Below are 249483 nucleotides of genomic sequence, written 5' to 3' on the forward strand. Positions count from 1 at the left end.
CTATGGTTTCCTTTCTGAGTTGATCAACAGAAGTTTAACTACAAATGTAATTGCAAGGGTTCTTTAAAAGAGTCATACGTGTGTGTGTGTATATGAAAATCTCTCTCTGAATAAAACTAAAGTGGCAGTTTTTGCTGCTCTCTTTTAAAGCTTACGATTAATTGGCATAAATTCCCTTCACACCATGGGACAGCCTCAGGTAGCAACAAAGCAGTGCTTTAAAAAAGGAAGCTGCATTTAACAGGCTAATTGGCCCATAATTATTGCTCGGTAGGGGAAAGAATATGGAAAGATGGGACGAGATTTGGCAGGAGGAGAAACAAAGCAGGTTCATTTAGAGAAGATGTCGTGTCTTTTATTAATGTTGCCACACCGCGCACACACCATCACCCTTGTGACAGTGAAACTGAGAGAACAGAAGCTGCATGTGGAAGGTGTGCTGTCTGTGATAGATCTATGATGCATGAAAACATTCAGTGCTGTGCTACTGTTCAGTACTGCATAGATCCCCATAATATGACGGAGGGCAATTCACTATGCAAAGTTACACCATTACACCCAACACAGGCCAGTACTGTGTTAGGGTCATCCACATACAGAAGTTTCCCTTATGCATAGGGATCATTTTTGGTAGCTGTGAGATTTGTATTTCTCCCTCTGGAGCACCCAAAGCTACCTGACTTACTGTGGCAAGCGGGCAGGATAGGAGGAGCATCTGGACACATCTCTATAGCCAGACATATTCAGCACTGAGATCCTCCAAGAGCCTCAGTACTGCCATAATTATTTTGCATCTGGCTACAGGGACATAGTCAGACACTTCTCCAAGGCTGTTTACTCTAAAGCTTAGATTCACCATGCAGAGTGATTCTGGAACCTACCAGTTAGAGTGAGGATACATGGCTCAAATGTAGTGTAAGATCTGCATGTGGACATTTACACTCCACTAAGGAAATGCCCCAGTGGCAAAATGTGTTAAAACACTGACCTGCAGACTGAAAGGTCCCAGGTTCAAGCCCCAGGAGCAGCAGGAGCGGCTACTGTTAGCTCCAGCTCCTGCCAACCTAGCAGTTCGAAAACATGCCAATGTGAGTAGATCAATAGGTACTGCTCCGGCGGGAAGGTGACGGCGCTCCATGCAGTCATGCTGGCCACATGACCTTGGAGGTGTCTACAGACAACGCCAGCTCTTCGGCTTAGAAATGGAAATGAGCACCACACCCCAGAGTCAGACATGACTGGAAACGTCAGGGTAAACCTTTACCCTTACCTTAAGGAAATGTAAGATTGAGGCCAACATGCAACTGATGGTAATGGACCTGATGATGATGATGATGATGATGATGATGATGATGATGATGATGATGACAACGACAACCACCACCAAAACAAGGTCACTACTACCTCCACCAACTCCTTGGGTCCTAGATTCTTGGATAAATTTAAATCACTGTTGGCTCAAAGCTTCCAGTCAGAAATATTTGGTGGGCTGTAAAACCAATTAAGGACAACTACAGTAAAAATTGCCCTTATTTTTGTTGTTTGCTTGCTCCAACGAACTCAAAACAAGAGATGAACATGTGTAGAGTCAATATCTATAAACATTCACCACACATACACACACCACATCTGATCAACAGCTCATTCTGCTGTTTGTTTCATGAGAGGCAATCCCTTACACTCTTTATTTTTGCAGATATTATTTTTTCAAATGGGGGCCATATTGGTGTGGTTGAACACATCCCCCATTGATTAAAATGTATTTTTAGTGCACTTCATGCATTTCAAATGCTCACACTGCCATGCATACTTTCTCAAAGTGCAATTATTTCTCCTGATATGCCCGCAGCTACCCATCAATATAAGAATCTCAACCAAATAAAAGTGATCTGCTCTATAGACAATCTGGGCCATATAGACTAAGACCATCCCAAGCTTGCCATACCTGGGACAGCCCTTGTATATTCTGATCACACCCATTGTACTACGGCAACTGGTTTTGCTGAGTATTGTTACACAGTGTCCTTATTCCTTATGGCCTTATTAGTCCTTATTCTTTTGGAATAGTATGACATCCTGAAATGTTGAAATGGGGAGGGGGAAAATAAATATATTAATAAGTTAACTGAATGAGTATCCCAAGTATGGCACAGCGGGTTAAACCACTGAGCTGCTGAACTTGCTGACTGAAAGGTTGGCAGTTCGACTCCAGGGAGCAGGGTGGGCTCCTGCTGTTAGCCACAGCTTCTGCCAACCTAGCAGTTCGAAAACATGCAAATGTGAGTAGATCAATAGGTACCACTCTGGCAGGAAGGTAATTGCGCTCCATGCAGTCATACCAGCCACATGACCTTGAAGGCATCTACAGACAATGCTGGCTCTTCAACTTAGAAATGGAGATGAGCACCAACCCCAGGGGAAAACCTCTACCTTTACCTATCCCGAGTGTGATTATTTGATCCCTCTCGTTTGGCTTGCCAGAAACTTGAGTAAGGCTTTATTTATCTTGGCCCTATTTTTCTGCATTATCCTTGATCAGTTAGTTTGCTGGCTGTAGATGGTTTGACTGGCACTCGATTGCTAGATTCTGCTATGGTGACTTTCCTTGGGAAAAAGACACACTCTTTTTCTTTTCTTTTTCTTCCTTCTTTCTTCTGTCTGATTTGCAGTGCCTCCGGAACCCTTCGATTGGGATGCTGCCTGGCTTAAGAGTTTTGAAGGATTGGCAGGGTCTGTTGTCATAGCTACATCTGATGATATAGGACCTCAGCCACTGATGCTTCATGTCACAATATCTGTTGTAGCTACACCTATAGAAGCCTGCAGTTTGTAGTCTGTAATCTGTAATCTGACTCAGAATTCTAGTTGTTCATTCTTAAATCATAGATTTAAGTCCATAGGAGCCACAGTAATGCCCTAATTGTGTAGGTTGAAAAGTCCCTCAGTTTAATTATATATACCTAAGGGGGATTACAAAACAAACTGCTGGTGGCAGTGTGTGTCCTTTTGTTCAAAATGGTGTGATAAAGATTGTTATAACCCAAGCACTACTAATAATGACAAACCAGCCCTACAGTGCTCTGACCTTTTTGTTATTATATCTATATCCATTTTTTCTGCAAGGAAACTCAAGGCAGCTTACATGACCTTTCTCCACCTTCTCTGCATTTCATCTTTACAGCCATCCTGTGAGGCTTTTATGCAATATGGTTCCCAATTATTGACTTTTTAAATAATAAACCGAGGTAGTTAGAAATGCATAATCCAGAATTACACATTGCTACCTGGCTTGTATTCACAATCTCTTACATATTCACTAGTTTTGGGAATATATTCAGGACCACACATTTATTTATTTATTTATTTACAATATTTATTTTCCACCCTTCTCACCCTGAAGGGGACTCAGAGCAGATCACAGAACACATATACGGCAAACATTCAATACCAATTATAACAATGACAACAATGACAAGACAGACAACAGATAGAAGTATATATAGGCTTTCCCATCTTTCGGCATTTTTGGAAGCTGTGCTTGATTCCGACCACCAGGGGGTGCTGTTGCTCCATTTCTCTGTCGAAAAGCTTTCTTTGTTTGTAAACTTCCTCCTTTTTTTCTAATCAACCTAAATGTCCCCAAGGTCTCATTTAGCAGGCAGTAGCTGCTGTAAGCAACAGGGTTCTCTTCGACTGTCATTAAGGATGCAGCTGGCTGGTGTTTCCTCCACCGCTCCTTGCATGATCTCTCATGCGAGGGAATTGCAGTAGGGAATCTGAGACTCATGGGAGAGGCAGAGGAAACCTCCATCAGCTGCTTCCTGGTTGTCAGAGGAACAGATCCTGATCACTTGCATAGGTTACTGCCTGGTAAGTGGGAATGGTATGAGGGTCGGTATAGGGAACACTATGTAGCTATATAACCAAAATGGTTATGTAACAAAATAGATGATACAGAATTATGACCCTTGAGTTTCCTCCCTTGTCACAAATGGACGTGTAAAATATTTCTCTTAACAGACAGAAGAAGGCCTCAATGTTTGTGACACAGTTTTTCTTCTAGCACCACAAGCAAAAATAAGACAAGAGACCTTTTATATCCTCCAACTGGTGACCTATTATACATTGGATTATATTTATATGATGGCTTCCATTGTTATACAAACAAGATTGAATTAAGAGTCTTTCTTAAAAGTTGGTGAGGAAAGTTAGGTTTAGAGCAGGTATGGGCAAACTTTGTCCCTCCAGGTGTTTTGGATTTCAACTCCCACAATTCCTAACAGACAGTTAACTGTGTTGTCAAAGACGTGGCTGGAATCACTAGGTTGCGGTGAGTTTTCCAGGCTGTATGGCCATGTTCCAGAAGCATTCTCTCCTGACCTTTCACCCACATCTATGGCAGCATCCTCAGTGGTTGTGAGATCTGTTGGAAGCTAAGCAAGTGCGGTTTATATATCTGTGGAAAGTCCAGGTTGGGAGAAAGAACTCTTGTCTGTTTAAGGGAAGTGTGAATGTTGTAAATGGCCATCTTAATTAGCATTTAATGGTCTTGCAGATTCACAGCCTGGCTGCTTCTTGCCTGAGGGAATCCTTTGTTGGGAGGTGTTAGCTGACCCTGATTGTTTCATGTCTGGAATTCCCCTGTTTTCTGAATGTTGTTCTTTATTTACTGATTTTAGAGTTTTTTAATATTGGTAGCCAGATTTTGTTTATTCTCATGATTTCCTCCTTTCTGTTGACATTGTCCACATGCTTGTTGATTTCAATGGCTTCTCTGTGTAGTCTGGCATGGAGTCGTCACGAGAGAATGCTTGTGGAACATGGCCATACAGTCTGGAAAATTCACAGCAATCCAGACAGTTAACTGGCTGGGATTTCTGGGAGTTGAAGTCCAAAACACCTGGAGAGGCAAAGTTTGCACATGCCTGGTTTAGAGTCAGTTAGTGGCATACAGTTCCTAAGTGAGCTTCACAACTGAGCAGAACAAGGCCATCCTGCATCATAGGCCGGATCTATATTACCATATAATCCAATTTCAGAATGCAGATTAACTGCATTGAACAGGATTACATGTCAGTGTAGACTCCAGTTCAATGCAATTAATCTGCATTCTGAAACCGGCAGTGTAGATCCAGCCTCAGTGTAACATTCTGACCATACCATTCCCAGGGAAGGGGCCCCAAATGAGCATTCTGCCTAGGCCCACTCAGTTTTGAAAAGGCCCAGAATAGAAAAGAAAGCTTCATGGGAAACCACCAGAGATAAAGTCTGTAGCTGCAGTAAACATAATGAGTAGATGGACCTAACATTCACTTCTCTCACCACATCTTATCAATGGCTCATTCTGCTGTTTGTTTCATGAGAGGTGATATATTGCATTCTTCATTTTAGCAAATATGTAGTGTTAAGATCCTACACAACGTACTAAGTCCCCTGGCCCACCCCCATCCCATCCCCAATCTACTTTAACAGCCAGCAGCAATGACGAATGGAAGTCTGTTCTGCCACTGACTGGAGCATAGCAAGATAATGTGACTGTTGGATGTTAAAACACAAGGGGATATATTTACGATAGTGGCAATAGCACTATTATCATAAATATGTAGTAATGGTGAATAGCAATGCATCCATAATTCTAGGTTTCAAATTGTTAACTTGCAAAAAAAAAGTATGCCAGTCATAATTCCTTTATACCAATGCATTTGAAAATGAACAGTGCCCACTTCTGATTAGAACAGATGGCAAGCAATGGGCAGATCTTTCTAAGCAAACTTTGCATACCAGTTGAACTGAAATAGTTACATTTGGAAGCAGGTATTTGGAAAACGCCAAGGCTTACAAACACTGCAGCTGGGCAATATAGAATTAGGCATAAACTACAACAAATTAAAAGTCACTTAAAAGCAAGTATGCAATACAAATAAACCACAGTTCAGAATCAAGTGTGCAAATTAAAAAGCGTATTTTTATAGTGAACTAAATGGAATGAAGAGGAGAAAGAAACTTTTTTTTGGCAGGAAACCAGGTAAAATAAATTTTACCCCAGGAATGAAGAAACTCTCATGCAATTAGTACCCACATAACTATATAAAGTTAAGAGGGTGGAAGAAGCATTGAAAGAAAGTAGACAGAAACTTTTACACATACACCTGGCTTCCATTTTAAACATCAATTTCAACAATGGAAGCCTCACATAGCTGGATCTAAGAGGCATCAGCAATGGCATACCATTCAACTGTTCCAATTTGACAGGGGCAGTCCTGATGAATCCTCTGTCATTCTTTTAAAATGTTCCATATTCTGTCTCCCTTCATCCTCAGCTAACTTTAATTGATGCATTTGCTGAATTTACAGTAGTTTGCACTCAATTTACTCAACAAGGGAGAGGAGGGACATGGAGTCTTGCCTTTCCCAGGGCCCTTCCACACAGTCATATAACCCAGAATATCAAGGCAGATAATCTACAATATCTGCTTTGAACTGGATTATCTGAATCATATAATCCAGTTCAATGTATACACCTGTGTGGAAGGGCCCCCAGTCTGCTCAGGCAAAAGCAAACTGCTGCATCATTGCCTAGCTTATGTGTACTTCCTCATTACTAACTGTTGCCATCTTGACCACACTGACATCTCAGTATGTCTTGACTTGCATCCATGAAATGTTAGAGGCTACACAATTATTCATCCAGCTCACTAATCTTTGATTACTCAATGCTCTCTCCCACTTTGCTGCATGAAGCACAACCTCTCAATTTTCGAGTAATTTCAGCTACCACAGGACCCGAGGGTTCAAAGCCCAGCTTGCCAAGCTCCAAAGATCGAAAGAGACACAGACGGATTGACGGCAAAGGAAAAGAGGCTTTTATTCAGCTTGGTCAAAGTGAATGCCAGCAGAGTGCGCTCTAAAAACCGTCACATTGTATTGAATACATACAGAAGAATTTTATAGGAGTTTGACAGCAGTTCAAAACAAAGGACTTTTGCCACCTGAGTGCTGATTGAATCAGTTAGGATCTGTGTGCTGGTTGACTCAGATGCTCTGTCTCGAGCTGCCAATGATTTGCTTTTTGGTCTGGTAGGCATTTTAATAAATGCCATTGCTCAATTTACAGTCTTTTGGCTATTTTTAATCCACCTCTCATGGGTGCACAAAGGAAAGAATGTGAGTAGGGTTTGAGGTAATGGGTGCTAATGATGATGGGAGCTTAACAATGAGTGGCAGGGTGTTGGCATGGTATTAATGGCTTCTGATGAAGTGGACTTGGCTGGGTTTGGGATAGACCCTTTCGGTCTGATCTATTGTTAATTTCACAGAGTCAGTTTGAAGGAATTCTGTTTCCTGCCTAAGGGAGATGATGAGATTCACCACAGTGTGTGTGTATGTGTGCTTTATACAACTTGGCAAGTTAATGCTGGGAGTCACCTGAAACTGTGTTCCTGGGGGAAAGGTCACTTGCAGGCTCCATGCCTGGGCACCATGGCTTTTATGGTCCATTTCCGTGTTCCAGAGTTTTGATAATAAGATGAAACCTTCAAAGCCCACTCAGCTAAATGGATTTGAGCTGGGCTATTCCCTAAACCAGCTTAGCTAAATCACTGAAAGTGCATTTAAGACTTTCTCATGCTGTTCTGTAACACATATTCTCATTGGAATCATATCAGCACACTGAGATTTTGACTCAGGCAAAGACATCACAGTGTGCAAGGTTATGTGAAAGGGCAGGTAACTTCAGTGAGCTTCTGCTATGTAAATCTAAGTTTAGGTTCCACCTCAGCTTCAGGAAAATAAACTACAAGCGACCTCATCGCATGGCTTAAAAAAAGTGTCCTAGGATGCTTAAAGCTAGCTTTGCGGATAGAGCCCCACGGTGGCCATCAGAAGACGTCGTCTGCTCTCCGTCCCCATCCAGAATAAAAATGTTGCAAGACACTTTTCCCAAGCAACACAGGAAAGTTCCCGTGTTGTGCTGTCTCCAATGGAGTCAACACTGGGCCTAACCGAGAGGGTGACACTTTCCCCATGTGATGGGAAAAGTGTTATGAGAGGGGGCTGTGCCAAGGGTGACAGATCCACCCTGCTACTCCCTCTTTCCTCCCTGGAAGCCAGATGAAGTGAGTCGCTTTACCTGGCCTTTATGATAAGGTGGAAGGACTCTAGTGGTCTCCTGGTTATACGCATCTTGCCCAGAAAAGAAGAACTAATTAAATCATTGTGGAAATTGGGGTAGACAAAACTCCCCAGTTGTTGTTAGATATCCTCCCAGTATCCATCATTGACTATGGATCTCATCATATGTGTCACCAGAATCACCACAGATTGAGGTGAATCCGGGGGTGCCCCGTCAGCTGGTGTAGAGAATCCATTGCCCCACACTTTGCATCGCCCAACTTACCCCAGGGCCCATCCCATGGGGGGAAGCATCCACTATCCACCTCTCCCTCCTTCCCCAGTTGATCCCAATGCAGCACTGGAAGCCTCCCATGTTAGCATTGCAGTGGCATACGCTGTTTCCTCTGGAGTTTTGCGACTGAGCCCTGGAAGTAGCCATGGTGCCCAGACATGGAGCCTGCAAGTGTTGTGAGGTTTGAGCCAGCAGGCTCCATCGCAATACTGGAGAGGAAGCGGCATATTCCGATGATTTTACTCCAGCTGATGAGGTTGTATGGCAGCTATGGTCAAGGAAAGTTGTAGTCCAAGCACATTTAGAGGACCATACTGGCTCCATTCCTATAATAAAAGAATCAATGGGTTCTCTGGTCCTGAAATACAGAATCACACACACACACAAAACACTGCAAATTTGGTTCAGAGGCATTTTTCTAACAATTGCGCCATGTTGATTCCTCTCTGTCTTTCTTATTCTCCCAATGTGTTATTTCAATGAGAATTAAGGTTGGCTCCTTCACTAGAACAAGCCATTGATTTCTATTTAGAGAGAAAGAAGCTGCTTATTAGGTGATGCTCTGATTCTCCAGATTAAAAAAATGGGCTAAAAGTTTTATTTTTATGGGTGTGCTTTATTTGTACATTCATGTCCATTTTCAATTTCTTTTGAAAAATGTGGGGTCATTACTCATAGTGTTTCAACTAAGGTTGCCAACTTTCCGGGGGAAGGGTAAAGATAGCTATTTAGTCAGTAGACATTAATAAATGTCCTTTTGAAGTTGAGTGTCTTGCATGGAAAGGAGTACAGGTTCAATCCTTGCCATCATTTGATAGGGAAAGACTCCTCAAATTCTGTCTGGAGCCATCCAAAGCCAGTCTCTGACCATGAAGGAGGAGCTCTTCAAAAGGACCTGATTTCAACTATAAGATGAATCAAGATCCCCCGCGCCATCTCTAAGCTTTGCCTTATTTCAAGATCTTCTTTGTAGGTATGGTTCCTCACTGTAGAGATAATACAGTGGGATTCTCCATCTGATCCAATCTCCATTGGAAATGCAAATGACATTTGAGGACAGGGGTATCATTGCTCCCCCCTGCTGTTATCTCACATTTCTGGGATGTGAAAATTATCTTAGGCCTTTATATTAGCATAACCCTTACTTATGTCATTACTAAGTACTTTGGGGAAATTTGTGCAAGAAATATTTAGTCCCTATCATTGCAATGCTCTTTCCTCAAATGCATAGAGAAAGATGGATCCTGGGTGCCCCCTCATAAACAATGAGTGGTCAATCTGTTGCACAACCAGGAGGAAAAGAGAAGCCTTCATCCTCTTGAGTTTCCAGTGGCCTTGCTGGAAATACAAGAAAGCAAAGGGTTTTCCCAGTTGCACGTCAGCTGGAGGGCCAGCCCAAACATCCAGGTTTTCAATTGTTTCTTAAAGGATGGTAGGGAGGGCGCCAACCTAATCTCCCTGGGGAGGGAGTTCCAGAGCCGAGGGGCCACAGCCGAGAAGGGTCTCTCTCTCTTCCCCACCAAACGTAACTGTGAGGAAGGCGGAAACGAGAGGAGGGCCTCCCCGGAAGATCTCAGAGAGCGCGTAGGTTCATAGGGGATGACGTGGTCACGAAATGCAGGTGCTAACTCTGTCCTCATAACCCACTTTGCGAATATCTAATGCAAGGACCTAAAAATGCATATCCTCCAATATGTCATTGATGTAAACCAGCAGACATGTGGCCGAACAACAACAGGGCATGTCAAGATGATAACAATTATTTATCTATCTATCTATTTATTTATTTATTTAGTGCCAAAAGCATTGCAAACATAAACAAATTTAAAACTGATAAAATAAAGAGATCACAAGCAGCTACATAGTTTTAGATCAGAAACGGGAAACAGCGACTGCGTTGTCTGTAACTTTAAACAGTTCTTCCTCTGTGCATGAGGCAGGGCATTGTGGGCAAGCAAACAGATGCTGAGTTGTTTGTTCTGCTCCACAGTCGCCCAAGGTGGAGGATTCTTCTAGGTAGTGCCATTTTGTAATCACTACATACATCCCTTTTGCTGCTCTCCTTCAATATTTGTCCTCCAGATTGCACCGCCACTTTATGACCCTGTCCTCTGTGGTTTTTACTCCTACTTCCTTTCTCACCTCGAGTTTTAATCTAGTGTTCATGTGGCCCGCCCTTGGTTTTATTGTTCTTTTGATCTTGTTTAATGTAGTGTATATTTTTCTTTCATTGTGTTGTTTCATGTGCTATGATTTGTTGTTCTATTATATTTTGTTATATTGTATTGTTCTGGGCATGGCCCCATGTAAGCCGCCCCGAGTCCCCGTTGGGGAGATGGTGGCGGGGTATAAATAAAGTTTATTATTATTAGTATAATAATAATAATTATTATTATTATGCCAGGTTATCTTTTGATCTGCCAACTTGGCTTCTGAGTCTGTTCAGGGACTTCCAAGTTACCCATTCATGGTTTGCTCCTGGAGGAAGACCCTCATGGCATGCCATCCAGTTGGAATTGCCTGATGTTGCTTCCCACAGGAATATTCTTGCTGTTGCTGAATATCTAATAATAACAGTTATTAATGAGGAAGAACACATACACTGAGCAAGACTGCAGCAGTTTACTTTTGCCTGAGTCTCCTGGAAGCCTAAAGTCTGTCTTCTTTTCTCTTCCCTGCTGTGTTGAGTACAAACTACTTTTGTATTTTGAACTGTTTTCAGCAATTGAAATACCATATTTTGTTGCACAATAATTGCCATCACATAATAGGTGCATTTCTTTTCTGTGTCCCAGTTTTGATATTTTAGGATTCCTTGTGTAATAGTCGCACACATGATATAAATTTCTTCCTCACTGTAAACAGCTCACCTACCCATTAACCCACTGCTTCACTTGGCCACCCATCCACAGCTTGTAGCAACATCCCTGGAAGGGGCCAGGAGAGCGGATGGATGAGTATATGAGCCAGTGAGCAAGTGTGTGTGTGAATGAGTGGGTGGACGGGTGGATGAGTGTTTAAATATGCAAATTTGTTTTTCTGGGCACTCTTGTATATTTTCTCAAGTTGTTTTCAAATATGGTTTAATAAAAAGTTTCTGTTTCAGTACACAAAAAGCTTTACTCCCTTGTGTAATAACTGTGTCCCATTTTTGTAGAAAACGGGTGACTATTATGTGATGAAATATGGTAAATCAAGGATGAAGGAGAAGAAGTGGGAAGAAGACAGAGAACCTGGGTTAGTTTAAAGCAGTGGTTCTCAACCTGTGGGTCCCCAGATGCTTTTTGGTCTTCAACTCCTCGAAGTCTTAACAGCTGGTAAACTGGCTGGGAATTCTGGGAGTTGTAGGCCAAAAACATCTGGGGACCCACAGGTTGAGAACCACTGCTTTAAATACAACTGAAAAAGTGGGACAGCAGAGGATTAATCAGGATTGTTCTTGATTGTTGGAGTGTTATTCATAAAATAAACAGTTCATTCATTTACTTATTTCCTACTGTGATATGTGTCACTGTCTGCCAGCAATGCCTTGCTGCATTTTACTTATGCAGAAAACGTAATCTCAATGCAAAAGAATAAATGGACACATATAACACATCAGGAATGACATTTTTAAAAAGAAATGGGGGAGAACATGTCAACCTTCCAGGCCACTCTCTCAGTAACTTTAAAGCTGCTTCTGTGGAGCAAAGAGACTTCAAAGGGAAACAAGAGCGAGAGACTGCTGAGTTATAATTCATTAGCGAGTTCCAGTCTATCACCGGAAGCTTGAATTGGGATAACAAATTGTTGGCACACTACATGTGTTAATTGGTTTGCCTAGTGACAGGATGTTTCTGTTATCAGCAACAATTTTTTAACGAAGCGTTGGTCACTGTCAGTAGTTTATGCCTTCAGTTTCCTGATCTCACTGTCAATAATTCCATCCTCAACTTTGTGTTCTGTTTTCATACCAGAAAGGGAGACTACTTGCAGTCAGATTACTGGCCCCAGGTAATTCTGAGTAGTAGGCGAACCTAATCCTGCCCCCCCCCCCAATTTTGGCGCCTACCCACCCCCCACAAACCAGAGGCCGCAGCTATGACGGCTGCGGTGGCTGCGGTGGCAGCTGTGGAGGTGGCGGTGCACACTCTCGCGCCGCCCGGAAGGTGGGCCCAGGCCAACATGCATCAGCACGCACGCTGCCACAGCCGCGGCCTCTGGTTTGTGGGAGGTGGGTGGGCACCACCCATCCGCGCAAGCAATCGAAGCCCTGTGCATGCGTGCGCAGAGGAGTCCCATCACCCGATGGGACTCCTCTGCACAAGCACGGCAGGGCTTCAATCGCTCACGTGGACGGGTGGCTGCCGTGCCGCGTGAGCGATCGAAGCCTTACGCATGTGCACCGGAGTTCCATCGGCCATTTTGGGCGATGGGACTCCGGTGTGGATGCGCAAGGCTTCGATTGCTTGTGCGGCACGTAAGGCACAGCAGCCGCCCATCCGTGCAAGCAATCCAAGGGACTCCTCCGCGCGAGCACGCGCAGGGTTTCAATCGCTTGCACGGATGGGCAGCTGGCATGCTGCGTGAGCGATCGAAGCCTTGCGCATGCGCACCGGAGTCCCATTGGCCATTTTCGGTGATGGGACTCTGGTGTGCATGCGCAAGTCTTTGATCGCTCGCGCGGACGGGCAGCTGGCATGCCTTACGTGCCGCGCGAGTGATCGAAGCCCTCCGCATGCGCACAGGAGTCCCATCGGCCATTTTGAGCGATGGGACTCCTGTGCGCACGCGCAGGGATTCTGAAGCAGAAAAAAAGCATGGGCGATGGTGGCGGGTGACGGTGCTGCTGCAGCAGCACCATGTTTACACAGGGGCACCTCGAGTGTGCCCCCTGTTGGTGTGCACCACAGGCGACCGCTTAATTTGCCTCGCCGTTGGACCGCCTCTGCTTGCAGTTGCCATGGCAGTATGGCAATGAATCCAGGTTTTAGTTTGAACTTTATACAAGGTATCCCAGCTACTGAGCCCTACTTCATAATATGTCCAACACTTGGGATAGCTCTTTTGAAGTTCAGAATGACACTTTGAGCAGATTCACCATCCCAGTCCTGTGGCAGTTTTCAGCCACCACCACATGAACATAAAGATGAAAAAATCAAGCATTTGATAAAATGCATAGGGCTCCTGTTTTGGCAAATTGGTTTATCTGTAAGATGCAACAGAGTGGTTAAGCCATATTCAGGTGTTAGCTAACTTTCTTGTGGAGCCCCCAGTGGCACAATGAGTTAAACCCTTGTGCCAGCAGGACTGTTAACCTGAAGGTTGGGTTACTGACCTGAAGATTGTGGGTTCTAATCCAACCCAGGGAGAGCGCTGATGAGTTCCTTCTGTTAGCTCCATCTCCATGTGGGGACATGAGAGAAGCATCCCACAAGGATGGTAAACATTAAAAATATCCGGGCGTCCCCTGGGCAACGTTCTTGCAGACGGCCAATTCTCTCACACCAGAAGTGACTTGCCATTTCTCAAGATGCTTCTGAAACAGAAAAAAGGTTACTTTCTTCAACAGGAAAGCACACAACCTCACCTTCCCCTATCGCCATCATTTCCCTCATATTGAAAGGGGTATATCTGAAGGTGAGAGGTTGCACTTGTTATTGAGGCTCCCACAAATGAGCAAGACCCATGCCTTTCAAGGGTCCTACCAGAATGGTGTCCCTTATACAAAATAGCAAATCAAGGTTTACTTTTTGGAATTAGAAAATATATTTTTTCAAGTTGTGGGTGCTTGAATTAGTGGATGCAGAATTTGTGAATACAAAGGGCTGGCTGTACTCATTGTGCTTGTAAGCATATTTATATTTATGGACATTTCCATGTTAACGGATGGGAGTAGTAATTTGCTCCAACACAGACTGTGACCTGTACTTCATTCTCAATACTTTGAGCTTGGTGTGTGTGTGTGTGTGCAGAAATGGAGTGACTGTATATGTGATTCTATACATTCCAGTGTATCCCCACTACTTTTGCTGTTAAAGTATTGACATGGAAGGTGGATGTGTTAGGTGATTTTATCGGCAGCTTTGCCTTTGCTTAATTTTTCCCTTTGCTTGATATATTACTTATGGGTTATTTACTCCATTTTGTAATATCTCATTTATTATTTTGCTGTTGCTTTCATGTAAGCATCCGTATTTGCTGCTTCAATTGGCAGTTGCTCTTATTAAAAAATCTACCAGCAAGTAGACAGAATTAATAATGATCTGACTGCTGATGCTGAACCTGTCCCACACTAAAAATTGTTCCAGGGGTCCTGCCTGGATTGAATATCTCCATCCAAGTTTGGACTGGAGATCGGATTCACCACTGTATCGATATGGGTGCCACCAGCTGTCACCAATCAAACATCCTTTGGCCAAGATCAGAACTTCACCATCTCTTAAAGTCCTCTTGGACAATGTTTGAATGCCTCTCTCTTGTGGGAGAAAGGGTTTCAGAGTGAATTAGGCCTATAGACCCAAGATCCTCTGCCCTATTCTCTTCCAACACAACACAGGAGGCAGAATGTAGGACTCCTAGATGCCAGCAAGCAGCTCCTTTGTTCATTGCCCTACCGACTTGAGTTTTGTTTCTTCCTTGGAGTTGCTGCCTTATTCCGGGGGGAGGAGGGGAAAGAGAGTCAATTGTGGGGGATGATGAGCCAGTCGCACAGAGACTCCCCATTGATTTTCTATTATGAAGTTCAGTAAGAAAAATGACATTATCTCGTTACGGAACCAGAGCCCTGATTTGTCGCATTCCATTTGTGTCCTGGCTGGAATAGGAATTGATTTTGCAGACTCCAGTCCCGTATTACTCACTGGCAGGGCGAAAGGCAGCTCAGGAGGGGGGAAATGGAGAGGGTCAGTGAGGCTAACCGGCTTCGCTTCGGGATAATGGAGACCTAGAGCGACCCCCGGCAAAACGTCGACTCCATATGCTGGGAACCAGGGACCTAGGCTTAAGATCTCAGCAGGCTCTCTCCTGTAGAGGGGCCAAGAGTTTAAGTGGAGCATTAATAAACTTCAGAGAAGGTCATGTTTACAAGAACAGGTCGAGAATAATCTGGGCGGTGGGCAGGGGAGGTGATATGGGGGAGAAAGATGCCGGTTAGATGCTACACCTTCCATTTTAGCAAAGTTTTGATTTTGTTGGAAGCTGCCTACTACAGAGTCAAACCGTTGCTAAATCTAGCTCAGTACTGCCTATAACAAGAGTGGAAGACTGTCAGCCCTACTGGGTAAAATACAGCTGTGAGACCACAAGTAGCCTCCAGGCTACTTGTGCAAACCTCCAGATTCCTTGAACCATCTTCTTACTGCCTCTCTGAGACCCTTTCACACTTTCGGGTTATATTCAACTGCTGTGGAATCTTACATATAGTTTCATGAGGTGTTCATAATTCTCAGCCAGAAAGATTATCTGGTGTTTCCCTAAATTACAATTATTGTTTTTGCTACTGGATGACTTCAAGTCATTTCTGAATTATGCTGAACCTAAGTTGAATCTGTCATGTGGTTTTCTTTGGGGCTGTGGTAGCACAGAGGGTTAAACCGATAGCTACAGGAAATCTGCTGACTGGAGGGTTGGCAGTTCAAAGCCGCGAGTCAGAGTGAGCTCCCACTGTTAGCCATAGCTTCTGCCAACTAGCAGTTTGAAAGCTTGCAATGCAAGTAGATTAATAGGTACCGCCTAGGTGGAAAGATAAAAAGGCACCCTATGCAGACATGCAGACATGCAGGCAAAACACAATTGGAGATGTCTACAGACAACAGGCTCCTCTGCATGGAAAAATGGAACAAGAGCATCTCCCCATGGCATCACCTCCAGATGCCAGAGATGAAAGGGGAGGCCTTTACCTTGATCTGTGTACTGTATGTCATTGTTGTTCACTGTGAAAAATGCATTGAACGTTTGCCTTATATGTGTGTACTGTAACCTGTTCTGGACAGATAAAGCAGAATATAAATAAAGATTATTATTATTATTATTATTATTATTATTATTATTATTATTATTATTATTGAAACTGAATTGCTGAAAGTTGCCCAATGGGTCTGCATGGCTGAGTGTGGAATCAAATCCAGGTCTCCAGTCATATTTCAATCCTCAGACCACTATACCTCGCTGGCTCTCAACTGACAATAATCATTACAAATTATAAAACTCAGGATTCCATAGGATGATGCCATGGTAGTAAAAGTGGAACTAAAGAAGTATAAACCTGATATGAAAAGACTTTTGTAAACATTGCAACTGTTTCTACCATATTTGGGATGCTGAATTCAAAAAACTATAAAAAAATGTTGAACCACACACATAGTACTTTCTTAAATTTGATATTTTTTAATCAAATCTGTTGGTATTATGTCCAGACACTCATGTTTGTTTTAGTGCTTTTCAGTTGATTTTTGTGTTTCATATTAGTAAATTAAAACATTTTGAAAGTCTTTTAGAAGAACATAACACTTTTCTTACTCTTTTCAGGCTAAATCTAAAACTTTTTTTGTTCTGAGTACTCGTACTAAGTTGTGAGTCATGGTCAGCTATGGATGTGTCAATGGTCCAGAAAACTTTTGCTACTTTTGTGATCAAGAAACATCAAAGAAACATTAACACCTTCTTTTAGGAAAGCATACCATGCCAACTTTGTATAGAGGTTCTAAAGAAATGACCTAAAGGCAAAAATAAAGCATTCTGGTTTGGTTGATATACTTATATAGAGGCAAAGAAAATACAGTTATTTCCAACTTTTCATAATAGATTGATTTAGATTACTGTAGTGATATTGATGGTTTGATACAAATTTGGGATTAAGTCAAGTACAAAGCAGATGAATAGACATTTTTCATTGACTCGTCTAAAGAAAGACTAAAAGCTGTTCTTTTACACAATGAGAAAAATATGCTTCAGTAGCTGTTGGTCACTTGGTACTTTTCAAAGAAAGTTATGAGGATTTCAAATTGGTTCTCACAAAGACAAAATGTAATGAACATGACTGGATGAGTTATAGAGATCTTAAGATACTAAGCATGTTTCTAGGGCAACAGGGAGGATACACAATGAGCCAGATTTGCTGTGGTTAGGGACATAGGACTCCTGTGAAAGTGAAAAATCACAAATCAAGAAATAGCTATTTTTACCTGTGATAACTTCTTTCGAGAAATTTCTAGATCTTCCAGCACGACTCTATGGTAAACATCCACTGGAAGTTGACAATTGAGTCACACTGAAGGACCTAGAGCAGTGTTTCTCAACCTGTGGGACCCAGGTGTTTTGGCCTACAACTCCCATAAATCCCAGCCAGTTTACCAGCTGTGAGGATTTCTGGAAGTTGAAAGCCAAAACATCTGGGGACTCACAGGTTGAGAACCACTGACCTAGAGATTCCAAGGCACACCATTTTTAGTTAAAACTGTGACTAATCCAATCTGCAAAAGTAAAAACTGCAAATGTGGAGAGATTACTGTTTCCTTGGTGAATGGGAAAGCAGAACAATGAGTCAACATTGGCCAGAAAAATTATCTCTATAACCTGTATGTATGCAAAAATAATTTACACAAAAATACTCAACTCAAAGAAAATATTTCTTCCATCTCTTCATTTAAAGCTGAAACTTATGAAACAGTTTGTTAAAGCAATTTCAAAAAGAAGAGAAAACTAGGAAAACAAATCAAAAGAAATTGTTTTTGTTGGTGCAGACATTAGAACTTGAAAACTGCTGTCAGATGAAAACATTTTGTCTATAATGACTGAAGTAAATAAAGAGGCTTGGAGTTTCTTCAAAAGAGTGGAACTTAAATTCCTTAGAAATAATAAGGAACCTCACTATTAATCATTGCTGAAAACTTGTTGGAAGATGCAAAGCTTTGAGATGTTCAGAAAGTAATACAATTCATTTCTTGAATCTGAACCTGGATTTCCCCCCAGAAAACTGAAGTGCAGCAAATGAGGAACAGAGATAACATTTTCATCAAGGGTTAAGTAGATGGGAAAGAGATAGAAAGACTTGTTGACATGATGGAGGAAGGTGTTATTGCTGTGAGCCACTTTGAATCTCCTTTGTTGGGTATAAATAATAATATTATCATCATCATAGATGCTACACTATGAAAATTGAGAAAAGGGGCACAAAAGGAAAAATAATAGATGCAACTTCACTAGAAAAAGACAAAGAGACCTTCTGGATAAAGTTCAAATGTACATATCCAAGCTTCACAATTATAATCTCCAGTGGTGGAGAAATTAAGATGTTAAGAATCTTACTTTCCAATTTTTGTACGATATCCCCCTGTCAATCTGCTTCATCCTGATTGACAGGATAACAGACTCCTGTTGTTTGCAGCAGCTGCTGCAACTGAATACATCAGGATTGGGAGACGTTTATAATCCTTACTCTGCACAATAGAATAAATAGGGATTGGGATTATGAACAAATCACACATGTTTAACTCTAGGTTAACTGTGTTTGTGAATTCCTGCCCATTTTAAAACAGTTCAAACAGGACAATTTTAAATATTAAAGGCCATGCAGAACAGCCCTATTTGTCTGCTTGCCAGAAGCACAAAAGAGATGAAGGGATGGAGATTTGAAGGACAGGTTTGTGACAAAAGTAAGTGTGGTAATAATTACAGTGATTGTTGGTATGAGAAAGATGCCATGGCAATGTCCTAGCTACACTGCTTGGGAGAAGAGGGAATTCAAAAATTGTATTTCAAAGAAGTAACTTTCCCAAATTCTGGTGTCTGTGATGAAATCCAAAACTACATTAGCTAAGGAATCCGTTTCCAGACAGTGGGTTGTTGTGAGTTTTCTGGGCTGTATGGCCATGTTCTAGAAGCATTTTCTCCTGACGTTTCGCCCACATCTATGGCAGGCATCCTAAGAGGTTATGAGTTTCCAGACATTTAGAGGGTGGGCCAATAAATCAAAAGGATTAAAAAGGCAAATCACATAGACTCATAGATCCTGACCTTAACACCATTTCTTTAAGTTGGTTATTCTTATGTAGGGCTATACATTAGAACTTACAGCTACTTGCAGTATGTTCTCAAGTTGCTTCTGACACAATAAAAAAGCAGGGCTATGTGATCTATAAATCCTGTCAGACATTCAGAACATTTGGGTGACTTATGAGAGACATCTAAGATTTCTGGAAGCAACGTTTCCTTTGTCACAATGGCTTCACAACCCCTTATGATCCCATTTCCTTGTTTCCCCCCTATAGAAACTGGATATCCTCTGAAGAAGATTCAAAAAGATCTTCCCTCTACTTATTTGGGAAAAAAACTAATAGTGATTGAACCTGGGACCTTTAGAGTGCAAAAATGTGCGCACCTCTTGTGAGGGAGGGTCCCTCACCTTTTAAAGGTATCTACATTTTCCTCCCCCACCCCCATCCCGATCTCTTTTACATTATAGGAAAATGCCAAGCAAAGGGGGATGGGTATTTGAGGGACTGTCTTCACAAAAATGGAAAGTGTATCAGGAACGTTAAGAATCTGAGCAAGAAAATTCCTTGGAACACCAATGCTAAAATCACTCCTTTAGAATAAGGCACACCTGAGTCACATTGTAGTGGTCTTTAGAAAGATGTTGTGTTTTCCTTATAGGATATAAATGGTTAAGGGTAGCCAGGTATGTTTTCACAAAGCAATCGGTCTGGTTGTCAGAGAACTCACAGGTTGCTCCAAACCATCTGTGACATAAACAGAACAGGTCTGCTAGTCTTTGGATCTCCTGTCCCCTTCTTAATTCTCAAGTGGATTAACATAGTCAGAGGGAAAAGTCTATGAGGCAGAGAGCAGCCATGTGGGAATTAACCATTTTTATGCCTAATTCATTCCTTGTTAGACTGAGTGGATGAAAGTGGCAGTGTACAACATGCATTTGTCAGATGACTATTGCTGTGTGTGTGTATCAGAGGGCAGATTGGTCCTTTAAATGTAGAACTATGTATGTGTAGGCCATCTAGAAGGACAACCTCTGTTTCATGAGAGATACAACACTTACCGTGAAATGGCAAGGAATGTTTGCAGTTGTAGTACAGCAAGATCCAGGGAGCCATGACAATTCCCCAACCTCCAGCTTACAGCCAAGATATGGAACTACACTGGAAAAGCCGATCCCCTAAAGAGGAGGTTTGGATGGCCATCAGATAGGAGTGCTCTGCATGGCAGAGGGTTGCACTGGATGGCTCTTGTGGTCTATTCCATCTCTATGATTCTATGACAACTCAATACATAAAATATAGGGTACAATATCAAAACAGAAACAACTCTCCGTTTTCTTCCAGCCATTCTTACAGGAATCTGCACTGCATTAGTCAAAGAGTACATTTTTAAAGAGGACCCATGCACACATGGTGCATTGTGGAGCATGCAGAAATTTTAGCTGTCTTGTCATTGCCTTTTTCAAAGCAATTTAATGTCATTTTTGGAAACGGGGTGGTGCAGGGAATTCCCATGGCCCTCCAGACATTGTTGGACTTCATCCCCCAGCACTCTGTGCCATTAGCAATACTGCCTATGGCTGCTGGGATATCTACTCCAAGTAAATCTGTAGAGCTGTCAGATCCTGTCCTTTTCTCTATAGGTGTGTGATGCTCCATATGTAGCTAGATTGCAACCACCATCAGTATTAGCCAGTATGGACAATGAAGATCAATTAGATGTTGACAAGCTGGAATGTGTCCAGAGGAGGGCAACTAAAATGATCAAAGGTCTGGAGAACAAGCCCTATGAGGAAGGGCTTAAAGAACTGGGCATGTTTAGCCTGCAGAAGAGAAGGCTAAGAGGAGACATGATAGCCATGTACAAATATGTGAGGGGAAGTCATAGGGAGGAGGGAGCAAGCTTGTTTTCTGCTGCCCTGCAGACTAGGACGCAGAACAATGGCTTCAAACTACAGGAAAGGAGATTCCACCTGAACATCAGGAAGAACTTCCTCACAGTGAGGGCTGTTCGGCAGTGGAACTCTCTCCCCCGGACTGTGGTGGAGGCTCCTTCTTTGGAGGCGTTTAAGCAGAGGCTGGATGGCCATCTGTCGGGGGTGCTTTGAATGCGATTTCCTGTTTCTTGGCAGGGGGATGGACTGGATGGCCCATGAGGTCTCTTCCAACTCTACTATTCTACTATTCTATGATTCTATGAAGTATGGGAATATCAAACCAACAAATGTGGCATTCTCCTTACCTCTTCTAAGAGAACAAAATTATTCTGTAGATTTTTCAAAGGTTTTTTTGCTGCCATGGCTGATGAGTCTTTTCCACAGATCGGCCTCTGCAGATAAAGGAAAGGCACATATATGCAGTTTAAATGTGTCCTAAAAGAAATTAGATGACTTAGGAAACTGATAAAAATCACATTACAGAAGAAGATGAAAGCAAGCATATTTGACTCAAAGGGGTCTTTCTTTTGGTCTATCCTTGACAGTCAGTTATTGCGCTTGTCCTGTTCTGGTTTTGGTCATTTGTTGTTATGTTAACTTCAGCTTCTGTTGAGTCTATGGATAAGAAACCTCCAAGAGTCCTAATCACCCAACAAACCTGTTCAGGTCTCCCAATTCCAGGACTGTGGCTTGTTTGTTTGAACTGATGCATTGGTCATATGGTTTTCTTCTGTTCTGAATTTTGTATTTACCCAGCATTACTGTTTTTTTCCCCAGTGCCCCACGTTGTCAGTCTCATTATATGTCCAAACTATGACAGCCTCACTTTAGTCTTCTAGTGAAAGTTCAGGCATATTTAGCTTTAGGACCTATCAAACAACCAAACCTTGTTTGTACGCAAGATCCATCTTCTGTCTTCCCAGAGGAAATATTAAACAATGTTTCAGTTAGAATTTTTCAGCACCAAGGACAGCACTACAAAGTTGGCTATGTCTGCCTTTAGGACGCACCTCACATTCATCTTATCGACATTTTATATGTGACTCTAGGCTGGAAAGCACATTTTGTGGTTTTTATAAAGAGCAAAATTGAAAACTTACACCAGTTTTAAAAGTTCCTTGTTTTTCCCAGAAGCTGTTGTTTTAGGAGCAATTTTCTATGCTCAAACTAAAATGTTTCTCTTTCCACTGAACAGTTTCCCCAAAACACAAAATGTGGGCAATGCTTGGTTTAGTAGGTATTCAAGACATGAAACAATGCCGTTTGGGGCAAAAGCCAATGTATCTAGATCTTTTTCTTTTACCTTCAGAAACATTTCTGACAGTCTGCTGAGTATCCTTCCCTTCTGCTACTGTGGGTCTTTGGTTAAAGCTGAGATTCACAAATAGTCAAGGATGTTTTAAGAATCTGAAATTTAATCCAAATATGGCACTTGGCCCATATGGAAATGTCCCTCGGCGACAACCCTCATGTTTGTGGTAAAATCAAAACCAATAACTGAATGTTAAATGAACATTTATGTAAATCTCATTTATTTAATGAGTCTGCTTTCATAGAATCATAGAATCATAGAATAGTAGAGTTGGAAGAGACCTCATGGGCCATCTAGTCCAACCCCCCGCTAAGAAGCAGGAAATCGCATTCAAAGCACCCCCGACAGATGGCCATCCAGCCTCTGCTTAAAAGCTTCCAAAGAAGGAGCCTCCACCACAGTCTCCCGCAGAGTTCCACTGCCGAACAGTCTCCCCCAGAGTTCCACTGCCGAACAGCCCTCACAGTGAGGAAGTTCTTCCTGATGTTCAGGTGGAATCTCCTTTCCTGTAGTTTGAAGCCATTGTTCCGTGTCCTAGTCTGCAGGGCAGCAGAAAATAAGCTTGCTCCCTCCTCCCTATGACTTCCCCTCACGTATTTGTACATGGCTATCATGTCTCTTCTCAGCCTTCTCTTCTGCAGGCTAAACATGCCCAGCTCTTTAAGCCGCTCCTCATAGGGCTTGTTCTCCAGACCCTTAATCATTTTAGTCGCCCTCCTCTGGACGCTTTCCAGCTTGTCAACATCTCCCTTCATCTGCGGTGCCCAAAATTGGACACAGTATTCCAGGTGTGGTCTGACCAAGGCAGAATAGAGGGGGAGCATGACTTCCCTGGATCTAGATGCTATTCCCCTATTGATACAGGCCAGAATCCCATTGGCTTTTTTAGCTGCTGCATCACATTGTTGGCTCATGTTTAACTTGTTGTCCACGAGGACGCCAAGGTCTTTTTCGCACACACTGCTGTCAAGCCAGGCGTCCCCCATTCTGTATCTTTGATTTCCATTTTTTCTGCCAAAGTGAAGTATCTTGCATTTGTCCCTGTTGAACTTCATTTTGTTAGTTTCGGCCCATCTCTCTAGTCTGTTAATATCGTTTTGAATTCTGCTCCTTTCTTCTGGAGTGTTGGCTATCCCTCCCAGTTTGGTGTCGTCTGCAAACTTGATGATCGTGCCTTCTAACCCTTCGTCTAAGTCGTTAATAAAGGTGTTGAACAGAACCGGGCCCAGGACGGAGCACTCCACTTGTCACTTCTTTCCATGATGAAGACGACGCATTGGTGAGCACCCTTTGTGTTCGTTCGCTTAGCCAATTACAGATCCACCTAACCGTAGTTTTGTCTAGCCCACATTTTACTAGTTTGTTTGCCAGAAGGTCGTGGGGGACTTTGTCGAAGGCCTTACTGAAATCCAGGTACGCTACATCCACAGCATTCCCTGTATCGACCCAACTCGTAACTCTATCGAAAAAAGAGATCAGATTAGTCTGGCATGACTTGTTATTGGTAAACCCATGTTGACTATTAGCAATGACCGCATTTGTTTCTAAGTGTTTGCAGACCACTTCCTTAATGATCTTTTCCAGAATCTTGACTGGTATTGATGTGAGGCTGACCGGGCAGTAATTGTTCGGGTCGTTCTTTTTTCCCTTCTTGAAGATAGGGACCACATTCGCCCTCCTCCAATCTGCTGGGACTTCTCCTGTTCTCCAAGAACTCTCAAAGATGATTGCCAGTGGTTCTGAAATAACTTCCGCTAGTTCCTTCAATACTCTTGGATGTAGCTGATCTGGCCCTGGCGACTTGAATTCGTTTAGAGTGGCCAGGTGTTCCTGGACAACTTGTTTCCCTATTTGGGGTTGGATTTCCCCCAATCCTTCGTCCATTCCATGTTGCTGAGGTTGAAGATGGCATTCTTTTTGTGAGAAGACCGAGGCAAAGAAGGCATTAAGCAGTTCTGCCTTTTCCCTATCCCCTGTCACCATCACCCCATCTTCTCCTTGCAGTGGCCCTATCGCCTCCTTTTTCTTCCTTTTTCTACCAACGTAAGCAAAAAAACCCTTTTTGTTGTTTTTTATGTCCCTGGCAAGCCTGAGCTCATTTTGCGCTTTAGCCTTGCGAACCTTTTCCCTACAGGTGTTGGCTATACGTTTGAATTCTTCTTTGGTGATTTCTCCCCTTTTCCACTTCTTGTGCATGTCACTTTTGAGCTTTAGCTCAGTTAGAAGTTCTTTGGACATCCATTCTGGCTTCTTTGCATTTGTCTTATTTTTCTTCTTTGTTGGCACTGTTTGCATTTGCGCCTTGAGTATTTCACTTTTGAAAAACTCCCATCCATCCTTAACTCCCTTGTTTTTTAATATTGGCGTCCATGGAATGCCGCTCAGTAATTCCTTCATTTTTTGGAAGTCAGCTCTCTTAAAGTCCAGAATGCGTGTTTGACTTGTCTTAGTTTCAGCATTCCTTTGTATTGCAAACTGCAGGAGCACGTGGTCACTTGCCCCTAAGGATCCAACCACTTCAACTGTATTGATCAGGTCTTCCACATTTGTTAAGATTAGATCAAGAGTTGCTGATCCCCTTGTTGCCTCTTCTACCTTCTGGACCATAAAATTGTCTGCAAGGCAAGTAAGAAATTTGTTGGACTTTGTACTCTTGGCCGAGTTTGTTTTCCAGCAGATATCGGGATAATTGAAATCGCCTATGACTACTATATCTCTTCTTTGTGCCTGTTTGGTCAGCTGTTGACAGAAAGCTTCATCAAGTCCTTCATCCTGACTCGGAGGTCTGTAGTAGACACCCACGACAATGTCTTTTTGAGTCCCGGTTCCCTTGATTCTTATCCAGATGCTTTCAAGCTGGTTTCCCGGATTACAGTCTTGCATTTCTTCTGCAACATAACTGTTTGGAACATATAAAGCTACTCCCCCTCCTCTCCCCTTTGTTCTATTTCTGTGAAAGAGGTTATAGCCCTCAATGGTTAAATTCCAGTGATGGGAGTCATCCCACCAGGTTTCAGTGATGCCTATGACATCGTATGTGTGGTGCTGTGCTAAGAGTTGGAGTTCGTCTTGCTTATTTCCCATGCTCTGAGCATTAGTGTAAAGACATGTAAGCCCCTGTGACCTCCCCTCGAGCTGTTTATTTGGGATTATTGTGCTCTCTGTACTTGGTCCTTGCTGTGTTTGTGCAGCCCTCCATTTAGCCTTTTGGCGGTTCCCTGTAGTCGTGGGTAATATAGTGTTCGCCAGGCTGTTGTTCCCCTCCCCCAGTGGATCTAGTTTAAAGTGCGCCTGATGAGGTTTGTGAGTCTGTGTGCAAAAAGATGTTTTCCTACTTGTGTGAGATGCACCCCATCACTTGCCAGTAGTCCATCCTCTTGGAAGAGTAGACCATGGTCAAGGAAGCCAAAATGCTCCTCTTGACACCATTTTCTGAGCCAATTATTGACCTGTACTATTTTTCCGGCCCTTGTAGAGCCATGTCCTACAACGGGGAGGAGGGATGAAAAGATCACATGTACATTTTACAGTTTTAGCTTTGTTCCCAGAGCTCGAAAATCATTTGTGATCTTTTGAAAAGTATGCCTAGCGGTGTCATTGGTACCTACATGAATCAACATAAGGTGGGGAGGGTGATGGGGCTTTAGGAGCCTGCTGAGCCTCTGAGTGATATGGTGTATTTTTGCCCCCGGGAGGCAGCATGTTTCTCGAGCCATCCCATCCGGTCTGGAAATGATGGCTTCCGTTCCTCTAAGGAGGGAGTCACCTACTACCAAGACCTGTTTCCTTTGAGGATTGACAGGGTCCCTTTTGTGCAAGACAGTGTGTATGTCCCCTGAAGAGTGTTCCTGTTGAAGTGAATCATGTAGGTGTAAAGTGTTGTCCTCCTCCTCAACATCCCCAGTGCATTCATCAATGACAAACCATTGAGATACATCCGAGAGCCCATTACTCTCCCAAGGATGTTCCTGTTGCTCCTGGTCTATGATTGGGGATGGAGCATTTGCATGATTACATAAGTGTGAATGTGGTGATGCACTGTCCCCGTCAGGGCTATCCCCTGCGCATTGATCAAGGGTGGCCCACTGAGTGGTATCTAAGAAACTGTGGTCCTCCACAAGATGTGTTTCCTGATTGTATGTTAATGGTGTAAGAATATCAAATCTGTTGTGTAAATCCAGCTGAGCAGAGGAGTTCAGCGGAGGCTGCCTGGTCCTGTGTCTCCTTCTATGGGTGACCTCCTTCCAAGCCTGAGGGTTGTCTACCTTTGAGTTGATCTCCCCATAAGGTTTGTGATCATGGTCATGGTGTGATGCAGGCTGCAAATCTACAGCAGCGTGCTGTGCAGTGTCCAAGAAGAGCTCGAGTGCCTGAATGTCCTTAAGGGTCTTAATACGGTGCTCGAGCTGTTGGATCCTCTGCTCCATCAGAGTCATCTGTTTGCATTTGGAGCAGATGTAGTTGACTAGTTTTTGTGTGAAAAAGCGGAACATGCCGCAGCTGGTGCATGTGATGGGAATGTTTTGCTTTTGTTGCATCTCTTGGTGAGTGTGGTGGCCAAGTGGGATCTTTGTACAGCTAAGTAATATGCACTTTAGCTGGGACTATCAACTGGATTTAACCCAGGGATGAGAATTGTGTGAATCTGTAGGCTCCCAGAATTCCTCACCATGCTAATCATAACTTAGTAATCTCTACATAGTTTAATCCATAATTTCTGAAAAACCATATATCCTTTATGAGCCTCCCCAAGGAGGACCTCATAATACCTAGAGAGGCATTTTTTATTGACTAGCACAACTCTATGCTATGCGTCAGCCAAAAGTCAATGTTTAATAAGGTTTGCTATGGCCCATGGTTCTGTATATCTAAACAAAATCCTGGAAAATATCCCAAACTGATATAACAATCATAATCATAATATAATAGTATAAAGGTAAAGATAAAGGTTTTCTCCTGATCTTAAGTCTAGTCGTGTCCAACTCTGGGGTTTGGTGCTCCATCTCCATTTCTAAGCCAACGAGCCAGCATTGTCCATAGATACCTCCAAGGTCATGTGGCCAGCATGACTTCCCACATTTGCATGTTTTCGAACTGTTAGATTGGCAGAAGCTGGGGCTAACAGTGGGAGCTCACCCTGGTCCCTGGATTCAAACAGGCAACCTTTCGGTCAGCAAGTTCAGCAGCTCAGCAGTTTAACCAGCTGTGCCACCAGAGGCTCCATAATATAATATAAAATGGAATATAATAATATACTTCATTTATATTCTGTTCTATCTCCCTGAGAAGACTCAAGAGCAGATTACAGAATACATATATTGCAAACATTCAATGCCGTTATACAATTAACAACAAAGACAGACAGTACATAGACAGAGGCAAGGTATTTCCTCTTTATTATTTTTGGCATCTGGAGGCTGTACTCAACTTGGCCATGGTGAGGCTCTGTTGTTCCATTTTCCACACTGAGGAGCCTGTTGTTCTTGGACACCTTCCTGATCAAATTGCCAGCATGTTTTTCAAGGGCACCTTTTACCTTCCTGCCGAAGAGGTACCTATCTCTCTACTCACGTTGCTGTTTTCAAACTGCGAGGTTATCAGAAGCTAGGTTGATGATGGGAACTCACCCTGACCCACAGCTTGAACTGCCATCCTTCTGGTCAACAACATTTTCTGTAGCTGGCAGTTTAACCTGCTCTGCTAGCCACGGCCCATGCTGTGATATGGTCATACTGTACACAGTAACCTTATACACATAGCCTGAATGTAATTTGATACACAATATGTAAATGATTTTGTGCATGACACAAGCTATGTACATTGAACCATCACAAAGCAAAAGGTTCACTACTATCACAACCATCAATGTCAACTATTTCGGAATACTAGATAATGAATGGTCAATGTATATTATCATCAAAACCTTGGATTCAGATCAGTAGGAAGCTTGCAGTTTTTCATCCATTTCTATTCCAGCATGTCCCCATTTGTTGAATTTATTAGAAAAACAAAATCTGAGATACCAGGGCCTGTCGCTGCCTCTCCTTCCTCCTCCTTCAGGCTTATGCTCCTAGGTAAAAAAATATCATGCATATTTATTTATTTATTATAAATAATGAATACGCACACGTTGAATTTATTTGCATAGTGCAGAAATTGGAATTACCCTGGTGCAGAATTTGAAGTTATTTATTTTTCTGAATTCAGCCAGCTCTTATTACTAATAATTTTTTCAGCAGACATTTGTATCACTCGTCCCAGCGGACTCGGAGATGTAAGAGTGAGTAAAATGAGAATAAAAATAGGTTAAATAACACCGGAACGGAATAATGGAAACGTCTCAGATGTCTCTATGAAGCAAACTTATATTAGTCGCTTGTAAGAGCTTTCTTGACATGCTTCTAAAGTTTTGTGCTTTCTGGTTTGCTGTGTGTTTTCCAGGATGTATGGCCATATTCCAGAAGCATTCTCTCCTGATGTTTTACCCACATCTATGGCAGGCATCCTCAGAGATTGAGAGGTATATTGGAAAAAACTAAGCAAGGAAGGTTTATATATCTGTGGAATGTCCAGAGTGGGAGAAGGAACTCTTGTCTGTTGGAGGCCAGTGTGAATGTTGTAATTAATCATCTTGATTAGCATTAATGGCCTTGCCAGACTCATGTCCTGGCTTCTTCCTGCCTGGGGGAATCTTTTGTTCAGATTTTTGTGCTTTCTCTTTGCAGAAGGAGGATTCTGTGTGTGTACAGAAGTTTTTGAATGATTCCAAAGTGGAGTCTTGATTAAACAGTGCTTCACTCATCTATGGAACATATAGAAAGAGATACACATATACACTGCCCTGACTTGAGTGTCTCTATTATCAATTTCAATAGAGAAGCTCAAGTCAGAGCAAGACCTCAGCATCCCACCCTCAGTAGATGGGCAACATCACTCCATGTTCGTAATGCCCAGGCCTATCCATTAACTCCATGAGCTACCAGATGGTTTTATTTCTGCAAAACTTAAAAAACAAATTATCCCTTTAAAATTTAAATTTCAGAGGTTTGTTTTCTAGTAGCTGCTTTTTACCACCATCCTAACACCCAAAAGCTTTCATATGCCTGCACTTTATGTGTGTATGTGCATACCTTTCAGCTGCCTAATTAAATAAGAATTTCATAGGATTTGTTTAAGCAAGGACTACCTGAAAGTATTTTAGCAATTCCTTTTTCTGAAATACAGCTTGGTATTCATTGACACTTCCCTTTCCAAATATAGGCAGTCTCCACATTATGAACAAGATAGGTTCTGTAGGCTTGTTCTTAAGTTGAATTTGTATGTAAGTAAGAACAGGAACATTTTAACTGTTACTGTTAAAATATACACATATTGTATTGTCAAAGGCTCTCATGGCCAGAATCACTATGATTTTTCAGGCTATATGGCTATGTTCCAGCAGGATTCTCTCCTAACACTTTGTCTGCATCTATCACTGGCATCTTCAGAGGTTCTGTTGGCAGTAAAACAAGTGGAGTGTATATATACCTGTGGAATACCCAGGGTAAATGTTTACCCAGTTGGTAAAAGGTAAATGTTTTCCATTGACATTAAGTCTAGTCATATCCAACTCCGGGGGTTGGTCCTCACCTCCATTTCTAAGCCAAAGAGCTGGTGTTGTCCATAGACACCTCCAAGGTCTTGTGGTTGGCATGACTGCATGGAGTCCCGTTACCTTCCCACCAGAGCAGTACCTATTGATCTATTTACATTTGCATGTTTTTGAACTGCTAGGTTAGTAGAAGCTGAGGCTAACAACAGGAGCTCACCCCACTCCCCGGATTCAAACAGTAGACCTTTCAGCCAGCAAGTTCAGCAACTCTGCAGTTTAATCCACTGTACTACCAGGGGGCCTTTATGTTGCAATTAGCAAGCTTGAATTACCATTTGAGTAAAGTCAATCAGTGAAGGTATCTGCATAGAGGTAGTCTGGTCTTTGTTGCCTGGAGGCATCCTCTGATTGGGAGGTATTAATTGGCCCTTGATTGCTTGTTGTCTGGGATTCCCCTGTTTCTGAGTGGTGTTCATTATTTACTGTCTTGATTCTGGTGTTTTTTTAATACTGGTAACCAGATTTTGTTCATTTTCATGGTTTCCTCCTTTCTGTTTAAATTCTCCACATACTTGTGGATTTCAATGGATTCTCTCTGTAGCCTGACATAATGGTTGCCGGAGTGGTCCAGAATTTCTGTCATATTTTAGCTTTGGATAACATAGGGAAAGGTTAGCACTCCTGCAACTTTTTTTTTTTTTTTTTTTTTTGCTGTCTGTGCTCCTGTTCAGAACACTTCACCTCGCTTTCTGTCCCTGTGATAATTTGATTTTTAAAAACTGGTTCTTTGTAGAAACAATTATTGATGATAAAGCTTTGATGGAGACACATGTTCCCCATGATAACTTTTTCAGGAGTCGATTTCCCTTCCTAGGGGAAGATTATTTTTTTTCCACTTCCTGTTGTCTCACCCATGTAAGTCGGATGTTTGTAAGGCAGGAACTGTCTATACTATCAAGAGAAGAAAGTGCAAAAGCTGGATTGCAGTTAAACATCAAGAAAACCAAGATGATGGCAACCAGACTGATTCATAACTGGCAAATAGAGGGGAAAAGCATGGAGGTAGTGACAGACTTTGTATTTCTAGGCCCGAAGATACTGCAGATGCAGACTGCAGCCAGGAAACCAGAAGACATTTATTTCTTGGAAGGAGAGCAATGACCAATCTCAATAAAATAGTGAAGAGTAGAGACATCACTCTAGCAACAAAAGTCTGCATAGTTAGAAAAGGTAAAAGTTTCCCCTGACGTGTCCGACTCTGGGGGTTGGTGCTCATCTCCATTTCTAAGCCAAAGAGCTGGTGTTGTCATAGACACCTCCAAGGTCATGTGGCCGGCATGACTGCATGGAACGCCGTTACCTTCCCACCTATTGATCTACTCACATTTGCATGTTTTCGAACTGCTAGGTTGGCAGAAGCTGAAGCTAACAGCAGGTGCTCACTCCGCTCCCCGGGTTTGAACCTGGGACCTTTCGGTCTGCAAATTCAGCAGCTCAGCACTTTAACACACTGAGCCACCGGAGGCTCCATAGTTAAAGCAATGGTATTCCCCATAGTAACTTATGGATGAGAGAGCTGGTCCATAAGGAAGACCAAGCAAAGGAGATGGACGCTTTAGAACTGTGGTGTTGGAGTAAAATTCTGAGAGTTCCTTGGACCACAAGAAGATCCAACCAGCCCATACTCCAGGAAATAATGCCCAACTGCTCACTGGAGGGAAGGATATTAGAGGCAAAGATGAAGTACTTTGGTCACATATTGAGAAGACAGGAAGGTTTGGAGAAGAGACTGATGCTGGGGGAAATGGAAGGAAAAAGAAAGAGGGGCCGACCAAGGGCAAGATTGATGGATGGTATCCTTGAAGTGACTGACTTGACCTTGAAGGAGGTGGGAGTGGCGACAACCGACAGGGAGCTCTGGTGTGGGCTGGTACATGAGGTCACAAAGAGTCAGAAGCGACTGAACAAATAAACAACAACAAGTAAGGAGAAATGTGTGGTGCTTGTACAACTTGGGCCAAACCTCGAAGGGGAGGTCCATTTGGTTTTGGAATTTGGGAGAGAAGGCAGAAAAGGACCTCATGAGGCAATTCATCCATTCCTCACTTTTAGGGCCCCTTGTTCAATAACAACATTGCTCTTTCTTTTTGGAGGTTTCTCATTAATTTTAATTTGCCATCATGGCCAACGCAAATGCCAGTGTATGATCCTTGCATTATGAAATAGCAAAGTAGTGGAGAGGTGCGATGAGTTAATTCGAACAGTGCGGAAGTTTGGAAACAGGATCAGAAGCCCTCTGTGTGAATTTTCTCCTTCATGTGTAGACCTTAGGAAACAGTAGCAAATTATCAGAAGTAAAGAAGTAAAGAAGGAGGGAAACCTGGCAGGGAAAGGAAATAGACAAAGACAGAAAATATTTATAAACCTTTTCTCCCTCTTTTTATTTTGTGACATATAAAGACTGTCAAAATAAGTAATTAAGAGCAGAGGAAACTAGAGCTTTGTTTGCATGCCTGTAATTGTTGTGGGGAGGATAACAATGTCATCTCATTTCTGGAACCTAGGGATGGGTGATGAGTGGAGTTTATTTTTTTGCAATGAGAAACTTCAGAAAATGCCTAATTGGCAAATCAGATTAAGGTTACTTCAAGGTGAACAAGGAATGGCCACTCCCTGCGGCACATTGTCCAGAAGAAGAGTGAATCCTCACTCTTAAGGTAAAGGTAAATGTTTTCCCCTGACATTAAGTCTAGTCGTGTCTGACTCTGGGGGTTGGTGCTCATCTCCATTTCTAAGCCAAAGAGCCAGCGTTGTCCATAGATGCCTCCAAGGTCAGGTGGCCAACATAACTGCATGGAGCACTGTTACCTATTGATCTACTCACATTTGCATGTTTTCAAACTACTAGGTTGGCAGAAGCTGGGGCTAACAGTGGGAGCTCACCCCGCTCCCCAAATTCAAACTGCCAACATTTTGGTCAGCAATTTCAGCAGCTCAGCAGTTTAACCCACTGCACCATCTGATTTGTAACCCTTTTTGTACTAATGTTGGAGAGTGCTCCCTGGTCAAAGTGGTCCTTAGTCAAAGTGGTCCCTGGTCATAGTAGTCCCTGGTCATAGTAGTCCCTGGTTAATGTGGTCATTGCTAACAGTCAACACGGATTTACAAAAAACAAGTCATGCCAGACTAATCTGATCTCTTTTTTTGATAGAGTTACGAGTTGGGTCGATACAGGGAATGCTGTGGATGTAGCCTACCTGGATTTCAGTAAGGCCTTCGACAAAGTCCCCCACGACCTTCTGGCAAATAAACTAGTAAAATGTGGGCTAGACAAAACTACGGTTAGGTGGATCTGTAATTGGCTAAGCGAACGAACCCAAAGGGTGCTCACCAATGCGTCGTCTTCATCATGGAAAGAAGTGACAAGTGGAGTGCCGCAGGGCTCCGTCCTGGGCCCGGTTCTGTTCAACATCTTTATTAACGACTTAGACGAAGGGTTAGAAGGCACGATCATCAAGTTTGCAGACGACACCAAACTGGGAGGGATAGCTAACACTCCAGAAGACAGGAGCAGAATTCAAAACGATCTTGACAGACTAGAGAGATGGGCCGAAACTAACAAAATGAAGTTCAACAGGGACAAATGCAAGATACTTCATTTCGGCAGAAAAAATGGAAATCAAAGATACAGAATGGGGGACGCCTGGCTTGACAGCAGTGTGTGCGAAAAAGATCTTGGAGTCCTCGTGGACAACAAGTTAAACATGAGCCAACAATGTGATGCGGCTGCTAAAAAAGCCAATGGGATTCTGGCCTGCATCAATAGGGGAATCGTGTCTAGATCCAGGGAAGTTATGCTCCCCCTCTATTCTGCCTTGGTCAGACCACACCTGGAATACTGCGTCCAATTCTGGGCACCACAGTTGAAGGGAGATGTTGACAAGCTGGAAAGCGTCCAGAGGAGGGCGACTAAAATGATTAAGGGTCTGGAGAACAAGCCCTATGAGGAGCGGCTTAAAGAGCTGGGCATGTTTAGCCTGCAGAAGAGAAGGCTGAGAGGAGACATGATAGCCATGTACAAATACGTGAGGGGAAGTCATAGGGAGGAGGGAGCAAGCTTGTTTTCTGCTGCCCTGCAGACTAGGACACGGAACAATGGCTTCAAACTACAGGAAAGGAGATTCCACCTGAACATCAGGAAGAACTTCCTCACTGTGAGGGCTGTTCGGCAGTGGAACTCTGGGGGAGACTGTGGTGGAGGCTCCTTCCTTGGAGGCTTTTAAGCAGAGGCTGGATGGCCATCTGTCGGGGGTGCTTTGAATGCGATTTCCTGCTTCTTGGCAGGGTGTTGGACTGGATGGCCCATGAGGTCTCTTCCAACTCTACTATTCTATGATTCTAACTGGTGCCTGATTAAAAAAACAATGATTTAGAATATGAGATAAACAGCTTGTAAATCCTACAATGATCAATATCCCTGATTATTGTGATGTTTTGGTCTTTCTACTAGCTACCCTTCTCTTTTGTCTGTGCACAAAGAATTCTGGAAGTTGTAGCTCCTCATAAGCAAGGGAAACACAAACCTCTTTCACACACGATAATGACACAGCATAGACTAACACAAACCCACTCACTTTGGGTTCAAAAAGGGCCTGAGGCAGCTGCTCACTGTTCAAAATGTTGCTTATTCTGCTCAGCCACAAGTAAAGCTCCTGTTTGGCTCAAGCCAATTTTACAATACCTGGACAATAATGACAAAAATGCAGGAAAATGTATTTCCATAAATGTACTTGACATCTGTCTATAACAGAATTTTTGGCCTTCCAAATCAGTAATTTTCCATTGTTTATAGGTGCATCAACACTGTAGAATGAATACAGTTTGACATCATTTTAACTGCCATGGCACAATGCTATGGAATCATGAGAGTTGTAGTTTTACAGGGTCTTGCATCTTCTTTGCCAAAGAGTGCTGGTATTTTACCAAATTACAACCTCCAGGATTCCAGAGCATTGAGCCATAACAATTAAAGTGACGTCAAACTGCATTAGTTCCACAGTATAGGTGTATTCTCAGTTGGAACAGATAGGCTCTGCAAGACCATCTAGAGAACCTCAACCCAATCTAAAATTTATCTGTGATTCCATGCCATCTACCTACAAACATAGCCTGGGCTGAATGATCAAGGACGTTTGGCAGTCATGATGGAAATCGGATGGGTCAGGGGATAGTCAAATCTCCATCAAGTTCACTCTTGTTTCCCAAAGTTGGGATCAACCCAATTTTTGTTCATTCCTCATGAACAGACTATCAGAGCTGGGAACTGTGCTGTAAGGATATTGCAAGCAGCTCCTCCCAATAAACCAGTGACAGTCTCAGGGATGTCTGAAATGTCTCTATTAATACTGAAAGAAAGAAGTTATCTGTTTGGTGCTTCATTGGGAGAGAAAAACAACAGAAAGGAAAACACTCTTCTTTTCACCCCTTGCAAGATTTTGCACCCAAGGTGCAGAATGGGTTTGCATTTTTCCAGATCACAAAAATGAAAAGAATTCTGAGATAACTTTGTATCCTTGATGGGTAACTCGTGAGCTCCCTTCCAATTCCTTGCAGACGGATAAGGCTGTGAAAGGAAAGAATGAAGAATACCAAAGCATACACATCTTACTTCTGCAAATAAGAAGGCAACTAATACTTAGGGATAAAGAAGATTTACTGGATTATTATTTTGCTAATGAAATTTATCCCACCCAGACCTACATGGAACTATCTTATTCATGGAAGAGTCCTGGCTAGATCACACATATTAATTACCGTAGATGCCATCTCCTCTGGGATTCATCTATGAGTTCCATACAGAGAGGCTGATGCTAGTTGGGGGTGAAATGCCTGACCAAATCCTGTAAACCGAATGCTACAATTTTTTAAATATCAAACTGATTTGGATTTTTTTACATTGTAGAATGCACAGTTTCACTTAGCAGAGCCTAAGAGTAATTAATGGCAAATAATGAATTGCTTATAATTAATTCCTCATTACCATAATGCTCTGATTGTAATTTAGCAAATTGATAACATCTCTTTTTTGGTGAGGTAACACTGTAACTTTCAATTATAGTAGTTTCCTAGTTATCTGAGTATCTGTCTTCAAGTTGACGGTTGACTTATGGTGGCCCCATGAATTTCATACGGTTTTCTTGGGTGAAAATTATCCAGAGGTAATAATAACAACAATAATAACAACAACACTTTATTTATATTCCACCCTTCTCCCCGAGGGGGCTCAGAGCAGATTACAGCATATAAACAGACACAGGCAAACATCCAATGCTTTGTCACAATGAAATACAATGAGACACAAATACACAGACAAAGGCAGAGGCTTCTCCTTTCATTTCTGGCTCTGGAGATAGTACTTATCTCTAAATGGGGGAGGTGCTATTGTCCATTTCTAAGCTTAGGAGCCTGCATTGTCCATAGACACGTCTTGGTTGTGTGGCCAGCATGACTGCTTGGAGCGTCTTTTTGCTTTTTTCTATCTATCTACCCACATTTGCATGTTTTCAAACTGTCAGTTGGCAGGAGCCTGGGCTAACAGCAGGAGCTCACACCATCCTGCAGATTTGAATTGCAAATTCCTCTACCTGCAATATAATCTATAGTATCAGAGATCCGTTGGTGGTATCCCATTCAAGCACTAACCAGGACTGATCCTGCTTAATTTGCAAGATTAGACAGGATCTGGTGTCTTCAGACTCACAAAAAATGAGAAAGACTATCACTTTATTCAAGCCCAACTCATATTGTGAAATTGGTTATAGACGGAACAACAAGGCAGATTAGAATGAGTTATGTGACACCCATGACATTTGGAAACAGTGCTCTAACTCCAGGCGCACCTACACTGCCAGTTTCTGAATTCAAATTATCTGTATTGAACTGGATTATATGGCAGTGTAGATTCATATAACCCAGTTCAGAGCAGATAATCTGGATTCAGAAATGGGATTATATGGCAATATACATCCAGCCTCAGGCATCAGAAGATGTTGCTCCTTCTCCATTGTGACTTCTTCTGGTAGTGTACCCACCCACCCCCCCACCCACTCAGCGTAAAACCTACCATATCAGAACAGCTGGTTCTGATATGGTAGGAGGCTGGATGAGTAGGGCTATAATAATAATAATAATAATAATAAAACTTTATTTATACCCCGCCACCATCTCCCCAACGGGGACTCGGGGCGGTTTACATGGGGCCATGCCCAGGATAATACAATATAACCATATCATAATGCAATTAAATAATACAATACATAAAAATAAACAGTACAACATAAGATCAAAACAGCAGTATAACAAGGGCGGGCCGCATGAACACTGAATTAAAAACTAAATTAAAAACTCTGGGTGAGAAAGGGATCAGAATAAAAACCTCGAGGGACAGGGACGTCAGATAGTGAACCAGTCTAGAGGATAAATGTTGGGGGGAGTAGCAAAGAACATTTACTCTCCGAAAGCACACTGGAAGAGCCATGTTTTTAAATCTTTCCTGAAGGCTAAAAGGGTGGGGGCTTGCCTGATTTCAATGGGCAGTGAGTTCCACAAGCGGGGGGCCACAGCAGAAAAGGCCCTCTCCCTTGTTCCCACAAGGCGGGCCTGAGATATAGGTAGTGGCGACAGGAGGGCCTCCCCTGATGATCAGAGAGATCGGGCAGGTTTATGGTAGAAGATACGGTCACGAAGGTAGGCTGGTCCCAAACCGTTTAGGGCTTTATAAATGATGGTCTGCACCTTGAATTGGGACCGGAAGATGAACGGCAGCCAGTGGAGCTCCTTAAACAAGGGAGTAGATCTCTCCCTGTAACTCGCCCCCGTTATTAATCTGGCAGCCGAGCGTTGGACCAATTGTACTTCCGGGCCGTCTTCAAGGGAAGCCCCACGTAGAGCACATTACTGTAGTCCAGTCTAGAGGTAACTAAGGCATGGACCACCGTGATCAAGTCAGACTTCACGAGGTATGGTCGCAGTTGGCGCACAAGTTTGAGTTGTGCAAAGGCCCTCCCGGCCACCGCCGACACCTGCGCTTCAAGCGTCAGCGCTGAATCCAGGAGGACTCCCAAACTGCGGACCTGTGATTTCAGGGGGAGTGCAACCCCGTCCAGCACAGGTTGCCACCCAATACCCCGATCCGATGAGCGACTGACCAGGAGGGCCTCTGTCTTGTCAGGATTGATCCTCAGCTTGTTCCTCCTCATCCAGTCCGCCACAGCGGCCAGGCACTTGTTCAGCATCCGAGGGGCTTCCTTGGATTCCGATGGGAACGAGTAGTGGATTTGCGTGTCATCTGCGTAGAGATGGCAACACCCTCCAAAACTCCGGATGACCTCTCCCAGCGGTTACCAGCTCTTTTGGATGTGCTGCCATAGGCATTAATACAGGGAGATGCTTGGAAGAAATCTGTGGACTTTAATCTAAAAAAGTAACTTTTTCAGCCTCTAGTTGCAGCATGTGATAAAGAGCCATTCTCAAAACCAGCCAGACACTGTACAGATTTATTTTAGAATTGGTCCGTTAGGACAGCCGATGCAGAATGAGTAGCAAATATATCAACATTTATTAAGAAGAGAAACAGCAACATCTTTTTTTAATGAATGCTTATAGGATTGAGGAAATAAATAAAGGAAGGCTGGAAAGATTGAAGGCTGGCTTTTATGAGAAAGCAAGAAATTAATAAAATGTACACATCTGGTGTCATATTTGAGATTAGATGCAAATTCAGTAAGGACATATCACTCTACAGCATGGTGTGTTTTTCCTGCAAAAAATGCTATGTTTGAATTTTGGCATCTTCATCTCAAAGTGATCTTGGAATCTCTGTGCCTGAGATTTTGGAGAGTTGCTAACAAGATGAACAAAGCTGAGCTAGAACTGGACAAAATAACCCAACGTGTATAAAAAGCTGCTCCTCTTTATAGTTTAACTCCAGTACCCACAGAACCAGTACCCAAGGCTTCACCTATCCATGCCTGACAAAATATTGCCTCTATATGAATTTTCTAGATCTTCTAATCAATTCTATGATATGCTTTTGTCCAACATTACCATAAAGTCACTCCAGAGGACTGAGAAAACTCTTAGAGAGGATACTCCAGGAATTTTGCAGGGCAACTGTTTGGCAATGTCCAACAGAAGTCATTCATTTCAATAGAGTTCACTATTATTCACAAATCCTGTGTACATGGTGAGTTCAAGAATACCATATATACTCGAGTATAAGCCGACCCAAATATAAGCCAAGGCACTTAATTTTACCACAAAAAAAACGGGGGAAACTTATTTACTCGAGTATAAGCTGAGGGTAGAAAATGCAGCAGCTACTGGTAAATTTCAAAATAAAAATAGATACCAATAAAATTACATTAATTGAGGCATCAGCAGGTTAAATGTTTTTGAATATTTACCATATTTCAAAGAAAGACAGTAAACCAGCTCTGTAAGTGGAAAAGTAGGGTCAACAAAAACAATATGGTATCAACAATACAATACAATACAATAATAATAATAATAATAATAATAATAATAATAACAACAACAACAACAACAACAACAACAACAACACTTGGGATGTGTGATCCAATACAACACCCAGCAGAGTGTCTGCTGTGGACTCATCTTGTTGTGTCTCAAATAATAATAATAACTTCATTTGTATTCCGCCCTACCTCCCCATGGGAACTCAGGCCGGCTTCCAACATAGTAACAAGCAAACATCCAATGCCTGTATAAACAATGCAGAGCTAGATATAAATCTGTAATTATATATACTAATTTCACATATGCATTTCCCCCTGAAAAGTTTGCAAATCCTTTCTCTCTCTCTGTACATTTCCCTCCTGCAATATTTGCAAGCCCTATATATCTATGTTTATATTTATCTAGACATCTCTCTCTGTGTGTGTGCATTTCCCCTGCAATATTTGCAAGCCCTACATATCTTTATTCATATATATCTATCTAGACATCTCCTTATATATAGATAATTGCATCTATATAGGATTTTCAGAGACTTACAAACATATGAGAGGAAAATTCATATATAAAAATAATGTATACATATACTGGTACATGGGAATCTCTAGATATGTACACGTATATAGGATTTGCAAAGACCTGCAAACTAATGAGAGGAAAATTCATATATAAAAGTAATGTATGAAGATAGATAGATAGATAGATAGATAGATAGATAGATAGATAGATAGATAGAGATATATAGGTCCATATGTATTGCAAAGGCTTGCAGGGAGAAATGCCAATATATCTGTAGGAGAGATGAACAAATATTTCAGTGGAAAATTCTTTTATAAGATTAATGGATATATTTTTTCTTCTTCTTCCTGACTTGCAAGGGCTTCTCTCCCCCTCCCTTCCCTTTTCAAAACATTCCCTTGGTCAAGAGTGAGGGAGGCTTTGGAAAAGAAAACACACTGAAAAGGAAGGGTAAGAGAAGAGAGAGAAATATATTCTGCAAGCAATGGCTTCCAGGCTTGACCCCATTATAAGCAGAGGGAGGCTTTGTCAGCTCAAAATAGGGCTGAAAAACTCAATCTTCAAGTATAGACGGGTATATTCCCAGCAGATATGGGATCATACTGTATTTCATTGAAGCCCTGATAACTGCTTTTTGATAATTTGGAGACCAAGAATAGCAATGGGATAACCTTTTCTCCATTAGTTTGCCTCTTTGCAGATAATGCCACCCAGTACCTTGCTCCTCTCTCCCTCCCCTTAAAGATTCAATATATGTAATTGGGGCCAGTAAGGGCCTAGACTCCATAGAGAAAAAAAGCAGCCGGGTACAGGATGGCAGAAAGAGTTGAAGTAGCTAAACAACTGAGATGCAAAAGGGTTAAAAATCCCCCTTTCCCCTGTCACTACTCCACTGGAAGTCACTACCTCCCAAAGCTGCTTTTCAATGCACAAAGCAGGCATCAGAATTTTTTAAAACATGCATTTGTATATGTAACATCTGGTTTAGCCCTTGGAGGAAGCTGTCAAAGAAATGGTAGGTTTATATTAAACTGGGCCAATTATTGAAATAATTGTTTGGGGGGAACACGTCAGTGCATTAATCTTACTTTCCCATGCTTTGCGCTATTTTATATTGGGGATATGGTATTTAACATGGTTGTTTTATTTATATTTATGACATCAATTTTTTGAAAATTAGCATCGCAGCACTGACAAGGCATCCCTGAGCATCACCTCATCACATAAACTGATTTTCTTAATGTAACCACCAATTTCCCTCCCCACAACTGCAATTTCTGGGCTTTTTAAGGAATCTCACAATCTGTATAGCAAGATATAGCATAAAGTGGAAGAGTGGTGACCCTGAAAAAAGAGAGGAAGGTCTGTGGGTGGGAGGAAGACTTCACTTTCCTGAATTTCTCAGAGCCTCAATTTTAAAAAAACAGAACTGTTCCACTGTCTGGGCAGAGGCCACAAGAGGACGCTAGAGAGAGAAGAACAGTCCATTTTATAAGTGGGAATTGAAGGAGGAAAACAATTTCCCCCAATTTCGCTGCTTATTCCCTCTCCCCCCTTTCCATATCATAAACAAGGGTTATTTCCACAAAATAGACATAGGTGGGGAGGATAATGGGAAAACAGGGGGGAATGGTTTTACTTCTTCAGCCCACACTTTTCCCCCATAAAATGGTCTATCCTTCTCTCTCTAGCACCCCCTTGTGGCCACCGCCCAGATAATAGAACAGTACCTAAAAAACAAACGTGTATCTGCAATTCTCTTGAGGAGCTACAGGAAAGCTCAGATTAGATAAAAGGACATAACCTCCAACTGTTCCAATTGACTGGGACAGGGAGAAATCAAAGTGTGGTCAAGACGACAAAAGCTATTCAAGAGAAAGAACACACTCATGATAGGAAAACATTTTTTCCTGAGACTACATCTACACTGCTTTATATCCCAGGATCAGATCTCAGATTATTTTCTTATCCCAGATTATCTGGCAGTGTAGACTCATATAATCCAGTTCAAAGCAGATAATTTAGGATCAGATCCTGGGATACAGAAAGTATAGATCCAGCCTTTTTCTCTTTCTCCCCCTGTTCCCTGTAGAATTAAGGGAATGAAAACTATAACTGGACTTGGAACTCAAGGCCATGTCTGCACGAGCCAGATAGAAGTGAATTCACCTTGCAACCACTTTCTCAGAGTCCACACAACATATGGCCAGTTTTGCAACAGAAGCACTACTTCAAGCTGTTTGTTTATTTATTTACTTACTTACTTAATTTATATCCTGCCCTTCTCACCCTGAAGAGGACTCAGGACGGCTTACAACAAAGGCACAATTTGATGCCTTGAACACATATCAACATAAAACAACATATACCTTAAAATCACATCATTAAAGCATATCAATTAAAACAGTTACTTAATATCACACAATCCGGTACAAAGAGAACCACCAGAAAGAGTACCACACATTACTCGGGAGCTTCCAAAAAAGCTGAATCTGCGCAGATCCAGGATCATGTGTCAAAAAGATTCACAACCCTGTCACTGACCAGAAGCAGAGCCTTTCTGGCAATATCACATCTGAGGATTACACATTCAGGTGCACTATTATGACCTCAGCAGCAAGGCTCTGCTGGGGAGCTGCTTTTGGCTGGCAAAACTAGAGTTTGGCAGTGGGTTATCACTGGCCAGCAGTGACAGCCCCAGCGTGCTATTGACCCAGACAACCACCCAAACCCCAAAAGATCTTTGAAACACTCCCATGCTCTCCTGAGTAGCTCCAGAGCAGTTTACTCTGGAGTGTAGATAAAGCTTCAATTTGCACCAGTGGAAATAAGCTCACGATGAAAAGGAAATTGGAAGGAGAGAGAAATTGGAACATTTTAAAAGTAGCTGAAAAAGTGGAATGGCAGAGAGTAAATGGGGATAGTAGAAAAGTAATTGCCTATGAGGGAGATACTAAGGGCACATCCAGATAGCACTCAAATCTGTGCCAAAACGGGTTTTTTAAACCTGCTTTGGTGATGATTTGAATACAACCCCCCGCAAAAAAAAAAAGAAACTAGGCTTTTCCAGGGGGTTGTCTAGATGAAGTGAGGGGGGTGTCTAAATGGGGTTTTGCGGTGACACATTCCCATCCCCAAAAAACCCAAAACAAGGCTTAAATTAAAATAAAAATTACTGGTTACCATTAAGCTGCTCTGTGATTCCTCTGGGCACATAGAAATGAAGCTCCAGGAGAGGCGGGGCAGGGGCAATTTTGTCATTTCTACATGCCAAGAGGACTCACAGAGCAGCTTAACGGTGTCCCGGTAAGTTTTTCATTTTAAGGCTTTTTTGGGGGGCTTGAGGGGAGTGGATGGATGCCATCTGACACCTCCAGGAGCCCAAAAACTGTGATATAGCTGTGGGGGCTGACCCCCAGGTAGTCTCAGGACTACTCAGTAGTCAGTCCCCACAGACCCAATACCCCATTAGACTGGGTTTATCTGCTTTGTCCCAAATTCACTTTTACATGAGGCGTCATTTGAATGCCTCAGGTAAAAGCCCAACAGGCCCCGCATTTTTGGGTCTGTCTGGAAGAAACCTTGGTGGTTGGTTTGTTTAACTGGCTGACCCAAAGCAAAAAAAAGTTGGTGGAGCTCTTGATGTAGTTTCTTGAGCATCGACATTGCTTGGTCCCATATCTATGTATAACAGCTATATATAAAACGTGAGAAGATTGACCTTGCAAACAGCTTTGCTCAAAATGTTCTGCTGGGAAAACAGAGAGACCAAACAAGCTGTAAACATCTAGTTCATGTTTGTAGTTCTTTTCATGAAAGTACTTTGGTTTAGAACACCTGAGGAAGTAGTCTGAAATAAACTACTTTAAATATTGTTTTTTAAACAATGCTTAGAAATACTCAGTGAACATGTCAGACTTGTTGATGTTAAATCGCTGTTAGCCATTTAAAACATTTGAACCGTCTTCTTATGGAAGGCACCACCAGGGAATTTCAAGCATAGAAGTAGCTTTTTATCTCCCCACCACCATTAACACAGAGAGAGATTCTTTCTTTAAGCAGCAACCTGGAATCGTTACATCCTTGCCTGCACCACTGATTCCATGTAGCACAATCATTTCTCTTTGTGTCAAGCCAATGTATTCCTTTCTTTTTAAGTACCCTACTGCCTGCCAGCTGCCCACACAAGGGAAAACTGATCTTACTACCATCACAAACGCCTCTCTTTCTCCCACCCTCCACCCCAAATTGCCACTTGAGCAAAACTACTAATCTACGAACGTTATAAAGTAAGAAGCAAAGTAGCAAGAGGCAACTTGGATTCAGGTAAATTAGATTCAGAAGATCTGGAGCACTGGGATAAAAGTGCCTGGAAACCTACATTGCATGATATTTTACATTTACAATACCTTCCAAGATTGAAACCCAGGACATGTGGCCAAGCAACATCAAAATGCAGTCAGGGTGGTAAAATCTATTAATGAGGAAAAGCTCATAACCAAGTAGAAAAGTTTACTTTTGAGTGAGATCCCATCCACACTGCCATATAATCCAGTGTCTAAATCAGCAAGTGGCACAGGATTTTTCTGATGATGGGTCAGAGAATGAAGGGGATGATGGGTTTCAAAGTGAGTAGTCTGTGACTGGTTGGAGAGAGTTGCAGGCAGATGAGACCGAAGTTGTGGATTCCTGTGCTTGTTCCCAGGCAATAGGGAAAAGTGAAAGTTCCAGTTCCCTTGAGAAAAGGCCTTGGTCCAAAGGAGAATGTTCTCGGGAAACTAGATTAGGTCTGAGAACAAGGAGTGAAAAATAGACAAATGAGATATTCTCAGAAAATCCAAGATAAGACCTCGAAGGCCAGTGTTAGGTTCTCTTCTTCCAGTTGTGCTGTGGGTAAGTCTTCCCCAGAAGAAAGCACCAAGACACACGCTGGATAGATTCCAACAGGTTTTTATTGTACAGAATACCAGAATCTTCTCTGTAGCCCATTTATATAGGGGCTCTCACATACCAGAGGGTAATTGAGGTTTTATGGCTGGCATCTGTTCTTTGTCAGCGCTTGCTCTGTGTCCGGAGATGTCAAAGATTGGAGATCATGACAGCCAGGTGTCTTTGGTATGATTTCATGGGTGCCTGGATGGGGTTAAATTAAGTGGTGTGGTGGTCAAGCCTCTCAGAGGAGACAATGTTGTCATAAGGTTGGCTCTCCTGTCTCTACTCTCAAGTCTTTGATTCAAGTATTCTCAAGTTTCCTATTCTGGTTCATTCCATTGTTTCCCAAAAGGGTTTCCTTGGAAAAGTTCCTGCTTTCGTGTTTATGGATTTATGTATCAAAAACTGCTGTGGATTTTGGTTGTCTTGACTTTGTGTACTTTGGCATTTTTGGATTGCTGCCATTTTGAACTTTCTATTCTACTGGCCCTTTTAGACTTGCCCTTTTCCCCTTTTCATATGCTTTCTTTAATAAACATTTTAGATAGAATTATTGTACTTTGGCATAGTGCTGGGTGAAAAGGTGTTTCAGTGCTGGAGTGCAACATCCAAATTATCTGTTTTGAACTGAATTATATGTCAATGTAGACTCATATAATCCAATTCAAAGCAGATCATCTGAATTCAGAAACTGGATTATTGCATATGGCAATGTAGATCCAGCCTAGGTCTACAGGGAAGGGCAAGATTTGCCCCTCTTCTCTCCTACCCCCCTTGCTGAATTAATTGAGTGCAAACTACTATTGTACTTCAAACTCAATTTATGGACCTTTCCACACAGCCATATAACCCAGAATATCAAGGCAGATAATCCACAGTATATGCTTTGAACTGGATTATCTAAGTCCACACTGCCATATAATCCAGTTAAATGTGGATTTTATACAGCTGTGTGGAAGGGGCCTCAGTAATCTGAGGACAAAGGTGGGAACTGGGAGGAAGAGAGGAAAACGGGGACATTTTCAAAGCAGATGGCAAAGTGGGCTGACAGAGAATTAATCAGAAGTGTTCCTACCAAATCAGGACAATTGATGATTATGCACAGCATGTACACACAGACTTGAATGCACATTTGGTTGCATAATGCCATGGTTCATAAATAATTAGACTATGTACAACCACTGCTTTTGCAATGCTATTTTCTGTTTTCTCAAAGTAGGATCTCAGCACAAGAAAACTGAACACATCCAAGCTTGATGTGATGACATATTTGACTCTGATTTACCCCCTCCAGTATGGAACCAGTCTTTAACCTAGCTGTACCTCCCATGTCACATGCACATGATTTCAGAGCCCACCTGATATACCCTTACAGGTTGTTTTCCTCATGTAAGCAACCAGAGAAATATTAACAACTTAGTTAAAAGTATGTCCTCTCTGTGTTGTCGAAGGCTTTCATGGCCAGGATCACAGGGCTGTTGTATATCTTTCAGACTGTGTGGCCATGTTCCAGAAGTATTCTCTCCTCAGAGGATGCCTGCCATAGATGTGGGTGAAACGTCAGGAGAGAATACTTCTGGAACTGTCCTAGAAAATGCTTTTCTTGTTGTGACTAACTTATCACAGCAAGTAGCAAGTTCTTTTTTATTTTATTTTTTCCCAAATATTTCTTATTTAACATTTACCAGGAAAGTAGGAAAGGGGGGGGGACAAGGGAAGGAAAATGATTTTTTGGGGGATACTAGATTAATTGTTGGTTAGTTACATCTTTACAAATGTTTAGTATGTCGTGAGAAGAAAACAAAGAGGGTGAAGACTGTTGAGAAATGAGAGGTTCTTTTACAATATTATTATTGTTACACCAAGTCTTCATCTCTATTTCTTTAACACACGTTATGTAACATATTGAGGATTTTAACCATTTTAATTTTAAGTCCTTTGGTTGTATTTTTTTCTGTCTTCTCATGTTTTCTCCTGGTCTTCATATATTGTTTTCCAATTCTTCTTCAACTGAAATTAAACTGAATTTTTTCATAGCAGATTATTTCACATTAAAACATTTCTTAAATTATTTATTATTAATATCTACAAATAAGGTTCTACAATTTTCATTCAGATTGTTAGAAGGTTAGTGTTTTATCATTTTATTATTATCACACTGTCTCTCTTTCTGTATTTATTTACATCAAATATTTTTCCATCTATAACTATTGAGGTCAAAAACTTTTGAGCAAGTTCAATATATGCTAAATTAAATCAACAGAGAGCTGAACTGAAATCTCAATTTTAATTCTCACCAAGGAAGTCTGCTTCCAGGCCCTGTTGTTTGTGGAATGTGAGTATATCCAGCTACTTTGCATCCCCCTTTACTCATTTTACCTATTTTTGATTAATATTCCTTCCAGGTGCTCTACTCCTCTTTCAGAAAAAAAGCCATGAAGGGAACATTAATCAAAAAAAGAAATGCAATGAAGAAAACAAGGATTTGTGAATATTAAATGTCTTGTTACCATAAAAATGGATAAGCAAATCATGCAACCACTTTTTCTCCTATACTTGTTTCAAATGCAACTGGAACCTACCTCTTAGGCTCCTTCCACACAGCTGTATAAAATCACATTGAAATGGATTATATGGTAGTGTGGACTCAAATAATCCAGTTAAAAGCAGATATTGTGGATTTTCTGTCTGGGTTATATGGCTATGTGTATGGGCCCTTATTCCTAACTCTCTCCTCCAATGAACGACAACAAGAAGTTGTTATTAAACAATTCAGGCTGGTATACTAATCACCAAAAAATCCTGAGGCATCTTGAAGAATGAACCCTTTCTGGCTTGTGCACAAAGAGGCTTATTTGTTTAAAACGGAAGCCCACAATCCAATAAGGACTCAGCCAGATCTTCCATTTTCACCAGCATACCTGTATTTCATCGCATAATAGTCACCATCACAAAATAATTCCTTTTTAGGGAAGGCAAAATTGCTGTTTTTCTATTCCCCGCTTAATAGCCACATTCTTAGTTCACTCACAGGAGCAAGTAAATTAAGGATGCAACTGCCCTTCTGGCCTTGTAGGGCTTGACTGATTGAGACTTGAGTCAAGTTCCACAGCACCAAAAAGCAAAGAGGGCAGGCAGGTGGGGAAGTGAATTCTCCTACCCACCTGCCTTCTTTTCCTTTTGGCACACTTTACAGCCACATGTGTGGATGAAACACCACACATTCATGAGAGTGCTCCTTTTGAGGATGCAATCAAACCCTCAAAAGAGGGCACCCCAAAGCTTTTTTTCACTTTGTAATAGTCGTGACCGCATAATAGTTGCATCTCCATTTTTTCCTCCAAAAAAGGGGAGAAAGTGTGACTATCATGCAGTGAAAAATGGTGTTTATCCTACCATACAGGTGGGGATAAGTGACTCCCTCTTCTCAGTTTCCTCCCTGGGTATATCTGCACAGTAGAATGAATGCAGTTTGACACCACTTTAACTGTCTTAGCTCAAGCGATGAAATCCTGGGATCTGTAATACAGTGAGGTCAGGGCCGTAGCCAGAAAAAAATTTCGGGAGGGGTTTTGAAATTTTCGGGGGGGGGGGGTGGTTGAACCCCTTGCACGCCCCCCCCCCGCTACAAACCTGTCAATATCTGCTTGAGATAGTGCCTGGAGGGACTCTTAATGTTATGTGTTTCATAGACTTAGCATGGGGATTTGGTTAACCAGTTAAAATTCATGAGTAAACCAGGGTTTTTTTATAACCTGAAAATTTGGGGGGGGGGGGGGGTTGAATCCCTAACCCCCCCCCCTTGCTACAGGCTTGAGTGAGGTGCCTGTACCTTGAAACACAGAAAACTCCCATGATTTCATAGTGATGTCAATCTGCATTAAATCTATAGTGTAAATTCATCTCTAAGGTAAAGGTTTTCCCCTGACATTAAGTCCAGTCATGTCTGACTCTGGGGGTTGGTGCTCATCTCCATTTCTAAGCCGAAGAGCCGGCGTTGTCAGTAGACACCTCCAAGGTCATGTGGCCGGCATGACTGCATGGAGCGCTGTTACCTTCCTGCTGGAGCAGTACCTATTGATCTACTCACATTGGCATGTTTTCGAACTGCTAGGTTGGCAGGAGCTGGAGCCAACAGCGGCCGCTCACGCTGCTCCCAGGGTTTGAACCTGGGACCTTTCGGTCTCCAGCTCAGTGCTTTAATGCACTTCGCCACCAGGGTTCCAGAAATTCATCCTCTAAGTGTACAAAAAAGGAGGTGTAGTGACATGCACAATTCTGTCCCCTCTATCCACTGATCAGTTGTAGGTGCAGATGTCCAGATATGTTTCTACCCTTGCTCACCAGATCATTAAAGTGCATCATCTTATCACAAGAGTAAGGGCGCATCCAGACAGCACCCAAAATGTGTACCCTCCCGCGTTTTCATGTGCCGTGTCCAAGCGATGCCCCACGTAAAAACAAATTCCTTCAGTACAAAGCATAAAACCCTGCTTTGTGCTAAAGTAATTTGTCAACTAAAAAGACACGAGTCTTTTTGAAAGAACCGTGTCTTTCCAGCTGTGAACAGTGTCTGGACTGCACCCTCAGAAGTCCTGGGACTTCTGAGGGGGCCATCCACACAACCCTCTCATGTTTTCCAGGCTTCATGAGCCAGAATATCCGAGAGGGCTCTAATGCTCTCTCCAAACCCACCAGACAAGCCTTAAAAAGGTAAGGTTTTCCCCTGACATTAAGTCCAGTCATGTCTGACTCTGGGGGTTGGTGCTCATCTCCATTTCTAAGCCAAAGAGCCGGCGTTGTCTGTAGACACCTCCAAGGTCATGTGGCCGGCATGACTACATGGAGCGCCGTTACCTTCCCGCCGGAGCAGTACCTATTGATCCACACCCATTGGCATGTTTTTGAACTGCTAGATTGGCAGAAGCTGGAGCTAACAGCGGGCGCTCACTCCGCTCCCGGGATTTGAACCTGTGACCTTTCGGTCTGCAAGTTCAGCAGCTCAGTGCTTTAACACACTTCGCCACCGGGGCTCCTTCAGATAAGCCTTAGAAAAGGAAAATAAATTATCCAGCTGCCATTCCCCTTCTCCGGAGCTCTCCTGGCATGAAGAAAGGGTGCACCAGGAGAAGGGGGAAGGAGAAAAATCACTCCTGCCCGCCTTCTCCTGGCACATCATTTTTACATGCCAGGAGAGCTCCGGAGAAGGGAGAATGATGGCTTTTTTGGGAGGTTTTATTTTGTGTCCCGGTGCCCTGCCGGAAAATCTGGCAAGGCATCTGGACACCCACCCCAGAAAAGCCTGAGCTTTCTGGGGTGTGCACAGACTTCAATGTGAGTCCAATTGGGTTTTTAAAACCTGATTGAACTTGCATTAGAGTGCTGTCTGGAACCGCCCTAAGATTTGTACTGTAGTTTGGGCCAAATCAATAAGGCACAAGAACAAGGTGTCAGAAAAAAGTCTATTTCTACAGCAGAAATAGGTACACACTTTGTAAAATCCAAAATGAGACAAACACATGATTTCAGAGCCCACCTGATATACCCTTACAGGTTGTTTTCCACATGTAAGCAACCAGAGAAATATTAACAACTTAGTTAAAAGCATGTCCTCTCTGTTTGCCATTATCAGCATTTTAGACTGTCCTAGGAAATGCTTTTCTTGTTCTGACTAACTTATCACAGCAAGTAGCAAGTTCTTTTTATTTTATTTTATTTTTCCAAATATTTCTTATTAAAAATTTACCAGGAAAGTAGGAAAGTGGGGGGGGGAGGGGTCAAGGGAAGGAAAATGATTTTGGGGGGGATACTAGATTAATTGTTGGTTAGTTGCATCTTTACAAATGTTTAGTATGTCATGAGAAGAAAACAAAGAGGGTGAAGAATGTTGAGAAATGAGAGGTTCTTTTACAATATTATTATTGTTACACCAAGTCTTCATCACTATTTCTTTAACACATGTTATGTAACATATTGAGGATTCTAACCATTTTAATTTTAAGTCCATTGGTTGTATCTTCTTCTGTCTTCTCACATTTTCTCCTGGTCTTCATATATTATTTTCCAAATCTTCTTCAATTGAAATTAAACTGAATTTTTCATAGTAGATTATTTCACATTAAAACATTTCTTAAATTATTTATTATTAATATCTACAAATAAGGTTCTACAATTTTCATTCAGATTCAGATTCATTCAGATTCAGAATTTTATTATTATCACACTGTCTCTCCTTCTGTATTTATTTACATCAAATATTTTTTCCATCTATAACTCTTGGGGTCAAAAACTTTTGAGCAAGTTCAATATATGCTAAATTAAATCAACAGGGAGCTGAACTGGTTCTGTGCAGTGAGAGGGGACGTTCAGGGCGATCGTGTCTACTGCCCTGGCCACATCCAAATTATAGAGATTGACCCGGACATCGACAGGATCATCAGCCAGCATGACAGGAAACTCCCCAAGAGACATCAGGAATCCTTCTGGATCCATAAGTCTTCTGCGGCAGACCAGCTTAATGGGTCCATCACCCCTGTGGAGGTTAGAGGCTACAGTGAGTCTAAAACTGATCAGATGATGGTCAGTCCATGACAATGGAAGAACTGTCCCGGTTCCCCACCTTCAGCAAGACACTCTCAGTTCCAGAGATTTGATGAACGGGGCACCTGAACAGGGAGATGGAATCTCGATAGACCACCGCAATCCCTCCTCCCCACCCCCTAGGTCTGGCCTGCTGATGCACCCTGAAACCTGGTGGACACAGCATGGTGAGATTTACCCCCCACCCCCAGCTCATCCAACCAGGTCTCAGTGATGTAAGGCAGGTCTGCACATTCATCCAGGATCAAGTCCTGGATGACAGCTGTTTTACCGTTTATGGACCTGGCATTTAGCAGCAGGACCTTGAGCCCAGGGAGACTGTCATGATGGCTCTCCAGCCTATGTCACCTCAGAGTCACAATTACTCAGTTGCGCTTCTCCCTGAAATGGCATGTGTGATCGCATTTCCACCTCCTGAGCATGACCCCAATGGTGGACCCCCGCTCCCGGGACATCCTCTCCCCAGTGACATTGTTTGGAAGGCTTAGCGGGGGAGAGGGGGGTTGGACTGCAACTTTTTCATCTCTTAGCATTGGTCATGCTGATTGAGACAGAAAGGAAATATATCTCCAAAATATTTGAACAAGTACATGTTACCCATAGCTGAGCCAAGGGTATTTCACAAAGATGCTGACTTTTGCACTTCATCCTGTATTAGGCATCTGTCCATAGATTCAAGAAGTACCTTATATCCCACACATAACTGTTGAAATTGAAATTTCAGAACTGGTTACTTTCTTGTGCTGTTATTCATGACATATTGCTGTAATATTCCAACATCAAAACAAACCATTCTAATTCCTCACTCACACTGAACAATAAAAGCTTACAAGCTCCAAGCTATTAATGTGGCTAATTAAAACAGCACTTAATTTCATAATGTTAGCCTGTAATGTGCCATCAAAGCAATGTAATTGATTTGAGCTTTGTAATGGATTCTGAGATGCTAATTTTTGAGAACATATTTACAGTGAGGACAGGAAACAATAGTACAATGCCACAATGCTATCATTATCAAGTGGGAAGAATCTTAATGCAGTGGCTGAACCAGAACAAATCAATCATTTTTATAGCAGAGGTACAATCAGATTATAGGATTCTTCAACCGAGTTGTTGTGGTTTGACTAAACAGTAGATACATGCTGATGTGCAAGACACTCACGTAATCTGCAGCCATTTCATGGATACCCATATGAAGTCCCAATGGCTTATTATTTCACTTATCCTGGTTTAAGGTTGCCACATTAACATCCTAGATGCTGATCCTGCACACAGGACCCTAGGAATTTAGCTCTTCAATACAAATCTCAATATGTTGCTAGACTATGGGCGCTTCCAGACAGGACTAAAATCCATGCTGAGGCAGGTTAAAAAAATCCACTTTGATGCAGATTTGGGCGCAGATCTGATGTCACTAGGGAGGGAGTTCCACAGCCTGGGGGCCACCACTGAGAAGGCCCTGTCTCTTGTCCCTGCTAATCGCACCTGCGAAAGAAGCGGGAACAAGAGCAGGACCTCCCCAGATGATCTTAGATTCTGGGTGGGCTCGTAGGGGGAGATACATTCTGACAGATAAGATGGGCCCGAACCATTTAGGGCTTTACAATATCCTGATGCGTCATTTTCTCATGCCCTCCTAGCACGAGGAGGAAAGTTATGGCAACCAGGTAAATTTTACTTAACTTTTAGAGGTAAATGGTGGGCTGTGGGGAAATGATGGACACCATCTCACTCCTCCGGGCTTTTGGAAGCCCAAAGATGCAATATGGCTGTGGGGACTCATCCCCAGGTAGTCCCAGAACTACCCAGAAGTAAGTCCCCATAGGCCCAATACTCCATTATTGGAAGGCCAGGATCTAATGGAATTAATAAGCTTTTACCAGAGGTGTTGTTTGGACACCTCTGATAAAAACCAAGACAGGTCTCGAGATACGTTCCTGTCTGGATGGGCCCTGTATCTTACAATAATAAGCCCAAGTGGCATGACCCATGAGCTAGAATTCTGGGAACTGAAGAGCAACAACATCTGGGAGCACAACATCTGTAGGAATCATTGCCTTTGGCCAATAGTTTTCCAACTGCTCCCAAGACTACCAAAACTCTTCTGAAACTTATCAGTAATTCCATGAAAAATCAGAGTTCAGAGAAATTGTTTTTTGAACCCTGGTTGAGTTGTCCTCCAAAAAAGTAGCATTAGGGAGTTATGTTAGAACTTCCTAATGCTACTGTGTCACCATCCAATCCTTTGCCCCCAGCAGCAAATTATCTTGAGCAGTAAAACATCCTGGCTTAATCATCACCTAGGCATTTCCATCTCTGGTCACTATATAGTGCCTTGGGTGACCTGTCCTTTCTGTTCCCAGCCCTCCTTATGTTATTGATTCTTATGTCTTTCTCTGTTTAAATGTTATGATCATTCTGCCAGTTTCCTCAGGGGAAATATTGTTGCCAAACAAAGTAAAAAGTTTGATGGAATGTCTGGAAAGCAGGAAAACATGTAATGGGAGCGGTTAATGTTTTAAAAAAAATTGAAGTAGTTTTCTCATTTAAAATGTTCTGAAAAATTGGCATTTTGTCTAAGCAAACTTCTCAATCGTCCTCGCTTGAAATTATATGAAAACATTGCCTTTCACTGGTAGCGTGTTCTGCCAATTTATGAGAAATTGCGGTTGCATCAGCTCGGGCGGCTATAGGTACATTGGAGGGCTTGTGGGAGTTTGGAAAATAAAATGGTTTGTTTTTAACTCAAATGTTTTCTAAAAATAAGCGTTGAACTCTAACAAATTTCTCCCTCTCTCAATCTCTCACGCACTTGTACACACACTTACTTGCAGGTATTGAACTCTGCCAATTTATTTGCTATTTGTATGGTATACTACAGCATTCTTGTTCTGGGTGTTTGGGAAGAAGGGAATATGGAAACAAGGGAGTGGATTGAAAAAAAATTCTCTCGATCTTTCTGAAAATGCAGCTAAACAGAATTCCCACTGAAAATATCTTTGTTTCTCTGGTTGTACATTTCAGCTGTTTTCAGAGCGGTAAGAAAATTCGGGGCCCCACTGAGTGCAAGATTTGGAAAAAGTTCTTAAACCATTTAGTTGTTTAGAAGCAAATACATGGATGGCATGAGTAATTCAGCTGTGGCACAAAACACAGTCTTCCTATCTGCTTTATTGTCATTTTGTTGTCGAAACCAGCTACCTCACCCCTAATATATTACATACTAGGGATGGGATCTATAGTTTCCTAAAGGGAAGGGACCAGAATGAATGAACAAGATGCCCTTCCCTACACATGAACCAGTAGTAGCCCTTTATTGTCCTTCTCACCTCGAAGAAGACTCAGAGCGGCCTTACAATAGGCAATAATTTAATGCCACAAAATTCAATTCCATAGCCCCCAAGCCCCCACACATGGACACGCACCCCAGTTCAGCTGCTCAGTCTGAGCCAGTTTGCAGCAGTAAGTCTCCAGAGCTTCAATAGAGACTGCTTCATGGTCTTTCCTTTCACTTTCTCTCTCTCCCCAACCAGCTACATTATATCCCCAACATGTCCTTTTCCCAAATCCCAACTACTATGTATCCCTTTCTCCTTTCCCTTTATTTTTTTATTATTTTTCCTTCTGCAGACCTGCAAATGAGCGCACAAGCAGAGGGGATAAAATATAAAGGGTCATGGCGAATAACCCTTTCCATCACATACTCAGCCATGGCGAGACTCTCTTCCTTCACCTCCTCTTTGCTCTTTCCATACAAACCTACACCAAGCATTATTATTGTTGTTGTTACTAAACTATAAAATGAAAACAAATCTACATGAACCTAGGAACTCCTATAACCTCTCTTGACCAGCTCCAGATATCACATTCCACGCCCTGTGTGAGAACGAGAGATGGGACATAATCTGTGGGACAAAGGACCTTCTTGGATCTGAGCGGGAGTCTAGCTGCCAGCTGCCAAGCAGTTCCCCTTTGGGGATCTCAACTGTCTGCAAGACAAAAATCCAGGATGAAACTTTGATTGCAATCACATCAACAAATATACATCTTTGATACTCTTCCTTTGTCTGGGACAACAACTCCCATTGCGTTCTCTCAGGTTTAAAATTAAACGTTTTCCCAATTTGTGGAAGGGGAAATTGTGGGCGGAGCCAAAAGTACCCTTGTTAGGGAAAGTTCCACTATTACCTTTTGTTCTCTGAGTTTTTACTTTGCCAGACAATTTCTTTTTTAAAAATAGCCTTTCCGGGTCCTTCCCTTCCCTTCCCTTCCCTTCCCTTCCCTTCCCTTCCCTTCCCTTCCCTTCCTTCTGTGATATGTCTGTGCCTTGTGTTGCATGGGAAAGCCAACAGAGACGGATGCCGATTACTGGGTGCATCTACACTGAAGAATAAAAGCAGTCGGGACCCACTTTAAATAACATAGCTCCATACTATGCATTCCTGTGAATTATAATTTCCCAAGGTCCACACCCTTCTCTGGGTGCATCTGTACTGGAGAATAAGTGCAGTCAGGACCCACTTTTTATTATTATTATTATTATTATTATTATTATTATTATTATTATTATTATGCCATATCTCCATGCTGTGCAGTCCTGGGAGTCATTGTTTTCCATACCCTTCTCTTGGTGCATTTACAATATGGAATGAATGCCCTTGCATCCCACTTTAAATGCCATGGCTCCATGCAAAGGAGTCCTACTGGGAGCTATAGTTTCCCAAGATTCATATTGTTCTCTGGGTGCATCTACACTGTGGAATCAATGCTGTTGGACCTTTCTTTAAATTCTATGTCTCCATGAGATGGTCTTGGGAACTGTAGTTTCCCATGGTCCATGAACCAACTACACTGTGAAATGAATGGAGCTGGACCTTACTTTAAATACCATAGACTGAAAGCTCAGGGAATTGAAGACATGTAACATTTCAAAGAGAGGAGAGTTTTTTCCCACACAAAGAACACGGGGAGGGATGGTGAGCAGTGCCTAGAGATTACAGTGGGATGGCAAATAACCTGAAGAATCTTGAATACAACTGAGTCACATGGATAAATTTAACAATGTGCTGAAGGTGGGAAAATCATCCATTTCATTTTTAAAGAGTATGACTGAGCACTACTCTACCAAACTCTTCCCTGTTTCAATGTGATGAAGTGGAGAGATTTCTCTTTCCCAGTAGCCTCAAGCAAAAACAAACTGCTGCAGCCTTTCCTAGTTCAGCGATAATTTCTCATTAATAACCTTTTGCCATTTTGACCACATTCTGATGTTACTTGGCCACATTGTTCCTTGTTTTCATGTATGAAATGTTGGAGAGCATTGTCACGGCATCCTATCTACTTTTTATCCATCTTAAATCTATGCCTCCCTCCACCATTCCTACACAATCCGTGTTATACAAAAACAGTAGCAGCCACTGTTCTCACCCTGTGGAACACTTCTCTTGCCTGTTGTTTAGCCCTCTACCCCATAAATCCTGGCCCCATAATGGGGCACTGACCCTTTTTAGTCCATTACTCTCATGGAGTTAATCACTAATCTCAGCATCTCTGCTAGTCCCATAACCAGCCTCCCTTCCTCTTGCTTCTCCTTCCTTCCCCCTGGCCCCAGGCTTTGCAACTCAACATCCTTGTTTCCTGAGCGTCAAGTTGACAGCTCATTAGCTGTGTCTCTCACGTGCGATCACAAGCCGGCAAAGATGCACAATAAGCACAAAACGGTGCTTCAGTCCTGAGGAGGGATGCTGAGCTTTGCAACCAGAGGGGACAGGAAATCACACATCCAAAAAACTCAGGGCTTGATCTGGGACAAGATGTTGCATGGGACTTTGGTCAGGCAAGGTCTCAAAAATGTCCATTCCTGTTGGTCTAAGCACCAAGGTAAAAATGAACACCAGCATTGAAGCAATGCTCCTACGCCATCAACTCCGCTGGACTGGCCACGTTGTCCAAATGCCTGATCACTGTCTCCCAAAGCAGTTAGTGCACTCCCAACTCAAGAATGGGAAATGTAATGTTGGCGGACAGGAAAAGAGATTTAAAGATGGGCTCAAAGCCAACCTTAAAAACTGTGGCATAGACACTGAGAACTGGGAAGCCCCAGCCATTGATCACTCAAGCTGGAGGTCACGAATGGAGGGGGAAAGTGAGAAATGTGCCAAGAGGAAGGTGTGTCAAGCCAACCCTGACCGAGACCACCTTCCATCTGGAAACCGATGTCGCCACTTCAGAAGAACATGCAAGTCAAAAATAGGTCTCCACAGCCACCAATGCATCCACCGCCAAGACACTACACTTGGAGGACCATCATCCTCAAGCTACAAGGGATCGCCTAAGTAAGTAAGTAAGTAAGTAAGTAAAAATGAAACAGGTAACTCAGGCAGGAGATCACATTGGGGCCGGGCTGTGGCGCAGGCTGTTGAGCAGCTGCAATAAATCACTCTGACCATGAGGTCATGAGTTCGAGGCCAGCCCGTGGCGGGGTGAGCACCCGTCAATTAAAAATAAAAAATAGCTCCTGTTCGTTGCTGTCCTTGCAACCTGAAAGATAGTTGCATCTATCAAGTAGGAAATAAGGTACCACTTATAAAAAAAGTGGGGAGGCAAGTTTAACAAATTTACGACCTGGAATGAGGAAGTGCCGTCAGAGTGGATGATGAAGCAGCTGCTCCCCCCTGTGGCCAGAATCAAACATCCCCTCAGGAGAAGGCTAAATTGTCTCTGCGTCTGTCTGTCTCTGTTTGCCCTATGTGTGTATAATGTGTATAATGTGATCCGCCCTGAGTCCCCTTTGGGGTGAGAAGGGCGGAATATAAATACTGTAAATTAATAAATAAATAAATTGGGTGGCCTGCACCCCTCTTAAGAGCCACATTCTTGATCACTATGGCTAAAGCTTATCACAGTCACAGTTGATAGTGAGACTGCTGTATGTTGCAGCATGGTAGCAACACATTCCTCCTGCACCACTGTCTTCTTCATCATGTTTCTGAAGACTTGCCTACGCAGGTGTAATAGTCAGCACTTGTGTGTAGCTGCTCCTGGTTGTCTTCGTTGATGTTCAAAGACTTCTGGTCTTTTTTGCTGGGTAAATGAGATTGTGAAAAGGGTTGAAGGAAACAAAGTTTGCTTCAGACATCTCAATTCAGTACAAAGACATGTTGGTGTATGAGAACATTAAGTTGCTGTGTGTATAGCTTCATTTCTCTCCCTCAACTTGTTTGAACCCTGTTCAAGCTGAATACCTGAAACGGGGTAATTCTGTGCAATATTCCGAGCCTTCCTCACACAGTGTGGATTGTCCCATGAGAATACAAGAATCAGTTTTTTGGAAGAAGTCAGAAAACAGCCCTAGAGAATGTCTGTTCAGAATAATATATTACACCAGGCCTTATAGGGGACCAGGTATCTGGAGAATCTTGTCAAAAGTGGGGGCATTCGTTTGCTGAACTGTTGAAGCTAAGTTGGCTCTTCCGCACAGCCTTCCCTGTTCAGTTCTACCACCTGCTTAATTCCACATGCCCCGGAAGAAACACGTGCAGTGCATAGAACAGCACATTTCTCAGGGGACCAAGACCTTGGTGACATCCCAAACAGACTCCATTATATGCTCGGTTCCCAGTTCTGGGAGCATAACAAGCTCTGATGGGTTACACTGAGGTCTGGGAGTCAGGCCTGTTGGGTTTTTTCTTTGTCTGCGCCCTGAACTCCTGTTTGACCTCAGCAGGCTCTGCAAGACTAGGATAATAAGGAACGTCTGCTCCCAGTGGGTTGTGTAGTTTTGCTAATGAAGTCTGTGAAGCGCTTGAGCGTCCTCTGGAGAGTGTGAGGGGCAAAGCAAAGGGTTAGTCCTAGTTATTTATAGTTGGCACATTTGCATAAGCACTTCTGAAATTATGTGCATGCAATTAGGATTATGTGTGCAGGTATGGTATATGTGTGCACATTTTGTGTCTGGCTTGTGATCTCCTTTCGTGTGCATGTCTGCACATATAGTTTTGACTGGGGATTCCCATGTTTTTATTCATCAGTGCATGGTTGCCAATGTAAAGGAAGGAAGGAAGGAAGGAAGGAAGGAAGGAAGGAAGGAAGGAAGGAAGGAAGGAAGGAAGGAAGGAAGACAAAAGCTATGATGTCTATATTCTTTAAATGACTTGCACACTGTGGAACAGAAATCCAAAATTCTTTACCATTTTAATAGAAATATCACCTTTAGAGGAAATGGCAATGTTGGTTGAGATGAATAGGGGCAGACATGTCCCAATTACAATGAAAATCATGGCCCCCTATAACATTATAATTATAATTATAATGTTATAATTGGTGGCAGCGGTGGGATATTGTTGGTGTCCCAGGTATTTTACCTGAGGTCTGGCCATCTGACACTTAATCTTTTAGGATTTTTTGTTGTTAAATGTACTTGAGACCCCCGTTATCTATTGATGAGAGTTGGGGAAGAAAGAGGGAGCAGGAAATATTTGGGTTTACCATACTGTGTTCCAGAAGTTACCATACTGTGTTCCCTTTTGCCATTCTACCTAGAGAAGTAGATGCTTCCCTTTTTAATATGATAGTTAAGATACTGTAGTTGACCTGTTGGTAAGTCAACCAACGCTTTTCAGAATAAAAGCTTTAGACTTATACTTGAGTACATAGGGCAATATTTTCCCCATGTCCTTGCCCCAATTAACACAGCCTCCTCACAGGGGAAAATTCGGCTCTTCACATTCATGAATTCTGTATCTAAGTATACAACCATCCACAGCTTGAAAATAGTCTCCCCCCCCCACCAAAAAAAAAAAAAACCCAAGGGGGATCATCTTATAATTGCATTTTTATATAATAGTAGCTGAGCATCCACAAGGGGGAGGGATCCTGGAACCAAATTCCAGCAGCTATCAGGGGTCTACTGCAGAGCCAGCCCTAGGTATTTTTCAAGTGTAGGCGAACAGAATTTTGGCACCCCCTCCCCAAACCAATCACTGAAAAATAAAAGCGTTGGATAAGCGAAAATGTTGGATAATAAGGAGGGATTAAGGAAAAGCCTATTAAACATCAAATTACATTAAGATTTTATAAATTAAGCACCAAAACATCATGTTTTACAAGAAATCAACAGAAAAAGCAGTCTCGACTGCATCCCCGTATGTTTTGCGCCCGAAGCGACCACTTAATTCTCCTCATTGTTGGACCGGCCCTGGTCTACTGTACACTATCCTCCAATCTTCCTGATTTGGCAGGGGCCATCCAAATTAATCATGAAATCTACCACTACATATTTTCACTGGCTTTTTAAATGCTCTGGTTTTCATCTTCTCCCTCCACTTCTCCCTTTCTTCCTGGCATACTTCATTTGCTGTTAGCTGAGTTCAAAGCACAAAGGTGGCTTGCACTCACTTGGCCCAGCACTAAAGGGTGGAATGTTGCCCTTCTCAGTAGGCTCAGACAAAAGCAAACTGCTATAGCCTTTCCTAGTTTGTGTGCTTTTCAGTACAGTACTAACTTTCGCCATCTTGGCTACACTGCCTTTGCTTAGCCACATGTGTTCTGGTTTTCATTTGTGAAATTCTGGAGAGTGTCACACGATATTTGCTAAATTTCATAGGAAAGAACTGGTAAGATCACCTCTGAGTAATCTTTGCCTAAGAAAACCCTGTATCATTATAAATCTACAGGCAACTTAAAAAAGTATGCACATGCATAGATTTCAATACGTGTACAGAGGTTTATTTATTTATTTATTTATTTACAGTATTTATATTCCGCCCTTCTCACCCCGAAGGGGACTCAGGGCGGATCACATTACACATATAAGGCAAACATTCAATGCCTTAACATAGAACAAAGACAAGACAAACACGGGGCTCCGAGCTGGCCTCGAACTCATGACCTCCTGGTCAGAGTGATTCATTGCAGCTGGCTGCAGCTGGTTGCTCAACAGCCTGCGCCACAGCCCAGCCCAGGTTTCATTGTTGTTTGCCTGTGGTGCCTGTAAAGCAGTTTCTGCACACTATTTTCTGCTTCCCTTTGCAGGTGTACGCTTCGTGGTGTTCAATGCATTTGTGTGAAGCGACTGTGTTTTCCGCTCAGTGCAGATCTCTCCCAGCCAGTGCTTCTGACACAATGAGGGAAGAGGCTATTATGTTTATTAAATTGTATTGAGGCTATATTAAAGCAATTGGCAGCTGGGAACCCTGGTTATTTATGAAATGTGCATTAGAAAGCACAGCTCCCAGGGCTGGGCTTTTGCTGCTGAGATTATAGAGGGAGGGAGGGAGGGAGAATCAATATTGCCAGGCACGAGCCAATCTGGTTTTAATTTGATATTCACTTACAGAGAACACCACCTGCTGATTTCTCTTGATACTAACAACAGCAACTAAATAAATGGATACTCCCTAATCTTCCTAGCATCCTCCCTCACCCGCCACCTTCTTAATAGCTCTGTTGATGTTTGTCTTTAGTGCTGCTTGCTTTCAGACCAACTCAGCTCATCTCCTGCAATCCCAGTATCACAAAGCAAAGGAGGCATCTGAGCAGCATTATAAACTCAAAGGGTCTCCTCTTGGTGGAGAAGGATCTTTGACAGGGAGGGCAGATTTATTTTCAATGCTAATTCATTGACAAAAAATTTTAACTAACTTTTGTGGACTCGGAATTCAGGATCTTCACTTTTCCAGCTTCTGAACCAAGTAGAAAGTATAGATTGTCACTACAACAGTGAAAAATATGCTGCTAATAAGATAATAAGCAAATAAGATCACTCTTTCTCTCCCTACCTTTTTCTCACCAATAGATTTAAATGGGCCGGCAGAGCCTTGTATAAGCGAATATCTTGGATAATAAGGAGGGATTAAGGAAAAGCCTATTAAACAACAAATTAGGTTATGATTTTACAAATTAAGCACCAAAACATCATGCTATACAACACATTTGACAGAAAAAGTAGTTCAATACGCAGTAATGTTATGTTATAATTACTGTATTTATGAATTTAGCACCAAAATATAATGATATATTTTTGTATATATACAAAAATGCCTTGGATAATCCAGAACCTTGAATAAGCAAGTCTTGGATAAGTGAGACTCTACTGTAGTACCAAAATGGGACATGAGAGAAGCCTCCCACAAGGATAGTAAAAAACATCAAAAACATCTGGGCATCCCTTGGGCAACGTCCTTGCAGATGACCAATTCTCTCACACCAGAAGTGACTTGCAGTTTCTCAAGTCGCTCCTGACATGAAAAAAAGTACCAAAATGTAATGATCACTTAAAAGTATCAGAATATAATAATATACAGTGGCAAAATGTTAAATACAGGCTGTCCCCAAGTTACAAAAAACTCGGTTCAGTAGGTTAGTTCTTAAGTTGAATTTGTATGTAAATCAGAACAGGTACATCTTTTAAGTGTAACTCCAGATATAGATATAGATATAGAATAGCTTTGGATTGCATAGCGAAGGGTTAACACCTCTGTGATTTCTGTTTTGCTGTCTGTGCCCATTCAGAAGATTTCACCTCACTTTCTGTCCCTGTGATAATTGGATTGTGAAAATTTTGGCTTGTTGTGGAAACAAAGATTAGTGATAAAGCTTGAGTGGAGACACCTTTTCCCTATGATAACTCTTTCAGGAATGAATTTCCATTCCCAGGAGCCAATTTCTCTCACTTCCTGTTGTCTCATCCCCATTCTTAACTGGGAGTCAGTTCTAAGTCAGATGTTTGTAACGTGGGGACTAACTGTATCTGTTATCACCATAAGAACAAGAAGTCACCTACTCTCCATTTCTTGGCTGTACTGACCTCCTGAGTTCAGTGTTTTCATTTGTGGTTATAATTAAAATCCCTCTATGAACGTCACAGTATCAAAAATGTTTTACAATAAATATATTTTGAGGATAGGAAAAGTATGCTTAAAATAGGAATTTCTGCTTTGACACTTCCCAAAAAGTTGTAGGGATCTGGAAGTAGAACATTTACACCCAACTGCAGCTTTTGCAGCAGATAGCAACCAGGGGGAGGTGATTTCTTTTTTCTTGCTTAATTAGCTTCCTTCAGTCCAGAAGCATATTCTAGATTAACCCCCAGATGGAAAAAGTAACTTTTTGGATTGAAACTTCAAAATAAAAATAGCTGTTTTTATCCTTCCAGACAGCATGAAAATGCGGGACAAATAAGTGGGGCAAAAAATCGTGCACCCTGACAGCAAGTCCAAACACAGACCTGTCAGTCCAGGTAAATGGTCTCCCGCTGTCCTGACACTTTCCTTTGTAGCAGATTTTAGAAATCTGCAAAATGGATAGGGGACATTCAGCAGAGGTTTACTGTCACGCTCAAGGCAGCGGAGCACCAAGAACCATACACGGAGGCCAATAACTATCTAATATCTTTATTAAGGAAATATATAAGATAGATAAAAACAAGTAGAAAATATAGTTCAGAAGCAGACCTATCAAATGAGGTCAAATATAGTCCAGAAATATTTTGTCCAATAAATGATATTAGAGTCCAAAGATAAAATCCAATAAACCGAAACACACACTATTGCCAAGCAATAGTGTGGGGAATTGTCCAGGGTCTTTCAAGGTCCAAGGTAAAACCACAAGAAGGCTGGAAACAAAGCTTGAATCTAGGAACAAGGTCCGTGACTAGGAACGAGGCAAGGCAATTCTTGAATACTTGAATAGGCAAGGCAAGGAAACTGGATTTGCGGACTTAGCGAAGTCCCCACTAGGCTGGAACATGAATTCACTCCTGAAACTGCTCTGTTGTCTCCGCACGGAATCAACCGTGCCAGGCACCTTTAACTGGGTCTCGTTTTCCCGCCAAACAGGTGTCCAGCGCTCTCTTTCCCTAGAGAACAGGAAACGAAACCCAACTTTCCAGATGTGAGACTCCCTGGATTTTCCCAGGGAAAACATGGCTAATCAGTGTCTTGTTTGGCTGCAATTCTCAAACTCCTGCGAACCCGCTCTTTCACTCCCCTGTCTGCAGCAAAGGACTGTCTCCTAGCGAAGGGAGGTGAGAGCTGCTCAAGGTCTGTTTTAATGGGTTCTTGGGCAAGAACGTCAACATCAGGCATCTGGAAGGATTCCGGCTGTTGTTGATCCGGAGAAAACCCCATGTTTTCATCCTCATCTGTCACAGTGACACTAGGAGCGGGACTACAAGGCCCATGAGGCATCACATTTACTTTTTTTTAATTGACTCTCTGAGATGTGCTGAATCACATATGCACTCATGTGGATATCTAAATGTACACACAAGCAGATTTCTTACTATCTCTTCTCCCCTACTTCAAGCTCTGTTTAATTGCATAAAGATCGGAACAAATAAATTATTGCAGAGAGTTCTCATTGTAATTGCTTTCCATTTGTGCTTCCATTGAACCACCTCTGTCTGTGGCTCAATTTGTCCTGAAACAGATCAGCTGTTTTGGGAAATTTAAAATGTGCAAACTCACTGGAGCTGTCCAGAACAGAATATACAAATGTAATCATGTGTTTTACTTGACTGTAGATATGTAGTCATGCAGCAGGGAGAGAAACCCTCACATACAGTCTCCTGCTGCACTTCCTTTTCAGGATGCAAATAGTCCATCTTCTACACAATTATTAAAGACACAGAGACCCTGTACTCTTTCCATCATTATGTCACTCCAGTCTATTGAATCCTTTTGAAGAATACACATTAATTTTAAAACCACTACTGCACTCTGGCAGCACCATCATTATGTTGTCATCAAACATATAATCTTCATTCACGTTCAAGCTCAAACTCAGAGGAAACCAATTTTATGATCTGTAATCCTGATGGGCACAACTAGTTGATGCTTGAGAAGTTATGAACTCTGTTTATGTGGCAGTTGTAACTATAATAAAAGGAAGAAACCCTGATTGTGTTAAAAATGAGTAATTGGCAGTTTTTAAAAATATAGAATCCTGAGTTGGAACATGAGGAGAAAGACAAAATTGAAAATAGAATTGGTAGGCATAGCTAAGCAGGGTCAGCCCTAGTTAGTGCTTGGAATGAGGGCCACTATTAAATAGCAGGTGCTGTGGACTATATTCAGAGGAAGAAACTGGTGAAATCACTACAAATCTTCCTTATCTAAGAAAATCCTATGAAATTTATGAGGTCACCATAAGTTAATACAGGAGGTGACTTGGAGACACAGAGAAAGGTAGTCCCTCAATAAAAAAAATGTCTATTTCCTGTTGATGTAAGGTGCATCTGGACTCATTCCTGCAAATCCACCACTGTAATTAAAGGTAGGAAAACCTCCCACTATCTGCTAGACTTCCATTAGAGATCAGCTTTTGGCTGGTGGAAAGAAATGTGTTACATGATGCATGCACAACTGCAATGCAGAAGAGGAAACTGCTCCTAAATAGTTATGAAAATATGTGTAACAAGTCACAGGCGTGGTGCAGTACATTGCAAAATTTCAATGGCTCACGATGGTTTCAAGAACAAATTTAAGAATGGGGGACGTCCGGCTCGATAGCAGTACATGTGAAAAAGATCTTGGAGTCTTCGTGACATCAGGCTTGATCTTGCTGAAAAGACAGCAAAGTATTTATTTGTTTTGTTAATTATTATATTTATATAAGTTTATGTAATGGTTCTAACTCATCTGTCAGTAATGTCTTGATTTTCATTGGTTTGTTGTTGTTTATTCATTCAGTCGCTTCTGACTTTTCGTGACCTCATGGACCAGCTAGAGCTCCCTATCAGCTGTGGCCATCCCCAGCTCCTTCAAGTTCAAGCCAGTCACTTCAAGGATACCACCATTCATGCATTTTGCCCTTGGTCGGCTCCTCTTCCTTTTTCCTTCCATTTTCCCCAGCAACATTCTCTTCTCCAAGCTTTCCTGTCTTCTCATGATGTGGCCAGAGTACTTAATCTTTGCCTCTAATATCCTTACCTCCAGTGAGCAGTCGGGCTTTATTTCCTAGAATATGGACTATAACTATGTATAACTATGCAAATCTTTGTTGCCAGTGTGATGACTCTACTCTTCACTATTTTGTCGAGGTTGGTCATTGCTCTCCTCCCAAGAAGTAAACATTTTCTGATTTTCCCGGCTGCAGTCTGCATCTGCAGTAATCTTTCCCATAAAGTTTATGACTGCCTTTATGTTTTCTCCCTCTATATGCCAGTTATCAGTTTGGTTGCCATAATCTTGGTTTTCTTGATGTTTAACTGCAGCCCAGATTTTGCACGTTCTTCTTTTCACCTTGGTGATAAGGCTCCTCAGCTCCTCCTCACTTTCATCCATCAGAGTGGTATCATCTGTATACCTAAGGTTGTTAATGTTTCTTCCAGCAATTTTAACTCCAGCCTTGGATTCATCAATCCCCGCACGTTGCATGATATGTTCTACATACAAGTTAAATTGGTACTAGTAACCTTTTGCACAGGAGGAGATGAATTCACATTCAATAAATCAGTTATGTGTTTGGCTTGGTCCTGGGTTTAGAGTGGTTATGATATATTCCCCAACTTTCCAATTTGGTTATCCTATTTAATGGCCTGTTGTGCCATTTTGTTGGCTGCTTTCAAACTTCCCTGTTTGTCTGTTCTCCAGGCTGCGGAGTTCAAAGTGCAAAAGTAGTTTGCACTCCATTAAAGAGAGGAGAAAACGAGAGAAAGCTGAAGCCCTGTTCTTCCCAGTAGCCTCTGGCAAAAGCAAACTGTAACAGCCTCTCCTGGCTTTTGTTTTCTTTTTCATTAATTACTTTTGACATTTTCACAAACTTCTGATGTTGCTTGGCCATACATGTCCTGGTTTTCATCTCTGAAATGTCATGGGATGTCATGGCATAAGAACGACATTGGCCAGGATATTCTCTTCCTCCCCCTTTGCTCCCATTTGATTTTCTAAATGAACAACACAATCATCTGTAAAATTAAGTAGCACAAGAAACTTTAAAGGAATGTCTGAAAATCCTCATATCCAAGCCTATTTTTTCTATTCATTTTTGCCAGCAAGAACAAGAGTGAGGCACCAGCATGAGATAAGAAAGGCATGCTTTGGGTAAAGGCATACTAATAGTGCAATAATAACACACTTCATTAGTAAACATCATTAGTGCCATGAGGAAACAAATACTTTTTTTCCTAAGATTTCTAGAGAGGTTGGATCTTAAGTCTCACCTCTGGGAATACACATGCATACTTATAAACGTACTCACAACCTTTGTTTGGTATCATCTTTAGTACTTGTGGGTGCTTAGAATGAGAAAGATACTTACCATATATACTTTAGTATAAACTGGGTTTTAGGGCTGAAAAAGCCCCCCTCGGCTTATACTTGAGTGAGGGTCCTGGCTGGCTTGTATTCGGGTTGCTTTATGCTTGAGTGTATAGGTAATCAGAGTTGGACAGTCTTATCTTATTAAAGTCTTATTATTATCTTAAATTACAGTTTTATGTAAATATTCAAAAACATTTAAGGTACTGATGCCTCAATTAATGTAATTTTATTGGTATCTATTTTTATTTTGAAATTTACCAGCAGCTGCTGCATTTCCCACCCTCGGCTTATACTCGAGTCAATAAGTTTTCCCATTTTTTGTGGTAAAATTATTATTTTTATGATAACTTGCCCCTTATAAAATAAGCACTGTGACCCTGATGTAAACTTTTGACCAGCACACCATCCTGACCCAAGCACCACCAGGATGCCTCAGGCCATGCACTACAAGTATGGATTGCCATGATCACCCTCTGGAAAATAAAACAACGGACTTCTTCTCAAAGGGTAAGGCCAGACCATTTGAGAAAGAGGATACCTTTGGACATTCTAATCACTCACCAAAAAGGGTTTACTCCCTCCACGGGGAGACCAGGATAAGCCACAGTTGTCCAGACAAAGCCATCTCCTCCTTGGACTCTGAATCTTTTTTAATCCCATCAAGCTTTCCGTTGCTGCTGCTCTTTTGACAATAGGACTGGCATTCAGGTGTCAAACTCTCATTCAAGAGACTTGTTATTTCAATCAATGAATCAATAGCCCTGAGGCTCTTGCCATACTACTTGACAAAGTGACATAGGGTCACTCATTAATCCTGTCATCAACATATGTTTGCCTTTGTTTTTCCTGTTGCTGTGCCTCCATCTCCCCCATTGGCCACTGAGGGAGAGACATTACAGGCGGGGTTCACGCTCCATTGGATGAGGCATGCAAGGCACTGCTCCTTCTGCCTCCTGACGTCAAGGGCTCCTCGGACCAATCAGCAAGGAGCCGGCCAGGTGGGCAGGAGCTGGAAATTCAAACTGTAAAAGTATAAAATGTGTATTTTTCGATGTAATGGCATGCTGGTTCTTCTTGCAACTTATTGCTGCCATCATCTTGCTCCAGCTGGACCAAAATAAACTCAGTGACCTCTGCTTTAAACTGGGTGAGCCTTTTATTGGGAAATAGGGAAGCATGCCAGGTGCTGCGCAACCCTCTTTTTTAGTCTGGCATGGGTCTCCTTTCCAGGGAGACCCCAAAATCTTTGATCTCCTCATCAGTAGTTCTGCCGGACTCCGTACCCAATAGTTTCCATCAGTGCCTTGAGGTCGTTACTGGATGGTTGCGTGCCAGCAGGTTGAGGGTCAATCCAGCAAAGATGAAGATCCTTTGGCTGGGCCGTCCAGGTGGGAGGGAGATCCAGCTGCCTACCCTGGATGGCGAGACACTACGTCTGTCATCTTCTGTAAAAAGTCTTGGTGTCTTATTGGACCCTCTGCTCACAATGGAGGCCCAGGTCTCTGCTGTGAGCAGATCTGTGTTTTTCCATCTACGTCAGGCTAGGAGAATGGCTCCCTACCTATCTAGGAATGACCTGGCTACGGTGATCCAGGCAACGGTCATCTCGAGGCTTGACTACTGTAACGCCCTCTACATTGGCCTTCCTCTGTCAGTGATCCTGCTTCTTGGCAGGGGGTTGGACTGGATGGTCCATGAGGTCTCTTCCAACTCTACTATTCTATGATTCTATGATTCTATCCAGAAACTGAAGCTGGTGCAAAATGCGGCGGCTCGTCTTCTCTCCGGGTTGCCGGCGAGGTGGCGTATCACCCCAATTCTACAACAGCTGCACTGGCTACCGATTGAGTACCTGATTACTTTCAAGATACTGGTACTAACCTTTAAGGCCTTACATGGTTTGGGGCCGGCGTACCTGAGGGCCCGCTTATCCCCCTACCAACCCCAGAGATTACTTCGGTCCGAAGACCAAAATTTGCTTGAAGTCCCTACGGACTTATCATTTGTCTTCTACTAGGCAGAGAGCCTTCTTGATTGTAGCCCCTTATTTATGAAATGCCTTGCCAGTTGAAACTCCAACTATCCAAGACCTACTTGCCTTTCGGAAAGCCTGCAAAACCTTGCTCTTCCGACAAGCTTTCGATGGGTGAAAAACTCGGGGCTTTGTCTGTTTTTATTGTTGTTTTTATTGTTGTTTTATTGTTTTTATTGTTACTTTTAAAGCTAAGTGTATTGTTTTAATCTATTTCTGTAAACCGCTCCGAGCCAAACTGGGAGTAGCAGTATACAAGTCTAATAAATAAATAAATAAATAAATAAATAAATAAATAATACAATGTTAGAAGCCAGCACCATGTAATGGTTTCATTATGGGGCTGAGACCAGGGTTCGATTCCTCACTTGGCCATGATATTTACTAGGTGCCTTTAGGCAAGTCACATAGTCTCAGCCTAGGCAGAGACCATGTGACTTGCATTGAACTCACCCTATGTTGAAAACAACTTCAAGGCACAAAACAATAATTGGCACCTGAGCTTAATGTGATAAGCAAGAAATCATATCATTTACATCACACTCATTAAATGGAAAACAAAAATGAAGTGACAATTTGTGCCAGCCAACAAAGAAATATTGGAGCCACCTGCTTCTGTATGTTCTAGAAGTGGGAGAAATGACCAAATGGTTCACTTGACCAAATTACTAATTTCCCTTCACTAGTAACCATGAGATTTGTCTGCATATTTGGTGGCAGCGGAGGTTTAGATAGAGCAGTGGTTCTCAACTCGTGGATCCGTAGGTGTTTTGGCCTATAGCTCCCAAAAATCCCAGCCAGTTTGCCAGCTGTTGGGATTTCTGGGAGTTGAAGGCCAAAAATCTGGGGACCCACAGGTTGAGAACCACTGAGATAAAGCTTCACACATCATGGAAAACTGGTGGGTTAAGTGGTAACACACCCAGTATATTGTATTATTGAAGGCTTTCATGGCCGGAATCACTGGGTTGCTGTGAGTCTTTCAGGTTGTATGGCCATGTTCCAGAAGCTTTCTGGAACATGGCCATACAGCCTGAAAGACTCACAGCAACCCATCCAGTATATTCTCCAGTTATCCTGATTTGGCAGGGATTAATCAATCCTCTGATATACCACCATTTTAGCTACTTTAAAAATATCCCAGGTTATGTTTCTTCCTCTCACTTGCCTCATATCCCAGACTGATTTCCATTGCTGCAAACTGAATTCAGGATGCAAAAGCAATTCGCAATCAATTAATTCAGCAGAGGAAGATGAGAGGAGGGCTTCTTGCCTTTCCCAGTAGGGTCAGGGAAAAGCAAATCGCTGCAGTCTCCAATAGTTTACATTTTCTTCCCTATTAAGAACTTTTTTGTTATCTTAGTCACACTCTAATGATTCATCTGTGAACTATTTTAAAGGATGTGGGCAGGACAGGATCTTGAATGTGCGCCCTATTGTTGATTAAATAGGTTAACTCTTATTGGGAACAACCAATATCATTCAGACTGCAGTCTTTTTTGAACTGCCTGGGAACTGCAGCTGAGCTGACTAGCAGCTTGGTTACTTTCTTTGAACACTGAATATATGATTTGGATCTGCCCTGCATTCCCACCACAGGGCAAGTAATCTGCTCTGAGGTTGCCCAGGAGATTCCCTGACATGGCAGCCCTGTTTGTGTTCTGATTTCTTTCATTGTCCTACAGCTATCAGGGGGTCGGCCCAAGAATCAGCATGTTGCCAGTTGAGCCCCAATGATGAATGGGCAGAATTACTCTGATAATAGCTCTTTAAATGAAGGTGCCACTTGGAGATGATATATTTCTCTGCACAGATGATGGATGTAAGTGGATTCTGCTCCTCATTGCCTGAGGCAGCTTTTGCTAGGAAACAAGAGAGCAGTGGGACAGGGAGAGGTGAGTAACAGTGAGAGCTGTATGGGACAGAAGGCCAAATCCTGAGGTCTCCTTGAGCACTGGCCTCACCTTATTGATTTATTGACTTATTTAAAGTATTTATTTACTATTTGTCAATCCTTCCCCAGGCAACGCACAACAATTGTTGCTTTATGTCTTCAAGTTGTTTCTGCACATCCCAAAGTAAACCTACAGCAAGGTTTTCTTGGCAAGACTTATTCCGTGGTTTGCCATTGCCTCCCTCTGAGGCTGAGAGAGTGTGACTTTCCCAAAGTTGGCTGAGCAGGGATTTATTTATTTATTTACAGCATTTATATTATACCCTTCTCAACCCAAAGGGAACTCTGGGCGGATCATGGCAAACATTCAAAGCCGTTATGCACAGACAGGACAGACAATAGTACAGATAGATAGATATAGGCATTTTCCATCTTCAGCGTTCTGGAGCTTGTGCTCGATTCTGGTCATGGGGAGGGGAGTGTGCAGTCACTTCATCCTCCATGTTGAAGAGCCGTGTTTACAGACTTCCTCCTTTTTTTGATCACTGGCATTTTTCTGGTATTTCTTTATGTTGTTGCTGCTGTTTAATCTTTCAGTCCCTTCAACTGTTGGCTGTCTTTATAGTGCCATTAAAATACCTCCCCACTTAAGCGGTACCTGTTTATCTACTCACAGCTGTTTTGATCTGCTAGGTGGGTAGTGAGCTGGGCTGAAGGTCGGGCGCTCACCCCTGACCTGAGCTTTGAGCTGCCAACCTATCGATTGGTAAGATGTATTGCAGCTGGTGACTAACCTGCTGTGCTATTACTATTAACAAGAATAGATACATTGGTTTAAAGGCTTCATAGTGCTTCAGGGTTGGAAGTCATGGTGAAGGGTGCACGGGTGTGGGGAAGGGGTTTTATTTTGTGTGAGATAGGGGTCTGTTGTGTGTAAAACATTGTATGTCTTTGATTGAATGTTAGGGTGAACTCTTATATATTTTTTAAAAATGAGTAGAAACTTAGATTGAAAATAGTGGATAACATGTAGAAAGAGCAATTCTATATGTTTTGAGTTACTGATAATAATATGTACTCAATGTTAGAATTAATCACTTAATTGACTAATGTAGATAGATATGCATGTACATTTCAAAATGATTGTTATCTGACAATATCTGCTATAATTTGCTGTTTTGTTATGTAAGGTAAAAGTAAAGGTTTCCCCTGACGTTAAGTCCAGTCGTATCCGACTCTGGGGCTCATCTCCATTTCTAAGCCGAAGAGCTGGCATTGTCTGTAGACACCTCCAAGGTCATGTGGCCGGCATGACTGCATGGACCGCCGTTACCTTCCTGCTGGAGCGGTACCTATTGATCTACTCACATTGGCATGTTTTCGAGCTGCTAGGTTGGCAGAAGCTGAAGCTAACAGCGGGTGCTAACTCCACTCCCCGGATTAGAACCTGGGACCTTTCAGTCTGCAAGTTCAGCAGCTCAGTGCTTTAACACACTGAGCCACCGGAGGCTCCTGTTTTGTTATGTACCATATCATTAATAAACTGTTTACACACCAAAAAAAAAATCTGCTGTGCAAGAACCCGGCCTCATTTGAACCTCATTCCCTAAATCCTAGTCAAACTATTTTACTGCTTTAGCTTTCTCCTGAATAGTCAATGTGTGTGGGGGTGTTAGTTATAATATTAAATAGGTATAACAGTATTTCAAAAATTGATTAGAATAATTTGATAATGTATATGTTTTTTTTAAAAAAAACACACAGTTTAAACAGCCAGAGCATCTGCATACAATTAAGAAACAAAGGCTATATGAGTGCAATCTTACCTGACCACCAGAACTTTAAGAATTTGGAACCAGACAGCCTTCCTTTGGAAAGGAGATTCACAGCTGAAGTGCTGCTGCATAGAAAGCCTTGTTTCATGCATTCACCCACCAAGCCTTTAGGTACTACAGTTGTCTCCTACAGTTTTTTTCATGTCAGCAGTGACTTGAGAAACTACAAGTTGCTTCTGGTGTGAGACAATTGGCCATCTGCAAGGACGTTGCCCAGGTGATGCCCAGATGTTTTGATGTTTTACCATCCTTATGGGAGGCTTCTCTCATGTCCCTACATGAGGAGCTGGAGCTAAAGGAGGGAGTTCATCTGCGCTCTCCTTGGATTTGAACTGGCAACTTTCAGGTCAGCAGTCTTGCCGGAACAAGGATTTAACCCATTGTGCCACTGGGGGCTCCTGTCTTCTACAGTGATAATGGCATATAATGTCCATAGAGACATGTCAAAGAGCAAATGACCATTGTATATGTACACATCATGATAGCATTATGAAAAGGCAGTGTTTTGGACTCCCAAAGATTAGAAGCGCACCGCAAGGATGAGGTCCCTTATTAATGGACAATACAAGAACATTGCTGACTGCACCAACGATGTAATCTCTCTGGGTGCATCTACACTGCAGAATGAATGCAATCTGATACCATCTGAGTTGTCATGTCCCAGTGTTGTTGAATCCTGGGATTCCACAGTAGGTCTTTAGCATTGTCTGCCAAAGAATGGTGGTGTCTCACCAGACTACAAATCTCAAGATTTCATAGCATTAAGCTGGGGCAGTTAAAATAGTGTCAAACTGTACTGATTTGACAGTGTAGATGCACCTAATGAAACTGGTCAAAGCAAGTTGGGAATAAAGCTCCACACCATTATAGATGGTCTCTTGCTTTATTTGTTTTTATATGCCCAAATTTCTAGCATTGCATCAGACATCCTTTTGACAAATTCCAGAGAAGAACCACTGGTTCTTCTTTTTCTCTCCTGACTACATGAGTCCATGTATAAATATTCAGGGATGATAATCTCATTGTTCTCTTTACTTATTGGTCCATTCATTTGGAAAATATATTACACAACACAAATTCCTGTATAAAGCAGTTACTCAACTCTCAGCTTAAAGATAGGCCTAAAACTAACCTTAAAATGTGGAATAAACACAAAGAACTGGGAATCCCTGACCCTCGAGCATTGTAACTGGAGATCAGTTGTTATCAACCGTGCTGTGAATTTTGAAGAGGCACAAATAGAGAGCCAAAGGAAGAAATGTGCTGAGAGGAAGACACGTCAAGCAAACCCTTGTTGGGACCCCCTCCAATCTAGAAATCTTTGTCCTCAATATGAAAGACCATATAGATCCAGACTAGGTCTCTAAAGTCATTTATGGATCCAAGACTCCATCTCTGGAAGACAATCATACTTGGCCACAAGTGATATTCCATTATGATGATGTAGTTTTTAGTTTAGCCCTTGAGGAAGACCAATTCTGATAGTGTCCAAAACTACATTGACTTTTTAAAACAAATAATGCATAGGAAAAACTAAGGGAACAGAAACAATCAGAAAGATTCATATAAGTGCTGCATAGTCAGGAATTTAGTTGGCACTAAGGCATAGGCACTGAGGTTTACATCATGAAGCTGCATGATTATGAATAATATGAATACTGTCTTGGTGGATGAAAGTGATTCCACACTTTGAAGTGCTTTTCAGCCTTTTACAATTGTTTACACACACATAAAGTACAGAAAGGTAATTCCAAATGTGCTTATATTGGATTTTTGAATGAAGTAATTTTTATATGCTTTTTAATGCTTGTATAATGTATTCTTATTGATTATTGTTAATGGTTTTAAATGTGTGTTAATTTTTACTGATTTATTTGGCATTGAATCTTGCCGGGTGTTGTAAGCTGCCTTGAGTCCCCTCAGGTGAGAAAGGTGGGGTAAAAATGTTGTAAATAAATAAATAAATATTTTAACCAATTAATGGCAATGCATTTAAAAATGTACTTGGCCTTTGTGTGTGAGAGAGACATGTAATAATAATAATAATAATAATAATAATAATAATAATAATAATAATAATAATAATAATATATTTATAGCCTGCCCTATCTCCCTGAGGGGACTCAGGGTGGTTTCCAACAAAATACGGCAAACATTCAATGCCACAACAAACAATAAAAACAAACCAAATCAAAACAGTAAACAAACACATCAATAACATAACATAACTTCCAAACACTGCCTTCTGTCAGTTGTCACTGATCCTACCATGAGTAAAGGACAATATGTTTCCCTGATTTTGTCAGCTTCATCTGACAAAGCTTCATCCACGTTATGGAGATGGGGATCTCAACAGGGAGAGGATATTCTGGTCTGAAAGCTCAGAATTTGTGGGGAAAGGTTTCAAAATGTCATAGTCCTACCAACATGATCTCAGTTTCTGGAGGCCAGCAGGATGAAACATGAGATGAGAGCCTGGATCAGGGAGACATAGGCCCATTCTACACTGCCATATAATCCAGACTATCAAAACAGAAAATCCACATTATCTGCTTTGAATTGGATTATATGAGTCTATACTGCCATATAATCCAGTTCGAAACAGATAATCTGGACTTTATATGGCAGTGTTGAAGGAGCCCAAAACACCCGAGGACCAAAGGTTGAGAATTGCAGCACTATGTGGATCTGAAGTCTCTATTTTTGACTTGTTTTCTCCATTTGTTGCTATTGTTTCTTACTTCTGTTGACTTTAATGTGAATCTGTCACAGAGATTTCTTGGCAAGATTTATTCAGATGAGATTTGGCATTGCCTTCCTCTGAGGCTAAGAAAGTGTCACCCAGAAGATTTCCATGTAAGGTCTTCTGGAGTGCTGCTCCAACACCCAAATCATTGCACCATGCTGGCTTTCCCTGATCCATCCATGTTGTTGTTGTTGTTCATTTCCCACTTATAATAACGTTAAGGCAAACCTATCATGGGGTTTTCTTAGCAAGATTTGTTCAGAAGGAGTTTGCCTTTGCCTTCTCCTGAGGCTGAGAGTGTGTGACTTGCCCAAGGTGACCCAGAGGGTTTTCAGGTCTGAGCGGGGAATTCAAATTACACTTTCTAGAGTTGTAGTCCAATAAGACTCACACCAATACATCATGCTGGTTTCATCCACTACACAAGCCTCCATCTATCCAAATATACAACCTGATTGACTGGGGAATATTACTTTGTTATGATTTACAAGGTCTTTAGCCTTCTCTGCCAAGGAGTGCTGGTGCCTCACCAAACCACAACACCCAGGATTTCATAGCACTGAGCCATGTCAGTTAACGTGGCATCAAACTGCATTAACTCTATAGTGTCGAGTAGATGCAACCTGCATTATCTTTGATCTGTATCCCCACCTTCTTTTCCAGTGCTCTTCCAAAGAAAGAGGAGGAATTAAAATGAAGAGAGAGAGAGAGAGAGAGAGAGAGAGATTTACAGAAAAAGAATGCAATTTGATGCAGTATCTCAGCCCCTGGTTGCCAGGATTAGAATAAAAGATATTATTATTATAACAAAACGCAAGGTGGAAAAGAGGGAAGAAGAGGGAGGGAATGGCATGCGTGCGACACAAACAATGACCCCTTCTACACTGCCATATAATCCAGATTATCTAAGAAGATGCTCCACATTATTTGTTTTGAACTGGATTATGATGTTGTCGAGCACCGCTCCCGCCCGCAAATCAAATTAGTAAAGATATTAAATTGGAACCATGGCGGAGAGACCAGTGGGGAGTGGGAGCCCAGAGCCCAGCTGATCAATTGACTGGAGGAGTATTGCAGCAGCTACCAGAACCAAGGATACTTTCTATCAAAAACCCCTTTCCCCCTTTATTACAAAGTAACCCCTTAATAAGTGTACACTTTGGCGTACATTTCTGATTCTTTGTGTTCTTTTTTTCTCGTATCTTTCTCCTTTTTGCCTCTTGCAGCTGGCCCTCGCAGTCCCCACAGCCCTAAGAGAGGGCCTTCATCTCTTTTTCTCCCCAAAATATAAACCTCCTTCACCCCAACTAACCCCAAGTCAACCCTTGCCCTGTGGGTACTCTGGCTTCCACGATTGGGTGCCTCAGTATCCACAGACCCCTTTGTGTGTGTAATGTATAATATTTTATGTTTTATATAACCTTTTGGAGATATGGAGCTGTTGTTCAAGACTCTGGTAACTTTTCACAACCACCTCTTGACCCTGGAATTCCCTCCACTGTTTTTCTGGTCATCATGTCAACAATGGACTCAAGCACCCATCATCTCTGCAACCAATCCCTCTCCATTGGTTCCCATAAAACTGGCTGCAAGGGATAACAGGACCCTGAGCGAATGGGCTGTCCTTCCTTTTTGCAGCCACATGGACATAAAAGGGACATTAATCACCTGGCACTCTTCCCTGATACCAGGAGATCCTGCCCCACTTTACCAAGATGCCACTTCCCCTTTCCCATCGAATTCCATCATCTCAAACAATATCTTGCTATGGAAAACAATGGACACTAGTGCAGAGTCAGTAGACCAGCATGTCGGGGATTCATTAGGACAATTACCAAGACAAAAAAATTCAAGGGACCAAATGACCCTCTTTGTTCATCTCAAACCCCCTCGATGGATTGTCACCTTGACGTGGTGAGGGGGCTTGTGTGTTCCAATGAACCTGAGGGCACAACCATGGGAGTCACACACTCCCAGGAGTGGCCACAGGGGAGGATCCAGACCAAGAACAATCCAAAGACCCAAAGACCTCAATGGCGGAGCAGGCGGAGGATAACATGGTACGTTACAACGGCTGTGAAGGCGGAAGAAGGCTGCAACAGACTGAGAAGCCACTCTCGTTGTGTAATCACACCACTGCTGGGACCTCAATCTGTGAAGACTGTGTGTTGACCAGCCGTGCACTGACCTCCACACATTAAAAAAATCATGCACAGGTGTCTTCCAAGAAATGGAGGACCATCATCCTTGAACTACGAGGGATCGCCTAAGTAAGTAAAGTAAGTAAGTCATCTCAAAATTGAGACACTGTTATCCACTCAGGAAACTATGTATTCTTTTTGTCTCATCCTTCCCTCTGTCAGCCATTGAAGAGCTGAAATCTGCTCTTCAGTCCCACCTCACAGAGGGAATCCTCCCAACTACTTGTGATGTCAAGACCGGCTCTGCCAATCAGTGCAAAGCCAGCCTCAGCTGGGTGTGAGTGAGAAAAACAAAAGATTGTACTGTATAAAAATATATGTTTTATTATTGCAAAACATGTCAGCTTCTTTGAGTGGTGCACCACTGGCTGGCATCCCTTCTGGCTGGACTGAATAAAATACCTCAGTAGCTTCTGCTTGAAAGGGTGAGATATCTTTGATTGGGGATCATTGGGTTTTAGCTTTAAGTTTCACCAGCAACAGACTCAGCAGCCTAGTGCTGGATCTCGCTATCCACTTTTCGGGTTTCGGTATCCGTGTGCTGGGTCTCACTATCCACTATCCGGATCTTACTATCCGTGATCTTACTATCCGCTCTAAATTGCTTAGTTTTAATAAGAGTCCACACTGCCATATAATCTAGTTCAAAGCAGACAATCTGGATTTTATACAGCAGTGTAGATAGGGTTTAATAATCCAATTGGCTTTGCAGGCGCAAGCAAAGAGAAGGCTGAAGGGAGACGCAGGCCTGAAATGCTGGCAAAAGTGGCCTGGCTTCAACTTTGGGAGATGACAGCACCAGCCTTTCAGAGACAAGGCAGTCGAGTCTTTGATCCCTAAATATATTTGTAAATCTAATTGTGTTCCTTACCCAGCGCCTTTTGAAAAGGGGTGGCTCTGCCTTTCCAGGTGGTTTCTTTCACCCACCTTCTTTTTCCATTTTCTCCCAAAAACTCAGTCTGCCCCAACAAAACAGATTGTAAAAAGCAAACATAAAATTCAATTAAAGTGGCTAAACATCAACAGATGCTGTGTTACCTAATTGTCTACTTTACAGGAGTTGCCAAGAAAGGAAGCCCAAAGGGAGAGAGGCTCTGACTTGGGAGAGTCCCCATGAAAATGACAGATGTGGTCAAGGATGCCTTTCTCCTCCTTGATGTTACAAAAACAGAAGCCTTGGGGCTGTTCTGATTATATTTGTCCCATCTTTCTTTGGGTATATATTTTCTAATTGACATCAAATGGGTATTGACTAGGGGCAACTCAATGAATGAGAAACTTCCAATGCACCCAGAGTGAATCTACACTATAGAATGAATGTAGTTTGATATCACTTTAACTGCCATGGCTCAATGTTATGAAATTCTGGGAACTGTAGTTTTACAAAGTCTTTTGCTTTCTTTGCCAAAGAGTGTTGGTGCCTCATCAAACTATAACTCTCAGGAGTCCATTGCAACGAGCCATGGCAGTTCAAGTGGTGTCAAACTGCATTCATTCTACAGTTTAGATTCACCCAAGTCATCACTTCTGGCTTCTAGGGTTTGATTTGCTCCAACATTCATTTGTTTGTCTTTTTGCCAGTCCGTTGTATCCATGGCACGTTCCTCCAGTGACAGATTTCAGAGGAGTCCATTCTTTTCCTATCAGCTTTCTTCGTTGCCTAATTTTCATAACCAAACATAGAATGCACATCTTTGCAGCAGCAACAAAACAATTTTGGGTCACAATGACACAAGTACAATGTCCAGATCCAGGGATGTAATAGTATTCCTCTATTCTTCTTTGATCCGACCTCACCTGGAGCATGGGTCCAGTTTTGAGCTCAATAAAAAAAGATAATGAGAAGTTACAACATGTTCAGAGAAAGGTGGCCAATATGGACAAAAGGGCCTGGAAACCAAATGGACAAATGATCAAGGGAGCTGAGCATGATTAGAGGGGTAGCATGACTTCCCTGGATCTAGACTCTATACCCCTATTTATGCAGGCCAAAATCCCATTGGCTTTTTTTTGCCACCGCATCACATTGTAGGCTCATGTTTAACGTGGACAACAAGTTAAACATGAGCCTACAATGTGATGCAGCTGCTAAAAAAGCCAATGGGATTTTGGCCTGTATAAGTAGGGGTATAGTGTCTAGATCCAGGGAAGTCATGCTACCCCTCTATTCTGCCTTGGTCAGACACACCTGGAATACTGTGTCCAATTCTGGGCACCACAGTTGAAGGAAGATGTTGACAAGCTGGAAAACGTCCAGAGGAGGGCGACTCAAATGATCAAGAGTCTGGAGAACAATCCCTATGAGGAGCGGCTTAAAGAGCTGGCCATGTTTAGCCTGCAGAAGAGAAGGCTGAGAGAAGACATGATAGCCATGTACAAATAAGTGAGGGGAAGTCATAGGGAGGATGAAGCAAGCTTGTTTTCTGCTGCCCTGGAGACTAGGACGTGGAACAATGGCTTCAAACTACAGGAAAGGAGATTCAACCTGAACATTAGGAAGAACTTCCTCACTATGAGAGCTGTTCGGCAGTGGAACTCTCTCCACCGGAATGTTGTGGAGGCTCCTTCTTTGGAGGCTTTTAAGCAGAGGCTGGATGGCCATCTGTCGGGGGTGCTTTGAATGAAATTTTCCTGCTTCTTGGCAGGAGTTTGGACTGGATGGCCCATGAGGTCTCTTCCAACTCTACAATTCTATGATTAATCTAGAGACAGAGCCGGTCCAACAATGAGGTGAATTAAGCGGTCACTTTGGGCGCAAAACATACGGGGGCGCAGTCCCCTGCTTTTTCTGTTGATTTGTTGGAAAACATGATGTTTTGGTGCTTAATTTTTAAAATCTTAATGTAATTTGATGTTTAATAGGCTTTTCCTTAATCCCTCCTTATTATCCAACATTTTCACTTATCCAGTGCTTTTATTCTTCAGTGATTGGTTTGGGGGGGGGGGGGGGCAAAATTCTGTTCGCCTACACTTGAAAAATACCTAGGGCCGGCTCTGCCTAGAGAAGAGTGAGAAATGATATGAGAGCCAGCTTTACATACATGAAAGGAGTTCATGTGGATGATAGAGCATCCTTACATTCTGCTACCCCAAAGATTAGAACATACAAAATGCATTCATATTGTAAGAAAAGAGATTTAACTTAAACATTTGGCCAAGACCCAAAAAAAACATATAAAACAGCTCTGTATTTAAGGAAAACAATACGTTTGAGAACCACATATGTGTAGCTGATAAGGGTAAATTGTCGGGGTGATAAGGAAATATCATGTATACATTCCGTTTTATCATATTTGTTTACTGTATTGTTATAAGTATCTTATTTTAACTTACTACATAGAGTGTAATCAAGTCTTATCAATCCTTGTTGTCTGGTTTGGTAATGTGATATGGCCTAAGGGCTCATCAGTAAAATGTGTTGTTGTTGTTGTTGTTGTTGTTGTTGTTGTTGTTGTTACTTAAACTACTACTACTTAAACATTAGAAAGAACTTCCTGATGGTTAGAGTTGTCCAACAGTGAAATTCAGAGGGTGGAGAGGGATTTAAAGAGAGATTGGAAGATCAGCAGTTATGTGCATTTTGACTAATGTCTTCCTGGACAATTTCCCGCCAGCATTATAGAATGGTGGCAATTGTCAGAGCTGCTCCTGCAGAATTCTGGGAAAGGTAGTTCAGAGCAGAGCCTTCAGAATTCTCAGCTAGAAAGGTCCTTGACTTCTCTAAACTACATTTCCCAGAATTCTGCAGGTGTCATTCCAATGATTGCCTCCATTATATAATGCTGGTGGGAAAATGTCCAGTGTGCCAACAAGTAATGAGACTAGATAGCCTTTGGGAGTATACCAGCTCTAGGATTTCTATGACTTTATGATGTGAAGGTGCTGTAAAAATCACTGGCAGAGAGAAAATAAAGCACCCCATTCAAAGGTTTCTTGTTGCATTCATTACCACTGGGCAAAGCTTGGATTGATGTATTTTATGATGGTTTTACTTTTTGATTTTAACTGTTTTAGTTATATTGTTTATTTGTTATATGTTTTAATTATGTAACTTTGAATTCCTTGTTTATGCTGAGCTTGGTCCCCATGTAAGGGACTTGGTCTCCGAGTCCCTTCTGGGAGATGATAGTGGGTTATGAGAATAAAGTTGTTGTGATGATGATGATGATGATGATGATGATGATGATGATGATGATGATGATCATTATTATTATTATTGGAAAAGATAGCTTTTTAGGCTCCAAATCACCAAATTTTCTGCCATCACATCCTGTTGCCAAACTTGCTGGGGTTCTCAAGAAGTTGTCAGTCAGAAACACACGTGTCCCAAGATTTCTTATGGGAACTACCGATGTTCTCTTCATTTTGGCAAAGCAGGGTTGCTCTATGGTAACTAAGGTCTTGTAGTGGGGCTGATTGTTGGACTATGATTCTGGAGACTAAAGTCTGAATTCCTGCTCAGTCATGGAAACCTACTGGGTATGTCTGGGCCGGGCTGTGGCGCAGCTGGCTAGTAACCAGCTGCAATAAATCACTACTGACCAAGAGGTCATGAGTTCAAAGCCCGGATCAGGTTAAGCCCCCGACCATTAAATAGCCCGGCTTGCTGTTGACCTATGCAGCCCCGAAAGACAGTTGCATCTGTCAAGTAGGGAAATTTAGGTACGCTTTATGCGGGAGGCTAATTTAACTAATTTACAACACCATAAAACTGCCAGCAAAACATGAGGAAAGGAATGAGGAAGTACAGCCACTAGTGGACAGTGAAGCAACAGCTCCCCCTGTGGCCGGAATCATGAAGCTGGAAAAATTAAGTGCCTCTGTGTCTGTCTATACTGTATGTTGTTTGTCTGTTGGCATTGAATGTTTGCCATATATGTGTTCATTGTAATCCGCCCTGAGTCCCCTTTGGGGTGAGAGGGTGGAATATAAATACTGTAAATAAATAAATAAATAAATACTCTGTCGGCCTTCCTCTGAAGCAGAGCATATATGACTTGCCCAAACTCACCCAGTGGGTTTCTATGGCTGGGCAGAAATTCAAACACTCTGAACAAATCTTGCCAAGAAAACCCTATGATAGGGTGACTTTAGAGGCACTACAAATCGAAAATTATTTGAAGTCAAGCAACAACAACAACAACAACAACAACAACAACAACAGTCGCTTTGCCTCTCTTGTGGGTCTGATCCTGAGAGCGAGTACTTGAGCAAAGAGGAACATAAAAACACACACAGACACAGACACTGACTTGGATTGAGTGCAGATGGCGATTTCTTTGAGTCATACTGAAACTGGACTATTGTAGTGATTTTGAGCAGTGGTTCTCAACCTGTGGGTCCCCAGATGTTTTGTCCTTCAACTCCCAGAAATCCTAATAGCTGGGATTTCTAGGAGCTATAGACCAAAACACCTGAGGACCCACAGGTTGAGAACCACTGATTTAGAGCCAACAATCTGATCTGGGAGAACCTACACAGCCCAACAGTGGTAGCACTAGGCCAGTGAATCCACACTGTGGTTTAGTCTGAACTTGAAAGGAGCTGGCCGAAGTTCTAAATCTAAGGGAAGACTGAAGTTTAACACCTTGTGTCAAGGACAGAACGCCACAAGATTCAAAGTAACAGAGTTTATTAGATTACAGAACTCAAAAATGCCCGTAAAACACAAGGGCCAGGCAATTTTTGCCTTTAGGAGCAAAAAGGGGCAAAAGTAAATGTTCAAAAGATAAACCGGATTAAACCGGAGTTTAATCCGGGTAAAAACAAACTGCTTTCTTCAGCCTGGGTAAAAACAAAACGAAAGCCAAGAAACAAAAGATAAAAGGAATGCAACTAATTGGCAGCAGATTCCTCTCTGCTGCCAACACTGTGTTTAGAGTAACTTGCGTCGCTCCCACACACACACACAGCAGACAGGATCTCCAACACGAGCAGACGCAGCCAGGGATTTTAGCAGTAGAGTAGACCAGTTCCGTTCCGTAGATCAAAGCCAGAAGCAGACGTTTGTAGTTTTTCCAAGTCCAAGAAGGGGGGAAGACAAGCCGTGGTCAGTTCAGTCCGAGTTCTCAAAGCAGGAGATGGCGTCCGTCAAGAAGACGACGGAAGGTCAAGCTAATAAGAGTAAGCACAGGTTTGCACAAACAAATGCCCACACAATCCCTCCCGCCGTCTGACCCTGGATTCCAATCAACTTACGTCTCAGCACAGGAAAGCACACAAGTCTTCAGGGAAGCGTCCCACACACACACACGAATCCCAAGCGTTTGCCCAGATTACCTTGCCCGACGCAATTTGCAATTGCTCCCAAGCCCCATTTTATGCCAGTTACAAATCTTCATCACTGTCAGCTGTCCTCCTTAACCCGGGCGTTTCCTCATCACTTTCCTCGTCAGAGCTGGAACACCTCTGACTACGCCCAACAGCATCTCCAGCTGTGGATCCCGTCCCATCCCTCCAGCTAAGCCATGGGTCTAATCCTGAAGGTCCCCATTCATCTTCTGTCCCATCATGGCCAGTGGCCCCCAATTCCTCCCTTACCCGAGTCCAATCCATCTCATCCTCCTCTGAGCTAACCAGCCCCTCCTCCATTCTTTCCGTAAACCCTTCGAAAGACTCTTCGTCAGATGGTGCTGCAAATATGTCTCGCAGTCTTTTTCTCTCTCGCTCCTCGAGAGTATCTGACTCTCGAGGAGTCTTACGCCCACGCCTGTCAGTAACAGAGCCACGAGGCTCAATCATAACACTATCCCCTCTCACAAAGGCCTCCTCCTCCGATGGCGGAGAAGTGGCAGTGATACCCTCCGCTATAGCACCACGACGACTAGAGGTATCAAGTTTCAACAGCGAACGATGAAAGACTGGATGGACCTTTAAACTAGACGGTAAACGCAAACGAAACGCAACAGAAGAAATCTTTTTAACGATAGGAAAGGGACCCAAATACCGAGGCGCAAACTTTCCCCCAGCCTGTTTAATATGTTTGGAAGATAACCACACCAAATCCCCTTCTTCCAACTCCTCCCCTGCCTGCCTGTGGCGGTCAGCCTGAGTCTTCTGCGTTGCCTTAGCTTCCAACAGTAAGCGACGGGCAACATCATGCAATGCAGCCATTTCCGTAGAGCGGTACACAGGGTCCGAAGAGACCACATTGGTCGACGGCGCCATACCTCCCCGTGGGTGAAAGCCATAAGTAAGCTCAAACGGCGTATGCTGACTAGACGTGTGCACCGCATTGTTGTAAGCAAATTCCGCCACCGGTAACCACTTCACCCAAGCCGTGGGTTGATCTAAACAAAAACAACGCAAATACTGCTCTAAGAGCCCATTAACCCGTTCCGACTGTCCATCCGTTTGCGGATGGAAGGCGGACGACACGTTTAACTTAGTCCCCAAGCACTCATGGAAGTGTTTCCAAAAGCGTGACACAAATTGCGGAGCCCTATCGGAAATAATCACCTCGGGTGCTCCGTGCAAGCGATAGATGTGCTTTGTAAATAGTAAGGCCAACGTAGGGGCCGCCGGAATGGTTGAACAAGGAATAAAATGAGCCAGTTTACTAAATAAATCCACCACCACCCAAATACAAGTATAACCCCCAGACTTAGGCAAATCTGAAATGAAATCCATGGAAATGATTTGCCATGGCCTCTCCGGAACAGGTAAAGACGACAACAACCCTCTAGGGCGCCCAACAGGCGTCTTACTCTGCTGGCAAACGGCGCAGCTGTCACAAAAGCGCAGAATGTCTTGCCGCATCTTTGGCCACCAGTAGCTCCTGGTGATAAGCTGTACGGTCTTGAACCTGCCAAAGTGCCCAGCCATGGGTTCGTCATGGTGGGCTCTAATCACCTCCAACCTGAGGGCCCCCACTGGTACGTAAACCTGCCCCCTACGCACCAATACCCCGTCTTGATCTTGGAGATGCGGCAGTATGGTACGGTTACCTGCTGAGAGCAGCATCAGTTGCTCCTGTGTCCACACATCATCTTTCTGAGCCTCAAGGATCTGGTCATGTAACCCGAGCTCATTATCTACAACACACAGCGAGGCAGTAGGCAAGATGGTCTGACATACTACCTGCTCATTGGTCTTAAATTCTGGCTTGCGGGATAAAGCATCGGCCCGCAAGTTTGCCTTCCCCTCCACGAACTGCACCTTGAAGTTAAACCTGGAGAAAAACAAAGCCCAGCGGATTTGACGCTGGTTTAACTTCTTTGCTGTTTGCAAGTGCTCTAAGTTCTTATGATCAGACCTGACCACGATCTGGTGCCGTGCCCCTTCAAGCCAGTGCCGCCACACCTCAAACGCCACCTTAATCGCCAACAACTCCTTCTCCCATATGGTATAGTTCTGCTCGAAGGGTGTTAGTTGCCGCGAGTAAAATCCACAGGGACGCAAGGTCCCTGAGGAATCCTTCTGAGACAATACAGCCCCCAACGCGTAGCTAGAAGCGTCCGCTTCTACCACGAACGGCTTGTCAACATCAGGATGGGTTAGTATGTTGTCCGATTGAAAACTAGACTTAAGTTGTAGAAACGCCTCGTGAGCTTCCCGCCCCCACACAAATGGCTGTTTCTTGCGCAGAAGCTGCGTCAAAGGTACCGTGAGCTTTGCAAAATTCGGAATAAACTCCCGGTAGTAATTAGCGAAACCTAAAAACCTTTGTACGTCCTTCTTAGTCTTCAACTCCTGCCATGAGTTGACGGCGTCAACCTTATGTGGGTCCATTTTAAGTTCCCTACCTGACACTACATGACCTAGGAACTCCACTTCAGGCACATGAAAGACGCACTTGGAAGCCTTGGCGAAAAGCCCATTAGCCCGCAGTCGGTGCAGAACCTGCTTGACATGTTGACGATGTTCTTTCTCGTCCTTAGAAAAAATCAAGATATCATCCAAATAAATCACTAAAAATTGGTCAATTAGGTCCCTGAACACATCGTTCATGAACCTCTGAAAGACCGCAGGAGCATTACAAAGCCCAAAAGGCATGACTCGGAACTCGTGGCATCCGAAACACGTGTTAAATGCCGTCTTCCATTCATCCCCTTCCCGTATACGGATTAAGTTATAGGCCCCCCGCAGGTCAAGCTTGGTAAAGACCTTAGCTCCTTGCACCCTTGATAACAGTTCCGAGATTAAAGGGAGCGGGTACCTATCCCGAATGGTGTATTTGTTTAGGATCCGATAGTCGCAGACCAGCCTAAGTTCCCCAGTCTTTTTGGCTACAAAGAATACTGGTGCCGCAGTTGGAGAACTAGATGGGCGAATAAACCCCTTGGCTAAATTTTCATCTAGAAACTCCCGCAAAGCTTGCCTTTCCGGTACAGTCAAGGCATACAGCCTCCCCGCTGGCAGTTTCGCACCTTCTGCCAACTTGATGGCGCAATCATATGGCCTGTGCGGTGGTAATTTGTCCGCTTCTCTTTTACAAAATACATCAGAGAACTCCCCATACTCAGCAGGCACTCCCTCCATATCAGAATGAGTAACATTTAGAGTGCAACAATCCTGCCTCTTTAAGATCACTTTACGTGTTGCCCAATCTACTTGTGGGTTTACTACAGCTAGCCAATCCATCCCCAGGATCACATCATATCTAGGCAAGCTCGTAATATCCCACACAAACGTTCCCGTTACTCCCTGCACCTCCCACGTTACTGCTGAGGTTTCCTGGTTAACCACCCCAGTCTCCAGCAGTCTCCCATCTGCTCCTTCCACCCACACGTCGCATGCCTTGCGCACTCTAGGAATGCCATGCTTCTTAGCAAACTCAATATCTACATATGAGACCGTAGCCCCTGAGTCCAGCAGTGCCAAAGTAGAAACAAGTTCCCTTTCCCCAACAGATAAAGTAATGGGTACGAAAACATGCTTCCTCCCCTCAGTTGACTGCTTGAGGAGCCCTAGTGCGTTGGACTCACGTCGCACTAGGGCTGGCCTTTTCCCGAAAGCTGGGAAGGTTTCACATTACAATTTTTGGCAAAATGCCCAGCATTCCCACAGTACAAACACAAGCCCAGCTGCCTCCTACGGCTCTTTTCCTCTGTAGACAGCTTTTTAAAGACCCCAAGCTCCATGGGCTCTTCCCCCATCACCACAGGTGCCCTGGTTACATGCATGGGTGGCGCACACATTGCTTTTGAGTGTTTACGAGCCTCGAACCTTGCGTCTAAACGCAGCACCTTAGCTACTAAGGCGTCCCAGCTTTCAGCCGGCTCCAAGCGTGCTAATTCATCCTGGAGCATATCATTTAACCCGGCAGTAAATAAAAGCATGAATGCATTTTCCCCCCAATCCAGCTGGTGGCGATACAGGTTAAACTTATTTAAGTAATCCAAAACAGTCCCCTTTCCCTGTTTCAACCGATACAGAGCCCACCCAGCGTTCTCCGTGCGGAGAGGATCCCCAAAAGTATCAGTTAACAACTTTTTGAAATTATTCAAATTGTCCTTGACTGGGTCATTTCCCAAAATTAAATTAGTGGCCCATTGTCCTGCGGGACCGGTCAACAAACTCAAAATAAAGGCCACCTTGCTAGTGTCTGTAGGAAAAGCGTGAGCACTGAGCTGAGAAAAATAAAGCTCCACTTGTGCCAAAAAGGTTGGCAACTTGCACCTGGTTCCGTCAAAGCGTTCAGGAGTCAAAACATGTCCTTTCACGGCATGAGCTGTTTGGCTAACGGTAAAGGCCGTTTGCAATTGGTCTAATTTGACCCTTAACTCATCCATCGTCTTCCTGACGGGTTTATTGCTGCAATAAACCTTTTATGGGCGTCGGGCAATCTGTCAAGGACAGAACGCCACAAGATTCAAAGTAACAGAGTTTATTAGATTACAGAACTCAAAAATGCCCGTAAAACACAAGGGCCAGGCAATTTTTGCCTTTAGGAGCAAAAAGGGGCAAAAGTAAATGTTCAAAAGATAAACCGGATTAAACCGGAGTTTAATCCGGGTAAAAACAAACTGCTTTCTTCAGCCTGGGTAAAAACAAAACGAAAGCCAAGAAACAAAAGATAAAAGGAATGCAACTAATTGGCAGCAGATTCCTCTCTGCTGCCAACACTGTGTTTAGAGTAACTTGCGTCGCTCCCACACACACACACAGCAGACAGGATCTCCAACACGAGCAGACGCAGCCAGGGATTTTAGCAGTAGAGTAGACCAGTTCCGTTCCGTAGATCAAAGCCAGAAGCAGACGTTTGTAGTTTTTCCAAGTCCAAGAAGGGGGGAAGACAAGCCGTGGTCAGTTCAGTCCGAGTTCTCAAAGCAGGAGATGGCGTCCGTCAAGAAGACGACGGAAGGTCAAGCTAATAAGAGTAAGCACAGGTTTGCACAAACAAATGCCCACACAATCCCTCCCGCCGTCTGACCCTGGATTCCAATCAACTTACGTCTCAGCACAGGAAAGCACACAAGTCTTCAGGGAAGCGTCCCACACACACACACGAATCCCAAGCGTTTGCCCAGATTACCTTGCCCGACGCAATTTGCAATTGCTCCCAAGCCCCATTTTATGCCAGTTACAAATCTTCATCACTGTCAGCTGTCCTCCTTAACCCGGGCGTTTCCTCATCACTTTCCTCGTCAGAGCTGGAACACCTCTGACTACGCCCAACAGCATCTCCAGCTGTGGATCCCGTCCCATCCCTCCAGCTAAGCCATGGGTCTAATCCTGAAGGTCCCCATTCATCTTCTGTCCCATCATGGCCAGTGGCCCCCAATTCCTCCCTTACCCGAGTCCAATCCATCTCATCCTCCTCTGAGCTAACCAGCCCCTCCTCCATTCTTTCCGTAAACCCTTCGAAAGACTCTTCGTCAGATGGTGCTGCAAATATGTCTCGCAGTCTTTTTCTCTCTCGCTCCTCGAGAGTATCTGACTCTCGAGGAGTCTTACGCCCACGCCTGTCAGTAACAGAGCCACGAGGCTCAATCATAACACCTTGGCTACTAAATTCCAAACATACCTTATCCTCCCTAGGATCACTGTGTTTGCATGGATGTATAGTTTTTGAGTATGTATTTATGTATGTGATGGCTGGTCTTGAAAGTTTGGACATTACAAGTATGGACAAGCTTCTTGGCTGATATTGCATGATGAATGTCACCAAGAAAGCACCCATTCTTCCCTGAATCCCAACCACAGAAAAGTTTTGCATCTTTCTTCTTTAAAACAAAGACTTTTCTGACAGTTTGAAAAGAAAAAAGTTAACAAGTGCAAAACTAGATAAATAAAAGTACACATGGCACTTTTAATAATTAAAAAAGGCAGCCCAACTGAAGCATGTGGAGGAAAAGACTGACAGCTGCATTGGCATGCAGTTCACTTATGGGTATGTCCATCATTCCAGCCAGGAAGGCAGGAGGCTTCTGGATCCATCTCATAGCAAAGGATAGACTGTGAAACCTTTTAAAAAATTAATGTCACGTCTTTCTTGCCTTCCAGAGTGTTGAAGGAAGGTGGAGTGTTCATGTTTTATCTCCAAGGATATGTTGGTGCATAATGCTGGAGAAAAAGATTTTATCAGTACTTTGGACCAGAACTCAGAAATGTTTTTGATATTTTTTTTTGGGTTGCTGTGAGTTTTAGAATTTGATTAACCAACCTGATGAACCAACATGGACAGAGCATATTATTTGAGAACACATAAATGCTGAACCACTCTAGCAACCACCATGTCAGACTACACAGAGAAGCCACTGAAATCCACAAGCATGTGGACAGTATCAACAGAAAGGAGGAAACCATGAAAATGAACAAAATCTGGTTACCAGTATTAAAAAAAAACCCTCTAAAATCAGGACAATAAATAAAGAACAACACTCTTCAAGGATTTGAAGCTGCAAGGCTATTCAATGCTAATCAAGTTGGCCAATTGCAACATTCACACATGCCTCAAACAGACAAGAGTTCTTTCTTCCGCCCCGGACATTACACAGATATATAACCCCCACTTGCCTAGTTTCCAACAGACCTCGCACCCTCTGAGGATGCCTACCACAGATGTGGGTGAAATGTCAGGAGAGAATGCTTCTGGAACATGGCCACACAGCCCAGGAAACTCACACCAGTGATCTGGGCCATGAAAGCCTTCGACAACACAACATAACCTCCAGAATCCCCAACTACCATGGCTAAGGGGGTTTGGAGTTGTAGTTCAGAAAAAGCCCTACTTTTTAAACATAGGTTGGAGTAGTATCACACTCTTTACAAAACAGCAGGCACCACCTTTGATCACCAGTGGTATGCATGTTGTGAAAATACAGCCCATCCTTAAAAAAAGAACGTATTGTTTTATTTAATTTTATTTTTAAAAAATCAACTTTGCTTTTCTCCTCTTTAAAAGGGGGAAATGCTTGAAGCAGATTACAAAAGCATAACAATTATTTTTTAAAATAACTAATAATTAAAGTATGTTAGCATATTAAAAGCAGCAGTAGGCGGAAAAACAAACAGGGCGAACAGTCAATAATTAAAATAAAGTAGCACCAGGGCCAGATGCTTTTTTTAAAAGAAAGAAAGGTCTTCATTAGTAGTGAAACACAAAGGGGGATATTGAAAAGGAGTATTAGAAAGTGAAATGGGTTGGATGTTGGGCTAGGACTGAAGCCCCTTCTATGCTGCCATATAAAATCCAGATTATCTGATTTGAACTGGATTATGTGGCAGCGTCGGAACCCCTGATGGTGCAGCAGATAAAACCACTTAGTTGCCAAACTTGCTGACCGAAAGTTTGGCAGTTCAAAGCCAGGGAATGGGGTGTTCTCCCACTGTTAGCCCCAGATTCTCCCAACCTAGCAGTTTGAAAACATGAAATGTGAGTAGATCAATAGGTACCGCTTCAGCGGGAAGGTAACTGCACTCTATGCAGTCATGCCGGCCACATGACCTTGGAGGCGTTTACAGACAACACTGGCTCTTTGTCTTAGAAATGGAGATTCTAAGTAATAATGATAATAGCAGTAGTAAAATATCCACCAGGGTTGCCTTTCCTCATTGCTTTGTCACGTTTTACTGACAAAAGTGCAGGAAGCTCTGACTTACCATACCTCATGCATCTGATGAATTGGTTGAAAACAGAACCCATAAAGAGAACACGAGGGAATTATGGGAGCTCAATTGAGTTACAATAGCTGTCCTCTTTGCAAAAACCAAAGACGCTTTCATACTACCCATTATATTTTAGTTGCCATGGTTCCATCCTATAGTATCCTGGGCCATGTAGTTTGCTGAGGTTTTCGAGTTCTCTGGCTGGGAATTCATAATCTCACTCCCGAAACTGCCAATCCCAAGATTCCCTATGATAGAGCCATGACAATTAATCTGGAGCAAGAGTGCTATAGTTGGGAAGTGTGAAAGGACCCCAAAGTGGTGAATACCAAAGCTTTGCTGCCCATGTGAGGAAGAAATTGGATGGTGAAGGTTTTCCTCTTTTTTTACAGCAAATGTTGAGAATCCTTCGCTCTCCAAATATTTTGGTCATCAATTTCAGATCGATTAGCCAATAATACGATATGATGAGACTCCAAAGCATCTGGGATGGAAGCTCCCCATCCCTGTTTCACTGGGGAAGGACTATAGTTCAGCAGTAGACCGTGGGTTTTGCATGCAGAGGGTCCCAAATTCAGTCTCCAACCCTAAGGCCCCTTCTACATCTCACTGCATCAAACCATTACATCCAACACAGAGTTGCACCAGAACTGGTCACTGTAGCGAGGGGACGGTTTTAGGGGTTCAACCCCCCCCCCCCCGAAATTTTTCAGGTTATAAAAAAACCCTGATTTACTCATGAATTTTAACTGGTTAACCAAATCCCCATGCTAAGTCTATGAGACACAAAACATTAAGAGTCCCTCCAGGCACTATTTCAAGCAGATATTGACAGGTTTGTAGCAGGGAGAGGTGTGTGCTAGGGGTTCAAACCCCCCCCCCCCCTGAAATTTTCAAAATCCCTCCCGAAATTTTTTTCTGGCTACGGCCCTGGTCCCTAGTGTTTCATATGGGCCCCTTCCACACAGCATCTACATTGAACTGAATGATATGGCAGTGTGGACTCAGATAACACAGTACAAAGTAGATATTGTGGATTGTCTGCCTTGATATTCTGGGTTGTATGGCTGTGTGGAAGGGCCCTAAGAGAGACTTCTGGAGAGCTGGATAAGCCAACCCCCTGGTTCCAAGTGAATATCTTCGTACAGCTGAGATGGGTCCAGAAGCCAACCGCTTGCCCTTAAAAGATTCCAGGGATCCTGAGGACAACCCCAAAATGCCACGACTAGACAAAACTAAAAGATAACAACAGAAGCACCCTGAAGTCCACTTCTGGCTTGGAAAACAAACAGTTCTTGGCATGGGCCCTGTAACTCTTGAAAACATCAAGAGAAGCATTCACTCAATGAAGAGCAGGAAAAGGAACAGATTGGGCTCTGGAAAGGTTGTGGGCTGCACAACCAGCCTATGACACATCTTTTGGGACCTCCCATCCAACAAGGTAAATAGCCCCTGGTGGCACAATGGGTTAAACCCTTGTACCAGCAGGACTTCTAACTGAAAGGTCGGCGTCTTGAATCCAGAGAGTGGAGTGAGCTCCCATCTGTCAGCTCCAGCTTCCCATGTAGGGACATGAGAGAAGCCTCCCACAGGATGGTAAAACATACGTCCTTGGGCAACGTCCTTGCAAACAGCCAATTCTCTCACACCAGAAGTGACTTGCAGTTTCTCAAGTCACTTCTGTCATGCAAAACAAACCCTACAAGGTTCTGGGGTCAGCTAGTCAACCTGGTTATCTTCATAGAGATACTCTGCAATGCTATATATGCTAAGCTGCTTAACTTGGGAGGGGGGATGGTTCTGGGAAGAGTGAAAACATGGAAAAGAGGAGGTGTCCATACTGACATGTTGTAACCAAACAACAAAGAAATTTACCATACATCAAGGGAACCACTGACCGCATAGGCAAACTGATGAAGAAGCACAACCTACAAACTATCTACAGACCCACAAAGAAAATCCAACAAATGCTACGGTCAGCGAAGGACAAGAGGGATCCTCTGTCCTCTGCAGGAGTCTACCGGATACCATGCAACTGTGGACAAGTCTACATAGGGACCACCAAACGCAGCGCCCAAACAAGAGTCAAAGAACATGAAAGGCACTGCAGACTAATTCAACCAGAGAAATCAGCCATAGCAGAGCACTTGATGAACCAGCCTGGACACAGGATATTATTTGAGAACACAGAAATGCTGGACCATTCCAACAACTATCATGTCAGACTACACAGAGAAGCCACTGAAATCCACAAGCATGTGGACAACTTCAACAGAAAGGAAGAAACCATGAAAATGAACAAAATCTGGCTACCAGTATTACAAAACTCTAAAATCAAAACAGTAGATGGGAACCAACACTCTAAGGGCAAAGGACAGCTAATGACTGAACAATGCCCCCAGGCAAGAGACAAAAACCTTTCCAATGCTAATTAGGGTGATTAACTGAAACATTAATGCTGGCTTCCCAGTGACAAAGGACTCTTGCCACACTCTGGACTCTACACAGGTATATATTCTTTCCTTTCCTTACTTAGTTTATCCATACCTCACAACCTCTGAGGATGCCTGCCATAGATGTGGGCGAAACGTCAGGAGAGAATACTTCTGGAACATGGCCACACAGCCCAAAAGACATACAACAACCCTGTGATCCCAGCCATGAAAGCCTTCGACAACACAACAAAGAAATTTGTTGGCACCTTCAAGATGAACAGGTTTTGTTTGGCAGAAGCTTTTGTGGATTGCAGTCCACCTGCCTCTGATGAAATGGGCTCCACTTCACAGAATCTTTCTCAAATGAACTGAAGATGCTACAAGCTTCTTTGTTGTTTAAATCCTAGTGACTTCAAGAGGGGTAAACTAAATGTCTGTGTGCAGATCTGTAGCCTATAACATAAAAACAATAACATTCCAGTGATCAAAACTAAATGACCATGATGTGCCAAGCTAGTCAAACAAATGAATATGGAAAAGTGGACGTATTGAATAGATAAATATTGAATCTTAGAGTAGTCACACTAATGACTATGCAACAGAAGTGATGGCTAATATAAAACCAATCACTCACATCTATATTGGATTGTAAATTAATTAAACAAATTGCACTAATGAATATCACTTATGGAGCTAATGAACACAGGATGTCAGGCTGGCGGAATTAACCAGTCAAGTCTTGACTTGAGTGAGCTGAGTTTAATCACTAAACTCTACCAGGTGTCACTTTCTGCATCAGTAGAATCAAAAAGCAGGGAAAGCAGGAGCTTTCTTATACCTGGAGAAATTATTTCAGTGGTGCATTTTTTCAGGATAGGGACAAGAGAATGGGAGACATTGCTCCCCTGGTTCAACTCATAACAAAGTCTGGTGAAGCAAACTCTCTGGCACTGGTCCATGGACTACACATTTGAATCTATTTAGTCTAATTAAGTCTGGATCACATTTTTGGTACTCCGCTTTAAGACAATGTCAAACTGCAATCAGATTCAGCATCCAGGGATTCAAATATCCACATCTTGAAAATATCCCTAGCACACAGTCCCAAAAAGCAAATCTTGATGTTGTCATTTTATATAATGGCATTCTACCATGCCATTCTATATAATGCATGAGCATCCATAGGTTCTGGTATCCAGAGAAGTCCTGGAATCAAATCCCAGATGTTATCAAACGTCCACTGTACAGACATCAAACCTATAAACATACTTAGTAGTCTAAATCCTGTTGTTAATCCTGATGAAGGTAGACACATTGAATCAATAAGATTTACCTATGTGTTGACTCAGTCAACAATTTAATCAATGTGCTTTGGAAGAAGAGTCTGAGGTAAAATGGAAAGCTTACTGTGCTCCCAACTCATCTACACTGCCATATAAAAATCAGATTATCTTCTTTGAACTAGACTATATGGCAGTGCAGACTCATAACCCAGTTCAAAGCAGAAAATCTGGATTATCTGATTTGATAGTCTGGATTATAAAACAGTGTAGAAGGGACCTCAATTCCATGCGAGCTTTTGGTTAGTCTAAATCAGTGGTTCCCAATCTGTGGTCCATGGACCACCCATGGTCCGCAATAACTAAAATATGGTCCACGGCCTCACCATTACTACTATGATAATGACATAGCCCAACGGAAAAAAAAAATTTCTTGGTGTCTTCATTTTTAGACCTGCTGCTGGGGTTATCTGGGGTGCTGATTCAGAAAATTGCATTGGATAGACCACATCAGCTCTAGAGTATTAAATCTGTTTTTCTGTGGACGAGCAGATGGCAACTACTGGATCGCATATGTTCTGTATCGGAAACTAAAGCTGATGTGGTCTATCCAATGCAATTTTCTGAATCAGCACCCCAAATAACCAAACTGAATCGAAAGTTGACCAAAAACTGACTCATAACCCTTTTGGTACTAATGTTGGAGAGTGGTCCCTGGTTAAAGTGGTCCCTAGTCAAGTCATCCCTGATCAAAAAAAGGTTGGGAACCACTGGTCTAAATTAAAGCAATTACACCAGACATGAGGAATAGGTAGGCTGTTAAATGTGGCTCCAGCCATCATAGCCAGAAGTCAGCGCTGTAATCTGCTGTGTGTTTGCCATTCCTGGACTTCATATTCAGCTTGGTTTGCATGTTCTTGTTCTAAGCTCTTGGGGCTGGCAAATGTAGAGAGATGAACATATCTTTCAACTGCTCTGATATGACAAAGACAGGCCCAATTCACCTTGTGCCATCTCATTCTTTTAGCTGCTTTTAAAATCTCCCAGTTTCTTTCTCCTCCTCCCACCTCCCACCTTTGTCCTAAACTTGCATCAAGTGCTGCAAACCAAGTCGAATTGCAAATGTAGTTTGCACTCCATTAACTAATCTGAGATGAGAGGAAAAGAGGGACAGAGGCTTGCACTTCCTGGTAGATTCAGGCAGACTCTTTTAGCATTCTTCCACATTAATAGCTTTTACCATTTTTGACCACGCTCTTATGTTTCTTGAGATGTGTCTCATTTTTCATTTGTGAAATGTTAGGGCGTATGGACACACATCCTTTCTTGGTGCTGCATCATCTTGTCTGAATCCTCTCTCAGTACTTCATGAAGTGGAAAACAAATTCCACTCGGGGTCACCTAGTCACTAAGGGCCATATCTCTTCTGTGTCTCACAACCTCTATTTCCGTTCCCCCACCACTTCACCCCACACTGCTTTCTCTCTCTTCAGAGTCCTTTGGGAAGCTTGGCCAAATGAATCTGCCTCCAACACAAGCTCATTTCTCTCTCTGAGAGCCACTGGCAGCTCAGGAATGAAGCGCAATCGCCTAGCAAGGACTGACTCATCAAAACTACCATAATACGGACAGGAGGAAGCGAGAAAGAAAAGGGGGAAGAGGGGGAGAATCAAAGAAATATTAGCACTATATAATAGCCAATACTTGATGTGAAATAGGAGCCAGGGAGGGCGGCTTTATGAGCTTCTTGACTGCAGTGGAAAAAACAACTAGAGGCAGGTGCGTAGGAGGAATGCCACATCTCCATCTTCCGGATGAGACAGGGAATCGAGTCCCTCATTACTGAGGATCATCAGAGACACTCTCGTTCCTTATTGCCAGAGTCAGGGCAGTTAGAGCTCTGAATACAAGCTGGACAGGCAAAGTAAGTATTGCAGGCAAGCTAGTTTTCTTCCTTTGTGAGGGTGGGGGATGCAAGTACCTTTTTAGGAATTTTGCAGGGAGTGAGCAGAGAAGAATGAAGCAAACAAGGTAGTTCTGTCCCCCTCCAACACTGTGTGCCCTATAGCACTACACCTCTATACACTCTTATGTTTACGGCTCAGAAGATAGAGGGTAAGTTTTCTATGTGAACTGGAATGCAGCTTGGGCAAATTTCCCACTCCTTGATTACACAATCCAGAATCCCCCAGCCAGCATAGCCACTGGGGATTCTGGGAGCTGTAGTTGAAAAAGTCACTTTCACAAGACCTGATCTGGAATGCTCTGTTTTGGGTTCCAAATCTTCAGGATATTTATGTATGTATATATGTATGTATGTATGTATTTCCATTATTTCTATCCCACTCTTTTCACCCGAAGGGACTCAGGGCAGCTTACAAAACTGGCAGAATTTAATGCCAATACACAACAATACAAAAGAATAAAACATAAGCAATTAAATACAGATTTAAAATATTACAAAATACTTGAGCCATTCATCCACAAAACATTGTACATAAACCTTAGTCCAGACCGAGTCGAAGCCAACGAAACTTATTCTTTGAATGCTTGCTCGCATAGCCAGGTCTTCACTTTCTTTCTAACACTCAAAAGGGATGGAGCCTGCTGGATGTCACTAGGGAGGGAGTTCCACAGCCAAGGAGCCACCACTGAGAAGGCCCTGTCTCTCGTCCCCGTCAGCCGCACCTGTGAGGCTGGCGGTACCGAGAGCAGGGCCTCCCCTGAAGATCTTAAATTATATGGTAGGTCATAGCAGGAGACACGTTCAGATAAGTAAGCTGGGACGGAACCGTTTAGAGCTTTATAGGCTAAAGCCAGCACTTTGAATCGTGCTCGGTAACTAATTGGCAGCCAGTGGAGCTGACATAACAGAGGAGTAGTGTGCTCCCTGTACACAGCTCCGGTTAACAATATGGTTAATATACTCATAAGTATACATCTCTGCAAGCCTAGCCTCCTCACTTCTCAACACTCATTCTCAACAATGCAGAGCACTGAGGGTTCTATATTAGAATTGGGTCTGGCCATTATGTCGTTTAAAGGCATGCAAAATAGGCTACTAGATCAGCTGTAGTTCTTCCAGTGGGTTGGACTACACTCCCAACACCCTTAAATGGTGTTCCTGAAGATCTGTTAGAAAGTGGGAGTGCCATTTTAAGGATCTTAGGGACAAATTAACAATGTTATGTTTTTTAAATCTAATTTCTAAAATAAAGGCTACTAAAGTGCAAATTAGAACATAAATATGTGATGAGTTTCACGCTTCCTGAATGTCCTGTTCTGTGTAAGCCTTAAACTTTAAGGATTTAAAAGGTATCAAGATAGGCTTAGGTATGCTTTGAGAGCAAATACAGTTTGGGTGTAGATAGGCATTAATTGCAGATCGATGCTGAACAGGGACAAAACAGGGTCATGAATGACAAGTGAATGTCATACAAAAGTGGCAGGGTGTGGGAATAGATTGATTCAGCCATCCCTATTTTGCGGATGGATACTTAGAGCAATACATCTTCCCTCTGAGCTTTTTGCCCTATGGCTGCCAAACCTAGACATGGATGCAAGAATCAGTCTCATGAGGTGAAGTCCAATAGACAGCCAGAGAGGCTCAGAGCTACAAGCAAGAAGCAACTCTGCCAGAGGGTTAGCAAAATAAAGAAGAGCCCTCACAGGGACATTGGTGCCTATTGGGATTCAGGAGTTGGAGGGTAAGATATCTCATGGCAGACAAAACCAAGGGATCCATGGAAGGCAGTAGAGGCAGCTAGAGCTATTTTCTCCTCCATTTTCCTTCCTCCCAACAACCCTACGGACATGGAAGCAAGGCATTATAAACTGCAGTGCAGCCAAACTGAAGGGTACTCTCTTACTTTAGGCTGGAAAACTTGTAATCTCTCATAGTAGGGATATAAAAGTCCTTTGAGCTGGCCTAAAAGAATCCTCCACCTTGTGCGACTGTGAAACTGTGGAGCAGAACAGACAACTCCACATCTGTATGCTTGTCTGCAATGTCCTGCCTCATGTACAGAGGAAGAATTGTTTGAGGCTACAGACAATGTGGTCACTGTTGCGCGTTTTTGGTCAAAAGATATTTAGCTGCTCGTGCTTCTTCTATTTTCATCAGTTTTATACTAATGCTTTTGATACAGAATAAATAAGCTGACATTTTTTGCTCAAGCCATTGGCTCAAAAGAGCAAAGTGGGGTATTGAAAGTCATGTCAAAACCAAGGGCATAAAACATTTCAGATCATGTCAAGATAATGGTGTAAACCATGTGCCATCTCAGGTGGGTAGGAATCCTTGAGCCATATTATTCGTAACACCAGAGCACTCCCTGGAGCCTGAATTTCACTGCACAGAAAGAGCAAACTAAGGCTTACCAGATGCCTCAAAGATGGTGAGTGCAAAGTTGAGATTTGCACAGGAGTGGTGAGATGATGGGAGCCTCTGGACAGGGTGGCTCATGTGCTCCCACCCCACATATCAGGTGCTAAAAGTATTGCACAGGAGAGTAGGAAACTATATTTCCCCAGCCCCATCCATCAGCCCAAGTCATCAGCAGAAATAAATCCTGTTAATTCACTGTTTAATTATTGCCTGCTGCTTCATTGTTTGTTTGTATTAGTTCATATGAATTTTTTATTATTGTGAGACAGGAAACATGCCTCCAAGATTTACAGTGTAGGGATCTCATTCTGGAGAAAACAGAACTAAATAACAGAGGAGACAATCAGAGATTCGTTACACGGAAGGGGGAGAAATAAATTGTCATGAAAAAGAACCGCTAGCACACAGTTTGAAATATATCGACAGAAACTCTGAAGTGCCAGAATGTTGTTTATGGAGTTTAAAACAAGCTCAGTTGGTTTTCATGGGGTCTGATGCATCTAGGTCAGAAAGATCAGAAAGCTGTGGAGATGGCTGTTTTTTCTGACAATCCTTTGTGAACATTTTTTAACACAGGGACCTGGTTATAGTTGTATAAAGTAATGGAATTGGGAAAAGGTTCATATTTGCTCATTTATGCAATTTGTAAGGATATGAGCACACGGTTAGGATGAAAAATGACTGCAACGATACCTCCATAGCCATAAAGACCAATATCCACCCAAAGAGGGCTTTTTGTTCACTAACAGCCATTCCCAAATGTTGGGTTCCCAGGCACTGTCATACATAAACTCCTGGGACGCACAGCCTGCATTCAAGTATTCTGACACTGCAGTCCAACATGATGTGGGAAGCCAATATGGGAATTGCTACACTTTAAAAATGTTCACTGTTGAAGAGACTGCATGAGAGCAGCAAGAATCTCCAAGCAACTACAGGCAAAGGTTAGCTGTCCATGGTGCTGAACCTATTCAGAGCATATGAATTCAGCACTTTAAATCAGGGGTCCCCAAACTAAGGCCCAAGGGCCGGAAGCCATTTATCCGGCCCCCACAGCACAAGGGCAGAAGGGGGTTGGGCTAAATGACCCAAGGGGTCTCTTCTTCTCTTACAATCCTTATTATTATTATTATTATTATTATTATTATTATTATTATTATTATTATTATTATTATTAACATTGAGGCTGGGTGGACATCTGTCAGGGGCAATACTAATGGCTTTTGGTGCACAAAGACAGAAGAGGATAGGACTAAATGGCCCAAGGGGTCTCTTCCAACCATTATTATTATTATTATTATTTTTATTATTATTATTATTATTATTATTATTATTATTATTATTATTATTAACATTGAGGCTGGGTGGGGCATCTGTCAGGGATGCTTTGCTTGTGCTTTCGGTGCACAAAGGCAGAAGGGGATTGGACTCAATGGCCCAAAGGGTCTCTTCCAACCCTCTTTTTGTTGTTGTTGTTGTTGTTGTTGTTGTTGTTGTTAATTATTATTGCTCGGTGGCCAACTATAGTCCGACCCTCCAACGGTCCGAAGGATCGTGAACTGGCCCCCTATTTAACAAGTTTGGGGACCCCTGCTTTAAATCATAGAAACTCATGGAATTGGAAGAGACTACCAGGGTCATTCCATCCACCCCCCTGCCATGCAGAAATACACAATCAAAGCACTCCTGACAGATGACCATTCAGACTCTGTTTAAAACCCTCCAGAGAAGAAGACTCTACCACACTCCAGGGCAGCAGCCTATGACCATCAGGAAGTTCTTCCTGATGCTTATGTAGAATCTCTTTTCCTGTTGTTTGAATCCATTGCTCCATTTCCTAGTCTCTACAGCAGCAGAAAATAAGCTTTCCCCTTTCTCAGTGTGATGTCCATTCAAATATTTAAACATAGATACCATGTCACTTCTTAGCCTTCTCTTCCCTGGGCTAAATACAGCAGTTCCATCAGTTGCTTCTCTTGGGCATGGTTTCCAGACCTTTAGTCATTTTGCTCACCTTTCTCTGAGAATATTCCAGCTTGTCAATATCTTTCCTGAATTATGGCGCCCAGAATTGGACACAATATTCCAGGTGAAGTCTGTGCAATGAAGAATAAAGCACTGTTACCAATTTGCTCATACCTAGGACTCTTACACTGACTATGTTTGCATTCTCTTGGTCATAGAACCATAGAACCGTAGAGTTGGAAAAGACCATGTGGACCATCTAGTCCCACCCCTGCTATGCAGGAAAAGCACAATCACTTTGTCCATCCCTTTCCTTTGGATGCCTAAACTGTATTTCTAATCTTCTACCAAAATTTTCGATGGTGAACAGGCAAAGGATACAAAATTTATATCAAAATTTTAAGTTAACATAATGCTAGAAATATGAAGAATAGAAGACATTTTAATTTGGGGGACTGAATTCCTATCTGGGGGGGCAAAACTCTTAACCCATCTTATAGCTACACCTTGGGTATCATCACATTATGGTCTTTGGAATATGCTATATGGTCTCCAAGAGTTCCTGTATATTGGCAAAATATCTGAGTGGCAAAAATGACATGATTTGCATCAAATGTATAGATGTTAATTTGTAAGTATAGATACATATTTGGGAATAGAAATTATCAATGAATTAAACATTCTTTACAACACTGTTATGAGGAGAGTCATCATGTGAATCTGAAGTGTTCACTATGGATGAGAAATTGTCAGCCCCCCCCCCCCCCCCGCCGCCCTTCTCTTGGATACAACTTCATTTTAACCTTTCCTAACCTTTGGGCCTCCAGGTGTTTTGGACTTTAACTCCCAGAAATCCCATCCATCTTACCAGCTGTTAAGAACTGTGGGAGCTGAAGTCCAAAACACCTGGAGGCCCAAAGGTTGGGAAACACTGGGCTAGATGGAGGATCATTGAAAAGAGAACCCTTATTTTCTCTAGTAGTCCACTTCTTTCTCCATATAACTGAGACCAGAGACAATATTTCCAGTGTCATCTGGCTTCTAGATAGACATGAGATTTGGTGTCTCTCTTTTTAGAAATCAATACAAGCGATGTGCTTGACACAGATATCTTCATCTAATCAGGGGTGACTGGTGGCTCCCATGTCAGCTGGGCTTTGAATTCACATTAGGGGCCCTTCCACACAACCATATAACCCAGAATATCAAGGCAGAAAATCCAACAATATCTGCTTTGAACTGGGTTATCTGAGTCCACACTGCCATATATCCCAGTTCAAAGCAGAAAATGTGGGATTTTATTCAGCTGTGTAGAAGGGCCCTAAGTAAAGGTAAAGGTTTTCCCCTGACGTTAAGTCCAGTCGTGACCGACTCTGGGGGTTGGTGCTCATCTCCATTTCTAAGCCGAAGAGCCGGTGTTGTCCATAGACACCTCCAAGGTCATGTGGCCAGCATGACTGCATGGAGCGCCGTCACCTTCCCGCTGGAGCGGTACCTATTGATCTACTCACATTGGCATGTTTTCGAACTGCTAGGAGCTGGGGCTAACAGCGGGCGCTCATTTCGCTCCTGGGATTTGAACCTGAGACCTTTCGGTCTGCAAGTTCAGCAGCTCAGCACTTTAACACACTGTGCCACCACCAAGGGCCCAGAAGGGCCCTAGATTTTAGATTAAAGGAACTATCCAAGATACCCCCGCCTCCTCTCTAATAAGTAGAGCATTTGCTGCCCAGTAGATATAGAAATCACAAGCCATAGCTGCATATATCAACCAGAAAGTGTCATAAATGCAACTGGTAGCAATGATCTGTTTCCTTTTTACACTTTCAAACTATCCTAAGTTGCCTTTCATCCATCCAGCAACCTCCATCACAAGACATACCCACACTTCAGAGTTTCTATCTTTCTTCCTTTCTCCTACATCATTTTCATTGCAAGTATGAAAACTATTAGTTGTGCATGTATGACAGTAAAGACACAACTGCAGGAGCAAGTTAAAAGAGTGAGAAAAACAAGGTGGGGAGAAGGAAAGAGGGAGAAGTATACAAAACAATATCCCTTATTTCAATTCCCTTGACCTCTCAAAAAAAAAAAAAACCAACCCTTCCCAGTGTCATTCTTCTCCTAAACTCTTCTCTCCTTCCTCAGCCAGGACTGTCTTTCTCATTTCAAGTGGTTGTACGTCAAGATGGGAAAGAAGCCCTTCAACAGAGACAAATGTTGCCTTGCAGGTCGTGAGTGTTCTAACACAAAGAATCACTACTGAAGTCTGCGCTTTTGCTTCCACTGCACGGTTATTGTGTGAGGTAAGAAATAATGGCAGCAGATGTAGCCCCGCTTCAGCAAAATGAGAATCAAAATCTTAGGCAGAACAGCTAATGGCAATATACACAACATATGCGAGCATAACCAAATCAAGGTACAAAGTACCCCAAGCCAAATTATTTTGATGGCTAAAGCTGAATATTCCTCAACATCACCTCCACTCCCCTGGCAGTCAAACAAAAAAGCATTAAGACAATCAAAATTAATCACCTTGATTAGAACTCTAAAATCAGAACAGTAAATAAGGAACAACACTCTGAAAACAGAGGAATTTCAGACATGAATCAAACAGGGGCAGCTACACCTCTGAACAAAAGATTCCCCCAGACAGGAAGAAGCCAGGACATGAATCTGGCAAGGCCATTAATGCTATTCAAGGTGATTAATTACAATATTCACACTGGCCTCCAACAAACAAGAGTTGCTTCTCCCACCTTGGACCTTCCACAGATATATAAACTTTCCTTGCTTAGTTTTTTTTCAATATACCTCACAACCTCTGAGGATGCCTGCCATAGATGTGAGTGAAACGTCAGGAGAGAATGCTTCTAGAACATGGCCATACAGGCCAGAAAACACACAACAACCCTGTGATTCCGGCCATGAAAGCCTTTGACAATATGCTGCTCTTTGACCAATCTGTCTAAAAGTGTCAACCAAAGAGCTTTGTAAATCTAAGGAAGGCTGAGAAGATCCAAATGTCCATCTTCACCTTCTCAGGGTACATCCAGTCTGCCCCCAAACCTTCAGATTTTGGAGGAGTTGTTCCTGTAGTTACTTATCAGGATGTTTTGAAATATTCATACAATGCACCCCCTGTCCTGATCTATTACTTTTGAATTTCTAGGACTAGCCTTGACTTTTTATATCCATTGCAGAGTATTGAATTTTGTGTATGTTTATGACTCAGCAGTTTCTGATACAATCTGGGATTAAATTCTGTAGCCATGGTTACTTTTATGGATAGAAGATTAATGCAGTGCATGCACCAAGTGGATCCCTGACTATCCACAAGCTCATGTTCAATGGATCTGTGTAATACATTAAGTGGGCCATGCTAGAGGCCACATGGGTTCTTTACCTTGCAACCTATACTACATCTCTGCTCATTCCCATTAGCTGGGGGAAGCAAAGGTTTCATTCCCAGATAGAGTCGTCATCTATTCTTGGCCCATAGAAATGTATGTATGGTCATCTCATACTACATTGTTATAGCACTATTGGAGCCCCTGATGGTGTAATGGGTTAAACCCCTGTGCTGGCAGGACTGCTGACCAAAAGGTCAGCGGTTCGAATCTGGGGAGCAAGGTGAGCTCCCATCCATCAGCTCCAGCTTCCTGTGTGGGGACATGAGAGAAGCCTCCCACAGAATGGTAAAACATCTGGGTTCCCCCTGGACAATGCCCTTGCAAACAGCCAATTCTCTCACACCAGAAGCGACTTGCAGTTTCTCAAGTCGCTCCTGACACACACACAAAATAGCATTATTATTCCGCTTTAACTGCTGTGACACCATTCTGTGGAATTCTTGGGTTTGTAGTTTAATGAGATCCGAGGGCTCTCAGACTGAGAATTAAATGCCCTTCCCCAAACTGTATATTCCAAGATTTCACAGGACATTACCATGGCAGTTAAAGTGGAATAATAATGTTATAACCATGTAATGTGATAGAGGCCATAGTCTCTCTGAAAGGTACTTTGAAAAATACCCATTGTGTTTCCTAGAATCAACACTGGCAATCTATGATTATTCGCTTAACACCTTGGCTTTGATCCAAAGATTAGATAATCCCCAAGAAGAAACGCTTTTCATTTTCTCCCCTCTCTGCATTGTTCAGGAGCCCTCTGCCAACACACACCATAGACTCTTACCAGGAGAGTTTGTGAGACTAGTGCAGATGGCTGCAAAAGAGAAGAGAGGAGACTCGTCTCCTTTCAACATTCTCTCATTCATGCTAGAGCTTGGGAAATTCAGGATTTTGGAAATTGTAAGGCAGAAAATTCACATTTGCAGACCCAAGTCATAGTACTCAACCATGTGCATATGAATGGTCAGGATTTAGCTTGGCGTGTGTTCATACAGAAATGTTTTGTGTACAAGCTGAGTGGGATGGCGAGGAAATAGTATCATCAAATCACAAAGTTGGAAGAGACCCCAAAGGCCACACGGTCTTTTGCTGTGTGGGAACACACAATCAAAGCACTCTTGACAGATGGCTATCAAGGCTCTCCTTAAAAATCTCCAGAGAAGGTGACTCCACTGGGCTCCAAGGCAGCATAATCCAATATCACTCTAACCACCAGGATTTTTTCTATCTAATATTTAGGTGGAATCTTTTTTCCAGTGTAATTTTCCATCAGTAAAAAGTAAATGTGGAATCCTTATCTGGGACTTACTACCACACCGAAACAGCTATAGTAAAGTGATGTATTTGGCAAACACAATTTCAACATTAAGTTTCTGGCAGCCACAGTGTCTTCTCTTTATCTTAAAAGTTCCCAGCCACCAATGTCTCTCTCAAACACATCTTTCCCCAGCTTCTCTTTCTGAAACATACACACAGTAGTGTTGCCAATACCAGGATATTATTATTACTATTACTATTGCTGTTACTATTATATCAGGCCTTTGGGCAACACGGCCGGTCTAGTGGAGTTGATGGCATAAGAGCACCACTTCAATGCTGGTGGTTCCAGCACGCTGGCATTTGTCCGCCTGTCTTCCCAAGAAATTTGTAGGATTTTTCGGAGGCAACACTGATAGAATTGTTCCAGGAGTATCCCAAAGCAGTTACTTTACTCCCAACTCAAGAACAGAAAATGGAATGTTGGTGGACAGGAATAGAGATTTAATGATGGGCCTAAAGCTAACTTGTGGCATAAACACCGAGAACTGGGAAGCCCTGGCCCTTGACCACTCTAGCTGGAGGTCAGCTGTGACCAGCAGTGCTTGTGGAATTTGAAGAGGCATGAATGGAGAGCGAAAGGGAGAAACATGCCAAGAGGAAGGTGCATCAAGCCAACCCTGACCGGGACCACCTTCCACCTGGAAACTGATGTCCTCACTGTGGAAGAACATGCAAGTCAAGAATAGGGCTTTACAGTCACCTATCTATCCACCGCCAAGACACTATACTTGTTATTATTATTATTATTATTATTATTATTATTATTATTATTATTATTATCATTACAGTAGAGTTTCACTTATCCAACATAAACGGGCCGACAGAACGTTGGATAAGCAAATATGTTGGATAATAAGTAGAGATTAAGAAAAAGCCTATTAAACATCAAAATAGATTATGATTTTACAAATTAAGCATCAAAATATCATGTTATGCAACAAATTTGACAGAAAAAGTAATTCATTACACATTCATGCTATGTAGTAATTACTGTATTTACAAATTTAGCACCAAAATATCACAATGCATTGAAAACATTGACTACAAAAATGCGTTGGATAATCCAGAACATTTGATAAGCGAGTGTTGGATAAGTGAGAGACTACTGTATTATTATTTCTTATCTGCCTCTCCTCAAAACTCAAGGAGCAATACAGCATAGTTAAAATACATCGATAAAGTCCTTAGAACACATGTTAAAACATAGACATCAAATTAAAATATATTAATTTTTTTCATACTGTGACAAATGAAGTCTTCTCCACAGGAAACTAGGGGGTCTGGCCAGCTTGAAACACTCCAGATATTGTTTGACTACAAATCCTATCAATCCTCACTACTGTCTGGGACCAGTGGAAGTTGCAGTTCAGACAAAATTAAAGGACTACAAGTTGGCTGGTTTTTAGAGCAAAACTCCCTTTGAAGGTTTGAGCACTGTGGAGACTTTGTGCTGACTTGAACAATATATGGGTTAAACAGGACTTGCCATGAAGCAGGGCCTCTCCCAAGTGACAAGTAGATGTGACTATAGATATAATCCAGATCCTAAGGAAGAAGCCCCTCTTTCAGCTGACACCCGTTGCCCATTAGTACCCATTGCCACCTATCAGCTCCTAGCCCATCTGGAAGTCATTGTGCATGAGTAGTCAAGGGAAGGGACAAGGGAGTTGACTTTATGTTGCACTTTGCTTGTGCACACTCTCAATTTTCTCCTAATAGGAAATCACTGTGCTATAAGAGAATCCAGTTTAATAACCTCTCAGGGATGAGAGGCAGGTGGGGGCTCCTGTCAGGGCGTGGGGAAGGTTTTCGGAACAAATGGATGTGTGGAGATGTCAGGTGTCGGAGAAGCTGTTGAATCAGCCGGCATCTGAGCTGCTGCATCTCCCATTAATGAAGCACTTCATCACAGTGCAGAGAGAGGAGTCCCAATTCGGGATGATATATTCCCAGCGAAGGCCTGGCGCCTGCACGAGCCATGATTCTCCTTCATCTTGAATAATATTTTTGGAAAGGCTGTAAAACATGCCACTCGGAAGTGGCTCCGGAGAGAGAGAGGGGGGGAGGAATACTAGCCCTCCTTGGCTCAGCAGCCAATATTGGTGATGAGGTTAGATTTGGCCAAAAGACTTAGGCTGGTAGTGATGGATAGAAGGACTTGCGAGAGAAAGGTTAGTGATACAGGAAGATAGAAACCACCATTACAGTCACTCTGATCCACACTGTGCTGTTATAATGATTTGACATACCTTTACTAGTCATGATTCTATCCTATGGAATCCTGGGATCTGTAGTTTGGACAAGGGTGTAAAACATATTCTGCTCGCTATCTGTCATTCAGAAAGAATGCAATAGAAAATTCCAAGTTCAGGATTCCATAAGTTGAAGCCATGGCATTCAAACTAGCATCAATCTGCTGTAACTGTACAGTGTGGATATACACTCCTAGAGGAAGTAGCCTTTTCTGTACCATTGAGTAACTCAGTGGCTCTTGGGTTGCCAGGTCAATACTATCTAAGAACATGAGGTTTTAGAGCCAAAACTTGAGACCCTGTGATGTTTAAGTGATTTGTGCACATGATAAACTAGTCTAATATGTTTTGCCTGTTTTGCCTTGTTATATCTTGAAAATGTTGAATATGTTTTTAGTTTCTTTAAATTATTTTTTACTCTTTTGAATTGTTTTAATCTCTATTGACGTTAGCAGTAGGTCATTCTGCGGTCTTGTGATAAAGGGTACGAAAGGTGTGTTGTAACCATAGTCATTATGATTATTGCTGTGTTCAGGTCTCTTTGCCTGCCACCTTTCCTGCGCACATCTAAACTATACTTCTAAATGTTCAACTGAAGTTTGAAGTTACTGTAATGGTAGAAAATTTGGACTGAAGGAGAATTTTCTCTGAAAGCGCAGAGTTCTTACTTGGAAAGAGGAAATGCTTTTACTTTGCTCCCTTTTAGCTGCGTCCCTGTCATTGGTCTAGGGGCCCATCCAGACAGGTCCAAAAACTAGGAGCTGTCTTGGTTTTACCAGAGGTGTCTGAACAACACCTATGGTAAAACTGAATTTATTCAAAACAAAACATTGTTACCCTGCTTTGTTCCAAATTAAACACCTAATAAGATACGGATCTTAAGTAAGATCCGGGCCTTGCTAGGTATGGGCCCTGTGTGGATTGGGCTCGGGGACCACGTCACGTGATCCCCGAGCCCAATCACACAGCCATCTCTGTTTTTCAGGCGTCAGAAGACAGGAAAACCAAGAGGACACGCACCTCCTCCCCTAAACCCCAAAATAACCCATTAAAAACTTACCTGGTTGCCATTATGATCCTTTTTGCACCCTCCTCATGTGGGGAAATGACATGCCAGGAGACCGGGGGAGGCGAGGAGAGGACAAGGATGAATATAATGAAAAATGGTGGCCAGGTAAGTTTCTTTTACTTTTTAGGGGTTATTTTGGGGGGCTTCAGGGTGGCTGCATACCATCACAATTGCCATTGAAATAGCATGTAGCCACCCCGCCCAGGAAATCCCAGGTTTTGAGAGGCTTGTGGGGATTCAAACCCAGTTTCGTGTGGGTTTAAGTTCAGTCTAGAAGCATCCTAAGCTAAACAAGAGAAATATTATAGGTGATATGAGTATTCATTATCACCACAGATGAAAACTAAGACATGTGTAGTCAAGATGACAAAAGGTATTAATGAAGAAAAACACACAAACTGGGAGGGCAACAGAAGTTTGCTTTTGCCTGAATGTTTTGGGAAGAATTCTGCTTGCTTTTCTTTGTCACTCTCTGTTAAGTAAAGTGAAAGCAAACTATGTACCTTTGGACTTTGAATTCAGTTTGCAGCAATTGGTGCAAACTATGGACAAAGAGAGATAGGGAGGGAAGAAAAACTGGGACATTATAACAGCAGCTGAAAGAGCTGTGACATTATCAGTCTGAACTGTCCCTGCCAAGTCAGGACAGTTAGATGGCATGCCTCAGGCTGAGAGAGCAAGCAATTGATCCAAGCTCCCTCAGTGAGTTTCACAGTTTGCTGTGAAGTAAAATCCCTATATTTCACATCCTTCTCCAACACCCTACTCTCACTGCTTAGTCTCTCTTGTGCTTAGAGCCATGGAGCAGGAGCCCTTGACTGCAGTTGGAAATGATACCAACTTGCAGCCTAACCAGCACAAAGAGCGGAAAGTTTTCTTGCAAGCAGTTCAGGTCAAGTACAGGGCACCCAAGTGACTCCCATGGTGTAAGCCAGACTTGGCAAACTTGTGGGCCCCCAGATGTTGAGCCTCCAACACCCAGAAGCCCTAGCCAGCTTGGCCAATGGCCAGATATTCTGGGAGTTGAAGTCCAAAACACCTGGAGGGCCACTGGTGCAGACAGTCAGGCCAATGTCAGAAGATTGATAAATGCAACTTCCCAGAGTCCCTCAGCCAATATAACAATTTTAAAGGGGATTTATTTATTTATTTGCTCCAGGTTAATATTTCTTGGGGCCTCTGGTGGCACAGTGTGTTAAAGCACTGAGCTGTTGAACTTGCGTACCAAAAGGTCCCACGTTCAAATCCCGGGAGCGGAATGAGCGCCCGCTGTTAGCCCCAGCTCCTGCCAACCTAGCAGTTCGAAAACACGCAAATGTGAGTAGATCAATAGGTACCGCTCCGGCAGGAAGGTAACGGTGCTCCATGCAGTCATGCCAGCCACATGACCTGGAGATGTCTATGGGCAATGTCAGCTCTTCGGCTTAGAAATGGAGATGAGCACCAACCCGCAGAGTCAGTCACGACTGGACTTAACGTCAAGGGAAACCTTTACCTTTAATATTTCTTACTTATAGGGAGTGAAGATATGATGATGATGATGGTATTATTATTACTACTACTACTACTACTACTACGCCAACTTTTCCAGCTACCCCTTTACAATCCCTGAAAGGATCTCCCATATCATGCTAACAAGTAAGAATGAGCAGTTACTTGGAGGAGAGGGGTCAATTTCCACCCCAAATTTCATAACCTCCCTGCATGCAGCAACTAGGCATTCCATGGCAAATACTGCAACTTCCAGTCACCATTTCCAAAGGCTATGACGGTTGCTACTATTGCATAGCCTTGATTCCCTGCTCATAGCTCTGAAGAAAAAATCATTATACGAACAAAGGTTGGGTCAGGATACCATAGGATGTTGTGGAAGGTCACTAATCCTTCCAGTTGTCTGTTGTCCTTGACAACTCCCATTATTATGTACAGTCCCCCAAAACCAGTGCAGTTGGCTACAAAAAGGTCTTTATGGTAAAATCAGACAAGTGGGAGCTGACCCTGGGTTCAATCCCACCTTTGGGTATTCTGGTTCTCAGGGTTCCCTTTGCTGGGTATCTTTGGTTTTTCTCTTGAGCTAAGAAACAGCCAGACCTTTCCCTCTCCCCCACCTTCCCTTCTTGCTTCACGCTCTCTCTTACATTCATTCATATTTTTGGTGCAAATAATGGAAAATGGGAATTGTCATAATGTTCACCTTACCCCGTAGCATCTGACATTTTAAAGAGAAAACACTGAACGAGATGGATCGTTGCCTCAAAACAACATGGCGCTCTAATGCCCCATTACAACATATAATATATATTTACTCCTGACCAAAGAAAGCATCCTAAAGAAGCTCATCATTACCTGTGGTATCTCTTCTATAGGTTTTGTTGCCACATGAAAACATTATTTCCAGGCTTGGAAATTTCTCAGGTGTGTTGGAATTTGAAATATTTATTCGGCCTTGCGTGACACATAAAATGTCGAAGGTTGGTTTCTTTAAAAATTGATGCCACCGCCGAGGAATTGGAAGTAGTTTTCTAGCCCTGATTATTATGATTATGAATTTCTCATATATTATATCACTTTTTATATGCTAGCTATTCCTCTCGGCGTGGCGCCTTCAAGCCTGGTAAGTCCCAAACATTATTGCTGTTGTTATTTCAAAGAAGACGAGAAAAATTGGGGTGTCTGTCCTTGCCCTGTTCCCTGTGCCTGCGTAAACAGCAGCACCAAGTAAGAGAATATTGGGATGAGTGAACCCCATCTTTCTCTCCTGACTCAGAACACAAGCAAAGACCTTTCTCTAGTGGGTGACAGGAACATCATGAAGTCAGCTCACCTCGCCTTGGCCCCAACAGCTCTCCATCACCCGTGTGTGTGTGTGTGTGTGTGTGTGTGTGTGTGTGTGTGTGTGTGTGCAGGCGGGGGGGGGAGTCCATAGACCTGTTCTGTGCCATTATTTTCTCTGTCATTTCCCTCTCCCACCCACCCCCCACCTCTAGAAGCATTTCCCAGGGAAGTGTATATTTTACCTTGACACCTCTTTTTTATTTATTAGCCTGCGGCTGGTGGCAGTAATAACATCCCTCGGCCGTGTATGGATCAGGCGAGTGGAGAGGAAAAGCAACACAGTTCTCTGTCTGTTTTTTTAAATCACATTCACAATGGCATTTGGTAGTGGAGCATCGGAGGGGGGTATTGGAGTTGGGGGGAGAGAGGAAAAGATGGTATTTCTTCATTGTTTTTTTCAATGAGTGGCCATGTTTTTTTTAAACCACCCCCTTTATCACTCTGAGCCATTTGCAAATGATAGGCTATTGCTAGATGCAGTAAAGGTCTCATGCGCTCCAATTTGGCAGACATAGTCTTGATTAATCCTCTGTCACCCCACTTCTCTAGCTGCTTTTAAGATTTATTTATTTATTTATTTATTTACAGTATTTTTATTCTGCCCTTCTCACCCCGAAGGGGACTCAGGGCGGATTACAATGAACACATATATGGCAAACATTCAATGCCAACAGACAAACAACATACAGTATAGACACACACAGAGCCATTTTAAATATTTTTCCAGCTTCACGATTCCGGCCACAGGGGGAGCTGTTGCTTCACCATCCACTAGTGGCTGTACTTCCTCGTGTTTTGCTGGCAGTTTTATGGTGTTGTAAATTAGTTCAATTAGCCTCCCCGCATAAAGCGTACCTAAATTTCCCTACTTGACAGGTGCAACTGTCTTTCGGGGCTGCATAGGTCAACAGCAAGCCGGGCTATTTAATGGTCGGGGGCTTAACCCGACCCGGACTTCGAACTCATGACCTCTCAGTCAGTAGTGATTTATTGCAGCTGGTTACTAGCCAGTTGTGCCACAGCCCGGCCCTTCCCAGTTTTTCTTCTGCTCCTCTCAATTTTCCTTTTTGTCCTTAGCTCACTTCAATTGCTGTAAACTGATTTCCAAGCACAAAAGTAGTTTGCACACAGTTAACTCTAGTACAGTATGCCCTCCCCTGCAGGCTCAAGCAAAAGCAAATTGCTGCAGCCCTTCCTATTTATTTATTTCCAATATTTCTATTCCGCCCTTCTCACCTGAAGGAACTCAGGGTGGCGTACAATTGGCAACAATTTGATGCCGACACATCATTAAAATCAAACAGCATATAAAATCAATTACAAACAATTGAATACAGTATAAAATATAAAACATATAGTTAAAATCCGTTCTTCCAATATCCTCGTGCTTTATCCATACAACAGTCCGGGTCATCTTTGTCATTTATTCGTTAAAAGCCTGAGCACATAGCCATGTTTTTAGGGCTTTTCTAAAGCTCAAAAGGGTTGGGACTTGCCGTATATCTCTGTGTGTTCTTCTTCCTTAACAACCTCTGCCATTTTGACTGCACTTTGGTGTTGCTCTGTCTGCCAGACATGTCTAAGGGTGCTGTTACACTGATACTATAGTGCAACTTGAAACCAGTTTGGGAGGAACTGGTTTCGCTTTGCAGGTGATCAGATTGCCATGCCTGGAATTGGTTTGAGGCCTGGAAGATTATTTCATTTACCATGGCACCTGGCCTCAAACTGTTTTGCAGGATTTCGAGCACTGTGCTGCAGTGGTTCTGATCTATTGTACTTCTCAGGCAGGTTCCAGATGGTGGTGCTTGGGGATAGCTGATCCTCAAAAAAGGAGCCGTTATGTGGTGTCCCACAAGGTGCCATTCTATCCCTAATCCTTTTTAACAGTAACCTCAGGGTTGGACTTTGGCAATGCACTTTACATTAGGATACCTCTGTACCAAGTTTAGAAACTTCAGTTAGTTTAAAAATGGTAGCTAGGCTACTTACAGAAAAATGTCACCCCTGTACTAAAGTCAGTCCACTGATTGCCAATTAATTTCCAAAGTGTTGGTTTTGACCTTTAAAGCCTACATGGTTTGGGTCCAGATTACCTACAGGATCACCTTCTCCTGTACAATCCACCCCAAACACTTAGAGTGCCCTGGGTGGCATCTAGTCCATCCTGACTGAACCTGTCTGGCGACCGTCACCCAAAAGACTGTTTAATCAGCTGCCCAAAGACTGCTATTGGGTGAACTATGACTACATCTACATTGTAGAAATGGCAGTTTGATGTCACTTTAACTGCCATGTCTCAATGCCATGGAATCATAGGAGTTGCAGTTTGGTGAGGCACCTTCATTCATTGGCAAAGAAGGCTAAAGTCCTTGAAAAGTTACAACTCCCAGGATTCTATAGTATTGAACCATGGCACTGAGGTGGTGTTAGGTAAAAGGTAAAGGTAAGGGTTTTCCCCTGACATTAAGTCCAGTCGTGTCCGACTCTGGGGGTTGGTGCTCATCTCAATTTCTAAGCCAAAGAGCCGGTGTTGTCCGTAAACACCTCCAAGGTCATGTGGCCGGCATGACTGCATGGAGCATCATTACCTTCCCGCCGGAGCGGTACCTATTGATCTACTCACATTTGTATATTTTCAAACTGCTAGGTTGGCAGAAGCTGGAGCTAACAGCGGGTGCTCACTCTGCTCTTCGGATTTGAACCTGGGACCTTATGGTCTGCAAGTGGTGATAAACTGCATTAATTCTTCTTTTTCTTTCTTTGGAATTACTAGGCACATCTGCACTTAGATTTTGAGAAGAATTGTTTTTAGGTCTTCCAGCTCCCAGGAGGTTTTTAAACAGAGGCTGGATGGCCATCTGTTAGGAGTATTTTAATCATGTCTTCCTGCATAACAAAATAGGATTGGACTGAATGGCTTTTAGGGGTCTCTTGTACGATTTTATAAATGAGCCTACCCCATTTTATACACCAATAATTCACAACCCTCAGATCTTTGTCCTATATGGTAAGAAGAGTCCTCAAATTTCTATAATTGACATATAGGAAAGTGAAACTTCAGGACTGAAGTGGCTTAGTATTATTCTTATTAATGCGCAAGGAGTGGGGAGGCAGTACATGCTCTTCCAGGAATACTTCCCACAGATCCCATTAAACAGGAAAACATTAAGCTAAGTGCGCCAGAAATAACAATATTAAGTGAGCACACTCATGTGTGCTTATGTCATAGAGCATGGCTGGGAATCGTGAAGCCTACAGGTCATGCAAGGTCTCAAGGGCTTTTTGTGGGCTTAGCCCCACCCAGACCTCCCTGAGCCTTAGAAACACAAACAAAGAGCATGGAATTGTGACCTTGTTTATTTGATGGTTTAAAACTACCAAGATCACGAGGCTGAGAAATCATTTTTAAAAGGTTTTTTTGGAAGTATGAAATAAATGCCACAAGGATCTTTCTGGGGACGGCTTTCTATAACCAAGATGCCAGCATGGTCACAGAAATAGCAGATTTGTGGATTAAAATATGGTGGTTCATGTGTAACATCTTGGCATCAATCTTAGTTTGGTGACAGAAAATACTGAAGACTTTGATACAGCAACCTAGGGCCCTTCCAGACAGCCCTATATCCCAGAATATCAAGGCAGAAAATCCCACAATATCTGAGTGTGGATTCAGATAACTCAATTCAAAGCAGATATAATGGGATTTTCTGCCATTATATTCTGGGATATAGGGCTGTGTGGAAGGGCCACTAGGTTCAGTCTACGTCATTTAGGCCTTCTGAACATATTGGATAGATTCCCACAACAATCTCCCAGTTTCTACTTTCAGTATTATCACAAAGATGTCTTGGCTCTATTCACATAAGATTATAAAAACATTTGAAAGAGACCCTCCATGATTTCAGTCCCTTGAATTTCTTATAGATGAAAAAGCACTGATATGTGCTAAATAACTATATGACTGGCCTGGATTTGCAAAGCAGTTAAGCTAGCTAAGTTAAGAAGAAGCTGCAGAATACTGCAATGAGGAGAATTCCTGGTCTGTTGCATAAAGGTCCTTTTCTCAAAGACACCCCTTTTCCTTATTCGCATGTGCAGTTATCAAAGACTAGCAACTTGCTTACTCAGATGGAATGCCTGCTAAATGGCAAGGAACCTGTGACTGATATTGATCATGTTGTATTTTGGGAAGTCGGGCCAAATATAGGATTTTTTCCATGCCTAGTCCATGTTATTTTTCCCTCTAGGAGGTTAGTGACAATCATTCATCTCCATTAAGTTGATCTTGATATCTCTCAAATACAGGGTGGTGCTTCTCCCTTATCTGTGGGATCAGTAGTTTCCTATGACCAAAAATGTGTTTCCTCTAGGCCAGCATTTCTCAATCTGGGTGTTAAAGGGGTCACCAAAGACCATCAGAAAACACATATTTTTGATGATCTTAGGGACCCCTTTGGCAGAGAAAGCCGAAGATCTCTCTGCCTGTCCTTCCTTTCAAGGTCTATTTTCCCCAAACTCCACCAGTGTTCACATTTGGGCATATTGAGTATTTGTGCAAAGTTTGGTCCAGATCCATCATTGTTTGGAGTCCACAGTGCTCTCTGGATGCAGGTAAACTACAACTTCAAAACTCAAGGTCAATGCCCACCAAACCTTTCCAGTATTTTCTGTTGGTCTTGGGAGTTCTGTGTGCCAAGATTGGTTCAATTCCATCGTTGGTGAGGTTCAGAATGCTCTTTGATTGTAGGTCAACTATAAATCCCAGAAACTACAACTCCCAAATGACAAAATCAATCAAAAACCCACCAGGATTCAAATCTGGGCATATTGGGTATTTGTTCCAAATTTGGTCCAGTAAATGAAAATACATCCTGTATATCAGATATTTACATTGTGATTCATAACAGTAGTAAAATTACAGTTATGAAGAAGCAACAAAAATAATTTTATGGTTGGAGTCATCACAACATGAGGAACTGTATTGAGGGATCATGGCATTAGGAAGGTTGAGAAACACTGGTCTAGGCATTTCCTAGGACCTCCAGTATAGTTCAGTGGTATGCTTCCACCACAGGTCATTCTGCCACAAATCATGTGACATGAAGGCACTTATATCTGATGTCCTCATTGCGGGAGAACATGCAGATCAAGAATAGGTCTCTTCAGTCACCTGCGGACACTCCCCCAAGACCCTATAACTGGAGGACCATCATCCTCGGCCTATGAGGGATCGCCTAAGTAAAGTAAAGTATATATACACATAGTAAGGAAGTCTTAAAAGAGGAATTTTGATGGTTAAGTACTGTTTTAGTTGTTTATTTTTGTTTCTATTTTGTTTTAATGGAGAGGGGTTTGTGTCTTTTTGAAAACTCGATAAAAATTGGGAGGAAAGAACAACGATTAGAACAGTAGAAAAAGAGAGAGAGAAAGGCATTAAAACATTCAGATGGGGAATACACCCCACCCCAAAGCGGGAAACCAACAAACATGGGGCGGTGTTGCCATTTGGAAAAGCCCAGAGGGCCAAATTAAAAGTCCAAGAGATCCAGATTCAACTCCAAGACTTGAGGTTCTCATTCCCTATGCCACACCATGGTAGTCCCTGGTGCTGCCGTGAGTTAGACCCTTGTGCTGGCAGGACTGATGACTTGAAGGTTGGGTTGCTGACCTGAAGGTTGCCAGTTCAAATCCAACATGGGGAGAGCGTGGATGAGCTCCCTTTGTCAGCTCCAGCTCCATGCGGGGACATGAGAGAAGCCTTCCACAAGGATGGCAAAAACATCAAAACATCCCGGTGTCCCTTGGGCAATGTCCTTGCAGACGGCCAATTCTCTCACACCAGAAGCGACTTGTAGTCTCTCAAGTTGTTCCTGACACACACACAAAAATGCCACACCATGACAGTAGCTTTTTTTTTAAAGCCTTGTGACTTGAAGGTTGGGTTGCTGACCTGAAGGCTGCCAGGTTCGAATCCAACCCGGGGAGAGCGCGGATGAGCTCCCTCTATCAGCTCCAGCTCCATGCAGGGACATGAGAGAAGCTTCCCACAAGGATGACAGTAGCTAAGGTCTGGCTTATTTAAACATAAGAATCATTGTCCTTATTTTCATTTCATGGTAACGTTATGGAATTTTATCCCTGCCATTGCTTTTGTCAAAAGGACACTTTAGAAAGAGAAAGAGTCCCAGAGCAATGAATACTATTGATGACAGGAGTAAAATCAAATGGCCCTTGCCAAATGGCATATACTTGAATTCCCATTGATCAGGGTTATTATTGAGGGGGAGTTTTGTTTTTCGGCTCATTGGTTCAATATCAAAATGACACCCCGTCTCAAATCTATTTTCTTCTGGCTGCTGCGCTGTATTTTTTATTTGTGTGTGTATATATGTGTGCGTGTGCGTGTTGCTGAGGTCAGGCACAGTAATTCTTTCATCTCTAGGGAAAGATTCTCAACTTGTCTCTCGCCTTTTTTTTCAAACTGCTGAGCCATCAGATCTCAAAGGTAACGCGAAGCCGAGAAGGGAATCCATAAAAGAATGGGAAATTCAAACAGATTCCATTTGGCCTGTTATTTATTGCATTTCATATTTAGGAAGAAGGGAGCGGGAAGGAGGGGAGAAATGGGGCGTGTGTGCAAGACAGAGTGTGCGTGTGTGCATTTGCGTATTTTCTACTCAGCCATTTCGAAGTTGAACTGTAAAAGTTGCTCTTGAAAGCATTTCTCTTCCCAAGGAACAGAAGAAATGCACTCGGCTCCCCGTCTGTAATTAACAAAGAGGAGGAAAATGACGGGGCTAAATTAAACTAGATCTTAATTATAATAATTAACAATGGAGGGCACAGCTGCCTGAGGTTGTGGGTTAGCTACAGGAAATAAAGCTACTTTTGTGGGTGCCAAGGGATTCCAGCGCTGTGAAGTGAACTATTTGGGTTTTCTTTCTTTTTCTCACCACCGCCTTCACTCCCACCAGCATCTGAGCATCTTCTGAGAGTACATTAAGCCACACAGCTAACATCTGTCATGTGTGATCTGCTGCCTTGTTACGAGAGGGCCGGCCGTTTGGGCACTGGGCCACGAGTCAGGAAGAGCTGGGCTCCGCTCCAAGTCCTGCCACATGCAAATGACCTTGAGCTGCGGTTCCAAGGGCACCCAGAAGTTTCCAAAGATGCACCTCTCTTCTTTTTCTTCGGCTCTTCTCTTCCCTTTTGTTCTGTTTTTTTATCCCTGGTGTCAACCCCTGCCATTTTTCACGTCTGGCAATCTGCTTTTTTTTTTTCTCCAGTCACCATGATTCAAAGTGTTTCCGTGTAAAACAGAGAAGCTGGGGCACTCCAGGCAGGCTTTTCAGTAGATATTCTCTTTGTGTCTGAACAGTGTCCATCTTTTCTATTCATCTCTCCCTCCTGCTCAGTCCTTTTTCTCTCTCTCTCTTTCTGCCTCGCTCTCCCCATCCCCATATGAGCTTATTGTCTCAGGACAACAAGGCTTCGAGGTTGCAAGGAATATTGTGCTGCCTTTCAGCCCAGTGAGGTGCATTCTTATGGGAATAGGCATTCCATTCCAAACCTGCTCGGCATCCCACTCTGCCAGCAAGGATTGCTTTCATCCACCTGCCTCTTTTTCTTTCCCCTATGTTTGAAAATTAAAATTGGGACCTGCAACAAAATGTTGCTGTATTCAGGATGCCAGCTGTGTCCTCTTCAAGGATATTCCTCTCCGTCCCTCCTTCTCCTAAACAGCTTCTCAGGCCCATGTCGGCATTCTGTACCTACCAAGTGCGGCACTCAGTGCCAGGAGAGGAGGCAATGCCTCTTTATGTTTATGGTTTTCTATAGGCTCTTTTCAAAATATTTTTGTAAATCCTGGTCTTTCTATCCTCCACTCTGCCTTCTGATACTTCCCTCTTGGGTGTGGATGGTGCCATTACTGAGGATCAGTAATCAGAGAACGAGTTAGCAGTTCAAGGAGAGTGCAGGAAACAAAAAAAAATTAAATTGTGGAAAAGGAATCATAGTCCCAACAATATTAGAGCCCAAAACATGCACAAAGGGATTGTGATGGGAATAGCTTCTCTGTCTGTTCTGGTTTTCTCTTGGATAGCCACTTACACAACATCCAGGAAGAGGAAATCAAGCTATCAGTAGTTTTGTTTGTTTTTAAAAAAAACAAACTCTAAAATCAGGACAGTAAATAAAGAGCAACAATAAAAAAACAGGGAATTCCAGACAGGAAACAATCAGGGCCAGCTAACATCTCCCAACAAAGGATTCCCGCAGGAAGGAAGCAGCCAGGCTTTGAAGCTGCAAGGCCATTCAATGCTAATCAAAGTAGCCAATTGCAACATTCACACTCACCTCAAACAAGAGTTCTTTCTCCCAACCTAGGCCTTCCACAGATATATAAACCCCACTTGCCTGATTTCCAACAGACCTCACAACCTCTGAGGATGCCTGCCACAGATGTGGGCAAAACGTCAGGAGCAAATGCTTCTGAAACAAGGCCATACAGTCCGGAAAACTGACAGCAACCCAAAGTATATATTAGCCTAAATCTTGCCTCTTTGTGTGTACACATAAGGGGTTTGTGTCTATTCAATCTGCTGCATGACCACTTACTCAGAAAGGGCGTAAGGGGAGTGTTTTCATGAAACAACAACTATTCACATTTTTCCTCCTCCCTATGTAATGAATAACATTTACTCATTACTTCAGAAACTTTTCTAGGGTGATTAAACAGATGGTCATCGTGTTTGGGCACTGTTTTTGATGGTCCTTATGTAGACTTGTCCACAACTGCATGGTGTAGAGAGAGGAAAGGAAAGGAGAGTTAAGGCGCATGAAGAGGTGCAGAGATCTCTCCGTTTTGGGGGGAAATAGAGAAAGGAAAGGGAAAGAACAGGAGAGTTAAGGAGCAAGAAGAGGGTGGCGGCAGGGCACAAATGGTAGTGTCAGTAGCAGCTAATCTAAAGTTTAGGATGTGGACCAGAGAACTGACCCACAGATCATAGTTTGAGGACCTCTGGTTTAAAGGGATTTGAGCATTCTCCTGCTTTGCATCCTCCAAGCCTAATTGCCAGCATGCGTACTATAGAGTGAGAATAGAGATTTCACAGAGACATTAATCGACTACAGATTTAATTAATCAGGGCAGGATGGATTTTTATCAGGTGAGATTCAGGTCAAGATCATGCCTCCGGAGATTACAACTTGGAGGTGGCGCTGTTTGGGTTTTCTCTGCTGGGTTACTGTCACTGGGAATGAGAAAGCTAATATTAAAGATGGCCTTTCTTTTTAATATGGAGCGGCAGCTTTTTGTTATTACCTTATCTCACCCTTCCTTCAATATTTCAGAAAGGTGTCAACCTATATTGAATACAGATGCCATTTCAAGATATTCAGGGAAGTATGAGGCAGTTTAAATATGCTGAGACTGGAGTAGCACTCTGGTTTATTTAAAATTTTGATCTAAATTTAAATATACTAATGACTTAAATAATATAAATTATTTGCACCATAAACATCTTTGATTCGCAACCCTCATTTTAAATTTTTTTTAATTTATATGAAATATGTATTGATCTTTTTTCCACTCCCTTGACTCCTCATGTTCCATCATTCAGCTCTTCATATCTTTTTGTCTTTCTTGACTTACCTGGATTGATTGTTGATTTAAGGAAACTAGCTGCAGAAGCCTAATATCAGATCATAGCATATTTGGGTGGTTAGTATAAGATTACCATGAAAACAACCTCTTGTTCCCTGAGATTTCCACATTTGAGACCTGGAGACAGTTCCTTGTGACATCACAGGGCGGGCCTCTGTGATGTCACAGAGTTAAGGGGAATCAAGGGTTAGGAGGGTGATTGTACAGTTGGCCCTTCACAACAAAAGTTTTTTTCATTTAACTTTTGCAGATTTGATTATTCCCAGATTTGATTGATGTGTTCTTGTAGGAATCTCTAGGTTTTCCCCTGTGATACTATAGTCAATGTCCAGTGGAAGCTAACCATAGAGTTGCATTAGAGGACCTAGAAATTCATAGAACAATGTTCTGTCAGGCTAAAAACAATTAGCATTTTTAATTTATAAATTTATCTCTTTCATGGGGATCGTCTATCCTAACCTCTGTGAAAGAAGAGGGCCTCCTATACAGAGTGGCATTAGAATATTACAGTTGGGCCGAAATCCTGTTTCATCTGTTTCTTTGTACTGTTCTGTCTGTTTGGATGGCACGAAATGGTACAGCCCCCTCCGGAATGAAAGAAGCAGTGAAACAAATAAAAAGAGGGAAATGGTAGCTGTTTGGTTGGCTGATTTTTGATGCTTTGCTGTAGGACCTGGCTGGCAGGGCCTGCAGCCAAGCACGAGGCGCTCAATGCTCATAGGCCTGGCTCGCAGGGCCTACAGTCGAGCACCAAATGCTCGATGCTCGTAGGCCTAGCAGGCAGGGCCTATGAGCCATCAAGCCAGACCTACGAGCCATCAAGCGCTCGATGCTCGTAGACCCTGCCTGCTGGATCATCGAGCACACAGTGCTCAGTTGTAGGCTCGTAAGCCCAGCAGGCAGATCCTACAGCTGAGCGCTGGGCCCACTTGGATATAGGCCCTGACTGGCAGGTCCTGGAGCTTTGCCGCCCAAGGCCTGTAAAATCTTTGGGGGTTTTTTGGACCTTGGATGGAAAAGCTCATTTGTATAGGCACCCATTTCCGTAAGCGGTGAATGAAAACAGGGCCATATGAATGGCACAAATAGAAACAGGTTGTGGTTCCATACAAATGCACAAGACTATAGAGCAAGCATGGGCAAACTTCAACCCTCCAGGTATTTTGGATTCCAGCTCCCACAATTCCTTACAGCCGGTCCATGGGATGATAGAATGCAGCCCTGTCTGTTCCCTTTCTAATTTTAAGCCATTCTGTTTCTCCACATTTTGTCCTGATGATGCCTTTGTGTCCTGAGTATATGCTGTGCATCAGAACAATCAAAACCTATTTCTTTAAAAGTGATCCATAGGTTTTCATTATCTGCACAGTAAAATCCATAGATTTCCATGATGCGCACAATTTGCTTAATCTATTAATTATTATAGTAATTCTCTGCACACAAGACACTGAACAGTTGAGTTCAGGATTCCAACACTATTTCTGTCACCTTTTACTTTTGCTTCTCATGTGTCCTTAACTGTTTGAAAATTTCCCTCTGTCATCCAGGTTTCTCTTTTGTTTTGACTGCAGATTGTGTCTTTTTGTATTAGTCCCTGACAATGTTTCTAGCTTCAGTTCAGAGTTCTTTTTCTTACCCATCAATTAGGCTTAATAGTGCAAATCTAGTTTTACATGGTCTTTAAATTCTTCAGGTATGTTCTTCAGGCCGTATTTTGGAACAGTGATTTATTTAGAATTCTCCTTTAGCTATATTCCATTTTTGACATTAACATTAACACTTCACGTTCTGTGTCACAATCTGTTTCTGGTCTTCTTTTCATGGAGAGAGTGGAAATTCTCCATCTTCTGCTTCTATTGAGGTAGTTTACTAGATTTCTGAATTGCCCATCAGATGATTTCCATGTACACAGCAATTCTGTTATACATGGTAGCTGGAAAAATGTGTTTGCGATGAACAAATTCTGGACCTCACAAAATCCTATCAGTCACTCTCCTGCTTCATTTTCTGATTTACAGCCAAATTCTCCGAAAATGTTTGGAGAATTCTGCTCCATTTCCCACTTTTGTGTTCCAATCATTTATTTATGTATTTATTTCATGCATTTATACCCCGCCCTTCTCCCCGAGGGGACTCAGAGCGGCTTACATTCTGCCACGAGGGCCAGCAACAAATATACTATAAAACAAAATAATTAAAACATGATAAAAAGTATACAAAAATTAAAACGCTGCAAGGCAGCGATATTGCACCATCCTCAGTCATTCAATACTGCTACAATTACAGATATGCGACCCGATTACATCAGCAAATAAGCTTATTCGCTGAATGCCTGGGCGCAGAGCCAAGTTTTTAGTTTTCTTCTAAATCCCAGGAGGGAAGGGGTTTGCCGGATATCGCTGGGGAGGGAGTTCCACAGCCAAGGAGCCACCACCGAGAAGGCCCTGTCCCTCGTCCCCACCAGCCGCGCCTGTGAGGCAGGTGGGATCGAGAGCAGGGCCTCCCCGGAAGATCTTAAGGTTCTAACGGGCTCATAGGAAGAGATACGTTCAGATAGATAGGCAGGACCAGAACCGTTTAGGGCTTTGTAGGTCAAAACCAGCACTTTGAATTGGGCTCGGTAGCATATCGGCAGCCAGTGGAGCTGGCTTAGCAGGGGGGTGGTACGCTCCCTGTAAGCCACTCCCGTTATTAACCTGGCTGCCGCCCGCTGCACCAGCTGGAGCTTCTGGGCCGTCTTCAAAGGCAGCCCCACGTAGAGTGCGTTGCAGTAATCCAGCCGGGATGTGACCAGAGTGTGGACCACCGTGGCCAAGTCAGACCTCCCAAGGAATGGGCGCAGCTGGCGCACGAGGCGGAGTTGTGCGAAGGCTCTCCCGGCCACCGCTGAAACCTGAGGCTCCAGGCTCAGCGATGAGTCCAGGATCACCCCCAGACTGCGAACCTGCGTCTTTAGGGGGAGTGCGACCCCGTCCAACACAGGCTGTAACCCTATTCCCTGTTCAGCCTTGCGACTAACCAGGAGGACCTCCGTCTTGTCTGGATTCAATTTCAATTTATTGGCCCCCATCCAGTCCGACACAGCGGCCAGACACCGGTTCAGGACCTGGACAGCCTCCTTAGTGACAGGCGGGAAGGAGTGACAGAGCTGGACATCATCTGCGTACAGATGACATCTTACCCTGAAACTCCGGATGATCTCTCCCAGCGGCTTCATGTAGATGTTAAACAACATGGGGGACAATATCGACCCCTGCGGAACCCCACAGGACAATGGCTGTGGAGCCGAGCAGGTGTCCCCCAGTGACACCATCTGGGATCGTCCCTCCAGGAAGGACCTGGATATTATTACCAACATGTCCTGTTTTGGTGGATAATTATTTTTCCCCTTATCATGTTGTGTCAGAAGCAAATTGAGAATAATGTATAGAAAAAGCACAGAATTATCTAGCAATCCAAAGATGTGTGTTCAAATACCTCCGGAGGGCACTAGGTTAGGAAGAAGAAACTGCGGGTGAATATGGGTTCCCACCAATAACTCATAACCATGCAGATGGGCAGCTAGCAGAGAGTGTCATGGTCACTTTATGTAAAGAAATGCAAAGCTCAAGGGACTGAAAGCACACATCCTTCCAGCTGCAGAGCCAGTAAATCTCAGCCCCATGCAGTTCCTGACAAGATTAAAAAGAACCCTTGCCCATTTGATGACCGAAGATAGCCCAGCAGACTCCCAGGGAAGATTAGTACATTGGGACAGATCCTGATCTTTGTGAAGCCAGAGAAAAGCCTGAACAGCCATGAGTTGTAATTGGTCCGGCTGCACAGACAGAGCCGTAGCTTTATTACCATCAGAAGATATTGATCTAACTGCACAAGGTTCACATTACATTTAGGAGAAAATGAATAGCCCCTTTCAAATGCATGAAACAAATTCAAATATTTATTCCTGACAGACAGCACTTAGGGACACGTCTTGCCTTGTGGGATAATCACTTGCTTTTTTTAGCATTGTTGGTTTGCACAGTTTCTGCTGAAATGGCAACTGGTAGATCTGATTTCACACAAACATTGAATCCATGAAGGGATTTAGTCTGAACTTTATATATATGAATAATCCAAGCTGCCAATCCTATTCTATGGGAGTAGGGTTCAGAACTTTGGATAGCTCCTTTAATAATACTTACTTTATTTATACCTCGCTCCATCTCCCGAAGGACTCAGGGCAGCTTACACTGGGACAAGCCCAAAACAGTATTACATCAATAAAAACAGTAACATAATAAAATCACAATATAACACATTTTACAAAAGTTAAAATAGTTTAAAACACAGTAATCCCAATCCTTAGTCAAGCACCATAGGCCCTGGGCCATTTTTAGGGGAATGGAAATCTGAAAATGCATATTCTTCAGTGACTAGGGAAGGTTTAAGGTTCAGACTGGACCTGTTCAACATCTTTATTCATGATTTAGATGAAGGGTTAGAAGGCATGATCATCAAGTTTGCAGATGACACCAAATTGGGAAGGGTAGCCCATACTCCAGAAGACAGGAGCAGAATTCAAAACAGTCTTCACAGAACAGAGAGGTGGGCCAAAACTAACAAAATGAAGTTCAACAGGGACAAATGCAAGATCCTCCACTTAGGCAGGAAAAATGAAATGCAAAGATACAGAATGGGGGACGACTGGCTCGACAGCCGTACATGTGAAAAAGATCTTGGAGTCCTCGTGGACAACAAGTTAAAAATGAGCCAACTATGTGATGCAGTGGCAAAAAAAGCCAATGGGATTTTGGCCTGTATAAATAGGAGTCTAGATCCAGGAAAGTCATGCTACCCCTCTATTCTGCCTCGGTCAGACCACACCTGGAATACTGTGTCTGATTCAGGGCACTGCAATTGAAGGGAGATGTTGACAAGCTGGAATGTGTCCAGAGGAATGTGACTAAAATGATCAAGGATCTGGAGAACAAGCCCTATGAGGAGCGGCTTAAACAGCTGGGCACGCTTAGCCTGCAGAAGAAAAGGCTGAGGGCCATGTATGAATAAGTTAGGGAAAGTCATAGGGATGAGGGAGTAAGCTTGTTTTCTGCTGCCCTGGAGACTAGGATGCCGAACAATGGCTTCAAACTACAGGAAAGGAGATTCCACCTGAACATTAGGAAGAACTTCCTCCCTGTGAGAGCTGTTCAGCAGTGGAACTCTCTACCTCAGAGTGTGGTGGAGGCTCCTTCTCTGGAGGCTTTTACGCAGAGGCTGGATGGCTATCTGTCGGGGGTGCTTTAATGAGATTTTCCTTCTTCTTGGCAGGGAGTTGGACTGGATGGCCCATGAGGTCTCTTCCAATTCTAGGATTCTATTATTCTATGATTCTATGATTCTATGATTCTATGAATGTTATATGCACTGTTATGTTGACATCAGAGCCACCAGACACCGGTCACCCCACCGTATTGCACTCAATTTTATAGCACAGAGAATATCTTCAATATGCTCCAGGAAGATGGGCACACCTATAGGATCTCTTGGTTTGTGTAGTTTCTACATAAGTTATCTAGAATTCACTTACATTAGTCATATGTGGGCATCATTCTTGCATATTGCTCCCCCTCTGTAAAAGAATGTGGAGTAGCCCGACTATCCTAATAAAGGAAGGCAATATTATATGTCAGCAATGCTGACATAACACAAAGAAAAATTCCAAATCCATACCAAGTAGCAACATATTGAATAAATTCCTCCATTTTCACTATGCTCTGCTTACAGAAACACTTTTAGAGGTTTCTTAAACAAGCATTTTTTAAAAAAAGCAATGAAGTGACCAGACAGATCTATGTATAGAAATGGGAAATACAATGCCATGAACCATCCTAACCTTAGTATTCAGTGATATATTTTTATACTTCAAGATCTAGACTAGTTACTGCATAGCTGTCCTTCCAAATCCTAGCAAAAACAGATTTATAAGTTGAATACTAAGGAAAAAAATGACCACAGAAAATTTCAGTAATTTGAAAGAAGATCATGAAGACATTGCAATAGCTTAACTTGCCCCATCCGAACTCATTTCAGACAGGCCCTATATCCCAGGACCTGATCCCTGGTTTCCTGCTTTAAACTGGATTATATGAGTCTGCACTGCCAGATAATCTGGGATAAACAGAAAACCTGGGATCAGATCCTGTGATAAAGGCACGTATGGAAGGGGTCTGGAATGAGTTCTGACTGGCTACAGTTCTCGAACCATATTCTAAGGAATAAATTTGAGACTTATTCAGAAGTAAACTGATGAAGACTTACTAAGAACACCATAAGGATTGTACTCAGACAATGTCTTTCCTGTCCTGCTCTGTTTCATTGAACTAATTTAAGAACAGTGGTCTAAATTGCTGCACATTATTATTCACTATGTGGACATAGGCAATGTGGATTTCAAGAGAATGCTCCCTTTATATTTATGTTTATTGTCCTTTGTAAAAAAATCAACCCTACTTTAAATTGCTACAGCCTGTGGCTATTACAATGAAATTGCAATCTCTGAAGTTGACTCAAATGAAGATTAGAATGCCCACTTCACCTTGAAAGTGTGTGTGTGTTGAATTGCCTCCTCCATCCAAGTGTCATTCAAATGAGTTGGAACAAAACCCACGACATCTCCATCCAAAAGGGCCATGTGGATGACTATGATGGGAACTAAAGTTGGGCACCTCTAAGTAGTGTCAGTTTAGAGGCAGCTGGAATAGAATCTAACTTCTTAACACTATCTGTGACTTCAGCAGGGCAGTTAAAGGTTATATAAGGTGTGGGGGTAGCTAACTCATCCCTGTAGGGTCCGGTGAACGCAACCTCAAAGATGACTCATCTGGCAAAGACCTTTCATGTCAAGACTAGAAAGACAAATGATTGGAGAAAGAAAGCATTGCATGATTCAAAACCCTTAAAGAAGTGACCTCAGTAACCCATCCCTGGGAAAAATATATAACGGCAGACAGATCCCTTGGGAAGAGAAAGCAACTATCTATCCACAGGCCAAGAAGCATTGCATCTTCCCCATGGTCTTCCTGTGCATCCAAGGCCATTTGGTGACAGGGGTGCAAGCAAATCACAGACCCATCACAACTGTGTCCCCATGTATTGTGCTTTGTCTCTTCCAGTAGAAATGTACAGCACTCCAGCACACCCTGTGACTGTCCCAATGTGTCACAAACAGTTTGCACTAATCCTCTCTCATCCCATTTTTGGAGTAGCTTTTTTAATGACCCATTTTCTCTTCCTTCCTCCCACTTTCTCCCTTTGTCCTCAGGTTACCTCTCTTTGTGCACGCTGAGTTCAAAGTATAAAAGCAATTTGTATTCAGTTAACTCTGCAGAGGGAGATTTGGGCCCCTTCTACACTGTCATATAGTCCAGATTATCAAAGCACGTGCTCCACATTATCTGCTTTGAATTGGATTATGTGAGTCTACACTGCCATATAATCCAGTTCAAAGCAGATAATCTGGATTTTATATGGCAGTGTAGAAGGGGCCTTAGGCAAAAGCAAACTGCTGAAGCCTCATCTAAATTCTGTATTCTTTCCAATTTTCAAATGTCACCTCCAGGCAAGAAACAGAGGTACAATTCATTCATTCATTCTTTCTTTCTTTCTTTCTTTCTTTCTTTCTTTCTTTCTTTCTTTTTTTTTTCTTTTTTTTCTTTTTTTTTTTTGCTGGTCCAACTCAAAATAAAAGAGGAATGAGCTGCTCAGCTAGGAGTGCAGCAACTTCTGACTATTTGCAAGGCTTAACTGATTGATTGCGGTATCCTTTCACCCTACCTACCCTGTTTCCCCTAAAATAAGACATCCCCCAGAAAATAAGACCTAGTAGAGGTTTTGCTGAATTGCTAAATATAAGGCCTTCCCTGAAAGTAAGACCTAGCAACGTTTTTGTTTGGAAGCATGCCCGCTGAACAGAACACCAGAGCATGCAGGATCGGTAAATGTACGTACCATAGAGTGCTGTACTTGGAAATATTGGTAGTAACAAGAAATTCATGATAGGATTTACAGTTTGTCTGGTTATGCTGGTTTCTGATGACAACTACTGTACAGTATATATAAAATGTTCATTTTTTTTGTTCAATAATAAATGTAAATTCTTCTTCATGGAAAAATAAGACATCCCCTGAAAATAAGACCTAGTGCATCTTTGGAAGCAAAAATTAATATAAGACACTGTCTTATTTTCGGGGAAACACGGTATTCAACTTGTACGCAGAACACATCATGCTACATGCGGGGCTTGATGAATCCAAGGCTGGAGTTAAAATTTCTGGAAGAAACAATAACAATCTTAGATATGCAGATGATACCACTTTGATGGCTGAAATCGAGGATGAGCTGAGGAGCCTTATAACCAAGGTGAAAGAAGAAACCACAAAAGCTGGGTTATAGTTAAACATAAAAAAACCAAGATAATGACAATCATATAGATCGATAATTGGGAAATATAGGGAGAAAACATGGAGGCAGTGACAGACTTTATATTTCTAGGTGCGAAGATGATTGCAGATGCAGACTGCAGCCAGGAAATCAGAAGATGTTTACTTCTTGGGAAGAGAGCAATGACCAACCTTGATAAAAATAGTGAAGAGGAGAGACATCACACTAGCAACAAAGGTCCACATAGTTAAAGCAATGGTATTCCCTGTAGTAACCTATGGATGCGAGAGCTGGACCATAAGGAAGGCTGAGCGAAGGAAGATAGACGCTTTTGAACTCTGGTGCTGGAGGAAAATCCTGAGAGTGCCTTGGACCGCAAGAAGATCCAACCAGTCCATCCTCCAGGAAATAATGGCCGACTACCCACTGGAGGGAAGGATATTAGAGGCAAAGATGAAGTACTATAGCCACATCATGAGAAGAGAGGAAAAGATGGAAAATATCCTGATGCTGGGGAAAATGGAAGGGAAAAGGAAGAGGGGCTGATCAAGGGTAAGATGGATGGTTGGTATCCTTGAAGTGACTGACTTGACCTTGAAGGAGCTGGGGGTGGCAAACACCGACAGGGAGCTCTGACATGGGCTGGTCCATGAGGTCACAAAGAGTTGGAAGTGACTGAACAAATAACAACAGCAGCAACTGATTGATTGTTGTGATTTGTAAAAACTCTCTAGGCTCCAGAGGATTTATGAAATTAGTTAGCTTCTTCCTTCTTTCCCAGTCATCATGGTGTCAGGACTCACTCTCCATACGACTGCATCCACCAGCTAACTGCAAGCAAGTAGGCTAGATTAAACCTTTCTTATCTCACCTCCCTGAGAAGGAATAATACTCTCTTATCACTTGATCTGAGAACAGTACCTTTAGCTAAAATAATTGAATTTCAAACAGAAAAATGTTGTTCTCTCTGTGTGTTTGTGTCTATTTGTTTTAATAACGTCACCAGGGGGTATACCTAGATCTCGGATTTTGGCCTGGAAACCTCAGGGCCTTGTACAATATTGAACTGGCAACCTTAGTATGTTTGCAGCTCTAGTAAGAGTAACAACCTGATCACAATGCATAAAATGAAAACAATGACATCAGAAGCAGCAAACTAACTTTTCTTTTTGGAACTGGGTCCAGAGCCAGTGAAGTTCCAATGGAGAGCAATTGTTCCAGTTGAACCATTAATAACCCTGCCCTAGTTACACCTTATCTTGGTTTGTGTCAATAGCTCCATTATCTTCATCTCTTCTATTCTTTGCCAGGTTCATTCCTGGTGGTGGCACAGCGTGTTAAAGCGCTGAGCTGCTGAACTTGCAGACCGAAAGGTCCCAGGTTCAAATCCCGGGAGCGGAATGAGCACCCGCTTTAGCCCCAGCTCCTGCCAACCTAGCAGTTCGAAAACATGCAAATGTGAGTAGATTAATAGGTACCGCTCTGGCGGGAAGGTAACAGCGCTCCATGCAGTCATGCCGGCCACATGACCTTGGAGGTGTCTATGGACAACGCCGGCTCTTCGGCTTAGAAATGGAGATGAGCACCAACCCCCAGAGTCGGTCACGACTGGACTTAACGTCAGGGGGAAAACCAACCTTCATTCACAAACTATAGTAAGTAGGCTTCAGCCCTCAGAAGATGAGAACCCCCTAAATGCAAAAACATATTGTTATTAAGTTGTGTTTGGTCATGCTATGGGACCACCTAAAATTGATATAGTTCTATCTTCAGCATGTCTTAATCCAACCTTGTCAGTTCCGTCCCACACTGTTAACCACACTCAAGTGCAACATAACTCAGTCACTGACATCACATTCGCCTTTCATAGCAAATCTACATCTTGCTCACCTGAGTTAGCAATGAAGTTTATTACGCACATTTGTGTATAAGTCTAGAAATTTTAGCAAAAAAAATAGTCCTAAAAATCTGGGTCAATGTATTCATGAATCAATGTAAATATTGTAATTTAACTTTTATCAAAATAGTGAATAGTGAGAAAAGGTGGCAGCTTAGGACAGGCATGGCCAAACTGTGGTCCTCCAGCTGTTTGGGCCTCCAACTCCCAAAATTCCTGACAACTAAATACTGTAAATAAATAAAATAAAAACTGAACAAGCTGGCTAGGGCTTCTGGAAGTTGGAGGCCTAAACAGCGGGAGGGCTGCCCTTTGAGAATTCCTGGCTTAGTCTGTTCCAGTAGATCTGGCTGACCAACTCCTACTCTGTCTACCACACCACAATTTCTGGACTTTTTGAATGCTTGGGCAGGAAAATAATAGCAGCCAGAGCCAGCCCTAGGTATTTTTCAAGTGTAGGCGAACAGAATTTTGGCGCCCCCCCAAACCAATCACTGAAAAATAAAAGCGTTGGATAAGCGAAAATGTTGGATAATAAGGAAGTATAAAGGAAAAGCCTATAAAACATCAAATTACATTATTATTTTAAAAATTAAGCACCAAAACATCATGTTTTACAACAAATCAATAGAATTTGCAATATTTGCAAATATTTACTATATTTGCAAATTTAGCACTAAACATTGAACAGGGATATAGGGCAGTGTGGACTTAGATAACCCAGATAGCCCTCAGTATTAAAAAAAACTCTAAAATCAGGACAATAAATAAAGAACAACACTCTGAAAACAGAAGAAATCCAGACAGTAAACAATCAGGGACAGCTAACTCCTCCCAAAAAAAGATTCTCCCAGGCAAGAAGAAGCCAGGCCTTGAAGCCACAGGGGCATTAAATGCTAATCAAGGTGATTAATTACAACATTCACACCTGCTTCAAAGAAAAGTTCTTTCTCCCACCCTGGACCTTCTACAGATATATAAACCCCACATACCTAGCTTCCAAGTTCCTACAGACCTCACAATCTCTGAAGGCCCCAAAGGTGGGCTTGCGTGGTGCGAAGGTGGGTCTGCGCCGGCTGGAAGGCCCAGCGCGGTCGCTGGAAGGCCCGAAAGAGAAGGAGGTGGAGAGTGGTGCCCTCCTCCCAGGACGATGGTGCCCCCGGGACGATGGCGCCACAGGCAAATGCCTATTTCGCCTTATGGTTGGACCGCCTCTGATAGCAGCCAAGCACAACTTGTCTCCTATGGAAGCACTAGCACTTTCCCCTCTCCACAGATTACCCTTATCTCATCTGTGGGCCATATCAAAATTAACAATTTTGGCACCAAAACCTGCCTTTGCTTATATATGAAGTTGACTTAATGAGAGTATATATGGGGGGGGACTGTATTTGATCAGTTCTGGGACAAAATATTAACCAATTCACTTGGAAAGGTGGGAAATTATAGGGACTCCAAGGTTGTAATAAAGGTGTGACAATTCTTATTATAAGAGTGAATGAAATGTTTATGGGAGGGAATGTATGCACTGCAATGAATGAACATGTTACCTCTGAGGCAGGCAGGCCTTACCAAGCACAGATGGAAGAGCAACTACACTTCATACTCACTCCAAAAAAAATAATTCCCCAGTCCAAGAGTACAGAAAATTATTTCGAACTATGGCAATGAAAGAAAAACTAATTATCCGATTAGGGTATGCTTGGCACAAGCAGATTATACAGTGTATGCTTTCCATTTTGGAGGGCAGGTACAAGAAAAACATACAGATGGTTAGAAAGAGGCAAGCCGAACACAAATGGGTCTCATAAACTAATTGATTAGATGGATGAAAATCAGAATAAACATCTGCCCAATGCTCTCAGTGATGTATTCCTATCAGTTTATGAATCAGGTTTGTTGTAATGGAAAAAGTAGTTCACCAACTGGAGAACTGTTGGCATGTCCTGAGAAAGGTGCATCTACACTATAGAATTCATATAGTTTGACACCATTTTAACTGCCATAGCTCAATGCTATTGAATCTTGGGAGCTGTAGCTTGGTGAGGCCTCAGCATTATTTGGCAGAGAAGGCTCAAGAACTTGTAAAACTACATCTCCCATGGTTCCATAGCATTGAGCCATGGTAGCTAAAGTAGTGTCAGACTGTTTTAATTCTACAGTGTTGATGCATTCAAATAAATCCAGACCAGCAATCTACATCAACTACTCAGTTATGTATTCTAAACTATACTAAATAGCGTCTCCTGATCTGGCTCCCCTGCAAAGAAATGATATACAGTAGAGTCTCACTTATCCAAGCTTCACTTATCTAAGGTTCTGTATTATCCAAGGCAGTCTGCCTTTTAGTTGTCATTGTTTTTGTAGTAAATGTTGCAATGTTTTGGTGCTAAATTCATAAATACAGTAATTACTACATAACATTACTGTGTATTGAACTGCTTTTTCTGTCAATTTCTTGTAAAACATGATGTTTTGGTGCTTAATTTATAAAATCATAATGTCATTTTATGTTTAATAGGCTTTTTTACTCAGTATCCAAGATTTTCACTTATCCAGTGTTCTGCCGGCCCGTTTATCTTGGATAAGTGAGACTTTTCTGTACTCTGTTTACCACCAGAATTGACCCCTCTTTTCCAATGCAGCTGGTGCATGTAAAGTAGGTTGGGAAGAGTTACTCAGTAAATTAAGTAAATGATGTAGAATGTTGTTCCCATTGAATTACTTAGGATGGATCTGATCCGAGATTATCTGACACTGTAGATTCATATAATCCAGTTCAAAACAGATAATCTCGGATCAAATCCTGGGATATATGGCAGTGTAGATCCAGCAACCCTTCCTCAACCCTTCCCAAGAGATGGTAGACTTCTGTGAGCCCAGACTAATTATCCACATTGGAGGCTCTCTGTTGTTTCTCTGTATGATTTCCTGCCCTGTCTTCTTCAACTAGGGATGAGTTGTGCATCTCATTGCATCAGACTATTACATCCAACACAGAGTTGCACCAGAACTGGTCACTGCTTAGTCCCTTGTGTTGCCACATTGTGATGAGAAAGACTTCTGCTGAGCCCTAAAACGCCAGTATCAGTAATAGGTGAATCAATAGTCAATCTCAGTATTAGGCAGATTCCTATGTTCCTATGTGCGTGCACATATATGTGTGTACATGCCTTTGAGTCATCTGTTGACTTATGGTGACTCCATAAACTTCATAATTTTTTGTTTTTTGTCAAGCAATCCTCAGAGGTGGTTTTTGCCCAATCCTTCTAGTGAAATATAGCTAAGATCACCTAGGCTTGTTTACATCCAAGTGCCTACCAAGGTTGACCCTGCTTAGTTTCCAAGATCAGATGGGATATTGTACCTTAGAGTAATTCTCAATGTGTGTGTGTTCAAGTTACCTGGAGAGTTATGGCTACTCCCATGATTTTTGCAGAGTTTTCTTAGGCCAGGAATACTCAGAGGAAGTTTGGCCAGTTCTTTCCTCTGAAACATAACCTATAGCACCTGATATAAATTGGTGGTCTCCAGTCTAAGCACTAACCACAACTGACATTGCTTTGCTTCTAAGAACAAAGGGGAACTTGTGCCTTTAAAGAGGCTGCCTACTGCATCTCTCCATTAGTCATTGCACCTGGATTGCCTCTTTCCAGTTTGGAGAGTTTCTTAGAATGATGATTCATGCAAAAACAGAGGGTGGTAAATTACTGCTCTTAAAGATTGCAAAGTATTCACCTCCACCCCCATAAAGGATAAAGTATGACATTAATTTTAATTCGAAGGGAAGTCACAGTTTTTAAAAAAAGATTGTAATGAGTGCAAACTTATTTTTGTACATTCTGCAAATGGACAGGCTCAACAAATTGTAGTGTACACAAAAAGCAAAGGAACCCATGTTAACCATATTTTACTTTATGCATGTACAAAAAAATTCTATATTAGGGGAGTATTTTCTTAGGCTGAGGTCACAAAACAGCATGCAAGACTTCAGGTTCTCCTGAACTCTTCAACTAGCTAAAGCAGACACTTCCCTTAGCCTGTGCCTTCCAGATGTGCTTGACTACTACCCTATTCATGTGCTGGATGGATGATGGAAGCAGCAATTCAATTCAAGTCACTTGGTTTAGGGGAAGGCTGGTTTGGTTGATAAAGAGCGCTGGCTTGCTTTGAAGTCATTAAGTTTCCATTTGGTTACAACCTTGGGCTAGAGCCACCATACACAGAAGCCTCCTGTAATTCCCAGTAGAGGTATTGAAGCACACAGCCAATAATGCAAGGTGCAGATCATGTCATGAAGCAGATTTGGCAAGGTGGGATTATCCATGGTGCAAATGAAGCAAATGCTCCATTGACCTCAATGGTTATGAGCCCCGTGCTTCACATGACCATGCATTCAAACATCTTGTACTGTGGTGCTATTAAGAAAAAAGGGACCTGTGAAGGGAAGCATGGGGAGACTGCTTTTCCTCAACCCTTCCCAAGAGATGGTAGCATTTACTGCCCATACCTCATTCTTCAGCTATGGAGCAAGAGATGGATGAATGACCTGTTGGGACCATTTCCTCTGAGTCTCCAGCCTTGAACATGTCAACTAGAGACCTCATGATACAAGGAAATTTGAGTGCTGTAGGACACTTTTAGCCCCGGTTGAGCCACACGGCCCATCAGAGGATGCAGGTTCACTTCCAACTGGGCTTTGGGACTCAACTGGGGTTGGTTCTCAACCTGTGGGTCCCCAGATGATTTGACCTTCAATGCCCAGAAATCCTAACAGCTGGTAAACTGGCTGAGATTGCTGGGATTTGTAGACCAAAACACCTGGGGACCCATAGGTTGAGAACCACTGGGTTAAAGCATCCTACAACGCTGTGTTAGCAATATGGGAGCCTCCCAGTGTTCCATTAGGAACAGTTGTCTAGCACGGAGGGAAGCCATGCAGTGACACTTCCCCATGTGGCATTGTTGCCAGTGAGGGGGGGGGGGATTGCCCTACTGCCCCGCAGATTTACCACAGAGATTGGCAAATCGGATCACAGGACCTCATCAATGTGTTGTCCAGAGTATACTTGTAGTATCAAATTCAGATAATCTCTTGGGTTAAAGCAGTTGTTTCCAACATGTGGACCATGGACCACCAGTGGTCCCCAAGAACTAAAATATGGTCTGTGGCCTACCCATTACTACACCATTGCAAAGAGAGCGACTGGTCTCGCAAAACCCTCTTATAGTGCTAAGGCAACAGGGATGTTGGGAGGGGAGAGGCTGAATATCCACAAAAGGTGCGACAGCAAGCCTCTTGACTGCTGCTTCTCTTCCTCCTCCCTGTCCCTGAGTGGAGCCGTTCCATGTGGTGCCTGGAAGCGGAGGCGCCTTGGCGTCTTCATTTAACCTGGGGTTATTTGGGGTGCTGATTCAGAAAACTGGATAGTCCACAACAGCTCTAGATTATTAAATAGGGTTTTCTGTAGGTAAGCAGATGGTGACTACTGGATGGCATATGTTCTGTATCAGAAACTAGAGCTGATGTGGTCTATCCGATGCAATTTTCTGAATCAGCACCCCAAATAACCAAACCAAATCTAAAGTTGACCAAAAACTGATTTGTAACCCTTTTGATACTAATGTTGGAGAGTGGTCCCTGGTCAAAGTGGTTCCTGGTCAAAAAAATGTTGGGAACCACTGGGTTAAAGAGTAAGCCCTTACCGTGTTTCCCCGAAAATAAGACAGTGTCTTACATTAATTTTTGCTCCCAAAGATGCGCTAGGTCTTATTTTCAGGGGATGTCTTATTTTTCCATGAAGAAGAATACACATTTACTGCTGAACAAAAAAATGAATATTTATTATATACTGTACAGTACGGTAGTTGTCATCACAAACCAGCATAACCAGTCAAACTGCGAATCCTATCAAGAATTTCTTGTTACTACCAATATTTCCATGTACAACACTCTATGGTACACACATTTACCAATCCTGCATGCTCTGGTGTTCTGTATGGTGGACATGCTTCCAAACAAAAACTTTGCTAGGTCTTACTTTTGGGGGAGGCCTTATATTTAGCAATTCAGCAAAACCTCTACTAGGTCTTATTTTCTGGTGATGTCTTATTTTAGGGGAAACAGGGTATGAGTGCAAAAGCCATGCTAATCCAACAGTGGTCCCCAGAGGGCGCTGCCGAGAAATATTTTGAGCAGAATCCTATTAGTATCCACGCAGGCAACAGCCTGATCAGGAGCTTAGTTTTCAGAGTACAAATGTACCCAGGAAAAAGGGAAGAAAGAGATGCTGAACAGAGCCTTATAGAGTAATGTGAAGACTGTGAACTTTGTGAACTTTAGTACAAACAAATGCGATCCACTTCTCCTGATACACAAATAAGAATATAGTTACCTGCCTCTTTTCATAGCTTCCCAATATTCTGGAGCCTAATTTCCTGCTTTGATAAAAGAAGTATTAACATTCAGTTTGGAACTGCACATTTTGAGAGAAAAGAAGTTTAGCAATGTAAATTTACATACATATTGCTTGGGATTTTTTTTTTACAAAATAAAGATTAATGCAAGGATAGGCAGAATAGACAGGGGGGGATGCATGAAAAATCGACCCAGTTGGGAGATGGACTCATACATCATCCTGACTTCTAGAACAGGGATGAGGAAATGCTCCAGATGTTTTGGACTTCATCACCCACCAGCTCCAGTCAGCATGGACATTGCTGAAAAATCATAGGAGCTGTCGTCCAAAACATCTGGAGGGCTGAGCACTCCCCGTGATGGCTGAATAAGGCAAAGTCTCAATATTGTACATCTGAGACAAGAATATGATATTTTTCTAGAAATGAATCAACTTAACCTGGAGTTGAGCAACCTTGCATCCTTTTTCACACAGACAAGGAGTGTGTGGATACCTTCTCCCTACTCTCTACCCCTACATGGCACAATTTCCTCCAACATTTCCTACAAAAGAGGTACATACATTCACCCGTCATTTAGGAAGAACCCCAAGAAGGAGTTATTCAAACTCCTACAGTGGCCAAGTGCAACTGCCGGAGCAAAGATCTATGCACCTCATCCTTGCCCCTCCTGCTGTTGCCCATCATATTTGTTCAAGTAAAAGGAAAGATTGTTCTGCTTGCCGATGATTGCAAAGCCCCAGTCTCTGCAGCATCCGAGTCACGCCGGGGGAAGAAAGGATGCAATTTGTCTTGGGGAGTGGCACTTGATCAATTCTATTTCAAAACTCTAATTATATCAACAAAGGCCCCTACATGGTGCTGCTGGCTGGGATTCAAGTTTTTGTTTATATTTTCCTGTGCTCATCCAAGATGCGCAACCCCCCCCCCCTTCCGCTTTTCAAATCCTGGCTGGAAGAAATGAGGTCAGGTTTGAGGTACATCAACATAATAGTCCATGCGGGGTGTTGGGGGTGTTGAGTGAGGATGAAGGGGGGGGGGGGGTGGAGGAGGAGAAAAGCTGGGGGCTGTAAATACAGATGGGGTGAAATATGAGCAGAGCAGGGGAGAGTGGCAGGTAAAGGTTTTAGGAGCAACGGGAATGGGAAAAGGGCTGAGACTGAAGTGGGATCACGGAGCACATTTGCCCATGCATATTTATTATCCAGTTATTACAACTTCTATCCATGGTTTCCATGTGTGAATGGCCCATCAAACCTCCATGAAGGAGAAATCCATGACCTTATTAATGGAGAGAATTCACACATTCAACTGTCAATAATATTCATTGCAGTAGTTAAAAAGCAGCCGCAGTGGCGCAATGAGTTAACAGTGGTTCTTAACATAGGCCCCACAGATGTTTTTGGCCTTCAGCTCCCAGAAATCCTAACAGCTGGTAAACTGCCTGGGATTTCTGGGAGTTGTAGGCCAAAAACATCTGGGAACCCCCAGTTGAGAACCACTGGGTGAAACCCTTGTGCCGGCTGCACTGCTGACCTGAAGGTTGTTTTGCTTACCTGAAGGTTGCCAGTTCAAATCCACAAGATGAGGTGAGCTCCCATCTGTCAGCTCTAGCTTGCAGGAACATGAGAGAAGCCTCCCAGCAGGATAGTAACAAATCCGGGCATTTTCTGAGCAACATCTCTGTAGACGGCTAATTGTCTCACACCAAAAGTGACTTGCAGTATGTTCTCATGTCACTTCTCACATGATTTTTAAAAGTGCAGGAGTTAATAGGTTGTGGTCTTCCTGATAGTGCTAGACTGAGGCTCCTTCTAATAATAATAATAATAATAATAATAATAATAATAATAATAATAATAATTTTATTTTTGTACCCCGCCACCATCTCCCCAGAGGGCGGCTCACAGATATAAAACCAGCATACAGTGACATCAAATATAAATATCAAATACAAAAACACACAAATAAATTTAAAAGGCATTCTTCTTCACTGCCCTATATCCCAGGATCTGATCCCAGATTATCCCTTTATCTCAGATTATCTCACATATAATCCAGTTCAAAGCAGGTAATCTGGAATCAGATACTGGGATATAGGGCAGTCTAGATCTAGCCTGAAGCTTCCATCATCTACTTCCAGTAACTGTGTTGGTTTGGCTGCTGGGAATTGACATTCAATAAAATCTGGAGGTATTCACTGCAGTATAGCGAAAGGAAGCCATGTTTCCAAACAAGGATGGCATCATGCAGTCCTTCAGATGTTGCTGGACTTCATCTTCCAGCATTGCTCACTACTGGGTTTGCTTACTAGTAAGCACCGGGATCCGCAATATACAAGCATGGAAAGTGCACCAGGTTTCAGGAGACAGAATAACTGGGCATGGAAGCACCATGGACAGTGTTCAGTTTGAACTAGATTGACCAGGTCTTAGCCTTAGAACCTGATTTGACTGCCAACATTGTATCTTATTATTACACCATGTAACACTGTATTTTCAATTTAACTGTACTCTCAATTTGCTCCTGACATAATAAATAAATAAATACTATGTAACTCTATTTTTGTTCCTGGGTTATAAAAGACATTTTCTAATTGGTTCTATAATAAAAACAGGGGAAAGGTTTATTAAACTGCAAAAACTTTATTTTGGTGGGATATCCTGTGGCACATTTTGCTATAGTTTTTCAATGAATATCTCATAGAGTCTCAACCAATTCAACATAGTTTGTGGCAGCCACAAAAACCAAGTTTCTGGAATATAACTACTTTCAAAGTAAGTACTACACAATTAAACAGAGAAGAACACTTTCAAACTAGGAACAGATTTTTTCCAATTTTTGTTGCATAGTGTTATGCAAAATTATTATTATTGATATTTTTATTTTTATTTATACCTGCTTTATCTCCCCTGAAGGGGACTCAAAATGGCACAACTATGCTTTTGGGCACATATGGAGTATTTTCTCCCCCACCTATGAAGACACAGCTAGCTCTCACAAATTGATATTTTGTAGTAATCACAGTTTACAACATATGAATTCAGGCACTGCTGAGCTTTGGCAGTATTACTTCTAGTTTTTAGTGTTAATTTTGTTTAAGGAGTGTTTTGTTTTCCTTTTTGGGTCTCCTCTTTTAGGGGTGATTTACCCCTTTACCCCTTTGGATTTACCCCTTTGGAGGCTTTTCTCCTTTTCCTAATTTTAAGTTAAACATTGACAGTAGAATGAAATGGGGAACACTGGCAGAGTTGAAAAGTAACTGAAATTTTAAAAAGCTTGGTCTCATTTGGCATAGGAATATACATTTCACATGAAAGATAGAGAGCTCAGGAAGGGGAAATGAAAGGCAGATTGCAAAAAAGGAGCAACATGAAAATATATGGGTGGCATGCAAAGTTATATTATGGAATAAGATGGAACAAAGTGTGATCTCCCAGCCTTATTTTGAGAACCTGGGGCACCAGATAACACTGAGTCCACTCATCTCACTTTGCTAGTATGTACTCAGCTTTTCCTACAATGGCCAAGCCAACACATTTTGTTTCTTGGGGTGGAGAGGAAATGATGACCGCTCTTCATCAAAGCCAAGGTGCATAGTGCCCAAAGCCAGCCAAGCTTACCATTTCCAAATTAAATTAAATTTCATTTAAGACAGCAAAGGATTATATGGGACTGCCCTGCAAGATGTCACTTCTGAGGAGGTAATCCTGAACTCAGACTGTACTTCTTCGGACTATGAATGGGATTTACATAACCAAACATTCCTTCACATCAGGAACAGATTCTTACCTGAACTACAACTCTGGAGACCAGGGTTCAATTCTCCACTCAGCCATGGAAAGCCACTGGATGATGCCTCATTCTCAAATTCATCTACATCAGCGTTTCTCAACCTGGGGGTCAGGACCCCTGGTCAGGGTCATGAGGGGGGTGTCAGTGGGGTTGCCAAAGATCATCAGAAAACACATATTTCTGATGGTCTTAGGAAACCCTTTGGCAGAGAAGGCTGGGTGTAGATAAATTACAACTCCAAAACTAAAGGTCAATGCCCACCAAACCCTTCCAATATTTTCTGTTGGTCGTGGGAGTTATGTGTGCCAAGTTTGGTTCAATTCAATTGTTGGTGGAGTTCAGAATGATTTTTGATTGTAGCACCTACAACTCCCAAATGACAAAATCAATCCCAACTTCACCAGTATTCAAATTTGGATGTATAGTGTATTTGTGCCAAATGTGGTCGAATGAATGAAAATACGTCAGATAGTTGCATTACAATTGATAACAGAAGCAAAAATACAGTTATGAAGTATTGGGAACCATAATTCATGGTTGGGGATCACCACGACATGAGGAACTGTGTTAAGGGTTCACGGCATTAAGAAGATTGAGAACCACTGATCTCCACTGTAACATTAATGCAGTTTGGCACCGCTTTAACTGTCATGGCTTATTGCTATGGAATCAGGGGTGTTGTCATCTTGCAAGGTCTTTAGCTTTCTTTCAAAGAGTACTGGTGCCTCACCAAACTACAACACCCATAATTTTATAGCATTGTAGTATAGCAGTTAAAATTCATTATTTCTACAGTGTGGATGCACCCTCAGTCCCAGGAAACCCTATGACTGGGTTGCCTTAGGGCAGAGGTTCTCAACCTGTGGGTCCCCAGATGTTTTGGCCTTCAACTCCCAGAAATTCTAACAGCTGGTAAACTGGCTCAGATTTCTGGGAGTTGTAGGCCAAAACACATGGGGACCCACAGATTGAGAACCACTGCCTTAGGGTCACCATATGTTGGAAATGACACAACAGATGGCCACCAAGAGAGTAGAGATGTGATCAATAATAGTCCTGCTCCATTAAGTTACTCAACCTCGTTCTATATGAGAAAATACAAGGAAACTATATCAAGGGGAAAGGGAGGCAAGTGTACACCATAACTATCATCTCCCTGATTGTTTATGTGTCCAAATATACACATGTGCACAGATACACATGTAATGAATACATATGAGCGCACACACAGCTACAGGTAGCACAACACAGACACCAGTTTGGCACCATTGGCACCAACTCAGTCCAGGTAACTTCCGTCTAGCTTCTGAGGAGAATCAGCTCCACCCAACTCTAAGGCATCAGGATGGAGAGAAGAGGGCAGGAAACATTGTATTTAAGGGATGTGTTGAGAAACGGGGAAAGAGCAATCCACACCTGGGGATGAGCACAAGCTGCCAGTCAGAATTTAAGCACGATTCAACCATGGTGACCTTTCTTGGCACAGTGCCTGGCTCTGTCCCTGGTTGGCACATGTCCACCTGTGATGTGCATATTAACAGATGATCCTCGGTGTACCCCAGTGACAGGAACAGGCATAGCACATGCTCTTGCTACTGCTACCTTATCTGTGCCTCCTACCCCCGTTTCCCTCATCCCATTGTAAATACCCATTAGGAGATAATATTATCCGATAGCTACGTAGAATATTAAAAAAAACTAATTAGAGCTCCGTTTAAAGCCAAACCGAGCCTCTGTTCCTTGCTCATATAATAGTTTAACAGCCCTCCTTTCAGGCACACATTCTGTCAATCTACAAATCTTTTGTTAAGAGTAAATGGATACAAATAGCTGTTTTCCATATGCACAGCAACATCTGTTACTGCCAGGAAAATTTGCAAGGCTAAATGTAATTTGTGTATTATGTCATTTATCAAAAAAGAGGGGGGTTGGGGGGAAGAAGAAAAGAGATCAAATGTTGATGAAACAAAACAGAGAGAAAAACACCTCAATGTCCAGAGAAGGGGGGGGGGGACAGTTGTCCCTATGTAACTACCTTCCTACATTACAATACCAGAAGCATACCTACTGTGGGCAGCTAATGTAAAGAACAGGAGAAAGAAGAGGAGCAAATTAAGATACGAGTTCACACACTGCAGGACTGTGGCACTGAACAATAAACTGTCCTAACTGTGGAAGAACATGCGGGTCAAGAATAGCGCTCTACAGTCACCTACGTATCCACCGCCAAGACACTACACATGGAAGGCCATCATACTCAGACGAGGGATCGCCGAAGTAAGACTGTGACACTGAACAATAAATTGCTCAATAACTTCCTATATGATACTGACCATGCATTTTCCCTCTTTCCATTGATTGTGGGGAAATCTGTCCACATGTGTCCATACTAGATTTGTATTTGGGTACCTTAGGTGGCCAAGAAACTATAAAGGTACAAGATCCTGTCTGATCTTGGAAGTTAAGCATGGTCAGCCCTCACTAGTTTTGGATGGCAGACCAGGAGCTGTAGGGTGTGGGGAACACCAGGTGCTGTAGGATATGGGGAAAACCCTTAAGAAAACTTCATAAAATTGGGTTGTTGTATGTCTTTCGGGCTGTGTGGCCATGTTCCAGAAGTATTCTCTCCTGACGTTTCGCCCACATCTATGGCAGGCATCCTCAGAGGTTGTGAGGTACCTCACAACCTCTGAGGATGCCTGCCATAGATGTGGGCGAAATGTCAAGAGAGAATACTTCTGGAACATGGCCACACAGCCCGAAAGACATACAACAACCCTGTGATCCCGGCCATGAAAGCCTTCGACAACTTCATTAAATTCATGGGAGCATTTATAAATAAATTTGAAGGCATCTATATACCCATGCTAGAATTCTGCTTAATGACCAAACTCTGCTGGGGCATTATTTGCCCAACTTTATGAAAATATAGACAGGAGTATTCCTAGCCCTCCCACTATATCACTATAGTGTTCATCACTTGAAAACTGACTTGTCTGGAGGGCAGCAATGGTTGTTAGCATGGATAGTCATCAAGCAGGCAAGATGACCAGTATTCTTTGGCAGAGAAGGCTAAAGACCTAGAACTATGGAAATCGGGGCTTTTGCTCATGTGGAAATCTTTCTCATATAGAGCAACCTCTTTCTTTTCGATACATGGCTTTCCATGTGAGAAACGAGGCAATGAAAGGTGATGAAAGCAAAATGAGCAACAATTGAGTAGTTCTCAAGTGTACACCCAAACTTGAGCCAAATGTAGATGTACAGGGAACTCACATTTGTGTACCAAGGTTGGATTCCAGGACCCTTCCTGTGAAGACCAAAATTCATGGATGCTGGAGTTCCATTATATATATACAGTAGAGTCTCACTTATCTAAGCCTCGCTTATCCAAGCTTCTGGATTATCCAAGCCATTTTTGTAGTCAATGTTTTCAATATATCGTGATATTTTGGTGCTAAATTAGTAAATACAGTAATTACAACATAACATTACTGTGTATTGAATTACTTTTTCTGTCAAATTTGTTGTATAACATGATGTTTTGGTGCTTAATTTATAAAATCATAATCTATTTTGATGTTTAATAGGTTTTTCCTTAATCTTCCTTATTATCCAAGATATTCGCTTATCCAAGTTTCTACCGGCCCGTTTAGCTTGGATAAGTGAGACTCTACTGCAGGGGTCCTCAAACTTTTTAAGCCGAGGGCCGGTCCACAATCCTTCAGACTGTTGAGGGGCCGGATTATCATTTGAAAAAAAAATACAAATAAATTCCGATGCACACTGCACATGTCTTATTTGTAGTGCAAAAACAACAACAACAACAATGAAAGAACAATACAATATTTAAAAATAAAAATAATTTTAACCAACATACATTTATCAGGATTTCAATGTTCCCATGTGCTCCTGCTTCTGGCCAATGAGATAGTCAAGTTAATTAGGGTTGTTGTTGTTGTTGTGTGCCTTCAGGTCATTTCAGACTTTGGGCGAGCCTAAGTCTAAAATGTATTTATTTATTATTTATTTATTTACTGCATTTATTTACTGCATTTGTATCACACCCTTCTCACCCCAAAGGGGACTCAGAGTGGCTTACAAATTATATGTACATACAATATATTATATTATTAGCATAGCACAATATTAGCATTATATATTACTTTATTGAACTATACCACTATACTGTAATATTATTAGTAATATTATATGTAACATAGAATATATAACTAATATTATTATATGGTATTATTATTAGTGTTATATTGTATTACAATATTATTATCAATATTATATGTATATACAATATATTATATTATAAAACTGAGGGCGGGGGCCAGGTAAATGACCTCGGAGGGGCCTTAGTTTGGGGACCCCTGCTCTACTGTATACAGTGGGGTGGTAAAATGGCATCCCTTATATCAAATGGCAAATCAAAAATACTTTTATGTCATGGTTGGTTGAATACATAGGTGCAAAATCTATGTATACATCAGATTTTTTGTGTCAGGAATGACTTGAGAAACTGCAAGTTGTTTCTGGTGTGAGAGATTTGGCTGTCTGCAAGGATGTTGCCCAGGGACGCCCAGATGTTTTGATGTTTTTACCATCCTTGTGGGAGGCTTCTCTCATGTCCTCACATGGGAAGCTGAAGCTGACAGAGGGAGCTCACCCACTCTCCCCAGATTTGAACTGCTGATCTGTAGGTCAACAGTCCTGATGGCACAAATATATACAGATGAACTGTATATATGATTGTGTGCACTGATGAGTTAATGGTCACCTGAGTGAATAAGTGTGGTCTTTTTTTTTTTTAACAATGGGGAACTGATGTAAACGGTAAGAAGAAATCGTTTTATTGTTTTTGTTTGTGAGGCACTTCCAAAGCTGAGTAAAACATGTGAAAGCAAAAGGAATGGATGGAAGTGCATCAGGAGAACATAAATGAGAAGTGCCAACTGAAGAATACCATAGGCGTAGAGGACAGAACTGCAGTCAGTATCCTCAAACAGAATTCACCTAGTAATAGCTTTGAGCACAGAGAGTGATGGGTGGAAACCCACAGCTCCAGAATTTCCTATTCTATTATCACCAGTCTTGCTGGCAAAGTGGAATTGATTGGAAAAAAGTCAAGTGGTCAGACTAATGGTGTATCTACACTGTAAAAATCAATGCAGTTGGACACTTCCTTTGCTATTGTTGCTCAATACTGTGGAACTGTGGGAGCTGTAGTTTTATGAGGCACCAGCATTATTTAGCAGAAAAGGTTAAAAACCTTGTAGAACTACAACTCCCATGATTCCACAGTACATAGCCATGGCAGTTAAAGTGGTGTAAAACTGCATTAATTCTACAGTGTAGATGCACCCCTAGTACACATGACTGGCAATAGCCACACACAACATACAGGCACATGAGATCATCATTCTTATATCACAGGAAAGCAGCTCCAAAGGGGTTCTCAATTCAGAAGGAAAGGGTGTCACATATGGTACAAATACATATACAAATCAGTCATTTCTCTGGAATGTACAGTACACACCCATACATAGAACCATAGAATTGGAAGAGACTGTATGGACCATCAAGAGAGTCCAACCCCCTGCCATGCAGGTAAAAAACAATAAAAGCACCCCAACAGATGGCCATCCAGCCTATGTTAAAAATTCTCCAAGGAATGAGCTTCTACCACACTCTGAGGCAGAGAGTTTCACTGTTGAATTGTTCTCAAAGTCAGGAAGTTCTTCCTAATATTCAGATGAAATCTCCAGGTTCTAGTCTCCAAGGCATCTTCCTAATGGCAGTCTTTCAAATGTTGAAACATGGCAATCATGTCTCCTTTCAATCTTCTCTTCTGCAGTATAAACATACCCAGCTCTTTAAGCCGCTCCTCATAGGGATTCATGATCTCCAGAGCTTTGATCATTTTAGGTACCCTTGTCTGGACTCCTTCCAGCTTGTCAACATCCCTCTTGAATTGTGGTGCCCAGAATTGGGCACTGTGGTATTCTAAGTGAGGTCTGGCCAAAGCAGATTAGAGGGACAGCACTACTTCCCTCAATCTGGACATTATATTCTTTTTGATGCAGCCCAAAATCCCATTATTATTTTTTAGCTGCTGTGTCACATAGAATCATAGAATCATAGAATAGTAGAGTTGGAAGAGACCTCATGGGCCATCCAGTCCAACTGCCTGCTAAGAAGCAGGAAATCGCATTCAAAGCACCCCCGACAGATGGCCATCCAGCCTCTGCTTAAAAGCCTCCAAAGAAGGAGCCTCCACCACGGCCCCGGGGAGAGAGTTCCACTGTCGAACAGCTCTCACAGTGAGGAAGTTCTTCCTGATGTTCAGGTGGAATCTCCTTTCCTGTAGTTTGAAGCCATTGTTCCACTTCCTAGTCTCCAGGGCAGCAGAAAACAAGCTTGCTCCCTCCTCCCTATGACTTCCCTTCACATATTTGTACATGGCTATCATGTCTCCTCTCAGCCTCCTCTTCTGCAGGCTAAACATGCCCAGCTCTTTAAGTCGCTCCTCATAGGGCTTGTTCTCCAGACCCTTAATCATTTTAGTCGCCCTCCTCTGGACGCTTTCCAGCTTGTCAACATCTCCCTTCAACTGCAGTGCCCAAAATTGGACACAGTATTCCAGGTGTGGTCTGACCAAGGCAGAATAGAGGGGGAGCAGGACTTCCCTGGATCTAGACGCTATACCCCTATTGATGCAGGCCAGAATCCCGTTGGCTTTTTTAGCTGCTGCATCACATTGTTGGCTCATGTTTAACTTGTTGTCCACGAGGACTCCAAGGTCTTTTTCGCACACACTGCTTTCAAGCCAGGCGTCCCCCATTCTGTATCTTTGCATTCCATTTTTTCTGCCAAAGTGAAGTATCTTGCATTTGTCCCTGTTGAACTTCATTTTGTTAGTTTCGGCCCATCTCTCTAGTCTGTCAAGATCATTTTGAATTCTGCTCCTGTCTTCTGGAGTATTAGCTATTCCTCCCAATTTGGTGTCCAATATTTCCTTCTAATATTTCAGATGAAAACCAGATGATTTGTGGCCAAGCAAACATCAGAGTGTGATCAAGGTGACATGAGGTATACAGGGAAGATGAAAGGGGCTGCATCAGTATAATTTTGCTTGAACCTACCGGGAAAGTCAAGCCTCCATTCCCTTTTCTCCTTACTCTACTTCTGAATTAGTAGGGTACAATCTAGGATGCATCTATGCTGTAGAATGAATGATTTGACTCAACTTTAACTGCCATGGCTCAATGCTATGGAATTCTGGAAGTTGTAATTTGATGAGGCCCTATCACTCTTTAACAGAGAAACCCAAAGGTAAAACCACATTAATTCTATAGTGTATATGCACCCTTACTTTGCACTTTGAAGCAAGGTGTGGATAAAGGGGAGTGTGAGGAGAAGGGAGAAATGTAGGCAGGCATTTTTAAAGCAGTTTCAAAGTGGAACAACAGAGGATTAACTGGGGCCCCTTCTACACTACCATATAAAATCCAGATTATTTTCTTTGAACTAGATTATATGGCAGTGTGAACTCATGTAGATAATGTGGATTATCTACTTTGATAATCTGGATTATATGGCAGTATAGTCATTGATTGTGTTGCACACGTGTCAGTCCTTCCCCCTCTTCCACGTTGCACTTTGTTATCATCATACCTTCTTTTAGTCCAATCCTGGTGATGTGTAGAAGGGGCCACAGATTATCCCTAATAAATTGGGGCAGTTGGAGAATTACCTGGAACTAAGGACTACACAGCTTCATTTTGTTCAATACATTCCATTCTTGCCAAACACAATCCATAAGGTAAAGATAAAGGTTTTCCCCTGACGTTAAATCCAGTCGTGACCAACTCTGGGGGTTGGTGCTCATCTCCATTTCTAAGCCGAAGAGCCGGCATTGTCCGTAGACACCTCCAAGGTCATGTGGCCAGCATGACTGCATGGAGCGCCGTTACCTTCCTGCCAGAGCGGTACCTATTTATCTACTCACATTTGCATGTTTTCGAACTGCTAGGTTGGCAGGAGCTGGGGCTAGCAGCGGGCGCTCATTCTGCTCCCGGGATTTGAACCTGGGACCTTTTAGTCTGCAAGTTCAGCAGCTCAGCAGGTTTAACACACTGCGCCACCACCAGGGGCCACAATCCATGAATATTATTAAAATCCATAAATATTATTAAAATCTTCACTCCATTATCACACCAGCAAACAGCCTACCATGATAGGACCTTCTTTTTTTCTCCTTCATCCCCTAGTGCTTTGTGAGCATCCACTAAGCGGAGAGGAGAGCAATGATGACCAACCTTGATAAATAGTGAAAAGTAAAGACATCACACTGGCAACAAAGGTCCTGATAGTTAAAACAACCTATGGATGTGAAAGCTGGACCATAAGAAAGGCTGAGCAAAGGAAGATAGCTGTTTTTGAACTGTGGTGTTGGAGGAAACTTCTGAGAGTGCCTAAGACCGCAAGAAGATCCAACCATTCCATACTCTAGGAAATAAAGCCCAACTGCTCACTGGGGGAAAGGATATTAGATACAAAGATGAAGTACTTTGGCCACATAATGAGAAGACAGGAAAGCTTGGAGAAGATAATGGTGCTGGGGAAAATGGAGGGAAAAAGGAAGAGGAGCTGACCAAGAGCAAGATGGATGGACGGTATCCTTGAAGTGACTGGCTCGACCTTGAAGGAGCTGGGGGTGGCAACTGCCGACAGGGAGCTCTGACGTCAGCTGGTCCATGAGATCATGAAGAGTCGGAAGCAACCAAATGAATAAACAACAACAACATGGAGGGCTACAATGGGGAGAAGGCACTAGCCTAGTATCTAGTATCATTGCACTTTTTCAGTACACGTTTGCTGTTGTTAGCTGCCTTCAAGTTGACTTCAACATTACAAACTGCATGGTGATTTAGCCTTCCTAACATATCCACAAGCAAAGTTAAGCTGGGAGCTAATGAGTTGCTTGGGGTATCGGGTGAAAAAAAGAAAGTGATCTTTGATACCAAAATGGAATCATCTGCCTATTTCATATCTCTGGTTCATGATCATTTTAAACTCCCTCCCCTTCTAGGCTTTGATCCTAAGTCCGAGCTGACAGCTGACCCCAAGCGGTTAGGAATGGCCTGAAACAATTTGGTGCCTTCTTGATATTTGTTTTAAAATCTAAATGGTGTTTCATGCAGTAGTAAAAAATAGATTAATAATTGGAAATTTTGTACCCCACAAATTAAGAATGTGGAAAAGTATCTCTCTCAATAATTAGTTACAGACAGGCTCCTCCAAGGTAGGTGATTATCTTTCATGTTACAATTTGTAAAAGTTCTTTATTTCATCGCCTTTTCTGGAAAGTGGGTAGATATTGAAACTGAATCCAGACAAGTCAAAAGTCCCCTTGGTCAGTCGTAAGGTCGATCAGGGTATAGGGTTACATCCTGTGTTGGACGGGGTTACACTCCCCATGAAGACACAGGTTTGCAGCCTGGGGGTGATCCTGGACTCATCGCTGAACCTGGAACCTCAGGTTTTGGAGGTGGCCAGGGAAGCATTGCACAGTTAAAACTTGTGCACCAGCTGCGCCTGTACCTTGAGAAGCCAGACGTGGCCACGGTGGTCCACACTCTTGTTACATCTGAAATAGATTACTGCAATGTGCTCTATGTGGGGTTGCCTTTGAAAACTGTTCAGAAGCTTCAGGTCGTCCAACGGGTGGTAGCCAGGTTCCTTACTGGAGGGGAGTACAGGAAGTGCACAACCTCCTGTTGCATCAGCTCCACTGGCTGCCAATCTGCTACTAAGCACAATTCAAAGTGCTGGCTTTAGTCTATAAAACCCTAAATGGTTCTGGTCCAGCTTACCTGTCCGAACGCATCTCTCTTTATGAGCCAGTTAGAGTTGGCTATGCAAGCAGGCATTCGACAAAAGATGGCAATGCTCAAGCAGCTAAAGGAAAACCACGGGACTGATGCAATGTCTAAATCTTTTAATATCTTACGTTTTTACGGTTATGTCTGATGGTTTTTATAGTTTTAATCTTATATGTTTTGCTATTTATATATGCAATGTACTGTTTTATATGGATGTGAGGCATTGAATTTTTGCCATTTATTATGCTTTACACTGCTTTGAATCGCCCCAGGGGTGCAAAAAGTGGTATAGAAATACAATAACATAAATAAATAAATAAATAAATAAATAAATAAATAAATAAAATTTGTTTTGTTATTATTTTAAAATTGAATGCTGCAAATCCAAAACACACTCTTTTTCTGTCTCCCTCACCATCGCAACAGGTCATGAACCAAAAGATCATGAGCCATAACTTGAGGAAGGTGATAGACTTCATGCGTCATTTAGTGCAGGCACACACACACACACACCCATAATTACTAAGGCATTACTTTCATGCTGCAAAAAGAGTGAAAATGCCCCTGTCAAATCATAGTAGTAATATAGCTTAGCTATATGTTGTTGCTGTGCAAAGAACTATGTCTTTCCAAGCTCTGATAAACATAGCTGCATGTCTAATGTTAGGCCTGATTCTGTAGGAATACTAATATAACTTGGGCTGCTCCAGTCAGAATTCGGTAAATCTTGATTTGGCTGTAGGGCGGACAACAACATCTGGCATTTTGGAATTACTGCCAAAGCTCTAGCACCCTGGTAGTGAGTACTGCTGATTCCTACTCTCAGACCTTCTTAAAGTGTGTTATTTATTATTTACTGTGTTAGAAGCCAATTGAGGATACAGTTATAATATAATTTAAAACACAAACAAAGTTTAAAACTTGGCATTATAATAGATTTCCTTTGACCAGAAGCTGGGCACTTGGAGTGCCTCTGATGTCGCTGTAAGAAGGTCCTCCATTGTGCTTGTGGCAGGGCTCAGACCGCATTGTAGTAAGTTGTCTGTGGTTTGCTCTTCTCCACACTCGCATGTTGTGGGCCCATTTCTTAAGGTTGGTTCTGCATCTCGTTGTGCCAGAGCACAGTTGCTCAGTCTCCTGTGTGCCCAGGAGGGAGTCTCCTATCCGGTCTCAGCCACTGATTGAGGTTCTGGGTTTTAGCCTGCCACTTTTGGGCTCTTGCTTGCTTGTATGCAACCAATCAACCTTAAAGTGTGTGAAAGAAGATGAATGCAACTGCCTTTTAAATTTTCCACAAAACTCTGACCAGATTCTGCTCTGGGACATTTTGGGACATTGCAAGGGTGCCCAGAGCCAGCCCTGCTACCACCCAAGCAGGTACATTTGTCGGAGCCTACTGATAGAGAAGGGAACTCATTGGGGGATACTTTGCTCAGCAGGGCATGGCTCTGCCAAATCTGAAACTAATCTAGTTCTGCCTCATCTTGCTCTTACTAACAAATATCAGTGCACATCCAGAACTGGGAGAAGAACATAGATCCACATGTTCAGAAAATGGATACTTTATCACTTTGGACTAGAATTCATCTATCAACTAGCACCTGGACTGGGGGATTGTGGGAAAACCAAAAGTTAATATTTTCAAACTTGTAAATTGTCATCCCAAAAGTAATCTAAGGCCCCATCTACACTGCCACATAATCCAGTTTCTGATCCTAGATTATCTGCTTTGAACTGGATTATATGGCAGTGTAGACTCATATAATCCAGTTCAAAGCAGATACTCTGTAATCAGATACTAGATTTTATGGCAGTGTAGATCCAGCCTATATTATCTAATATTTCAAAATAGAAGATTCTGAGTGCTTACAAGCTCTATTCAATACAATTTCAGTATGCCAGTTAAGGGTAATGGTTAAGTAAGTACATTTTTGCTCCTTCTGTGTCTTTGACCACTAAATTTCTAAAATAAAATTTCACATTAAGCTTCTGTATAAGCAAGGGGCTCGGTGCTGAACTTGCTGACCGAAAGGTCGGCGGTTTGAATCCGGTGAGCGGGGTGAGCTCCCACTGTTAGTCCCAGCTTCTGCCAACCTAACAGTTTGAAAACATGCAAATTTGAGTAGATCAATAGGTACTGTTTCAGTGGGAAGGTAACGGCGCTCCATGCAGTCATGCCGGCCACATTCTACGGACAACGCTGGCTCTTCGGCTTAGAAATGGAGATGAGCACCAACCTCCAGATTTGGATGCGTGTAGACCTAATGTCAGGGGAAAACCTTTATCTTTTTATAAGCAAGGGGAAAGGAAGAAACTAAGCCCCCATCTACACTGCCATATAAAATCCAGTTTGTGGCAGTGAGCCCCTCTACACTGCCATATAATCCAAATTATCAAAGCAAATAATCCATATTATCTGCTTTGAACTGGATTATATGAATCTACACTGCCATATAATCCAGTTCAAAGCAGATAATCTAGATTTTCTACGGCAGTGTAGATGGGGCCAGTGTTGACTCATATAATCCAGTTCAATGCAGATTATGTGGATTATCCATTCTGATAATCTGGATTCTATGGCAGTGTAGAATCCGTCTGAGGCCCCTTCTACACTGCCAGGTTATCAAAGCAGAAAATCCATATTATTTGATTTGAACTGTATTATGCGAGTCTACACTACCATATAATCCAGTTCAAAGCAGATAATGTGGATTTTATACAGTTGTGTAGAAGGTGCCCAAGCTTCCAATGCTGTTGTTGCTTGACTCTGCAGCTCCTTCTACACTGCCATACAAAATCCAGATTATCTGCTTTGAATTGGATTATATGGCAATGTAGACTTTTATAATCCAGTTCAAAGCAGACAATGTGGATGATCTGCTTTGATCATCTGGATTATATGGCAGTGTAGAAGGGACTGACCTTTCCGAGCTTGGAAAACCAACCTCCCAGAGTTTCACTATGCTCTCATTACTAGATTCTGCAGTCTCCATCAGCAACCACAAAGAGGTTGTTAACTACAACTAAGAAAAGGTTTATTTCTATCCATGCAGTAAAGTCGAAGACAGAAAACACACACACACACAAATCACAGATTACATATATAAGCAAGGCAGGTTGATGGCCCCATCAGTTATAAATGTCACTCCCGCCTAGTGTGAAATGTAGGGACCCGGCAGCAAACATACCTGCGTTTTGTTTGTATGAAAAATAAATTGATTGCAGGCTGGCATATGGTGGGGAGATGTGCATGTCATCGGTCTTGGCAAATAACCCCAGCTCAGCCCTGTGAGGGTAGGCGGAAGTGATTATAAAAATGGTAGATGTGTGAAGGCTGGCATGAAGAACTGTCTTCACAACAGACTTCTCCAGCACTAGGAAGGCAAGGCAAAGATCCAAGCCATGCGTCATCTTACTCACAGGGAAAGTAATGTGCACATCAGAAAGATGTTTGCAGAGGAAAATGCTTTTCTTGGCTTTTCCTTTCTTCCCCTTTAGGAAACACAAATCAGAAAATAAATTGCAAGCCAGCCATTAAAAAAACAAAACCGCATATACAACTTGGATTTGAAGAGCTGTGATTCCACCTCCCGAGCTCATGCAGTGATAGGATCGTCAAGAAGTGTGGGAACTGTTTGGTTTCTACTAAGGACCAAGCCACATGCTAAGCTTTAAGACTGGGGGCCCTTCCATACAGCCCTATATCCCAGAATATCAAGGCAGAAAACCCCACATTATCTGAGTGTGGATTTGGGGCCCTTCCGCACAGCCCTATATCCCAGAATATCAAGGCAGAAAATACCACAATATCTGAGTGTGGACTCAGATAACCCAGTTCACAGCAGATATTGTGGGGTTTTCTGCCTTGATATTCTGGGATATCGGGCTGTATGGAAGGGCTCTAGGAATGAGAGTCTTGTTGCCTTTGTGAACTGCAAATCCCAGCAAATTAGCCAGCATTGAAGAATGCTGCCAGCCACATCTTGAGGACTGTGTGTTTTTGATAAAAGGTGTACTTTGTGTCTAAGTAGTCCATAGGACCTTCAGAGTTGCTGCCCTTCTTCCCAGGGCCCTTCCAACAGACATATAATCCAGAATATCAAGGCAGATAATCTACAGTATCTGATTTGAAATGGATTATCTGAGTTCACACTGCCATATAATCCAGTTCAATGTGGATTTTATACAGCTGTGTGGAAGGGGCCCCAGGCTAATGCTAGATGCTTCCTTGAGCTGAGGGCCCTTCCACACAGCCCTATTTCCCAGAATATCAAAGCAGAAAATCCCACAATATCTACTTTGAACTGGGTTATCTGAGTCCACACTCAGATGATGTGGGATTTTCTGTTGTGACTGCGCCTTTGGGGACTGTGAATGATAGTGGTGGGATCAGGAGAGGAAGGAAAAACCCTCGCGAGGAGGGCTCGTTGGAGGATTTGCACAGAAAGAGAATTAGGGACCTCAATGGGGAGTCTTCTGAGGAAGATTCAGATGGGGAGTCTGTGGAAGAAATGGATGCTGGGGAACAGGTGGTGGCTGAAGAAGTGGGCACTGACTGGGCACGGGCACCGGAGATGCCTGGGGAGGAAGCGGGGCCCATGGATACTGCTGACACTGGGGAAACTTGGGTATCTTCAGAAGCAGACCCCACTTGGTCTGCTTGGAGGAGTGAGGATGGATCCTCAGGTGTACATGGAACTGGGCGTGGGCAGGTTGATTGGGATTCTGATGAAGTATTTGGGACACCCGACCCACAGGCGTTAGCTGTGTGGAGTTCTGATTCGGATTAATGAATTGGGACACCTGCTCTTTAGGAGTTGGTGTTTGGACGCCCAGGGGGATTGGGATAAATTGGGAATGTTTAGCCACTTTACTTTGCACGTGGCAAGGTGTTGCTGGGTGCCACTGGGATTCCTGTATGTGTTATTGAAGACTGGACTGGGACTTTGCTTCAGATGTAAGTTAATCCGGGTTGTTCTAGCCTGGTGCTTGCCTCTGCAGCGGCTTGGAGCCGCTTTCCCCTTTCGCACCAACCTTCAAGTTTGTTTACTATTTGCTCTCAGTGGAGAGCTCCTTTGCCCAGTTTGGGTTCCCGTTTGGGGCTTTAAGTTTGTATTGCTAGTTTGGGACTTTGATGAGTTTTTTGGGAGTTTCCAAGTCTTTGCTTTGTTTTGGCTGCTTATTCCAAGCCAACTCAGAACGTTTTGAGTCAAATTGAAGAACCTTTAGTTTAATCTGGATTATTTGCTTGAATAATCCGGTTTATTTGTTAAAGCATATTTTTTGACATATTTTTGTTTGGACTGCTTAACAACACTGAAAATTAAGCGTTTTAAGCCATCTTTTATGTTTGTGTCTAATTTTAGGCCTATTTCTTGAATAAACTCTGTTTTGCTCTCTAACTGGCGTCTGACTTTAGACATTTTCTGCCTTGATATTCTGGGATATAGGATTGTGTGGAAGGGCCCCCAGAATCCCATTGCAGAAAATCCCACAATATCTGCTTTGAACTGGGTTATCTAGGTTCACACTGCTATACATTCCAGTTCAAAGCAGATAATGTGGGATTTTATTCAGCTGTGTGGAAGGGGCCTGAGAATCCATAACCCAAAGTGTATGGGGGGGATAGCTCTCCAGAATCACAACTCCCATAATCCTGCACAATTGGGTCTGCTGGCTGGGGATCGAGTAGCAAAACAACACAGAAACATTATTCTTGTTATGTGCCCTCAGGTCATTTCTGACATTGCAAATCTAAAGCAAACCTATCACAGGGCTGAGAGTATGTGACTTGTCTAAGGTCATCTATGACCCTTCCACAAGGCTATATAACCTAGAATATCAAGACAGATAATTTATAATATCTGCTTTGAACTGGGTTATCTGAGTCCACATTGCCATATAACCCAGTTCAAAGAAGATAATTTTGTACAGCTGTGTGGAAGGGGCCCCAGTGCATTTTCATGGTGGAGTAGAGAATCGAACCCTGGTCTCCAGTGTCATAATCCAATGCTCAAGTATATTACCACACTGCTTTTCTACACCATATAAAGGACTAAAGTTTCCCAAATGTATGGCCTAATAGGATAGGCCATATCCTATCCACGCAGTCATATAACCCAGAATATCAAGGCAGACAATCCCACAATATCTGCTTTGAAGTGTGTTATTTGAGTCCACACTGCCATATTCCAGTTCTAAGCAGAAAATGTGGGATTTTATTCAGCTGTGTGGAAGAGGCCTCAGAGTTTCTCATAAGGAGTTCTACCCCCAGAGTAATGACAAAAATCAGCTCCTGAAAGTTCCTGGCTTTCTTTTCTTCTGGAGTTGAATGCTTCTGCTGGTCTGCTAAACATATGTCCTGCACTTGTTAGGGTTGCCAATTAATTACCAGTACTTTCCCTTGTGTCTTAACCAAAAGTAGAGCTGCAGGTATCGGCCCATGATAATGCTCATTTCCACAACAGTGGTTTTTGCATTTGGCACAGCAGCAGGCCAAGCTGTTTGTTCTTGGTCAGTTGGCAGTCCTAATGCGGACAGGACAGCTGCAGCAGCCCAGAGGGATTTAGGAGTTTTGATTATGTTGGAATGAGGAGTGAATGCATTTTAGTTCCAAAAGAAAGAATTTACGCCAGTCTTTATTCTGGACATGCACATACCTTGCCTAGCCTCTCTCTTTTCATTTGAGCATCACACAATAATGTTCATTTGCCAAGCGTCTTTTTAAAACTAAACTCCACATAAGAAAGTACAGCAGCGATGGCTCTCAAATCTTCACAAACATGGTTCCCTTGATAACAGCTCAGCATCAAGCTCCAGAGGCCCCAGCCACCATGGCCAATGATCTACCTAACATAGCTGCATGTCTGACATTAGGCCTGACTCTAGGCCCGGGCTGTGGTGCAAGCTGGTGAGCAGCCAGCCGAGACCAATCACTCTGGCCAAGAGTTCGAGGCCAGCTCGGAGCCTGCATTTGTCTTGTCTTTGTTCTATGTCAAGGCATTGAATGTTTGCCTATATGTGTAATGTGATCCACCCTGAGTCCCCTTCGGGGTGAGAAGGGCAGAATATAAATGCTGTAAATAAAATAATTAAATAAATAAATATCATTGCCTGAGGCTAAAATTCTCTCATTCTCCCTTCCCAAGCTCTTCGTCTACGTTTTTCTGTCCGAGGAAGTCTGGGGACTCTTCTCCGCCCCACCCCTCCCCCAAGTTGTCAAAAGGTTTACTCATATGGTAGAGTTAATGCTGTTTGACACCACTTTAACTGCCCTGACTCAATGCTATGGGATCCTGGGAGCTGTAGTTTGGTGAGGCCCAACACTACTGGCAGAGAAGACTCAAGACATTGTAAAACTGCAACATCCCTGATTACATAGTATCGAGCTAAGATAATTCAAGTAATGTCAAACTGCATTATTCTTCCTTTCCAAGCTTTGAGTCTTTGTGTTTCAGCCTGAGGGGGTCTAGGGACACTTTTTCCCCTCTGGAGTTGTGAAAGTTTTCTTGTATCATCATAGGTCTTTCCTCCTACCTCTTCCTTTTCTTTTTTTCCCCCTTCTTCTTCCTCTTACAAGTTATCTCAGTCTGGTTTCTCTTTTCTTGTTCCTTTGTTTCAAGATAGGTGTTTCCATCCCTATGCATTTCTTTTAATTATTATTATTATTATTATTATTATTATTATTATTATTATTATTATTTTATTATGACACAGCAAACTAGATAGATATGCTGGATTTTGTATCACAAAATCACAAGTCGAACACTTCCCAAGTGTCTAGGACTGTGTGATGTATTTTCGGATGATGCGTGCAGATCCCAGTAGGGTGGCCTTTTGCAGTTGGCAGATCGTGATTTTGTCAATGTCTATTGTTTCCAAATGCCGGCTGAGATCTTTTGGCACGGCACCCAATGTGCCGATCACCACCGGGACCACCTGTACTGGTTTCTGCCAGAGTCTTTGAATTTCAATCTTGAGGTCCTGATAGCAGCTGAGTTTTTCCTGTTGTTTTTCATCAATGCGACTGTCACCTGGGATGGCGACATCAATTATCCAAACCTTTTTCTTTTCCACAACTGTGATGTCTGGTGTGTTGTGTTCCAGAACTTTGTCAGTCTGGATTCGAAAGTCCCACAGTATCTTTGTGTGCTCATTTTCCAATACTTTTGCAGGTTTGTTGTTGTTGTTATTATTATTATTATTATTATTATTATTTTTATTATTATTATTTATATCCCGCCACCATCTCCCCAAAGGGACTTAGGACAGCTTACAAAGGCACTCCAGGTGTAACATATAACATAAACAGTACATAAGTATATAAACAATAACATTATTGTTATTGTTAGCAATAAAATTATAAAATTATAATTTTATAAATTACTAGCTGTGCCCGGCCATGCCACCATCTCCCCAAAGGGACTTAGGACAGCTTACAAAGGCACTCCAGGTGTAACATATAACATAAACAGTACATAAGTATATAAACAATAACATTATTGTTATTGTTAGCAATAAAATTATAAAATTATAATTTTATAAATTACTAGCTGTGCCCAGCCATGCGTTGCTGTGGCTAGGACTTAATTTTACTTTTCTTTTTGTTGTACGAACGTAGAGGCATGGATGAGAGGTTGTGCTGTCAATTTTCAAGGTTGTGGGGTGTTTAGTTTAGTTGTTTTGCCCAGTGCCGTGATTCCATTACCCTTTTATATATATAGATAGCAACAACTACTACCAACACACATAACTTGTTCAGTTTTTAAAATGCATAAAACCTGTAGGTAAAAACTGGTGGCTATCAATTCACAAACTAAAGTGCTAGAGTGTCAACCTCATATGGACCCATTTCAACCTACTTGAGATCAAAAGTCAATTTAAAAATCCATGTTTTTAGGCTGGATCGAAAGGATTAGAGGGTGGCGGCTAATCTAATCTCTTTTAGGAGGGTATTCCAGAGCCATGAAGCCACCACTGAAAAGGCCCTCTCTCTTGTCCCGATCAACTGTGCTTGAGATGGTGGTGGGGTGTCAAGAGAAAGGCCTCTCTGGCAGATCTCAAAGCCCGTGCCAGTTCATAGAAAAGAGATGCAGTCTTGAAGATAGATTGGACCTGAAGAGTATAGGGCTTTATAGGTGATAACCTGCACCTTGAACTGAGCCCAGAAACTTGTCGGAAGCCAGTGGAGATACTTTAGTAGGGCTGTGGTATGCTTCTTATAGCTAGCCCTAGTTAGTAATCTGGCAGCCAACCTTTGCACTAGCTGCAAACTGTCTTCAGAGGCAGCCCCACATAGGGTGCATTACAATAGTCCATTCTGGATGTAACTAAGGCATGGACCACCATGGCCAAGTCAGGCTTTTCGAGGTACAGTCACAGCTGGCACACAGAGCACTGCCGACACCTGAGCTTCAAGCGCTGGCACTGAATCCAGGAGAACCCCCAGACTGCGGATTTGTGTCCTCGGGGGAGTGTAACCCCGTTGAACACAGGTATCCACCCTATATCCCGATTGGCCTCGCGACTGACCAGGAGGACCTCTGTCTTGTCTGCATTAAGCCTCAGTTTGTTGGCCCTCATTCAATCCATCACAGATGCCAGACATCAGTCCAGGATCAGTCTGGTTCTCCCTTCTTGTTACTTTGTTTCAAGACAGAGCTTTCATTTCATTTCTATTTTGGTTTGCTTTCCCTTCCTTTCCTTTCTTCTTTCCTTTCCTTTCCTTATCCTTCCCCTTCCTTCCTTCCTTCCTTCCTTCCTTCCTTCCTTCCTTCCTTCCTTCCTTCCTTCCTTCCTTCCTTTGAAAGTTACCTCAATCAGATTTTCCCCTTCTTGTTTTCTTCTTTTAAGACAGGCCTTCCCTTCTCTAACCCTTTTATTTTCTTCCTTCCTTTTACAGGTTACTAAATTCCGGTTTCTGCCCTCTTGTTTTCTTGTTTCAAAACAGATCGTTCTTTTCATTTTCTTTCATTTTTGGTTTCTCTTTCTCCTTCCCCTTTCTTACTTCAAAAGTTATCTCAATCCAGTTTCTTCTTGTTTTCTTCTTTCAAGACAGGCCTTCCCTTCTCTCCCCCCTTCTTTTCTCTTCTATTCTCTTCCTTCACTTTACAAGTTGCCATAGTCTGATTTCTCCCTTTTAAATTTCTTGTAAGAAATTTCTTTTCCCTCCTCTTCTTTCCTTCCTTTCAAAGTTGACTCAATCCGGTGTCTCTCTTCTTGTCTTCTTTTTCAAAGCAGACCTTTCCTTTCTCTTTTCCTTTCCTTCCTCTTCTTTTTACAAGTCACCTAAGTCTGGTTTCTCCCTTCTTGTTTTCTTGTTTCAAGGCAGACCTTTCTCTTCCCCTTCCTTCCCTTAGGCAAAACTAGGGTTAGGTGGATCTGTAATTGGTTAAACGAACAAACTCAAAGGATAGTCACTGCTTAACAATGCTTCTTCTTCATCCTGGAAATAAGTGATGAGTGGAGTGCTGCAGGTTTCAGTCCTGAGCTAGGTTCTGTTCAACATCTTTATTAATGACTTAGATGAAGGGCTAGAAGGCATGATCATCAAGTTTGCAGACAACACCAAATTGGGATAGCTAATACTCCAGAAGACAGGAACAGAATACAAAATGATCTTCACAGATTAGAGAGATGGGCCGAAACTAACAAAATGAAGTTCAGCAGCGACAAATGCAAGATACTTCACTTAGGCAGAAAAAATGAAATGCAAAGATACAGAATGGGGGATGCCTGGCTCAACAGCAGTACCATGATGTGAAAAGGATCATGGAGTTCTTGTAGACAACAAGCTAAACATGAGCCAACAATGTGATGCAGTGGCTAAAAAACCCAATGGGATTTCAGCCTGCAAAAATAGGAGTCTAGTGTCTAAAACCTGCCTTGGTCAGACCACACCTGGAATACTGTGTCCAATTCTGGGCACCACAATTGAAGGGAGATGCTGACAAGTTGGAAGGTGTCCAGTGGATGACGACTAAAATGATCAAGGGTTTGGAGAACAAGCTCTATGAGGAGTGACTTAAAGAGCTGGGCATGTTTAGCCTGCAGAAGAGAAGGTTGGAAGGAGACATGAGGGCCATGTACAAATATGAGGGGAAGTCATAGGGAGGAGGGAGCAAGCTTGTTTTCTGCAGCCCTGGAGACTAGGACGCGAACAATGGCTTCAAACTACAGGAAAGGAGATTCCACCAGAACATTAGGAAGAACTTCCTCACTGTGAGAGCTGTTCAGCAGTGGAACTCTCTGCCTCAGGCTGTGGTGGAGGCTCATTCTTTGGAGGCTTTTAAGCAGAGGCTGGATGGCCATCTGTCGGGGGTGCTTTGAATGTGATTTTCCTGCTTCTTGGCAGGGAGTTGGACTGGATGTTCCATAAGGTCTTTTCCAACTCTATGGTTCTATTATTCTTTTCCTTCCCTTCCTTCCTTCCTTTCAACGTTAACTTAATCCGGTTTCTCTCTTCTTGTTTTCTTCTTTCAAGACATGCTTTTCCTTTCTCCTTTCCTTTCCTTCCCCTTCCCTTTCCTTCCTTTTACAAGTTACCAAAAGTCAGGTTTCTCCCTTCTTGTTTTCTTGTCTCAAGGCAGGCCATTCCTTTCCTTCCTCTTTCTTCCTTTTACAAGTTATCAAAGTCAGGTTTCTCCCTTCTTGTTTTCTTATCTCAAGGCATCCTTTCCTTTCTCCTTTCTCCTTTTCCTTTCCTTTCCCTTCCTTTTACAAGTTACCAACGTTGGGTTTCTCACTTCTTGTTTTCTTGTTTCAAGACAGGCCTTTCCCTTTCCTTCCTTTCACAAGTTACCTAAGTCTGGTTTTTCTCATCTTGTTTTCTTGTTTCAAGGCCTCCTTTCCCTTCCCATTTCCTTACCCTTTCTTCCTTTTGCAAGTTACCAACATCTGGTTTCTCCTTTCTTGTTTTCTTGTTTCAAGGCATCCTTTCCCTTTCCTTTTTTTAAAAATAGTTTTTATTGAATTTAAAAATTTTCATACAATAATTCTTTTATCACATAGCAGATATATAATGTATCATACAATACTTGCCTTATTTTTTTATATCTACTGTTGATTTATATCTACTACAATGTTAACATTTGTCCATCTATATTTCTTCACCACTGTGTATCACCCCCTCCCACCCCGAGCCACTTCTTATATATTGTCCAACCAAAATCTCATTTCTTCCTGAGGCGGTAGCCCTCTATCCCTTTTTGGAGTCCTTTCTCAATAAATTTCCCCCATACATCCTCAAAATCATTTTTTCCCATATCCATCTTTTAACTTTTAATTTGCATGTTAGCTTATCATTTATTGCCAATTTCCATACCTCCTTATACCATTCTTCAATCTGAACATTTATTACTTTTCTCCAGTTCCTTGCTATAAGCAATCTTACTATTGTGAATAAATATGTTATTGCTTCTTTTTCTTTTTTATCCAACTTATTGTTATTATAAACTGATAATAATGCATTACCAGAAGATATAATGAACATCAAGGCATCCTTTCCCTTTCCTTCCTTTTACAAGTTACCAAAGTCGGGGTTTCTCCCTTCTAGTTTCTACAAGTTGCAAATGTCTGGTTTCCCTCTTTCCTTGTTTCAAGGCATCCTTCCCCTTCCCTCCCCCTTCCCTTTCCTTCCTTTTACAAGTTACTTGTCTGGTTTCTCTCTTCTTGTTTTCTTGTTTCAAGGCCTCCTTTCACTTCCCTTTCCTTTCCTTCCCTTTCTTTCTTTTGCAAGTTACCAACATCTGATTTCTCCTTTCTTGTTTTCTTGTTTCAAGGCATCCTTTCCCTTTCCTTCCTTTTACAAGTTACCAAAGTCGGGTTTCTCCCTTCTTGTTTTCTTCTTTCAAGGCAGGTCTTTCCTTTCCTTTCCTTCCTCTTCCTTCCTTCTACAAATTGCAAACATCTGGTTTCCCTCTTCTTGTTTTCTTGTTTCAAGGCATCCTTCCCCTTCCCCTTCCTTCCTTTTACAAGTTACCAAAGTCAGGTTTCTCCCTTCTTGTTTTCTTCTTTCAAGGCAGGCTTTTCCTTCCCTTCCTCTTCTTCCTTCTACAAGTTGCAAACGTCTGGTTTCCCTCTTTTCTTGTTTCAAGGCATCCTTTCCCTTCCCCTTCCTTCCTTTTACAAGTTACCAAAGTCTGGTTTCTCTTTGTTTTCTTGTTTCAGGGCAGGCCTTCCCTTTCCCTTTCTACAAGTTACCAATGTGGGTTTTCTCCCTTAGAATCACAAGAGTTGGAAGAGACCTTGTAGACCAGGGGTCCTCAAACTAAGGCCCGTGGGCCGGGTGCGGCCCTCCAAGGTCATTTACCTGCCCGCTGTCCTAAACTTTAGACTTAGGGTTGACCTAAGTCTACCTGGTCTTTGGAGGTCTCTTTGCTTAGCTACGGCCTTGTGAGATCATCTAGATGGCTTTTGGAGGTCACTATCCGTACCTATGGTCCTATGAGACCTTCTAGATGGCCTTTGGGGACCCCTTTCCTTACCAATGGTATTCTGATGGCCTGGTGAGATCATCTAAATGGGCTTTGGGGCCCCTTTCCTTACCTATGGTCTTATGAAACCATCTAGATGGTCTTTAAGGGCCCCTTTCCTTATCTATGGTCTTCTGGTGGCCTGATGAGATCATCTAGATGGCCTTTGAGGGTCTCTTTCCTTACCTATGGTCCTATGAGACCTTCTAGATGGCCTTTGGGGGGCCCTTTCCTTACCAATGGTCTTCTGATGGCCTGATGAGATCATCTAAATGGCCTTTGAGGGTCCCTTTCCTTACCGATGGTCTTATGAGACCATCTAGATGGTCTTTGGAGGTCTCTTTGCTTACCTATGGTCTTATGAGATTGTCTAGATCAGGGATCCCCAAACTAAGGCCCATGGGCTGGAGGGGCCCTCCAAGGTCATTGACCTGTCCCCTGTCCTAAACTTTAGACTTAGGGTTGACCTAAGTCTGAAATGACTTGAAGGCATACAACAACAACAATCCTAGTTGTGGACTATTTCATCCTAGTCCGGCCCCCCAACAGTCTGAGGGACTGTGAATCGGCCCTCCACTTAAAAAGTTTGAGGACTCCTGTTGTAGACCATCCAGTCGATAGACAAGCCTTCCCTTCTCTGCTCCTTTCTTTTCTGTTCTCCTTCCTTCCTTCCTTCCTTCCTTCCTTCCTTCCTTCCTTCCTTCCTTCCTTCCTTCCTTCCTTCCTTCCTTCCTTCCTTCCTTCCTTCCTTCCTTCCTTCTACAAGCCACCTCCCTCTGCTGTCCCCTTGAACTCCAGGGCGCCTCTTGCCCCTCTGCCCCAACTTAGTTCTCCCTTCTTGACCCTCCGGGCTGCTCCTCTCTTCCCGGTCCTCCCTCCAGGAGATGGGAAGTTCTCCGCCTCCTCCTCCTCCTCCTCTTCTTGCTCCTGCTCCTGCTCTCGGTCCCAGAGGCGGGAGCTGTCCGAGCGAGGAGGCAGTTGGAGAGGTCCTTTCAGCCGCCGCCGAAGCCAAGCCGAGCCGAACCGATGGGAGCCGACGAAGCCCGCGCTGCCCCGCAGCCTCCCCGAGGAGCCTCACTTCGGGCCCTGTTGTCCCGGCAACTCAAGCGGCACCCCGGAGTGAGTCCTTTCCCCCGTATCCGCGTTTCTTTTGAAGGAAACCCTTCCCCGAACTTGAGAAAAGCCACTAGGGGGGCATCTGGAATTGATGCAGTTTGACCATACTCGACTGCCCTGCTTCAATGCATCAAGAGTTTAAGTTTTGCAAAGTCTTTCGCCTTCTCTGCCTAAAAGGGTTGAGGACTCACTAAACCATAACTCTCAGAACTCCATAATATTCAGCAGTGGTGGTGAACTTACTGTCTTAATTCTACCCTCTAAATCTTCCCACTACATGCTGCCTCTTCTGCCTTGCCGCATGGCCATTGGTGATGCTTGTTTGGGGTTTGGGGAGGGATGCCTTCCACAAGGGAATAAAGACCTTCCTGTCTTCCCTTCCTAAGAAATCATCCCCAGTTATCTTTTTCTCCCCTTTTTCTCTCCCACTGCTTTCTGTCTTCATTCCTGAAGGGGTTCAGAAACTCAACAGGTGCTCTTTTTCTTGGTAAGGAGGCACAGCTTTCCTCTCCTGGTACCATTTCTATGATTGGGAATAGAGGGGAGATCAATTGCTTTGGAGAACAAGGAGGAGGATGTCTCATAACCAGAGGAGCCCCTCCAGGAATGAAGTGCCAACCGGCCACACTCCCTTCCCTACTTTTTTTTTCCATGTCAGGAGCAACCAGAGTTGCTTCTGGAGTGAGAGAATTGGCCATCTGCAAGGACGTTGCCCAGGGGACGCCCGGATGTTTTTGATGTTTTTACCATCCTTGTGGGAGGCTTCTCTCATGTCCCTGCATGGAGCTGGAGCTGATAGAGGGAGCTCATCCACACTCTCCCCGGGTGGGATTCGAACCTGGCAGCCTTCAGGTCAGCAACCCAACCTTCAAGTCACAAGGCTTTAGTCCACTACGCCACCGGGGGCTCCTCCTTCCCTACTAAGAAGTGGGGGAAGCCATACTACTTCCCAGATTCTCCTAGTTCAGAATCTGTTCAGATCCCATCCTTCCCCCAGGTCATATTCCATCCTTATCCTGGATTGCTGTGAGTTTTCCAGTCTGTATGGCCATGTTCCAGAAGCATTATCTCCTGACATTTCACCCACATCTATACAGTGTTCCCTCACTACTTCGCTGTTCATTTTTTGCAGATTTGCTGTTTTGCGGTTTTTCAATAAACTCTAAAAGACTATTATAAATCATTAAAAATTACAATTTACAGCCTAAGGAAGGGAGGAAGGAGAAGCCAAAGGGAGAGAAAATGAGCCCAAGCAGCAACGGGAGGGGAAGGAGGCAATTTATCAACACACGATTGGTTGATAAAGACTTAAAATAGTATATAACTACTAAAATAATGTATAAATATTATAATAAATATAACGTCCCTACTTCGCGGATTTTCACTTATTGCGAGTGGTCCTGGAACCTAATCCCAGCGATAAGTGAGAGAACATTGTAGCAGGCATTCTCAGAGGTGTGAGGTATATTGGAAACTAGGCTAGTGAGGTTTATATATGTGTGGAAGGTCCAGGGTGGGAAAAAGAATTCTTGTCTGTTGGAGGCAAGTGTAAATGTTGTAATTAATCACCTCGATTTGCATTGAAAAGGCCTAACTAATTCCTGCCTGGGGAATCCTTTGTTGGGAGGTGTTAGCTGGCCCTGATTGTTTCCTATCTGAAATCCCCCTGATTTCTGGGTGTTGTGCTTTATTTACTATCCTGATTTTAGAGTTTTTAAATACTGATAGCCAGATTTTGTTCATTTTCATGGTTTCCTCCTTTCTGTTGAAATTGTCCACATGCTTGTGGATTTCATTGGCTTCTCTGTGTAGTCTGACATGATAGTTGTTGGAGTGGTCCACCATTTCTATGTTTCCAAATAATATGCTGTGTCCAGGTTGGTTCATCAAGTGTTCTGCTATGGTTGACTTCTCTGGTTGATAACACTATGTAACATAATTTTTGTTCTTGTTCTTGGGTTATAAATGTCATTTCCTAATTGGTTCTATCATAAAAACATAGAAAAAATTTATTAAACTGCCAAAACTTAGTTTTGGTAGGACACCTTGCAGCACATTTCTCTATAGTTTTTCAATGACTCTCAACCAATTCAACACAGTTTGTGGCAGCCACAAAAACAAAGTTTCTGGAGTAGAACAACTACTTTCAAAGTAAGAACCACATAATTAAACAGAAAATAACACTTCAAAACTAGGAACAGAGTTTTTTCAAATTTTGTTAATAAATAATAATAATAATAATAATAATAATAATAATAATAATAATAATAATAATAATTTTATTGTATGACACAGCAAACAAGATAGACATGCTGGATTTCATATCACAAAATCACAAGTCGAACACTTCCCAAGTGTCTAGGACTGTGTGATGTATTTTTGGATGATGCGTGCAGATTATTATTATTATTATTATTATTTTATGACTATCCAGTGGTGCAACGGGTTAAACCACTGAGCTGTTGAACTTGCTGACCAAATGGTCAGGAGTGCAAATTCAGGGAGCAGGGTGAGCTCCCACTGTTAACCCCAGCTTCTGCCAACCTAGCAGTTCAAAAAAATGTAAATGTGAGTAGATCAATAAGTACCACTCCGGTGGGAAGGTAATGGCGCTCCATGCAGTCCTGCCGGCCACATGACCTTGGAGGTGTCTACGGACAACACTGGCTCTTCAGGTCAGAAATGAAGATGAGCACCACCCCCAGAGTCGGACATGACTAGACTTAATGTCAAGGGGAAACCTGTACCTTAGTAATTTTATTCTTATACCCTGCTACCATCTCCCCAAAGGGACTCGAGGCAGCTTACATATGGGACAAAATGCCCACAAGACAAAAATATAAAACACCATTAAAATAGGAACATAATAAAATAAACATTCCAGATAAAAACATAATTAAAATAAAACATATAAATATAAAACAGCGGTGTCAGAACCCAATCAAAATCATCATCATGCTCTGTTACATAGTGAAATTGAAGCTGGTTAGCACTTGAGTGGGAGTGTGTCAGTGAATACTAGGGGCTATTGGCTATGTTTCAGAGGAAGGGACAGGCAAAGCCACCTCTGAATATTCCTCACCTAAGGAAACCCTGAGCCCCTGATAGCACGGTGAGTTAAACGTCTGAGCTGCTGAACTTCCTGACCGAAAGGTTGGCAGTTCAAATCCGGGGAGCAGAGTGTGTTCCCGCTGTTAGCCCCAGCTTCTGCTAACCTAGCAGTTAGAAAACATGGAAATATGAGATACTGCTCTGGTGGGAAGGTAATGGTGCCCCATGCAGTCATCCCAGCCAGATTACTTTGGAGGTGTCTACGGACAACGCCGGCTCTTTGGCTTAAAAATGGAGATGAGCACCAACCCCTAGAGTCAGACATGACTAGACTTAACATCAGGGGAAAACCTTTACCTTTACTTTTAAGAAACGCCTCCAAAATACATGGGATGGCTTGAAGGCACATAAACACACACAGAAACAGTGGTTAAAGCATCCCCTGCCAATTTTACTCTGATGGAACAGAGGACAAGTGTTCCAGGCAACTTGCTCTGTGCCTGCTATGCAAGTTTGCTTCTGTTTTTAATTGAGGGAAAGATAGTCCTATCCCAGTATGAGATAAGTAGTATAAGAGAGGTAAACTGTACACATTATTCAATACTATTGCAAACACCGGAAAGCAAAAGCCAAATTTAAGTATCATCTCTGAAAAGCATGAGTGGCTGCAAGCTCAGCAACTTGCAAATGTTTGTATTCTTGGACTGATCCCAAAGTTGCAGTTTTCAAATATTGTATCATAAATACCTTATTTATAAAACAAGAAGGGTCTGGAATTCAAGATCCACACCATACCTTTTTCCTGGTAAGTTATCCACAAGTGTCTGTGAGAAATAATTGTGTGTGTGTGTAGGTTTTTTTTTTAAGAAAGAAGAACATTCTGCACACATTTAGGAATTATTTTGTTTAGTGTCTTCCTTCTATCATGCTGTAGCAGGTCTATAGGATTTTTTAAAGGTCTGGAAACTAAGTCTTATGAGATACAGCTTTGGGAATTCTGGATACTTAGGTTGGAGAAGAAGAGACTGAGACCCCTTCTAAATTACCATGTAATCCAGATTATCATTCTGTTTTGAACTGGATTATACGAGTCTGCATTGCCATATAATCCAGTTCAAAGCAGCTAATCTGGATTTTATATGACAGTGTAGAAGGGGACTGAGATGTGACATGATAAAGGTAAAAGTAAAGGTTTCCCTTGACGTTAAGTCCAGTCATGTCTGGCTCTGGGGGTTGGTGCTCATCTCCATTTCTAAGTCAAAGGGCCAGTGTTGTCCGTAGACACCTCCAAGCTCATGTGGCTGGCATGACTGCATGGAGCGCCGTTACCTTCCCGCCGGAGCGGTACCTATTGATCTACTCACATTGGCATGTTTTCGAACTGCTAGGTTGGCAGAAGCTGGAGCTAACAGCGGGCACTCACTCCGCTCCCCGGATTTTAACCTGTGACCTTTCGGTCTGCAAGTTCAGCAGCTCAGTGCTTTAACACACTTCTCCACCGAGGCAAAGCCACCTTTAAATAGCTGAAGGTATACCATTTAAAGGGTGAAAGAGCTTGTTTTCTTCTGCTCTGGAGATTAGAATAAGATTCAAACTATAAAAAAAGATAATTCGGAAAAGCATCTTCATGGTACAATCTATTCAACAGGATGGAAAGATTCTGGAACAGATTATTACGGAGGCAGTCTGCAATGACTTAGAAAGGAATGCTGTGATTGCTAAAAGTCAACATGGATTTCTCAAAAACAAGACATGCCAGACTAATCTTAACTCTTTTTTTTTTTTTGATAGAAATACAAGCTTGGTAGATGTAGGGAATGCTATGTATGTGGCATATCTTGATTTTAGTAAAGCCTTCGACAAGGTCCCCCATGACCTTCTTGCAAGCATATTAGACAAATGTGGACTAGGCAATGCTACTATTAGGTGGATCGGTAATTGGTTTAGCAACCAAATCCAAAGGGTGCTCACCAATGGTTCCTCTTCATCCTGGAAAGAAGTGACGAGTGGAGTGCTGCAAGGTTCGGTCCTGGACCCGGTACTATTCAGCATCTTTATTAATGACTTGGATAAAGGTTTAGAAGGCATGCTTATCAAGTTTTCAGATGACACCAAATTAGGAGGGATAGCTAATATTCCAGAAGATAGGATCAGGATTCAAAATGATTTTAATAGATTGGAGAGATGGGACAAAACTAACAAAATGAATTTCAAAAAGGACAAATGTAGGACACTACACTTAGGCAAAAAAAAAAATAACAAAGATACAGGATGGGTAATGCCTGGCTCGATAGTGGTCCATATGAAAAAGATCTTGGAGTCTTCATGGACAACAAGTTGAACATGAGGCAACAGTGTGATGCAGCAGCTAAAAATGGGATTTTGGGCTGCCAATGGGATTTTGGGCTGCCAATGGGATTTTGGGATGCATCAAAAGGAATATAGTGTCTAGATTGAGGGAAGTCATGGTGCCTCTCTATTCAGCTTTGGTTAGACATCACCTGGAATACTGTGTCCAATTCTGGACATCACAGGATATTGACAAACTGGAAGATGTCAAGAGGAGGGTGGCTAAAATACCTCACAACCTCTGAGGATGCCTGCCATAGATGTGGGCGAAACATCAGGAGATAATACTTCTGGAACATGGCCACACAGCCCGAAAGACATACAACAACCCTGTGATCCCGGCCATGAAAGCCTTCGACAACACGGTGGCTAAAATGTTCAAAGGTCTAGAGACTGCAGTTGCAATCCTGTATAGTTGTAGTAGTTTTATGTGCAGGCCTTCAGTAGATGCTGAAGCCTTCTATACTGCCATATAATGCAGATTATCAAAGCAAATAATCCACATCATCTGCTTTGAACTGGATTATATGAGTCTAAATTGCCATATAATCCAGTTCAAAGCAGATAATCTGGATTTTATATGGCAGTATAGAAGGGGCCTTGGTCATATACCACATCACCACACAGATATACTAAATAACATCTGAAGACACTCTCACACAGCTATTTGGTGTTTCAGAGCCAGTCAGCAGGATTACAGCAGTGTCTGGCTATGTCTCTGTAGTCATAAGCAAAATTATTACAGCAGCATTAATATCCCTGGAGGACCCTGGTGGATCTCAGTAATGATGTTATTATTTCATACTTAGCTGTAGGGACATAATCAAACCCTTCTGCGGCCCTATCTGTTCTCCACAAATTGTGGAATGGTTGGGGAAGGGGCTTCAGATGCTTTTCAGAAAGATGGGTGGGAGGTTGGGGTACTGCACTGAGAAGAATACCAATTTCAGTAACGCCCCAAAAAGGACTAACACAGACATAAGGGAAATAGCTGTATAAATTTGTTCCTAACAAGATATCCATATTCGGCTGACAGTGACAGAAGTGGGGTTGTGCATATAACAGCACTGTGCATTGCAGTCATGGGTTACATATTGTTGATTGCACATTTCACAATAGTACCCAGGCATTGACATGCATTGCCCAGTAATGTTATTCTGTTGGAAATAGCAACCCCCCAAGCCTTTCACTATTTATTAGTTAATGTATATATTTGCTAACCTGTATTCTATGTATATGTTGATTTGCCAGTTTGACTGACCTCTTTGGTGTGGGAGAAGCTATAGACATGTGATTGTACTGAACATGTTCAGACTCAGGACTCCGTTTTTGTATGCAGTATGTGCTTGTCTTTAATGAAAGCAGACGGTTTGGCATCAGACCTCAGTGGATGTGGTTGCATGTTGCTTTTTGGACTTCAATATAGAAATATGCTTATGGACTTCAGTGAGTATAAGTATACTTAAAGACTATGGTCTACTGATTAAGAATGATACTGTGTGTACTCAACACAGAGAGAATCTATATCCTATCTATAACTGAACTTCAATAAGAAATGTGCCTGTATCGTGAATTAATACAAGAAGTTTGTGAGTAAGCAATAGTTGATATTTTTCAAAGAAGACTTTGCTTTTTATCTCTGAGCACATATTTTAAACTAATAGGTTTCAAGGGAGTGTATATCTTTTGGGCAATTCCAACTGCAAAGAAACAACCATCATCTGCTAACCAAATATATTTTTGTAGTGGCATGTCTTTGTCCTTGACAGTTCAAAGACATTGTTCTTCAGTTTAACAGCTGAGTTACCTGTGCGCCATTATATGAATGCTTGTGAATATCCTTCTTCAGAAAGTTGACTTCTAACAAGGAAATGCTTTTCTTGACTAGTGGTTTTCAAAAGGTGGTCTCCACATTTAATGGAGATTCACATTTGCCAAAAGTATACGTGCCCGGAGACTGAGTGCAGTTATTTTCCAATATATTCTGTATGGGGATTGTGTACCATTGGTATCAAATATCTCTATATGCAGATATTATTTATACTACATTAAGGGAATGTTGGATTACAGCCACTCTGTGCAGAGAAACAGTAATATAGCATGATTTGTACCTACTCTTTTGAGAATATTGCCTAAATCACACATATATACCAGGACTGAATCCTGACTTTCATCACTTTGCTCTGTTTCTTGGGTGAGCAACCTGGGGAATTTCTCACTCCCAGATGTTGCTCCCACAATCTCTGGTCTTTGACCATACAATAGGGGCTGATAGGAAATGGAATCCATGTCTGGAAGGCAACATTATCCAAGATGGAGTCACTTCCTATTCTCAACACTCTCTTTTCTCACTTAATTCTCCATTTCTAAGACTGTGGCCCAAATGGAAACTTTTCTACAGTTTTCAAAGAGTAGCAGTGTTCTCCTCCTGTTATCTCCCTCACTCCATAAACTCAAGAAGGACTGAAAGGAGAGGAATATGCAAGAAACTTCCTTTCCTTTGATGTTAATATGTTTTTTAAAGGGGCCACTCAGCTCTATGAGTATTAGGTCGTTCAAATCGGATGTTTTTACTGAGATTTTTGCAGAAAGAATTTTACTTGGACTCCACAACATTCCTCCTGCTGTTGCTACTGGAACTCCTGCCCTGCTTTCCCCCTTGGGAAAAGAGCAATCACATCTTCTCCTATTTAGAGGGATTTAAAAGGCCCTTGTGGTTTTGCCCTCTTTCTTTCTCCTTCTCTCAAACTCATTTTATGGCCCAAACTTGGGCTCCGTTCCCTCCATCTACACAGATGCAAGCTTGTGCCTTCTTTTAATGCTGGGTAATTTGTTCACTAACCCTCGATGGCCACGGCTGGCATACGCAAAGTTGGCAAGAGAGGAGATTTGATGTGTTGTTATTTACCTTGTTATATCCGATGCCTCTAAGGGGTTTTTCTACACTCTAGGCATAAATCAACACAGAGTGGGTTTCTTCCCTCCCTCATATGCTTACATACCTCCCAATTTCCAAAGCCAGCTTAAGGTGTGTGGGTTTTCTTTTTCCTGTGTCCTCTGTGATCTGACTTCTGCCGCCTCCTAAACACACACACACACACACACTTCAGAATTTCAGTGACAGAACAACAAGCTTACAACCCACCAGCCCCTTCATCCCATCTCCCAAAGCCATTGTCTTGCCTTCTATCAAAAATTCATGACAGGGATTTTGTTTACAAATATGAATAAACCCAGATAAATTATATATGCCCGCGAGGCTTTGATATAAATACAATTTCCCCTCTCACAGGCTCAAGAAGGGGAGAGGGAGATGGCCTTATTTGAGTTGGCTAAGTGCGTGCCGCGCACACACAGAGAGAAATACATTTTCATTATATACAGTATATGGACAATGTTTGAAATGCCCATTCTTTTCCACAGCCACAGGATTATTTTTTCTTCACTGCATATAGATCACAGATGGGATACATGTGGCCAGCCAGATGTTCTGCAACTCCTGTCAATGATGGCTGGGATATTGTTTGTTTGACCCATCTTAAGTGACTAAATAATACCCTAAGACAGTGGTTCTCAACCTGTGGGTCCCCAAGTGTTTTGGCCTACAACTCCCGAAAATCCCAACCACCTGTTAGGATTTCTGGGAGTTGAAGGCCAAAATATCTGGGGACCCATAGGTTGAGAACCACTTCACTAAGGGAACCCCCACCGATCTGATCTTGAACACCGAGTCAGCCCTAGTTAGTACTTGGATGGGAGATTGCCAACAAATACCAGGAGTGTAGCCTAAATTTCAGCAGAAAGAACTGGCAAAAATTCCTTTGATTTTTCATTGTACAATAAAACCTAATAAAATTCATAGTTGCCATAAGTCATCAGGTAACTTGAAGGCAGATACACATATACAAGTGGATCCCTTGAATTCACAATTCAACACGTGTGAGTCAACAGAGATAAATCCCACTTATTCAATGAGTCTACTCTATCCAGGAGTAACAATAGGATTTAGACTAGTGAAGTATGAAATCCCCCAACCTTCCTAGATAAATAGAGAGATAGAGAGATGCATCAGTCTATAGAATTTTATATAATCACAGAATTGTTGGAAGGGAGAGTCAACTCATTGCCTGTTCAGGAGCCAGTTTCATTCAGATCCATTTGGAAGCCTCAGAACCAACCATGCCACATGTCTTTATCACAACTCTCAGAATTGAGCACCCTACAACTTAGTAATGTATATGTATTTAGTGAAAGCCTTTGTGAGATATAACTTTGTCGGATGGCAGAACTGGGAACCACATATTGGATATTTCCATAATCTTGTTTATCAAGCTGTATTTGCGCTGCTGCTGCTGTTGTTATCATCATCATCATCCATCTCTCCCATGGATCAAGGTGAGAAACAACAACATATTAAAATACCACATATAACACCAGTTTAAAAGATCCAGTTAAAACACAGATCATGACTAACTAGAGTAAACATCCCTCAGAGAATCTGTGCATACTGGCTGGATTATATGGGAGGAAGCAATCCCACGGATAATCTGAAACCATGTGGGGCTTAAAGATAACCAAAGCTTTGTACCTTGCCCAGAAATGTATTGTCAGTGGAATGATTTCTATATCAATAATTGATATTTAATTTAATAATAATTGTTAAGATTTTAATGTTGGTGCAATATGATCACTCCTGAATGAACTAGTAACCAAGATTAGTATGTATGCCTGAGGGCAGATAACTGGTTGTTGTTTTAATTATTGTTAAAGTGCCATGTACAGTGATGGTGCTATATAACAATGGTAATGATAATAATCTTCATCTCTCACTATTGGCTATGCTGACTAGGGGTGTTGTAATATAACACAATGGGAGACACACCCACTCATATACAGAGAGAGAGAGAGAGAGAGAGAGAGAGAGAGAGAGAGAGAGAGAGAGAGTCACGCAAACATACATGTACTACCCAATAGCAAACCTGCAAACATGCAGCTAGAAACAGTTATATATCAATACAATGAACCTAGGATGATAGGGCCTTGTTTCCCCACATCATTCCCCCCCTCCCTCCCATTTCTATTATCCAGATCAGGCCGAATTATGCAAAATAAAGGAATATAGATATGAATGCTTCCTTTGGGTAAGTTATTTATTGCAGAATTCAGGTCTTGCTTTATTTGGATTTGGATTTGGTTTAATTTGTTTCTCCCGTTAACCTTAGGGAACACATATAGAATTGTGTCGCTACACTTCAGTCCAGGCAGGCGTGCTTAAAAAGGCTTCATCCTTTACCACCGGAACAATCTTAACACCACCACCATACCCATGGCCATTAAAGCAAAGAATTGCCATTCTCCACCAATTTACAGCAACCCTGGTGAGGCCACATTCTTCTGCCGTAGAGGGTTAAGTGGGTGTATCTTCTATAGGGTGTATGATCCAAATATTCACCCTCCGGCATTTCACAGTCACAAATAATGTATTTCTGATACATCTGGAGGGGTTCGTACTTCAAACAGCCCTATTCGTCTCACATCAAAGATTACTGACGGAGTGTGCCTCCACTCCTCTCCCCCACTCTTGCTATTATACTCTTCTCAGCCTGTACTCTTCAATATGTTATTACCGTATATTTTGCTTAACCTATCCAATAGTGTGTTTGTTTATTCTGCAATAGCCTACACTACATCAGCCTCTGAGACAGTTGTATTAGTCACAAATTGTCCATAAGAGCTTCCTTTTATGGAGCAAAACTTCAACAAATTAAATAAAGTGTTTGATCTTCTTGTGGTTTTAGCTCTGTTCAATTGGCCATTCAGGCCCTTTTTTAAGAGATGGAAGCAAAATTCTTCAAAAGGTTTGGGGAGGGGGATACAGTGGGCCCTTAGTATTCACTGGAGTTTGGTTCCAGGACACCCACTGTGGATTTCAAAATCCATGGATACTGAAGTCCCATTATACACACTGGCATAGCAAAGTGGTGTCCCTTATATAAAATGGCAAGGTTTGCTTTTGGAAACCTTGTTGCCCAGGGGACACCCAGATGCTTTACCTAACCAGACTGGTCCATAGCAACATGTGGCTGGGTACAGCTAATAGATAAATTACTCATAATTTAGAAAACACATCAGTATAAGAAAATACAGAACTCACCATGTCAGAAGCCTTTTCCACAGGTAGCTATAGTGGATGGTGTCAGCAGTGTTGGTGCAGGCAGTTATTCCACTCTGGATCTTAACCATGAACTTAGGAACTGTCCAAAGTGCTGGTCCCATTGTACAGAATGGGTTCAGCACCTTGGACAGCTGTTTTAATAGAGTACCCCTGTAACATTAAACTCACCAGCACATATGCCAAGAAAAGAGCATCTCTTTATCTTTGGAAACAAGACAGTTGGTGAATAAGCCTAACCTCAGTTCATTCAAATCTGTCTAAGAAGTCTTCCCTCAAATTGCTTCCTACCCCCATTCTAATATCACCCCATCATATATTCCCCCTCAATTTCAAGCAGATGATCATCAGTTGAGAACTTAGTGTGGAAGTATTTTCTGCTGAGAGTAGAACTAATGGACTCAAATTACAAGCAAAAAGATTCCCCTTAAACATTAGAGAAAATTTCTTCATTGCACTATCTCATAGCCAATGGAATAGACTGCTTTGGAGAGTGGTACTCTCCTTCCTTGGAAGTCTTTTAAAAAGATTGAATGGACATCTTTGGGGAGTGCTCTAACTATGCATTCCTGCATGACGGGGGGTTATACTAGATGTTCTCCATGGCCCCTTCTAAGATTCTATAATCTCTTATCTACATCACCCTCATTTATAGATGCAATAATGCAAATACTCAGCAAAGCTGACTAATTAAACAGTCAGTTGTGGGGCATGAAAGAACATAAGAGAGCTGGCAGTGAGCTCTACTGCACATCTGCCTTCATCACAAATATGTTTATTTTAAATCCCAGTGTCAGAAAATGAGGGACTCCCCCTGGAAACACTGGTGATTAGAAGGTACACAAATGGTTAACTGTGGGGACCAGGCCACATACTTCTGAAATATATTAGAGAAAGAGTAAGAGCAATTGACAGAGTCCAGGCTGCTAAGGAGATTCTTGACATGCCATCCATTATCCACAATCAGCTGTTGTTCACATCATCCATGTAGATCAGCATTTTCACCTTGCAACAGCTTCTCCTGCTGCTGTGTGGTTGCACTTCCCAGGGTGTCCAACTGCCTCAGCCCGTGATTAATGCCAACTCCACATCTATGGCCAGCTGAGTCTGAAATAGCTCACAACTCCCACAACGCTGCTAGGGAACCAGCAGTGGAGCAAAACAAGCTGTGCTAACAAGGCAGGGTCTAGAAATAATAATGGTGTGGGTTGTACTAATAGTAATACATCGTAGTAGAAACAACAACCTAGCTTAGCCGTTGTGAAGTTTGAGAAACTGACCTTTTTCAAGATACATCTAACAGCCTACATCCTTTAGTCTAAAGGACCTTATACAATAAGGCTGTCTATTAGGGGTGTGCAATTCGGTTGAACCCCATGCCATTTTCAGTGTCCGGATTTCAGTGGCTCCCCCAATCCATTTTTCAGGAGCCTTCTAAATTCAGGCAGGCAAAATTCCATTTTTCAATTCGGCAGCCAAAAGATCTGTTTCTGTTCCAAGAAAATCCAGCCGATTGGTGGCAATGGGGGAACTTCCGAGGCTCCCGTTTTCATCATTTTTAGGGCATCAGGTTTAAGAAACCACTTTTTCTGGGATTGTTTCTCCTGATATCCTTCAATAAGATCTGACTTAACGCATCAAACATAAGAAAACACCTTTTTCTGGGATCGTTTGACCTCAACACCCTTTCAATGAAACTGAGTTTTTAAACACTTTTTTTCAGTAGGAGCCACATCACCTGAAGGAGCATTACCTCTTGACACTATAAAATGGTGTCTTTAGAAATGGCAAAACACCTCTACCCCACATTTTGAAGCTTGCATCGTGTAAAGGGCAGCATTGATGGCAGTTTCTTAAACATGTTGAAAGGTTTTATTGATATTTGAGTCAAACAGCAAGGCAAGCCATGCAGTGCTGCAAGCTGCACTGAGACTTTTAGATCACTTTTAGATCACCAGCGGACTGGAGCATGATCTGTCTCTCTCAGAAGCCTGCTTATAACAAAAAAAAATGGAGGCCCAGCTTGGCTAAAAGACATGTCATGGCTTTCTACTGTTCTGATTGGCTCAACAGGCAGGGCTCACAGAAAACCCCCCATGCAGGCGTGCGGGTACCTCTCTGCACACCACATGTAGCCAAATGAAACCAAAAGTAGCTGTGGCCAGCAGCCAAGTGGTCTGTTGTGGCCAAACAAAATGTTGGTGGTGCCTGTATTATTATGGCTGGATGAAATTGCTGAAGGAGCAAAATAAGCTGGAGCCCATTTTGAAAAACAGACCCATGCACAACCGTACTGTCTACATTCTAGCCTACTGAGTGTAACTGACCCTGACTTGACCCACCCTGACAGTTGGAGATGGGGTTTATAGTCAAACACACCTGGAAGGTAAACTTAGCAGAAAAAGAGCAAAGGAAATTATCTTATCTCAAACCAAACCATTGGGCCATCAAGCTGACAAGCTACAAAACAAGGCTCTTTTCCTGCCTGGAGATGCCATCGAACAAAGATAGGAGTTTTTACATACAAAGCATTATGTGATCTGCCACTGACAAGAGTTAAGCCAGGTGTCTTCCTCTGCTACACCCATGTGTACCTTCCCGCTCTTACTTATCTTGTTGTTTTAGTAGGGTTGGTCTGTCTTTGCATTTTAGAGATAGGATTCCCACTCTGCTTCCTAATGTAATAAACCATCGGGGTATGCAAAAATGAGTCTGAAAGAAGTAGAACTTGGAAAATTGTTTTGGACTAAAACTCCATTCTGGAGCATTCTGGGACTTGCAGTCAAAAAAGCAACTTCTCTAAGCTCTGAATAGAGCAAACATATGTTCCCAGAAATATCAGAATGCTGCTTGGGAGACATGCCAGTACTGTGTTCTTCTAGACTCTGTATGGTTCCTGCAGAGAGAGCAAGGCATCTACTTTCCTGCCAGGCAACCATTGCAACCTCCTCCAAGGTAGCAGCCAAATTTGTATGTTTATCCCAAGTGACTTGCTCATCCTCAGATGTTTCCCCAGTATTAATAACCCAGCAGCAGATGGTGAAATATGTCTGTAATCTCTGATTCTCCAAAGAGAAGCCAACAGTCCCTGGGACTGTAGCATCATTCTTGATTACCTGGTGTATTTCAGATAACAGCGACTGCCAGGAACACAGCCAGCACATGGCAAGCACACTGCACAAAAAGGAAAATCATTATTTCCCAACAACTCTAACCTTCAGTATCACAACAGGCTTTCACTGTCTGAAACGTGGCATTTGGCAAAGGAAGTGAAATTGCATCAGGAGAGAAAAGTTTGTACCTGGTTCTGCGCCGACTGATATATTAGAAGATGAGATCAAGGGAGTGAGATGGTGCTAGGCACAAAGACATTCTCTAGTTCCTTCTTCCATTGGCAGGAGTGGAGAGCAAAGCTCGGATGAGAATAGTGAGAATTAATAATGATTCCTAAGCTTACTTTTTCCTCTCACTTCTGTCACCCTTTCCTTCCATATCTGCACTGGATTCCTACCTCTCTTCTATATTGGCTCTAGATGCAGTGTGGAGAACATTTGGTCTTCAAGAAACCCCATATAACCTGATCAATGGTAAAGAATCATGGAGGTTGTCATCCAGAAAATCTTTAGACAAAATTTCCCTAATTCTTCTTTAATCCTTAAGCAGAGACGGTTCAACCGAGAGGCAATATAGTCATTTGCCTGTGGCGCCGCCCTCCTGGGGGCGCCCTCGAGCCATCACACCACCCCCCACCTCCTTTCCCTTCGGCCCAGGCCTTCGGGAAGGCCCAGGCAGGCCGCAGCAGCAAGGCCAGCTAAATCACGGCCCTCTTTCAGGACGTGGCGCCCAGGTGAGGAGGGGAAGGGGAAGGGGCGTCTCACGAAGCCAGGGTGTACCTCTTCTCTTCTCCTCCCCAGCTGAAGCCCAAAGAAAGCCAAGGAGGAGGAAGAGGCGAGCGACTGCTGCTCTCTCTTTCTGTCTCTCTCCCCTCCTCCTCCTCCTCCACCTCTTTCTAGTCCGGTGTAGGGGCTGTAGCGAAGCTCCTAAGGAGAAGAAGCAGGAGGAAGGGGGGAGGAGAGGGGCTCTCTCTCTCTAGCTTTCTTTCCCTCCTTTGCTCATCTCTCCCACCGGTGGCTTGGGAAAGAGGGCCCAAGGCACAGGCTCCAAGGGGTACCTCCTCCTCCTCCTCCTCCTCCTCCTCTTCCCCAGGAGAGCCCATGCCCTGGGGCATCTGCAGCAGCTTTCATCAGAAGGTGCAGTTAAAGTGCCTCCCCGCATCCCAGTTCAATTTCCTCCTTTCTCCTCCCAACACCTCCCAACAAAGGATCCCCCCCCCCCCGCGCAGGCAACAGCCAGGCTTTGAAACTGCAAGGCTAATCATGCTGGCCAGCTACAACAGTCACATTTGCCTCAAACAGACAAGAGTTCTTTCCCCCACCCTGGACATATAGTCCAGAAAACTCACAACAACCCATGGACTCAAATCTTCTCCAAAACCTGGGAAGAAGGGGGCGGGGAGGCATTTGCAGCCTCTGGTTCTCCTTTCCACTCATTGCTGACAATTTTAGGGTCCTCTTTCTCTTTAAATGTGCCCTAACCCGGAGTGCTACCGTACCTTTTAAAAAAACAAGCTGAAAAGTGTATGCTCCCGCCAGTAAACAAGTCACGTCCCTCCCCCTTACATGCCCATCACCAAACATTTAAAGGGTAGGTCAGTGTATAGATAGATAGATAGATAGATAGATAGATAGATAGATAGATAGATAGATATAGCAAGACTTGGATGAAGGCAGCAAATCCACATCAAGTGCTGCCTGCATCTGTCCAAGGCGATCTTGTGTCCAGTTGGGGAGAAAGCATCTTTTTCATAAGAAAACTATAAAATCAGGACTGTAAATAAAGAAGAATCTGAAAACGGGAATTCCAGACAGCTAACATCTCCCAACCAAGGATTCCCACAGAGAGGCAACTTTGGAGGGAGAGAAGTAGTGTGTATTATCAAAGTCATTATTATTATTACTATTATTAATAAGATTATTATTATTGTGTTGCTTTGAGCCATGAAAATGAACACAATCCGGCCCCAAGTATTAAAACACTCTAATATCGGAACTGTATATAAAGAACAATACTATGCAAACAGGGTAATTCCAGGCAGGAAACAATCAGGGCCAACTAACACCTCCCAACAAAGGATTCCCCCAGGGAGGAAACTGTAGAGGGAGAGAAGTAGTGTGTATTACCAAAGTCATTATTATTATTATTATTATTATTATTATTATTATTATTATTGTGTTCAGGGCCGGTCGGAGATAAATTTAAATATTAAGCGGGGGCGCTGAAAAGCGCCCCCCGCCGGCCCCGCCTCCTGCGCCCTGGCCCCACCTCCCACCCAGCGTGCCCTGGCCCCGCCTCCCACGCTGCGTGGGAGGTGGGGCCAGGGCACGCTGGGTGGAAGGCGGGGCCAGGGTTGGCCCCGCCTCCCATGCTATTCGCCCTGGCCCCGCCTCCCACGCAGCGTGGGAGGCGCGGCCAGGGTTGGAAAGAGGGAGGCTTCGCCGCCCGGGGAGGGGAGGAGGGGATCCCTCCTCCCCTTCCCGGGCGGCGAAAGAGGGAGCCACAAGGCCAGGGCGCACTGGTTGGGCGGCGGGGCACCGTCAGAGCGGTGCCCCGCCTCCCGCCCAGCCTGACGGCGCCCCCCGGGACCTGCGCCCGAGGCGGCGGCGTCACGTGGCCTCTATGGTGGGGCCGGCCCTGATTGTGTTGCTTTAAGTCATGAAAATGAACACAATCTGGCCCCAAGAATTAAAAAACTCTTAAACCAGAACTGTAAATAAAGAACAACACTATGCAAGCAGGGTAATTCCAGGCAGGAAACCATCAGGGCCAGCTAACACCTTCCAACAAAAGATTTCCCCAGGCAGGAATCAGCCAGGCCTTGAAGCTGCAAGGCTATTCAATGCTAATCCCAATGATCAATTTCAACATTTTCACTGGCCTCCATCAGACAAGAGTTCTTTCAAACACTGGACCTTCCACAGATATGTAAACATCGCTTGCTTAGTTTCCAAAAACCGCACACACAGCCTTTGAGGATGCCTGCCATAGATGCAGGTGACACGTTAAGAGAGAATGCTTCTCAAACATGGCCATACAGCCTGGAAAACTCACAGCAACCCCATGCTTTCCTTCCTTCCTGCCCTGGCTTCTGCCAAGAAAATGAGACTTTGTACTTGTATTGGTTTAATCTGCCGTTTCCCTGGTTCTTCCTGAGAAAGGTAGGATCAAAAAGGCTCAAGTTTTCAATGAGTTTTTCTCTCTCCCTATGGTAGGTGGTATGGAATACATTATCCTGGCCTCTGTTACATCAGCTCCAATGTCTGGCAATCTGCTACTGGGCTGAATTCAAAGTGCTGGTCTTAACCTATCAAGCCTAAACGCTTCTGGTCCAGGGTTGTTTTATGTTTTCCGGGCTGAATGGCTATGTTCCAAAAGTATTCTCTCCTGACATTTCACCCCCATCTATGACAGGCATCCTCAGAGGTTGTGAGGTATGGACTGGATTATCTGAGTCCACATTGCCTTATATCCCAGTTCAAAGCAGAAAATGTGGGATTTTATTCAGCTGTGTGGAAGGGGCCTTGGGGAAAATGATCCTTGCAGTCATAATTTAGTGCGAATGGTGAGCATGGTTCCAGGATCTCATTCTAGGTTTTGAACATGTGTGTGTATATATAGGGAGCTCCAAGTGGCACAGCGGGTTAAACCACTGAGCTGCTGAACTTACTGACCAAAAGGTTGCAGGTTCAGATCTGGGGAGCGGAGTGAGCACCCGCTGTTAGCCCCAGCTTCTGCCAGCCTAGCAGTTTGAAAACATGCAAATATGAGTAGATCAATAGGTACTGCTCTGGCAGGAAGGTAACGGCTGCTGCCACCACCTTCAGGTCAGCAACCCAATAATTTGTTGGCTGTTCCAATTTGGGGAGCAGGGTGAGCTCCCGCTGTTAGCCCCAGCTTCTGCCAACCTAGTAGTTCAGTGATTGGTTTGGGTGGGGGCGCCAAAATTTCTGTTCGCCTATACTTGAAAATTACCTTGGACCGGCTCTGTCCTTAAGAAAGAGAGAATTATGCAGCCTTCCATATATTGATAGACTGAGGGTCCCAACCGTCTTCACAAAAATAACAAGTGATGAAAAATGCTGGGTTGGCAGTCCAACAACATTTGGAGAGCTATACAGTGTCCACCCCAGCCTTATGGTGATTACATTTTTCTGTCTCTTGTATAATATTTATCTTCTAGCCTTATCTTTTCTTAACAGACCTCATGCTGCTTTGCACTACCTTATCTCCTATCTTGTTTCTGTGTCTTTGTCTTAATATGCTGGTAGTTCCATGTTTTCTATTCTGTTGTGTTGTGTTGTACCTTGCATATGAAATTGCTTCTCCAGTCTCTCTTAAAGTATATGTTACGATTGTCCTTTCCATGTATATCCTACCTTTCTTCCAAAGAACTTAAGGCAGCATACATGGTACTCCTTCCCATTTTGTTCCTTGCAAAAACTGAGTGGTTGGGCTATAGTTATTTAACAAACTTAATGTTAAAGTAGGATTGCCAGGTGCCCCTTATTAAAGCAGATGATCTTTCTTTGAGAACTTGAAAGCCTGCTCCTTATTGGACTGGGATGTATCCTATTTGAGGGTCAGAAAACTTTTATACTGAACAAGGTAACAAAAAATCTCATATTTCTGTGTATGAGTCTTCATATAATTTATAAAAGTAAATAATACATTCAGCCCTCCATAGTTTTTGGGGTTAGGAATGCAGAATCTCCCTTGCTCACCCCACCCCCCCCCCCCCAAAAAACATTTTTAATATAAGAGAACACTTCTCTAGGAATCTGTAGGTCCTTCAGTGTAACTCTATGCTCACTCTCCTGTAGGGTCACACTGAAGGATCAGGAGCAGTGGTTCTGAACCTTTAGGTCCCAGAGGTTTTGGCCTTCAACTCCCAGAAATCCTAACAGCTGGTAAACTGGTTAGGGTTTCTGGAAGCTGTAGGTCGAAATACCTGGGGACCCACAGGTTGAGAACCACTGATTTAGAAATTTCTAAGGAGCACATATTAATCAAGTCTATGAGTAATCAGATTTGTAAAAGTTAATCCTGAAATGTGGAGGACTAATTGTATGTTAATTTTGCAAAGAAGCACATGGCAAAGTTAACCGAAAGCTGTATTTTCGGTCAGGGATTTAGATACACCACAACTTGTAAATAGCATTTTCCTGATTGTCAACCCAGCATGTCACAAATTTCAACTATCCCTTTATTACTATTTTGAAAAATTGACAATATTGTCAGAGTGGAACCCTGAACTTTCCATTCATAATCTTTTTTTGCCCCAACTATTCTTCTTGCAGATTTAGAAACTCTAGAAAGCCTATGTCTGTGAAGGTGCCTAGAAGGTTCAGGTGTATAAGCACCTTTTTTTTATTAAGCTTATAAAATTCTCAACACTCTTTTTGAGGAAAGTCTTTAGGCCACTTCTTCTCAAAAGAAATCACTTCTTGATCGAGGTCTCACATTTCTTTCTTTTTTTTGGTTTTTTGTTTGTTTTGGCCTCCATTCTCCTGCCATCTTGAAGATTACTTCTTTGTCAAGGCCACTTCAACCATCAGATTTGTATGTGCTTAAATTATCTATGTTCAAGTGTGTAAAATATAAATGAAATAGCACTTTGCATGCACATTTGTCTCACACTATCAACTGGTTGTACTGTAGCACCAGGCCTCCAGCCTCCGGTGTGTGTTAACCTTAATAAAAAAAAGATGCTTACATCCATTGAACAGATAAGATTATAGCTGGTCTTGATGTCAGATTATTGGGTGGGCTTTGGTACTTCCATGCCAGGAGAACAGTAGATCAAGTTCCAGGTCTTAGCCTGAACTCTGAAGGGGATATTCAAGGGGTTGAACCATATCCCCGAAACAGACTCAGGACCTTGGAGTCCCCCCGGGTGAGAAGGGCGGGGTATAAATGCTGGAAATAAATTGGAGAGCTCCATTAAAGCTAAGATAAGATGCAGAGTGGATTGTGCATCCCACTGACATGGGAGCCACCAGCTACTGCTGCTCCCACCAGCCCTCTCCAGTATACTGTTCCAGTTTAACAACATATAGAGGGTCTTAAGTCAGTCAATGTCTTCTATCATTAAATCGGTCTTTTTTTCCTACTGAGATCACAATCTGACATCTTTCAGTCAGTCCAGAGAACTAACTTCAGCCATGGGATGAAGCCAATATTTCATCTCATTTTAACAAAACATATACACTGGCAAAATAAACAAAAGTCTTGTGTGAGTCTTGTCCTTGTCCCCTGCTTCTCATGCTTGTCTGTCGCAATTTTAATCATTGCCTGTACTTATTCATTCACCCCTATGTTTATATGAATTTATTTTAAAGGAGCCAAACCAATTTTCCAACACCCCCCCCCCAAAAAAAACCCATCAGTGCTACATTAAAATTCTGCATCAACAGTGTTCCCTCACTTATCGCAATAAGTGAAAATCCGCAAAGTAGGGACACTATATTTATTTTAATATTTATACATGATTTTAGTAGTTATACACTATTTTAAGTCTTTATCAACCAATTGTGTGTTGATAAATTGCCTCCTTCTCCTCCTGTTGCCGCTTGGGCTCCTTTTCTCTCCCTTCGGCTTCTCCTTCCTCCCTTGCTTAGGCTGTAAATTGTAATTTTTTATGATTTATAATAGTCTTTTAGAGTTTATTGAAAAACCGCAAAACAGTGAATCCACGAAAAGTGAACCCCAAAGTAGTGAGGGAACACTGTATTCTGCAACAAGAAACAACAAGTAGGCTACAGATTTGGGCAGTGAGATTGTGTTCAAAGTCGTGCCACAGGGCAGGAAGGTATATTTTTGGATGAAATCACGAACAATTAGAACTAACCCAGCCAGTTTTCTCCTGCAGATTTAGAGAACAAGCCTTGCTAGAATTCCACCCTCCAAAATATGGGGGATATACTTGGCCCTCTCCATCCATTAATTTAACCATCCACATCTTGAAAATATTTGTTTTAATCCCAAAAACAAACTTAGATTTTGTCATTTTCTATAATGGATACTGTTTTACTAGGATATTGTATGTTGTGGTACTTGAGCATGCATGAATTTTGGTATCCACAGGAGGTCCTAGAATCAAACCCCAGTTGATACTAAGTTCCAGTGTTAAATACAATGGGGACAACCTTAAATCATGGACTCTGCACAAAAAAGGGATCATTCTGTCTCCCTCCTTTATCTATTGATAGCCTCCAGAAGTCCCATTTCCTGTGGATCCCAATATGAAAGTAGTTTTGATTATCAAGCTCCTAGACCTGTGATATTCCATACAACAAAGTTCATCACCCATAAGAGTCTGTTCTTGATCAACAATTCCATGTTTATGTAGATGAGTTCCACCTGCCCCTCTTCTGCTCTTTGTTTTAGGACAGGAAAACATTTTGCTTTGATTTTGATGTTAGGAATATAAGTACCGGACTATTTAGTTCCCCAAAGGCGGTGGGGGCAGGGAAATGGACAGGAAGGTTCATTATGCTGCAAACACCTACCTGGGCATGAGGGGCCATTGCAATTTGGGAAAGGTCAAGCGGCTGCTGTATCTGTTTGGATTGAGGCTCTGCACCTTCGGCCTCCTGGGGATTCGTAAAGCAGGCTGGGAAGGAAATTACCTTGAATTGGATACAAAAGCCATTGGCGCTTAGGGCAGCCTCGTTAAATAGGACCGGTGATAGCTCAAGCCCAAGAGCCAAGCAAACAGAAGTGTTCTGATTGAATGCGTTCACTGGCACATTCACATACATGTCTGTGTGTGTATATATGTGTGTGTGTAGGAGGGAGCCGGGGAGAAGAAGAGATACTGTCAGAAATAACCTCCATCCTCTAGTTCAAAATCTACTGAACAGACATGGTCAGCTATGTTCGCCAAGTTTGAAATTTGATGGCTGGAGAAGTTTGTGACAAAATGAAAATCACGCGTAGTTCACATTTGACCAGTCCACACATTGTCTTGCCATAGAAAAGATATGCCACGCAGATGAACAGTAAATAGCAAGACATTTACTCTTCAAAATGCAGAGTGACATATATACATTCATATGAGCAGTTGCACTGGCTCACACAATGTCCTTTTAAGAGAGATTCAAATAGTTCTTAAATGTCCATGTAAAAATGTCTTCCTCTAGTGTTGTGGAAGTTCGTTTGGACGCGAAGAAAGCAGACTGACAGCAGAAGTTGTCTTCAAGATAGTTTACTTTTGGCCAAGAGCAGGTGACAATGTTAGCTAATGCCCAGAAAACGCAATGCCACCCCTTGCCTGTAGTGGCTTTCCAATGTATGCAGTTCTACAGAAGTGTGCGCAGAAAGCTAACTGACAATGGAATTTGCTGACTATTATAATCCTTTTGGACATGCATAGTTGCCTTGTAATTTATATAACTCATTACTCATCACATCAGGTGAAGTGTCCATAGTTTGCTCCACGTATGCACTATCCTCAGGTGACATGTTCATAGTTCATCCCACGTATGCATCATCCAGCAGCCAAATCATTACTGCAGTTTGCATGACCTTATATTGTGAGCAAAGACCAAATGTCAGGCAGAACATGTCCTGTCAACACTTTCACAGAAAAACAAGATTTTTGAGTAAGGGTAATCTAGGTAAGGGATTTTTAGGGTCTTTAAATAAAATATTCAAGAGCTGCTCCATTACTAGCAGCCCAGGAGCAAAAACTTACCTTGCTAAGCTCCTTTCCAAACTGAGCTCCAGCAGGAACTGTAACTGTTGCCAAAACTCCCAGGCTCAGTTAGTTCCCTGGGTGTGGCCCCACCAATCAGCTTGGTGCTTTGAATTTTTCTGTTCACACACACCAACTGATTTTTACATGCTTTAACACAGTTTTAGGGCCAGTAGGTGAGTAAGCAATAGTGTCTGTAAACAACCTCTAGAATGCAGCAGCAAGATAGATGAAGGAAAGAGTTCTGTCTCAAAGGATCTTCTGTCAATGTGTGCATTTACCTTCAAGTCTATTGATTTATGGAGACCTCATGAGTTTCAAAGGATTTACTTATAGGCATGGACTGTTTAGAGATGGTTTTGCTAAGTCCTTCATCTGAACTATAGCCTACAGCACCTGATATTATTTGGTGATCCCCTTCCAGGTACTAACCAAGACTGATTCTGCTTAGCTTCCAAGAGCTGGTACCTTTAGGGTATTTAAGCCCTTCTATACCTCCTAGATTACTAGAGATGTGCATATTGCTTCAGATGCAAAGGTGTATTGCCTCCCATTCGCATGTTTAAAGAGATCCAGTTAACAGTATAGTCAGCTTTTGTCCATGGAATGAGGAGGGGGAGTGTGATTTTGTTCTTTGCTTTAGACAATAATATGCCTTTGGTCAGTCCTATATAATTCCCAAGAAAGTGCTTGTTTTTGTTGCATTTCTATTTTAGTATTTCATCAGATGAGTCACTGGGATTTTTGCAAATACAGGCAGTCTCAGAGTTAGAAGCATCAAACTTAACAAACAACTCATAGTTAAGAACAGGGATGAAACATCAGGAAGTGAGAAAAATCTACTCTTCGGAAGGGAAATCCACTCTTGAAAGAACCATTATAATGGGGAAAGGGGGTCTCAACTGGAGCTGCAAACACCTACCTTGGTATCCTTGTTTCCACAGCAAGCCAGATTTTTCAGAATACAATTCTCACAGGGACAGAAAGTGAGGTGAAATCTTCTGAACAAGGACACAGGCAGCAAAACAAGCACAACAAGGGTGTTAACACTTCCCTGCGGTATCCAAATGATGGATGGCAATAGATAGATAGATAAATAGATATAGATATATAGGCTGGAATTACACTTTTAAAATGTACCTATTTTACTACATACAAAATCCGCTTAAGAAGAAACCTGCAGAACCTATCTTGCTCGTAACTTGGGCGCTGCCTGTACTATCTAAATCTACAAGGTCTGTCTACCTGAGAAGATACTTTGGGAGACAGTACACTTCATAAGCAGTCTTCCTTCCTCTTCCATATCATTTTCAACACACTGTCCACTGGTTGTACTGTAACACCAGGCCTTCAGCCTCCAGTGTGTGTTAACATTAATAAAATAGATGCTTCCATCCATTGAACATTATATTGAATTCAATGGATTGAACATCCATTGAATATTATAGCTGGTCTTAATGTCAGATTATTGTGAGTCTTGATATTTCCATTCCAGGAGAGCAGTAGATCAAGTTCCAGTCTTAGCCTGAACTCTGAAGGAACTATCCAAGATGTTGAACCATTTTCAAAGGTCCCCTAGTAAACTGAATCTCATTCCAGACTGACAGTAGCACCAAAAGTATCCTCATCATCAAATTAGTTGGGGATGCTTCTAAAGTTTGATCAAAGCATCAAAAAGTAATGTGTTTTTTTTTTACTGTGAGTTTTACAATGGCCCAGCATAGCTCTTGGTTTGGAGGATCCTAGTAGCTGTCCTAGTAAAACCCTAACACATGTTGCATTTGCGTTGCTACACCTCACAATGTATATTTTGCACACTGTTTTATCCTGCTTGCATCCTACTTTTAACTGTTGGATTTTACAGTGTTTTGTATAGATGTTTGTTTGATGTTGTTTCTGTAAATGCATACGAGCATTGGTCGGAGCATTAATTAATGGATTGATTGATAGGGGCTGTAGTCCAAAAAAGTAACCTTTCCAAGTTGGGATGGCCATAAATCTTCCATAAAACCAAAGCTATCCCATCCAAGGGTCAGATAGGACCGTTATCCAAGTCATCAAAAGATGTAGAACCATTATGGTATTAGTGTATTGTTATAACTCCTATACATGGTTAATGTATTGGGAAAACCAGGTTCAGGTCACCATGGTCTAACTTACGTACCTCACTCAGTTGCTGTACAAATAAAATATGGGAAAACATGGCATTCTCCCTTGAATTCACTGGTGAAAAAGAGGAGTAGTAATATAACTAAGTAGCAAATAAATAAATAACACACAATCTTCCCATAATGGTCTTCCCAGATATAATTTAGTAATTTGACCAAACCTGCAAAGGAAAAATGGGATTGTGGGACAAGGGATCTGTAGGAAAAACATCCAAATAACCTGATCAAGGAGAGCATCAGATATCTCACAACCATCTCTGCTTACCATGCCTTTTAATAGGGACATAGAGGGGGGAGGACAGTGTTCCCATATTCCCCATGCTAAAACTTGGAGTCCCACAATGAAATTGCTTATCAGTAGTTTCAGCAGACATCAAGACAAAGAATTTCTTCATATTTGGAAAAGAGACAAAGTTGTGCAGCTCTTGACTACTAGTAATAATTCAAAATGAAGTCTTCTATATCAGAATCTTGATTTCAATATATGTTGGAAACATACTTTCATTCTAACTTTTGCAACAATAAGACCATCAATTTTCAAAAATATGTAAGTTGAAATAGCAGGAATAATGATTTTTGATTCCCAGAGTCAATTCTAGGGACAACTGCAGAATATGCAAAACCTAGAATAATAAAGGAAGGGGAAGATTCCACACGCCCATGATTACATCCCCATAAACTGTATCAAGTAATGTGCCAAAAATCTAGTTCCAGGCTCACCATCCCCACAGAGGTGTTTACAGTCAGCCTACCACATTTCTGGGTTTGACTTTTGTGAATTGGATTCACTGATTTGATTAACATGATCACTTTAGGAACCTCTAGGTCCTCCAGTGCAACTCTACTATCAAACTACTAGCAGATAATAATAATACTAATAATAATAATAATAATAATAATAATAATAATAATAAAACTTTATTTATACCCCATCATCTCCCCAACGGGGACTCGGGGCGGCTTACATGGGGCCATGCCCAGAGCAATAAAATATAACAAAATATAAAAACAACATATCCTAACACAATTAAACAATACAATAGATAATAGTATACATTACAACACAAAGTCAAAGAAACAGTAAAAACAAGGGCGGGCCGCATGAACACAAAGATAAAACTCGGGGTGAGAGAGACAAGGAATAAAAACCACGGGAAACAGGGACATACGAAAGTGGAACAGTCTAGGGGATAGATGTTGGAGGGGAGTAACAAAAAGGAATATATGACAGTTACTGTCCAAAAGCACAATGGAAGAGCCATGTTTTTAAATCTTTTTTAAAAACTAATAGAGTGGGAGCTTGCCTAATCTCAGTGGGCAGTGAATTCCATAGTTGGGGGGCCACAGAAGAAAAGGCCCTCTCCGTAGTACCCACAAGGCGGGCCTGGGATATAGGCAGTGGCGATAGGAGGGCCTCCCCAGGTGATCGGAGGGATCGGGCAGGTTTATGGTAGGAGATACGGTCAGATGTTGAGCACAGAATGGCACTGATCTAAAAATAACATTTTTATTCACAGCACTCCTAATTTGGGACTATTTCATCATAGTCCGGGCCCCCAAGAGTCTGAGGGACTGTGAATCGGCCCTCCACTTAAAAAGTTTGAGGACCCCTGCTCTAAAGAGTTGTCTACTTGACCATGATGCCTGGGGGATTCTGGAAGTTTTAATCTAAACAAAAGAGTGAACCATTTCTCCAAGCTCTGAGAGGGCCCTTCTTCATACTTACAATGACCATATTAAGATAGTAATGGTGTGATGGGATTCAGAGATTGCCTTCTCTCAGGAGGCCTCACTGAATGGGCTAGGTTTTAGTAGTGAGAAGAATTCCTACGTTTCAACAATAGCATTCTTTCAATCCACCATCACAACCCACTCAAACTAGTCTGGCCATAAAGTTGCTAAGAAATAAATCATGTAGAGGATTTCCCCCAAGGAAGAGAAGAATTGTCAAAAACAGGGATATAGAATTACGGGGGGTGGAGGAGAACACAGGGTGAACAAAGAAGGGTCAAGGGTAGGTAAGTGGATGGAGAAAAATCCATCTGAGTAGAATGGAGAAGGTGCAGGAAAGGTAGTTAAATGCCTTGAGATAAATAATGGCTTTAATTTACCAAAGAAAGGTACTCATAACCTCATCTTCCAAATCTACCTCAAGTAGTACCCACTGCAACATCATTTAAACAGTGCTGTTGACAAAATGCCTCCCCATTGCCATTTCTCTACAGGCAAAGGGAGAAAGGCAAAGGGAGAAATGCCGTGTCGCTTTCTGCCAGACTTACACCTTCCCACTAATTCACCCAAACTCCAATATGAAATGTCAAAAGGACCCACTGTCTCCCTGCACCCCATACATAACCTATGAGATGTGGAGGGGGGGATTAGCAAGCAATTTCTTTCCCCCAGATCCAATTCCTCCCTAAGACGTGGCTATTTTTCTCCCCTTCTTAATTCGGTCACTCATACTGACAGCTGCACTATGTACTTGAGCTGGGCTACATGACTGCTGTGCCATATTTTCCCTGTAAATCTTCCAATGTGTCAGGCCTCACTTTCACTCTCCAGTCCCCTTGATAAATATTCATTTTGTTTAAGCATTTTTCATCTCTGTCTTTCTCTTTCTGCAGCTTATCCCCCTCATTGGCTTCATTGGACTCGGACTGGGCAGTGCCGCCCTCTACCTTTTGAGGTTGGCCATCTACAGCCCCGATGTGAGGTACGTTCCCAGGGGATAGTCAGTCTGATATGTTTGTGGCAGATCCATCCTTTGATCCCAATCCAGTATTGAAGAATGCACCAATTTAATCGCAACATTAACTAACCTTGCACAGCAGCTTCCATCATTCCCATCAGCATGGGGAGCTGGATGATGGCAATTGTTGTCTAATACATCTGAAGAGCATAAGCATAGGTGAGGCTGGCTTAAGTCATTTTAGGACTTATGCTGGACTTGGAAAGATAGAGGCCATTTAGGAAAAAAAATCAAGCTCAAGAAAAGTTAATTTTTGGTCTACAACTGGCAAAATATCCAGTCAAGATGGCCATGCTGTGTTAAGATTTCAAGGGATTGTAGGATAACAAAAGGAAACCATTGTGAAGTTCTGAAAAACACGAGTCTAATAGTTTCATGCAAGAAGAGAAACTGAGTTTTAAGTTTACTCAATCTACTCACTCTAGTGTGATGTAAAACTGTTAGGGACCCAAGAATCCCTAACCATCTGTGTAGTACACTGGTCAGATTAGATAATGTTGAAACTTTTTTTATTTATTGTGTCAGAAGTGAATTGAGACTACAGTTATAATGTATAGAGTTAAAAACTTGGCATTATGCTAGATTTTCTTTGACCACTTGGAGTGCCTCTGGTGTCGCTGTGCACATGACAGGGCTCAGACTGCATTGTAGTAGGTGGTCTGTAGTTTGCTCTTCTTCACACTCGCATGTCATGAACTCCACTTTGTAGGCCCATTTCTTAAAGTTAGCTCTGTATCTCTGATGCTAGAGTGCAGCCTGTTCAGCACCTTCCAAGTCGCCCAGTCTTCTGTGTGCCCAGTAGAGAGTTTCTCATTCGGTGTCCAGGTTTTAACTTTTGGACTCTCACTTGCTAAGGTGTTCCTGCGAGTACCTCTGTAGATCTTAGGAAGCTATTTCTTGATTTAAGGCATTGACTTGCTGGCTGATATCCAAACAGAGGCTGGGTCGGAGATGTCAATGCCTTGGTCCTTTCATTACAGGCTGCTACTTCCCGACAGATGTCAGGTGGTGCAATACCGGCCAAACAGTATAATTTTGAAACTGAGACCCTATGTTCTTATGCCTCACTCCTACCCTTCTTTAGATGGTAATACATGGTACTTCACTTATGTCAAAATGTGCTCAGCTGCACCTGGGAGAACTCATAGTTATGCTACCAAGGCAGGGCCAGGCTGATACTGAGCCCACAGACCTTAGGAAGTTACTCAGTTCTATATGGATCAGTGCCAGCTGCAAAGTTTGGGTAAGGCTCTTCAAAAGATGCTCACAGTGCCTGCTGTCTTTTTTTTTTTTCTTTGTCCAAGATGCCTCATATCTTCCAACTGTGTCAATTTGTATGAGGATTATGATGGTGATGATGATGACGATGATGATGATGATGATTAGATACACAACAGGATTCATACACAGCAAGTAAGATCACCATGCTGATTTGTGTATTGGATCACACATCGGACACTTCTCAAGTGTCTAGGACTATGTGATGTATTGGCAACTAATGTGTGCAGATCCAAGTAGAGTGGCCTTTTGCAGCTGACAGATGGTAATTTTGTCAGCTCCGGTTTTTTTCAAGTGTAGGTCAAGGTCTTTAGGCACTGCACCCACTGTGCCAAACACCACTGAGACCATCTTGACTGGCTTGTGCCAGAGTCTTTGCAGTTCGATCTTTAAAACCTCATATTGTGTAAGCTTTTCCAGAGTTACTTCTTGTCAATTCTGCTGTCGTCCGGGATTGCAGCAATTATTGTTGTTGTTGTTGTTGTTGTTGTTGTTGTTGTTGTTATTATTATTATTATTATTATTATTATTATTTATACTCCACTTTTTCTCTCTACAAGGAGATTCAAAGTGGCTTACATTAAAAGCTTTTCAATACAATTTTAAATTTGCAAATATACAAACACTGGAGCCCCGGTGGCGAAGTGCGTTAATGCGCTGAGCTGCTGAACTTGCAGACCAAAAGGTCCCAGGTTCAAATCCTGGGAGCGGCTTGAGCGCCTGCTGTTAGCTCCAGCTCCTGCCAACCTAGCAGTTTGAAACATGCAAATGTGAGTAGATCAATAGAATACCGCTCCGGTGGGAAGGTAACGGCGCTCCATGCAGTCATTCCAGCCACATGACCTTGGAGGTGTCTACGGACAACTCCGGCTCTTTGGCTTAGAAATGGAGATGAGCACCACACCCCAGAGTCAGACATGACTGGACCTAACGTCAGGGGAAACCTTTACCTTTACCTTATGGATTGTGTTTGGCAAGAATGGAATGTATTGAACAAAATGAAGCTGTGTAGTTCTTAGTTCCAGGTAGTTCTCCAACTGCCCCAATTTATTAGGGATACAGAAAAAGCACAAAGTTGAAAAACCTCAGCATTATAATAAATTTCCTTTGACCAGAAGCTGGCCACTTGGAGTGCCTCTGGTGTCACTGTAAGAAGGTCCTCCATTGTGCATGTGGCAGGGCTCAGGTTGCATTGTAGTAAGTGGTCTGTGGTTTGGTCTTCTCCATGCTAGCATGTCGTGTACTCCACTTTGTAGCCCCATTTCTTAAGGTTGGCTCTGCAACCCGTGGTGCCAGAGCGTAGTCTGTTCAGCACCTTCCAAGTCGCCCAGTCTTCTGTTTACCCGGGAGGAATTTCTCATCCGGTGTCAGCCACTGGTTGAGGTTCCTGGTTTTTACCTGCCACTTTTGGACTCTCACTTGCTGAGGTGTTCCTGCAAATATCTCCATAGATCTTAGAAAGCTATTTCTTGATTTAAGATATTGGCATGCTGTTTAATATCTGAACAAAGGATGGGCCAGAGATGTTAATGCCTTGGTCCAGAAGCGACTTGCAGTATCAAATATTACAAGGGGATCCTTGCTGCTGTTAGTCCTGTTGTACGGTGGCCAAAACTTAACCCCTTTTATACCATTTATACTTCGTCATCGTCGTCTCATTCGTTCAGTTGTTTTCGACTGTTCGTGACCTCATGGACCAGTCCACGCCAGAGCTCCCTGTCGGCTGTCACCGTCCCCAGTTCCTTCAAGGTCGAACCAGTCACTTCAAGGATACCGTCCATCCATCTCACCCTTGGTCGCCATCTCTTCCTTTTTCCTTCCATTTTCCCCAGCATCATGATCTTCTCCAAGCTTTCCTGTCTTCTCATGATGTGGCCAAAATACTTCAACTTTGCCTCTAATATCCTTTTCTCCAGTGAGCAGTCGGGCATTATTTCCTGGAGGATGGACTGGTTGGATCTTCTTGAGGTCCAAGGCACTCTCAGGATTTTCCTCCAGCACCAAAGTTCAAAAGCGTCTATCTTCCTTTGCTCAGCCTTCCTTATGGTCCAGCTCTCGCATCCATAGGTTACTATGGGGAATACCATTGCTTTCACTATGCGGACCTTCATTGCCAGTGTGATGTCTCTGCTTTTCAGTATTTTATCGAGGTTGGCCATTGCTCTCCTCCCAAGAAGTAGACGTCTTCTGATTTCCTGGCTGCAGTCTGCATTTATACTTAGAGGAGGCAAATGAAGACTTCCCTAAAGCAATAAGCAGGGCCAGGGAGTTCCATAGGGCTCCACAGGAGGGGTTAAAGGACTTAGCAGGTGTCCCATTTTGCCCAGAGAAGGTGATCAGGAAATGTTTGCCCCAAATGTAGTGTTCACTTCTGTAAAAAAAAAAAATCAGAGCAAAGAACGGCAAAAAGATTGGCTACTCATCCCTCTCCTTCAGTTGCCCAAGCCTGCCTGCCAAGCATCAGTCTACAGTGCCTCTGGCAGGTACGCCATGAGTCACCCTTTGAAGGCGGCTAATGTTTTTATAATATCTGTTTGCTCCTGCTAAAGAGATCATTGATTCAATTTGACACCAGCTGCCCAGGGGACTTAGCGCAGCAATTATCAGCTCAGGAGCTCCTCTGCCTCTGAGTGAGCCACACAGAGCTGGAACCAAGGTCTGGGGATGTGTAACAGCCTCCTACTAACAGACAATGGCAGGGCGAGTATTGGTGCTTTCTTTTCTTTTTTTTAAGGTCCCATGAATAGCACAGAAGCTAACCACAGGCCCTCCTGTTTATCCTGCATCTTCAGCATAGGTACTATGCAAAGTGTTTTTCTCTATTGCTCTTTTTTAATCATGTCAGAAACTACTTGAGAATATACTGCAAGTTGCTTTTGGTGTGAGAGAATTGGCCGTCTACAGAGACTTTGCCCAGTGGACGCCCAGATGTGTCACCATCCTGATGGGAGGCATCTCTCATGTCCCTTCAAGCTAGAGCTGACAGACTGGAGCTCACCCCATCTCACAGATTTGAACCAGCAACCTTCAGGTCAGCAACCCAACCTTCAGGTCAACAGTCCAGCCAGCACAAGGGTTTAACCCATTGCACCACCACGGCCCTATTGCTCTGTAGTCATATCACTCAGAACATCAGACAATGAGAAGAAAGAATTTCCAGGACTTACTTTAATTTTTTTCAAGACTGTTGTGCCATTTGAATCCCCCTCTTATAGGTGCTACCTACAAAGGCTAAAAATTAAAGTGGCTGCCTGTGCCTAATGCTCTATGGAAACAGAGGGCAAAAAAAGGGATACTATTTTGCATAACATTTGTGTAAGTTAATTTATATTTATAAAGACAGGGTTAGAAAAACTTGCTTTAATTTTATAGAGAAATTGCTTTATATATAAAAGTATTGTTCAAAAAAAATATCCTATCCTTCACCATAAAACGATCTCAGGATGATATCAATATCAAATACACCATTATTAAAAATCTAATAAAAATACGCTACAATCTATCAATGTCAGATACAATACACATCCTTATACAACTACGTTGTTCTACATTTCGCCATAGGGAGGGAAGACTGACTGTTTGCAGTAGCTCACTAAGTGCTAAGTACTTAAGGACAACAACTTTTATCACTTTTTTTCTCTCAGATACACACATTCTTCGAATCTCTTTAAACAGACTTGGACTGTGTATCTCTTCAAGTCCGGGGAAATGCATAGTTCTCTAGATCTTGCTGGACTACTGATCCCAGCAGGAGCCCCCTATGGCACAGCAGGTTAAACCGCTGAGTTGCTGAATTTGCTCACCAAAAGGTTGGTGGTTCGAATCTGGGGAGCAGAGTAAGCTCCTGCTGTTAGCCACAGCTTCTGCCAGCCTAGCAGTTCGAAAACATTCAAATGTGAGTAAATCAATAAGTACAGCTCTGGCAGGAAGGTAACTGTGCTCCATGCATTCATGCCAGCCACATGACCTTGGAGGGTCTACAGACAACACCGGCTTTCCAACTTAGAAATAGATATGAGTCGGACATGACTAGACTTAACGTCAGGAGAAAGCCTTTACCTACATATCCCAGCAGTCACAGCCAGCATAACCCAGGATGACAGATTGTAAGAATTGCAATCCAGCTAACTCTGGAGGTCTAAATTAAGGCCCCTTCTACACTGCCCTATATCCCAGGATCTGATCCCAGATTATCTGCTTTAAACTGGATTATATGACTCTCCACTGCCAGATAATCTGGGATAAGAAGATAATCTGGGATCAGATCCTGGGATATAGGAGCAGTGTGGAAGGGGCCTAAGAATATTTTTTTTCATCCTAAAATAAGAGATTTTTTTATATAGAGAGCAAAGATTTCTTGAAAACCACAAGGCTACTGAATCTTGGACTACGATTCCCACAATCCTTGACTATTGGCTGTGTGGGCTGGGATTCTAAAAGTTGTTGTCCAATTCTAACTTGGGACTCAAGTTTGGGGACAACCAACACTGAAGACTTTCCTGAAGACAGCCCTTCAAATTACAGACTTCCTTCTGTCAGACACATGGGCTATAACTACACCACAAAATTATAGCAATTTGGTGTCACATTAACTGCCATTTTCCAATGCTATGGAATTCTGGGATGTATAGTGTTGTGAGATATTTACCCTTGGGTTGCTGCAAGTTTTTGGGCTGCATGGCGTCCAGTGCCACAGTGGGTTAAACCACTGAGCTGCTGAAAGGTCGGTGGTTTGAACACGGGGAGCGGGGGAGCTCTCGCTGTTAGCCCCAGCTTCTGCCAACCTAGCAGTTCGAAAACATGCAAATGTGAGTAGATCAATAGGTACCGCTCCAGTGGGAAGATAACGGTGTTCCATGCAGTCATGCCGGCCACATGACCTTGGAGGTGTCTACAGACAATGCCGACTCTTCAGCTTAGAAATGGAGATGAGCACCTACCCACAGAGTCTGACATGGCTAGACTTAATGTCAGGGGAAAACCTTTACATTTACCTATGGCCATGTTCCAGCATCATTCCCACTAAACTGTTTGCCTGCAACTGTGGCTGGTATCTTCAGAGGCTCTGTTGGCAGTGAGGCAAGTGGAGTTTATCTGTGGAATGTCCAGGGTGTGAGAAAGAACCCTTGTCTGCTTAAGGAAATGTGAATGTTGCAATCAGCAAGCTTGAATTAGCATTTGAGTAGCCATGAAGTTTACATAGTCAATCAGTGAGAGTATCTGCATAGAGGTAGCCTGGCCTTTGTTGCCTGGATACCCTCACTAATTGACTTTACAAACTTCATAGCTAATTGCAAATGGCAAGGGTTCTTTCTCCCACCTTGGACATTCCACAGGTATGTACAGGGCCGTAGCCAGAAAAAAAAATCGGGGGAGGGTTGAAAATTTCTGGGGGGGGGGGGGGGTTAACCCCTAGCACACACCCCTCCCTGCTACAAACCTGTCAATATCTGCTTGAGATAGTGCCTGGAGGGGCTCTTAATGTTTTGTGTCTCATAGACTTAGCATGGGGATTTGGTTAACCAGTTAAAATTCATGAGTAAACCAGGTTTTTTTTATAACCTGAAAATTTTCGGGGGGGGGGGGTTGAACCCCTAAAACCGCCCCCTCGCTACAGGCCTGGGTATGTACACTCCACTTGCTTCATTGCCAACAGAATGTCTGAAGACACCAACCAAATATGCAGGTGAAACGTTACGAGCAGATGCTGCTGGAACATGGCCATGCAGCCTGAAAAACTCACAGTAACCCAGTGATTCTGGCCATGAAAGCCTTCAACAATACATATTTATCCTTCTCTGTCAAAGAGTTCTGGGGCACAACATATCCTGAATTCCATAGGATGGAACTATGATAGTTTAAATGGTCTTGAACTTCTATATTTCTACCATTTGGATGGTCTCATGGTCACCCAAGCTGGGACTGGCCAACAACTGAAGCTTTTAGAGAAATGAGACCAAGGGGTGGATTGGGACTGGACAAGAATACTGAAGCTCTTTTTCTCTGCCAAACCCAGTATCTTCATTTATCAGAGCCCGATTCCCACATGGAAAGTTTGGTCTCTTGCTTCCTGTCTAGGGCCAAAGTGTTAGCAGAGCAGGAAAGAGCCCCTGGGTGTGTGAGAAAGAGTTTCTCGTGGGAACTTTCCCCAGCCTTGATCCCTAGCACTATTTTCCTGACTTGACCTCCCCACATCCTATTCCTGCACCCGTAAGAAGTTATTTTCTCAATGACACCTCCAAGTAAAAAAAAAGAGAGAGAGAGAGAGAGAGAGAGCACAAAATGTTCTCACATGTATAATGTTTCCACAGCAAGACCAAAAATCCACTAGAGCCTCACTCCACATTTTAAAGGATTCCAGGCACTGGGCCGCTGAGTCAAGTTATCTAGTTTATGTCTTCTGGCTCCACATGGCCTTTCTTCTAATTTGCTTCTTATAAGCATATTTGAAAGTCAAGCTTATACCATCTTATGCCAGTTTCAGTTGACCTGGCTTTGCACAAAGAGGCCAGGAGATCATTCAGAAGGATGCTGAGCAAGTTTGTTATAGATCCTCAAACCAAGTCCAGCTCCCAATCCCAGTTCCATGAGATTGTGAAAGAAAATACAGATGGGAAGAATAACCCTAAACCCTAAATCAGGATCATTTATAACTTTAGGAGGAGGCTAAGGGGGTACATCAGACCCCTAGAAAATCATAATGGGCCACATCCCAAACACCCCCTGCAAAAAAAAATCCACTTTTTTGTTCTCAAATAGCATGCAACTTCCTCTAAGGCAACGCTTTCCAAATATATCATGTGGGTGGGTACACACTTTTCAAATATGCATCATTCTGTGACATAGTAATTCAATTTTTCTAACAAACTGGAGGTTAAACCAACTGCTTTAAAAAGAGATATGGACACATATATCAATTGTAATAATGAAATGTACGGAGACACAACATATCTAATGAAAACCTTTTATTTATATGTTTTTTAAAATATATGATTTGCAAAACAATAACATCCACACCTACACATTGCAGCTGACATAATAACACACACATGTCAAAAGTAAGGCCCACAGGTCGAATTAGTCCTGTCACATCATTGTATGTGGCCCGCAAGGCTTTCAATGCCAGAGCTACGTAGTTACAGTTATATAGTCTTACAATTACAAACAGCCCTTTGAAAGTATCCATAAGGCTGATGTGGCCCTCGGTGAAAATGAATTTGGCTCCTCTGCACTAATGTGTCATAACACACAGTTTAGAAAGTTCAATAAAATATTTTGGGGCATAAAATGTCAACCCCTCAAAAAGCACTGGAAGCTATGTGTGTCCCTTGAACCACACTTTGCCTGACCCTTCTTTAAATCCACTAATAGGAAGGATTTAGAAAGGGCGTCATAGAGAAGGGCGAGGAATACTGGGAGATGCAGCCCAATGACATCCAAGTCCTGATACAGACAGAAAGATGAGAGGTGCTCTCTGCACATTGCAGAATTATAGCAGTTTAGCATCATATTAACTGCCATGGTTCAATACTATGGAATGTTGTGATTTGTAGCTTTCTTACTTTTTTTAAAAAAAATCTTTTTATTAGTGATTTTCCAGGAAAGTGACACACGAATAAAATTGAAAATATATATATAAAAAATACATATAAAAACAATAACAGATAGACTTCATGCTCTCCACAGTGAATTATACAATAGAAAAACAAAAACAAAGAGCAAAAAAGAGAAAGAAAAAAAAGGAAAAACAAGACAGTGAATGGTAACACAAGACAATATATATTGGACAATGTGTGAATATATATATATATATATATATATATATATATATATATATATATATATATCTGTGTGTGTGTGTGTGTATATATGTGTATATATATGTGTGTATATATGTGTGTGTGTGTGTGTGTGTGTATATATATATATATCACACACCTTACACCTTTGCCCCCAGTGTACATATATATCAACTTCCATCTAAAGCCTGCTGACCTTACCGATTAATATCTTAAATAGTAATTTGTCTTATACATTACATATTTTGTGACATATTTTACCCTTCTCTGAGAGAGCTCTGCAAACTACACAAGATTCCATAGAATGGAGCCATGTTACACAAAGTGCTGTCAAACTGCTATAATTCTTCTGTGTAGATGGTTGAGGGAGAGAAATAGATTTGTGATTCCTAAGTAAGTTCTGGGGAACCCCCTATGGTGCAGCGGGTTAAAACTCTGAGCTGCTGAACTTGCTGACCAAAAAGTTGGTGGTTTGAATCCAAAAAGCAGGGTGAGCTCCCGCTGTTAGCCCCAGCTAATGCCAAACTAGCCGTTCGAAAACATGCAAATGTGAGTAGATCAATAGGTCTGGCGGGAAGGTACAGCACTCCATGCAGTCATGCCAACCACATGACCTAGGAGGTGTCTATGGACAACGCTGGCTCTTCAGCTTAGCAATGGAGATGAGCACCTACCCCCAGGGTTGGACACAACTAGACTTAATGTCAGGGAAAAACCTAAGTAAGTACTGATGGAAGGATATGTTGTATTATGAATGTTACTTTTCTCTATCAGTACAGAAGTAGTATGTATGTAGCTTCTGACCTAGTTCCTCTGACATTGTCCAGTCAACCACTCCAGGAAAAAGCAGGCAGTTGCAGAGCCTGGGGCCAGCCCAAGAAACTGATGTTTTTGCCTCAGGGTCTGCCATAATATCTGCCTCACAGGACCACAGATAGACAGACACTCTCCCCTTCCCATCAGCAGGGGCAAAGTATATGGGGAGCACAATATACCTATAACCTATGTGTCAAAATAATAATGCCAAGAGCACATGGCTAGGAATATAATCTCCATATACAAGCAAAATGTGGGGTTGGTGTCCTCCCTCGCTTTGCTGAAGAAAGGTGATCCGCCCAAACAGCCCCAGATGAATGTTGTAGAGAACTTGAGTTCAAATCCCATTTATGCTGTGACCCAGCAAGTGAGACACTGGTGACTGGTTGCTTTTGGGTCTTCAATCCCACTTGGTGAAGATGGAATAATAATGACTCAACTTGGCAATGTTTTGTGAAGATGTTGAACGCTTTGGCAATCAACAAGAGCTCCATCAAGCATTACGGGCAACAAAAAAGAGACACGGTCCTATGAAGATGTTTCCCTTCCTAGCTGAATATTCAAAATCAGGATTCTGTGCCTTATTGATGAATACAACTAGATCACTGTGGTGAGAATGTGAATCCAGGCAAGCAGAGACTAAAGACAACTTCTTACCCAACTCCTTGTTGCAAACCGAACCAAATATTGGCCTGCTTTTAAGAATTACATCCAAAGATTGCTGAACTCCAACTACCAGCATCCTCCACTACTGACTATGTTTTCTAGAGGCATAGGGAACCATGAGATTCTCTGATTCTCTGGTGGAGCCCTTAGTGGTGCAATGGGTTAAGCCCTTGTGCCGGCAGGACTGCTGACTTGAAGGTTGGGTTGCTGACCTGAAGGTTGCCAGTTCGAATCTGAGGAGAGCATGGGTGAGCTCCCTCTGTCAGCTCCAGCTCCATGTGGGGACATGAGAGAAGCTTCCCACAAGGATGATGAGACATCAAAAAAAATCCGGACGTCCCCTAGGCAACGTCCTTGCAGACAGCCAATTCTCTCACACTGGAAGCGACTTGCAGCTTCTCAAGTCGCTTCTGATATGAAAAAAAACTACAGTGTGGTTGATGCAGAAGTGTGGAGGACATTTTCACCACCGTTAGAAGCATAGCTGTATCTGCTTGTTTGCAATGTGGCAACACTGTTGGCATCTATTGTAGGGACAGCAGGTATATAGCTGAAGTATCCTATCTTGTATGTTCTTCCTCATTAAGAATGTTTGCCATGATAAGCATACATGTTCTGGTTTTCATTAGTGAAATATTGGAAGGTATGTATTTTTCAAGGCTGAGTTCTGTCAATCCAATACCCACTCACCCCTTGCAATGAGAAACGGAAAGACCTTGTCAGGTGGTGAGATCTGGAAACAGAAAGATGACAATGTGCAAAGAGCAATCCACAAAGAAGTAAATAACTTGCAGCAAAGTCCATGTGTCACATGTGTCAGAGAGTAAATGGGACTTCTCCATGATACCTACACCTTAGTTATTGCTCCCTGCTTGGATCGACTGCTACAAGTAGTTGGATATCTAATATGGCACCGTGCCTGGCAATCTCCCCAGAAGCCAGTTGTCATAGATACAGGAGTTCACAAGAGTCTCTCTGGTTTTTTAAATTGTTAATTTTGAAGGCTTAATTCCTTGCCTTCAACTTCTCGCATGGAGATCTTGTCCTCATTCAGTTGCACTGTGTGTGAGGCAACTGCAAACCAGCCACAGAATAAAGGGAGGCAGACCAAATTAAGAGAATGACAAATACTAGAAACTGAAATTAATTTTCTCAGAAGTATCTCTTGTTAATGTTCACTCTATAAAGAAAACTACTAAGATATTCCCTGGATATCCAAATGTTCCCTTGATTTTGACAAACTATTTGATATCTGCACTAGACAGATCAATTTCTTGCATATTAGTATTTGATTATTTAAACTGGAACGTTTGGGATAGTGAATGTACAATGTTATTTTTGCATTTGTACTAGTTTGTACCACTGCCATACAGTAACAGTTAATTTAATAGTATTTATGTGCAGTACAACCCATGTCAAATGGGGTGATATGTTCCTAAATATCACATGGATACCAGAAATCACGGATACAGTAGAGTCTCGCTTATCCAACATAAACGGGCCGGCAGAACGTTGGATAAGCGAATATGTTGGATAATAAGGAGAGATTAAGGAAAAGCCTATTAAACATCAAATTAGGTTATGATTTTACAAATTAAGCACCAAAACATCATCTTAGACAACAAATTTGACAGAAAAAGCAGTTCAGTATGCAGTAATGCTATGTAGCAATTACTGTATTTATTAATTTAGTACCAAAATATCACAATATATTGAAAACATTGACTACAAAAATGCGTTGGGTAATCCAGAACGTTGGATAAGCGAGTGTTGGATAAGTGAGACTCTACTGTAATAATAAACCCTATTGAAACAAAGGACTTTTGGTCCAATAGTACTAGAGAGTTGTTCTGGAGAACCTAGAAAATGCTAGAGAGGACATATTTTATCAGACTTGGATAAACGAAACCACAATGCCAGTTCCAAAGATAATCTATTAAGATCCAATGTAGAGTTTTAAAGGCCAGTTTAAGTGTATTTATTGTTTTTTAATCCTTTTATTACAGCACTCTTACTATATAATTGTTGGGGGTTTTTTTACTTTTATATTGCACTTCTTAAACTTGTATGGTGTGGGATTGTTAGCCACATTGAGTCCCCATGGGGAGAAAGGTGGGGTACAAATAAAGTTAATAACAATAATAATAATAATAATAATAATAATAATAATAATAATAATAACTCCAACTCCAACCATGTGCAATTAATCATTTCTCAATGAAGGCTTTCATGGCCATCATCACTGGGTAGTTGTGGAATGTCCAAGCTGGGAGAAAGAACTATTTTCTGCTTGAGGCAAGTGTGAATGTCGCAATTGGCCACCTTGATTAGCATTGAATGGCCTTTCAGCTTCAAAGCCTGGCTGCTTCCTGTCTGGGGGAATCCTTTGTTGGGAGGTGTTAGCTGGCCCTAATTGTTTCATGCCTGAATTTCCCCTATTTTCTGGGTGTTGTTCTTTATTTAGTGTTCTGATTCCAGAGTTTTTTTTAATACTGGTAGCCAGATTTTGTTCATTTTCATGGTTTCCTCCTTTGTGTTGAAATTGTCCACATGCTTGTGGATTTCAGTGGCTTCTCTATGTAGTCTGACATGGTGGTTGTTAGAGTGGTCCAGCATTTCTTTGTTCTCAAATAATATGCTGTGTCCAGGTTGTTCATCAAGTGCTCTGCTATGGCTGACCTCTCTGGTTGGATTAGTTTGCGGTGCCTTTCTTGTTCCTTGATTTGCAACCTTCACACTTGCCTCAAACAGACAAGAGTTCTTTCTCCCACTCTGGACATTCCACAAATATATAAACTCCACTTACCTAGTTTCCAACAGACCTCACAACCTCTGAGAATGTGCCTGCCATAGATGTTGGTGAAACGTCAGTAGAGAATGCTTCTGGAACATGGCCATACAGCCTGGAAAACTTACAGCAACCCATTCTCTTCTCATCTTCTCTGAAGACCTACTGGTTCCAACTCAGAAGGTTGATCTTTTTATGCTGTTTTGTGACACCTAAATATCACCATGACCTCTTTGTGGTCAAGATTTTTAAAAAATTATAAATGCATGCACAAAATTCTACTGGCATAAGACCAATGTCACACTAGTGTTCACAGATGAACATTGGAACTTATGCAGCCAATTAGCACTCAAGTATGGTGAAGATGGCAGAAATAATTCATGAGAAATTGTACATAAAGGAGGAAAAGCTGCAATAATTTGATTTTGCCAGAACCTACTGGGAAGACTCTTTTCTCCTCTCCCTTCTCCTGAAGAAAGTGAGTGCAAGCTATTTATACTTATTTTGAACTTAGGTTGTGGCAACTGAATAAAGCTGGGCAAAAGGGGAAACAGTAGAAGAAAGAGAGAAAAACAGCCATTTTAAAAGCAGATGAAAGTGGAATGAATAATAATACACTTTATTTCTAGTCCACCCTTCTCTCCTAGGGGACTCAGAGTGGATTACAGCATTACAGCAGACATAGGCAAACATTCAATGCCTTTACATCACATACCATGAGACACACAAACACAAACAAAGGCAAAGGCTTCTTCTTTCATTTCCGACTTCTGGAGGCGGTGCTCATCTCTGGCACTGGTGAGAGGGGCTTTCTCCATTTTCAAGCCAAGAAGCCTGAGTTGTCACCTCCTGCCAGCAAGATTGCTTGGAGCATCTCTTTGCCTTTTCCCGCCAAAGCGGTATCTATTTATCTACTCACATTTGCATGTTTTCAAACTGCTAGGTTGGAAGGCGCTAGGGCTGACAGATGGGAGCTCACCTCATCTCGTGGATTCAAATTGCCAACCTTCAGGTCAGCAGTTCAGGAGTACAAGGGTTTAACCCATTGCACCACTGCGCCCCCCTCACAAATTATTAATATAATAATTATTAACCTCTGAAGATTATTAAATCATTAAACATCTGAAAATGGCAGCCACTGATGCAGGTGAAACATTCAGGAGATAATGCTGCTGGAACATAGCCATACACCAGAAAAACTCACAGCACCTCGTGATGCCAGCCATGAAAGCCTTCGACAATATATTAATATGGCTGTACCTTGCAAATTGGTACAGTTGGAGGGTATAATGTCACCTAGCACAATGAAAGTTTTTTTTCTCCTTCCTTCTCTCCTTCACCCATCCATACCATTTAAAATTGGATTCAGAGGGTCCCTTGTGCCTTCCAGCATTGGTTTTGGGAAGGGCATGGGAAATTGTAGGAAGAAGAGGATTCTCACCATTCCTGTTCCACTAAAAGAAGTAATTCCAACAACGAACCCACCCGAATGTTTAATTTCAATTGATAGTTGGCTTTTTTTTTTCTTATTATGGCTGACATAAAGTCTTAGGGATATTTGCTAGCGCTTGATAGACTATATGTGGTAGTGTTAGTATCTGACAGTGAACAGCTCAATGAGGTTTCATATTTGACACCTGCCAAAATCAAAGCAGCCAAGAAGTGCCAACAAACTGAGTACTAACATTCTGAGATTTAAAGATTCATATTCAGAATTTGAAAGACCTATGGTATTTGAAATGTCATTTTTGACATCAGAGCAGTGCGATTCAAAATGAGGCAGAATTTCAAACATAGGCTCCACCAGCTCTAGCTATTGAGAAAGTACCCGAAAACTTTGCATTCCTGTTTGAAAAAGGCATCTCCTGGCTACAACATTGCCCAGGGGGACATAACAACATTGCTCAAAAGCATTGATGGGCAAAATGTGGCGCACTGGAATTCAAAGCACAATTTTTCTAGTCCCCAGGATCCCAGGAACAAGGGGTCAAAAATGCAAAAGAAAAAGTCTCTGAATCCCTTCTAATAGGCATGGAGTCCTTTTCACCACTTTTCACTACCAACTAATTTAATCCTAATAGAGGAGATCTTAAAACTGGAAGTTTACTTCTGCTCACTTCCTGTTGTTAAAAAAACAATCTTTCATGGACCTAAAATCATGCGGGAAAGGCCCCAATGGCCTTGAAATAGAGCAAATTTGCGGATAGTGAGATCTGGACCACGGATAGTGGAACCCCAGAGTGCGGATACCAAGTCCTGTTAAGTGTGTGGCCGATACTGCCAGCGGGCCGCTCATAGATCCGTGCCTGGTGAGACTAAGAAGCTATAAACCCAATTCCCAAATCAAGAGATCTCACCAAGGTATTTTATTGCAATTCAGCTGGAAGGGATGACAGTTCACAGTAAACCGCAGCCTTCAGGAGAAAGGTAAAAACTTGGGACCAGGCCTTCAGGCAATAAGCAGTAAAAGGAATGATAGAGATTATGTGCAATAGAGATTGATACTGGAATGGCCCTGGACTTTAATTTTTGGATTATGTGATTGTAATGTTTAAATTAATATGTTTTAATTCTATGTTTTAATGTTAATGTTATTGCATTTTTATGATTCTCTCAATAGTTGCATTTTATTCTTGTTGTGTAGGCATTGAATTTTGTCATAATACGTAATAATATGGAAACCGCTTTGAGTCCCCCATTCGGGTGAGAAAAGTGGTATACAAGTGAAGTAAATACATAAATAAATCAGAAAATGTGGGATTTTCTGCCTTGATATTCTAAGTTATATAGCTGTGTGAAAGGGCCCTAAGATGCCTGCCTCTTTGCTATCTGTTCACCATCAAGAGAAGACTTTTGTATTCCAGCAGTCATTTGATAGTTTTACATAATAGACCATCTGTTTTAGTATTCTACTGGTTTTAATATTCACTGTTAAATTAACATTTTGCATGGTTTTAATTCTACAGACAGTTTAAAATTGTCCTAATCTTAATGCTTTGTATGTTTATAGCTAGATGTGGTTTTATTCAGATCTCTTTTTGTTCTGTAAACTGCCTCGAGTCCCACTCTTGGGAGAAAAGGGAGGCTATAAATTGAATGATAGATAGATAAGATTAGATTAAATCTGTCTTGATTTATTCAGACAACTTGCATTATTCTCAGCTGCAGAATGTAAAATTCCAAAGAGAATACAGTGAATACGCATGAGGAATACCCTCCGCTGAACATCTTGCACCAAACTGCATGCATCCAGCTGAATGCATACGGGGAAAAGAGTATTTCACTACTGTAATCTGAGAAAGAAGAGATGTTAGTAGGATACTTCAGAGACATAGAAAATCAGGAAGGGGACAAAGTGTTGGTCTTGGAATAGGGCTGGAAATGGGAATGAAAACATGTATTTCTGATAGTCTTAGGAACCCAAATCCCTCCAGTATTTTCTGTTGGTCATGGGAGGTTCTGTGTGGGAAGTTTGGCCCAATTCTACTGTTGGTGGGGTTCAAGGGGCTCTTTGAACCCAACCAATGGTTCCCAAATGTCAAGGTCTGTTTTCTCCAAACTCCACCAGTGTTCACATTTGGACATATTGAGTATTCATGCCAAGTTTGGTCCAGATCCATCATTGTTTGAGTCCACAGTGTTCTCTGGTTGTAGGTGAACTTCAACTCCCAAACTCAAGGTCAATGCCCACCAAATCCTTTTCTGTCGGTCATGGGAGCTCTGTGTGCCAAGTTTGGTTCAATTCCATTATTGGTGGAGTTCAGAATACTCTTTGATTGTAGGTGAAACATAAATCCCAGCAACTACAAATCCCAAATGACAAAATCAATTACCTCCCCCTTTTCTTTCATCTTCCCTTACTATGCCTATTTCCTTTTGTATAACATCTGTTTGATTGGGATCCTAAATAAACACTGCCATTATTTAATCTCAGGAAAGCACCTAGAAAATTTTGTCCTTAAATAAGTAAATCCCACAACTAGCAAAGCTCACTTTTCTTTTAGCAACTTGTAGGAATAGATGGCCGGGGGGGGGGGGGGGGGGGGGTGACTGCTGATGGCAGTCTGGTTATTTTAAAAGTCTAGGTTTTGGACCTAAAATCTCCTTTTAAAAGATTCTTCTGCCCCAGATTATTCTGTATCTGGGAATACTATACCCACTGTAGCTCCAGACAGTAATGTCCCACATTGCATTGCTTTATTATTGCATGGGGTGAGTCCTCCCTATCCAAAATGCCTGGGAGCAGAAAGTCTTGGATTTCAGAATATTCACATATACATAAGGGTATGTCTTGGATATAGGAATCCAAATCTAAACACAAAATTCATATCTGCTTCATATATATTGTATACGCATTTCCTCAAGGTAATTATATGCACAATATTTTAAATACTTTTTGTATAACACATTGAACCATCAGAAAGCAAAGATATCACTGTCTCAGCCATCCATGTGGACAGTGGTGGATTTTGCAGCATTTTATATTTTAAAAGGAGTATAGGTGCAGAATTGACCTCCGAAGAGTTAAAATAACACAGCCACATTGTAAAAGGACAAACCTGCAGCTGACAGGCAGCTTTCCATCCGCTGTCAAGCCTCGATATCATGTCAGCCGTTGTCCTGGATATTCATTTAAATGGAAAGATGCAGTTTATTTCCCCCAGGCACCTCACCACGATCTGTGGCCATTGCCTGACAGGTAAATATGCATTAAAATGCCATTCTTTACGTCTATCCCTCGCCCTGCTTAAAACAGCCATTTTCCACAATATCTGAGCACCTTAAAAATGTATTAACCTTATTTACTCTTGTGGATATAAATAACCCCTCTGAAAAAGAAATAAAATCCTTGTTCCTACTGTGTAAATGAGAAACTGAGATCTAGAAAGGTTTTGGTGTCCCTCTCCTGAACCTCCTTTTGCTAATATCGAAGCAAAGCGAGTATACTATGCCTCTTTGATAGCGTCCGCCAGCTCACGCCCGGCAAAATTGTTCAAAATAATTAGATCTTTAACGACGGTTCCTACCAACCCAAAAAGTGATGATCAGGCCCCTTCAGCCGAGGCTTTTCAAAGCTATTTTGTTGACAAGATCTCACTACTACGCTGGGACCTCCCCGCCACAATTGATACAATGAGAGAACTTGAGACTCCGTGGCCACTTGCTGGGCCCACCCTCGACCAGTTCATCCCACTGGACGCAGAGGCTGTCGATAGGCTCATAGCTGCAGTTAGACCGACCACTTGCTCCCTCGATCCGTGTCCCTCTTGGTTGGTTAAATCCTGCTTGGAGGGATTACGTGACCCGCTGCTGAAGATAATAAACAGCTCCCTTGAGCAAGGAGTCTTTCCAGAGGGATTAAAAGAGGCGGTGGTCTCTCCTCTGCTGAAAAAACCAGATTTAGATTGTTCGGTTCCCTCCAGCTACCGCCCAGTTTCAAATCTTTCATTTCTGGGCAAGGTGATTGAGAGGGCAGTAGCGGTGCAGCTGCAGCAGTTTCTAGATGACACAGCCGGACTGGATCCTTTCCAGTCTGGCTTCCGTGCAGGGCATGGGACAGAGACTGTATTGGTTTCCATCACAGATCATCTCCGATGCCAGCTTGACCAGGGCGGGTCGGTGCTGCTTGTGTTATTGGATCTCACAGCAGCATTTGACACAGTCGATCACAATCTTCTGACCCACTGCCTTGCCGTTGCTGGAGTTAGGGGGACAGCTTTAAATTGGCTGGCCTCCTTTCTTCACAACCGTGGACAGCGAGTAGAGAGGGGAGGCCTGGTCTCTGAGAGGTTCCCTCTACATTGTGGGGTTCCTCAGGGGGCCATTCTCTCCCCTCTGTTGTTTAACATCTATATGCGACCACTTGCTCAGCTGGTCCAAGATTTCGGGCTCGAGTGTTACCAATATCCTGATGACACTTAGCTTGTGTAAAAGATGGAGGGCCGACCAGAGTCTGTACCCGACAGTTTTCATCAGTGCCTCGAGGCCATTATTGGATGGTTGTGTTCCAGTAGGTTGAGGGTGAATCCAGCAAAGACGGAGATCCTATGGCTGGGCCGACCGGGCAGTGGGGATATCCAGTTACCAACCCTGGATGGCGAAGTGCTACGCCCGTCTCTACTGGTAAAGAGTCTGGGAGTCCTCTTGGACCCTTCATTGACGATGGAGGCCCAGGTCTCCACCGTTACCAAAACTGCCTTTTTTCATCTTCGGCAGGCTAGACGGCTAGCCCCCTATCTGTCTAGGGACAACCTGGCTACGGTGATCCAGGCTACAGTCATCTCGAGACTGGATTACTGTAACGCCCTTTACATTGGCCTTCCTGTGTCGGTGATCCGGAAGCTCAAATTGGTGCAAAATGCAGCTGCCTGGCTCCTTGCCGGAGTCCCGATAAGATGCCACATAACACCAATCTTGCGGCAGCTGCACTGGTTACCAATTGAGCACCGGATCACTTTCAAAGTGATGGTGCTTACCCTCAAGGCCTTACATGGTCTAGGGCCGATGTACCTGAGGGACTGCCTCACTCCCTACAAACCCCAGAGATCCCTCCATTCTGAGGACCAAGACCTACTGGAAGTCCCCAGTTTTAAGACTTTTCATCTAACTGCAACTAGACGCAGAGCCTTTTCAGTAGTGGTGCCATCGCTCTGGAACACCTTGCCACCTGAAGTTCGTGCCTTGAGGGACTTGTTGGCCTTCCGCAGGGCATGTAAGACACATCTGTTTCGACAGGCTTTTAAGTTCTGTTGTTGATGTTTTAAAAGGTGCTTTTAGGATGTTTTTAAGATGTTTTTAAGATGTTTTTTTAAAATTGTTGATTTTAGCCGGTTCTTGTAAGCCGCTCCAAGCCCTAGGGGAGTGGCGGCATATAAGTTTGAAAAATAAATAAATAAATAATACATCATGCCCTCCAATTGTCCAAATTTGGCTGGGATGCCTATGGTTTATCCTCTGACATTCGATTTTTTGTCCTAGTTTCTCTGTTCTCCTAATTTTTCACTTTGTTTTCAGCTTACTTTAATGCCTGGAAACTAAGTTTGCATTCAATTAACTCAGCAAGAGGGGACAGGAGGGTCAGTGTGTTGCCTATCCCGGTAGGCACAGGCAAAAGCAAACTTCTGGTTTTAAATGAGCTTTTATGAATAGAAGCCTGCTTCTTCATAAGCCATGAAGAGTGGTATCCAGACTTCAGATTATAAAGGATATTTACAGTTGCAGGAATGCGATGGGATGTCATAGCATCCAAAAAGATACAATTGTCCAACATGACGTTTTACAGCATCTTCTCCAAAGACCTTAGTGATCAATATCTGAAGACACCACACAACTATTTCAACAATCTACAGAACAAAATTCAAATGGACACATACCAGGAGCCCAAACTGAGCATCTTGCATGTATTAGCCAAAATACAGAAACACGGCAATCTAGGAGTCCCATTGTCTCAAACATTAGAACCCTCACTGCTTTCATATCTGGATATATGGACTCAATTCTCAGACCATATATCATCAACTCTCCTAGCTACATCAAGGATATTGTTATTATTACGTTTGTTTATATCTCTGTTGTACTATGTCTTTTAAGCATCTTTTCACCACACACCACACACTGTCCATATGATCCAATAAGAGTTTATTAAAATCAGAGTATAATAAAAGCTGGATACTATATATGAAAAGCAAGTAAATATAAAAAATGGAATCAAAATTCAAAACATTATTTCCATAAAAGCCAAAAGTCCAAAAATCAATTCAAAGAAAGTCTCTAAAACAATTCCACTGGCATATTCAAAGACAAGGCACATAAATCCAAGGCAGGCAAAACTATGCCTCACAAGACCAGGACACAGGAGCAGCTTGAAAACTTGAATACATGAATTCCAAGGCCCATGAAACCGAGGCCTCTTCACATGAATGCAGTGTTTCTCTCACAAAGATTATACCAACATGAACCATTTTTAAAAGCCAAAATCCCTTCCATGAGATCATTTCTCCTGCACCTGCCTTCCTGCTCCTTATCTCTAAGTCACTTGGAGGAGTGAATCTGGTTCAAATCAGATAATTGCCTTTTTTGAATATGAAGTGATTTAAGAAGCATCAGCCTCCTCCTGTGGCATGCATTAGAAAACCCAATTTTCTATCTTGTTTATTTGTTGATACATACAGATAAAATTTGGAAGCATGAGATATACTAAATGGGGTTAAACAGCCCAATTTGAGAAAGATACAACAGGTTTTTATACTAGGCATCTACACAGTTTGCTTTAAAAAATAACTCATAAAAGTTGTTGCTGACTACTAGCATTATAGACCATTCATTTTATACTGGCTTTTTCCCCAATACAGAAGTGCTATCGGTAAGCACAGTAAGCAAAACCAGGTTCTTATTTGTCTTCTGCATTACACCACCTTGGCATTTCCCATATAATGAAAATCTTATGTGATTATGTTAGAAACACAGTCTGACTTTTTCCTTCTCATTTTAGTGCTTTGGGCAGTGCCATTCTTTTCTGGAACTGAAGTGGAGCTCCTCAGATCAGTCCTAATCAATTCTGTTTGGTTTGTTATTTGGGATCTAGCTGCAAGAGTTGCAAAGACTAAGGTGGATTTTAAACACATTTCCAAAGTGTTTTTTAAAGAAATGAGTAATCATCACAGTACCACATAAGGAAAAGTTAAAATTATGGACTATTTAATGTACTTTCTCCACCTTTTTCCTAATATGAGACTCAAAAGTTGACTCACAATAGTTCAGAAAAGAGGCCATGAGAAGACATGGAGGCAGGGATAAAAATTCTGCATACATTGAGAAGGCCAATAACAGAATGGTACTTGCATTTTTAAAAAGAGGATTGAACAGATTTATGGAAGATGAAGGCATCAATCTTACATTTCAGGCAACCTATGGGAATGGTAGAGTGAGAGAGGAACTGACAGAGGATGAATTACTCTTTATTTTTCCCATGTCTTCTTCCAGACTCTCCATCAGGCATCTGATTTTGGCCAATCCCAGAGATGACAAACTGGGATAAGGAAATCATTCGTGTCATCTGTAAACATCTTTGTATTCTGGTGCTATCACTGCCTTGAAGTTGAGCAGATATTTAGCATTACATCTGGGATTTCCACCATAAAAAGTTAATAAAATCATACAAGAGACGAGTGGAAATTTATCAAAAAGAAGTGTGCCCTTGTATTATGAGGAGAAAATAAGCCATTTCCTTGTATATTAGGCAAGGAATAACTCAGCATCTTGGTTTTCATTAACTTTTTCAGTGCAGTAGGTAAATTCTCCCAACTATGCTAGAAATCTCCTCCTGGGCTTCATTTAGCTCCCCTGTCTGACTTATTGTGCAATTCTTCTCGACAGCGTATTCTCTACTGACTCATCCAATCTAACATTTTCAGAAATCATTCCATCAATTTGTTATGTGATTTCAGCTACTGCAAGGACCACGGGTTCAGAGCCCAGCATGTCAAGCGCCCAAAGGACCGAATGAGAAACTGATGAGATAAAGGCAAAGATCATACACTTTATTCTTCTTTGGCCAAAAGAGAATGTCAGCAGAGTTTGTGCTCCTAAAACTAACATGCGTGCAATTGCGAACATACAGTTTCATTTATAGCATTTTGACAGCTATTCAAAACAAAGACCTTGCCATACTGGTCACTGATAGGCTTTGGTTAGGATCTGTCATCTGGTTGAAGAAGATGCAACATTCATTGCTGTTTCTGATTGGTTCTCAGCCATGGTGAGAAATGCAATAAACTGTCATTGGCTTATTTGAAGGCTTGTGTCTAGTTAATGGATCCACCCAGAAGAAGGGTTCAGGCAGAAAGGAGTGATGCTGGGCGAGAGATAATAGGTTGGAATGGTTCTGTTCCTGGCAGGACAATGGGTGCCAGCCAAGTAGACAAAGGAGTGTCCAGAGGGTTGGCACAGTATAACTGAGACCCCAGGAAGCAATCCGATCCAGTGATTTGGGATGAGGAAACATTCCCAGGAATAAATCAGATAATGTCTGTGGCTATTCTTAAGCCTATTATGTGCCCTGCATGTTTCTCAGGGCATTGTGAGAAGATTATCATCATAGGTGATTTTTTTTTGCAATGAACATGACATAGTTTATCAAAATTTGTAATGCATAATTTAATAGAGACAGGCTGCTACATATGTACTATTTTCTGGCAAGATAAGTGGCAAAAAATAAAATAGCATAATACAATAAGAAAACATTTTCTGGTTATATGTCTCCTATCTGTGGAGTTTCATTCTGATTGCTAAGCAAAGGTATAAAAGAACCACAGATTCCAGGAGAAATAAAACAAGGATTTGATCAACTGTATTTAATATTCCAAAAGGAATATAATTGCCATTTTCTCCTGGGATCAACAGCTGTTAATAGATAAAATTAATAAAATGAATTTACAGAACAGTTTCAGTGGTTTGATACCAGTTCAAATACTATGGCTTTATAGAAACATAGCCAAAAGAGACCACATTAGACATCCAGTTTAACCCCCTTCCATGCAGGAATACACCATCAAGAGTCTTCAGAGAGATAGCCATCCAGCCTCTCTTTTAAAGCCTTCAGAAAAGAAGGCTTCACCACACTCCAAAGCAGTGTATCTCACTATCAAACACCTCTTACGTTAAGGCAGTCAGCCCTCCATATTTGCAGTTTTGAATTTTGTGGATTTGATTATTCACAGATTTGGTTAAAATGTTCTATGAATTTCTTAGCCCTTCTGTATAACTTCTGTTTAACTCTGCCAAAACTGACCACAACGTCATGCTGAAGGACCTAGCAATTTTTAGGGAAACAAGCTCTCACAGAACAAAATAGCATTTTTAATTCATGGTTTTTCAACTTTTGCAAGGGTCCTGGGCTCAGAACTCTAGCAAAATGTGGAGGGCAGCCTGTAATTCATATGAAAAACAACATAACTGTTTTAATAGCTCAGAATTGTATCACTAAGGGAAAATCACATCAGAAGCTTCACAGAAATGCATTACTGCATGTAGAAAAGGATTCTTGGCTTCTCTACATATATTAAACAATTTCTGAACTAGATTTATCATCATAGGTGATCACTCGTGGCCAAGAATGTCTTCCAAGGGCAGAATCTGAGCAGTGGGTCCATAAGTGACTGTTGAGACCTGTTCTGGATCCACATGTTCTTTCACAATGAGAAGATAGGTTTCCAGATGGAAGACAGTCATGACAAGGGTTTGTTTAACGTGACTTCCATTTCTACCTTTCACCTTCTATTTATGCCTCTTAAAAATCCATGGCACTGTTGGTAACAGCTGATCTCCAGTTACAATACATGAGGGCCAGGGCTTCACAGTTCTCGGTGTCTGTGCAATTTTTTTTAGGTTAGCTTTAAGCTCATCTCTTTTCCTGTCCACCAACCTTCCATTTTGTATTCTTGAGTTGGGAGCAAAGTATCTGCTTTGGGAAATGGTGATCAGGCATACAGACAAAATGGCCAGTCCAGCAAAGTTGATGGCAGAGGGTTATTGCTTCAATACTGGTGGTCTTTGCTTCTTCCAGAACACTGACATTTGTCCACCTCTCTTCCCAAGAAATTTGCAGAATTTTTCGGAGACAACACTTATGGAATCTTTCTAGAAGCCAAGAGTGACATTTGTAAACAGTCCATGTTTTGCAGGCATACAATAGAGTTGGAAGGACTATTTATAAACAAGCATCTTGGTATCCCTACAAATGTCCCAATCCTCAAACATTCTTTGCTTCATTTGAAAACATGCTGCCCTTACAGAGCTGTGAGTGTTGTATTTCGGCATTCATGTCAACTTTTGTAAGGAGGTGGCTGCTAGGTAGCAGAAATGGTCAACATTTTCTAGCGTTACACCATTGTTGGCATTGTATGCTTAGTTGGTGCATGCTGGTAGAGCACTTTGGTTTTCTTGATGTTTAGTGAGAGGCCAAGTGTTTCATATGCTCCTGCAAAGGTGTTTAAAGGGGCTTGTAGATCTTCCTCTGAATGAGCACAGACGACATTATCATCAGCATATTGGAGTTCTATGGCAGAAGATGTTATAAACTTACTTTTGGCTTTCAGCCTGCTGAGATTAAAGAGTTTGCCATCTCTCCGAAATGTGATTTCCATGCCAGTAGGAGGTTTTCCATCAATAAGGTGCAGATTCATAGCTATATAGATGGATTATAAGGTTGGGGCAATAATGCATCTCTGTTTAACACCTGATCCTACCTCAAATGGGTCCAAAACTGTTGCTACTATGTCATCATGGAGGAGTCGAAGGATGTTCACAAATTCATCCCATTTTCAAGAGAGCATTACTATTCACTTTGTCGAAGGCCTTTGCAAGGTCGATGAATGCCATGTACTTTTTATTCCTTGCATTTTCTTTGAGCTGCCGTGCAGTGAAAATCATATCCACTGTTCATCTGGAGGGGAAGAAGCCATTCTAGAATTCGGGGAGGATGTCTTCTGAAATTGGTAGAAGATAGTTTGAGAGGATTCTTGCAAGGATTTTTCTGGTGGGAGTTAAAAAGAGATACATTGGTAGTTTTCACAGTCTGTTCTTTCTCCCTTTTCGAAAAGGGTGATGATAATGGTGTCATTGAAGTCTGATGGGATTTTCTTGGCCACCCATACTTTTTCAATGTGCTTGTCGAGTTGTATCAGCAATGACCTACCTTCTTTAAAGGTTTTTTCAGGGATTCCATCAGGTCCATTACCTTTGTTATTTTTAAGTTGGTTGATGGCTTTGCTGACTTTCTCAAAATGAAATAGTGCTGCAAGCTCATCCCTGGTTTGTTGCTGAGTGATGTATTTATTTATTTACAGTATTTATATTCCACCCTTCTCACCCTGAAGGGGACTCAGGGCGGATCACAATGCACATATAATGGAAAACATTCAGTGCCATTGGACAAACAACATATCCTGTATAGGTAAAGGTAAAGGTTTCCCCTGACGTTAAGTCCAGTCGTGTCTGACTCTGGGAGTTGGTGCTCATCTCCATTTCTAAGCCAAAGAGCAGGTGTTGTCCGTAGACACCTCCAAGGTCATTTGGCCGGCATGACTGCATGGAACACCATTATCTTCCCACCAGAGCGGTACCAATTGATCTACTCACATTTGCATGTTTTCAAACTGCTAGGTTGGCAGAAGCTGGGGCTAACAGCGGGCGCTCACTCCACTCCCCGGATTTGAACCTGGAACCTTTCAATCAGCAGCTCAGCGCTTTTAACACACATATAGACAGAGACACAGAGGCAATTTAACACTCCAGCTTTTGGCTTCATGAGGATATGCTCAATTCCGGCCACAGGAGGAGCTGCTGCTTCATCATCCACTGCGACATCGAGTCTTTTGATGGAAACTTCCTCCTCTTCCTCTCTGCTGGAGATTATTTTTTATGGCACTGTAAATTAGTTAAATTAGCCTCCCTGCATAAGCGGTACCTAAATTCCTACTTGACAGATGCAACTGTCTTTTGACTGCATAGGACAACAGCAAGCTGGACTATTTATAGTCAGGAGCTTACCCTGACCCGGGCTGGCTTCGAACTCATGACCTCTCAATCAGTAGTGATTTATTGCATCTGGATACTAACCAGCTGCACCACAACCCGATCCTCTTATGAGACACATTGTAGTCTCTTAAGTTGGATGACAGATTTTTAAAAACGATTTTTACATTTTTGCAAAGATTGGTTTTTGAATCCTGGGGATCGAGGGGACCCCAAACATTATATAAATGTTCTCTATACCTTCTAGTGGACATTTGAGAGCATACTGAACTATGTTTTGCAACAAGAAAAAAAATTATGTATCCCAGGAGTTCCTGGAAGCCACACTTTGCCCATTTTGTGCTAAACTAATATTTTAATTAGTAAATTAATAAGTTTTAAATAAAATTACTTTAGACAGACTTTAACCTGTCTAGCTCAGTGGTGCCTAGCAGCAACAGCTTTTCAGGATTGCAGACCTAACAGTTTATTTCATAGTCCCCTGCCTTAGTTCCTAGAGCCTTTATGAAAGGGCTATTCTTAACCCAAAGGTGTGCTAGGGAAGAAAGGGTTTAGCTAACAGTGGAGGCACAAGAGCATTGTTTCTCTAAAATAAAACTTCTGTCCTTCTAATGAAGATATCTTTCAGTCTTCAAATTTCTAGTATTGCTCTGTTTAGTGCAACAATTAGCAGTTTGGGCAACCAAAGCACAGGCAAAGTTATTAGAGGAAGCTGAACACAGCACATACACACATTCTCAGTGTGAATTATTTTCAATTTCTTATTGCCTGCTATGCTGTAAATCTGGAAACTGATGGAGAATTTTATTTAGGGACAAAATTCTTATGGGAGAAGAAATGGCCTCATTTCACTCCTTTCCCTGGAGCGACACTCTAGGGAACCCATAACCCGACACAGATGTTCCCCTTCTGATTCCCATCAGCACTAGCCAATCTGGCCAATAGCTCACTTATTGTGTGTTAGTTTCTTCGTTGTGTATTAATTGTCTTTCTATTCTGCCTTTCCTCCAATAAGATCTCCCAAAGACACACACTTTCAGAGGCCCTCCTTTCTTTGTCTTCACAATTGTGAGAATACAAGTAAAATGCCTGTATTTGAAAGACTTTTTTGGAGGAAAGGCAGGAGAGAAACAAAACCACTGACTCAATGCTGACCATATTTCAATCTGCATTATATGGCATTATATGGGCCGGACTGTGGCGCAGCTGGCTAGTAACCAGCTGCAATAAATCACTACTGACCGAGAGGTCATGAGTTTGAAGCCCAGGTCAGGTTAAGCCCCCGACCATAAATAGCCCAGCTTGCTGTTGACCTATGCAGCCCCGAAAGACAGTTGCATCTGTCAATTAGGGAAATTTAGGTACGCTTTATGCGGGAGGCTAATTTAACTAATTTACAACATCATAAAACTGCCAGCAAAACACAAGGAATGGAATGAGGAAGTACAGCCACTACTGGACAGTGAAGCAACAGCTCCCCCTGTGGCTGGAATCGTGAAGCTGGAAAAAAAAAGTTAAATGCCTCTGTGTCTGTCTATATATGTTGTTTGTCTGTTGGCATTGAATGTTTGCCATATATGTGTTCATTGTAATTCGCTCTGAGTCCCCTTCGGGGTGAGAAGGGCGGAATATAAATACTGTAAATAAATAAAAATAAATAGATGAGGCTGAGATTGGCTAGTGCTGATGAGAATCAGAGGGACAAAATGTAATGTTTTCCTGATTTTCTCCAGTTCTAACTACTAGGGCTGTGCAAAATTTTCATTAGTCATTGTAAGTCTAATCAAATTCACTAAATTCATACTTACAACACACTATCCGACACATAAGTGTGGCCTGTGCCAAAAACTTAAGAATCTAAACTTACTCAATACTTTTTTGTTTGAATTTTGTAAACCTCGGAAGCCTCCCAAAGTCAGTTCTTTTTTAAATTAGTGGCTTCTCACCATTAGGCGAGGGAAGCAGCAGGGAGAAAGCAGAGTTCGCTGGGAAAGAGACTGAGAAAGCACAGAATTCTGGGAAATGTAGTTTGGGAAGACAAGGAGCCCTATGCCAGAGAATTTAAAGGCCCTGCACTAAACTAGATTTCCCAGAATTCTGCTCATCCTCAGAAAACCCCAATTGGGAGAGATTTGTCCCTCTGTATCAGCAGCCAGCCAGAGTTCCAATAAATTGTTGAATTTGCAAAGAGGAGGACTTCTAGTAAACAAATCTATGTGCTGGGCTGTGAAGAAATCCCTAATTCGAAGTTCTATTGGTTAATATGAGAGACGTTCAATGAGATAGCTGTTGTGGCTTAAAAGGTCTTTATCAAAACTTTTTTTTAAATCTCTAAAATCAGTAGATGGGGGGAATGATCCCCTGTTATCTTGTGTCATTGTATAGAAAATGCAAGGAGATAGCTCTTGCGGTTTTTAAAAAAATGTTGTTTATAAAAACTTTGAAAATGCCCCAAAAATCTGTGGATAAGTAAAACATTCTGAAGCTTGATGGGCTAACAGTGGTAAATGTGCTCTACCATTGTAGCAAGTATCACCCCAATAGCTGTGAAACTGCGGGAGAAAGGACCCCCTGAAGTTTCCCCACCTGCGCAATTCCTATAACAAAAATGTAACGAAATTTTGTTACTCTCGTTATAGTAATGAAATTTACTTTTAGGAATTTTAGAAGCAAAACACAGGCACTCCCTAATTTTGTAATGAGTTTTTTTGGGGAGGGGGATCATCAATCATACAGCCCAGTAGCTACACGGAAGAATGAATGCGGTCTGACACCACTGTTTGGCTCAATGCTATAAAATCCTGGGAGAGTTGTAGTTTGGGAGGCTGCGGCAATTCGACAAAGAAAGCAAAAGGCTCCCAGGCTTCCATAGCACTGAGCCATGGCGATTAAAGTGATGACAAACTGCATTCATTCTACAGTATAGAATGAGTTGAAGCAGCTACGTATTTCTACCTAAATATGTATTTGTACATAAGCATCCCTATGAATAAGATTAAACTTCCAAATTACCCTGTCATTAATGACAGGAGGAGCCCCCAGTGGTGCAGCAGGTTTAACCACTGAGCTGCTGAACTTGCTGACTGAAAGGTTGGGAGTTCAAATCTGGGAAGTGGGCTGAGCTCCCGCTGTTAGCCCCAGCTTCTGACCACCTAGCAGTTCGAAAACATGCAAATGTGAGTAGATCAATAGGTACCGTTCCAGCGGGAAGGTAACAGAGCTCCATGCAGTCATGATGGCCACATGACCTTGGAGGTGTCTACAAACAACGCCGGCTCTTAGGTTTTGAAATGGAGATGAGCACCAACCCCAGAGTCGGACATGACTAGACTTAATATCAGGGGAAGACTTTTTAACCTAATGACAGGAAGGTCAGGTTTTAATTGCCACTGATCTCAGAGATGCTCCTAGAAACTCTTTGACAGAGACTAGTTCCATCCCTTATATTGCTGGAGTATTTCAAATTGTTTCTTGTTCAGTGTTAATACTTTTACAGTTCACAAGCCAATTTTGATTTTTTAAAAAGAAACCAGCAACAGCAAAACCAGCATTGATTATGTGGTTAGTGCAGCTGACAGAAGAGGGTTGTTAACACGACCTGGCAGTTTGTGGCTTACAACCATCATCATGTTCACAGCACATGCAATACTTGCCAAAGAGCCAGTCAGCATCTACTGAGCTGCAAAGATCCCAATGAGATTGAAGGAGGGAAGGGAGGCACTGCTGTTTCTTCACTGTCGGTGAAAGAGTTTACATCGAGGCATGGGATTAAGGTTGCAAATTCAGGACTATCATAGAGTTGGAAGAGACCACAAGGACCATCTAGCAGGAAAAGCACAATCAAAGCTTCCTCGAGTGATGACCATCCAGCCTCTGCTCTGAGATTCCCCTGGATTTCATAACTGACTATCCTACTGTCGATCATCTCTTGTTGGGAATTTTTTCCTAATGTTTAGATGGAATCTTTTTCCCTTGCACTTTGTATCCTAGTCCCCAAATTAGCAGAAAACAAGCTCCCCCCCCCCCAAAAAAGTGATCTTTTTAAATACAGTAGAGTCTCACTTATCCAAGCTAAATGGGCCGGCAGAAGCTTGGATAAGCGAATATCTTGGATAATAAGGAGGGATTAAGGAAAAGCCTATTAAACATCAAATTAGGTTATGATTTTACAAATTAAGCACCAAAACATTATGTTATACAACAAATTTGACAGAAAAAGTAGTTCAATATGCAGTAATGTTATGTTGTAATTACTGTATTTACAAATTTAGCACCAAAATATCACGATATATTGAAAACATTGACTACAAAAATGGCTTGGATTATCCAGAGGTTTGGATAAGCGAGGCTTGGATAAGTGAGACTCTACTGTATTTAAATATGGCTATCATGCCTTTTTCAGTTTTCTTTTCTCCAAGATAAACATATCCAGCTCTCTAAGCCGTTCCTCATAGTTCTTGCTTTCCAAACCTTTGACCATTTTGGTCACCCTTCTCTGGACACGTTCCAGCTTATCAATCTCCTTCTTGAATCGTGGTGCCCAGATCTGGACACAGCATTCCAGAACGTGAGGTTTATGAAACCAAAACAGCTCCCCAATGATGTCATTGCATTCAGGACCAATCACTTCTGCTCACTGCTTCTCGTGAAGGTTGGGTTGCTGACCTGAAGGTTGCCAGTTTGATTCCAACCCGGGGAGAGCGCGAATGAGCTCCCTCTATCAGCTCCAGCTCCATGCGGGGACATGAGAGAAGCCTCCCATAAGGATGGTAAAACATCAAAACATCCAGGCATCCCCTGGGCAACGTCCTTGCAGACAGCCAATTCTCTCATATCAGAAGCAACTCACTCCTCAAGTCACTCCTGACACAAAAAAAAACTGCTTCTCGTCAAAACACATACATAGAGGGAACAATTTTTCCAATCTAGACATTAAGACAAGAAAACTGAGTTAGAGAGACTGTTTATACATCAAAGTAAATAAGAGTACTGTGTCTCCTTACCAACTTAGAGAATAAGGAATGTTTAATCTTGTCTATTTACTGCCAGTAGATTGGATGCGAGTAGAGTGGAGGGTGAATCCTGGCAGCACAGTGGCTACAACTGAACAAGGAAGCAAATTAAATAAAGGCCTCTTACAACAAGAAATTAATTAAGCCTTGGAAACTGTAACTAGACACTGCTTTAACAGCTGGATGTGTACTGACACAGACATTCTCGTCTGGGACTGAACTCACAAAATATGGAGAAATTGCACCTGAAAATCCAGCCTAGAGATGGCCCATGAAAACTGTAGGCCCAGGCCTCTTCTACACTGCCATATAATTCAAATGATCAAAGCAGATAATCCACATTATCTGCTTTGTACTGGATTATATAAGTCTAGACTTCCATATAATCCACTTCAAAGCAGATAATCTGGATTTTATACGGCAGTGTAGAAGGGGCATCAGAGCCAGGGCCTTGGCAAAGAGGAGGGAGAAAATTTGGGAATTGCAAGGGGATTTTATCTTTTGGTTTAGTGAGCCGCAGGAGAGGCAGGTAATAAATTGTTGTTGTTGTTGTTGTTGTTGTTGTTGTTGGACACAAGTCTGACATTAGAAATGGCAATACCCCCAATGCAGTTGTGACCATTTCAACCTTCCTGTTCACACTGTAAGGGGATTTACTGGTTAGCATTCATTTCGCAAACGTTTAATTTGTTACCCTTCATTTATTATAATGTTCAATAACCAATTTAAACTACATTAGTTTAGTTGTTAAATACCAGCCACATTAATTTTACGAGTAATGATATACCTGTCATATATTACTTAGAAGGAGGTAAACACAAAGAGGAGCCTTTGACCATTTATGGGGATTTTTTTACATTTAAAGATCGCTACCTTTTATTAAAGATTAACATGACAAATTCATTGGATAGATTTCTCTTAATAGTTTAATGTTAATCGTTTTTTTCTTTTAATGATTTAACACAGTTGTCCTTATACACAAAATATCATTTTATACATTTATTTAAGGTAGTGGTTCTCGACCTGTGGGTCCCTTTTACCTCCCAGGAATACTAACAGCTGGTAAACTGGCTGGGATTTCTGCGAGTTGTAGGCCACAACAACTGGGAACCCACAGGTTGAGAACCACTGATTTAACACTATCACTGCTGTCAGTTATGCTGGTGATTGCAAGCTTTGGAGCAGGTCTGTAAAAACTGCTTTGTGTAATAGTTTGAATGTTGGACTCGGACAACAGGAGACCAGGGTTCAAATCCCTACTCAGCCACAGAGACCCGCAGAGGGCTTTGGGCAAGTCACACTCTCTCAGCCTCAGAGGAAAGCAATGGTGAAGCTCTTCTGAACAAACCTTGCCAAGAAAACCCTGTGATTTATTAGCTATAGGATCGCCATCAATTGGAAATGACTTGAAGGCAAAGAACAACAATTCTTTAGAACAGTGGTTCTCAACCTGTGGGTCCCCAGATGTTTTGGCCTTCAACTCCCAGAAATCCCAGAAAACAGCTGGAAGACTGGCTGGGATTTCTGGGAGTTGTAGGTCAAAACACTTGGGGATCCACAGGTTGAGAACCACTAATCTAGAAAATACGAATGGACAGAGACCAAAGGTGTACTTACTGCAGCAGCTTAAGAAAGGGTCGAAGGAGACAGTGGCATCTCCCTAATTAACTGCTCGTTGTGTTTATCTTTTTCATTTATCTTTTTCATGTTTAATTCTTATCTTATTATCACTGTAATATTTTATTTGTGTTACAATATTTATTTTATTTTTAAAAAAATATTTATAAATTTAACTACAATTTATAATGATCACTTATCATTCTATTTTATTTGTATCTAGTCTTTCTCCCAATATGAGATCTAAGGTGCCTCATGAAGAGTACTAAAACTTTTTGAAAAACATTAAAAGAAAAAACATGAATTAAAATATAATGAGGATGGTAGAAATAACATTCTTTTTCCCTCACTTCCAGCTGGGATCGGAAGAACAATCCTGAACCATGGAATAAACTGAGTCCCAATGACCAGTACAAGGTATGTGAAGGATTGCTTTTTGCACCATTCCCACTCAAAAACAAATGTGCCAGCAGGACCGATGACCAAAAGGTCAGCGGTTCGAATCCAGGGAAGGGGGTAAGCTCCTGTCAGTCAGCTCTAGCTCCCCATATGGGGGCATGAGAGAAGCCTCCCACAGGATGGTAATTCATCAAACATCCGGGTGTCCCCTGGGCAAAGTCCTTGTAGACGGCCAATTCCCTCACACCGGAAACAACTTGCAGTTTCTCAAGTTGCTCCTGATATGGCAGTGCAGATCTAGACTCAGAAAGCTTTAGACTTGATAGTGGAAATGTGTGTTTACAAAGGCATGGGCCTCCATGGGTTCCTAATCCTGCCTGCATCCCCCTAAAACAGTGATTCTCAACTTGGGGTCCCCAGATGTTTCAACTCCCAGAAATCCTAACAGCTGGTAAACTGGCTGGGATTTCTGAGAGTTGTAGACCAAAAACATCTGGAGACCCCAGGTTGAGAACCACTGCCCTAATAACACATGGAAAGAAAGTGGGGTCACACATCTGGAGAGTTTTATAGATGGCATTTTAAAGAAATACAAAAATTGCTCACTCCAGAGGAATTTCAGCAGATTGACCATGTTTGCCCCAAAATATTTTGCCCTCTGAGGCAAAGGGCAATATGACATCTCTATAGCCATATACAAAGGCTAACCAGATAGTAATTTGTCTTTAATACTGATTATGACACAGCATCCACCCCACAGCATGTCTAGGTAGCAGACTATGTGAAGGGACATGCAGAGCTCTGTCTGCTTCTGATCATGAAAAGCTGCCACTTCATGCAGGTGTCTTATTTCTTCTCTATTCTCAAACCTGGTTCCAGGTCAAAAAAAGCAAGAACAGTAGACCCTTGTGGATTTAATTATTCATGGATTTGATTAATATGCTCACTCAGTCTCTATAGTCTCCATAGTCTACTCCTGCCATGGAGCTGTGCTTGAGAATTTAGAAATACAGTAGAGTCTCACTTATCCAACATAAACAGGCCGGCAGAACATTGGATAAGCGAATATGTTGGATAATAATAAGAGATTAAGGAGAAGCCTATTAAACATCAAATTAGGTTATGATTTTACAAATTAAGCACCAAAACATCTTGTTATACAACAAATTTGACAGAAAAAGTAGTTCAATACCCAGTAATGCTACGTAGCAATTACTGTATTTACGAATTTTGCACCAAAATATCATGATATATTGAAAACATTGTCTATAAAAAATGCGTTGGATAATCCAGAATGTTGGATAAGCGAGTGCTGGATAAGTGAGACTCTACTGTTGTTAGGGGGTGTACTTCTCTAGGCATTTTTAGGTCTTGCAAGGAAATTTTTGTAATCAACTTCTGGTGAAAGGGGACCACTGAGGCCCCTTCTACACTGCCATATAATCCAGATTATCAAAGCAGATAAACCACATTATCTACTTTGAACTGGATTATATGAGTCTACACAACCATAAAATCCACTTCAAAGCAGATAATCTGGATTTTATATGGCAATGTAGAAGGAGCCAGAATTGTTCTGGAGCAGTGGTTCTCAACCTTCCTAATGCTGCAACCCCTTAATACAGTTTCTCATGTTGTGGTGACCCCAGCCATAAAGTTATTTTTGTTGCTACTTCATAACTGTAATTTTGCTACTTTTATGAATCGTAATCTAAATATCTGATATGTAGGATGTATTTTCATTCACTGGACCAAATTTGGCACAAATACCCAACACGCCCAAATTTGAATACTGGAGGGGTTGTGTGAGGGGGATTGATTTTGTCATTTGGGAATTGTAGTTGCTGGGATTTATAGTTCACCTACAATCAAAGAGCATTCTGAACTCCACCAACGATGGAATTGAACCAAACTTCCCATGACCAACAGAAAATACTGGAAGGGTTTGGTAGGCATTGATCTTGAGTTCTGGAGTTGTAGTTCACCTACATCCAAAGAGCACTGTGAACTCAAACAATGATGGATCTGGACCAAACTTGGAACAAATACTCAATATGGTCAAATGTAAGCACCAGTGGAGTTTGGGGACAATGGACCTTGACATTTGGGAGTTGTAGTTGCTGGGATTTATTGTTCACCTACAATCAAAGATCCCCTTTTACCCCACCGATAGAATTGGGCCAAACTTCCCACACAGAACCCCCATGAACAACAGAAAATACTGGAGGAATTTCAGTTCCTAAGACCATCATAAATGTGTGTTTTCTGATGGTCTTTGGTGACCCTTCGGAAACTCCATTCAGTCCTGACCCTCAGATTGAGAAACACTGTCCTGGAGGATCTTGACATTCTCAGAGAGCTGTTTTCTTAGATAAGCCACAGTGTTTCCTTATTCAAGGTTTTCCACTTTCACTGGAGTCCTGAACCCCTAACCCCCAATTAATATGGAGGACCGATTTTTGTCGTTTATCAGCATCTCTTTCTTCCACAGTTCATGGCAGTCTCCACGGACTACAAAGCCCTGAAGAAGGACCGCCCAGACTTCTGAGATGACCAGGCCACCTCTTGCTCCTTTGTGAGCCACTAAGTGCCATTAATTTCAGTTCTGTATATGCCAAGCTACTGTTGTTGGTGGTGGTGCTTCTTGCCTATGATTTGCTACACCAAGGAACCCCAAGGAAACGTCAACAGTCCATCCAGGATTCACAAAGGAAAATATTAACCTATGCTCTCTTTTCCCTTTGTAAGATGTTCCTATGTGTTACAGTAACAAGAAAACAGCTCATTTGTTAAAGGGAGGGGGAGGAAATAGAAAAAGTGAAGGAAACTCCCTTTGGATGCTCCCTTTGGGTCTCAGGAAGGCTTTTCGGTTCAATGTTTTCCAATCTCCGTTCTGTGAATGTCCCTGACTCCTCCACCCCACCATTTGTGGTGTTTCCTGTCTCCCACGCTCAGATTTACCATTCCCACAAGGAGTAGAGGGGGACCAGACAGTAGATTTCATATGTGGAGATGCCAATTGAGGTCCAAATGCCATCCGTATCTGAGTCAGTCTGGAGGAAGTGAGAGAAGGGCCAAAGAGTGAGACAAGACTGCTTGGCAAATGTTATGGAACCATTTTCAGAAAACCAATTATCTTCACGATTGGCTGTGCGGGAGGACATTAGATGGTGGGTTCCCTTGTTTATATGCCTGGCCAGTTAGATTGTTATACTTATGTATCTGAATACTATCATAAAGATGTTTGAACAGCATATGTTTCTTTGTGTTAATTTATTCTATAGCTTTTCTGTGGTTTTGCATATTGGGTTAATTTGAATGCAAACGTTATAAAAATACAGGAGCAAGGATGCTTATACAAGGATGTTCTAAGCAGCCGTTCAGTTATGTCTGTGTGTGTCTAGATGCACTTTCAACTCACATGTCAATTCTTTGGCGGTCTTCTATCTTTGGGACTTTAGGGCATTTACTATTTAGGCCACAGAAATATATATAATTGGCCAAAATAGGTACAGTCCATCATTTGTTTGGACTAGGGCTAGGGCCGCAGAAATTTGTCTTCCGGAGCAAAACACAATCTTGTAACAAATCAGAGATTTCCTCTGAGCATTCATAGAATGCTCTTTGTAGACCATCTAGTTCTCACAGATGTGCACATATCTATATCTATCTATATAAAAGAGTAATGAAATTTCAGCCTAGGACAAAACAACAAAACTACACATCCCAGAAACACTAAACTTGGCAACACAACCCCTCATCCATGCCTCTACGTTCATACAACAACAAGAAAAGAAAAATAAAGTCTTAATTAGAGGGAGAGGAATAATTGTTTTTATCCAATTGCTGCCAGTTCAAAGGCTAAGCTCCGCCCACTTGGTCTCCTAGCAACCCACTCAGCCCAAGGGACAGGCAGAGTTAGGCCTCACTTAGGCCTCTTCCCCACTGCCTATAAAATACAGATTATCAGATTTGAACTGGATTATATGGCAGTGTAGACTCAAAGCCCTTCCACACAGCTATATAACCCATTTATAATCTTATATTATCTGCTTTGAACTGGATTATCTTTACTCCACACTGCCATATAATCCACTTCAATGTGCAGTCGGACACAACTAGACTCAATGTCAGGAGAAAACCTTTACCCTTTACCTTAACTACCACTAATTCCTCAATACTTTATTTCCCATACCACCATACTTCGCCACAGCAACACGTGGCCGGGTACAGCTAGTAGCATTATAAAAAGCAGTTTCAGTACAGAATAGAAGTTTACATTTGCATGAATTAAGGCTTCATGTTTATCCTTGCATATAGTACTTGTGTATGTTATTTTAGTGTATACAACACTTCCACGCTATGCATAAATATAGGCTTCCATAAACAAAAAAGAATACAAGATTGAAAAAGAATGCATGTGCATTACAGACTGAACACATTAGTATTGCTATATTTCAATAGCAATTATATGTCTAATTAATTATATACTGGTTGAGCATCCCTTATCTGGAATTCCAAAATACTCCAAAATTATCCATGTGGATGGCTGTAATAGTGACACTTTTGCTTTCTGATGGTTCAATGTACACAAACTTCATTTCAGGCACAAAATTATTAAAAACGTTATATAAAAGTTATCTCCAGACTATGTGTATAAGATATATATGAAACATAAATGAACTTTGTGTTTAGACTTGGTCCTATCTCCAAAATATTTCATTACACATATGCAAAGGTAAATATTCCAAAATCCAAAGCACTTCTGGTCTCAAGTATTTCAGATAAACGATGCTCAACCTGTATAAAAAAATGCTATTCCATATCCTTTAGACCAAGCATAGGCAAACTTCGGCCCTCTAGGTGTTTTGGACTTCAACTCCCACCATTCCTAACAGCTTACTAGCTGTTCATGCCTGCTTTAGAAAGACATTTTAAAGGGCATACCCTGTTTCCCCGAAAATAAGACAGGGTCTTATATTAATTTTTGCTCCCAAAGATGCACTAGGTCTTATTTTCAGGGGATGTCTTATTTTTCCATGAAGAAGAGCTCACATTTATTGTTGAACAACAAAATGAACATTTATTATATACTGTAAAGTAGTTGTCATCACAAACCAGCATAACCAGACAAACTATGAATCCTATCAAGAATTTCTTGTTACTACCATTATTTACATGTACAACAATCTATGGTACCTCTTGCAGTTTAGGTTTCACAAGGTTTCCATGCTGATTTCTCTCTATTCTAGTTTCAATGTAGTCATGAATGATGAATAATATCATATACAATAATAATAATAATAATAATATATAATAATAATATAATGATATACAATATATTAATGAGATAATATAATAATAGGATATAATAATAACAGAATATGATAATAATATGGTATTAATAGGATAATATAATAATGGGATATAATAACAGAATAGCATAATAATATAATAATAGGATAATATAATAGAATAATAGAATGGAATAGAATGATATAAAATATATTAATAGGATAATATAAAATGGAATATAATAATAACAGAATATGCTAATAATAATAAAATAATAATGTGATAATATAATAGAATAATAGTATAGAATATAATGATATAAAATATATTAATAGGATAATATAAAATGGAATATAATAATAACAGAATAATAATATAATGTGAAATATAATATAATAATAATATTATAATAATATAATGATATAATAATAATAGAAAAATATAATATAATGATATAAAATATATTAATAGGATAATATAATAATGGGATATAATAATAGTAACAGAATATGATGATAATAATATAGTAATAGAATAATAGTATAAAATAATAAGTTTCATGGCATAGGATAGGAATAAGGATGAGAGGAGAATCCCTATGCGTCCTGTACCTTTAAGAAACAGAAATAGCAGGACGAGTGGAAAGCCCTCTTCCTTCCCTCCCACCCTCCCTTGCCCTGGCTCCAGGAGCCAATCAGAAGCCTTGGGGGCGAAGGCAGCATGGCCAGGACGGAGCCTTCTCTCCGAAGGAAGAAACGGCAGCGCAGCAGCAGCCACGGAGGCTGGGGGACAGGCAAGGCAAGGACAGCAAGCACTTTCTCTCCCTCCCTCCGGTGTGTGTGTATGAGTGCTGCTTTAGTCCTGCAGCCATGCTTCCCAATGGAACTCTGCTGCAGCCTTAGTTGCTAGGTCTTACTTTCAGGGGAAGCCTTATATTTGGCAATCCCCCCAAACCCCCCTACTAGGTCTTATTCTTTGGGGAGGTCTTATTTTAGGGGAAACACGGTAGTAACTAATTTGAGAGGGATTTTGTTGCCCATAGTAAATATATGTAAACACATGTTTGTCTTTGTGATTTAAACTCCTCTATTTAAACTGCTTCTGGTGCAGTAACACAAGAAGCTTCAAAATGTGTTCACCAGAGGCTAAAGTGTAAGGGCAGGGAATACACCACAGCCAGCAACTCTCTTCTTCAAACTATCGTTGGCTTTCTGCATGAAATATCATCTGCTGCTTTCATCAAGGCTATGTACTTTGGCTCCAGGCACAAAACACAAACAGTGGCCAGATGCATGAACAGAACAAGAAGACTTTCAGTGTTCAAGAAGCTGCTCAAAGCATCCCTTGAAGATATTGGCTACTCTGAGAAAAGGTCATTCCCCCACTTTAGAATATTTTAACTGTTCTAGAGCTGCAAATGAGATGTCCAGTCCCTTTCCTAAATCCTGTTACTGTGGACTTATTGGATCGATTCCTGAATACTAATCCCATGTTTAGGTAAATCTCATTGACTCAATGAGTTTTCACTCAAATTGGGATTAACTCCAGATGTTTTGGGGCTGAGACTCAAATCATCTCTTGATCCCTAAACTGACCAGCTGTGATGCGAGTTGCAATCCAACATCATCTTGATGGTTAGACAACACTCACCTCTTCAGCTATTGGGTTGAAGATACATTAATTTTCTCCCACCCTACATACAGTCACCACAGCAATTAATTGGCACAGGAATCAGATCTCACACTGTTTCTTCCTTCTGTAAATGAAGTAGGCAGTGAGATTTAATGTTGAGTAGTTTGTGGAAGAAGAGTTCGCCCTCCTCACTATCTCCTGCTGTTTTCTTCACAGATACAGTAGATTGTTTCATCCTCTTCAAAGCTATTAGATCCAGGTCTGGCCCAGCTCTTGAAATATTTTATGAATATATGGGCAGAATACCCCACCAATTCAAACAGCATAATACTTAAACCCAGTGTGGTGTAGTGGGTTAAGCATTGGACTACAACTCTGGAGATCAGAGTTCAGTTCACTGCTCAAGCATGGAAAGCAACTGGGTGACCTTGGCTAAATCATAAACTCTGAGCCCAAGAAAACTTTAGGTTGCCTTAGGGCTGCCGTAAGTTGGAAATGACTTGAAGGCACACAACAACAGCAACAACAACAACAACAACAACGTACCAAAAAGATAGTCAAGTGGTTTGAGCACAAGGGGCAGAATATTCTCTTTTCACTCCAGAAGTAAACACTGCAACAGTGACAGGGTGCTCAATTATAACTAACAATTCCCTGTTCTTTCCTGGTGCCACAAACCTTCTTCCATGAAGTTGCTGCCTCACATGCATATATATACACACAGAGAGATATCACAGGAACTGGTACTTACTTAGGTGATCCTTCATTGTCCGAGTATGTTGGTCCTTCAAGTGTAGTGTATTGGCGGTGGGTACGTAGGTGACTGTGGAACCCTATTCTTGACCCGCATGTTTGTCCGCAGTGAGGGCATCAGTTTCCAGATGGAAGGCAGTAGGCTGAGGGGCAGACTGGTATAAATTCACCCAGTGAGTTTCCTGGCTCAGTGAGAACTAGAACCCAGATCTCCTAAATCCTAGTTCCCATAACTATCCAATAAATGACAATCCAATAAATCATTGCAACTCAAAGATTTATTTGGTCAACCATGAGCTTCCAGAAAAGCAAGTCCGCCATCCCCTTTTCCTTTGTGTCCTGTTTTAATCCTTGTTTGAGAGCAGAGAACTGTTTAGTTGTTCTTATATTTTGTTATACAATAATGGCACTTCATAAATGAATGATAACAACAACAAATAGTTGTAGTCAAGAAACATAAATAAGATGCAGTCCTTTGGACACTGGAGGAAATAAAATACTTCCAGTCCCCAACATCAGATAGTTTAGGAAGTATTTACCTAGACTCCATTTGTTATGCTTTGACCAAGATAATTCAGATAATCTGTTCACAGTCACAAGTTATTTCCAGACACATATTTACAGACATATCTTTTCCTCTTTCCAGGGGCCACTAACCATTGTCCACTAACTTTTGATTTCCGCCCCATCAATAAATCAATGCAGACATTTTTAATACTCTACTTTATTAGAATCATAGAATAGTAGAGTTGGAAGATACCTCATGGGCCATCCAGTCCAACCCCCTGCCAAGAAGCAGGAAATCACATTCAAAGCACCCCCTACAGATGGCCATTCAGCCTCTGCTTAAAAGCCTCCAAAGAAGGAGCCTCCACCACAGTCCGGGGCAGAGAGTTCCACTGCTGAACAGCCCTCACAGTGAGGAAGTTCTTCCTGCTGTTCATGTAGTATCTCCTTTACTGTAGTTTGAAGCCGTTGTTCCGCGTCCTAGTCTGCAGGGCAGCAGAAAACAAGCTTGCTCCCTCCTCCCTATGACTTCCCCTCACATATTTATACATGGCTATCATGTCTCCCCTCAGCCTTCTCTTCTGCAAGATAAACTATTACTAAACTATTACTAAACTACAGCAAGGGTATGGCTAGCTAGTAGTCACTGGTCAGTAATGAACATCAATGTCTGTGATGGGAAGACATGGCAACCCCTTTCATTCATCACTACTCTTCCGTTCATGGGAAGGCTTCTCTGTTTTTTCCTTTCTTTCCAGCATCAAAAGGGTTTTGTTGCTGGAGATCAGGAAGCCACAAAAGCCGGAGGCCCTAAATTAATAGATCCCTAGCCCCTACCTCAAAGGATATGAGATGACTAACAAAACCAAGATGATGAAAATGTATAATGGGCTGAGTTGCATTCTTCACTCCACCGGTAGCCTACATTTGCAGTAAATGTCAAGTGCTCCTTTCTGCTGCTCCTTTGATGAAAGCTGCCTGGTTTCAGTTCAAATATATCCCATCTCTTTTTTAACCCTACTCACCCTTAGCATAAGATGACACAACTTGGGCTGCCAATTCAGGATTGTCCCAAGCCCTAGGATTTTGAGACCAAAATATAGATGGCGTTGTCATTAATGCAGTGGTTTCCAACCTTTGGGCCTCCAGGTGTTTTGGACTTATTTATTTATTTCAAATATTTCTATCCTGCCCTTCTCACCTGGAGGGACTCAGGACTTCAGCTCCCACAGTTCATAACAGCTGGTAAACTAGCTGGGATTTCTGGGAGTTGTAGTCCAAAATACCTGGAGGCCCAAAGGTTGGGAACCACTGCATTAACACATTGAGTTATTCATGAAATACCAACCACAGTTGTTCAGAACTTGACATTCAAACACCACCAGGCCGTGTTTAGAAATTAAGGCAGAAATCACAGCTAAGGGGCTGTTCACAGCCCAAGGCGAAATGAGATGATTATTCCTTTTCATTTATTTGGAGAGATCGGATGATGAACATTTCATCTAACCAATTTGCTTCTCGTCAGAACGTAGATGTAGAGCAGACCAGAAGGTGACTAACAGCAACGGAAGGAGGAAGCTAAATAAATAAATGCATAGACTCCTTGGAGAGTTTTTGCAAGTTATAGCAACACACCCATTACATTGGAAATTGTAGCAAACTCTTGATCCATGAACTAAACTGAAGATTTGCACATAACTCCTTTCTCTTGAACCCACCAAAACTGGATAATTTGTACCCTTCACTCCAACCTGGTGATGACTCATGGAAAAGGGGGGCTTAAACCACTGAGCTGCTGAACTTGCTGATCAAAAGGTTGGCGGTTTGAATCAGGAGAGTGGGGTGAGCTCCTGCTGTTAGCCCCAGCTTCTGCCAACCTAGCAGTTCGAAAACATGCAAATGTGAATAGATCAATAGGTACCACTCCAGCAGGAAGGTAACAGCGCTCCATGCAGTCATGCTGGCCACATGACCTTGGAGGTGTCTAAGCTCCTTGGCTTAGAAATGGAGATGAGCACCAACCCCCAGAATCGGATACGACTGGACTTAATGTCACCCTAACGCCAGGCTCTGACATCTGACAACCCTAGACACAATGTAGCTTCTCTCACTCACTGCCACCCTCTGAATCAAACAAACAGAACTTTTTTTTTCGTCGTCCTCCTCTTCCTGTAATGGCCAGGGAAAGAATGATGAAACTATGCTGGTGAAACGTTATAAATGAACATATAACAGCAGAAGATGCTACAGATCAAAGCCTGAACTATCCTTTACACAAAACTACCGTTCAACATAGTCACCATCAATTTGTACACATTTGCGCTATTGTTTAACCCAGACATCAAAACCATTTTGGAAAAATTCAAGGTCTTGCTTCGTGACCCATGATTTTAAAGCTGTTTTAACGTCATTCAAGTCACTGAATCTGAAACCGTGTAAGGTTGTCTTTCAGATATCTAAACAGGTAAAAGTCAGAAAGGGCCAAATCAGGGCTGTAGGGTGGGTAAGGTACTACTACTGATCAGCCCATTTTTACAGTCGCCTAGGTTGTGAAAAATGATGTGTGTGGGCATGCATTATCGTGATGAAACTTGATGGAACAAACATCTTTTAGTGATCTCTTCTTTCCTATTGCCTCCTATAGTTTCTTAAGTGTGGTTAAATAGGTATCACTGTTGATTGTGACACCATGTTGCAGAAAATCAACAAGACTAACACCCTATGTGTCCCAAAACACCGCTTCATGGACCTCTGAAAGACAACCTACGTGGTTTCAGATTCAGTGACTTGAATGACATTAAAACAGTTTTAAAATTATGGGTCACGAAGCAAGACCCTGAATTTTTCTAAAATGGTTTTGATGCCTGGGTTTAACAGGGGCGTAAATGTGTACAAACTGATGGTGACTATGTTGAATGGTAGTTTTGTATAGAGGATAGTTCACACTTTGATCTGTAGCAAATTCTGCTGTTATATGTTCATTCACAATGTTTTTAATAACACAGAAGGCAAATTTTTGACCTACCCACGTATTTTCTGCTATGAAGATAAGCATGACTTCTAGTTTGCAACCTGGCAACTCCATTGCTATATTGAGAAGCACACCAGTAGTAAGAGTGTAGATTCTTATCTGCACTGTTGTAGTTGTGCTTGACTGTTGTCTAAATATTATTTTGATTTCTATTCCTTTAAGAAGTACACTGATCAGTATTGATCGTAACACTCCCCATAGACAAATCCCCAAGGAGAATATAAAAAACAAGATACAATATAGATCCATATTAACGAACTACTTGTAGCAGGTTTCCAGCTCCACTGGAAAGGTCTTGTTTATGAAGCTAATAGGTTTTAGCTGCTCAGTCAAGAACACACTCAACCCACCTACCTTGCATAGTTTGCAATCTATATTGCTTCCTGGCAAAATTTATCTCTGCCCCCTCCCATCCTATAGTTACTGTGAAAACTACAGCCAAGCTCAGAGGAGACAGGGAAACCTGAGAGAATAATTATCTTTACTAACCAAATAGCTATGTGTTGGATAAGACAACAATTCTCCATAAAGTAGAAGGGAACAGGAAAAGAAAAAGAGAACATTAGAAATGGATTGACAAAAAAGCCATGACCCAAAGTCTGAAGGGCTGGAGCAAAGCTGGTGATGACCAAGAATTTTGGAGGACTTTCATTCATAAAGTCACAATACATTAAAGTCAACTTGATCACAAATCATGACAATAACAAAGAATCTCAAATATTTTGGCTCTGGTTTCAGAATACTGAGCAAAGGAAGGTAGATGCTTTTGATCTGTGGTGTTGGAAGAAAATTCTGAGAGTGCCTTGGACTGCAAGAAGATCAAACCAGTCCATCCTCCAGGAAATAATGCCCGACTGCTCACTGGAGGGAATGATATTAGATGAAGTACTTTGGCCACATGATGAGAAGACAGGAAAGCTTAGAGAAGATAATGATGCTGGGGAAAATGGAAGGGAAAAGGAAGAGGGACTGACCAAGGTCAAGATGGATGGATGGTATCCTTGAAGGGACTGGCTTGACCTTGAAGGAGCTGGGGGTGGCAACAGCCAACAGGGAGCTCTGGCGTGGGCTGGTCCATGAGGTCAGGAGTGAGAAATGACTGAATGAATAAACAACAAAACCACAACACCATACATCTCCTCCAACTGTCCTGAGTTCACTTCAGATTATTCCTCTGTCACCCCACTTTTCCCAGCTGTCTGGTGTTCTGGTGTCTTCTCCTCCTCTAACATTCCCCATTTGTCCTCAACTTACCTCGACTATTGCAGTCTAAATTCTATATGCCAAAGTAATTTGCTCTTCATTAACAGTAGGGAGAAGTGAAGTGGAAGTGTGCAGAAAATTAGTGTTTCCTGCAGGATCAGACAAAAAACAAACTGCTGCAGCCTCTCTCTCCTAGCTTGCCCAACCTTCCTCCTTAATAATATTTGCCACTATGACCACCCTCTGATGTTGCTTGGACCATATGTGTTGCAGTTTTCACATGTGAAATGGTGGAAGCTATGGAGCCCTGATACTGTTCTTCCCCAGAGTATTTCTACATCATCTACCAATTTTGACTCCTCCTTCCCCTACTGGATTACATTACACCACTAGCATTGAATCAATGCTCCTACGCCATCCACTCCACTGACCACGTTGTCTGAATGCCCAATCACCATCTCCCAAAGCAGTTTCTATACTCCCAACTCAAGAACAGAAAATGGAATATTGGTGGACAGGAAAAGAGATTTAAAGATGGGCTTAAAGATAACCTCAAAAGCTGTGGCATAAACACCAAGAATTGAGAAGCCCTGGGCCTTGAGTGCTCTAGTTGGAGGTCAGCTGTGATTAGCAGTGTTGTTTAATTTGAAGAGGCACGAATGGAGGGCAAAAGGAAGAAATGTGCCAAGAGGAAGACACATCAAGCCAACCCTGACCGGGACCGCCTTCCACCTGGAAACCAACATCCTCACTGTGGAAGAACATACAGGTCAAGAATAGGGCTCCACAGTCACCTACGTATCCACAACTGAGACACTGCACTTGGAGGGATTGCCTAAGTAAGTAACATTATTTTACAACTCTCTTCCTAGCTCTGAAAGATGTGTATTTGGAAAGGGAAAAGAGAAGATCAGTGCAATTGAATCACTCTGAGGCAAGAGAAGGCACCTGTGTCTCCACCTGTTCGCTAAAATCAGCAGCTTCATTCGGACTTTTAAGAACAGAGGACTGCTTTGCTTAGCCTGTGGAGAGAAGAAAGGCAACATTATTAGTAATCGCCTCTCCGATCCCTTCCCCTCCCTTCCCCACACAAAAAAGCCACACAAGCCGGAGGCAAAATCCAATCGCGTTGAACAAATCCAATTTGCAGTAGCAGCTAATAGAGTTTGTTGCAGGTTTAAGCGATGGCAGCGTCAGAAACGCTCTGAAAAGCACCCGGCCTCAGGCCAAGCGGAGAAAGACAAAGCAAGGAGTTGGATACTGAGCCAGATCTCCAAGCCAGCACCTGTCCAGACCCAGCTTGGTTTGACTGCGCTTCCTCCGTAGCTGTCTATGGTTTTCCTGCATCAAATACAAGGACACACACACACACACATCCATACATTAAAAGAGGGAAGCTTCCCAGGAGAATTGCACATGATTTCATCTTTCTTGCCTCCCTCACCTGGCCACAATTACCATAGCAGGGTGAAGGAGAAGACAGGCTTAGCCCTTCCATTAGGCAGCCATCTCAGGCAAAAAGATTTGGAGGTGTCAGGAAAGGGCAGCGGATTGTTACCTACTTGGCTATTATTGCATTTTTTTTACTTTCAGAGGTTGAGCAAAGGTGCTTGTAAGATGTCCAGTTTCATATGCCATAATCTGATTTTGGGTATATCCTGCCTTGAGATAAGGAGGGAGTCATTTGCTGCTTTGCCTTAGCAGCAAAATATCCTGGACAAGCCCTGTATGGAAAAATGGGTCATGGTCTCAGAACAGACTGGAAGCATTTCTGTCCAAATCATTGTTTGGATTTCCTTTCACCCAACCAGAATCAGAAGGGTTTTTTCAACTACAACTCATAACCTCTTTCCCCCACTATATTCCCACTACGTTCCAAAGAAGTAACTTTTCTAAACTCTGATTCAGTATTTATATTCCGCCCTTCTCACCCCGAAGGGGACTCAGGGCTGATCACATTGCACATATAAGGCAAACATTCAATGCCATAACATAGAACAGAGACAGACACAGGCATAGGCGGGCCTCGAACTCATGACTTCTTGGTCAGGATGATTTATTGCAGCTGGCTGCTAACCAGCCTGTGCCACAGCCCGGATATATACATCATATATTTAGGCAAACATTCAATGTCTCAGTTATACAAACTGTTAAAACATAACATAAAATTATTAAAATAGTAAACATAAAATGCAATTTAAAACCATTAACATATTTTAAGCATAATAAATCCAATACATAGATACCACATTGCACCAATCCTTAGTAATAATTCAGCTGCTTCTTTTCTGACCGTGTCATGACAGGATGTTAATTGCATTTCTGTAATTTTCCGAAAGCCTGTTTAAGTAGCCTTGTCTTAAAATGTTTCCTAAATGCCAGGAGGGAGGAGGCCTATCTGATCTCACTAGGAAGGGAATTCCATAGCCAAAGGGCCACCAGCGAGAAGGTCCAGTCTCTCGTCCCCACCAATTGCTCTTGCGAAGGCGGTGGGGCTGAGAGCAGGACCTCCGTGGCAGATCTTAGCACTCAAACTGGTTCATAGAGGGAGATACATTCGGATAGGCAAGCTGGATCAGAGCATTTTCCTTATATACGCCTTATTACAAAGCCTGAAAGCAATTATATAGAATATTTTAAATAATTTTGTGGATAGAACAAAGTTTGTGCATATTGCCCCATCAGAAACCAAAAGTGTCACTATCTCAGCCACTCATGTGAATCATTTTGGAGTTTATTGGAATTGCTCAACCTGTACTAAAAATCCAACAAAATTCTTTCTCAGGGTGCCTTCTGTTTTTGTGCTCTGTATTCAAAGCATGCCAAGAAGGAGATGGCAGCAGGTATAGAGAACTCTGTAGTTTGCAGAAGTGCAAATACATTTCTGCAAAATATACTGTATGTAAAAGGGTAGGAAACTAAAATGAACCAAGTGAGAGCACATCATGCTTAGTAGGCATGCAACTGGTACAGGGGTGAGACAAAATGGCCAGAGAGTTTAAATCAGTGTAATCTGTTTATTAATCTGCACACTTCATGTATCTTGGACTGTCTGGACTGTAGTAAAGCTTTGATTAACTGGATAGCCAGAGTTAGGAATGGGAGCATTCTAGAAGATGACATGTGTTTAATTCAAAAGAATAGAAAGTTTGAAAAATACTGTTCATAGCAGGTTCAATAGTTCCACTGCCCCTGTTCATGTTTGCTTTAGATAGATGATGGATGGATGGACAGACGGACAGACAGATAGATCTAAAGCAGCCTAGGTGACGCTATAAAGCAAAGAAACCAAGAAACACTGTTGAATCCTCCACCCCTGCTTCCCAGCCATTAAAACCATTCGACAGGCTAAAAACCAACAATCTTATGAGGGACGGTATTTTAAATTACTCACTGAAAGGCTCTCCTTCTTCATTTGATTTTGAAATCCTACCTCCCATTTGTTTTTCACACAATCAAGTTCACTTCAGGGCCATCATATGTATATTTATTTTGTGCAGACTGCCAAACAATGTTATATTGCCAATTAAGATAAACATTGTTAAAGGCTACATTTCCTGGATCAATGCTGGAAAAAAAAAACCTGTGCCATCAAATCTGCAAATTGGTTTAAAAAGAAACTGTACAAACAAACAGGCTGCTATGTCCAAGCAGACATCATCATCTTGTAATCTTTGGCTTTGCTGTAATATGTTGTTGTTGTTGTTGTTGTTTTTGTTGTTGTTGTTGTTGTTGTTGTGAGACTTCTAGTTGTTTCTGACCCATGGCGACCAAAGGCAAACTTATAAAGGGAGTTTCTCGGTGAGATTTGCTTAGAAAGGATTTGCCCTTGTCTTTCTGTGAGGCTGAGAGTGACTTGTGCTCAAGGTCACTCAATGAGATTCCATACCTGAGCAGGAATTTGAGCCCCGCTACCCAGGATTGTATTCAGTGATGAAATCGTGACACCATGCTGGGTCTCTGTCATACTTTAGCTCAGGGGTGTCAAACTCATTTTCATTGAGGGCCACATCAGTCTTATGGTTGCCATCAAAGGGCTGTTGAATCAATGGATGGAGAATTTGTGGATACAGAGGGATATATATACACACACACATACATATGCATATACATACACACATACACATGCATATACACACACACACACACACATTAATATTATAGTGGTCGGCACTCTCTAGTTTTTACCCAGTTTGTATCCCCAGATGTTATTGAATGGTAACTGCTATCACTTTTGACCATCTGCCATGCGGACTGGGGATAATGGGAACTGCAACCCAACAGCACTTGTGGCTTTGAGATTGGGGAAAGGTTAAACATCATTTTAAAATCAGACATCATATCCACAAGCTTTGTATCTAAATTCCAGGTGTCACAACTCCCATCAGCTCAAGTCATGATGTCTAATGATGAGGAATTCAGGAGTTATAGTCCAGCATCTGGAGAGCCACATAAAATGGCATGGATTGCTAGATCTGGCCTGCAGGCCTTGAGTTTGACACATGTGCTTTAGCTCCTTGCAAGCTTTTAGCTTCAAATAAGCACATGGAAAGCCTTTGCAACAGATAAGCAGCAAAAATTGATTAAGATCAAGATTTAGAGAACTGGTACATATGTACTTTCTGCAGCCAGAAAATGTTGCAGTATAAACATCTTCATGTGCTGCCCTTTGCTCTTTATTGCAGCACACCTTCCAACCATCTCAATGTGGCAGGGACAGTCCTGATCAATCCTTTGTCATGACACTTCCTTAGTTGCTCATAGAATATCCTTGTTTCATAGAATCATAGAATCATAGAATAGTAGAGTTGGAAGAGACCACATGGGCCATCCAGTCCAACCCCCTGCTAAAAAGCAGGAAATCGCATTCAAAGCACCCCCGACAGATGGCCATCCAGCCTCTGCTTAAAAGCCTCCAAAGAAGGAGCCTCCACCACGGCCCCGGGGAGAGAGTTCCACTGTCGAACAGCTCTCACAGTGAGGAAGTTCTTCCTGATGTTCAAGTGGAATCTCCTTTCCTGTAGTTTGAAGCCATTGTTCCGTGTCCTAGTCTGCAGGGCAGCAGAAAACAAGTTTGCTCCCTCCTCCCTTTGACTTCCCTTCATGTACAAATACGTGAAGGGAAGTCAAAGGGAGGAGGGAGCAAACTTGTTTTCTTCCTCCTCCACTTTCTCCTGTAGGTTTCACCTTTGAAATAGAGTTCACAATGTCAAAGTAGTTTGCATTCATTTCGCTCAGCAGGGAGAAATGTACAGATGGGGGCAGAATCTTGACCTTTCCTGTAAACTCAGGCAAAAGCAAACCACTGCATCCTCTCCTTGGACCGCAAGAAGATCCAACCAGTCCGTCCTCCAGGAAATAATACCCGGCTGCTCACTGGAGGGAAGGATATTAGAGGCAAAGTTGAAGTATTTTGGCCACATCATGAGGAGACAGGAAAGCTTGGAAAGGATCACGATGCTGTGGAAAATGGAAGGAAAAAGGAAGAGAGGCCGACCAAGGGCAAGATGGATGGACGGTATCCTTGAAGTGACTGGGTTGACCTTGAAGGAACTGGGGGCGCTGACAGCCGACAGGGAGCTCTGGCATGGACTGGTCCATGAGGTCATGAAGAGTCGGAGACGACTAAACGACTGAGCAGCATCCTCTCCTAGATTGTATGTTCTTCATACATAGCTTTCGCCATCTTGACCACTTGGCCTATTTCTGTTTTCATTGCATTGTTTTTAGTATTGTTATACGAGAGAATAACAAAATATAAATATTCTAAATAACAAAATAATAAATATTTCATGTGTGACATGTTAAAGAGATGGGCAAAAGATAATTCTCTAGATATTAGATCTTCAGTCTGACCTCACCAAGTCTCTACTTACACAGGATAAGTCTAGATGTGTTGAATCACATCCCTCACAATTTCTTTTGTGGGAGTTGAAGGTTGCAGGAATTGGAGGCCCAAAACATCAGGAAGGCCAGAGGATTTAACCCACCTTGATCTGCAGCAGGATGTTGGATTTTATGCATTTATCGTATAGTCAAATCCTAGGTAGACCTTTTTCCCATTTAGGGAACTTCAAAAGTAGGGCATGCCATAGATTTGATGGCACCTTACATTCTCAGGTTTTGGGTTTGTTTCTTTTTTCCCCCCTTTAAGGTCTTACCTTTGAGAGAAGACAAGGAGGACCAGATTACAACCGGGTTTCTTCACACTCCCTCCTCACCCCACAGGAAGGATTGTACAAAGCCACATTGAAACAAACAAAAAGATGGGTTGCTGTGGGTTTTCTGGGCTGTATGACCATGCTGTATGGCCCCCACCCTGGTAGCTTTTAGAAAAAGCCTAAAAACCTAGATCCCGTACCAGAGACCATTACTTTCATTTGATGCACTTT

General features: G+C 42.2%; 1 protein-coding gene across 1 annotated transcript; it reads left to right on the forward strand.

The window, feature by feature from the left end:
• The first annotated feature begins 13121 nt into the window (after positions 1–13121).
• Positions 13122–233924, forward strand: ndufa4l2 (NDUFA4 mitochondrial complex associated like 2). Its single transcript, XM_003223631.4, has 6 exons — positions 13122–13352; positions 16913–16956; positions 168227–168464; positions 196638–196726; positions 230628–230688; positions 233162–233924. Exons 1-6 carry the CDS (start codon positions 13122–13124, stop codon positions 233216–233218), a joined length of 720 nt encoding a protein of 239 aa, XP_003223679.2. The 3' UTR covers positions 233219–233924.
• Positions 233925–249483: the final 15559 nt, after the last annotated feature.

The sequence above is a fragment of the Anolis carolinensis genome, chromosome 2 (genome assembly GCF_035594765.1).
Source record: "Anolis carolinensis isolate JA03-04 chromosome 2, rAnoCar3.1.pri, whole genome shotgun sequence".
NCBI classification, from domain to species: domain Eukaryota; kingdom Metazoa; phylum Chordata; class Lepidosauria; order Squamata; family Dactyloidae; genus Anolis; species Anolis carolinensis.

Coding starts and splice junctions, on each gene's coding strand:
- ndufa4l2 (XM_003223631.4), top strand. CDS start 13,122: ATGCGCACAGGAGTCCCATCGGCCATTTTGAGCGATGGGACTCCTGTG. Junction 168,465..196,637: donor AACTCAAGCGGCACCCCGGA/GTGAGTCCTTTC, acceptor CTCTTTCTGCAG/CTTATCCCCCTCATTGGCTT. Junction 196,727..230,627: donor ATCTACAGCCCCGATGTGAG/GTACGTTCCCAG, acceptor CCTCACTTCCAG/CTGGGATCGGAAGAACAATC.